Below are 288,358 nucleotides of genomic sequence, written 5' to 3' on the forward strand. Positions count from 1 at the left end.
CCATTCAGCATCACTTATGCCTCCGGTTTTAGCTTCCGAAAAGGGTTGGTGAATCTTTTTTTTTTATACAAGTAGTCTTCAATTTGCATTTTCCAAAAACAAAGTCTTTTCCATCAAACCGACCGATCTTCAATTTTTCGTCTTTCGCTATTGTTCCCAAATCGATCCTAGAGCTCTTGATACCAGTTATAAGAATTTTTAAGACCCAAAAAAACGCAAGTGATTAAGAACAATCACTCACCCACACCAATAAACGAAAGCAACAACCCGAAAATTAAAAGAAGAAAGATATAACGTGGTTATATGTAATCAATGTGATTACTTTAATCCACAGACCAACTAGAGAGTTTTTATTGATTATTTTCGTGCATACATTTATGAGTTACAATGGTTATATTTATAGTGCAAAAAGAAAGACGAATTGAATGCAAACGGGAGTCCTTGTCCAATAACAATTCCACCCGTCACAGACCCATCGCGGTCGCGATGGAGCCATCTCGGTTCTGATAGAGAGTTCCAAAACAACTTCATGCTATTGTCTGTAACATCCCGCCTTTTTCCTTTTACTTTTCCGTTATACTAATTTAAACTCCGTTATATGTTTATAACATCTCCCGTTAATACGCGTTTTAAAATATTCCGTTTAGGTATTTTCCGCACCCGACTACAAACTCGAGGGACTAAAACTGACACGGGGCAAACTAGTTGACTAGGTCAACTAGTCCACCCCAATCACCACCATTCAACCATCTCCCTCTCTCTCTCTTTCTCTCTAGCAAGAACACACACACATTTACCAAATTCATTCAATCATCATCTAAATTCGACCTAGGAGGCTTACAACAAAATAAATTACATATTCGTGATCCTCTCTTCATCCTCTTCATTTTGGTACCAACTTCATCTCGTTTGGGTAACATTTCTAAAACTCTAGATTTCTCTAAATTCGTGTTTTTGACTTGAAATGGTGTTAGTTAGTGTCTATGGCTCATTGTGATGTCGTGTATGTAATTTGTATGCTCGATCTCGTTGTTTTAGTATAACTAGCATGAACTTGAATTTTGGTGTGTTGTTCTTGAATTTTGGATGATCATATGTTGTTAGATGTTAAAAGTTCATGTTCTAATTGTGTTCCTAGTATCACTAGCTTCAATTTGATGTGTAGGTTGCTTGAGAAAACTCCATAAACTTGATTAGTGATTTTTGGTGAATTTGGGTTAGGGTTTGATAAGCTTGAAATGAATAGATGATACATTGAATGCCATGAATTATTGTTAGTAAGTAGTTAGTTGTATTGTATGCTCGATTACCTACAAAACGGCGTGTTGTATGTATGCATTAAATGCCCGAATCATAAATGTGCGCTTATCAAATTCGAGTATTAAATGTGTGCATTAATCGATCATTTATTTTGGAAAGCCGATTGTTACAAATAATGTTTTTGGTTGGTGAAATATATTTAGTTGTGTTCTTTGTCAAATTACCTTTCCAACGATATAAGGTCCGAGTTCTAAGAGTTAGCGGTTTGTAATTTATGCTTGAAAGAGTTTTGATTTGGGACTTGAACAATTGAGACAGACCAGGTACCAGCGCACGGCCAATGCCGCGGCGCGGCCAGCTTATGTCGCGGCGCGACATAAGCCGTGGTCAGGTTCTGACCTCCATGTCCAAAATACGAAAAATGTTTGGCATACTACGGACCTCCGATTCACATGAAACTTGTTCTAACATGCTCATATATGATTAAAAACCTCAGAAAAATAGTTCGGGACCCGACCCGAACATGTTGACTTTTTCGTTGACTTTGACCCGACCAAGTTGACTTTTAATCAAACTTAACCAAATAATTGTGCAATCGTTCTAACATGTTTTTATACTTGTACCTTGCATGAAACATGACAATTTGATTCACATGCTATTATGATCGAGTCTTAACGAGCCATAGGACTAATTGAACATCTTTGACCTATCGTGTTTACCGTTATTGATACATGATGTTCTGCGAGGTGTATATAAAATAGTTTATATTTTACTAGAAAAATACTATTAAATACGATACAATTTTACACAAGATATTTATTTATTTATAGAATGGATATACTTAAACCTTGCTACAACACTTATAGGCAGTGTACCTAATCGTACAGTAGTGTAGTTTTTAGTAAGTCCGGTTCGTTCCACAGGGAAATCTTTAAACAAAGCTCAACGCTATATTAGTTTACTTTTGTTAAAAATACAAATATATATATAAGTAATATTATTATTATAAAAGGGGGGTTTTTACCATTTAATGACCGGTTTGTCGATTTTAAGACTTTAGTCGCAGTTAAAACCTAATGTAAAATATAAACTAAATACAAGACTTAAATTAAAGCGTAAAGTAAATAACGATAATGAAATTGCGAATAATAAAAGTGCGATAAAATAAAATTGCGATAATTAAAAAGTACGATAATTAAAAGTGCGATTAAATAACAATAAATAAAAGTGCGATAATTAGAAGTGCAATTAAATATAAAATAAAGGAAATTAAATATGAAATAAAAGAATTATGCTTATTTAAACTTCCGTAATCATGATGTTTGACGTGTTGATTTTAGTTTTATGCCCATGGGTTAATTGTCCTTTGTCCTGGATTATTTAATATGTCCGTCTGGTTTTTGTCCATAACAGTCCATCAGTCATAAATATAAATTGCAAGTGTCCTTGTCAAATTATTATTATACCCGAAGATAAATATTCCAACTAATTGGGAATTCGAATTGTAACAAGGTTTTAATACTTTGTTTAATGAATACACCAGGTTATCGACTGCGTGTAAACCAAGGTTTTACTACTTTGTTAACAATTACACCAATTACCCTTGAATGTAATTTCACCCCTGTTTTAATTATTCTAGTGGCTATTAATCCATTCCCGTGTCCGGTTAAATGAACGATTATTCGTACATATAAATACCCCGCCCATCGTGTCCGATTGAGTGTATATGGTAAATTATAGGGACGCCCAATTGTAAATCTTTATATTAACATTAACAAACTATCATTTAGTTAAACAAATATAAAGCCCATTAATAGCCCATAGTCTAATTTCCACAAGTGTCGTTCTTTTGTCCAAACCCCAATTATGGTACAAAGCCCAATTACCCAATTTTAGTAATTAGCCCAACATCATGATTACTTCGTTTTAAATAAGCATAATAATAACTTAGCTACGAGACATTAATATAAAAAGGTTGAACATAACTTACAATGATTAAAAATAGCGAAGCGTTACACGGACAGAATTTCGACTTACACCCTTACAACATTCGCTAACATACCCTTATTATTAGAATTAAAATTAAAATTAAAATATAAATTATATATATATATATATCGTATAGATAGAGAAGATAGAAAATAGAATATGAAATTTTGATCAGAATTCGGTTTGCTTTATAGCCAGAGTTGAAATTTGGGGCTCCGCGACTCGCGGCAAAATCCCCTTCAAACTCCGCGAGTCGCGGAGGTTAATTTTACAGCTCAGTCCTTGGAGTTTTCTCTGCCGACGGTTTTTAATATATATATATAATATATATATAATTAATATAATTAATTATATATTATATTATATTTATATACATAGTTAACTTGTAATTTTTAGTCCGTTGCGTCGAGCGTTAAGAGTTGACTCTGGTCCCGGTTCCGGATTTTCGAACGTCCTCGCGTACAATTTAATATCTTGTACTTTGCGTTTTGAATCTTGTACTCTTGTGATTTCGAGACGTTTCTTATCAATAATTGGAACCTTTTTGATTGTCTTTTGTACTTTTGAGCTTTTTGGTCGTTTGCGTCTTCAATTCGTCGAATCTGTCTTTTGTCTTCACCTTTTATTATACAAACGAATATCACTTGTAAATAGAACAATTGCAACTAAAAGCTTGTCTTTCTTGAGGAATAATGCTATGAAATATATGTTCGTTTTTAGCATTATCAAATATTCCCACACTTGAGCGTTGCTTGTCCTCAAGCAATATCGTCTTGAAATACTAGAATCACTTCTTTATTCTTCACACTTTGTACATCAGTGATTTCTATACGGCGGTATAAACAATGGTAGTAACGATATGGTTTACAGTCCCACATGACTATAAAAATTTAGATCCATTAAGGAAATTGGATCTTTATGAAAACATTTGATCTTTTGAAAATTAAATCTAGTTTTTACCCTAGATAAGTTTTCCGGAATAACCCTTTACCGGTGTTTGCAAAATATTTTTGTGGGTTTGGTGGGTTTCAGATTTGAAAATTTTAGCTCAAAACTTGCAGTTTTGTGTCACCCACTTGCTAACCTTGTATTTGGAAAGCAACACGTCCAGTTTACTTGTCCCGTATATTACCTTTCGGTAAACTACCGTCCAGTTGAAAGGAAAGCGTTGAACAAGCAACTGTTTAAGGCAATGTCCCGTGACATGCTTTTGATTATGGTCTATAACGTGTCGGACGCAATTACTATCCTTGGTAGGAGCAATAGTAAAGCTCACCCTTATAATTTTTCGGTATGGCACAAGGTCCTGTCTTTGACCACTATGCAACCACCGTTCTTACGGTTGACACCCGATTTAGTTCAGGTGACCTAATGAATTCCAGGTGAATTCCTAGGATTTTACGTTCAATGGTAATGAACGCATTGAAAATAGGGTTTTCAGAAAACAAATCGGTTTGTAATTTTTTTGATCAAAATATTTTCTCGTTTAAGCTCGAGTTTAGATATCATCGAATTCCATGAGTTTATAATTCTCAATCTTTAAGGTCAATCTCTAGGATTGAGTAATATCAGTCTTAAAAGCTGATTTTTAATCTTTAAGGAGATTATCCTTTCTGGGGATCTGATTCATTAGTCTTATCCAGCTAATTTGCATGGTGCCCCCCCATTGTACGAGATAAATCCTTCTCATGGTTAGGATAAATCTGACCACTTGGCGACCCTGTTTAATGCTGAGGTCCGTGGATTTCCTGCTGATTTTAGTGATGACTTTTCTAGATTTTTCGTCAACCTACAGCTGGTCTGGACGACAACTTCATGACCTAAATCAAGAAGCGCGTGTCTTTTTCGGAAGACTTTACTTCCTGTTAATGATGGAATTGATTCATCGTGTAGATCCATCTCTTCTTTTCTTTCATCGGGTAAAACAGTTTAGTTTAGTCCAAAGCAAAAGTATTTTCAGTTATTTGTTACAGATATATGTGACATATGTTTAAGATAACTTGGTAAATTTTCCCACACTTGGCTTTTATTTTCCTTTTTATCGTCCTCTATTCCATTTTAAATGAATTTTAACATTTTAGTTTGTTTCTCAATTTATGTCCTTTCCGAGGTAACAATAATTTCGGTGTTAAAACCTAGTTTTATTGTTCATAAATATGTATAAACATGATTTTGAATTCATTTAATTGAAAATTTTGAAAAATTTTACTAGAATTGGGTAGTCAGTATATAAGACTAGGGCTGTTCTTTTTTATCAGAGAGCACTAGATTCTAATACAACTACTGCTTTACTAGTATTTTTAATGGTAACTAAGTGTTTTAATATAAAAATTTTAAAATCCGAAAGAATTTAACCCCTTCCCACACTTAAGATCTTGCAATGCCCTCATTTGCAAGAAATCAGTAATAATTTAAATTATTGAGGGTGATTTGTGTGAAAATGATTAAATTTTTACCAAAGTTTCCAAATATATTGGCGTTTGTTTGCTGAATGATAAATGGGGCACATCATTTGTTCATTCCGTCTTGTTGTTATTTCACATATATTTTGCATCTTGTCGTCAAAATTAGTTGCTTTTGCTGAACTTAATGCCAGTCTTTGAAAATGCTTTGTTTTACCCTGTTGTGTACATAAGATAAACTGCAAACATATATACATATTTTTGAAGTTTGGTATATTACCCTACATTCAAAAATTATTAAAATCTAAGAATAAAAGTTAGATAATTATAAAAATGATTACAATATTAACAAAAATATTAAATGTATCAATAATTACAAATTACAGAATAAAAAAAATAATAAGTAAACTAAGGATGATATTGGTACCAATAGGGGTTCCAGGCATAACCATAAGTGCTATAGAATGCTTCGGCAGGGTCATACGTAGGATATGGTGGCTGCATCTCTATAGACCAAGGAGGGAAGACGGGTTTCGGTGTAGGAATATAGTTTCTACCTATATGTTGGCAATGAGCTATGATCTGGTTCTGATGAACTTGCCAATCTTCAAATGCTCTCTGTCTAGCATTTTCGTATTCCTGAGAAGCTATAAACCTATGCATTTCTTGCATCTCATTCCCCCCTACTACATTACCTTGCTGCTGGTTTCTCTCCACCTGTGGATGTCTACCATGGTATCGTACTGCGGCGTTATTTCGCCTCTTCAAAACTTTCGCACCATGGTATACATTTAAACCTATAGTGTCGCGGGGTTCCGGTTCTTCTACTAATAATCCCCCCGACTTATATCCACACCGAGATATTCACCAATCAAAGTAATAAAAATTCCACCTCCTATTATGCTATGTGGTCGCATCCCCCGAACCATAGCTGATAAATAATAACCCACACAATATGGTATACTTACAGCGCTCTGTGGGTCTCGAATACACATATGGTAAAACAAATCTTGTTCATTTACTTTTTCTTTGTTCTTACCCCTTTGTGTAATCGAATTAGCTAAAAACCTATGTATCACTCTTAATTCGGCTCTATCTATATCCAAATAAGAGTAGTTTCCCCCTTTGAAACGGTGATGGCTTGTCATTTGACTCCACACACCGTGTGTATCAAAATTCTCATCTATCTTTCTACCGTTTAGTATCAATCCTCTACAATCGGCAGACGCTAACTCCTCAGGCGTATATATACGTAAAGCCTGAGCCATGTCCAGTAAAGACATGTGGCGCATCGAACCGCCTAACAAAAATCTAATAAAAGAACGATCGGTTAAACTAGCTACCCGATCATTCAACTCTATACTACATAACAATTCTTCACACCATACTTTATATACAGGTCTACGTATGGTGAATAAGCATATCCAGTCATTAAAAGAAGAATTACCATACCTCTGTACAAGTAATTCCCTAATTGGCCCGGCCAATTCTACAGCTTCTAAGGGTCCCCATTCTATGACCCTCGGTACCTCAACAACCTTAGAGTGAAGAGTATGCAAACCCCGTTGATATTTTGGATAATCTATCCAAAGTCTGTCAAATCTCAGGTTCGGGTGCAACTCTTCCAAATGCATATCGGAAAAGGTCATGACTGGATGAGGTACATCCTGCTTGTAGTAGTTATCCACCTCCTGTTGTTCCAAATTCTCAGCAGGAGCATTGCGGGCTTGGGATGAAGATTCACCCCTTTCATTCTGCAAAACACATCAAACACAAATTTTGTGCATCCAAATATGCATTAGTGTCAGCAAAATCATCAATCAAAATAATTACAATGACATTATCAATTTATATCAAACTTAAGCTCATTTTCACATTTTTATCAAATCTACACTTTTTCAAATAAGCATATACGAAAATGTTCGCCAAGTTCATAAGCATTCAACTCAAATAACATGTCAAAATAATCATTACTAGCAATTAAACAGGTCTCAAATGGCATTATCTTTCAAAAATCAAGTTCATGAATTTTAGACTTTGAAAAAGTCCACTTTAATTCTCAAAATCATGTTTAGGCTCAAAGTTTGGATCATTTAACTACCTAGACATGTTACACTACTCAATTTAGCAACAATTCATGACAAAAATCGGCCATAACCTGTTTATATCAAAAAGCCCCAAATTTGCTCAAGAACACAAACCCTAGATTATTCAAAATTTGAAGTTTAAGGCTTCTAATCATGTTAAACAGCATCAATCTAGGTTATACAAGCATAATACATAAACAATTTAAGTCTAATTACACTAAAAAGCATCAAAATCAAATTGGGGAAAAAATAGCTCAAGAACATCAAATTTCGGATTAAATGGTGTTTAGGTGTAGAAATTTACCGTTTTTCTTGAGTAATTCTTAGATAGCATCCTTCTCAACATGATTTTAGCAAAAAATTTGGTGATTAACGGTTAAAAATTGGGATTTTTGGGGTGTTTTTGGGTGGTTTTTCGGGGTTTTTCGCAGCAGTTTTCGGGTGTTTTTGTGTGGGGGAGCTGATCAGTTCGGGTGTTTATAATTTTTTTTTTTTTGGGTTTTGATCCCTCCGCGAGTCGCGGAGATTTAAGCACCAAACTCCGCGAGTCGCGGAGTTTGGTATTTTTTTTTTTTTTTTTTTTATATATCATTAACTTATTAAAACAATTAAGTAATTAATTTTAAAATTTTGTTTCCCTTGTTATTTAGGACGAAGTCGTTTCGGATCGATGTCCTAGTCCGTCCTTCGACAAAATTTTAAAATTTGTCTTTTTGTAGCGATTGTTTTAAAAGCTAAGATTTTTGGGTTTTTTAATGTTTTTGGCATACTTTAAATCAATAAGATTAAAAATAATGATAATAAAAGTTCTCGTCCCTCCCTCGGGTAAAGCAATTTCGGTTCAAAGACCTAGTCTTCAACTTACGACGAATTTTAAAAATCATATTCTTAACTTAATGAGATAAAATAAATTTTTTGTTTTTAAATTCACACAACTTAAATATAAAATTCAAAATTAATATTAAAAATTCACACCAAACTCAAAATTTAAAATGCATAAAATTAAAATTTTATATTTTAAAAATTCAAAATTCACACCAAACTTAAAATTTGAAATGCATAAAATTAAAAATTTATATTTTAAAAATTCACACCAAACTTAATTTAAAAATTCATAAATTCATATCAAACTTATATTAATTTTTCAAATATTTTAAATATATTGTTTTTACAAAGTTTACAATATTAATTTAAGATTTAAATATTAATTTTTAAAAACATGGTAAAAATAAAATTAAAAATCTTTTTGTCTTTTTATCCCACTTTAATCAATCAAATATTATCAAAAATATGCGCCCCTCTTTTCGGTAAAGTAATTTCGGTTCCAAGACCTAATTTAACTCATGACGAATTTTTGAAATATTTTGGGTTGATTGATTAAAGATATTTATACCTTAAGAATAAACGTTAAATTTCGCAGTGATGTAATAAATTTTTGAATGATATCAATAATTTCGGTTGCCAAACCTAATTTTATTTAATACCAATTTAATACTTTTTAGCGAACAAATTAGCGTTTATTATCAAAAGGTTAAAAATAAAAATAAAAATAAAAACTGTACAGACATACCTGTGAAATAGATTTCTTAGTTATATGATCTATTCCATTCATAAGATAGTTGGTTTAATTGGTTTTCCATGGCTGCATAGGCGTAACCCCGAGCATTCAGTGTCTTTTCTTCTAAACATATGAACGGTCCGTCTCTGCATAAAGTAACAAATTCGGTATTTGAATAGGTTTGATTATTTGAACATTTACCTCCATGTGACCATTTTCCGCATTTGTGACATCTTTCTAGGTGTCTTGCTCTTCTTTTCGCTGCGGATTTTGATTTTCCTTTACCAAATTGTAACTTATTATCTTCGCATCTGGATTCTTTTCTAACTCCGTCCATTCTTTCTCTGATTACTGATACTAATTCACTCGGTAGTATGTCATTATTTCTTTTAGTGATCAAAGCGTGTAGCATTAGACCATGGTTTAGTTCACAGGCAGTCTTCATTTTGTAAAAACCTAAAAAAATAAAAATTCAGAATGGGGGGAGAAGACTAGTTCTTTAGGGTCTGCTAGGGAAAGACCATACGTGTTCCATTTTCGAGAACTACATGAAAACAGACAATCTAACTCTAACAGAAATACATATTATCCTTTAAAGACTTGATTCTCCCCACACTTAGTTAGCTGTGGTGTCGAAATTGTGATTAACTTCGTTGTCGACTTCCATTGGACCATGTATGTAATGTTTAACTCTGTGACCATTAACTTTAAATTCAATCCCATTTGAATTTATTAATTCTATCGTTCCGTATGGGAAAACTCTTTTGACTATGAATGGTCCAGACCATCTTGATTTCAATTTTCCAGGAAATAGCTTGAATCGTGAATTGAAAAGAAGAACTCTGTCTCCTTCTTTAAATTCTTTTGAACTTCTGATTCTTTTATCATGCCATTTCTTCGTTCTTTCTTTATAGATTAACGAATTTTCGTATGCTTCATGTCTTAATTCTTCTAATTCGTTTAGTTGACTTAATCGTAGACGTCCGGCTTCATGTAAATCAAGATTACATGTCTTCAAAGCCCAAAATGCTTTGTGTTCAATTTCTACTGGAAGATGACATGCTTTTCCATAAACAAGTCTAAAAGGTGTGGTTCCAATTGGAGTTTTGTAGGCTGTTCTAAAAGCCCAGAGTGCATCCTCCAATTTAATGGACCATTCCTTCGGATTTGATCCTACAGTTTTCTCTAGAATACGTTTTAAAGCTCGGTTGGTATTTTCAACTTGTCCACTTGTTTGTGGATGATATGCGGTGGAGATTTTATGAGTTACTCCATATCTTTTAAGAACTTTCTCAAGTTGATTATTACAGAAATGAGTACCCCGATCACTTATTAAAGCTTTCGGTGTTCCAAACCTTGCAAAAAGACGTTTTAAAAAGTTGACTACAACTCGTGCATCGTTAGTTGGGAGAGCTTGTGCTTCCGCCCATTTAGATACATAATCAATGGCTACGAGTATATATAAATTATTATGAGATTTTGGAAATGGACCCATAAAGTCAATACCCCAAATGTCAAATACTTCACATACTTGGATGACATTTTGTGGCATTTCATCACGTTGACTTATTTTTCCGGCCCTTTGACATGCATCACAGGATTTGCAAAGAAGGTGTGCGTCTTTGTAAATTGTAGGCCAATAGAATCCAGTTTCATAAACTTTTCTTGCTGTTAATTGAGGCCCATAATGCCCTCCTGTTGGTCCTGTGTGACAATGGTTTAAAATTTTACTAGCTTCATCTCCAAATACACATCGGCGTATTATTCCATCGGGACAACTTTTAAACAGATGTGGATCTTCCCAGAAATAGTGTTTTATATCACTGAAGAATTTCTTTCGTCTTTGGTACGATAATCCTTTTTCAAGGAATCCACAAACTAAGTAGTTTGCATAGTCTGCAAACCATGGGATTTCTTTATAATCTATCTTCAATAGATATTCATCAGGAAAGTTGTCTTGTATGGCCGATTCATTCAGAACTTCTAATTCGGGATTTTCAAGACGAGAAAGATGATCAGCGGCGAGATTTTCTGCTCCTCTTTTATCTCGGATTTCAATATCAAATTCTTGTAAGAGTAAGATCCAACGGATTAATCTTGGTTTAGCATCTTGTTTTGAAAATAGGTATCTAAGAGCAGAATGGTCGGTATAGACCACCGTTTTTGCTAGAACGAGATATGATCGAAATTTGTCAAAAGCAAAGACAATAGCAAGGAGTTCTTTTTCAGTAGTTGTATAGTTTGTTTGTGCTCCTTGTAATGTCTTACTAGCATAATATATAGGTTGAAATCGTTTTTCAATCCTTTGTCCTAAAACGGCTCCCATTGCAAAATCACTTGCATCGCACATTAGTTCAAATGGTAGATTCCAATTTGGTGTTATCATGATTGGTGCATTAGTGAGTTTCTCTTTAAGAATATTAAAAGATTTGATACACTCATCTGAAAAGATGAATGGCGAATCCTTTTCTAGGAGTTTATTCATAGGAGTGGCAATTTTAGAAAAATCTTTTATAAAACGTCGGTAAAAACCGGCATGCCCTAGAAAACTCCTAACTCCTCTAACATTGGTGGGATGTGGAAGTTTAGCAATTACATCTACTTTAGCTCTATCCACTTCAATCCCTTCTTTTGAAATTTTATGTCCAAGAACGATGCCTTCTTTAACCATGAAATGGCATTTCTCCCAATTAAGTACTAGATTTGATTTTTCGCATCTAATTAGCATTCGTTCCAGATTAACTAGACATGATTTAAATGTATCACCGAAGACTGAAAAGTCATCCATGAATACTTCCATGCATTCTTCTATCATGTCATGAAAAATCGCCATCATACACCTTTGAAAGGTTGCAGGGGCGTTACAAAGTCCAAATGGCATGCGTTTGTAAGCAAAAGTACCATAAGGGCACGTGAATGTGGTTTTCTCTTGATCTTCGGGTGCTATTGGAATTTGAAAATATCCGGAAAATCCATCTAGAAAACAATAGTAACTATTTCCGGCTAATCTTTCCAACATTTGATCTATAAAAGGTAAGGGAAAGTGATCTTTTCTGGTGGCGTCATTTAATTTTCTATAATCAATACATACACGCCATCCTGTTACAGTCCTAGTAGGAATAAGCTCATTTTTCTCATTTGTAATGACAGTCGTGCCACCCTTCTTAGGTACGCATTGAACTGGGCTTACCCATGGACTATCAGAAATTGGATATATCAAACCTGCATCTAGCAGTTTAATAATCTCTTTCTTAACTACATCTTGCATATTAGGATTTAGTCTTCGTTGGCGTTGCACATACGTTTTATGACCTTCTTCCATAAGGATTTTATGTGTGCAATACGAAGGACTTATTCCTTTAATATCATGAATCTTCCATGCAATGGCTGGTTTATGAGCTTTCAACACAGAAATGAGTTGTGATTTCTCATTTTCAGTAAGAGAAGACGATATTATTACAGGTAATTCAGATTCACCATGTAAATAAGCGTATTCCAAATGGTTTGGAAGTGGCTTTAACTCTAATTTCGGAGGTTCTTCTATCGATGATTTATATCGATATCTGTCTTCTTCTTTTAGCATTTGAATTTCTTCTTTTGTTGGTTCATATCCATTAGCTATAAGTGTAGCTAACATTTCAGCTTCATCAATTGGTTCATTACCTTCTCCTAAAGAACATTCTCCTGTCCCTTGTAATTCTGGAAATTCTTCTAATAATTCTGCATGTGCATCTATAGTTTGAATATAATAACATGTATCATCTGCAGATTGTGGTTGTTGCATTGCTCTATCAACTGAAAAGGTAACACTCTCATCCTCTATACTTAGGGTCAGTTTCTTACCGAACACGTCTATCATTGCTTTAGCCGTGTTTAAGAATGGTCTTCCTAATATGAGGGGAACTTGAGAATCTTCTTCCATGTCCAGAACAACAAAATCTACTGGGAATACTAAAGTACCAACTTTAACTAGCATGTTTTCCATTATCCCTCTAGGATATTTTATTGATCTATCGGCTAGTTGTATGCTTATTCTGGTTGGTTTTAATTCTCCAAGGTCTAGTTTAGTATATAGTGAATACGGCATTAGATTTATACTAGCACCTAAATCTGCTAATGCTTCTATTGAACTAAGACTACCCAGAAAACATGGAATTGTGAAACTTCCTGGATCAGATAGTTTTTTTGGTATCTTATTCAACAGCACTGCTGAACAATTAGCATTCATAGTAACAGCCGAGAGTTCTTCCATTTTCTTTCTATTCGTGATTAGATCTTTCAAGAATTTAGCATATCTTGGCATTCCTGAAATCACATCAATGAAAGGAAGATTTACATTTATCTGTTTAAACATATCCAAGAATTTGGATTGCTCGGCTTCAAGTTTTTCTTTCTTCATTTTACTTGGGTAAGGAAGTGGTGGTTGGTATGGTTTAACATAAGGTTTATCCTTAACTGTGTTATCTTCATTAACCTTTTCAACTACCGGTTCTTTTTCCTTATCTTGATCAGGTTGTGGTTCTTGTGGAGTAGGAATAGTTTCATCAGAAGTTACAGGTATTTCAGGTGGTTTAAGTGTTGTACCACTTCTTGTGGTAATGGCTTTAGCTGTTTCATTCCGGGGGTTAGCGTTTGTATCACTAGGTAGACTTCCCGGTTTTCTTTCACCTATTAACCTTGCTAGGTTACTTACTTCTTGTTCCAGATTTTGAATAGAAGCTTGTTGATTTCTAAATGCTTGAGCATTTTGTTCATTGGTTTGTTTTTGAGATGTGAAAAACTGCGTTTGAGTTTCAACTAGCTTCGTCATCATATCTTCTAAATTCGGCTTTTTATCATCGGTTTGTTGTGGTGGTTTGTTTTGAAAATTAGGTCTTTGCTGATTGTAAGTATTATTGGATACTTGTTGATTGCTAGGACCTTGTTGGTTGTTGTATGGAATATTTCGGTTATAATTCTGGTTTTGATTGTAAATTGGTCTTGGCGGTTGATAATTATTCTGATAATTATTTCCAGGCCTTTGGTTTATGTATGAAATATTCTCTCTTTGTTCCATTGTTAATTCAATACTGAGACAATCTTTTGTCAAATGTGGTCCTCCACACTGCTCACAACTAATTCGTATTGAGTGAATATCTTTAGTCATCTTTTCCATTCGTCGTTCCACAGCATCTATCTTTGCGGAAATGGAATCTAAGTCATGGCAAGAATCGGCTCTAGCTGCTTTAGATGATCTAATGATATCTTTTTCTTGGTGCAACTCATGTGAGTGGGAAGCAGTGTTATCAATAATTTTGTAAGCATCAGTTTCGGTTTTCTTCATAATAGAACCACCAGCTGCTATATCTATGTCTTTTCTTGTAGTGATGTCGCATCCTTGGTAGAATATTTGTACTATTTGACAGGTGTCTAAACCATGTTGCGGACATCCTCTTAATAACTTTCCATATCTTGTCCACGCCTCATATAGAGTTTCATTTGGTTTTTGTGTGAACGTAACAATTTCTGCTTGAAGTCTTACGGCTTTAGATGCAGGAAAGAATTGTTTAAGAAATTTGTCAATTAAAACATCCCATGTATCAATCGCCCCTTCAGGTAACGATTCCAACCAATCTTTGGCTTCTCCCTTTAAAGTCCAGGGAAATAACATGAGATATATCTGTTCATCCTCCACTTCTCGGATTTTAAATAGTGTGCAGATCCTATTAAAGGTACGTAGATGTTCATTTGGATCTTCCTTCGGCGCACCACTAAATTAGCATTGATTAGTCACCATGTGTAGAATTTGTCCTTTGATTTCATAATCTGGCGCATTAATGTCTGGATGAGTAATTGCGTGACCTTGGCCAGTGCGTTTAGCTCTCATTCGGTCTTCCATACTTAAAGGTTCCAGATTCTCCATAATTGAATTTGTTGAATTGGTATCACTAGATGATTCTGATTTAATAGTTCGTTCCTCAACAATCTCTGTTTGAATGATTGGTGGCTCCGGAGGAAAGTTTAGTGGTTCAGGATCTATGAACCGTTCCTGAATATTCTCTGGATTCTCAATTGTGATGTTGGGTTCAAAAAATGGATTATCGGAAATTTAAACTGAAGTACTTGGTTGAATGGATGACGATTCTAAAGAAAAATCAACGACGGTTATATTTGTTAAACGATGTCTTGATCGAGTTACAGGTGGTGAACGTACAAAAGGTGGTGAACGTCTTGCTCGGTGCATTCACTGAATATCCTATTAGTTTTTTTAAAAAGGAAAGAAAAATTATAATAAGTTATCCAATCAATAGACTTTTCTGATTTTGCCCACGTTTCGAATAGCCAAAAGATGCAGCAGAGGGGCAGGATTCGTTTGGTCTCAATATAATTGAGGACTGTTTGGCTCCAATAACCCGGTCCACGTACAAATCCAACTATTACTACGAACCAGAAAATTTTGATGTCTATTAATTTAACCACTTAAAATAAATTTTCGTAATTTTAAGAAATTTAGATAAGAAGTAGAAAAAATTCTAAGTCCTAAAAACTAGAATGGCGAGAAATAAGAGAGAAAAAGAGTTCGTCGCAAAAGGTCGAAAAAGAAAAATGGTTGAAAAATAAAAGGTGACGGAAAAATAAAAGAAACTTATAAAAACTTAAAAATACTTAACTAATTTAACCTTATTACTACAACTAACTTAAAATTATAATCGCAAATTGATATTACTAATTGGAATGATAATTGGTACATAGTAAAAGGTCTAAAAATATTAAAGCTTACAGGAAAAACTAAATCCCAAATGGAAATAACTTAAAAAGAAACTAAAACTTAAAAAGGCGTCGCAAAATTTTAAAGCACCTAAATCTTAGTCTAAAGAAAAAGCACTTAAGGAATTCTACGGCAAAGCCTAAAAATCTAGGAGTAAAAATAACTATAGCAAAAACTAAGTTTAAAATTAAATATGAGCTAAAAATACAAAAGTTATGCTACAACGATTAAAAAGGGACAAAAAATAAAAATATACAAAAAGTTGTAAAAAGTACAATTTTTATAAAAATATTATTTTTATATTATTTTTTTAATAAAACTACTAATTTTACAAATTAATTAAACTAATTTAACTAAAATATATAAATAAAAAGTAAAAGTAAAAATTAAACTAATAATAATAATAATAATAATTAGGTTTAAATAATAATTATAATTAATAATAACCAGTAATTAATGCTCGATTAGGGCTTCCTGTCGCCTGTCAGATAGGCTCCGCGAGTCGCGGCAATTAAAGCTTTAAACCCCGCGAGTCGCGGGGTTCAGAAATTCAGTTGACAGGTTTGAATTTTTTACGCGTTTTTATATATATATATATTTTTTTTTTAGTTTCTGTTTTCTGTTTTTAAATAAATAAAAGATTTTAAAATAAAACTTATATTTTTATAAACTAAAATAAAAATAAAGAAACTTATAAAACTTAAATATTTAACAAAATCTTAAAAATACTTATATTTTTGTTTTTCTTTTTATATTTGCGAATTTTTAAAACGTATTTTTACAAAAACGACTTTTAATAAAAGTAACTAAAAATCTTTTTTTTTTTTTTTATATTAGCGTTGCGCTTCCGGCTTTTAAGATAGTCCCCGGCAGCGGCGCCAAAAATACTTGATGTTCTGCGAGGTGTATATAAAATAGCTTATATTTTACTAGGAAAATACTATTAAATACGATACAATTTTACACAAGATATTTATTTATTTATAGAATGGATATACTTAAACCTTGCTACAACACTTATAGGCAGTGTACCTAATCGTACAGTAGTGTAGTTTTTAGTAAGTCCGGTTCGTTCCACAGGGAAATCTTTAAACAAAGCTCAACGCTATATTAGTTTACTTTTGTTAAAAATACAAATATATATATAAGTAATATTATTATTATAAAAGGGGGGTTTTTACCGTTTAATGACCGGTTTGTCGATTTTAAGACTTTAGTCGCAGTTAAAACCTAATGTAAAATATAAAATAAATACAAGACTTAAATTAAAGCGTAAAGTAAATAACGATAATGAAATTGCGAATAATAAAAGTGCGATAAAATAAAATTGCGATAATTAAAAAGTACGATAATTAAAAGTGCGATTAAATAACAATAAATAAAAGTGCGATAATTAGAAGTGCAATTAAATATAAAATAAAGGAAATTAAATATGAAATAAAAGAATTATGCTTATTTAAACTTCCGTAATCATGATGTTTGACGTGTTGATTTTAGTTTTATGCCCATGGGTTAATTGTCCTTTGTCCTGGATTATTTAATATGTCCGTCTGGTTTTTGTCCATAACAGTCCATCAGTCATATATATAAATTGCAAGTGTCCTTGTCAAATTATTATTATACCCGAAGATAAATATTCCAACTAATTGGGGATTCGAATTGTAACAAGGTTTTAATACTTTGTTTAATGAATACACCAGGTTATGGACTGCGTGTAAACCAAGGTTTTACTACTTTGTTAACAATTACACCAATTACCCTTGAATGTAATTTCACCCCTGTTTTAATTATTCTAGTGGCTATTAATCCATTTCCGTGTCCGGTTAAATGAACGATTATTCGTACATATAAATACCCCGCCCATCGTGTCCGATTGAGTGTATATGGTAAATTATAGGGACGCCCAATTGTAAATCTTTATATTAACATTAACAAACTATCATTTAGTTAAACAAATATAAAGCCCATTAATAGCCCATAGTCTAATTTCCACAAGTGTCGTTCTTTTGTCCAAACCCCAATTATGGTACAAAGCCCAATTACCCAATTTTAGTAATTAGCCCAACATCATGATTACTTCGTTTTAAATAAGCATAATAATAACTTAGCTACGAGACATTAATATAAAAAGGTTGAACATAACTTACAATGATTAAAAATAGCGTAGCGTTACACGGACATAATTTCGACTTACACCCTTACAACATTCGCTAACATACCCTTATTATTAGAATTAAAATTAAAATTAAAATATAAATTATATATATATATATATATCGTATAGATAGAGAAGAGAGAAAATAGAATATGAAATTTTGATCAGAATTCGGTTTGCTTTATAGCCAGAGTTGAAATTTGGGGCTCCGCGACTCGCGGCAAAATCCCCTTCAAACTCCGCGAGTCGCGGAGGTTAATTTTACAGCTCAGTCCTTGGAGTTTTCTCTGCCGACGGTTTTTAATATATATATATATATAATATATATATAATTAATATAATTAATTATATATTATATTATATTTATATACATAGTTAACTTGTAATTTTTAGTCCGTTGCGTCGAGCGTTAAGAGTTGACTCTGGTCCCGGTTCCGGATTTTCGAACGTCCTCGCGTACAATTTAATATCTTGTACTTTGCGTTTTGAATCTTGTACTCTTGTGATTTCGAGACGTTTCTTATCAATAATTGGAACCTTTTTGATTGTCTTTTGTACTTTTGAGCTTTTTGGTCGTTTGCGTCTTCAATTCGTCGAATCTGTCTTTTGTCTTCACCTTTTATTATACAAACGAATATCACTTGTAAATAGAACAATTGCAACTAAAAGCTTGTCTTTCTTGAGGAATAATGCTATGAAATATATGTTCGTTTTTAGCATTATCAATACAACCTATTGTTTAGGTCAAGACTAGCATTGTTCTTTGCACACGTTTACTTGTTGAAGTACTTTACTACTCGTGCACTCAAGGTGAGATCATAGTCCCACTTTTACTCTTTTTGAACTTACATTTGGGATGAGAAAACATAAACATTTCTTTACTAAGTGAACACAAGTACAGGAAAACAAACATTCTACATACGAGTTTAGAACAAAATCCTCAATTCGATTATCATTAGTTACACTTGCCGGGTGTAAGCGAGAACTTATGTTGTATGGATCCATATGGGTTTGACAAACCCTCATTCAAACGGTTCGCTACCGTTTACGAATGAAATATATTTTCGAGAAACAGTGTATGTTCTAGCACTAAGTGATGGGGTTCTATGGAAGGAATGTTAAGCATTGATAATTGGGTGCTCGTGAAACAAACTTTTGGAATGTATTACTATTATTTCATTGATGCAAATCTTGTGGTTCACTTGTACTTACTTACTTAAACCTATGATTTCACCAACGTTTTCGTTGACAGATTTCTATGTTTTTCTCAGGTCCTTGAACGATACATGATACATGCTTCCGCTCATTATTTTGATACTTGCATTGGATATCGAGTATATATGCATACACAGAGCGTCTTTTGGCTACTTTTAAATTGTGTCGCATAAGTTTCATTTGTACTTATAACTTTGTAACGTAACTTGTGGTGGAACTATTCTCGTAAACTTTGATCAATCTTTACATTTGAAATGAATGCGACATATCTTTTGGTCAAACGTTGTTTTAAAGACTTATGACCACGTAACGGGACCTAAGTAGACGGCGCCGTCAATGACGATTTTGTCGGGTCGCTACAGATGGTATCAGAGCGTTGGTTGTAGGGATTTAGAGTTCATTGGTGTCGATCCCGAGTCATAGGGTACATTGGTGAGTCTAGACTACAACCGGCATATAGACTTGAAGTAGGAATTACTTGACTACTTGTGCATTTATACTCGAACGCTTCTACTCATATCTACTCTTAGTTCATCTTAATCTCACGTTGTTTAATTTGATTGACACGCCACCTTGACTATATGAAATGATGTCGAATGCACATATGAATCAGGGTAATATAATTTCCGGGATTATATTACGGTGACTCATATGAACGTTCCGACATTATGACATAAAGAATTTAAGGCGAGTCAAGGAAAAACTTCTCTTTATCTTTATTCTATATCACGGTTAGTATTATTGAGAATACTAATCAATGATATTCTTGGGTCTTGAAGGAACAATGGCTCCTCGTCGTGTACGCCGCAATGAAACTCCCGAACAAGCTCTCGAACGGATGATAGCTACCGCCGTAGATGCGGCCATGGCCGGTCACTCATCCAACAACAATAATAATAACAACCACAACAACAACAACAATGGAGCCGGTAACTCAAACAAAGGATGCTCCTATAAAGCGTTCATGGGGTGTAAACCTCACACTTTTGATGGAACCGGGGGACCGGTCGTGCTCACCCGATGGTTTGAGCAAACGGAAGCCGTCTTTAGCATAAGCGGTTGTCGGGACCAAGACAAGGTCAAATACTCCACTCACACCTTCGCCGGTGTCACTCTTACATGGTGGAATACTTATGTACAATCGGTGGGTACCGATGAAGCTCACGCCCTCTCTTGGGCCGACTTGAGGGAAAAGATGATTGTCGAATATTTCCCTCGTGAAGAAACCCGAAGGCTCGAACAAGAGCTAAGAACTTTAAAGGCGATCGGAAATGATCTCAAGGCTTATAATCAACGATTTTCTGAACTAGCCTTGATGTGCCCAAATCTTGTGAACCCCGAAGCTTTAAGGGTTGAACTTTACATGGATGGTCTTCCAAAGAGCATCAAACATGGAGTAATGTCATCCAAACCCCCTAATCATCAAGAAGCTTTGAACATGGCCCGCAAATTGATAGAGACAGTGGACGAAATCGTAGTACCGGCACCTAAAGCCGAGGACAAGTCGGGTAACAACAAAAGAAAATGGGAAGCTCCCCAATCAAGCAACAACAACTTTGCCAAGAAATCTTTCACCTCCGACGGCAAGAAGGGTTATGCCGGAATTCTACCTCTTTGCAACAAATGCAACAAACATCACTTTGGCGAATGTAGTAAGCTAATTTGCCATCGGTGCCAAGGAAGTGGTCATAAGGCCAACGATTGTAAAAGTGCCACTCCCGTCGCTCGAAAGTGGCCCAATGCACCAAAGACGGGCACTTGTTACGAATGTGGCCAAACGAGCCATTATAGAAATGCATGCCCGAAGAGGAAAGATAACCCCAATACGCGCGGCGAGCTTTCAACATCAACACCGAGGAAGCCCGGGATGACACTGAACTAGTCACGGGTACGTTTCTTCTCAACAATTCTTATGTCTCTTGCTTATTCGATTCGGGTGCCGATAAATGCTTTGTATCCAAGACTTTAACTCATTCTTTTAGCACTCCACCTCTTCCATTAGATACCACTTATACCATTGAAGTGGCTAACGGGAAACTATTAAGTGCCGACACATATTACCGGGGGTGTACGTTAAACATTTTGGGTAAGGAATTTGAAATTGACTTGATACCCATGGAACTAGGAAGCTTTGATGTAATAATCGGTATGAATTGGTTAGTCAAAACGAAATCTCACATCCTTTGTGATCTTAACGCAATCCGAATTCCTATCGAGAATGGTGAACCCTTGATTGTTTATGGCGATAAGAGTTGCACCAGACTCAACCTCGTTTCGTGCCTTAAAGTTTGAAAACTACTCCGTAAGGGTTGTTTTGCGATCCTTGCCCACGTTAAGAAAGTCGAGTCCGATGAGAAGCATATCGATGATGTGCCAATTGTTATTGACTTTTCCGATGTATTTCCCGACGAGTTGCCGGGTCTTCCACCTCATCGACCGATTGAATTCCAAATCGATCTTATTCCGGGAGCCGCACCCGTAGCACGTGCACCGTATAGACTTGCTCCATCCGAAATGCAAGAATTGCAAAGTCAAATCCAAGAACTACTTGACCGTGGTTTTATCCAACCTAGCCATTCACCTTGGGGCGCTCCGATTTTGTTTGTTAAAAAGAAAGACGGATCCCTACGAATGTGCATTGATTATCGTGAACTAAATAAATGGACGGTTAAGAACCGATATCCTCTTCCTCGCATCGATGACCTCTTTGATCAACTACAAGGGTCTTGTGTATATTCAAAAATCGATCTCCGCTCGGGTTATCATCAATTAAGGGTTAAGGGGGAAGATGTCTCCAAAACCACTTTCCGGACTCGTTATGGTAGTTATGAATTCTTTGTCATGCCATTTGGTCTCACTAACGCACCGGCGGTGTTCATGGATCTTATGAACCGCGTGTGCAAACCGTATCTCGATAAATTCGTTATTGTGTTCATCGATTATATATTAATCTATTCTAAAAATGAAGAAGAGCACGAACAACATCTTCGACTTATGCTTGAACTCTTGAGACAAGAACGACTTTATGCCAAATTCTCCAAGTGTGAATTTTGGTTGAAGGAAGTTCAATTTCTTGGTCATGTTGTAAGTGATCAAGGTATTAAAGTCGATCCCACGAAGATCGAAGCCATTAGTAAATGGGAGACTCCTACTACTCCTACTCACATTCGTCAATTCTTGGGTCTCGCCGGGTACTATCGTAGATTCATCGAAAACTTCTCTTTGGTTGCACGTCCTCTAACCGCATTAACTCACAAGGGAAAGAAATTCATTTGGGCGACCGAGCAAGAATCCGCGTTCCAAATCTTGAAGGCAAAGCTAACCACCGCTCCTATCTTGTCACTTCCCGAAGGCAATGATGATTTTGTTGTATATTGCGATGCCTCAAAACATGGTTTTGGGTGTGTATTGATGCAACGAAAGAAAGTCATTGCTTATGCCTCCCGACAACTCAAAATTCATGAACGAAACTACACGACGCATGATCTCGAACTCGGAGCCGTTGTCTTTGCACTTAAAATGTGGAGACACTATCTTTATGGAACCAAGAGTACTATCTTTACCGACCACAAAAGTCTCCAACACATTTTCGATCAAAAGCAACTAAACATGAGACAACGACGGTGGATTGAAACTTTGAACGATTACGATTGCGAGCTTCGTTACCATCCCGGGAAGGCAAACGTAGTAGCCGATGCCTTAAGTCGAAAAGAAAGAGCGGTGCCTCTTCGTGTCCGAGCTTTAAACATCACCATTCACAGCAACCTCAATAGTCAAATTCGTGTAGCCCAAGATGAGGCCCTCAAGGATGAAAACCTTTCACACGAGCTCTTGAACATTCTCGTCTCTCGATTCGAAATTAGGGAGACCGGACTCCGATATTACGCTGGAAGGATTTGGGTGCCTAGTTATGGGGACCTACGAAGCCTTATTTTAGATGAAGCCCATAAGTCACGATACTCGATTCACCCCGGTTCCAATAAGATGTACCACGACCTTAAACAACTATATTGGTGGCCGAACATCAAAAGGGACGTAGCTACTTATGTTTCCAAGTGTTTGACATGTTCCAAAGTCAAAGCCGAACACCAAAGACCATCCGGACTACTTCAACAACCCGAGATCCCGCAATGGAAGTGGGAAAGAATAACGATGGATTTTATCACCAAACTACCAAAAACGACGGGCGGTTATGATACCATTTAGGTTATTGTTGACCGTCTCACCAAATCAGCACACTTCCTTGCCATGAAAGAAACGGACAAAATGGAGAAACTTGCACAACTTTACATTAAGGAGATCGTAGCCCGACACGGTGTACCTTTATCGATTATCTCCGACCGAGATGGCCGTTTCGTTTCTAGATTTTGGCGTACATTGCAAGGAGCGTTGGGAACGCGTTTAGACATGAGCACCGCATATCATCCTCAAACCGATGAACAAAGCGAACGTACAATTCAAACCTTGGAAGACATGTTACGAGCTTGCGTGGTTGATTTCGGAAAAGCTTGGGACAAGCACTTACCTCTCGCCGAGTTCTCTTATAACAATAGTTATCACGCGAGTATTAAAGCCGCACCTTTTGAAGCGCTATATGGCCGCAAATGTCGTTCACCTCTTTGTTGGGCCGAGGTAGGCGACGTGCAAATCACCGGACCCGAACTCATTCACGAAACCACCGAAAAAATCGTTCAAATCCGAGATAGGCTTAGGACGGCCCGAAGTCGTCAAAAGAGCTATACCGACAAACGACGCAACGATCTTGAATTTCAAGTCGGTGACCGAGTAATGTTAAAAGTCGCACCTTGGAAGGGTGTAATCCATTTTGGGAAACGCGGGAAGCTAAATCCGCGGTATATTGGTCCTTTCGAAATCTTGGAGCGTATTGGAACCGTTGCTTATCGTTTAGATCTTCCACCTCAACTGAGTTCCGTTCATCCTACCTTCCTTGTATCTAACTTGAAAAAGTGTCTTGCCGAACCCGATATCGTCATCCCTCTCGAGGAACTTACTATTGATGACAAACTTCATTTTGTGGAGGAACCGGTTGAAATTGTAGACACCTCCGTCAAGACATTGAAACAAAGCCGAATCCCGATTGTTAAAGTCCATTGGAACGCCAAAAGGGGACCCGAGTTTACTTGGGAAAGACAAGATCAAATGCAAAGGAAGTATCCTCATCTATTCGTGAATTCAGAAACGCAAGATCTCGAGGAAGAAACAACGACTACTACGCCTACTTAAATTTCGGGACGAAATTTCTTTTAAGGAGTAGGTAATGTAACATCCCGCCTTTTTCCATTTACTTTTCCGTTATACTAATTTAAACTCCGTTATATGTTTATAACATCTCCCGTTAATACGCGTTTAAAAATATTCCGTTTAGGTATTTTCCGCACCCGACTACAAACTCGAGGGACTAAAACTAACACGGGGCAAACTAGTTGACTAGGTCAACTAGTCCACCCCAATCACCACCATTCAACCATCTCCCTCTCTCTCTCTTTCTCTCTAGCAAGAACACACACACATTTACCAAATTCATTCAATCATCATCTAAATTCGACCTAGGAGGCTTACAACAAAATAAATTACATATTCGTGATCCTCTCTTCATCCTCTTCATTTTGGTACCAACTTCATCTCGTTTGGGTAACATTTCTAAAACTCTAGATTTCTCTAAATTCGTGTTTTTGACTTGAAATGGTGTTAGTTAGTGTCTATGGCTCATTGTGATGTCGTGTATGTAATTTGTATGCTCGATCTCGTTGTTTTAGTATAACTAGCATGAACTTGAATTTTGGTGTGTTGTTCTTGAATTTTGGATGATCATATTGAAATGTCCCGTTCTTATTGATTAAAAACGTTCCATATTAATTGATTTCGTTGCGAGGTTTTGACCTCTATATGAGACATTTTTCAAAGACTGCATTCATTTTTAAAACAAACCATAACCTTTATTTCATAGATAAAGGTTTTAAAAAGCTTTACGTAGATTATCAAATAATGATAATCTAAAATATCCTGTTTACACACGACCATTACATAATGGTTTACAATACAAATATGTTACAACAAAATAAGTTTCTTGAATGCAGTTTTTACACAATATCATACAAGTATGGACTCCAAATCTCGTCCTTATTTAAGTATGCGACAGCGGAAGCTCTTAATAATCACCTGAGAATAAACATGCTTAAAACGTCAACAAAAATGTTGGTGAGTTATAGGTTTAACCTATATATATCAAATCATAATAATAGACCACAAGATTTCATATTTCAATACACATCCCATACATAGAGATAAAAATCATTCATATGGTGAACACCTGGTAACCGACATTAACAAGATGCATATATAAGAATATCCCCATCATTCCGGGACACCCTTCGGATATGATATAAATTTCGAAGTACTAAAGCATCCGGTACTTTGGATGGGGTTTGTTAGGCCCAATAGATCTATCTTTAGGATTCACGTCAATTAGGGTGTCTGTTCCCTAATTCTTAGATTACCAGACTTAATAAAAAGGGGCATATTCGATTTCGATAATTCAACCATAGAATGTAGTTTCACGTACTTGTGTCTATTTTGTAAATCATTTATAAAACCTGCATGTATTCTCATCCCAAAAATATTAGATTTTAAAAGTGGGACTATAACTCACTTTCACAGATTTTTTACTTCGTCGGGAAGTAAGACTTGGCCACTGGTTGATTCACGAACCTATAACAATATATACATATATATCAAAGTATGTTCAAAATATATTTACAACACTTTTAATATATTTTGATGTTTTAAGTTTATTAAGTCAGCTGTCCTCGTTAGTAACCTACAACTAGTTGTCCACAGTTAGATGTACAGAAATAAATCGATAAATATTATCTTGAATCAATCCACGACCCAGTGTATACGTATCTCAGTATTGATCACAACTCAAACTATATATATTTTGGAATCAACCTCAACCCTGTATAGCTAACTCCAACATTCACATATAGAGTGTCTATGGTTGTTCCGAAATATATATAGATGTGTCGACATGATAGGTCGAAACATTGTATACGTGTCTATGGTATCTCAAGATTACATAATATACAATACAAGTTGATTAAGTTATGGTTGGAATATATTTGTTACCAATTTTCACGTAGTTAAAATGAGAAATATTATCCAATCTTGTTTTACCCATAACTTCTTCATTTTAAATCCGTTTTGAGTGAATCAAATTGCTATGGTTTCATATTGAACTCTATTTTATGAATCTAAACAGAAAAAGTATAGGTTTATAGTCGGAAAAATAAGTTACAAGTCGTTTTTGTAAAGGTAGTCATTTCAGTCGAAAGAACGACGTCTAGATGACCATTTTAGAAAACATACTTCCACTTTGAGTTTAACCATAATTTTTGGATATAGTTTCATGTTCATAATAAAAATCATTTTCTCAGAATAACAACTTTTAAATCAAAGTTTATCATAGTTTTTAATTAACTAACCCAAAACAGCCCGCGGTGTTACTACGACGGCGTAAATCCGGTTTTACGGTGTTTTTCGTGTTTCCAGGTTTTAAATCATTAAGTTAGCATATCATATAGATATAGAACATGTGTTTAGTTGATTTTAAAAGTCAAGTTAGAAGGATTAACTTTTGTTTGCGAACAAGTTTAGAATTAACTAAACTATGTTCTAGTGATTACAAGTTTAAACCTTCGAATAAGATAGCTTTATATGTATGAATCGAATGATGTTATGAACATCATTACTACCTTAATTTCCTTGGATAAACCTACTGGAAAAGAGAAAAATGGATCTAGCTTCAATGGATCCTTGGATGGCTCGAAGTTCTTGAAGCAGAATCATGACACGAAAACAAGTTCAAGTAAGATCATCACTTGAAATAAGATTGTTATAGTTATAGAAATTGAACCAAAGTTTGAATATGATTATTACCTTGTATTAGAATGATAACCTACTGTAAGAAACAAAGATTTCTTGAGGTTGGATGATCACCTTACAAGATTGGAAGTGAGCTAGCAAACTTGAAAGTATTCTTGATTTTATGAAACTAGAACTTTTGGAATTTATGAAGAACACTTAGAACTTGAAGATAGAACTTGAGAGAGATCAATTAGATGAAGAAAATTGAAGAATGAAAGTGTTTGTAGGTGTTTTTGGTCGTTGGTGTATGGATTAGATATAAAGGATATGTAATTTTGTTTTCATGTAAATAAGTCATGAATGATTACTCATATTTTTGTAATTTTATGAGATATTTCATGCTAGTTGCCAAATGATGGTTCCCAAATGTGTTAGGTGACTCACATGGGCTGCTAAGAGCTGATCATTGGAGTGTATATACCAATAGTACATACATCTAAAAGCTGTGTATTGTACGAGTACGAATACGGGTGCATACGAGTAGAATTGTTGATGAAACTGAACGAGGATGTAATTGTAAGCATTTTTGTTAAGTAGAAGTATTTTGATAAGTGTATTGAAGTCTTTCAAAAGTTTATAAATACATATTAAAACACTACATGTATATACATTTTAACTGAGTCGTTAAGTCATCGTTAGTCGTTACATGTAAGTGTTGTTTTGAAACCTTTAGGTTAACGATCTTGTTAAATGTTGTTAACCCAATGTTTATAATATCAAATGAGATTTTAAATTATTATATTATCATGATATTATCATGTATGAATATCTCTTAATATGATATATATACATTAAATGTCTTTACAACGATAATCGTTACATATATGTCTCGTTTAAAAATCATTAAGTTAGTAGTCTTGTTTTTACATATGTAGTTCATTGTTAATATACTTTATGATATGTTTTCTTATCATAGTATCATGGTAACTATATATATATCCATATATATGTCATCATATAGTTTTTACAAGTTTTAACGTTCGTGAATCACCGATCAACTTGGGTGGTCAATTGTCTATATGAAACATATTTCAATTAATCAAGTCTTAACAAGTTTGATTGCTTAACATGTTGGAAACATTTAATCATGTAAATATCAATCTCAATTAATATATATAAACATGGAAAAGTTCGGGTCACTACAGTACCTACCCGTTAAATAAATTTCGTCCCGAAATTTTAAGCTGTTGAAGGTGTTGACGAATCTTCTGGAAATAGATGTGGGTATTTCTTCTTCATCTGATCTTCACACTCCCAGGTGAACTCGGGTCCTCTACGAGCATTCCATCGAACCTTAACAATTGGTATCTTGTTTTGCTTAAGTCTTTTAACCTCACGATCCATTATTTCGACGGGTTCTTCGATGAATTGAAGTTTTTCGTTGATTTGGATTTCATCTAACGGAATAGTGAGATCTTCTTTAGAAAAACATTTCTTCAAATTTGAGACGTGGAAAGTGTTATGTACAGCCGCGAGTTGTTGAGGTAACTCAAGTCGGTAAGCTACTGGTCCGACACGATCAATAATCTTGAATGGTCCAATATACCTTGGATTTAATTTCCCTCGTTTACCAAATCGAACAACGCCTTTCCAAGGTGCAACTTTAAGCATGACCATCTCTCCAATTTCAAATTCTATATCTTTTCTTTTAATGTCAGCGTAGCTCTTTTGTCGACTTTGGGCAGTTTTCAACCGTTGTTGAATTTGGATGATCTTCTCGGTAGTTTCTTGTATAATCTCCGGACCCGTAATCTGTCTATCCCCCACCTCACTCCAACAAATCGGAGACCTGCACTTTCTACCATAAAGTGCTTCAAACGGTGCCATCTCAATGCTTGAATGGTAGCTGTTGTTGTAGGAAAATTCTGCTAACGGTAGATGTCGATCCCAACTGTTTCCGAAATCAATAACACATGCTCGTAGCATGTCTTCAAGCGTTTGTATCGTCCTTTCGCTCTGCCCATCAGTTTGTGGATGATAGGCAGTACTCATGTCTAGACGAGTTCCTAATGCTTGCTGTAATGTCTGCCAGAATCTTGAAATAAATCTGCCATCCCTATCAGAGATAATAGAGATTGGTATTCCATGTCTGGAGACGACTTCCTTCAAATACAGTCGTGCTAACTTCTCCATCTTGTCATCTTCTCTTATTGGTAGGAAGTGTGCTGATTTGGTGAGACGATCAACTATTACCCAAATAGTATCAAAACCACTTGCAGTCCTTGGCAATTTAGTGATGAAATCCATGGTAATGTTTTCCCATTTCCATTCCGGGATTTCGGGTTGTTGAAGTAGACCTGATGGTTTCTGATGCTCAGCTTTGACCTTAGAACACGTCAAACATTCTCCTACGTATTTAGCAACATCGGCTTTCATACCCGGCCACCAAAAATGTTTCTTGAGATCCTTGTACATCTTCCCCGTTCCAGGATGTATTGAGTATCTGGTTTTATGAGCTTCTCTAAGTACCATTTCTCTCATATCTCCAAATTTTGGTACCCAAATCCTTTCAACCCTATACCGGGTTCCGTCTTCCCGAATATTAAGATGCTTCTCCGATCCTTTGGGTATTTCATCCTTTAAATTTCCCTCTTTTAAAACTCCTTGTTGCGCCTCCTTTATTTGAGTAGTAATGTTATTATGAATCATTATATTCATAGATTTTACTCGAATGGGTTCTCTGTCCTTCCTGCTCAAGGCATCGGCTACCACATTTGCCTTCCCCGGGTGGTAACGAATCTCAAAGTCGTAATCATTCAATAATTCAATCCACCTACGCTGCCTCATATTCAGTTGTTTCTGATTAAATATGTGTTGAAGACTTTTGTGGTCGGTATATATAATACTTTTGACCCCATATAAGTAGTGCCTCCAAGTCTTTAATGCAAAAACAACCGCGCCTAATTCCAAATCATGCGTCGTATAATTTTGTTCGTGAATCTTCAATTGTCTAGACGCATAAGCAATCACCTTCGTTCGTTGCATTAATACACAACCGAGACCTTGCTTTGATGCATCACAATAAATCACAAAATCATCATTCCCTTCAGGCAATGACAATATAGGTGCCGTAGTTAGCTTTTTCTTCAATAACTGAAACGCTTTCTCTTGTTCATCATTCCATTCAAATTTCTTCCCTTTATGCGTTAATGCAGTCAAGGGTTTTGCTATTCTGGAAAAGTCTTGGATGAACCTTCTGTAGTAACCAGCTAGTCCTAAAAACTGGCGTATGTGTTTCGGAGTTTTCGGGGTTTCCCACTTTTCAACAGTTTCTATCTTTGCCGGATCCACCTTAATACCTTCTTTGTTCACTATGTGACCGAGGAATTGAACTTCTTCCAACCAAAATGCACACTTTGAAAACTTAGCGTACAATTCTTCCTTCCTCAATACTTCTAACACCTTTCTCAAATGTTCACCGTGTTCTTGGTCATTCTTTGAGTAAATAAGTATGTCATCAATGAAAACAATGACAAACTTGTCAAGGTATGGTCCACACACTCGGTTCATAAGGTCCATGAACACAGCTGGTGCATTAGTTAAACCAAACGGCATGACCATAAACTCGTAATGACCGTAACGTGTTCTGAAAGCAGTCTTTGGAATATCATCTTCTTTCACCCGCATTTGATGATACCCGGAACGTAAGTCAATCTTTGAATAAACAGACGAGCCTTGTAGTTGATCAAATAAGTCGTCGATTCTCGGTAGTGGGTAGCGGTTCTTGATGGTAAGTTTGTTCAACTCTCGGTAGTCGATACACAACCTGAATGTACCATCTTTCTTCCTGACAAACAAAACAGGAGCTCCCCACGGTGATGTGCTTGGTCGAATGAAACCACGCTCTAAAAGTTCTTGTAATTGGCTTTGCAGTTCTTTCATCTCGCTGGGTGCGAGTCTGTAAGGAGCACGAGCTATTGGTGCAGCTCCTGGTACAAGATCTATTTGAAATTCAACGGATCGATGTGGGGGTAATCCCGGTAATTCTTTCGGAAATACATCAGGAAATTCTTTTGCGACGGGAACATCATTGATGCTCTTTTCTTCAGTTTGTACTTTCTCGACGTGTGCTAGAACATCATAGCAACCTTTTCTTATTAGTTTTTGTACCTTCAAATTACTAATAAGATGTAGCTTCGTGTTGCCCTTTTCTCCGTACACCATTAAGGGTTTTCCTTTTTCTCGTATAATGCGAATTGCATTTTTGTAACAAACGATCTCCGCTTTCACTTCTTTCAACCAGTCCATACCGATTATCACATCAAAACTCCCTAACTCTACTGGCATCAAATCAATCTTAAATGTTTCGCTAACCAGTTTAATTTCTCGATTTCGACATATATTATCTGCTGAAATTAATTTACCATTTGCTAATTCGAGTAAAAATTTACTATCCAAAGGCGTCAATGGACAACTTAATTTAGCACAAAAATCTCTACTCATATAGCTTCTATCCGCACCCGAATCAAATAAAACGTAAGCAGATTTATTGTCAATAAGAAACGTACCCGTAACAAGCTCCGGGTCTTCCTGTGCCTCTGCCGCATTAATATTGAAAACTCTTCCACGGCCTTGTCCATTCGTGTTCTCCTGGTTCGGGCAATTTCTAATAATGTGGCCTGGTTTTCCACATTTATAACAAACTACATTGGCATAACTTGCTCCGACACTACTTGCTCCGCCATTACTCGTTCCGACACCATTTGTTCCTTTCGTTCTATTAACCCCTGGTCCGTAGACCTCACACTTCGCCGCGCTATGACCATTTCTTTTACACTTGTTGCAAAATTTGGTGCAGAACCCCGAGTGATTCTTTTCACACCTTTGGCATAGCTGCTTCTGATTGTTGTTGTTGTTGCGGTTATTATTGTTGTTGGGATGATTGTTGTAGTTGCTGTTGTTGTTGTTGTTGTTGTTGTTGGGCCGTTTGTTGTAGTTGCGATTTATGTTGCGATTGTTGGGATAATTGTTGCGATTATTGTTGTAATTGCTGTTGTTGTTGTATTGGTGATTCTTATCACCATTTTCCTCCCACTTTCTTTTGACTTGCTTCACATTGGCCTCTTCAGCAGTCTGTTCTTTAATTCTTTCTTCAATTTGGTTCACGAGTTTGTGAGCCATTCTACATGCCTGTTGTATGGAGGCGGGCTCGTGTGAACTTATATCTTCTTGGATTCTTTCCGGTAATCCTTTCACAAACGCGTCGATCTTCTCTTCCTCATCTTCGAATGCTCCCGGACACAATAGGCACAATTCTGTGAATCGTCTTTCGTACGTGGTAATATCAAATCCTTGGGTTCGTAACCCTCTAAGTTCTGTCTTGAGCTTATTGACCTCGGTTCTGGGACGGTACTTCTCGTTCATCAAGTGCTTGAATGCTGACCACGGTAGTGCGTACGCATCGTCTTGTCCCACTTGCTCTAGATAGGTATTCCACCATGTTAACGCAGAACCTGTGAAGGTATGCGTAGCGTACTTCACTTTGTCCTCTTCAGTACACTTACTTATGGCAAACACCGATTCTACCTTCTCGGTCCACCGTTTTAATCCTATCGGTCCTTCGGTTCCATCAAATTCCAAAGGTTTGCAGGCAGTGAATTCTTTGTAGGTGCATCCTACACGATTTCCTGTACTGCTAGATCCAAGGTTATTGTTGGTATGTAGCGCAGCCTGTACTGCGGCTATGTTTGAAGCTAGAAAAGTACGGAATTCCTCTTCATTCATATTCACGGTGTGTCGAGTAGTCGGTGCCATTTCCTTCAAAATAGTCAAATGGAACAAGTTAATCATACAGAATATTAAGAGTAGTTAATAGTATTTCGTAGCATAATATGAACTCATTTATAAAAGCTTTTTCTTCATATTAGCGTTTTATAAGTTTAAATTCGGGTAGTACCTACCCGTTAAGTTCATACTTAGTAGCTAATATACAATTCAACTACTACAATTCTATATGAAAAACTGATTATAATAATATTTCGCGTTCAAACTTTTATACAATATTTTACAAACTTACAATACCGCTTATTTTACATAAAGCATGAAATATAGCACACAATAACTTTGATACAAGATAGTTGTGAAGATAATTCTAGCTAGTACACAAGTCGTTCAGCAAAGGCAATAAAGACACGTAATTCATACGTCCAGAAACAAGTCATGCATTCTGGTTTTACTAGGACTACTTCCCATCCTTGGTCTTGTGCAACATAACCGTTATGGCCGTTGATAAGACAGCGTGTTGTAACGTCGTCAAAGGGACGAGGGTTACGTAATGTCCAACAGTCCCGTAATAATCTAAAAACCTCATTTCTTACCCCAATTACCGACTCCGTCACTTGTGGAAACGTTTTGTTTAATAGTTGTAGCCCGATGTTCTTGTTCTCACTTTGGTGAGAAGCGAACATTACTAATCCGTAAGCATAACATGCTTCTTTATGTTGCATGTTAGCCGCTTTTTCTAAATCACGAAGTCCAATATTCGGATATATTGAGTCAAAATAATTTCTTAACCCATTGCGTAAAATAGCATTTGGGTTCCCCGCAATATATGCGTCAAAGTAAACACATCGTAACTTATGGGTTTCCCAATGTGATATCCCCCATCTTTCAAACGAAAGTCTCTTATAAACCAAGACATTCTTGGAACGTTCTTCGAATGTCTTACAAACTGATCTCGCCTTAAATAGTTGTGCCGAGGAATTCTGGCCGACTCTAGACAAGATTTCATCAATCATGTCTCCGGGTAGGTCTCTTAAAATATTGGGTTGTCTATCCATTTTGTGTTTTTAAACTGTAAAATAGACAAGAGTTAGATTCATAAAAAAAATACTTATTAATACAAGCAATTTTTACATATATCATAAAGCATAAGAACACTATATTACATATATTACACCACACGAATACAACTATCTTATTCCGACTCGCTCGTTTCTTCTTCTTCGGTTTTGGTTCGTTTTGCCAAGTTTCTAGGGATATATGATGTTCCCCTAATACGAGCCGTCGTTGTCCACATTGGTTTAGAAAAACCTGGTGGTTTAGAGCTTCCCGGGTCATTGTTACAACTTAAGGACTTCGGGGGTTGACGATACATATAAAGTTCATCGGGGTTGGAATTAGATTTCTCTATTTTTATGCCCTTTCCCTTATTATTTTCTTTTGCCTTTTTAAATTCAGTTGGGGTAATTTCTATAACATCATCGGAATTCTCGTCGGAATCTGATTCATCAGAGAATTGGTAATCCTCCCAATATTTTGCTTCCTTGGCGGAAACACCATTGACCATAATTAACCTTGGTCGGTTGGTTGAGGATTTTCTTTTACTTAACCGTTTTATTATTTCCCCCACCGGTTCTATTTCTTCATCCGGTTCCGATTCTTCTTCCGGTTCCGATTCTTCTTCCGGTTCTGACTCTTCTTCCGGTTCCTCTTCGGGAACTTGTGAATCAGTCCACGAATCATTCCAATTTACATTTGACTCTTCATTATTATTAGGTGAGTCAATGGGACTTGTTCTAGAGGTAGACATCTATCACATAATATCAAACACGTTAAGAGATTAATATATCACATAATATTCATATGTTAAAAATATATAGTTTCCAACAAAAATGTTAAGCAATCATTTTTAAAGAAAACACGGTCGAAGTCCAGACTCACTAATGCATCCTAACAAACTCGATAAGACACACTAATGCAAATTTTCTGGTTCTCTAAGACCAACGCTCGGATACCAACTGAAATGTCCCGTTCTTATTGATTAAAAACGTTCCATATTAATTGATTTCGTTGCGAGGTTTTGACCTCTATATGAGACATTTTTCAAAGACTGCATTCATTTTTAAAACAAACCATAACCTTTATTTCATAGATAAAGGTTTTAAAAAGCTTTACGTAGATTATCAAATAATGATAATCTAAAATATCCTGTTTACACACGACCATTACATAATGGTTTACAATACAAATATGTTACAATAAAATAAGTTTCTTGAATGCAGTTTTTACACAATATCATACAAGTATGGACTCCAAATCTCGTCCTTATTTAAGTATACGACAGCGGAAGCTCTTAATAATCACCTGAGAATAAACATGCTTAAAACGTCAACAAAAATGTTGGTGAGTTATAGGTTTAACCTATATATATCAAATCATAATAATAGACCACAAGATTTCATATTTCAATACACATCCCATACATAGAGATAAAAATCATTCATATGGTGAACACCTGGTAACCGACATTAACAAGATGCATATATAAGAATATCCCCATCATTCCGGGACACCCTTCGGATATGATATAAATTTCGAAGTACTAAAGCATCCGGTACTTTGGATGGGGTTTGTTAGGCCCAATAGATCTATCTTTAGGATTCGCGTCAATTAGGGTGTCTGTTCCCTAATTCTTAGATTACCAGACTTAATAAAAAGGGGCATATTCGATTTCGATAATTCAACCATAGAATGTAGTTTCACGTACTTGTGTCTATTTTGTAAATCATTTATAAAACCTGCATGTATTCTCATCCCAAAAATATTAGATTTTAAAAGTGGGACTATAACTCACTTTCACAGATTTTTTACTTCGTCGGGAAGTAAGACTTGGCCACTGGTTGATTCACGAACCTATAACAATATATACATATATATCAAAGTATGTTCAAAATATATTTACAACACTTTTAATATATTTTGATGTTTTAAGTTTATTAAGTCAGCTGTCCTCGTTAGTAACCTACAACTAGTTGTCCACAGTTAGATGTACAGAAATAAATCGATAAATATTATCTTGAATCAATCCACGACCCAGTGTATACGTATCTCAGTATTGATCACAACTCAAACTATATATATTTTGGAATCAACCTCAACCCTGTATAGCTAACTCCAACATTCACATATAGAGTGTCTATGGTTGTTCCGAAATATATATAGATGTGCCGACATGATAGGTCGAAACATTGTATACGTGTCTATGGTATCTCAAGATTACATAATATACAATACAAGTTGATTAAGTTATGGTTGGAATATATTTGTTACCAATTTTCACGTAGTTAAAATGAGAAATATTATCCAATCTTGTTTTACCCATAACTTCTTCATTTTAAATCCGTTTTGAGTGAATCAAATTGCTATGGTTTCATATTGAACTCTATTTTATGAATCTAAACAGAAAAAGTATAGGTTTATAGTCGGAAAAATAAGTTACAAGTCGTTTTTGTAAAGGTAGTCATTTCAGTCGAAAGAACGACGTCTAGATGACCATTTTAGAAAACATACTTCCACTTTGAGTTTAACCATAATTTTTGGATATAGTTTCATGTTCATAATAAAAATCATTTTCTCAGAATAACAACTTTTAAATCAAAGTTTATCATAGTTTTTAATTAACTAACCCAAAACAGCCCGCGGTGTTACTACGACGGCGTAAATCCGGTTTTACGGTGTTTTTCGTGTTTCCAGGTTTTAAATCATTAAGTTAGCATATCATATAGATATAGAACATGTGTTTAGTTGATTTTAAAAGTCAAGTTAGAAGGATTAACTTTTGTTTGCGAACAAGTTTAGAATTAACTAAACTATGTTCTAGTGATTACAAGTTTAAACCTTCGAATAAGATAGCTTTATATGTATGAATCGAATGATGTTATGAACATCATTACTACCTTAATTTCCTTGGATAAACCTACTGGAAAAGAGAAAAATGGATCTAGCTTCAATGGATCCTTGGATGGCTCGAAGTTCTTGAAGCAGAATCATGACACGAAAACAAGTTCAAGTAAGATCATCACTTGAAATAAGATTGTTATAGTTATAGAAATTGAACCAAAGTTTGAATATGATTATTACCTTGTATTAGAATGATAACCTACTGTAAGAAACAAAGATTTCTTGAGGTTGGATGATCACCTTACAAGATTGGAAGTGAGCTAGCAAACTTGAAAGTATTCTTGATTTTATGAAACTAGAACTTTTGGAATTTATGAAGAACACTTAGAACTTGAAGATAGAACTTGAGAGAGATCAATTAGATGAAGAAAATTGAAGAATGAAAGTGTTTGTAGGTGTTTTTGGTCGTTGGTGTATGGATTAGATATAAAGGATATGTAATTTTGTTTTCATGTAAATAAGTCATGAATGATTACTCATATTTTTGTAATTTTATGAGATATTTCATGCTAGTTGCCAAATGATGGTTCCCACATGTGTTAGGTGACTCACATGGGCTGCTAAGAGCTGATCATTGGAGTGTATATACCAATAGTACATACATCTAAAAGCTGTGTATTGTACGAGTACGAATACGGGTGCATACGAGTAGAATTGTTGATGAAACTGAACGAGGATGTAATTGTAAGCATTTTTGTTAAGTAGAAGTATTTTGATAAGTGTATTGAAGTCTTTCAAAAGTTTATAAATACATATTAAAACACTACATGTATATACATTTTAACTGAGTCGTTAAGTCATCGTTAGTCGTTACATGTAAGTGTTGTTTTGAAACCTTTAGGTTAACGATCTTGTTAAATGTTGTTAACCCAATGTTTATAATATCAAATGAGATTTTAAATTATTATATTATCATGATATTATCATGTATGAATATCTCTTAATATGATATATATACATTAAATGTCTTTACAACGATAATCGTTACATATATGTCTCGTTTAAAAATCATTAAGTTAGTAGTCTTGTTTTTACATATGTAGTTCATTGTTAATATACTTTATGATATGTTTTCTTATCATAGTATCATGTTAACTATATATATATCCATATATATGTCATCATATAGTTTTTACAAGTTTTAACGTTCGTGAATCACCGATCAACTTGGGTGGTCAATTGTCTATATGAAACATATTTCAATTAATCAAGTCTTAACAAGTTTGATTGCTTAACATGTTGGAAACATTTAATCATGTAAATATCAATCTCAATTAATATATATAAACATGGAAAAGTTCGGGTCACTACACATATGTTGTTAGATGTTAAAAGTTCATGTTCTAATTGTGTTCCTAGTATCACTAGCTTCAATTTGATGTGTAGGTTGCTTGAGAAAACTCCATAAACTTGATTAGTGATTTTTGGTGAATTTGGGTTAGGGTTTGATAAGCTTGAAATGAATAGATGATACATTGAATGCCATGAATTATTGTTAGTAAGTAGTTAGTTGTATTGTATGCTCGATTACCTACAAAACGGCGTGTTGTATGTATGCATTAAATGCCCGAATCATAAATGTGCGCTTATCAAATTCGAGTATTAAATGTGTGCATTAATCGATCATTTATTTTGGAAAGCCGATTGTTACAAATAATGTTTTTGGTTGGTGAAATATATTTAGTTGTGTTCTTTGTCAAATTACCTTTCCAACGATATAAGGTGCGAGTTCTAAGAGTTAGCGGTTTGTAATTTATGCTTGAAAGAGTTTTGATTTGGGACTTGAACAATTGAGACAGACCAGGTACCAGCGCACGGCCAATGCCGCGGCGCGGCCAGCTTATGTCGCGGCGCGACATAAGCCGTGGTCAGGTTCTGACCTCCATGTCCAAAATACGAAAAATGTTTGGCATACTACGGACCTCCGATTCACATGAAACTTGTTCTAACATGCTCATATATGATTAAAAACCTCAGAAAAATAGTTCGGGACCCGACCCGAACATGTTGACTTTTTCGTTGACTTTGACCCGACCAAGTTGACTTTTAATCAAACTTAACCAAATAATTGTGCAATCGTTCTAACATGTTTTTATACTTGTACCTTGCATGAAACATGACAATTTGATTCACATGCTATTATGATCGAGTCTTAACGAGCCATAGGACTAATTGAACATCTTTGACCTATCGTGTTTACCGTTATTGATACAACCTATTGTTTAGGTCAAGACTAGCATTGTTCTTTGCACACGTTTACTTGTTGAAGTACTTTACTACTCGTGCACTCAAGGTGAGATCATAGTCCCACTTTTACTCTTTTTGAACTTACATTTGGGATGAGAAAACATAAACATTTCTTTACTAAGTGAACACAAGTACAGGAAAACAAACATTCTACATACGAGTTTAGAACAAAATCCTCAATTCGATTATCATTAGTTACACTTGCCGGGTGTAAGCGAGAACTTATGTTGTATGGATCCATATGGGTTTGACAAACCCTCATTCAAACGGTTCGCTACCGTTTACGAAATGAAATATATTTTCGAGAAACAGTGTATGTTCTCAAGCACTAAGTGATGGGGTTCTATGGAAGGAATGTTAAGCATTGATAATTGGGTGCTCGTGAAACAAACTTTTGGAATGTATTACTATTATTTCATTGATGCAAATCTTGTGGTTCACTTGTACTTACTTACTTAAACCTATGATTTCACCAACGTTTTCGTTGACAGATTTCTATGTTTTTCTCAGGTCCTTGAACGATACATGATACATGTTTCCGCTCATTATTTTGATACTTGCATTGGATGTCGAGTATATATGCATACACAGAGCGTCTTTTGGCTACTTTTAAATTGTGTCGCATAAGTTTCATTTGTACTTATAACTTTGTAACGTAACTTGTGGTGGAACTATTCTCGTAAACTTTGAACAATCTTTACATTTGAAATGAATGCGACATATCTTTTGGTCAAACGTTGTTTTAAAGACTTATGACCACGTAACGGAACCTAAGTAGACGGCGCCGTCAATGACGATTTTGTCGGGTCGCTACATTGTCCATATTTCGCAGGCCATCCCAGTTGCGATCTCTTCTGTCTCAGTTGCGATAGGGGACATTCCGGTTGTGATAGGCAAAAACTCAACTTTGTTCAACTTGTTTCAATCCTCTTCACCCACTCCAACAACTTGTTAGGTAAAGTGCTTCATTTCGTTTTATTTGCACATGTTACCAAAAGGTTATTGATCTTGCAGTATCGATGTGCTTCTCTGACCTTAAGTTAATAGGTTAAAATTTCGATTTAGATATCATGTATATATATTCATGTAGAATGTATGCATTTTCCTTCTAGAAAAATTATTTGCACCATGTAGTTTGGACCAACTTAAAGTTCTTGACTTCTGATATGATGAAACTTTAATTATAGTATAGTATTATATATAAAATTATTAAATCAAATAGAGGAAGATGAGTGCAATAGAACTCGAGATGCTAATGTTGTAAAAACATTTTTATTTGCTGTCAAAATCGCCAGAAAGTTCTTATACAACATTAAAATTTTCCATAAAAAATCTATGTACATTCAAGAAAAAATCATACAATAGGACTTGCAAGATAACTATCAACTAGGACTTGCAAGATAACTATAAAAACTTGTACATCCTATCTATTATCTCAGGTAGAATAAGCCAACAACAACATCATCTACGAAAATTGAAGCTTTATGCGAACATCTCTGAGTTTGTGATGTCAAAAAGGAAGCTATTATCGAAAAATCCATGGTCAAACGACATATCACAATCTCCAGAACGTAAATTCGTTGATGAATTGGGCGCTGAGTTCATCATCCCACTAAAATCAGAATCGGAACTTTGCAAACTGTGATCAAGAGTAACAAAAGTTGTTGAATCACATCCTGCATAGAACAAATTCTCTAACTTTTCGGTTTCAATTGGTGTTGAGGCAAACGAAAACGATGGAAATAATCCTTCATCACTAGTATTAATTTCATTACTAAATTTGAAGCTTATCACACGATCCATACATCTTTTTTTTGTTGGTCTCGAGTCTTGAATATTTTCTTCGTTTTTCGGTTGTTTCTCCAATGCTTTTGATGGTTGAGTGGCATGGTTGCAAGTATGCCTTCCTTTATACGTTACTTTAAAAACCGATGAATCTTCATCGGATCTTTGTACTTGTTTTGTTGCCAAACATCCTTGAACGTTACGATGTGTACATCTATAATATGCCCTGTATTATAATGAATAACCCAAAATTTAGAATAGAATACATTATTACCAACCAAAATTTATCTCACAAATCTAACTTTTTGTGTACCAGACTCATTCCAGTCAGAATACCGTACATATTAAAGGACATCAACTTGCATTCCATAAAGGTATGTTTAGTGGCCACAAAACAGTACATTAAATGAAATATATCCCTACCCCTTATGAACAAGTGGTGATTGATGAGACTATACAAACTAAAGATAAGATCAAGCAAATTTGGCTAGTAGTAAATACAGTTTTTTACCAGCTGTTTGAGCTTTGGACATGAGCTTAAACTAATTATCAACTATAATAAGTATTCGATTCACATTTATACTGATTGGAAAGAATGTGAAAACAAGTTAACTAACTGTAAGCAGACAAATTATTGTACCATTAAAATTTTCCATACTGGTAATCACATTTATTTATATATATAATATATAATATTTCTTGTCGAAAGTAACTTAAAAACTAATAGAAACATATTTAGGCCCGTGAATATTCTAATCTAAAACTTAATAACTAAAAACTTTTAAGGGGTCACCACTTCAAATGGGAAAAGGACATGGATTAAAGTTTCTAACCTTGGATGATTAGCACCTAAGATCTCCTTTTGACCATATTTTCTCCAACTATATCCATCACTAACAGAAACATCCACCATAGTCTCAGAATACACTTTCACCTGTTCACTCCATTTTTCCATTATTTTCCTGCAATGATATAAAAACAAAAACCATATTAAAATCCAACTTCCAACAAATAAAATATCATAAACTAGTGCATTAAACTATCAAGAATTCAAGACTCACCTTTTGTTAAAGACATTTTTGATTTTGCAATTATGAAGATAATTTGAATCTGCAGGATCAGAAAGCTCAGTCCTTGGACTAATATCATCAAAACAAGTTGAGGATTTATCAATATCACATCTCCAATTAAGCATAGAAAGTGCTTTTTCATAAGAAGAAAGTATCTTTTCAATAAGAAGATCACATGTTTGAGCTGACATGGGATCATCAAGATGGTTTTTAAGCTCGTTGGTGAACTCTTCGCCTTGAGTTAGCTCAGTGATCAAAGGCCTTTTCTGACTAGTTTCCATTTGAGTATCACACACAAAAAAAGTTAAGATTTTTTTTAGCTTGTACAAGAACAAGTTATGATCTTTATGGATATTATTGATGCTTTAAAGGGGGTCCATGAAGCATATATAACACGGAGTATAATATAGGGAAGTTTAAAAAATTAGAAAATTGTTCAAAGCCAAGTTGGACAGTTAAAGATCAAAATATGATGAAGTGGCTAAAGTGGGTTGAGGGGATATATATACTGTTAGTAGGTTGGTTGGTACCAAAAGCAAGGGGAGCTTTCTTTGTAAAATAAATAAATGTGATGAAGGAAGGTGTGTGGAAATAAATGTGGAACAAGGGGGATATATATACATACACAACTATATAGACATATGAACAGTAGTATGGAATTTTCAAGAAAATCTTCTCTTTCTTAAGTTTCATTCTACTACTACTACTATATAAGTAGTGTTAGTTTAGATTTAAAAACTTACGGTATTATTCCTTTTATTTATTTATATTTATAAAACATAATTTACAAGACGGAATTTAACTTTCGACCAATTCAGAGGACTTTAGATACGACTAACTTTGTTTCACGCAAAAACACACACACTTTGTGTGCATTCTACTTATACTATTTCTGCCAATAGTATTATTATATATTTTTTTTTTTCAATACATGATACATCTATCTATTGGTAGTATTAACAAAACTAAAATGACAAAAAAGACAACTAACATAATTCCATAAATTGAAATTAACAAATATACGTTGGTTGACAAATTGAAACCAAACTTTGTGAAATTTGAAGCAATCCCAAAAAACCTACATTTTGAGGAAAAGTTGAAAGCCAATCTAGAAGATGACGTAAGAATAGACCCCACAAACTTCTAAAAAAACACATGAAACTTCGTAGCGTCTCGAATTATTTATTGATTTATAAATTTAAATATATATTGCGGGGATGTTAATGAGTAAACTAAAATGATGGAATTCAGCAAAAAAAAACAAAAGATGAAAAAGGAGAAGAAAAAGAATGTTCAAAGCTGGTTCCACGTTGTTGGTTGATATCATCTATCAACTTCACATTTTCACCTCCATTTAACTCAAAAATTTGACTTACTAAAAATAGATTTAATTAGGCCAATCATAACCGAAATTTATTACGGAGTATTAATTTAGCCATAGGCTCTAAAATCTTATTTTTACAAAGTAAATTCTAATATTTACATTTGGTTTGTTATAGTGTTTCCAAAACTAACTCCTATTAACTTATCTATGTTAGTTTGAATTAGAGGAGGAGAGTTTGATCATTCTATGTTGATCAATATCTAAGTGTTAAATCTAACTGTCGCATAATACAAAAACACACGTCTCATACTTAGAACTCGGACTTTTCATATTCACGTATAGTCTTCTATATCAAACAAACTCTAACATCTTCAATCCAGTATGGATTAACCCGTGGATGTTCCTACGTACACTATACGAACATAATATGCAACTTAGGATTCACCTACCTTTAATAAACTATACTGTAATGTTTCATCAATTATGTTTTTTATTGTTATTATTACAAACATTTCATCCGTTTCTAATGCTTTTTTATATCTTGATTACAGCTCAATATATGACGATTGAAGGCGAGTTGTAATTTAAGGATTAGAGTTTACGATATAAAACTTGAATGTGATTCAATTTGTAATGTTAGAAACGAATAATATAAGTGCTATATTAGAAAGCAAAACAAAACGACTATTCCACCTTCATCTGTAACACACTTGATACAAATTAATGGATATAAGTTAACAAGTTAGTTATGTGAATTGATGATACACATATTGGATCCGTATCAAATAACTCTTATTCTCATAAGAATTATATATTTTACAAGTAAAAACAAATTTTAGCATGCTAGAAGGGAGCAGGCTAGAAGCAAGTAGGCACGGAAATTCCGTCTAGGATTTTCCGTCTAAGAATTTCCGTCTAGGAATTTCCGTCCAGGAATTTCCGTCCAGGATTTTCCGTCTAGGACTCGAGGCTGTCTTGTACGTAAGCCCTTTACCATGAGCAGTTGCCACGTCAGCTAGTTGTACTACACTTGTAGTACACTTTGTACTACCACATATGCCTATAAGAAGACACTTACTACTCAAAGAAGGATCCCCCAATCCTTTTACCCACACTCACTACATAAAGCATGGAGAGAATCTTTCTCTCTCTTCATCATCTTCATCATGGAGAGATTTACTTTCTCTCTCTTGATCACTTACACGGAAAGAAGATCTACTCTCTCTTTCTTCATCATTCACATGAAGCTTGGAGAGATCTACCTTCTCTCTCTTCATCATTCTGACCAAGGAAGAGATCTAATACCTTTTACTACATTCTTAGATACTAATTACTCAATCAAATTGAGTAGATTAGTCCATCCATTGTTTAACGCCCTCGGAATCCAAATTTCGTACGGGGTTTCACAATTATTGGAGATTAAACAATGGATTGTAACATCCTGCATTTTTTCGTTAAATTATTTTAACGCCCGTCTTTTTTTTTAGATAATATCTTTCGTTATCTAAATTCGTATCTTTCGTTAACTAACGTTCTTAATATTTCCGTTATTCGATTATAACATCTCCCGTTTATTCTCGCGTATTTAAATTAATTCGTTTGGTTAATTCACGCACCCGCTTTTAAACTCAAGGGATTAAAGTTGCCAAGTGGGCAAACTAGTGACTAGGTCAACTAGTCAACCCACCCCTCCCCACCATTCATTTTCATTTTATTTCTTTTCTCTTTTTCTTTCACCTATTACTTCCAACTTTGAATCCTTTTCATCTTCTCCACAAATTCATCATCTAAATCAAGAATCGAAAGCTAGCATCAAAACGAATTGTACTTTTGGAATCCTCTCTTCGTCCTCTACGTTTTGGTACCAATTTCACTACTTGGGGTAAAGTTTTTAAAAACTCTATGGCTCGAGTCTAGCATGAATATGTGATTTAGTTAGTGTCTATGGCTCGAGTCTAGCATGAATATGTGATTTATTTGCTCGATCTTGTTATTTTGCATAAACTAGCATGAACTTGAAATGGGTGTGTTTAATCTTGAGGTTTGGACGATTAAATGTTGTTTAAATGTTAAAGTTCATCAATTAAATGTGTTACTAGCATCGTTAGCTTCATTTTGGTATGTAGGTTGATTTAGAAAAACTTCGTTAGCATGATTGTTGATTTTATGATTTTTGGTTAGGGTTTGATAGACTTAAAATGAACTTTTGATGCATTGAATGCTTATTGATTTTGTTGATAAGTGTTTAGTTGCAATGTATGTTTAATTACCTTCGAAACGGCATATCGTATGTGTAAATTGGATTCCCGAATCACCATTTGCATTTTTGAGCTTGAAACGTTAAATAATGATCATTCGGCGAGATTTCGGTTATTGTAAATGATGTTTTTGTTTAATGAAATATGTTTAGTTGTATTCCTCGTTAAATTACCTTTCCAACGATATAAGATACGTGTTTTGAATGTTTACGGTTCATTAGTTGTGTTTGAAAGAAGCTTGGTTCGTGCACTTGAAAATTCAGCAACAGCACCTGAAACCAGGGGCCTCGCTATAGCAAACCCTGGTGTGCACAAAATCTTGCTATAGCGAGAAAACCCCTGACCAAACTCAATTTTGATTTTTGCACTTTCGTTCCCGCTTACTCGCAACTCCGTTTAACATGAAATTTTGCCAACATGCTTATATATGACTACGTTTTTATGTGTAATGGTCGAAAACCCGACCCGACCTCGTTGACTTTGACTATGCCCAAGTTTGACTTTTAGTCAAACTTAACCAAACACTTATGCAATCGTTCTAACTTGCGTTTATACTTATATCTTGCATGAAACTTTACAACGTGACTCACATGCTATATAATCGAGTCGTAACGAGCCATAGGACTAATTGAACACATTTCGTCCGACCTTGTGTCGTTACTGGTAATTGATACAACTTATTTATTTAGGTCAAGACTAGCATTCGTTCTTGCACACGTTACTTTGTGAAGTACATTTACTTTTGTGCAATCAAGGTGAGATCATAGTCCCACCTTTTCAACAACCTTTACTCTTTAAACTATGGGATGAGAAACATATACATATTATACTTTTATGCTTTGAACACAAGTACGAAAACAAACATTTCAAGTGCGAGTTAGAACAAAAAGGCCTCAATTCAATTATCATTAGTTACACCTGCAGGGTGTAAACGTGAACTTATGTTATGTGATCACATGGGCTTGACAAGCCCTCATTCGGACGGTTCGCTACCGTTAGCGGATGAAATATATTTTCGAGTATATAGTGTAGGTTCTAACATCATGATAATGGGGTACGTGAACAGCTAAGTCTTGATAATTGGGTGTGTAACGACCCTACTTTTTCCGTTATCTTTTACCGTTAATTATTTAACGACCGTTAATTATTATTCGTGCCACGTCATTTCCATGACCTATATTATTATTTTAGTAATAATATATTAATTATTATGTGTTAAATGAATATTTGTATTCATATTTTAAATCGTACGTTTCTACGTGTCGCGAATTTCTATCTGGCAAATCTTTTCGGTTTTCAAACCAACGGTCTAGCTTTTGGGATTTTTAAGTCCTAATTATTTTAAATATGATATTTTAATGTCATATGAATATATATAGTGTTTATATATATTTTTCGTTGCGTATTTGTTATCTCTCCGAATAATTAATCGCGTAATCGTGTTTTCGCGTTTCGGGTTTTGTTCGGGCATTCGGACCACAAGGAATCAATCATTGGACAAACGTGGGACATGGGTCCCACCCCACACCCTCCAATCGGCCGAACCCCTTAGATGGGGGGGGAGTGCCTTTTCCGTTTTCATTTTTACACTACTTCATTTTTCATAAACCTAATTTCTAATTTTTGCTCTCATCCTTCTCCTCCCTCTCACCCTAGCCATCGCCTACCACCACCTTAAACCACCATCATATTCATCTAATATTACTTGGATCATCTAATCATTTGCATAATCGGATTCTACACGTTCTCCTCTACGCGTCTACATTCATCTTTTCTTGATTAGGGTATAAACCCTAACCCTAGCTTTTCAATTTTTCTTTAATTTTCTGTTTTTGTATGTTATTTTGATAGTATGATACTTATATGTTATTGTATTGTTGATTGTATGCGTAGAAATGCTCGTTAATTCATGTTTTCGGTTTGATTAATTTGGGACAGCAGCTTGTTTGATCTTTTATGTAAACTTAACTGTTATATAAGTGAAATTAAAGTGTTTAGATAAGTTCCACTCATCAAGACATTAATTTTAGACTCCGGATTCATGTTAATTCGATTCCCGGAGCTCTAGATATGCTTAAAATGGTGTTTTGTTGAGATTAAATTGTGAAAACGAATTGGTACAGGTATGGTACGACTTTGTGATCATATTTGGAGTCTTTAGGGTGTACTAGTGTGTTAGGATTGATGATGGGATGAACTTTCTTGTTCAGGTCATCGAAATCCGAGCCACGGAACACCCGGTATGACTAAAACTTGTTTTTGAGCGGATTAAAACTACAAGTTGTTTCATGGCTGTAAGTCACGACTTGTTTGCTGTTCTTGGGGTGTTCTTGAGAACACTAATGTGTCGGGTGGGTTAGTTAGGCGAAACTATATTTAAGACTCGCCGAAAACTGATTCCCGGGGCTCAAGTTATGACCCGATGAACTTTTAATTAAAACTTATGGTTATTAATTATGACTTAAGATATAAATAATGAATTTCATTATTAATAAATTACTTATGATATAAAAAGTAATTAATTTAATTTAAGACTTATGATATACATATTTATTATATCATTTATTAATTACTTATGATTTAATTAAACATTTAATTAAACTTATGATTAATAATACTTTTATTATTAATGAAAAATACTTATGGTAAGTATTAAACTTATATTATGAGATTATTATAATAAGACTTATAATAAGAATTAATTAATTAATTCATTATTATAAGGCTTAGTTATTATTTAATTATAATTTAATTATTAAATACTTATAATTTAATGATTATAATTAGAAACTTATGATATGATTAATAATTCATTATTAATTAATTGTCACGACCCGGAAAATTCCAACTTATTTTGAATCAAAATCTATATGTAATTTAATATTTTCAACACGATAAGCGAAGCCTGTTAGGTTGGATCTAAAAAATTTTGACCTATTTCATACATTCAGTTAACTTTTGACCATTCCCGACGATTCACGAACAACTATTCGTAAATAGATAACATATATATTTAAATAGGTATTTATAATTTGAAATATAATTTAGAATATTATATAATATGATTATTAGGATTTATATTGTAACATAAATAAAATGCGATGTAATGGAAACTGTATTTAAGAATATATAGATATATATAAATATAAATATGTATATAAATATTACTCGTAAGTATATAAAATTTGTATTAAATCTATTTGTTTAATAATATAATTGTTTTAGTAATTAAATTTGCTATTCTAAAACTGTTTATATATAGAAAGGGAATATAAATAATTTCGATGCTTAATTAGTAAACGTCAGTAAAATTCGGTTGACATTTCGTTAGCGTTCATATAGATTTAATATAAGTTTATGAAGGAGTAAAATAAAAGTTGAACTGTAAATCAATTACGAAGATTTTAGATTTGTTAAATGTATTTTTACTTTTTTAAGTTTAAATATTAGTACTCCATACATAAAAATCGGAACAGAAAATAAATAATTTTCAAACCTTTTTTAGCAGGTTTCAAACAGATAATGAGTGAAATAATTAAATATGTTTAATCTAAAAATTTGGGATTTTTAGGAACACTTTTATACGTTAGCTGTTTAGCAATGGACACGATATAGTCATTCGGGATATAAACTGTCGGCATGAGTTTCTCATTTAACCGAATAATATACTATTTATTACTGTGCGTCTGTGACTTTAAAGTCATTATTATTTTATTAATTATTATTATTATTATTAATTATATAATCCATGTATATATATGTATATAGGCAAAGAGAGTTAGAGAGATATATCCCACCACTTGATCAACACCTTCTTCTTCTCCAGCTCATCACCACCACCACCGGAGGTCACCATAACCACCGTCACCGCCCTGTACAAACCACCACTATCATCACCACACTACCATTATTTTCTATTTTTCTTTAAACCAACGACAACCATCAAACCCTTTATGTTTCTATTTTTAAACCGTCCCAAAAGCTCCACCTTTTTGCTGATTGTAAACCACCTTCGATCATCAATTTAACCCCCTCCATCTCCCTCACCTTTCTCAACCTCAACCGTCATCTCTCATCGCACATCACCGGGAACCACCACCGCCGTCCAACACCCACAACAATCTACACCATCAAATATCCTGTTACTGTTTATATTTCTGTTTTAAGAGCAAGCTGAAAACAAACATCATCATTCGATATCACAGCTCTCGTATTTTCTTTATTGCTTAAAGCTTCATGTTACTAATGCTTCGTTATTTCCCACTTCTGTCTTCTGTACCAATGCCACCCACGAACCATCTTTATTCACCAACGAACACCACCTATCATTGTGAAACCCACCACCCTTGAACCACCCTTTAACCGTCACCATCACGACAACCATTGAACCATCACTCCTCACTCTCTCTCCTCCTTGTTTTCTGTTTCGTGAATCATCCTCAACAACCACAACCATTACTTTCGGACCACCACAACGAACCACCACTGCAACCATCGAGATCACCGCTAATCTAATGAGTTTAAATTATTTTTTTTCCTTCGATAAATAAACAGCGAGAATGGTGAGTATCTTGTGTATTATAATGACAAAGAATTATGATGATGACAAGTATGGTGTAAGGTTAATGATTGATGATGGTCTCTTCGATTTAAAATCAAAAGAAGAAGAAGAAGGTAGCAATTAAAGGGATAAAAATTTTAGTTTAGTTATTATTACAGAAAAACAGAATCACTTTAATGGTTAAGGGTGGTGTTGATGAACGAGAGGTCGGGTGTTCAATCCTAGGCTTCAGCAAGATAGTTTTTTTTTATAAAACAACTTGCTGTTAGGCTTATTGTTGGACTACGAGTTCTTGATGGGCCAAGATTCAATCTATATTTTCAATGGGCCGTAAATTACTTGTTATTGGGTCGGTAATTTCAGTTGGTCCGGACTCATGATGATGAAAAATTGTGAAAGAATGTATGATAATGATATACGTAAATGGTGAATAAATTATGAAAATGAAAACAGTTAAGAGTTAAATGAATTTAGGGAGAAATTAAAATAGAAATTGAGAAGTAGAGCATTGGTTGGGTGTGTGTTGAATATGTGAGTGGTCGTGGGTTCAATCGTTGTTGGTGACATCTTATTTTTAAAGCTTGTTTTGAGGTAGTTATTTATTTATTTATTATTATTATCTTATTATTCTTATTATTATTATTATTATTATTATTATTATTATTATTATTATTATTATTATTATTATTATTATTATTATTATTATTATTATTATTATTATTTTTATTATTAATATTATTAATATTATTATTAATATTATTATTGAAATGATTTTATATAAAAACATTATTATTTTTAATATTATAATTATTAATTTACATTATTATTAAAAACTATCATTATTATTATCATTTCTATTTTAATTAACATTATTATTTTAATTATCATTTTTAATATTATTTTTATAACAAATAAATATTATACTTATATTACATATAATTATATACTAAACATATTAACATTATTTTTATAAACATTACAAATAATAAATTATTGATAAAATACTAATATACACATTAATATATCTACATGTATAAATGTTAATCATTTTAAATATATACAAATTAAATATATAATATAGAAAGCTATACTATATGAAATTGTTTGATTACGAGTATGTGTTTTAATATACATATGAAAAATATAGGTTCGTGAATCCGAGGCCAACCTTATATTTGTTCAATGTTGTCATATGTATTTTTACTACAAAATACATTAGGTGAGTTTCATTTGCTCCCTTTTTAATTGCTTTTGCAACATATATTTTTGGGCTGAAAATACATGCGCTGCTTTTATAAATGTTTACGAAATAGACACAAGTACTTAAAATATATTCTACGTTGAGTTGTATCACCCTGCATATCTTCCCTAATAGCTTGGTAACTACTATTTACATGTGGTATTGTAAACGCGAATCCTGTTGATAGATCTATCGGGCCTGACAACCCCAACCGGACTAGACGACCAGTATTCAACGGTTGTACAGTACTTCGTTTCGGTGACTACTTTTGGTACAGTGTAGTGAGATTTCATAATAAAGGGAATATGTGACGTTGATTAAATGTTAAGTATGGTTACCAAGTGCTCAACCACTTAGAATATTAATATTAAAACGTTTGTGTATATGAAATTTTGTGGTCTATTAAGATATTGAAATGATTGTTATGATAAACCTATGAACTCACCAACCTTTTGGTTGACACTTTTAAGCATGTTTATTCTCAGGTATGAAAGAAACCTTCTGCTGTGCATTTGCTCATATTACATGGAGTCGTTTATGGCATATTTAAGTCAGTACGTCGCAATGGAACTAAATATTGAAGATTTAGTCCAGGAGGATTATGACGGGTCATCACAGGTGGAATCAGAGCGGTGGTCTTAGCGAACCAGGTCATGCATTAGTGTGTCTAACTGATAGTTGTTTAGATGCATTAGTGGGTCTGGACTTTGACCGTCTCTGCATGTCAAAAGTTTTGCTTATCATTTCGTGTCGAAAAATTATTTACTTATCATCCTTAAAGTCTAGACACGTCCTACTGCATTTAATGCATCGATAGTGTATAGACAAAAATTCATATCTTAGCGTATCTGTTACTGTATACTTTTCCTAACAGCTTCCGTAAATTCCTCCGAAACTTATGGGATTTTAGTATTATATATGCATATGTAAATTAGGTATTGCAGGGTACTAATCTACATCCTATAATCTATTTCTTGTCGAAAATCCTTCATCTAATCGTACGAGATGAATCCCTCAACCAGTTCGAATTCCTCGGATTCCGACAGCTATTCCGATATGGAGTTTCACCTAAGATCTGAAAGCAGTGTCACCAGAATGAATTAACTAATTCATCTGATGGATTCGTAGTCTACTCAATCATTGGAGACAAGAATAAGGTGATCCTTTTCATCGATCGAATTCAGCTCTTGGCAATGAACCTGAAACACTTACCGGCGAACTTATTTGACACACCATTTTCACCCTCATTTCTTGAATATCTCATCATGATTATATAATATCTCAGATTCTAAAGCTTATTCATTCGCTCGTTCCAACCGACATTCATCCCGGAATAATAGAAGAAGTCAACAAACTTCGCGCTCGAGAAATAAATTTGGAGAATATGGTGCAAAACTTACCAGCTTCAGCAGCATCACCGGCACCAACAGTACCACCAGTATCAACAGCTGTACCATCAACAACACAAGCCTCAACATCTCATTCTGTACCTCGAGCATAATTTTCGTTCTGCGTATCGTTCTACACCGACTATCTTTGTTCTACATATCGTTCTATATCAATTACCTTTGTTCTACATGATGATTATCGTTCTACACCCTACATGAATTTTGGTTGATCTGAAACTCTACTGCTCTCGGTGGAGGTAATCTAGGCAATTCCTTCGGAAAGACATCGGAAAACTCGTTCACAATTCGAACATCGTTCACACTCTTCACCTTGGTTTCTAAGGTTTTCACATGTGCTAGAACAGCAAGACGTCCTTTCTTCATGATCTTCTGTGCTTTCATGCAACTAATAAGATTCAGTTTTGAGGTACATCTCTCTCCGTAAATGATTAGTGGTTCACCATCTCCTTGTGGTATACGAAGAACTTTATATCCACAGATAATGTCGGCCCTTATCTTGATCAATCAGTCCATACCGACAATAACATCAAAGCTTCCCAACTTAATGGGTATCAAGTCAATCTCGAAGTCCACACCAGCTATATTGATAATAGCTCCTCGGCTAATTTGGTCAACTTTCTTAAGTTTTCCATTGGCTACCTCTACAAGCATACTCTCCTTTAAAGGAACTAACGACCAATTTATCTTATCGTAAAAGTGTCTACATACATAACATCTATCGGCACCAGTATCAAATAGGACAGAAGCTAAAAGATTGTTGATAGTGAATATACCTGTCACCAAGTCGGGGTTCTCACGTGCATCCCTTGCATTAAGGTTGAAAGGTCTACCACATGGTGGTCCGCCATCCTTTCGCTTATTGGGGCACTCGTTCTTGAAATGGCCCAGCTGCCCACATTCATAACACTTTCTCGGTCCGGTGGGGTTCGGCTTCCCAGTCATGGTGGTAATCTTGCAGTCCCTGCCAATATGCCCGGTCTTTTTGCATTTTTCACAAACAACGTTACAATACCCGGTGTGGTACTTGTAGCACCTCTTGCATTGCGGTAGGGTACCCTTGTAGTTGGGGTTTGAGTTGGTGTTCAGAGTGGGATTCCTTCCATCGTTGTGCCTCTTGGCGGGGGTTTGATCATAGGTTCTCCCCTTGCTGTTATCCCACTTACGCTTATCACTACTACCCGCTTCAGACTTAGCCTTTTTCGGTTCATCGATGATAATTTGGTTCATTAAAGTATGCGCCATACGCATTGCCTCCGGGACATTAGGTAGCTTAGACGAGGTGACATTTCCCTTAATGGACTTAGGAAGTCCAGACAAATACCTTTCCATATGTTTAAACTCCGGGGTAACCATGGTAGGACACATCAGGGCTAATTCTAGATACCTACGGTTGTAACCATCGAGGTTGTTTCCCACAACCTTCAACTGCATAAACTCAATCTCCATTTTCTGGATCTCGGTCCTAGGGCAATATTCTTCAATCATAACCCCCTTGAAATCTTCCCACGGCGTAGCATACGCCTCGTCAATGCCCTTTGCTTGAGCCAACGTGTTTCACCATGTTAGTGCCCCGTCAGACAGCGTACATGAAGTAAACTTGGTTTTGTTCGCCTCTGAGCAGTTACTAACTCGAAACACAGATTCTAATTTCTCTAACCACCTAGTGAGACCAACTAGCCCCTACGTTCCACTAAAGTTATGGGGCTTGCAGCTTTGGAACTCTTTGTATGTGCACCCATTACGAATGGGCTGGATAACCGGTGGCGGTGGAGCTTGGGGGTTCATTTCCGCTAAAGCTGCGGTGACTCGTTCATTGATCATTTCCTCGATTTGGGCTGTGGTCGGTGTTGATCTTCCGTTGGCCATGATGTTCTAAACAAAAATTTTGACTCAAGTCAAAATCCAGTATTCAAATAGTAATAATACAGTATATGGTAACCAACATGGAATCAACACATCACATGTTTATTAAGTAATGCAACCAGGTACAAATACCACAGAATCATCATACAGTAACGTAAATAGAACACTGTGCAAGAATTAAATAACGTAAGGTTCCATTCATTAATAATAATAAGTTTCATACATTCGCTTAGGTTCGTACAATACATAAGTGAAACATAAAACTACAAATGAGATTACATAATGAAATCTACTACAAATGTCCTATAGTGATGGTGGGTGCAGGATGTCCAATACGTGGGACATCTGGTCCTCGAGCTCAGTTACCCGAGCACGGAGGATCTCCACCTCCCTCATCAGTTCCTCGATAGAGGGAGATGGTGGGGCAGGCAGTGCAGTCGGTACGGGTGGTGCTGGTGGAGCTGGTGGTGCAGACGGTCCGGCTCTAGAAGTAGAAGCTGCGAAGCGGTAAGGCTTACGGATGAAGTGATCAGCAGGATACGGCACAAGCCGCTTTCGGGCGGTAACCCTACGATGCCGACCATATGCGTCAGTGAATGCTCGACCTCCGTTAATCCCTAGAATGACGGTACCATCGAAACGGTACCGCTTCTTCGGCGGGGTGGAGGGTGGCTGTACAGGTGCATCATCAGGGTCCTCATCTGAATCCTCGTCACTAGAGTCATCAGAGGATGAGTCGTCGGATGAAGAATCGGCGGATGATGGGTCGTCTAGATCGGCTGGGGGTGGCTGCACGGGTGGCTCTCCTCGGGCGACCATCATCTGTCGGTATCTGGCGGATCCGATCGGCACGAGACGTCCATCAGGAGCGCGTCGGCACCAATGGTTATGCTCATTACGGACTGGACCTTCCCCAAGATCCGCGGGAATTACAGCACCACCGGGGTGGTGCTGTGGCTCTGAGGATCCGGGGCAAGTGGAGCTGGAATCTCCTGGAGGTCCTCAGCTCCGTCAGAGGTAACCACTGGGGCAGGTGCATGACTACTGGCTCCAGAGGATGAAGCGCCAGGGTCACTGGTGGGTGTCGACGACGGCATCTGGGAATCGGCAACAACGGTCGGTGAAGTGGCGGACGAGTGTGAGTCACTGTCCAAAATGATGACAGGTGGAATATCCAACATCTGAACAAGGAAAAATAACTTTTTCACGTCAGTAAGTCATAAAGTAAGCACGTATTAGGCAAAGTAACTACGACAGTCTAAATCATGTGTAACATTAAATATCATGGCAATAACGGCAAGTATCATGCAATCGAAAACAGATAATAGAATGCAGTAGTGAAGTTATGTAGTAGCATACGGCATATAGTAGTAAAAGTAAGCAGCAGCATGCAGCAAATTCCGCAGAAACAAGTAAACTAGCAAGTTGTAGATTAGTCCTATTAGTGAATCCTACTTGGATCGGTCCAGACTCACTAATGCATCCTAATTCCCTACAACCAATGCTCTGATACCAAATGTGATGCCCCGTACAAAATCATCGTGTACGAATCATCAACAAAAGGATCATTACAAGGTCAAATACTATATGCGGTTTCAAAAGAAGTTTGCATTCATGAATAAAGGTGATGTCTTAACCAACATCAAATATCTTACAACAAAAGTATGCTTTAATGAATAAAAGCCAGGATAATAGTATGTGACCCATAGGTCGTTACAAATCATAGTTTCAAAAGTAATAATGTTTATGAATGCAAGATAAACGTTCATGCAGTGACATCTCTAAAGCAGCGGGTGTCTACAGCAAGACTACAACAGCGGAAGCGGCTAACCTTAAGCACCTGAGAAAAACATGCTTAAAAACATCAGCAAAAAAGTTGGTGAGCTATAGTTTAAGTATAACAGTATGTAACGTAGGCCACGAGATTTCGGTGCTACAAAGAGCGTTCCAAAACAGTATGTAAAGTATATGTTTAACCGTGGGCACTTGGTAACTAACTTAACGTTTATAACCCCCTGAAAGTACACTTGAAAAGTGTGTATGTTTACGAAGTATTAAACACCCGTTAAATGCTAGCGCTACTAGCCCAAGTGGGGATGTTAAACCCTATGGATCCATATCTAAGATTCGCGTTCACCGGTTCAAAGACCAATGACTAAACGTTACCGAGCTAAGGGGAAAGTTTATGCCGTTGTATAACCCACACATATATAAAGTTTAAGTACTCGTTCCTAGTATGTAAAACATAAAATGTGCATGTATTCTCAGTTCCCAAAATAGTTAGAGTAAAAAGAGATGCTATAACTCACAGTGGTAAAGTAGTAGTAAAGTTGGCTCGGGAAAAGTAAGCAAGTATGTAGGTCCGGAAAGTCCTCAACCTAATTCAAAAGTTACTAAGTCAGTACATCGTTCCCGATAGGTTTAAATGTATGTAAATTAGGTCTTAAGTATCATCATCATTCATCATTAAACAAAAAGTGTAAAGTAAGTTTTATTCTAGAAAAGGGTTTAAAACAAAGGTTGACTTCGATCAGTCACCACGGCCTATATACCTACTGAAATAAGGTGAGACCAGTGGCCATGGCTCTGTATATAAGTCCTTTAGTTGCTGTAAAAATTCCAGAAGCAAACTCATCTTTGTTTGACCGTGGCGACGGTTTAAGTGCGAGTAGGTCAGAATTTTCAGCACAACGTTAAAAGGACATAGTGACGTTCGGAGGGCCATAGATCCTAAACCGTAACTCGGATTAAGACGAGTCTTAAATGAAAAATTATCTACTAGAACAGAGATAACTGAAAATTAGCTTTATAGTAGCCCAGGTGGTAGGGTCAGACCCATAAAACAGTAAGTTAAAGTGTTCCGGTGGGTTCTTGGTGCTTGATGCTCATCCCGGTTCTCATCCTTGATGCATATAGCTTCAAGTGTACAACTCGTTGATGTGTTTGCATAATCTTAACCAAGGTTTGACCATAATAATACTAGTGTAAGTCTAAGATAAGTTGCACAACTAAATTAAGTGTTGTATGTAGTTTAATGAACCAAAGTTACATCAAGATCTTAGTTCCGACACATACATGAACTCTAAAGGTAATATTAACCAAGTTTTGACTATCATGACACTAGTGTAAGTCTAAGATATGTAGAACAACTCACTTAAGAGTTGTATGATGTTTGATGAACCAAAGTTACATCAAGATCTTAGATCCGACACATACATGAACTCTAAAGGTAATATTAACCAAGTTTTGACTATCATGACACTAGTGTAAGTTTAAGATATGTAGAACAACTCACTTAAGAGTTGTATGATGTTTGATGAACCAAAGTTACATCAAGATCTTAGATCCATCACATACAAGAGTTATAAAAGTAATATTAAACTACAAACTTGAAAATAAACTTAAGCAAACAAGATCTTAAGTTGTAGAACATAGTTCTTAGTTAGATCTTGAAGATCCTAGACCCAAAAGTCTAGATCTAAAGTTCTTAAGTTAAATCCAACACAAGTATATGAAGTTATAACTAAAAAGTTATACTTCCATGTTCTTGAACTTACAAAGTTAACTTTTAGTTCCAAGAAATATGAGATCAAGATTAACTAGTAACACTTGACCGAATCACAACTTTAAAGTACATAAAATGAAGAAGTAAGTTAAATCTACAAGTAATAAGTTCATGGTTGTTCATACTTGGAAAGATTCAAGCCTAAGCTTTGATCCTTAAGAAAGTAAACTTTAAGTTTACAAACATGCATCACAAGTATGATTTTAACACATGAACTTTCTTTAACAAGTTTTATGGAAGAATCAAAACATAAACTTGATTCTCCTAGGTTCTTTATGTTCTTGAATAAGCAAGATGATATGAAGAATAAACTAGAGAGTTTGATTCTTTCAATTAGTAAGTAAATAACAACTAAGAACAAGTAATAAAACAATAACAAACAACTAGTATGTAAACAAGTAAGAAGGCAAGCAAATGATGATGATGATGTATGTAGGTTTCGGTTTTTATGAAGAAAAAGAAGAGAAAAGTAAGCTTGTTACTTACAAGTCTTGAGAGAAAAATGATAGAAAATGAGATGCAAGTAAGTGTGTGAGTGAGAAGTGAAATGATACTAGTGAACAAGTAACCAAAAAAAAGATTTGCACCCTCCCTTTATCCCACCCAAACCGACGGTTCACACAACCAAAAGGGGGAGGGAAGTGTCCACTAGTCTCTTGCATGTATTTGGCTCAAATTGGTAATAAAGTAAGCTTGCATGGGAACTAGGTGTAATGATACATGTAACAAGTCTTTCCTTTACCAACTAAAATAGTTTTAAACCTTAATGGACTAGTTGTACCAAAAAGGCTCCTAATTAATCCATTAAGATAAGCAGGGTGGGCTTCTAAGTCCATTAACATTAATAAAAGCCCAAGTTCTAGTAATTAACAAATTAATCCAATAAAGCCCAAGTAATTAACTAGTAACCTTAGTTAATTAAAAATGATTAATAAAAATTAATCATGAATGTAAATAATATCCGAAATATTATTCGTGAAAAGTTCGTGTGTCACTAAGATGTGTCGAGACATGTAAAGTCAAGTACGGTAACAAGTAAATGTATAGAAATACATTCATTAACACGTAAGCATTAATAATAAACATTATTAATTAAACGTTGGAAAATCCAGGGTCGTTACAGATAATAACCGCAACCAGAACCAAGGTCAGCAGAAGAAACAAGATACTTCTGGTACTAATAACCGTAATCAGCGTGTTTGTTCTCGATGTTATAAGGCTCATGATGGTTACTGTACGGTTACTTGTAAGAGGTGTTCCAAGCAGGGACACATTGCTAAAGATTGTACGGTGCTTATGCCGGGTAAAGCTACTCCTGCTACAAGTGGTGGTAATAATGCTGGTAATAATGGTGGTAATGGTAATGGGAAGCCGAGAAATGGTGGTAATCAGAGGGTTTGTTATGAATGCTGTAAGCCAGGGCATTTCCATGATGCCTGCCCTAACAAGAAGACTACTGAGAATGAACGTGGAAGAGCATTCAACATTAATGCCAGGGATGCTGAGGAAGATCCTAAACTTGTTACGGGTACGTTCTCGGTCAACGATTTACCAGTTTATATACTATTTGATTCAGGGGCTGATTTGAGTTTTGTGTCGAATAAATTAAGTCCAAAAATCAAAACTCCATTAACTCCTCTAGATAATACTTACGTTGTAGATATAGCTAATGGTAAAGTGCTTACTGCTAAGACTGTGTATCGTAAATGTAACATTAATTTGGCTGGTAGAGATTTTGAGATAGATTTGATACCGATTGACCTAGGAAGTTTCGACATTGTTATTGGTATGGATTGGATGACTGCGAATCATGCTGAAATTGTGTGTTATGAGAAAGCTATTCATGTTACTAATGTGGTTGGAGAGCCGCTGATGGTTTTTGGGGATAAGAAATGCAGACAGTTAAATCTTATTAGCTATTTGAAAGTTCATAAACATCTTCGCAAAGGCTGTCATGCTATTCTAGCCCATGTTGTTGATTCTAATAGAGAAGAGAAGAGCATTGGTGATGTTCATATTGTTAGAGATTTTCCCGAGGTATTTCCCGAAGATTTACCTGGCCTTTTGTGACGACCCAGAAATTTCCGACCAAATTTAAACTTTAATCTTTATATTATTCCGACACGATAAGCAAAGTTTGTTAAGTTAAATCTCAAGAATTTTAAACTGTGTTCATACATTCATTATAACCTCGACCGAATTCCGACGATTCACGAAACCGTTATATATAAATAGATATGTATATGTATATATATATATTATAACTTGAGAATATTAATAAAGTATTAAACGTATAATACTTTACACGAACGTATTTGTTTCAATATGATTTTCGATGAAATAAAAAAAAATATATTAAAGGATTGAATTATCAGAAACATTGAATTATGATTACAAGTCTCTGTTGAGAGGTCCACTATGATTTGAGAAAATCTATTTCTCTTAACGATATTCAGAATAATTTGTAAAGCTATTTATAAATAAAAATAAAAAGTGTCATTTATGAAAGTTAGACAAAAGTTAGTGGAGAATTGGTTTCCATAATATTCTATTAATCTATTTTCAAACGTACAAAGACGTTTTCAGTTTAAAAAGAACTTTATTATTAAAACGTATATAACTTTTATAAATATCTAGAATCACTTTTGACAACTCATTACTTAACCAGTATAATAAATATAACGATATTTATATTTTATTTCATTAAATATATATAATGATTTAAATTAATATTATATATATTTATACGCGTATTATACATACATAGTTTTTATACTTTTACTATACTTTAACTTTACCTTTACTTTACTTTTACTTTACTTTAACTTTAATAATTCACTTTAATAATTCACTTTAATAATTCAAAAATCTATTATAAATAGAATTCAATAGGTTTCATTATTTCATAGAAACTTGAAAATATATTTCTCTAAACTCTCTCAATTGATTTATATATATATTATTAGTATTATTAGTATACATAAAATATTACGACGGAGTGCTGTCCGAGTGATTTCAAAATAGTTTTTTTGAATGAGTCGAAGCTAAGGAAATTATGGGTTATAGCTATGGAGGTGATGGGTATGGTTAATGGGTATGCTCGTGAGGTCAATCTAGTGTTTATCATCTCCGTTGCGTCTACGTACTTTCCTGCAATATTGAATCTCAATATTGATACGTTCGTGAATCCAAGGCCAACCTTGCACTTGTTAAATGACGTTATATGTATTTTTACTACGAAATACAGTATGGTGAGTTTCATTTGCTTCCTTTTATATATATTTTTGGGACTGAGAATACATGCGCTGTTTTTATAAATGTTTTACGAAATAAGCACAAGTACTAAAACTAATTCTACGTGGGTTTAAACCAGAAATATACCCTTAGCTTGGTAACATTAAACTACTTGTCTATGTAAGGTAGGCGCGAATCCTAAAGATAGATCTATTGGGGCTGACAAACCCCATCCTAACTATGAGATGCTTTAGTACTTCGAGGTTATTTTAAACACACCTGTTCTGGTGTACTTCAGAGGGTAAAACATGAACGTTAAGGCATGTTACCGGGTGCCTACAACTTATAGAATACTTTTATACACTTGCGAGTGTACATATATTTATAAACGGAAATCTTGTGGTCTATTAATATATTGAAATGATTGTTATGATAAACCTATGAACTCACCAACCTTTTGGTTGACACTTTAAAGCATGTTTATTCTCAGGTATTAAAGAAATCTTTCGCTGTGCATTAGCTCATTTTAAGGATATTACTTGGAGTCATTCATGGCATATTTTGAAAGACGTTGCATTCGAGTCATTGAGTTCATTAAGATTATTATTAAGCCAATTATATTTGGATGTATTATGAAATGGTGTGCATGCCGTCAACTTTCGTTGTAAAGAAAGTTTGTCTTTTAAAAACGAATGCAATGTTTGTAAAATGTATCATATAGAGGTCAAATACCTCGCAATGTAATCAACTATTGTGAATCGTTTATAATGTATATGAACGGGTCCTTTCAGTTGGTATCAGAGCGGTGGTCTTAGCGAACCAGGTCTGCATTAGTGTATCTAACTGATAGTGTTAGGATGCATTAGTGAGTCTAGACTTCGACCGTGTCTGCATGTCAAAAGTTTTGCTCATCATTTTTGTCGAAAATTACCTGCTTATCATTCTTAGTCTAGACACATCTTATTGCATTGATTGCATGAATAGTATATAGACAAAATTCATATCTTAGCGTATCTGTTACTGTAAACTTTGCCTGACATATTCCGTAAATTCCTCCGTAATCTACGAAACCTTTTGCTCTATATAATTAGAATACCACCCGATAGCCGGAAAATCATTTCATATCGAAAAATTATTTATTCAATCGTACGAAATGGAATTCTTCATTAGTTCAAGTCCCTCGGATTCCGAAATGGAATCCCACTCAAGTTCTGAAAGCAGTGTGATCGGAATGGATCAACCAATTAGTCATCATCTATTCTGGATGAATTGGGGATGTGTTCGTAGCCTCCTTAATCATTGGAGACAAGAAGAAGGTGATCCCTTCCATCCACCACATTGCCCTCTTGGCGAAGATCCTGAAGCACTTACCAGCGAACCTATCCGAAACACCATTTTCTCTCTTATTTCTAGAGTATCTCGTCACGATTACATACTACACCAAATTCTAGATTTTATTTATCTGCTCGTTCGAACCGACAATCACCCCGGTGTAATAGAAGAAGTCAACGAGCTTCGCGCTCGGGTAGTGGCTTTGGAGAATATGGTGCAAAGGTTACAAACACCAGCAGCAGCACCAGCAGCATAAACAGTACCACCATCAGCAACACCAACAGTACCATCACCACCACCAACAACAACATCCACATCCCATACTGCAACATCACAATCTGTATCTCAAACATCAACGTCATACGCCCTGTAAATATCCAGGAATATCAACAACAACAAATGATGAAGTATTAATTCATAAACTTCATTGAAGAGATATCTCTGTGGCAGTTATGTAATCTCCAAAATCTTAGAGATTATTTAATTCTGACTGTAAATCGGATGAGTGAACGGAGATGGTAGAGTAGAAACTTTGATCGAAAATGGTGTACGATTTACAAGCTAGAATTGTTTTACCAACAGCATCAACAGGACCGTAGCATCATCAACACAGTCAGTGCCGTCAGTATCGTCAGAATCAACAGCACCTGTAACATCACAAACTCTGTCAGTTCAAGAATCATTGTGGATATCATTACGAATCAACAACAAATATATTGTATCAACGAGTTATGAAGTATTAACTCATTTCCAATCGAAAGATTTATATGTATATTTTATATGTATAAATTTTTAAACCATAATAAATCTTCCCGTACTAAGCTATTATGTGTGAATCTTAACTACTCAGTTAATTCATATTAAAAATATGCAATGATGTACGTCCTTCGTCCACAACTTAACCATCGTTAATTACAATCTCTGTCTCAATTCAATAAAATTCCAATTCATAATAAATCAAGTGTATTATTCGAATATATGTTTGATTTTACACTTTCATCATCGATGTACTCGAAACTTTTCAAATAACATCATTCTTACCTTGCGAAGTTCACAAGAATTTCACGAAAACCAACAAATAACAAAGTAATGATTCATAATTTCAATATTATTGAAGAAATACTTATGCATTTTATAAAGTTTTAGGGATTACTCAATTCTAGTTCCAACCATAGAAAAATGAGTTTAATTTAATATTAACTCATTAAATCTATATTACATCTAAAGAAAATATACACATATATTTTCATAAAGACTGTAATAAACTTCTTTTGTACAAAATATTAATTGTGAAATTTTTTTAACGGGTAGGTAATACCCGAGAGATATATAAATTCACAATTAATATATTACATTTTTCGAAACTGATTCAGCAATCATCAACTATACTCCCTACTTTCACAACAATATCCATTCTTTCATATAAATCAAAACAATCATACTCATTCAAATTCAATTACATATTCTGATTTTGAAATCGCATAATTCAATTCGAAATATAACCAGTATCATCACTCTTAGATTCCTATATCTTTCAAAGCTATACTTTGACTTCAAAACTGTGTTAGAACATCATATGTATTAACGATTACAATATGTGCTCAAACCCTTCGAAATTCCTGAAGACACTTCAACTAAGGAACAATCGAGATGATGATCCAACCACATGTTACCCACAGTTATACACCTGAAAAACTCTTAAAACCCAAGTCATAGTTCGACACGTATCCGAGTTAGACCCTTTGGCATTTACTAGCTAAAATAACTTTTCAATTCCGTTTCAAAATAGACAGTTTTGTCACAGCTCCAGCAAGTCAACTTCGACTTCTCAATCAAAACAGTCTTATTATAACCTTGATAGATACGTTGCCCTTTCGTCAACGTTACCGGGGAATCGTTTATATTCACCACATTAGCAATAAACTTACCAACAACTTCACTGATCTTTGACTTTCCAAAAAAAATCATTATAATTATCGAAACCCTATCATATACTCATTCGTACTTTATAACAAGAATTGCCATACCAATTATTGAGAATCAGCAATTAGTATTTTGAAACCTCGCAGCATGTCTACATCAACAATTACATATACACACAACGTCTACCTCCAAGACTTACATTCTTTGAATGAGAAATTTCTGAAAAACACCCTAAACTGCGAACCAGTTCTCGAAATTTTGAAAAATGCTGATGAAGCAGCAAAAACTGTAAACGACCTTAACAGTAAAAAGTTGGATGATAAAGGATAGTATATTGGCAAAGCTCAGAAAAAGAGAAGCTTTGGAACTGGAAAACGGATTGAGCAAAGTATGAAGGAGGCTGTGGACAAATCACAAAGGCTGAACCTGCCTTCAAAGAATCCAAATGATTCAGTACTTGCTGAAGTCATTAACGAATACCTTGCTCCTGACTCTAAACCCCTGCGGACAATATCTTTCATCATCCTCTGATATTAGACATTCTAAGATATCATCGTATCTTTCATTATAAATATCATCCATACTTCTGAAGATATTTTTATAATTATTCTTATCTAAAATCATTTACCTCTTCGCGCTATCTGTATTATATCATAAAAGAAACTATTTTAGTTTCTAAATTCTGAAACATTCGAGTTTAAAATAGGAATATTCTTGAAGAAGTGTTGGGAGCTGAAGCATGAGTTAGTATAATATAATAACACTTGATCAACGTGATTATATTACAGTAATTCATGCTGAGTTTCTAAATGGAATATGATGATTCACAGATCATAACGTCATCATGTGATATGTTACACGCCTCTTGTATTCTCTTTGATCTTTAAATATCAAGAAAATATTTCTTGATGATTCTGCCTTTTCTGAGGTATTCTGGTAATTTGACAAGTCAAGATCGTACCATTACAATTTCCTTCCTAGAACATTAACAATGTTCATTCTGAAATTTATATCTGCGAATTCTGGACCATTACAAGCGGTGCTTAATCGCAAGAAGAAGAAACGAAAGGACAAAGCTCCGAACTAGAAATGGGAGTATAAATCATAGCAAATAGAAGAGAGCATTAACTATAGATGACAATGATTATAGAAGAAGCAAGGACTTTGAAATATAAGGGAAGATATAAAATCCAACAACAACCCAGAAATCACAAACCGTATATATCAATGCATATAGCAATATAAAGACACGGGAGAACTAAAAACACTATAAAACCAAGAGTATAGTAGAAGTAAATAGATTCTTCCGGAGGCAGATGAAAAAGAAGAGCGACAGATATGAAAGTGAGGAGTATATCAAGAATCAGCACTGGATGAGGCATATTGACAAATACTTTAAAATATGAGTTGAGAAGGTGTGAGTTGTAAGAAAACAAAGGAGGTGGATTTATAGTGAAATATCCGACAGAGAAATCAAAATGGATTATCGCATTAATTCGAAGAGGAACATAATTTCCTTAATCACCGAATAATCAAATCCAATATAGATTATAAAGATTTTCTTTTCGGAGATCAATCGTGATGACATCAAAAGATACGACGAATCACTATTACCTTATTTCATTCATTTACGATAACTTCACTCACACGCTTCGAGTAATCGAATTATTTTATCCATGCTTCTTGAACATGATAAAACTCTATAATCGTTATAATAACATTCTCATTGTTAGTCATGACGACCTCTATCAAATTTCGGGGACGAAATTTCTTTAACGGGTAGGTACTGTGACGACCCGAAAATTTCCGACCAAATTTAAACTTTAATCTCTATATTATTCTGACACGATAAGCAAAGTTTGTTAAGTTAAATCTCAAGAATTTTAAACTGTGTTCATACATTCATTATAACCTCGACCAAATTCCGACGATTCACGAAACCGTTATATATAAATAGATATGTATATGTATATATATATTATAACTTGAGAATATTAATAACGTATTAAACGTATAATACTTTACATGAACGTATTTGTTTCAATATGATTTTCGATGAAATAAAAAAAATATATTAAATGATTGAATTATCAGAAACATTGAATTATGATTACAAGTCTCTGTTGAGAGGTCCACTATGATTTGAGAAAATCTATTCCTCTTAACGATATTCAGAATAATTTGTAAAGCTATTTATAAATAAAAACAAAAAGTGTCATTTACGAAAGTTAGGCAAAAGTTAGTGGAGAATTGGTTTCCATAATATTCTATTAATCTATTTTCAAACGTACAAAGACGTTTTTAGTTTAAAAAGAACTTTATTATTAAAACGTATATAACTTTTATAAATATCTAGAATCACTTTTGACAACTCATTACTTAACCAGTATAATAAATATAACGATATTTATATTATATTTCATTAAATATATATAACGATTTAAATTAATATTATATATATTTATACGCGTATTATACATACATAGTTTTTATACTTTTACTATATTTTAACTTTACCTTTACTTTACTTTTACTTTACTTTAACTTTAATAATTCACTTTAATAATTCAAAAATCTATTATAAATAGAATTCAATAGATTTCATTATTTCATAGAAACTTGAAAATATATTTCTCTAAACTCTCTCAATCGATTTATATATATATATATATATATATATATATATATATATATATATATATATATATATATATATATATATATATATATATATATATATATATATATATATATATATATATATATATATATTTGCTCTGTATTATTTCAAGATATTATTAGTATACATAAAATATTACGACGGAGTGCTGTCCGAGTGATTTCAAAATAGTTTTTTTGAATGAGTCGAAGCTAAGGAAATTATGGGTTATAGCTATGGAGGTGATGGGTATGGTTAATGGGTATGCTCGTGAGGTCAATCTAGTGTTTATCATCTCCGTTGCGTCTACGTACTTTCCTGCAATATTGAATCTCAATATTGATACGTTCGTGAATCCGAGGCCAACCTTGCACTTGTTAAATGATGTTATATGTATTTTTACTACGAAATACAGTATGGTGAGTTTCATTTGCTTCCTTTTATATATATTTTTGGGACTGAGAATACATGTGCTGTTTTTATAAATGTTTTATGAAATAAGCACAAGTACTAAAACTAATTCTACGTGGGTTTAAACCAGAAATATACCCTTAGATTGGTAACATTAAACTACTTGTCTATGTACGGTAGGCGCGAATCCTAAAGATAGATCTATTGTGCCTGACAAACCCCATCCTGACTATGAGATGCTTTAGTACTTCGAGGTTATTTTTAACACACCTGTTCTGGTGTATTTCAGAGGGTAAAACATGAACGTTAAGGCTTGTTATCGGGTGCCTACAACTTATAGAATACTTTTATACACTTGCGAGTGTACATATATTTATAAACGGAAATCTTGTGGTCTATTAATATATTGAAATGATTGTTATGATAAACCTATGAACTCACCAACCTTTTGGTTGACACTTTAAAGCATGTTTATTCTCAGGTATTAAAGAAATCTTCCGCTGTGCATTAGCTCATTTTAAGGATATTACTTGGAGTCATTCATGGCATATTTTGAAAGACGTTGCATTCGAGTCATTGAGTTCATCAAGATTATTATTAAGCCAATTATAGTTGGATGTATTATGAAATGGTGTGCATGCCGTCAACTTTCGTTGTAAAGAAAGTTTGTCTTTTAAAAACGAATGCAATGTTTGTAAAATGTATCATATAGAGGTTAAATACCTCGCGATGTAATCAACTATTGTGAATTGTTTATAATGTATATGAACGGGTCCTTTCACCTTTCGCCGCAACGCGTGGTAGAATTTCAAATCGATCTTATTCCCGGTGCTGCTCCTGTAGCACGTGCTCCTTACCGACTTGCACCTTTCGAACTTCAAGAATTATCGAGTCAAATCCGTGAGTTGTTAGACAAAGGTTTTATTCGTCCTTGTTCTTCCTCTTGGGGAGCTCCTGTCCTATTTGTTAAGAAGAAAGATGGTTCATTTCGTTTGTGTATTGATTATCGTGAATTAAACAAGCTTACAGTTAAAAACCGTTACCCTCTTCCTAGAATCGATGATCTGTTCGATCAGCTTCAAGGTTCGTCTGTTTATTCTAAAATCGATCTTCATTCCGGTTATCATCAACTGCGTGTTAAAGAATCTGATGTTCCAAAAACCGCTTTTCGAACCCGTTATGGTCACTACGAATTCCTTGTTATGCCGTTCGGATTGACAAATGCACCTGCTGTGTTCATGAACCTCATGAACCGTGTGTGCAGACCCTATCTGGATAAATTCGTTATTGTATTCATCGACGACATCCTTATTTATTCTAAAAGTGATGAAGAGCACGAAGAATATTTGAATGGTGCTTGATCTGTTGAGGAAAGAAGAGTTGTACGCTAAGTTCTCTAAGTGTGCTTTCTGGCTAAGAGAAGTTCAATTCCTTGGACATATCGTTAATAAATAGGGAATACAGGTTGATCTTGCTATGATTGAGGCAATTGAGAAGTGGGAAATTCCGAAGACTCCTACTCAGGTTCATCAGTTTCTAGGGTTGGCAGGTTACTATAGAAGGTTCATTCAAGATTTCTCTTGTATAGCGAAACCTCTGACTGCTTTAACGCATAAGGGGAAGAAGTATGAGTGGAAGGATGAACAAGAGACTCCTTTTCAAACTTTGAAGAAGAAGTTGACTACCGCTCCAATATTGTCACAGCCTGAGGGTAATGATGATTTTGTTATTTATTGTGATGCTTCGCGTCAGGGCTTTGGTTGTGTTTTGATGCAACGAAAGAAAGTTATTGTGTACGTGTCACGTCAGTTGAAGATCCATGAGCAGAATTAAACAACCCATGATTTAGAGTTGGGAGCTGTTGTGTTTGCGCTTAAGATTTAGAGACATTATTTGTATGGGGTCAAAATTACAGTGTACACGGATCACAAAAGTCTTCAACATATCCTTGATCAGAAACAGTTGAATATGAGGCAATGAAGATGGGTTGAGACGTTGAATGATTATGATTCTGAACTTTTATATCATCCGGGAAAAGCTAATGTTGTGGCCGACGCATTAAGCCGTAAAGAGAGGGCTGAACCTCGCAGGTTTAGAGCCTTGAATATGACAATTTGAACCAACCTCGCTAGGCAGATTCTTGAGGCACAACAAGAAGCCTTAAAGGAGGAGAATTTTGTGAACGAGAATGTCAGAGTTATGGCTAAGAAGTTTGAGGTACGAGCAGATGGTACTAGATATTTTGCGGGACGTATTTAGGTTCCAAAGTTTGGTGATTTACGACAACTTGTTTTAGATGAGGCTCATAAGTCTAGGTACTCTATTCATCATGGTTCAGGAAAGATGTATCATGATCTTAAGGAGCTGTATTGGTGGCCTAATTTGAAGGTTGATGTGGCTACTTATGTGGTTAAGTGTTTGACCAGTGCTAAGGTTAAAGCTGAACATCAAAAACCGTCAGGACTGTTGGTGCAACCTGAGATTCCCGAGTGGAAATGGGAAGGTATTACGATGGATTTTATTACGAAATTACAGAGAGTTGCGGGTGGCTATGATACCATTTGGGTGATTGTAGATTGACTCACTAAGTCAGCTCACTTTTTGCCGATTAAGGAAACAGATTCGATGGAGAAGCTTACTCGTTTGTATTTGAAGGAGATTGTCTCTAGACATGGTGTTCATGTATCAATCATTTCAGACCGAGACAGTCGATTTATATCGAGGTTTTGGCGATCCTTACAGGAAGCTTTAGGAACTAAGTTGGATATGAGCACCGCTTATCATCTGCAGACGGATGGTCAGAGTGAAAGGACCATTCAAACGTTAGAAGACATGTTGCGAGAGTGTGTTATTGATTTTGGTAATGGGTGGGATAGATATTTGCCGCTAGCTGAATTTTCTTATAACAACAGTTATCATGCAAGTATTAAAGTCGCACCGTTTGAAGCTCTGTATGGTAGAAAGTGTAGGTCTCCTGTTTGTTGGAATGAGGTTGGGGATGCTCAACTCACAGGTTCAGAAATTATTCATGAGACTACCGAGAAGATAGTACAGATTAAGGAAAGATTGAGAACTGCCAGAAGTTGGCAAAAGAGTTATGCTAATAAGAGAAGGAACGATATTGAATTTCAGGTCTGTGACCGTGTTATGTTGAAGGTATCACATTGGAAGGGCGTGGTACATTTTGGTAAAAGGGGAAAGTTGAGTCCTCGTTTTGTTGGACCATTTGAGATTATTGAGAGAGTTAGACATGTGGCTTATCGTTTCAAATTGCCCCAAGAACTCAGTGATGTTCATGACGTTTTTCATGTTTCGAATTTAAAGAAGTGTTTGGCCGAAGCCAATGAGACTATTCCTCTGGAGGAACTTCGTGTTGATAAGCAACTTCATTTTATTGAGGAACCTGTTGAAATTATGGATCGAGAGGTTAAGACTCTTAAGCAGAGTAGAATTCCTATTGTTCGAGTTAGATGGAATGCCAGACGCGGTCCCGAGATCACTTGGGAGCGTGAAGATCATATGAGGCAGAAATACCCGCATTTGTTTCGAGATGCTGAGTCAACCCCTGCACCTGCTTAAATCTAGGGACGAAATTTCCGTAACGGGAAGGTACTGTAATGACCCTACTTTTTCCATTATCTTTTACTGTTAATTATTTAACGATCGTTAACTGTTATTCGTGCCACATCATTTCCATGACCTATATTATTATTTTAGTAATAATATATTAATTATTATGTGTTAAATGAATATTTGTATTCATATTTTAAATCGTACGTTTCTACGTGTCGCGAATTTCTATCCGCCAAATCTTTTCGGTTTTCAAACCAACGGTCGAGCTTTTGGGATTTTTAAGTCCTAATTATTTTAAATATGATATTTTAATGTCATATGAATATATATAGTGTTTATATATATTTTTCGTTGCGTATTTGTTATCTCTCCGAATAATTAATCGAGTAATCGTGTTTTCGCGTTTCGGGTTTCGTTCGGGCATTCGGGCCACAAGGAATCAATCATTGGATAAAAGTGGGCCATGGGGCCCACCTCACGCCCTCCAATCAGCCGAACCCCTTAGATGGGGGGGGAGTGCCTTTTCCTTTTTCATTTTTACACTACTTCATTTTTCATAAACCTAATTTCTAATTTTTAATCTCATCCTTCTCCTCCCTCTCACCCTAGCCATCACCTACCACCACCTTAAACCACCATCATCTTCATCTAATATTGCTTGGATCATCCAATCATTTGCATAATCAGATTCTACACGTTCTCCTCTACGCGTCTACATTCATCTTTTCTTGATTAGGGTATAAACCCTAACCCTAGCTTTTCAATTTTTCTTTAATTTTCTGTTTTTGTATGTTATTTTGATAGTATGATGCTTACATGTTATTGTATTGTTGATTGTATGCGTAGAAATGCTCGTTAATTCATGTTTTCAGTTTGATTAATTTGGGACAGCAGCTTGTTTGATCTTTTCTGTAAACTTAACTGTTATAAAAGTGAAATTAAAGTGTTTATATGAGTTCCTCTCATCAAGATATTAATTTTAGACTCCGAATTCATGTTAATTCGATTCCCGGAGCTCTAGATATGCTTAAAATGGTATTTTGTTGAGATTAAATTGTGAAAACGAATTGGTACAGGTATGGTCCAACTTTGTGATCATCTTTGGAGTCTTTAGGGTGTACTAGTGTGTTATTATTGATGATGGGATGAACTTTCATGTTCGGGTCATCGAAATATGAGCCACGGATCACCCGGTATGACTAAAACATGTTTTTGAACGGATTAAAGCTACAAGTTGTTTCATCACTGTAAGTCATGACTTGCTGTTCTTGGGGTGTTCTTGAGCACACTAATGTGTCGGGTGGGTTGGTTAGGTGAAGATATATATAAGACTCGCCGAAAACTGATTCCCGGGGCTCAAGTTATGACCCGATGAACTTTTAATTAAAACTTATGGTTATTAATTATGACTTAAGATATAAATAATGAATTTCATTACTAATAAATTACTTATGATATAAAAAGTAATTAATTTAATTTAAGACTTATGATATACATATTTATTATATCATTTATTAATTACTTATGATTTAATTAAACATTTAATTAAACTTATGATTAATAATACTTTTATTATTAATGAAAAAGGCTTATGGTAAGTATTAAACTTATATTATGAGATTATTATAATAAGACTTATAATAAGAATTAATTAATTATTTAATTATTATAAGGCTTAGTTATTATTTAATTATAATTTAATTATTAAATACTTATGAATTAATGATTATAATTAGAAACTTATGATATGATTAATAATTCATTATTAATTAATAATACTTATGATATTGATGTATGCGAGGTGTAGTATGAAATATATTATATATTACTATGAAATACGATACAATTTTACACAAGTTATTTATTTATTTATTGAATGGGATATACCTAAACCTTGCTACAACACTTATAGGAAGTGTACCTAATCGTATAGTAGTGTAGTTTTTAGTAAGTCCGGTTCGTTCCATAGGGATACAGCTAAGTTTAACGCTATATTTATTTTAAACTATATTTGTATAAATATATAAATATATAAATATATAAATATATATATATATATATATATATATATATATATATATATATATATATATATATATATATATATATATATATATATATATATATATATATATATATATATATATATAGTAGTATTATTATTATTATAAAAGGGGGTTTTACCGTTTAATGACCGGTTTGTCAATTTTACGTCTTAAGTCACAATTAAAACCTAATGTAAAATATTAAATATAAATACAACTTAATTTAAAGCGTAAAGTAAATAACTATAATTAAAAATGCGATAATTAAATGTGCGATAATTTAAAGTACGATAAATAAAATGACGATAAATAAAAGTACGATGAGATATAAATTAAGAGAATTATGCTTATTTAAACTTCCGTAATCATGATGTTTGACGTGTTGATTTTAATTTATTACCATGGGTTAATTGTCTTTTGTCCTGGTTTATTTGATACGTCCATCTGGTTTTTGTCCGTAATAGTCTATCGGTCATAAATATAAAGTGCGAGTGTCCTCGTCAAATTATCCTTATACCCGAAGTCAAATATTCCAACTAATTGGGGACTTAAACTGTAACAAGGTCTTAATACTTTGTTAATGATTACACCAGGTTATCGACTGTGTGTAACCCAAGGTTTTAATACGTTGTTAACAATTACATCAAGTGTCCTTGTATCTAATCCACCCCTGTTTTAATGAGTACATTGACTATTACTCCATTCCCGTGTTCGGTCAAATGAACAATTATTAGTACTTATAAATATCCCGCCCATTGTATCCGATCGAGTGTATGTGGTTATTTATAGATATGTCAAATTGTAAATCTCTACATTAAATTAATGAACTATCATTCAGTTAAACAAATATAAAGTCCATTAATAGCCCATAGTCCAATTTCCACAAGTGTCGGTCTTTTGTCCAAACCCCAATTATGGTCCAAAGCCCAATAACCCCGTCTTAATATTTAGTCCAACATCACAATTATTTTGGCTTAAATAAACATAATAATAATTTAGCTACGAGACATTAATTTAAAAAGGTTGAACATAACTTACAATGAGTATTAATCGCGTAGTGTTACACGGACAGAATTTTGACTTACAACCTTAAAACATTCGCTACTATAACCTTATTATTATTAACTTAATATTAAAATTATAATTAAAATATGAATGTAAATATAAATTGAGAGAGTGAGAGAGATCAGTGAATAAGGTGTGTTTAATTCGTCACCCAAACTTGCAATTTATAGGACCTGGCCAGTACTTTACTGCCATGCAATCGCATGGGTTTAAGGCACCCAGGCCATGCGATCGCATGGCCTCCTGATCCAACTCACAATCACTTGTCTTCTTGTTTGCCGACGGTTTTTAATAATATAATATAATATATATAATTTTATATAATTATATATATATATTATATTATATTATATTCATGTGCATAGTTGACTTGTAATTTTAAGCCCGTTGCGTCGCGTGTTGATAGTTGGCTCAGGTCCCGGTTCCAGATTTTCGAACGTCCTTTCGTACGATTTAATATCTTGTACTTTGCTTTTTGCGGCTTGTACTCTTGTAATTCTTAGACGTTTCTCACCAATAATTTGAACCACTTGGATTGTACTTTGTACTTTTTAGCTTTTTGGTCGTTTGCGTCTTCAAATCGTCGAATCTGTCTTTTGTCTTCACCTTTTATTATTTAAACGAATATCACTTGGAAATAGAACAATTGCAACTAAAAGCTTGTCTTTCTTGAAGGATAATGCTATGAAATATGTGTTCATTTTTAGCATTATCAAATATTCCCACACTTGAGCGTTGCTTGTCCTCAAGCAATATAGAACTTGAATATAACTTTACTAGAATCACTTCTTTATTTTTCACACTTTGTACATCAGTGATTTTGATACGGCGGTATGAACAATGATAGTAACGATGTGGTTTACAGTCCCACATGATTATAAAAATTTAGATCCTTTAGGAAATTGGATCTTTATGAAAACATTTGATCTTTTGAAAATACATTCTAGCTTTTACCCTAGATAAGTTTTCCGGAATAACCCTTCACCGGTGTTTGCATAATGTTTTTGTGGGTTTTGTGAGTTTTGTGGGTTTCTTTTTTTTAAAAAATTTTAGATTAAAACTTATGGTTTTGTGTCACCCACTTGCTAACCTTGTATTGGGAAAGCAACACGTCCAGTATACTTGCTCCATATATTACCTTTCGGTAAACTATTGTCCGGTTGTAAAGGAAAGCGTTGAACAAGCAACTGTTAAGGCAATGTCTAATGACATGCTTTTGATTATGGTCCACAACATGTCGGATACAATTACTATCCTTTGTAGGAGCAATAGTAAAGATCACCCTATAATTTTTCAGTCTGGCACAAGGTCCTATCTTCGACCATGCTATGCAACCACCGTTCTTATGGTTGACACCCGATTTGGTTCAGGTGACCTAATGAATTTCAGGTGAATTCCTAGGATTTTACGTTCCAATGAACGCATTGAAAATGGGTTTTCAGAAAACAAATCGGTTTTAATTTAATCAAAAATTTTTCTCGTTCAAGATCGAGTTTAGATATCATCGAATTCCATGAGTTTGTAATTCTCAATCTTTAAGGTCAATCTCAAGGATTGAGTAATATCAGTCTTAAAAGCTGATTTTTGATCTTTAAGGAGATTATCCTTTCTGGAGATCTTATTCATTAGTCTTATAAGCTAATTTGCACGGTGCCCCCCATTGTACGAGACATATCCTCTCATGGTTAGGATAAGTATGACCACTTGGCGACCCTGTTTGATGCTGAGGTCCGTGGATTTCCAGCTGATTTTCGAGAAAACTTTTCAAGGTTTTTCGTAGACTCTACAACTAGTCTGGACGACAACTTCCTGACCTAAATCAAGAAGCGCGTGTCTTTTTCTCGGAAGACTTTACTTCCTTTTAAATTCTATTTATATTACAATAAACTGGGTAAAACTGATTAATATAGTCCAAAACAAAAGTATCTTCAATTATTTGTACAAAAATATGTGATATATGTTCTAAATAACTTGATAAATATTTCCCACACTTGACTTTTATTTTTCTTTCTTTACCTTTTTATTCTCTTCTATTCCATTTTAAATGAATTCAAGCGTTTTTGGTTGTTTCTCAATTTATGTCCTTTTCGAGGTACCAATAATTTCGGTGTTAATACGTAGTTTTATCGTTCATAAATATGTATAAACATGATTTTGAGTTCATTTAGTTGAAAATTTTTATAAATTTTACTAGAAGTGGGTAGTCAGTATATAAGACTAGGGCTGTTCTTTATTATCAGAGAGCACTAGATTCTAATACAACTACTGCTTTACTAGTAAAGTTTAACGGTGGCTATTAAACCAAGTGTATAATTCAAAATTTTAAAACCGAAAGAATTTAATCCCTTCCCACACTTAAGATCTTGCAATGCCCTCATTTGCAAGAAATCAGTAACAATTTAAATTTTTGAGGGTGATTAGCGTAGAAAAATGATTAAATTTTACCAAAGTTTCCAAATATATTGTTGTTTGTTTGAATGATAAATGGTGCACATTATTTGTTCATTCCTGCAGTTGTTATATCATATTTATTTTGCATCTTGTCGTCAAAATTAGTTGCTTTTGCTGAACTTAATGCCAGTGTACATGAGATAAAATACATACAATACAAATATAAACATGCATGGTATTTTGAAATGGGACTTAATATCCCAGTTTCAAATTACAAAAATGAAATATTAGTACAAAATAATAAAAATGTTAAACATTACATAAAAGTATCAAAATGTTAAATGTTTAACATAAATAGATAAAAATAATAAAAGATAAGAAATCATCAATGGAACACTATCAATTTGGATATGGATTCCAGTTCATATCATCGCTCGGGTTCCATGGTTAGTAATTCGTGTCCTGATAAGCTTGATTGGGGTCGTACAGGTTAAAGGGCGGTCGTATATCAGGCTGATATGGTCTATAGTAATGAGGTTGAGTCGGGATATAGTTATGTGGTACCTGATATGATAGCTGGCTCATGATCTGGTGCTGATGAACTTGCCAGCTATCGTGTTGGCGTCTCCTGGATTGCTCATACTCATCCGCAGCTCTCCACTGCTCATACAGATGATGCCTAGCCTGGTTATTCATTTCCACCTCATCTACATGCTGATAAACATCAGTATAACTATCCCTAATGACATCCCTAATGTCATCCGCTTCCTCCATCTCCTCATCCGAACCCCTCTCTACCTGTGGATGGGTGCCCTGATATGGTATTGGCATATTGTGCCTCCGTTTTAGTACCTTTGCACCTTGATAAACCTGCAAGCCTATTCTCTCAGCTTGTTCCTCAATCTCTACCATCGGACCCTTTTGCTCTTTATCTACACCTAACTACTCTCCAATGAGAGTAACAAAAATACCTCCCCCTATAATACTTCCTGCTTGCATACCCTCAACAACTTTAGACAAATAGTGGCCCACGCAATAAGGAATGTTAACAAAGCTCCTCGGGTCTCGAATTCACTTAAGGTAAAATAAATCGTTTAAGGTCATTTCCTCCTTGTTTCTACCCCGTTGTGTAATCGAGTTCGCTAAAAATCTATGTATTACCCGGAGTTCTGCCCTGTCAATATCTAAGTAGGAGTGTCTTCCACCCCGCGTAAATTCCCTAAATCTTGACATATGCCTCCATATGGCGTTAGCGTCAAAATTCCTATCTACTCTTTCACCTTCAGCAATTAAACTATTACAATCAGGTGTAATAATCTCAGCGGGGGTGTAGATCAGTAAAGCTCTAGCCATGTCCAACATGGACATTCTGTACATTGTACCTCCTAAAAGAAATCTAATAAAACTTTTATCTCCTAACATAGTAACCTGATTATTTAACTCTATAGTGCTAAGAAATTCAACACACCATTCTCTATATATAATTCTGAGCGTAGTAAATAAGCGGATCCAATCGTTAAATGTAGAGTTACCATACCTCTAAACTAGTAAATCCCTAACCGGTTCGGCTAGGTTAACCGCTTCCAAAGGCTCCCAATCGATTACCCGAGGCATTTTAATATTTTTGTGGAAAAGAATGTGCATGTACTTTTGAATTTTCGGGTATTCTGTCCAACAACGATCAAATCTTAGGTTGGAATGTAACTGTTGGTCATCGATAAGTGGTTGCATAATCCTTGAGTTAGGCTGAAATTGACGATAATGAGTGTAAAACAGTGGTTCCGGCTCATGATATAGCATGTGTTGATCATAATGTTGTTGTTGTTCAGGTTGTGGTTCTGGTTGTGGTTCTTGATCAGGTTCTTGTTCAGGTTGTCTAGACGATGATGCACCGTCCGTATCTGTATTTCTCTACAAAACACATTAAACACAAATTTTGTGCATCCAAATATGCATTAGTGTTAGCAAAATAACAAATTAAAACAATTACAATAACATGTTTAATCCATATTAAACTTATACTCATTTTCATATTTTTATCAATTCTATAATTTTTCAAATAAGCATATATGAAAAGGTATACAAAGTTCATAAGCATTTAACTCAAATAACATGTTAAAATAACCATTACTAGCAATTAAACAAGTTTCAAATGGCAATTACATCAATTTAATCAAGTTTATGAATTTTAGACTTAAAAAGTCCACTTTGATGTTCAAAAATCATGTTTAGGATCAAAGTTTAGATCATTTAGCAACCTAAACATGTTACACTACTTAATTTAGAGCTAATTCATAACAAAAATCGGCCATAACCTATTTATATCAAAAAGCCCCAAATTTCTTAAGAACACAAACCTAGGTTTCTAAAAACTTTGAAGTTTAAGGCATCAAATCATGACAAATAGCATCAATCTAGGTTATACAAGCATAATATACTAACAATTTAACTCTAATTAAGCTAGAAATTATCAAAATTAAATTAGGACAATTAATTATAATTATCACAAAAATTAGAAAATTTATGAGTTTAGGGGTGAAATTTCTACCTTTTTGCTTCCCCATCTGAAGAAAGGCATGATTGTAGCGGATTATAGCACGAAATTTGGATGATTTTGGTGAAAAATGGAGATTTTAGAGAGATTTTTGTGGGTGTATTCGTGTATGTGTGTGTGGAAAGTGGAGACAGAGAACCAGCTCGCTGAGCTTTTGATACTTGACCTGTTCTGGGCCACCATGCGATCACATGGTTTTCCAAGGCAAACCCCATGCGATCGCATGGGGTGTAATATATATATATATATATATATATATATATATATATATATAAAACCTTTCACTTAAAAAACAAATAATTACTTAATTTAAAATTTTGTTCTTTTTAGGTTGAGGGCGTTTCGGTACGTTTACCTAGTTCGTCCCTCGACAAAATTTTAAAATTTGTCATTTTAAAGCGTTTGTTTTAAAAATAAAGATTTTTAGGTTTTTTAAATGTTTTTGGAATACTTTAAATCAATAAGATTAAAAATAATGATAATAAAATTTCTCGTCCCGCCCTCGGGTAAAGCAATTTCGGTTCAACGACCTAGTCTTCAACTCACGATGAATTTTAAAAATCAATTTTTTTAACTTAATGAAATAAAGTGCATTTTTGTTTTTAAATTCACACCAAACTTAAATTTAAAATGCATAAAATTTTATATAAATATTATTAATATATATTACTTTTACAAAACTTATATTTTAAAATAATATAGTTATATATTAACTTAAAAAACAAGGTAAAAATAAAAATCGTTTTGGTCTTTTATCTCACTTTAATCAATAAAATATTAACAAAAATATACGTCCCTCATTTGGGTAAAGTAATTTCGGCTATATTACCTAGTTTTACTCCTGACGAATTTCTGAAATATTTTGGATTGATTGATTAAAGATTTTTATACCTTATGAATAAACGGTAAATTTCGCAGTGATGAATTAAATTTTTGTATGATATCAATAATTTTGGTTTATTATACCTAATTTTATTGAATATCAATTTAATACTTTATAGCAAACTATTCAACGTTTATTATGAAAAGGTTAAAATCAATAAATAAAAACAAAATAAAAACTGTACATACTTACCTATGAGAAAGAATTCTCAGAGACCTGCTTTAGTCGACTCATAGGAGAGTCGTTCGATTTGGTTTTCTATAGCTACGTAAGTGTAACCTTGAATTTTCAATAACTTTTCTTCTAAACATATGAACGGTCCTTCTCTGCATAAAGTAATGAATTCGGAATTGGAATGTGTTTGATTGTTTGAACATTTCCCTTCGTGTGACCATTTTCCGCATTTATGACATCTTTCAAGGTGTCGTGCTCTTCTTTTTGTTGCAGATTTTGATTTTCCTTTACCAAAATGTATCTTATTATGATCTTTCCTGAGTTCTTTCCTCACTTCATTCATTTTGCTTCTTATGAATGATACCAGTTCACTCGGGAAAGTGTTATTATTACGTTTAGTAATCATAGCATGTAGTAGTAGACCATGGTTTAGATCAAAGGAATTCTTCATCTCGTAAAACCTAAAAGAAATAAAAATTCATAATAGAGGGAGAAGACTAGTTCTTTAGGGTCTGCTAGGGAAAGACCATTCGGATTCCATTCTCGGAAACTACACGAAAACAGAACATCTAACTCTAAACAGCATTTATATTATCCTTTAAAACATTTGAATCTCCCCACACTTAGTTAGCTATGGTGTCAAAATTGTGATTAACTTCATCTTCAACTTCCATTGGATTATCTATGTAATGTTTAACTCTGTGACCATTAACTTTAAATTCAATCCCATTTGAATTTATCAACTCTATTGTTCCGTATGGAAAAACTCTTTTGACTACGAATGATCCAGACCATCTTGATTTCAATTTTCCAGGAAATAGCTTGAATCGTGAATTGAAAAGAAGGACTCTGTCTCCTTCCTTAAATTCTTTTGAACTTCTGATTCTTTTATCATGCCATTTCTTCGTTCTTTCCTTATAGATTAACGAATTTTCATATGCATCGTGTCTTCATTCTTCTAATTCGTTTAGTTGACTTAACCGTAGACGTCTGACTTCATGTAAATCATGATTACATGTCTTCAAAGCCCAAAATGCTTTGTGCTCAATTTCTACTGGAAGGTGACATGCTTTTCCGTAAACGAGTTTAAAAGGTGGAGTGCCAATTGGAGTTTTGTAGGCTGTTTTAAAAGCCCATAGTGCATCCTCCAATAACTTGTCCACTTGTTTGTGGATGATAAGCAGTTGAGATTTTATGAGTTACTCCATATCTTTTGAGAATTTTCTCAAGTTGATTATTACAGAAATGAGTACCCCGATCACTTATTAAAGCTTTCGGTGTTCCGAACCTTGCAAAAAGACATTTTAAGAAGTTGACTACAACTCGTGCATCGTTAGTTGGAAGAGCTTGTGCTTCCGCCCATTTAGATACATAATCAATGGCAACGAGAATGTAGAGATTATTATGAGATTTTGGAAATGGACCCATAAAGTCAATACCCCAAACGTCAAATACTTCACATACTTGAATGACATTTTGTGGCATTTCATCACGTTGACTAATTTTTCTGGCCCTTTGACAAGCATCACATGATTTGCAAAGAAGGTGTGTGTCTTTGAAAATTGTAGGCCAATAGAATCCAGCGTCATAAACTTTTCTTGCTGTGAGTTGAGGCCCATAATGCCCTCCTGTTGGTCCTGTGTGACAATAGTTTAAGATTTGACTAGCTTCATCCTCGAATACGCATCGGCGGATTACTCCATCAGGACAACTTTTGAATAAATGTGGATCTTCCCAAAAATAGTGTTTTATATCACTAAAGAATTTCTTTCATTTTTGGTACGGCAATCCTTTTTCAAGGAATCTACATACTAAGTAGTTTGCAAAGTCTGCAAACCATGGAATTTCATTATAATCGATCTTCAATAGATATTCATCAGGAAAGTTATCTTGTATGGCCGATTCATTTAGAACTTCTAATTCAGGATTTTCAAGGCGAGAAAGATGATCAGCGGCGAGATTTTCTGCTCCCTTTTTGTCTCGGATTTCAATATCGAATTCTTGTAAGAGTAAGATCCAACGGATTAATCGTGGTGTGGCATCTTGTTTTGAAAATAGGTATCTAAGAGCAGAATGATCAGTATAGACCACCGTTTTAGCTAGAACGTGATATGAACGAAATTTGTCAAAAGCAAAGACAATAGCAAGGAGACTTTTTCAGTAGTTGTGTAATTTGTTTTTGCTCCTTGTAACGTCTTACTAGCGTAATAAATAGGTTTAAATCATTTTTCAATCCTTTGTCCTAAAACGGCTCCCATTGCAAAATCACTTGCATCGCACATGAGTTCAAATGGTAGATTCCAATTTGGAGTTATCATGATCGGCGCATTAGTGAGTTTTTCTTTAAGAATATTAAAGGATTTGATGCATTCATCCGAAAAGATGAATGGGGCATCCTTTTCAAGGAGTTTATTCATAGGAGTGGCAATTTTAGGAAAATCTTTTATGAAACGTCGGTAAAAATCGGCATGCCCTAGAAAACTCCTAACTCCTTTAACATTGGTGGGATGTGGAAGCTTAGCAATTACATCTGCTTTAGCTCTATCCACTTCAATTCATTCCTTTGAAATTTTATGACCAAGAACGATGCCTTCTTTAACCATGAAATGGCATTTCTCCCAAATTAAGTACTAGATTTGATTGCTCGCATCTAATAAGCATTCGTTCAAGATTAACTAGACATGTTTCAAAAGTATCACCGAAGACTGAAAAGTCGTCCATGAAAACTTCCATGCATTCTTCTATCATGTCGTGAAAAATCACCATCATGCACATTTGAAAGGTTGCAGGGGCGTTGCATAGTCCAAATGGCATGCGTTTATAAGCAAAAGTACCATAAGGGCACGTGAAGGTGGTTTTCTCTTGGTCCTCGGGTGCGATTGGAATTTGAAAGTATCCGGAGAAACCGTCAAGGAAATAATAGTAACTATTCCCAGCTAACCTTTCCAACATTTGATCAATGAAAGGTAAGGGAAAGTGATCTTTTCTGGTAGCGTCATTTAATTTTTTATAATCAATACAAACACGCCATCCTGTTACAGTCCTAGTAGGAATAAGCTCATCTTTTTCATTTGTGATGATAGTCATGCCACCCTTCTTAGGCACGCATTGAACTGGGCTTACCCATGGACTATCAGAGATTGGATAAATTAAACCTGCATCGAGCAGTTTAATAATTTCTTTCTTAATAACATCTTGCATATTAGGATTTAGTCTTCGTTGGCGTTGCACATATGTTTTATGATTTTCTTCCATAAGGATTTTGTGTGTGCAATACGAAGGACTTATGCCTTTAATGTCATGAATCTTCCATGCAATAGCTGGTTTATGAGCTTTTAGCACATAAATGAGTTGAGATTTTTCATATTCTATAAGAGAAGACGATATTATTACAGGTAATTCAGATTCACAACGTAAATAAGCGTATTCCAAATGGGTTGGAAGTCGCTTTAACTCTAATATCGGTGGTTCTTCTATCGATGATTTGTATCGATATCTGTCTTCCTCTTTTAGCATTTGAAGTTCTTCTGTTGTTGGTTCGTATTCATTAGCCATAAGTGTGGCTAACATTTCAGCTTCATCAATTGGTTCAGTTCCTTCTCCTAAAGAATATTCTCATGTTCCTTGTAATTCTGGAAATTCTTCTAACAATTCTGCATGTGAATCTATAGTTTGAATATAATAACATGTATCATCTGCAGATTGCAGTTGTTGCATGGCTCTATCCACTGAAAAGGTAACACTCTCGTCCTCTATACTTAGTGTCAGTTTCTTACCAAACACGTCTATTATTGCTTTAGCAGTGTTTAAGAATGGTCTTCCTAAAATAAGAGGAACTCAAGAATCTTCTTCCATGTTCAGAATAACAAAGTCTACTGGAAATACTAAAGTACCAACTTTAACTAGCATGTTCTCCATTATCCCTCTAGGATATTTTACTGATCGATCGGCTAGTTGTATGCTTATTCGTGTTGGTTTCAATTCTCCAAGGTCTAGTTTTGCGTATAGTGAATACGGCATTAAATTTATATTAGCACCTAAGTCTGCCAATGCTTCTATTGAACTAAGACTATCCAGAAAACATGGAATTGTGAAACTTCCTGGATCAGAGAGTTTTCCTGGTAGCTTATTCAACAGCACTGCAGAACAATTAGCATTCATTGTAACAGCCGAGAGTTCTTCCATTTTCTTTCTATTTGTGATTAGATCTTTTAGGAATTTAGCATATCTTGGCATTCCTGAAATCACATCAATGAAAGGAAGATTGACATTTATTTGTTTAAACATATCCAAGAATTTGGATTGCTCGGCTTCAAGTCTTTCTTTTCTCATTTTACTCGGGTAAGGAAGCGGTGGTTGGTATGGTTTAACATAAGGTTTAGCCTTAACTGTATTATCTTCATTAACCTTTTTAACTACCGGTTCTGATTCTTTCTCTTGCTCGGGCTGTGGTGCGTGTGTAGTGGGAATAGAGTCATCAGAAATTATAGGTATTTCAGGTGGTTTGATTGTAATACCACTTCTTGTGGTAATGGCTTTAGCTATTTCATTCTGGGAGTTAGCATTTGTATCGCTAGGTAGACTCCCTGGTTTTCTTTCACCTATTAACCTTGCTAGGTTACTTACTTCTTGTTCCAGATTTTGGATTGAAGCTTGTTGATTTCTAAATGCTTGAGCATTTTGTTCATTAGTTTGTTTCCGAGATGTGAAAAATTGAGTTTGAGATTCAACTAGCTTTGACATCATATCTTCTAAATTTGGCTTTTTATCATCGGTTTGTGGTGGTTTATTTGAAAAAATAGGTCTTTACTGGTTGTAAGTATTATTAGATACTTGTCGATTGCTAGGACCTTGTTGGTTGTTGTATGGAACATTTCGGTTATAATTCTGATTTTGATTGTAGTTTGGTCTTGACGGTTGATAATTATTCTGATAATTATTACCAGGCCTTTGGTTCATATATGAAACATTCTCTCTTTATTCCATTGTTTGTTCAATACTGAGACAATCTTTTATCAAATGTGGTCCTCCACACTGCTCACAACTAATATGTATTGCGTGAATATCTTTAGTCATCTTCTCCATTCGTCTCTCGAAAGCATCTAACTTTGCGGAAATGGAATCAAAGTCATGGCTAGAATCGGCTCTAGCCGCTTTAGATGAACGAAGAATATCTTTTTCTTGGTGCCACTCATGTGAGTGGGATGCTGTGTTATCAATAATTTTATGAGCTTCAGTTGCGGTTTTCTTCATAATGGAACCACCAGGTGCTGTGTCGATGTCCTTTCGTGTAGCAACGTCACATCCTTGGTAGAATATTTGTACTATTTGATAAGTGTCTAAACCATGTTGAGGACATCCTCTCAACAACTTTCCAAATCTTGTCCACACCTCATATAATGTTTCATTTGGCTTTTGTGTGAATGTAACAATTTCTCCTTGAAGTCTCATGGCTTTAGATGCCGGAAAGAATCTTTTAAGAAATTTCTCAACTAAAACATCCCATGTGTTACAGGTGGTGAACGTATGCAAGGTGGTGAACGTTTTGCTCGGTGCATTCACTGAATATCATATTAGTTATAAAGATAAAAATTATATAAGTTATCAAATTAATAGACTTTTCTGATTTTTCCCACGTTTCGAATAGCCAATAGATGCAGCAGGTAGCCAGGACCCTTTAAATCGGAAGCCCACAACTCGCCACTAACAAATCCAACTATTACTACGAACCAGAAAATTTTGGATGTCTATCAATTTAACCGCTTAAAATAATTTTTCGTTGAAATTTAAAGAGAATATAGAAAATTCTGTGTCATAAAAACTAGAGCGTAGAAATGAGAAAGAAAAAGCGCGTCGAGAAATAAGAGTCGAAAAACAAACGTCGAAAAACAAAAAGTCGAAAAACAATAATAAGAAAGTAGAGCGTCGAAACTTAAAAGTCTAAAAACTAAATATTAAAACTTGCATCTAAAGGTATTAAAGCTTAAAGGAATTCTATATCCAAAACGGCAATAACTTAATTAGGTACTAAAATCTATTAAAACTAAAGCGATAAGTGATGTCGTAAAATTTTAAAGCGCCTAAATCTTAATCTAAAGAAAAAGCACTTAAGGGATTTTACGGCAAAGCCTAAAAATCTAGTAATATAAATTAACTACGGCAAAATCTATAACTTAAAACTAGTTACGAACGATAAAAATATAAATTACAAATTATATGTTTAAAATATACAATTTATAAAAAGAAACAAAAAAATGATAAATTACTTATTTTTATAAATTACTTATTTTTATATTATTATTTTATAAAAGTATTAATTTTATAATTAATAAAACTAATTAAAACTTAAAAATACAAAATTAAATAAAATTAAAACTAATTTTTATTTAATTAAAACCCTACTTTTAATTACTTATTAATAATAATTATTAAAATTCGTAACCCTAATTCTGTCGTACTAGGTACCAGGCCTATCTTTTCACCTCATGCGATCGCATGAGGTTTCTTTGGTTTGGCCATGCGATCGCATGGCTTCGGGTTCCAGGCCAAATCTTGGGCTGCTACAGTACCAGGCCCGTATTCTAATTTTAATTTTTTTTTCCTGATTTAACTTTATATAAAATATTATGTAATAAAAATTTATATTTTAAAAAAATTTACTTATTAGTTTTAATTTTTAACAAAAGAAATAAAAAAAAATATAAACTTTTTAATTAAGCACTTAAAAATATAGAAATATAATTTTCTTTTTTTATGTTTTTATATTTTTAAAACTTATGTAAATATATTTTTACAAAAATAGCTTAAAAACTAAATTTATTTATTATAGCGTTCTATTGCGTCCCCGGCAGCGGCACTAAAAATACTTGATGTGTGCGAGGTGTAGTACGAAATAGATTATATATTACTACGAAATACTATTAAATACGAAATACTATTAAATACGATACAATTTTACACAAGTTATTTATTTATTATTGAATGGGATATACCTAAACCTTGCTACAACACTTATAGTCAGTGTACCTAATCGTAGAGTAGTGTAGTTTTTAGTAAGTCCGGTTCGTTCCACAGGGATACAGCTAAGTTTAAAGCTATATTTATTTTAAACTATATTTGTGTGTATATATATATTACTTATATATATATATATATATATATATATATATATATATATATATATATATATATATATATATATATAAGTAATATAGTAGTATTATTATTATTATAAAAGGGGAGTTTTACCGTTTAATAACCGATTTGTCGATTTTACGTCTTAAGTCACAATTAAAACCTAATGTAAAATATTAAATATAAATACAACTTAATTTAAAGCATAAAGTAAATAACTATAATTAAAAGTGCGATAATTAAATGTGCGATAATTTAAAGTACGATAAATAAAATGACGATAAAGAAAAGTACGATGAGATATAAATTAAGAGAATTATGCTTATTTAAACTTCCGTAATCATGATGTTTGACGTGTTGATTTTAATTTATTACCATGGGTTAATTGTCTTTTGTCCTGGTTTATTTGATACGTCCATCTGGTTTTTGTCCATAATAGTCCATCGGTCATAAATATAAAGTGCGAGTGTCCTCGTCAAATTATCCTTATACCCGAAGTCAAATATTCCAACTAATTGGGGACTTAAACTGTAACAAGGTCTTAATACTTTGTTAATAATTACACCAGGTTATCGACTTTGTGTAACCCAAGGTTTTAATACGTTGTTAACAATTACACCAAGTGTCCTTGTATGTAATCCACCCCTGTTTTAATGAGTCCATTGACTATTAATCCATTCCCGTGTCCGGTCAAATGAACAATTATTAGTACTTATAAATATCCCGCTCATCGTATACGATCGAGTGTATGTAGTTATTTATAGATACGTCAAATTGTAAATCTCTACATTAAATTATCGAACTATCATTCAGTTAAACAAATATAAAGCAAATTAATAGCCATAGTCCAATTTCCACAAGTGTCGGTCTTTTGTCCAAACCCCAATTATGGTCCAAAGCCCAATAACCCCGTCTTAATATTTAGTCCAACATCACGATTACTTCGGCTTAAATAAACATAATAATAATTTAGCTACGAGACATTAATTTAAAAAGGTTGAACATAACTTACAATGAGTATTAATCGCGTAGTGTTACACGGACAGAATTTCGACTTAAAAACTTAAAACATTTGCTACTATAACCTTATTATTATTAACTTAATATTAAAATTATAATTAAAATATAAATATAAATATATATTGAGTGAGTGAGAGAGATCAGTGAATAAGGTGTGTTTAATTCGTCGCCCAAACTTGCAATTTATAGGACCTGGCCAGTACTTTACTGCCATGCGATCGCATGGGTTTAAGGCACCCAGGCCATGCGATCGCATGGCCTCCTGATCCAGCTCACAATCACTTGTCTTCTTGTTTGCCGATGGTTTTTAATAATATAATATAATATATACAATTTTATATAATTATATATATATTATATTATATTCATGTGGATAGTTGACTTATAATTTTAGGCCCGTTGCGTCGCGCATTGATAGTTGGCTCAGGTCTCGGTTCCGGATTTTCGAACGTCTTTTCGTACGATTTAATATCTTGTACTTTACGTTTTGTGACTTGTACTCTTGTAATTCTTAGACGTTTCTCACCAATAATTTGAACCACTTGGATTGTACTTTGTACTTTTTACCTTTTTGGTCGTTTGCGTCTTCAAATCGTCGTATCTATCTTTTGTCTTCACCTTTTATTATTTAAACGAATATCACTTGGAAATAGAACAATTGCAACTAAAAGCTTGTCTTTCTTGAAGGATAATGCTATGAAATATGTGTTCGTTTTTAGCATTATCAGATATGATTAAAATTTATTATTAATTAATAATACTTATATTATGATTAATATTTAATTAATTAATTAAATACTTATGTTATATTAATTATATCATTTAAACTTATGTTAACTTTAATAATTCAATTTAATTTAATTAAACTTATGTTATGACATAAATATACATATATGACTTTAACTAACGTTATAACCTATATTATTATTATAACTTATACTTTTAAAATTAATGTTGACTATGTTTGACCAAGGTTGACTTTTGAGTTGACTTTCGGTTGACTTTGACTTTCAGTTGACTTTTGTTGACTTTCTAATTAAGGAAACTTTCCTAACTTATAAACTTTCCAAAATAGAAACTTTCTAAATATGGAAACTTTCTAAATATAGAAACTTTCTAAATTTGGAAACTTTCCAAAAATAGAAACTTTCCTAAAATAGAAACTTTCCTAAAATAGAAACTTTCTAAAAATGGAAAGTGTGTGTCCGTACGTTGTTTCGATCAAACCGATGCATGTTTAGTGTTGTTCTATGTTTACTTGCAACATGTACAATAGCTATCATACTAAGACTTGACCTAAGTTAGTTATTTATATCGACCTGCTTTATTTATAGGTAGGCGTTGTGATCATTCCTGATCACTTTACTTCATCTGCCGTTCGCATATTTGTGTGGTTACTTCGTTTGCTATTAAGGTGACTTATAGTCCCGTTTTTACATACTTTTCAAAGTATATTTTTGGGATGTGATTACATGCATTTTATTTTACGTTTAGACACAAGTGGCAATTAAATTTAAATTATTCGTTATGAGTTGAACAAAAATATTCTCTAGTCTGGTAACTGTAATCACTGGTTTCTACTGGTGAACGCGAATCCTACGGATAGATCTATCGGGTTTGACAACCCCATTTCGAGCTAGTCGCGCTAGCAATTTATAGTCGGAATGTTTAGTACTTCGTATTTTGTTGTAGATACACATGTTCAGTGTATATTATTATTGTGTTTGGCAAGGGTAAATAAAGGGTTAAGTGGTTACCAGGTGGCTCATTGATAATGGAATAATGTTTTATGTTTTCTAACATTTTAAATCTTGTGGTCTAAAGCTGACTCGTTTATTTAAACCTATAATTCACTCAACATTTTTGTTGACAGTTTACTCGCATGTTTTTACAGGTACTTGAGTTTGTTTGATGCTTCCGCTGTGTTAGAAGAGTCTGCATGCATTTGGGCAGATTTTGTTAAACAATTATGAAACTTTGTACTTGCATTCTATTTTGGAATAATTTAAACTTGTGGGTTTTGTTGACAATGTTTTAATGTCAAATTTGGTATTAAATATGTTGGTTACTTAAACTACATATTTTTGGTATATTTCCTTTTTGGGAAACTTTTGAAATAAAAGAATGCAATGTCGTTTATTACATTCATTTAAGTTCGATCAAGCTGTGGGACCAAGTGACGGAGCCGTTAAGTGTTTTGACGGGGCCATCACAGGGTGCTCCACACACAAACAACAACTTTGGAATGAAAACGATTTAGATAATCAACGTTATGGAAATACAAAATCTTATGGTTCAAAAACAACATTTACAAATACACCTATGATTTCACCAACGTTTTTCGTTGACAGTTTTCTATATGTTTCTCAGGTTCATACGTGGCTACTTGATACATGCTTTCGCACACTTTGATTACTTGCTTGGGGTCAAGCATACATGCATACGCTAGTGATAACACCTTTGGATTCAAACTTAAATGATTACATGCATACGCTATTGATAGCATTCGAAATTTTTCAACTTATATTATGTCGCAAGTTATTTCATTTATACTTGATAACTTTTGTAAACTTAAACTCTTTGTCGAATTGTTTGGTAACTTAAAACTTTGCAAGTCATACACGTTTCAAATGAATGCGACATAATTTTGGTCAAACGCGTCTCATTTAGGGACTATGACTACGTAACGGGACCTAAGTTAATGACGTCGCCAATGACATTTTTGCCGGGTCGTTACATGGATCGATCATATTTTTCCCAAATTAGCACTCAAACTAAGACCCGAACGTTTTATGTTTGATCATGCATCACTATGACACTAAAAATTATACATGATATAATATAATGATAATAAATATTATACTAAATGAAATCATATATCGATTCTTATCTTTTAAACTATTTAAAAAAATAGTTTTTTTTGTGTGTGTTTTAGTTAATTTTATTATATTATGTACTTAACCTTTACAAAGTTCATTACTAGATGTTATAGTTACATATATTTTATTTCTTAATTTTATACTCTTTAATTTTAAGATATGTTTTATATTTTTATTGGACTGTTTACATTTTTTTAGAAAAATTAACCAGTCACGTCACATCATTTTTTAACCATTTGATTTATTAAAAAAATAATAAGCATCATTTTTTCTATTGATTGAAAAATATTTAAAAGTATTATACGTAGTGATAATATGAACTAGTCTTAAGCTCCCTCACGTTACGTCGGGTTTTTGAATAAAATATAGTGTACGTTTAGGTAGACGTTTTGTTGAGGTTTCAACAACTGAGTTTGTTAATGGTATAATTACATTACAATCTTTAATCTATGTTACAATTACATAATGTTACATAATGCATTTACCGAATTGATTGTCCTACGTATATTCAAATAACTTTCAAATGTAATTATAATTATTATTTGTTAAGGATAATAAAATATATTTTTCTGTAATAAAACATTCACATTCCTTCTTTTGTTATGAAATCCAAACCCTTCCAAGCATCCTACCACAGTTTGATCATTCATAATTCTCTCTTCTTTTTCAGTTTTCACCCTAAGACCATGGATAATGCGCTCATTCTTCTCACAACCACTTTGCCATGGCAAGACAGGCGCCCCTCCAAACGCCTATAATGGGGCGTTTGTGAAAACAGAGCTGGGACATTTGTAAATCACAAATGCAACATGTATGGGAGAAAGAAGGTGAGGTGGCACTCTGTAATTGGTTGAGATTATTTATCTCTCTAACTTTACCTTCCAAATATCAATCAAGTTTTACTATATCGAGTGATGGATCTAAGAGTTGTAGTCACAGGAGTACTGTGTCACTAGTTAAAAGCTCAAAAACAATTTACATTATCCAATGGTGGCAATCAAAAAATTTTACACCATCAAATGGTATCACTCAAAACGTACATATAGCTCTATTAATCGAGTCAACAGGAAGCGTCGATTTATCGACGACTTGACTATCGCTTAGAGCCTAATATTGAACTTCACGCAGGTTTAAAACCCATAAAATTTGATTCTACCATTTTCATGGTGCCTCACAATTTTTTTAACCTACTTATTGGCCGGAGGTTCATTCGGAAGCAATCTCTCTATCCATAGAACATTGAAAGGAGGACTTTCTCTACTCTTGAAGTGTTTCACTCTGAGTGGAGAAATGACTTCTCTTTATACCAGGATATGTGAAGGATTGTCTACATTTTACCTCTCTCATACCCCACTTATGTGGAATTAAGTTTTGTTGTTGTTATATCCAGTGGTATATCTGGTTAAAATCCAAAAATAAAATCTATTGCATCGCCTATTTCCTGGTAGCCCGTGCTACCAGTGATAAAGCACTAGATTCGCCCTTGACCACATCACCCACAAACTTTCTACAACCCTCTCAACAACCTTCCCCATTGCAACTCCCTTATCCCCATCATTGCCATATCACAGTTATAACTCAAAAATAACTATTTATCCACTCCACGTCAACGTCATCATCAGAGGCGGAGCCAGGTTTTACGAATAGGGAGGCAATTCATGAAATTAAATATCTATATAAAATTTTTACATACAGATCTTGATTATTTCAAATAAAAATTCATATGAGGGAGGCTAATATTCATAAATAGGGGATGTTGGCAATTAATTCATAATTTTTAATACACTATAATTTGTTTATTTGATGAGTTGGGGGGTGGCAAAGCATCCACATACATCCTCTTGTCTCCACCTCTGGTCACCATTATCCATAGTCTAAACCTAAAAATAACACCAATACTCTCTCCCAAAATCAACTGCCACCGCCAACACCTAGAACTTCTGTTGTCGTCATTGATGGTCGATCTCCGTCGCCCCTTCCTTTTGTTTTTCATGTATAGATTTGGTATTTCACCATTTTTTAAAGGTAGTGGTCCTCACACACTACTTTTTGATTCATACACACTCAATTGGCTATTATACCCTTACTTATGTTTAGAATAATAATAGAAGTGCAAATTCCTAAATAAATGTAAGGATTTAATTGTAAGTTTATGGTACAAAAGTGTGTATAGATCAAAAAGTGGTATGTGAGAATCACCTCCCTTTTTTAAAACCGAACTTGTTCGATTTATAGATATGTTTTTTTTCTTTAGATATTAATTTTTTCCTAATCATATTTGGACTTTTTGTTCATGTCTTATTTTATGTTTTGATTACATTCTTGTTTTACCTTGTTTAGTTTTTTTTCCTGAAGTGCGTGGCGATGGTTGTGCTGACGATGGTTTGTTGCCGGAAGTGGCCGCCAGAAGTAGTTGCTTATTTAAACAGCTTTAGTAAGGAAAGAAATTGGAAAAAAGTAAAAATTATATATGGTTTTATGTGTTTGTCTTATTTTTGTGTTATTAATTACATTTTCATGTTTTACCATGTTTTCTTTGCCTGATGTATGTATATTTGGGTTGCTGGTTATTGCATACGGTGGTTTAGCTATCGATAATGGATGCCACTGGTGGTTGATGAAGATTGAAAAATAGTGGGGGGAAAATATCACATTTTAATGAAAATTATGTAGCGCTCAACGGTGGTGTTTGATGGCTATGATTGAAAATAATGTTTATTTTTTGGTGTGTATTTAAATATGTTTTTTTTTTCATTTTATTGATGATGAGTTCATTAGTGATTGTTGTTGTTGACACTATGGTGATGACAGATTGACGGATTTTTTGTTTGTAGTAAGAAAGTAGTACCAACAGGTATATTAAAGGGCGTGTAGTAGTTGCATGTGTTAAGTGCATAAAGATGTTGCAATAAGAGTTGTACTATTCATAACTCCTTTATCTTTTAGATAAGGGGTAACATTACATATTTGTTTCATAATTTGATGCTCTTAATATATATATATATATATATATATATATATATATATATATATATATATATATATATATATATATATATATATAAAATTTTTGTTTTTACTCTTTTTTAGCCTTTGGGCTTTCATTTACCGTCCAACTCAATATCTTAAAATAAAAGTCATTTTTCTTCAAAGGTCGTTGACTCTAAATCCTTGATTGAATAATCGAGGGTGAATCAAGCAGACAGGATAGGCATGTGATAACAACACTTGCTTTTATACTGGAATTCCGCTTGGTGTCACTCACCTCTCTTTCCCTTGCTTTGCTCCCGTTTACCACAATAGCTGCTCCACTTTATATTACACACTCGCTCTGCCTGCTTTATCTGTCGTCAACATAACCTCATGAATGTTACTCTTCATAATTTTTGTTTATTAGTAAAGGGTATAATAAATGAATGACGATGAGTGGAGTGCCAGCCATTACTATTGAATTATATAAAGTAATCTAAACATTTGTTCTTTAATTTTATTTTTATATTTATTTCTGGGTTAACAATGTCCAAGGGCTGAAGTTGCCATTTCTAGAACTGAAGTTGTGTGGCTGAACTATAAAAAGAAAAAGCTGGTTGTATGAGGAGTGAAGACTTCAAGGGCTTTTCTGCAAATTAATTTATTTATATATAATTTATTTTCTCTTATAATTTATTCATTAAGTTTTCATTTTTTCTGTATTTTTGGGCGATATCTTTCTCTCTCAAATTAGGGTTTGCTGTTTTGATTCAATTTGTGAGTGATAACAAGATTAAACTTTATTGATCTTGTTAAGTGTGAATCATTGTGTAATTGAGTGAACTGGATCGTTTATTTTCTTTGTTTAATTTGATTTACCTATTGTGATTAGAGGTTTTATCCTTCTGTGATTGAAGGATTATATCTTGTGATTCTTCTATTGTTTGTTCATGGTATCAGAGCGGCAAGGTTGATTTCGTTCGATCTATTGATTAATTGATAACTAATTTTCAGATCTGAAAATTAGGGTTTCTGTTCTTCAATTGATTCTTTTAAGATTGATTGAAAGTGTGATTGTTATTACTGTGTTTGGGTTCGGCAACGACTTGTGGATTCTTTTGTTGGGTCAATTTTGCTAATCAGAAGTTGTTTGGTTGAAAACCCTAATTTTGGAAAATTAGGGTTTGTTCATCTTTGTTCTTCCACTGCAAACTTGTCTTCAAAGGGGAGTCTCGTGTTTATTCGTGCATTATTTTACCCTGACTAGATCTCTACGCCCAACTCTTGATCTAGATCCTTTGAGATCTATGAAAACCTGATCAAGCGTAGATTGATCTTGACCATTTATACTGTAAATTATCTCTACAGGTTGCCTGGTTAGTAACCAGTCGATTAGTGTTTATTTTCTTTCCTTACAGGTGTCTGAACCGTGAATTTGTTGCGGTTATTGTGTGCTACTTGTTTAAATTCACTTGATATATTGTTTAATCTGTATTTCTTAAATCTTTGCTTGATTATTTGTTAACTGTTTGTGTTATTTTGATCTTATTTATTATCTTCTTGTTACTGCAATCATGTCTGATGATAGTTCTGTTGGTTCTAGTAGTATTACTAAGATTAGTAAACTTGAATTTAATGATCCTTTGTATTTACATCCTAGTGATACATCTGGTGCTTCTTTAATCACACAAAAGTTAAAAGGAACTGAAAATTATAATGTTTGGTCTTGCGCTATGAAACTTGCTTTACAAACTAAAAATAAACTTGGATTTATTGATGGTACATGTGTCAGGTATGAATATGAGGATGATGAAGTGTTATTAGGTCAATGGGATAGATGTATCTCTGTTGTTCTTACATGGATTCTTATGTCTCTGTCTGAAGATGTTTACAATGGTCAAATTTTTTTCAAAAACAGCTGAATCTGTTTGAAATGAGTTAAAAGAATCCTATGACAAGATAGATGCATCTGTTACCTTTAATCTATATCAAAAAATTAATTCATGTAGTCAATCTGGTCAATCATTATGTGACTATTATCATAAGTTAAATGCTATGTGGAGACAATTTGATGATATGGTTAAAATTGATGATATTGTGTCTGCTAATAAATCTTTTCAAGAACATAGTTAATTTCTAAAGCTTATGCAGTTTTTAATGGGTCTTGATGATGTTTATGTGCCTATTAGAAGTCAAATTCTTGCTTCTGATCCTGTTCCATCTGTTAAAACTGCTTTTTCTATTATTTCTAGGGTTGAGTCTCATAGGTTGCATTCTGCATCTAGTTCTAATGTCAATAAGATACACTCATCTGCTTTTAATTCTAAAACTGCTAATTTTGTTAATGGTAGTAATTCTACTAATAACAAGAAAAAAAATATAAAAATCCACCTCTGAAATGCACACACTATAACATGCTTGGTCATACTATTGAAAGGTGTTATGAACTAATTGGATATCCACCTGGTTATATTAAAAAACCTTTCAATCAAGGTGCTCCTTGTAAAGACCCGTCCTAATCCATAAGAACGAATACAATAACATATGATTACATTGCGAGGTATTTGACCTCTATATGATACATTTTACAAATATTGCATTCATTTTAAAAGAAAAACTTTCATTACATCGAAAGTTGACAGGCATGCATACCATTTCATAATATCCAACTATAAATGATCTAATCTGTCATTTACTTAATCATAATCTTTACTGAACTCAACGACTTGAATGCAACGTCTTTTGAAATATGCCATCAATGATTCCAAGTAATATCTTTAAAATGAGCAAATACACAGCAGAAGATTTCTTTCAATCCTGAAAATAAACATGCTTTAAAGTGTCAACCAAAAGGTTGGTGAGTTCATTAGTTTGGATTCTTTGAAGGTAGGTTCAGCCTTCGTGATTTGTCCAAAGCCTCCTTCATACTTTTCTCAATCCATTTTCCAGTTTCAAAACTTCTCTGAGCTTTGCCAATACACTATTCTTTATCATCAAACTTTTTAATGTTAAAGTCGTTTATAGTTTTTACTGCTTCATCAGCATTTCGAGGACTAGTTCGCAGTTCAAGGTATTTTTTAGAAACTTCACATTCGACGTATGTAAGTCTTGGAGGTAGACGTTATATGTACACATATATAACTGTTGGAGTAGACATGCTGCAAGATTTCAAAATACTAATTGCTGATTCCCAGTAATTGGCATGACAATTCTTGTTACAAGATGCAGATGGGTAATTGATAGGGTTTTGGTAAATATAATGATTTTTCAGGATGTCAAAGATCAGTGAAGTTGTTGGTAAGTTTATTGCTAATGTGGTGGAATATGAAAGGTTCCCTAGTAATGATGGTGAAAGGGCAACGTATCTATCGAGGTTATAATAAGACTGTTTCGATTGAGAAGTCGAGGTTGACTTGCTGGAGCTGTGACAAAAATGTCTATTTTAAAACAGGATTGAAAAGTTATTTTAGCTACTAAATGCGAAAGGGTCTGACACAGATACGTGTTAAACTATGACTTTGGTTTCAAGAGTTTTTCAGGTACATAACTGTGGGTAACATTTGGTTGCATCATCATCTCGATTGTTCATTATTGGAAGTGTCTTCAGGAATTTCGGAGGGTTTGAACACAGGTTGTAATCGTTGATATACATATGATGTTCTAACACAGTTTTGAAGTCAAAGTATAGCTTTGAAAGATATAGGAATCTAAGAGTGATGATACTGGTTATATTTTGAATTAAATTCTGCGATTTCAAAATCAGAATAGGTAATTGGATTTAAATAAGTATGGTTGTTTTGATTTCTATGAAAGAATGTATATTGATATGAAAATAGTGAATATAGGGGATGATTACTAAATCAGATTCAAAGAATTGTAACATATTAATTGTGAATTTATATCTCTATCGGGTATTACCTACCCGTTAAATTTTTTTTTTTCACAATTAATATTTTGTACAAAAGGATTTTATTACAGTCTTTATGAAAATATACATTTGTATATTTTCTTCAGGTGTAACATAGATTTAATGAGCTTATATTATATTAAACTCATTTGATTTACGGTTGAAACTAGGATTTAATAATCCCTAAAACTTTAGGAATTACATAACTTTTACGGAGTATTTCTTCAATGTAATTGAAATTATGAATCAATACTTCTTTATTTATTGATACATGATGTTGGTGTTCGTGAAATTCTTGTGTACTTCCTAAGGTACGAATGATGTTTCTAGAAAGTTTCGAGTACATTGAAGATGAAAGTGTAAAATCAAACATATATTTGAATAATACACTTGATTTATTATGGAATAGAATTCATTGAATTGAAACAGAGATTGTAATTAACGATGGTTAAGTTGCGGATGAAAGATGTACATCATAGCATATTAGTAATATGAATTAACCGAGTAGTTAAGATCCATACATAATAGCTTAGTACGGAAAGATTTATTTTGATCTCAAAATTTATATATATATATATATATATATATATATATATATATATATATATATATATATATATATATATATATATATATATATAATATACTTATAATTTCTTCAGAGGGAATGAGTTAATACTTCATAACTCGTTGATATGACATACTTGTTGTTGATTTGTAATGGTGTTCACGGTGATTCTTGAATTGACGGAGTTTGTGATGTTATAGGTACTGTTGATTCTGATGCTGCTGACGGCACTGACAGTGCTGGTGATGCTAACTTTACTGTTGATGCTGTTGGTAAAACAAGTCTAGCTAGTAAATCACTCACCATTCTTGTCAGGGTTTCTATTCTTCATCCTATCATTTTGGTTCATTCATCTGATTTATGGTTAGGGCTAGAATAGATAATCTCTAAGACTTTAGAGATTACATAATCGTCGCAAAATGTTTCTCCAATGAAGTTATGAATCAACACTTCATCGTTTGTTGTTGTTGGTATTTCTTGGTATCTACAGAGCGTATGACATTGGTGCTTGTGGGACAGATTGTAATGTTGAGGTTTACGACACAGTTTTGGTTGGGGGTGTAATGGTACTGTTGTCGTTGATGATGGTGATACTGGTTATGCTGCTGGTGCAGCTGGTGGTGTTTGTAACCTTTGCACTATATTCTCTAAAGCCACTACCCAAGCGCTAAGCTCGTTGACTTCTTCTATTACATCGGGATGATTGTCGGTTCGGATGAGCGGATAAATAAAATCTAGAATTTGATGTAGTATATAATCGTGACGAGATACTCTGGAAATGAGAGAGAAAATAGTGTTTCGAACAGGTTCGCCGGTGAGTGCTTCTGGTTCTTCACCAAGAGAAAAATGTGGTGGATGGAAAGGATCACCTTCTTCTTGTCTCCAATGATTGAGGAGACTGCGAACCCATCCCTAATTCATCTCGAATAGATGATGGCTGATTAGTTGATCCATTCCGATCACACTGATTTCGGAGCTTGAATGGGATTCCATTTCGGAATCCGAGGGACTTGAACTAATGACGAATTCCATTTCATACGGTTGAATAAAGAATTTTTCGTTATGAAATGATTTTCCGGCTATCGGATGGTATTCTAATTACATAGAATATATATATATATATATATATATATATATATATATATATATATATATATATATATATATATATATATATATATATATATATATATATATATATAGCAAAAGATTTCGTAAATTACGGAGGAATTTACGGAATATGTCAGGCAAAGTTTACAGTAACAGATACGCTAAGATATGAATTAGCAGATACGCTAAGATATGAATTTTGTCTTTACACTATTAATGCAATCAATGCAATAACATGTGTCTAGACTAAGAATGATAAGCAGGCAATTTCCGACAAAAATGATAAGCAAAACATTTGACATGCAGACAAGGTCGAAGTCCAGACTCACTAATGTATCCTAACGACTATCAGTTAGACACACTAATGCAGACCTGGTTCGCTAAGACCACAGCTCTGATACCACATGTAAATACTATGGGGACGCATCCCACTCAGTGCCTTCCCAGCTAACCGCTTGGTGACCACTGAGCGTACCTCAGACACTGATTTTACGGCTCGCCTCTCAACGAAAGCCAACCATAATCGGACCGCGAGGAGTAAGAGATAATGCTTCATCATAGGTAACACTGTGAGAACCCCCTCTACGATTAAGCCGATTAAACAATTTAAACCAGCTCTGATACCACATGTAAAGACCCGTCCTAATCCAAAAGAACGAATACAATAACATATGATTACATTGCGAGGTATTTGACATCTATATGATAAATTTTACAAATATTGCATTCATTTTAAAAGAAAAACTTTCATTACATCGAAAGTTGACAGGCATGCATATCATTTCATAATCTCTAACTATAAATGATCTAATATGTCATTTACTTAATCATAATCTTTACTGAACTCAACGACTTGAATGCAACGTCTTTTGAAATATGCCATGAATGATTCCAAGTAATATCTTTAAAATGAGCAAATGCGCAGCGGAAGATTTCTTTCAATCTTGAGAATAAACATGCTTTAAAGTGTCAGCCATGAACTGTCCCGTTCATATTGATTATAAAAGTTCCATATTAATTGATTACTTCGCGAGGTTTTGACCTCTATATGAGACGTTTTTTAAAGACTGCATTCATTTTTAAAACAACCATAACCTTTATTTTATCGATAAAGGTTTAAAAAGCATTACATAGATTATCAAATAATGATAATCTAAAATATAACGTTTACACACAACCATTACATAATGGTTTACAATAAGAATATATTACATCAAAAATAAGTTTCTTGAATGCAGTTTTTACATAATATCATACAAGCATGGACTCCAAATCTTGTCTTTATTTTAGTATGCAACAGCGGAAGCTCTTAATAATCACCTGAGAATAAACATGTTTTAAACGTCAACAAAAATGTTGGTGAGTTATATGTTTAACCTATATATTTATCAATCGAAATAATAGACCACAAGATTTCATATTTCAATACATCCCATACATAGAGATAAAAATCATTCATACGGTGAACACCTAGTAACCGACATTAACAAGATGCATATAGAATATCCCCATCATTTCGGGGCACCCATCGGACATGATAATTTTGAAGTACTAAAGCATTCTAAATTCCAGAATGGGGCTTGTTGGGCCCGATAGATCTATCTTTAGGATTCGCGTCAATTTGGGGGTCTGTTCCCAAATTCTTAGGCTACCAAGCTAAAAAAGGGCATATTCGGCTTCGATCATTCACCCATATAAAGTAGTTTCATTTACTTGTGTCTATTTTGTAAAACATTTATAAATTTGCATGTATTCTCATCCCAAAATATTAGATTTTAAAAGTGGGAATATAACTCACTTTCACAAATTTTTACTTCGTCGGGAAGTAAGACTTGGCCACTGGTCGATTCACGAACCTATAACAAATATGTACATATATATCAAAGTATGTTCAAAATATATTTACAATATTTTTAATACGTTTTAATGTTTTAAGTTTATTAAGTCAGCTGTCCTCATTAGTAACCTACAACTAGTTGTTCATAGTTAGATGTACAGAAAATAAAATCATATATATTATCTTGACCCAATCCATGACCCAGTGTATACACATCTCAGGCTAGATCACAAATCAAAGTATATATATTTTTGGAATCAACCTCAACCCTGTATAGCTAACTCCAACATTACTGCATATAGAGTGTCTATGGTTGTTCCAAATAATATATATAGATGGGTCGATATGATATGTCAAAACATTTGCATACGTGTCTATGGTATGCCAAGATTACATAATATATTAGAATACATGTATAATACAATACAAGTTAGCTAGGATATGATTAATATAGATTTGTTATCAATTTTCACGTAGCTACAACAAGCAAAAATATCCAATCTTGTTTTACCCATAACTTCTTCGTTTTAAATCCGTTTTGGGTGAATCCAATTGCTATGGTTTCATATTGAACTTAAGTTTATGAATTTGTAAAGAAAAATTATAAGTTTATAGTTAGAAATACAGGTTACAAGTCATTTTTATAAAGGTAGTTATTTCAGTCGAAAGAACGACGTCTAGATGACCATTTTGGAAAACATACTTCCACTTTGAGTTTAACCATGATTTTTGGATATACTTTCATGTTCATAAGAAAAATCATTTTCCCAGAAGAACAACTTTAAAATCAAAGTTTATCATAGTTTTTAATTAACTAACCCAAAACAGCCCGCGGTGTTACTACGACGGCGTATATCCAGTTTTACGGTGTTTTTTGTGTTTTAAGGTTTTAAATCATTAAGTTAGCATGTCATATAGATATAGAACATATGTCTAGTTGATTTTAAAAGTCAAGTTAGAAGGATTAACTTTTGTTTGCGAACAAGTTTAGAATTAACTAAACTATGTTCTAGTGATTTCAAGTTTAAACCTTCGAATAAGGTAGTTTTATATATATGAATTGAATGATGTTATGAACATCATTTCTACCTCAGGTTTTGTGGATAAATCTACTGGAAATGAAAAAAATAGATCTAGATTCAAAGGATCCTTGGATGGCTTGATAGTTCTTGAAGCAGAATCATGACACGAAAACAAGTTCAAGTAAGATTTCCACTCGAAATAAGATTGTTTTAGTTATAGAAATTTAATCAAAGATTGAATATGAGTATTACCTTGTATTAGAAAGATATCTTATTGTAAATAAGAAAGATTTCTTGAGGTTGGATGATCACTTTACAAGATTGGAAGTAAGCTAGCAAACTTGGAAGTATTCTTGATTTTATGAAACTAGAACTTATAGAATTTATGAAGAACACTTAGAACTTGAAGATAGAACTTAAGAGAGATAAATTAGATGAAGAAAATTGAAGAATGAAAGTTTTTGTAGGTGTTTTTGTTCGTTGGTATATGGATTAGATATAAAGGATGTGTAGTTTTTTTACATGTAAATAAGTCATGAATGATTAATAATATTTTTGTAATTTTATGAGATATTTCATGCTAGTTGCCAAATGATGGTTCCCACATGTGTTAGGTGACTCATATAGGCTGCTAAGAGCTAATCATTGGAGTGTATATACCAATAGTACGTACATCTAAAAGCTGTGTATTGTACGAGTATGAATACGGGTGCATACGAGTAGAATTGTTGATGAAACTGAACGAGGATGTAACTGTAAGCATTTTTGTTAAGTGGAAGTATTTTGATAAGTGTTTTGAAGTCTTTCAAAAGTGTATGAATACATATTAAAACACTACATGTATATACATTTTAACTGAGTCGTTAAGTCATCGTTAGTCGTTACATGTAAGTGTTGTTTTTAAACCTTTAGGTTAACGATCTTGTTAAGTGTTGTTAACCCATTGTTTATTATATCAAATGAGATGTTAAATTATTACATTAACATGATATTATGATGTATTAATATATCTTAATATGATATATATACAATTAAATGTCGTTACAACGATAATCCTTACATATATGCCTCGTTTCGAAATCATTAAGTTAGTAGTCTTGTTTTTACATATGTAGTTCATTGTTAATATAATTAATGATATGTTTAATTATCATAATACCATGTTAACTATATATATATATGCATATATATGACATCATATAGTTTTTACAAGTTTTAACGTTCGTGAATCACCGGTCAACTTGGGTGGTCAATTGTCTATATAAAACCTATTTCAATTAATCAAGTCTTAACAATTTTGATTGCTTAACATGTTGGAAACACTTAATCATATAAATATCAATTTCATTTAATATATATAAACATTGAAAAGTTCGGGTCACTACAGTACCTACCCGTTAAATAAATTTCGTCCCGAAATTTTAAGCAGTTGGAGGTGTTGACGTATCTTTTGGAACTAAGTGCGGGTATTTCTTTTTCATCTGATCTTCTCATTTCCAGGTGAACTCAGGTCCTCTAGGAGCATTCCATCGAACCTTAACAATTTGTATCTTGTTTTGCTTAAGTCTTTTAACCTCACGATTCATTATTTCGACGGGTTCTTCGATGAATTGAAGTTTTTCGTTGATTTGGATTTCGTCTAACGAAATAGTGAGATCTTCTTTAGCAAAACATTTCTTAAAATTCGAGACGTGAAAAGTGTTATGTACAGCCGCGAGTTGTTGAGGTAACTCAAGTCGGTAAGCTACTGGTCCGACACGATCAATAACCTTGAATGGTCCAATATACCTTGGATTTAATTTCCCTAGGTTACCAAATCGAACAACGCCTTTCCAAGGTGCAAATTTAAGCATGACCATTTCTCCAATTTCAAATTCTATATCTTTTCTTTTAATGTCAGCGTAGCTCTTTTGTCGACTTTGGGCGGTTTTCAACCGTTGTTGAATTTGGATGATCTTCTCGGTAGTTTCTTGTATTATCTCCGGACCCGTAATCTGTCTATCCCCCACTTCACTCCAACAAATCGGAGACCTGCACTTTCTACCATAAGGTGCTTCAAACGGCGCCATCTCAATGCTTGAATGGTAGCTGTTGTTGTAAGAAAATTCTGCTAACGGTAGGTGTCGATCCCAGCTGTTTCCGAAATCAATAACACATGCTCGTAGCATGTCTTCAAGCGTTTGTATCGTCCTTTCACTCTGCCCATCAGTTTGTGGATGATTGGCAGTACTCATGTCTAGACGAGTTCCTAATGCTTGCTGTAATGTCTGTCAGAATCTTGAAATAAATCTGCCATCCCTGTCAGAGATAATAGAGATTGGTATTCCATGTCTGGAGACTACTTCCTTCAAATACAGTCGTGCTAACTTCTCCATCTTGTCATCTTCTTTTATTGGCAGGAAGTCTGCTGATTTGGTGAGACGATCAACTATTACCCAAATAGTATCAAAACCACTTGCAGTCATTGGCAATTTAGTGATGAAATCCATTGTAATGTTTTCCCATTTCCATTTCGGGATTTCGAGTTGTTGAAGTAGACCTGATGGTTTCTGATGCTCAGCTTTGACCTTAGAACACGTCAAACATTCCCTTACGTATTTAGCAACATCGACTTTCATACATGGCCACCAAAAATGTTTCTTGAGATCTTTGTACATCTTCCCCGTTCCAGGAAGTATTGAGTATCTGGTTTTATGAGCTTCTCAAAGTACCATTTCTCTTATATCTCCAAATTTTGGTACCCAAATCCTTTCAGCCCTATACCGAGTTTCATCTTCCCGAATATTAAGATGCTTCTCTGATCATTTGGGTATTTCATCCTTTAAATTTCCCTCTTTTAAAACTCCTTGTTGCGCCTCCTTTATTTGAGTAGTAAGGTTAGTGTGAATCATTATATTCATAGCTTTTACTCGAATAGGTTCTCTGTCTTTTCTGCTCAAGGCGTCGGCTACCACATTTGCCTTTCCTGGGTGGTAACGAATCTCAAATTTGTAATCATTCAGCAATTCAATCCACCTGCGCTGCCTCATGTTCAGTTGTTTCTGATTAAATATGTGTTGAAGAATTTTGTGGTCGGTATATATAATACTTTTGACCCCATATAAGTAGTGCCTCCAAGTCTTTAATGCAAAAACAACCGTGCCTAATTCCAAATCATGCGTCGTATAATTCTGCACGTGAATCTTTAATTGTCTAGACGCATAAGCAATTACCTTCGTTCGTTGCATTAATACACAACCGAGACCTTTCTTTGAGGCGTCACAATATATCACAAAATCATCATTCCCTTCAGGTAATAACAATATAGGTGTCATAGTTAACTCTTTCTTCAACAACTGAAACGCTTTTTCTTGTTCATCCTTCCATTCAAATTTCTTCCCTTTATGCGTTAATGCAGTCAAGGGTTTTGCTATTTTGGAAAAATCATGGATGAAGCTTCTGTAGTAACCAGCTAGTCCTAAAAATTGGCGTATGTGTTTCGGAGTTTTCGGAGTTTCCCACTTTTCAACGGTTTCAATCTTTGCTGGATCCACCTGAATACCTTCTTTATTCACTATATGACCGAGGAATTGAACTTTTTCTAACCAAAATGCACACTTTGAAAACTTAGCGTACAGTTTTTCTTTTCTTAGCAACTCTAGCACTTTTCTCAGATGTTCTCCGTGCTCTTGATCATTCTTCGAGTAAATAAGTATGTCATCGGTGAAGACAATGATAAACTTGTCAAGATATGGCCCACACACTCGGTTCATGAGGTCCATGAACACAGCTGGTGCGTTAGTCAATCCAAACGGCATAACCATAAACTTGTAATGACCGTAGCGCGTCCTAAAAGCAGTCTTCGGAATGTCATCCTCCTTCATCCGCATTTGGTGATACCCGGAACGTAAATCAATCTTTGAATAAACCGACGAGCCTTGTAGTTGATCAAATAAATCGTTGATTCTCGGTAATGGGTAACGGTTCTTGATGGTAAGTTTGTTCAACTCTCGGTAGTCGATACACAACCTGAATGTACCATCTTTGTTCTTGACAAACAGAACAGGAGCTCCCAATGGTGATGTACTTGGTCAAATGAAACCACGCTCTAAAAGTTCCTGTAATTGACTTTGTAATTCTTTCATTTCGTTGGGTGCGAGTCTGTATGGAGTACGAGCTATTGGTGCAGCTCCTGGTACAAGGTCTATTTGAAATTCAACGGATCGATGTGGGGGTAATCCCGGTAATTCTTTCGAAAATACATCGGGAAATTCTTTTGTGACGGGAACATCACTGATGTTCTTTTCTTCAGGTTTAACTTCCTTGATGTGTGCTAGAATGACGTAACAACCTTTTCTTATTAGTTTCTGCGCCTTCAAACTACTAATAAGATTTAATTTTGCGTTGTTCTTTTCTCCGTACACCATTAAAGGTTTTCCTTTTTCACGCACAATGTGAATCGCATTTTTGTAACAAACGACCTCTGCTCTCACCTTATTACATCAAAACACCCTAACTCGACTGGTATTAAATCAATTTTAAATGTTTCATCCCCCAGTTTAATTTCTCTATCCCGACATATATTATCTGCTGAAATTAATTTACCGTTTGCTAATTCGAGTAAAAATTTACTATCCAAATGCGTCAATTAGCAACTTAATTTAGCACAAAAATCTCTACTCATATAGCTTCTATCCGCACCCGAATCAAATAAAACATAAGCAGATTTATTATCAATAAGAAACGTACCCGTAACAAGCTCCGGGTCTTCCTGCGCTTCTGCCGTATTAATATTGAAAACTCTTCCGCGGCCCTGCCCGTTAGTATTCCCCTGATTCGGGCAATTACTTCTAATGTGGCCCGTTTTTCCACATCCATAACAAACAAAAGCGGCATTACTTGTTTCGCCACTATTTGTTCCTTTAGTTCTGTTAAACTTTGGTCCGTAGACCTCACACTTTTTTGCCCCATGGCCAGTTCGTTTACACTTGGTGCAAAATGTTGTGCAGAACCCATTTTGGTGGTACTCTTCACGCCTTTGGCATTTTTGGTTTTTGTTGCCGTTGTTGTTATTGAGGTTGTTGTTGAGATTGTTATTGTTGTTGGAATGGTTGTTGTAGTTGTTGTTGTTGTTAGGATGTTTGTTGTAGTTATTATTAGGATTACGGTTATTGTTGCGATTGTTGTTACGGTTGTTGGGATAGTTGTTGCGATTGTGGTTGTAATTGTTGTTGTTGTTGTTCTGGTGACTCTTGTCACCGTTTTCCTCCCACTTCCTCTTGAGTTGTTTCGTGTTGGCTTCTTCGGCCGCCTGCTCTTTAATTCTTCCCTCAATCTGATTTATGAATTTATGAGCCATTCGACTTGCCTTTTGTATGGAAGCGGGCTCATGCGAACTCACATCTTCTTGAATCCTTACTGGTAACCCTTTTACAAACGCGTCGATCTTCTCTTCTTCATCTTTGAATGCTCCCGGACACAAAATGCACAACTCTGTGAATCATCGTTCATATGTGGTAATGTCGAACCCTTGTGTTCGTAACTCCCTAAGTTCTACCTTGAGTTTATTGACTTCGTTTCTAGGACGGTACTGCTCGTTCATCAATTGCTTGAATGCCGACCACGGTAGTGCGTAAGCGGCATTTTGTCCTACCTGTTCAAGATAGGTGTTCCACCACGTTAACGCAGTACCTGTGAAGGTATGCGTAGCATACTTAACTTTGTCCTCTTTAGTACACTTACTTATGGCAAACACCGATTCGACTTTCTCGGTCCACCGTTTCAATCCAATTGGTCCTTCGGTTCCATCAAATTCCAAAGGTTTGCAGGCAGTGAATTCTTTGTAGGAGCATCCGACATGATTTCTTGTGGAATTAGTTCCATTGCTAGATCCAGAGTTATTGTTATTTTGCATCGCAGCCTGTACTGCGGCTATGTTTGCTGTAAGGAAAACACGGAAGTCTTCCTCGCTCATGTTCAAATTCTGACGAGTCGCCGGTGCCATTTCCTTCAAAATAGCCAATTGAATCGAGTTAACCATACAGAATATTAAGAGTAGTCAATAGTATTTCGTAGCATAATATGAACTCATTTATAAAAGCTTTTTCTTCATATTAGCGTTTTATAAGTTTAAATTCGGGTACTACCTACCCATTAAGTTCATACTTAGTAGCTAATATACAATTCAACTACTACAATTCCATATGAAAAACTGATTATAATAATATATCACATACAAATATTCTTCAAACTTACAACTTCGCTATACTACATATAACATGAAATATAGTACACTTTGATACAGGACAGTTTTGAAGAAAAATCTAGTTACTACGCAAGTTGTTCAGCAAAGGAAATAAAGACACGTAATTCATAAGTCCAGAAACAAGTCAAGCATTCTGGTTTTACTAAGATGGCTTCCCATCCTTGGTCTTGTGGAAAATAACCGTTATGACCATTGGCTAGGCAGCATGTTGTAATGTCGTCAAAAGGACGAGGGTTTCGTAATGTCCAACAGCCTCGTAATAATATAAAAACCTTGTTTCCCACCCCAACTACTGAATCCGTCACTTGTGGGAAGGTTTTATTTAAAAGTTGCAATCCGATGTTCTTTTTCTCACTTTGGTAAGAAGCAAACATCACTAACCCGTAAGCATAACATGCTTCTTTATGTTGCATGTTAGAAGCTCTTTATAAAGAACGGAGTCCTATGTTAGGATATGTTGAGTCAAAATAGGTTCGTAACCCGTAGCGTAAAATTGCATCTGGGTTTCCCGCTCTAAATGCCTTAAAGAAAACTTGGCGTAACTTAAAGTCTCCCCAATGTGATATACCCCATCTTTCAAAGGAAAGCCTTTTATATACTAAGGCATGCCTGAAATGTCTTTCAAACGTTTGACAAACTAATTTTGCTGTAACTAATTGTGCTGATGAATTCTGCCCGACTCTAGACAAGATTTTGAAGGTATTTCGTATGCCCGAGAAACATATTAAATGAATGTGGTTAATATACTATGATCCAAGTCGGGTCATACCCAATAACAAGCTTACCGACACCTTAAACGTATTTAATCTTGGCGATTGGCTCGTTAAATAAATACGTGACACTTGAACTTTAGAAAATCGGTTTTCTGAAATATTATCACTTGAGATAAATTATTTGGATAATTTATATTTAATTATTTATAGGTTTAAATAATTGAGTTGTGTTATATTTTATAAATTGATTTATAAAATGTATAAGTAACTAAACAAGAGCATGAATTATATAACAAGGTTTGTATAAATTACAAATTATATAAAAATAATCCCACCATGGGTGGTGGACGGTTTGGTGTTTCCAAGGAGACCATGACATGCTCTTTTTTTGATACTTTTGAGTACACAAACTCCTAGTGTGCATGTGAGATTCCTTAATGCATGCACTTTGACTCAAGTATGTAAATGAGAACCAAGACTCTCTCATATTTTTTTTTTTTTTTGAAGCTGCTGACCGAATTTTATGGTCAAGCAAAAGAGGGTTTTGAGTTGTTTTTCCTAGTTACTCAAGTGTTCTAAATCCTAACCAAAACAAAGGGTGTGTTGGTGATCAAGGCTTGTGGGTATTAAAAACTTGAGGCTTCAAGTTAGAGGCTCTAAATCCATCATCTTCATCATCACTTTGCTGTCCAAAATAGCCCTCAATCTATATTGAGGAGGTATTATCTCTTATTCCTTCTCTTTAGTTTGTAAGTATAGCTTCAAGACTTGATGTCTTCATGGAATTCAATCTAAAATGGTTTAACATATACATTTGTTCATAAATAACATAATGCTTCCGCTTGTATTAATATTCATAATATTGGTTTTGTGATTTATAAACACTATGAACTTGTTGTTATATTGAATTCCATCAATGGTATCAAGAGCCGAAGTCTTGAAATATGCTTCGAGATGGTTATAATACTCACCATAACTTTGCATTTTATGTACATGCATGAAAATAGAATGCAAAAATTCTTGGTTTTGGGTGGGTGGCTATTTTGGCCGAATTCTTGAGGGTACCAAAGTGGGTTTTGGTTTGCCATTTGGTTCATGTTTTGTTGATATGTTGTTGTTCACAATCATGCATTGACCTTGTGTTTGAATGAATGGTTGTTTGGTTGATATAATTAATCTTTCAATATGGTTGTAATTATTCATTCAATTGGTTTGTAATAATATTCATTTGGTTATGTAATTTATTTTATATTTGGCATGTAAAATAGATTAGGTTGTATTTTCATTTTCTAGACAAAATGTATTAGGATATATTTTGTAACAAGATGAAGATGCAAGAAGATCACAAGGAAGAACACAAGAAGCATGTGGATGCAAGGTTAAGTGGGAGGTTAAAACCTCCTATTTTGTGTTTTAACCCATTTACCGGTGGCAATTTGTTTTTGGCTAAACAAAATGTCTACCAAAAGGCTTGATTGTGAACATTTGTTTTGCATGCGTGGTTGTTTTATTTCTTGTATGATTGTAGATTGTGTATGTTATTACAACAAGTTATCACATAAGTTAACAACAAGCAAAACTACAATTTAATCGGTTAAAATTATTAACAACATGAAATTTACCAAACTACAATTTAATCAGTTAAATTGAAATGGCAAAAGACGCTAATAAATGGTTATTAAGAACATGAAACGGATTGCACATATAAAATGGTTTATATCAAAGTAATGAAATAGCTTTATTACATGACATGAAAATGGATTTTCATAAATACCATACACTAAATGCATGTTGGTGTATGGCATAAAAGTTTTCTTAAGCTAGAATTAATGAAAACTTAAAATCCCTTTTAAACAAGGCAAACAAGTTAAACGCCATCCTTTTGTGCAACACTTAAAATATTAGGGAACTCATATTGGGATAAAGGTCACCTAACCGTTATGAGCAAACTAATATGATTAAGGCGAATTTCGCACACTTGTGGGATAAAGGTCACATAACCACTTGTATATTAAATTTGCATGTTTACACAAGTAGGATGACTTGATTTGGGAATCATGAACTTAGGGTCACCGAAGCATGAGGAACAAATAGGCGTTGATGGGATAAATATGCCATGCAAAAGGATTGCATGATCCCATAACTTAGAAGTTGCAAAAGGATTGCAATGGTCATGCAATGACTACCTAGTTAAATCAAATAACGGGATAAAGGTCACCTAACCGAAATTTGGTTTACCGTTGGATTCTAAAATTTAATAAATATCAATTGAATTTAGAGGGTATTTATTGTTAAATTAAAATTTATACTTAACAACTTTGTTAAATTTTGTAGATGGCCGCCAATAACAACAACATTCCAAACGCACCAACCAACTGTAACAACCTATCGTTGAGGACAATCCTCGAAAAAGAAAAACTCAACCATATGAACTTCATGGATTGGTTCCGCAATCTAAGGATTGTCCTCAAATTAGAGGATAGGGCGTATGTGTTGGAAGACCCCATTCCCGATAAACCAGACGAGGATGATACGGAAGGTATGGCTTATTGGGAGAAATATTGCACCGATTCGTTGCAAGTTTCTTGCCTCATGCTTGGGACTATGATACCCGAACTCCAAAAGGACTTCGAGCATCATAGTGCATATGACATGATCACACAGTTGAAGGAGATGTTCCTTCAACAAGCTCGTGTCGAGCGCTTTGAAACGGTCCGAGCGCTTCATGCATGTCGGATGGACGACTCCCATTCCGTTTCATCTTATGTCCTTAAGATGAAAAGCCTAATTGATCGAGCGAACCATCTAAACTGCAACGTGTCTAATGAATTAGCCACAGACCTTATCCTTAACTCCTTGTCAAAGAGGTTTGACACATTTGTAATGAATTACAACGTGAATGGATGGGATAAGAGCATTGGCGAATTACATGCCATGCTAAAGACGGCCGAAGCAAGCATGGGTAAAAGGGCTTCACCCATGTTTATGATCAATGAAGGCGGGTCCAAAAACAATAACACTTCTAAGCTGAAGGCAGCTAAGAGGAAAGGACCCGCCTACCAAGGTAAGGGCAAGGGAAAGGGGAAGATGGTTACCCCAACCAACAATAACAAGAAGCAAAAGGTTGCCGGTAAAGCTAACCCCAAGGAAGATCCGTCTACCTTAAGGAGTTGAAAGAAAAGAGTGATGCAGGGCAAACCTCAGGTAATGTATATATGGTATACATTGAGCTTAGTATTACTTCTTCTAATACATGGGTATTAGACACAGGATGTGGAACTCATATTTGCAATTCTTTACAGGGGTTCAAAAGAAGTGATCAAGATGCGGGAACAACAAATCTCTGATAATGCTAAAAACGAACATATATTTCATAGCATTATTCCTCAAGAAAGACAAGCTTTTAGTTGCAATTGTTCTATTTACAAGTGATATTCGTTTAAATAATAAAAGGTGAAGACAAAAGACAGATTCGACGAATTGAAGACGCAAACGACCAAAAAGCTCAAAAGTACAAAAGACAATCAAAGAGGTTCCAATTATTGATAATAAACGTCTCGAAATTACAAGATTACAAGATTCAAAACGCAAAGTACAAAATATAAAATTGTACGCAAGGACGTTCGAAAATCCGGAACCGGGACCGGAGTCAACTCTCAACGCTCGACGCAACGGACTAAAAATTACAAGTCAACTATGCACATAAATATAATATAATATTTAAATAATTCTTATAATTATTTAATATATTATATTATTTATAAAACCGTTGGCAGAAGAAAACAACCAAATATGAGCCTCCCCAGCTGGCCATGCGATCGCATGGCCTGGAAGGCATAAATCCATGCGATCGCATGAGCCCCAGTTCCAGCCCACATGCCTATAAAAATCGAGCTTTGGTGCACCACAAATCCATCTATCTTTTTCTTCTCCTCATTCATACGTAAAATATATATATATATATATATATATATATATATATATATATATATATATATATATATATATATATATATATTTATAATTTATATTTTAATTTTAATTATAATTCTAATAATAAGGGTATGTTAGCGAATATTGTAAGGGTGTAAGTCGAAATTCTGTCCGTGTAACGCTACGCTATTTTTAATCATTGTAAGTTATGTTCAACCTTTTTACATTAATGTCTCGTAGCTAAGTTATTATTATGCTTATTTAATCCGAAGTAATCATGATGTTGGGCTAATTACTAAAATTGGGTAATTGGGCTTTGTACCATAATTGGGGTTTGAACAAAAGAACGACACTTGTGGAAATTAGACTATGAGCTATTAATGGGCTTTATATTTGTTTAACTAAATGATAGTTTGTTAATGTTAATATAAAGATTTACAATTGGGCGTCCCTATAAATTACCATATACACTCAATCGGACACGATGGACGGGGTATTTATATGTACGAATAATCGTTCATTTAACCGGACACGGGAATGGATTAATAGCCACTAGAATAATTAAAACAGGGGTGAAATTATGTACAAGGACACTTGGTATAATTGATAACAAAATATTAAAACCTTGGGTTACACTCAGTCGACATCCTGGTGTAATTATTAAACAAAGTATTAAAATCTTGTTACAGTTTAAGTCCCCAATTAGTTGGAATATTTAACTTCGGGTATAAGGATAATTTGACGAGGACACTCGCACTTTATATTTATGACTGATGGACTGTTATGGACAAAAACCAGACGGACATATTAAATAATCCAGGACAAAGGACAATTAACCCATGGGCATAAAACTAAAATCAACACGTCAAACATCATGATTACGGAAGTTTAAATAAGCATAATTCTTTTATTTCATATTTAATTTCCTTTATTTTATATTTAATTACACTTCTAATTATCGCATTTTTATTGTTATTGTATTTAATTGCACTTTTAATTATCGTACTTTTTAATTATCGCAAGTTTATTTTATCGCACTTTTATTATTCGCAATTTCATTATCGTTATTTACTTTATGCTTTAATTTAAGTCTTGTATTTATTTTTAATATTTTACATTTGGTTTAAACTGCGACTAAAGTTTTAAAATCGACAAACCGGTCATTAAACGGTAAAAACCCCCCTTTATAATAATAATATTACTTATATATATATTTGTATTTTTATAAAAGTAAACTAATATAGCGTTAAGCTTTGTTTAAAAAGATTCCCCGTGGAACGAACCGGACTTACTAAAAACTACACTACTGTACGATTAGGTACACTGCCTATAAGTGTTGTAGCAAGGTTTAAGTATATTCATTCTATAAATAAATAAATATCTTGTGTAAAATTGTATCGTATTTAATAGTATTTCCTGTAAAAATATAAGCTATTTTATATACTACTCTGCTAAAACATCAAGTATTTTTGGCGCCGCTGCCGGGGACATCATTCTAGCTTAAAAGCCGGAAGCGCAACGCTAATATAAAAAAAAAAGATTTTTATTTTTAGTACGCTTTTGTAAAAATACGTTTTAAATATTCAAAAATATTAAAAGAAAAACAAAAATATAAATATTTTTTAAGAGTTTGGTAAATATTTAAGTTTTATAAAGTTTCTTTATTTCTATTTTTTTTTAGTTTATAAAAGTTTAAGTTTTATTTAATTTATAAATATATTTTATATTTTACAGCAAAAAAAAAATTAAAAAAAATAATTTTTGGCCTGTACTGTAGCAGCCCACTCTGTGGCCCGAAACCCTAGCCCATGCGATCGCATGGCTGGGCAACTGAGGACTCATGCAATCGCATGAGCCCATCTGACACGCCCTACTGAACCTGCCGAAAGCATTAATTACGGAATATTATTAATTATTATTAATATTAAACCCTAATTAGGTTTAGTTATTATATTAATTAATTTTAGATATTAATTAATTTGTATTTTTAGTTTAATTAGTTTATTTAAATTGTAAAATTAATAGTTTTATAAAATAAATAATATAAAAATAATATTTTTATAAAAATTGTATTTTTTATAACTTTTTATATATTTTTATATTTTTTTCATTTTTAATCGTTTTAGCGTAATATTTGTATTTTTAGCTCATATTTAGTTTTAATTCATAAGTTTTTGCCATAATTATTTTTACTTCTAGATTTTTAGGCTTTGCCGTAGAATTCCTTAAGTTTTTTTTAGACTAAGATTTAAGTGCTTTGGAATTTTGCGACGCCTTTTTAAGTTTTAGTTTCTTTTTAAGTTACTTCCATTTGGAATTTAGTTTTTCCTGTAAGCTTTAATATTTTTAGACACCTTTTACTATGTATCAATTATCATTCCAATTAGTAATTTCAATTTGCGATTATAATTTTAAGTTAGTTGTAGTAATAAGGTTAGGTTAGTCAAAGTACTTTTAAGTTTTATAAGTTTCTTTAATTTTTCCGTCACCTTTTATTTTTCAACCATTTTTCTTTTTCAACCTTTTTCCGACGAACTCTTTTTCTTTCTTATTTCTCGCTATTCTAGTTTTAGGACATAGATTTTTATTCTACTTCTTATCTAAATTTCTTAAAATTACGAAAATTTATTTTAAGTGGTTAAATTAATAGACATCAAAATTTTCTGGTTCGTAGTAATAGTTAGATTTGTACGTGGACCGGGTTATTGGAGCCAAACAGTCCTCAATTATATTGAGACCAAACGAATCCTGCCCCTCTGCTGCATCTTTTGGCTATTCGAAACGTGGGCAAAATTAGAAAAGTCTATTGATTGGATAACTTATTATAATTTTTCTTTCCTTTTTAAAACTAATAGGATATTCAGTGAATGCACCGAGCAAGACATTCACCACCTTTTGTACGTTCACCACCTTTTGTACGTTCACCACCTGTAACTAGATCAAGACATTTAGCAAATATAACCGCCGTTGATTTCTCTTTAGAATCGTCATCCAGTCGACCAATCTCTTCATGGGAAATGGAGCAAGGGTGCAAGTGAAAGCTCAAGGAGACTTTGTTTTAAAGCTACCAAGTGGTTTGGAGCTTATTTTGAAAAATGTTTTGTATGCACCCGATTTATCTCGAAACATTATTTCTGTATCTCGTTTGAAACAATATGGTTTTAATCTTAATTTCATTAATGATGATATCCATGTTTCTTTAGATAATGTGTTCTATTTTAAGGCTTCGCCTTCGAATGGTATTTATGAATTGGTTCATGATGACACATCATACAATAGCTCAATGTTCCATGCAAACACGAAGAAACTCAAAAGGGATTTGAGTGATTCCTACTTATGGCATTGTCGCCTTGGTCACATAAACAAGAATAGAATGCATACACTTCAAAAGAATGGACTTTTGAAATAAAATGAAGTAGACTCATTTGATGTATGCGAATCTTGTTTACAAGGCAAAATGACTAAAGCACCTTTCAAAGGGACCTATGAAAGGGCTAAGGACTTATTGGGATTAATACATTCGGATGTATGTGGACCCTTTAAGCCCATAACTAGGAATGGTGAAAGATACTTCGTCACCTTCATTGATGACTTCAGTCATTTCGGATATGTCTATTTATTAAGGCACAAGGACGAAACTTTTGAAGCATTCAAAGAATATCAAAACGAAGTATAAAATCAACTCAATAAGATAATTAAGGTACTTCGTACTGATAGAGGAGGTGAATACCTAAGCGATGCTTTCCAAGATCATCTTAGAAGTTGTGGGATTATCTCGCAACTCACTCCTCCTGGAACACCCCAACTTAATGGAGTTTTCGAAAGGAGGAACCGAACCCTAATGGATATGGTTCGATCTATGATGGCTAGAAGCTCATTATCTCTATCTTTTTGGGGTTATTATCTATGCTCCGCAGCATGTATTCTAAATATGGCCCCAACTAAGAAAGTGGAATGAACTCCTCGTGAGATGTGGTTTGGAAAACCTCCATCTCTATCATACTTAAAGGTATGGGGATGTGAAGCTTATCCTAAGCGTTACATCCCTAATAAGTTGAATGCTCAATCCACGAAGTGTATCTTCATAGGATATCTCAAGGATGATATGGGATACTATTTCTATGATCCAACCGAGCAAAATGTATTTGTTGCTCGAAAGGCTGAATTCCTTGAAATTAAGTTCCTAATGGAAGGAAATAGTGAAAGGAAGATAGATCTTGAAGAGGTTCAAGATCAAGTAGATGATACACAATTGGTTGACACTAGCACACAACATGAAAATGTTGAGAGTGATCAAATGGATGATCAAAATACTCAAGACGTTCCCAGATCTAGTAGGATTAGCAATCCTCCTGAGAGATATGGGTTTCTCATGGATGGTTGCTATGTGGTTGATTTGGATGAACCAACAAACTACCAAGATGCTTTATCAATGATTGATAAGGATAAATGGCAGGAAGCCATGAACGCTGAGATGCAATCCATGTATGACAACCAAGTTTAGGAACTTGTTGAACAACCTACTGGCTCAAGGCTAGTTGATTGTAAATGTCTTTTCAAAATGAAAAGCGACATACATGGAAACTTGGATACATATAAAGCTAGACTTGTAGCAAAAGGTTTCACTCAAACTCAAGGGGTTGACTATGATGAAACTGTTTCGCCTGTGGCAATTCTAAAGTCTATTAGGATATTACTTGCCATTGCTGCTCATTATGATTATGAAATATGGCAAATGGATGTCAAGACCGCTTTCCTAAATGGACATCTTGAGGAAGATGTCTATATGGTTCAGCCTGAAGGTTTTGTTGATCCTAAATATCCTAAAAAGGTATGCAAGTTAAAGAAGTCAATCTACGGATTGAAACAAGCATCTAGAATGTGGAATCATCGTTTCAATGAGGAAGCCAAGAAATTTGGCTTCATTAAAAATGGTGATGAAGCTTTTGTATACAAGAAAGCTAGTGGGAGCACTATCATGTTCCTTGTACTATATGTGGATGACATATTGTTATTTGGAAATGATATTCCGGAAATGGAAGGTGTTAAAACTTGGCTAAGTAAATGCTTCTCCATTAAGGATCTTGGAGAAGCACAGTACGTTTTGGGGATTGGGATCTACAGGGATAGACCCAAGAAACTGATAGGTTTGAATCAAAGTGCATACATTGAAAAGATATTGAAATGGTTCAAGATGGAGAACTCTAAGAAAGGTTTGGTACCTATTCAAAAGGGAACACTTCTCAGTTCATCTCAGTGCCCCACCACCAAAGATGAACAGGAGAGAATGAAGAAAGTCCCGTACGCATCTGCTATTGGGTCAATCATGTATACAATGATATGCACTAGACCGGATGTGTCATGTGCTCTTAGCCTGACAAGTAGATACCAAAATAACCCAGGTAACAGTCATTAGATTGCTGTCAAAAGTATATTGAAATACCATAGGAGAACTAAGGATATGTTTCTAATATATGGGTCTGGTGAGGAGGAACTCGCTGTAACAGGTTACGTGGACACGAGTTTCCAAACTGATTGAGATGATTCTCGATCACAATCCAGTTATGTCTTCACGTTAAATGGAGGTGCAGTCTCTTGGAAGAGTTCAAAACAGGATGTTGTTGCATTATCCACTACAGAGTCTGAGTACATTGCCGCCTCATTGGCAGCTCAGGAAGCTGCATGGATGAAGAAATTCATCGACGACTTAGGAGTAGTCCCTTCCATTCAGGACCCTCTTGAGATCTTTTGTGATAACGAGGGTGCGATTGCTCAAATCAAAGAGCCTCGTGCTCATCAAAAGACCCATCACATTGAGTGGAGATTCAACTACATAAGGGATGAAGTTGAAAAAGGAAAGATATGTATTCGCAAGGTTCATACAGATCTTAACATAGCGGATCCACTCACGAAGCTCTTACATGGATCAAAACATGCAGGACATGTTTGTGCTTTAGGGCTTCGATATTCTAGTGATTGGTCATGATCTGTTTTAAGTATAGTAATAGAACAAAATTGTTCAAACTCATTAATATAATTATGATACTAATTTATATTGTGTCATGTTCCTATTTTGCATATTTTATCCATGAATAAGAAATTATTCTAAATTCCGTAGTCGATCACATTTGCGGGAACAAGTGTGAGGTTTAGACTATTATGAACTTGGATTGGTATACATTCACGGGCTGAATGTGGGGCAAGGTTGCGACCAAGGTTCATAGATATTTGTAGGATACAAATATTGGAAGACCCGCCCTCAAGATTTACTAAATGGAGGCTTTGTGGTTGATCACATGTAATCTTGAGTAAAGGCGAATATCATCGTATCCTCTGACCTGAGATACATATTAGGTTCGGATATTTATCGAGTATTGTGCCTTGATTCTTTCCTTCGCTATTCTGAAATATGGTAGTTCATAAGGAAGAGCTCAGGTATAATGCAAAGTATGTATCTAGGACGTATGTAGTCAAGATGGAATTTGTCCCTCTTATTCGTTGAGAGTCAGATGTCTAAGGCCTGATAAAGTTAAATCTAGAAGAGAGTGATCACTCTGTGTCTCTTGGATTTGACATGACATCTAGGACGAAAGGATATATGAAAGATTCACCTATTCATATTCGAGATGGGAACTCGAAGGGGATGATGTTATTGAATGGCACAATTTCATAGCATATTGGGGGTGATGGACGGTCGTTAGGTGGTATCCATCACTTGCATTAATTTCTTATGTTTCTCGTGTAAGTGGGAGATTGAAGGTATTTCGTATGCCCGAGAGACACATTAAATGAATGCGGCTAATATACTATGATCCAAGTCGGGTCATACCCAATAACAAGCTTACCGATACCTTAAACGTATTTAATCTTGGCGATTGGCTCGTTAAATAAATACGCGACACTTGAACTTTAGAAAATCGGTTTTATGAAATATTATCACTTGAGATAAATTATTTGGATAATTTATATTTAATTATTTATAGGTTTAAATAATTGAGTTGTGTTATATTTTATAAATTGGTTTATAAAATGTATAAGTAACTAAACAAGAGCATGAATTATATAACAAGGTTTGTATAAATTACAAATTATATAAAAATAATCCCACCATGGGTGGTGGACGGTTTGGTGTCTCCAAGGAGACCATGCCATGCTCTTTTTTTGATACTTTTGAGTACACAAACTCCTAGTGTGCATGTGAGATTCCTTAAGGCATGCACTTTGACTCAAGTGTGTAAATGAGAACCAAGACTCTCTCATTTTTTTTTTGAAGCTGCTGGTCGAATTTTATGGTCAAGCAAAAGAGGGTTTTGAGTTGTTTTTCCTAGTTACTCAAGTGTTCTAAATCCTAACCAAAATGTTTTGGTGTGTTGGTGATCAAGGCTTGTGGGTATTACAAACTTGAGGCTTCAAGTTAGAGGCTCTAAATCCATCATCTTCATCATCACTTTGCTGTCCAAAATAGCCCTCAATCTATATTGAGGAGGTATTATCTCTTATTCCTTCTCTTTAGTTTGTAAGTATAGCTTCAAGACTTGATGTCTTCATGGAATTCAATCTAAAATGGTTTAACATATACATTTGTTCATAAATAACATAATGCTTCCGCTTGTATTAATATTCATAATATTGGTTTTGTGATTTATAAACACTAAGAACTTGTTGTTACATTGAATTCCATCAGATTTCATCAATCATATCTCCTGGTAGGTCTTCTAAAATTTTTGGTTGTCTATCCTTAACGTCCATTTTGTGTTTTTATACTGTAAAATAGACAAGGATTAGATTCGTAAAAGATAATTAACAAACAATACAAGCAATTTTTACATAGAACATAAAAGTACAAGCACACTACAATACATATAATACACAACATGATTACAACCCTCTAATCTGAATCACTGGTTTCTTCTTCTTCGGACTTGGTTCGTTTTCCTAATTTTCTAGGAATATATGATGTTCCTCTAATACGAGCCGTCATTTTCCATAATGGTTTAGAAAAACCTGGTGGTTTAAAGGTTCCCGGGTTATTGTTATAATTTAGGAAATACGGACGTTGCCTATACATATAAAGTTCATCGAGGTTGGAATCAGGTTTTTCTATTTTTATACATTTTCCCTTATTATATTCTTTTGCCATATTAAATTGGGTTGAGGTAATTTCTATAACATCATCGGAATCCTCATCGGGATCCGATTCATCTGAAAATTGGTAATCTTCCTAATATTTTGCTTCCTCGGCGGAAACACCATTGACCATTTTTAACTTTGGTCCATTGGTTGATGATTTTCTTTTATTTAATCGATTTATTGTAGATATCAAAATTTCATCCTCCGGAACCTCTTCTTCTTCCGGTTCCTCCTCTTCCGGTTCCTCTTCTTCCGGTTCCTCTTCTTCCGGTTCCTCTTCGGGAATTTGTGAATCTTCCCAAATTATATTCGACTCTTCATTATTATTAGGTGAGTCGATGGGATTTGTACTAGTGATAGACATCTATCAGACAATGTCAAACACATTAAGAGGTTAATATATCACATAATATTTACATGTTAATAATATATAGTTTCCAACAAAAGTGTTAAGCAATCGTTTTTAAAGAAAACCCGGTCGAAGTCCAGACTCACTAATGTATCCTAACAAACTCGATAAGACACACTAATGCAAATTTCTGGTTCTCTAAGACCAACGCTCGGATACCAACTAAAATATCCCGTTCATATTGATTATAAACGTTCCATATTAATTGATTTCGTCGTGAGGTTTTGACCTCTATATGAGACGTTTTTCAAAGACTGCATTCATTTTTAAAACAACCATAACCTTTATTTTATCAACAAAGCTTTAAAAAGCATTACATAGATTATCAAATAATGATAATCTAAAATATACCGTTTACACACGACCATTACATAATGGTTTACAATAAGAATATATTACATCAAAAATAAGTTTCTTGAATGTAGTTTTTACATAATATCATACAAGCATGGACTCCAAATCTTGTCCTTATTTTAGTATGCAACAGCGGAAGCTCTTAATAATTACCTGAGAATAAACATGCTTTAAACGTCAACAAAAATGTTGGTGAGTTATAGGTTTAACCTATATATTTATCAATCGAAATAATAGACCACAAGATTTCATATTTCAATACATCCCATACATAGAGATAATAATCATTCATACGGTGAACACCTGGTAACCGACATTAACAAGATGCATATAGAATATCCCCATCATTCCGGGACACCCATCGGACATGATAATTTCGAAGTACTAAAGCATTCCAAATTCCAGAATGGGGCTTGTTGGGCCCGATAGACCTATCTTTAGGATTCACATCAATTTGGGGGTCTGTTCCCAAATTCTTAGGCTACCAAGCTAAAAAGGGGCATATTCGGCTTCGATCATTCACCCATATAAAGTATTTTCATTTACTTGTGTCTATTTCGTAAAACATTTATAAATTTGCATGTATTCTCTTCCCAAAATATTAGATTTTAAAAGTGGGACTATAACTCACTTTCACAGATTTTTACTTTTTCGGGAAGTAAGACTTGGTCACTGGTCGATTCACGAACCTATAACAAATATGTACATATATATCAAAGTATGTTCAAAATATATTTACAACATTTTTAATACGTTTTAATGTTTTAAGTTTATTAAGTCAGTTGTCCTCGTTAGTAACCTACAACTAGTTGTCCATAGTTAAATGTATAGAAAATAAATTGATATATATTATCTTGACCCAATCCACGACCCAGTGTATACACGTCTCAGGCTAGATCACAACTCAAAGTATATATATTTTTGGAATCAACCTCAACCCTGTATAGCTAACTCCAACATTACTGCATATAGTGTGTCTATGGTTGTTCCAAATAATATATATAGATGGGTCGATATGATATGTCAAAACATTTGCATACGTGTCTATGGTATCCCAAGATTACATAATATATTAGAATACATGTATAATACAATACAAGTTAGCTAGGATATGATTAATATAGATTTGTTACCAATTTTCACGTAGCTACTACAAGCAAAAATATCCAATCTTGTTTTACCCATAACTTCTTCGTTTTAAATCCGTTTTGAGTGAATCCAATTGCTATGGTTTTATATTGAACTTAAGTTTATGAATCTGTAAAGAAAAAGTATAAGTTTATAGTCGGAAATACAGGTTACAAGTCATTTTTTTAAAGGTAGTCATTTCAGTCGAAAGAACGACGTCCAGATGACCTTTTTGGAAAACATACTTCCACTTTGAGTATAACCATGATTTTTGGATATAGTTTCATGTTCATAAGAAAAATCATTTTCCCAGAAGAACAACTTTTAAATCAAAGTTTATCATAGTTTTTAATTAACTAACCCAAAACAGCTCGCGGTGTTACTACGACGGCGTATATCCAGTTTTACGGTGTTTTTCATGTTTTCAGGTTTTAAATCATTAAGTTAGCATATCATATAGATATAGAACATGTGTCTAGTTGATTTTAAAAGTCAAGTTAGAAGGATTAACTTTTGTTTGCGAACAAGTTTAGAATTAACTAAACTATGTTCTAGTGATTTCAAGTTTAAACCTTCGAATAAGGTAGTTTTATATATATGAATTGAATGATGTTATGAACATCATTTCTACCTTAGGTTTTGTGGATAAACCTACTGGAAATGAGAAAAATAGATCTAGCTTCAAAGGATCCTTGGATGGCTTGAAAGTTCTTGAAGCAAAATCATGACACGAAAACAAGTTCAAGTAAGATTTCCACTCGAAATAAGATTGTTATAGTTATAGAAATTGAATCAAAGTTTGAATATGAGTATTACCTTGTATTAGAAAGATATCTTACTGTAAATAAGAAAGATTTCTTGAGGTTGGATGATCACTTTACAAGATTGGAAGTAAGCTAGCAAACTTGGAAGTATTCTTGATTTTATGAAACTGGAACTTATAGAATTTATGAAGAACACTTAGAACTTGAAGATAGAACTTGAGAGAGATCAATTAGATGAAGAAAATTAAAGAATGAAAGTGTTTATAGGTGTTTTTGGTCGTTGGTATATGGATTAGATATAAAGGATGTGTAATTTTGTTTACATGTAAATAAGTCATGAATGATTACTAATATTTTTGTAATTTTATGAGATATTTCATGCTAGTTGCCAAATGATGGTTCCCACATGTGTTAGGTGACTCACATGGGCTGCTAAGAGCTTATTATTGGAGTGTATATACCAATAGTACATACATCTAAAAGCTGTGTATTGTACGAGTATGAATACGGGTGCATACGAGTAGAATTGTTGATGAAACTGAACGAGGATCTAATTGTAAGCATTTTTGTTAAGTAGAAGTATTTTGATAAGTGTCTTGAAGTCTTTCAAAAGTGTATGAATACATATTAAAACACTACATGTATATACATTTTAACTGAGTCGTTAAGTCATCGTTAGTCGTTACATGTAAGTGTTGTTTTGAAACCTTTAGGTTAACGATCTTGTTAAGTGTTGTTAACCCATTGTTTATTATATCAAATGAGATGTTAAATTATTACATTAACATGATATTATGATGTATTAATATATCTTAATATGATATATATATACAATTAAATGTCGTTACAACGATAATCGTTACATATATGCCTCGTTTCGAAATCATTAAGTTAGTAGTCTTGTTTTTACATATGTAGTTCATTGTTAATATACTTAATGATATGTTTACTTATCATAATACCATGTTAACTATATATATATCCATATATATTACATCATATAGTTTTTACGAGTTTTAACGTTCGTGAATCACCGGTCAACTTGGGTGGTCAATTGTCTATATAAAACCTATTTTAATTAATCAAGTCTTAACAAGTTTGATTGCTTAACATGTTGGAAACACTTAATCATATAAATATCAATTTCATTTAATATATATAAACATGGAAAAGTTCGGGTCACTACAAACCAAAATGGTGAGTTCATTAGTTTCTTCATTTTAATAGAACACAAGATTTTCATTTCCATTTCTCATAAATATACGTCCCATGCATAGAGACAAAAATCATTCATATGGATTGAACACCTGGTAACCGACATTAACAAGATGCATATAAGAATATCCCTTATCATTCCGGGACATCCATCGGACATGATAAAACAACATCGAAGTACTAAAGCATCCGCAACCATGGATGGGGTTTGTTAGGCCCAATAGATCTATCTTTAGGATTCACGTCAATTAGTAGATCAGTTTACTAATTCTTAGGATACCAAGCAAAAAGGGGCATATTCGGCTTCGATCATTTAACAATAGAATGTAGTTTCAATTACTTGTGTCTATTTCATAAAATATTTATAAAAGCGCATGTATTCTCAGTACCAAAAATATATATATTGCAAAAGCATTTAAAAAGGGAGTAATGAAACTCACAATACTGTATTTTGTAGTAAAAATACATATGACGTCATTGAACAAGTGCAAGGTTAGCCTCGGATTTACGAATCTATAGTAATTATATATATTTATATGTTGGTTAAAATTTGTCTAACAATTTAGGTTAAACCGTAGTGTATCACAATCCTAATGCTCGAGACTAATATGCAGAAGTTAACAAAAGTCAACTTAATCTTAAATGATTTCAGAAATCTATACATGATTATTATATAACTTAAATATAGTCGTTTAATATATTTAAATATTTTTTAACAGATTTTAATAGAGTAAATAATATAATACATTCATTAATAAATAAAATTTTATATTAAAATATATGTAATAAAAATATACTTTTATATATCTTAAATAATAAAATTTATAAAATTCAATTAATATCATAAAAATAATATGATAGGTATTATTAATGTAGTTATATTACACGTAGTAAAAAATCTTTGTATCACATATTTATTTGATAAAATAATATCGATAATAACAATAGTAAGTAAAAGTTATATTATTTTGTAATAATAATTATTATCATTCTACTAATAACAATATTTATATTTACAAAAAATGTTATTATGATAAAATGATAATTCTTATTAATAATAATAATGAAATTTAACAATGATATTCCTATTAAAATAATAATAATTTTTGTAAAAATGATAGGTTTAATAATATTTTTTATAATAATAATGATAAAATAATGAAAACGATATTTTTATCAATACCTTTCAAATCTTTAATTTCATTATGATACATATACTCATTATTTCCTAATTAATTTGTTAATAGCTTTTAGTCGTCTTTTATATCGCGTTCATATTAATGATAATAATAGTATTCATAAAAATTAGATATTACTAATATTAGTTTTAATTATAATAATACTAATAATAATAAATATTATGATAATATTAATGATAGTACTAATAACTATTTTAATGATGATGATAATAATAATAATACTAATTATAACCTTAACGATAATAACGATAGTAATAATAATAAAAATAACAATTTTTAATGATAATACCTTTTATTAATAACGATAATGATAATAATAATAATAACAATAATACTAATAATAATTATAACGACGATAATAATAATCATTTTTAATAATAATACAAAAATTCAATTAACTATAACTTCTAATCCATTCATCGAAAACATTCGATACCTAAATGAAAAGTTCTTAATTTTTTGCTAGCTTTCCAAATGCATATCATATACCTTATCTCAACCGCATATGTATCTAGTTCATAACCTATCATCAACTACTTAACGAAAATATTAAATGTACAAGCATGCATAATCCTAAATACTTGAGCACTAGTTAGGGATACACTAATAATATATAAAAGTTAAGTTATGAGTGCTCACGTATCAATATTAAGATTCAATATTGCAGGAAAGTACGTAGACGCAACGGAGATGATAAACACTAGATTAACTTCACGAGCATACCCATGAACCATACCCATAACCTCCATAGCTATAACCCATAATTTCCTTAGCCCTATCCTACTCAAAGAACTCATCTTGAAATATTTCGCTCAAAACCTTGTCATAGTATTTTATGTATAATACTAATAATAATAACACCCAAGACTCCTAATAATAATAATATGATTAATAAAAATAATAATAATAATAATAATAATAATAATAATAATAATAATAATAATAATAATAATAATAATAAGAATAAGAATAATATATATATATATATATATATATATATATATATATATATTGATAGAGTGCGAGAGATAGAGTGAAAGATATCAAAACTGAATCACAAATCGTACGTTTTATAGAACCTGACATCCATCCACACCCCATGCGATCGTATGGGGTTTGTGTGTCTTAACCATGCGATCACATGGTAACACCCACCAGCTCACATTCGAGCAATCACAGCTGCCGACACTCTTTCGTTATTATTTATATATTTATATTATTAATTTATATAATTATATATATAGTATATTATATTTACGAGTCTAGTTAATTTGTAAATTTAATTTTAATGACTCGTACGTTGATACTCGACTCATGTCCCGCTTTTGGTTTTTCGAACAACGTTTCGTACGCTGAGAAAAATAGCCTTTTACTTTTAGTGACTCGTACCCTTGTCAAAATATAAACTTAGAGTATTAGTAAACTATATCATTAAAGATGTATCTTAATCATTTGAGCATTTTGGTCATTTGCTTCTATAGATCAACTTCTCATTACTCATCTAAGTATATTTAATTCAAAACGTTTTTATATTTAAGTTAATATTATATTTAATCATTTCGCAAAATATATACATATATTTATATATATATACACATATATAACTCAATATATCTTTATTTAAAAATATGATTTGTTCATAAAAAGATTTATTTAATAATATATTAATTAATTTTTCAAAACTAAAGATATTTCAATCGTTTTCGTAATATAACATACATTGGTATAAATCATTTATGTACTAGCGTTCACTCTAACTTGTTAAATATTCTAGTTACTAATCGAATACAAATATCGTTTATTAAATAGTTCGAGAAATATACAAACACGTTCTTAATTACACGTTGTAAGTTATTTATTTATAACTTGACAAAAGGTTTCTAGAAAGATTCTAAATTTCAAGGTAACGTTAAAACCTTCATTCTTATCATAATGACTCAGTAACATTTGTAAAAAGTGACTCTAAATATTTATAAAATTATATTCGTTTAAAGGAGACGTGACACTTCTTTTATGTAAATTACTTTACCATCTATTCCGAATACCGTTAAAAGGAAAGGTTTCTTAAATCAAAGTGGACCTCTTAACAGAGATTCGTAATCGTACAATAAATCTGATAGATCAATCATTTGATATAATTTTCTAATTTCATTCATAACCATATTAAATATATTTTGAAACAACACGTTCATTTAAAGTATTATACATCTAATACGTTGTTAACATTTTTAAGTTATAATATATATACACATATACATATATAATTATATCCGTTTATATAATGGTTCGTGAATCGTTGGAATTTGGTCGAGGTTAAATGAATGTATGAACATAGTTTAAAATTCTTGAGATTTAACTTAACGAACTTTGCTTATCATGTCGGAATAATATAAAGATTGAAGTTTAAATTTGGTCGGAAATTTTCGGGTTGTCACACTCCTAGGTTTAACAGTAGTAATTGTGTTACTGAAAAACATGATTCTTGTACTACTAATGTTCAATTGACTAGTGATCAGATTATGAAGCTTCTTAATCTTGTCAATGAGAAACCTGTTTACAATCAAGTGGAGTCTAACATGTCAGGTAGTATACAAAACAATAATGTGTTTTTTAATTCACATTTTGATAAATTTTTCTCTTCAAACATCTTTTAATATAAAAATGATTCAAAAGGTTGGATTATTGATTCAGGTGCAAACCAACACATGGTTTCAAATTCTCAAAATTTAAACAAAGTTATTGATGTTTCTAATTTAAATTTAACTGTCAATCATCCCAATGGTACTATTGCTAAAATTTTACAAATGGAAAATTTAAAACTGTCTGATAATATTGAACTGTATGATGTTTTAGTCATTCCCTAATACTGGTTTAGTTTACTGTCTGTGAATAAAATGATTAAAGATAGCAATCTTGTTGTTAGTTTTGATGCAAATAAATGTTATATTCAGGATTTAATTCAAAAAAGACTGATGGGGACTGGTAGTGAATTTGATGGTCTTTACTTCTTTGATGATAATTTCAATGGTAAGATGTTTAAATGTAACATGATTTATTCAAATTTGTCTAAAAGTAAACTGTGGCATGAAAGACTTGGACATCCTGTATATCAAGCTTTGAATGAATTAAGTGATAAACTTGGTTTTAATAAAGTTAATTACAATGTTGAACCTTGTGAAACTTGTCATAAAGCTAAACAAACAAGAGATCTTTTTCCATTAAGTGACCATAAAACAAAAAGTTTAGGAGACTTAATACATTTGACACATGGGGTCCTTATAAAGTTAAAAGTAAAGAAGGATTTAGATATTTTATAACTATTGTTGATGATTTTTCTAGGATTGTCTGGACTTATTTGTTAAAAACCAAAGAAGAAGTGTTTAGCTGTTTTGAAATGTTTTACAATTTAATTTTAAATCAATTTGGTAAAACTGTTAAAGTTATAAGAAGTGATAACGGAATAGAATTTTTAAATAATAAAATGAGTAGTTTTGTTAAAGATAAAGGTATTATACATCAAACTACATGTACTTATACCCCACAACAGAATGGCATAGCTGAAAGAAAACATAGACATCTTCTTAATGTAGCTAGATCCCTTATGTTTCGGGGGGGGGGGGGGGGGGGATTACCTTTGTATTTATGGTCTGAATGCATTCTAACTGATACTTATTTGATTAACAGGCTTCCTTCTTCTGTTTTGTCTGGCAAGTGTCCCTATGAATTGATTTATGGAAAATGTCCTAATTTCTCCCACTTAAGGATTTTTGGTTGTCTTTGTTTTGCTACTATTTTGAACAATTATGACAAGTTTTCCAGTAGAGCTTTAAAATGTGTTTTCATTGGGTATTCTAATTTTCAAAAGGGTTACAAGTTATTCTGTTAGATGACAAAACTTTTATTTTTTCAAGGGATGTAAAATTTTATGAAAACATTTTTCCTTTCAAACTAGATTCTGTTTTTAAAACTGATTTTGCTAAAGAAAATGTTAATTATCAAAAAAATTTTGATTGTTTTGAAGATTCTTCTTTTGATCAAAACCAAAAAATAAATTTAAATGATATTGAGTCAACTGAGTCTGAAAGTCCCAATGATGAAGGGAGAGACAGTACTAAGGATGATGGCAATCATGCCTTACTTTATGGCTCAATTGAGTCACAAAGTAATGGTGGTCCTGCAACATCTAATGATGAAAGTATTGAGACACAAACTGTCCCTGAGGGCAATTTAACTGATAATGTTTTTAACTGTACATCTCAGTTAAGAAGGTCAAGTAGAGAAACTAAAATTCCTGTTAAATTAACAGATTATGTACTTAACAATAATGTTAAGTACAATATCAATAAATACTTGAACTATTCTAAACTAGGGTCTAAAAATTACTGTTTTGTTACAAGTTTAACCAAAGGACATGAACCAAAGTCATTCAAAGAGGCTTGTATTGATCAAAACTGGGTTAACGCCATGAATGATGAAATGGAGGCTTTAAATAGAAATAATACTTGGATTTTAACTGAGTTACCTAAAGATAGAAAGCCTATTGGTTTATAAATGGGTATATAGAATCAAATACAAGTTAACTGGTGAGATAGATAGGTATAAAGCTAGGTTAGTAGCTAAAGGTTTTAATCAAAGAGAAGGAATAGACTTTGATGAAACTTTTTCTTTGTTGTTAAAATGGTTACTGTTAGACTTATCTTATCCATTGCTTGTAAAAATAACTGGCCATTATATCAAATTGACATTAATAATTCTTTCCTTTATGGTGATTTGACTGAAGATGTTTATATGACTTTACCTGAAGGTTATTTTGATAAAAGTGATACTAGAGTGTGCAAACTTGTTAAATCTTTATATGGTCTAAAACAAGCTCGTAGAAAATGGAATGAAAAGTTTTGTGATGTTATGTTTGAATATGGTTTTAAACAAAGTGTCAATGATTATTCTTTATTTGTTAAGACTGATGGTATTAACTATGTGTATTTACTTGTTTATATTGATGATATTTTCATTACTGGTAGTTCTGAAATTGTTGTTAAGGAATGTAAAGTTTTCCTTAAATCTAAGTTTAAGATTAAAGATTTAGGTAAACTTAAATATTTTCTTGGTTTAGAACTTGTTAAAAATGAAGATTTCTTTGTTCTTTGTCAAAGAAAATACTGTTTAAAGGTTTTAGCTGAATTTGGTGTTCTTGCTAGTAAACCTGTTGTGACTCCTTTAGAGTCTGGTGTTATTTTTTCTAATAAAGATGATTTTTCATGTTCAGATTTCTTACTTGAAAATATAAGTGAATATTAGAAGTTAGTTGGTAAATTGATCTATATAACTTTAACTAGACCTGATATTGCTTATTCTGTACATTGTTTGAGTCAATATATGCATGCTCCTTTGAATTCTCACATGAAGGCTGCTTTAAGAGTTTTAAGATATTTGAAAGGATCTCCAGGTAAAGGAATTACTATTAAGAAGTTTAGTGATTTAACATTATCTGGTCTTGTTGACTCTGATTATGCAAAAAGCAATATGTTTAGAAAATCTTTTACAGGTTTTTGCATCTATTTTGCTGGTAATTTAGTATCTTGGAAAAGTAAAAAGCAGTCAACTATTTCCAGGTCTTCAGCAGAGGTTGAATACAGAGCACTTGCTTCTATATCATGTGAAATAGTTTGAATTTTAAAAGTTTTAAAAGATTTTGAAGTTAAAGTTGATTTACCTGTTAAAATTTTTTGTGATAGTAAGTCAGCTTTACAAATTACTAAAAATCCTGTTTTTCATTAAAGAACTAAACATTTTGAAGTTGATTTGCACTTTGTTTGAGAAAAAATTAGTTCAGGAATTTTGGAAACACATTTGATTTCTTCTTCAGAGAATGTTTCTGATATTTTTACAAAATGGTTAAATGGGACACAACATAATATGTTGTGTGATTAAGGGGGGATATTGAATTATATAAAGTAATCTAAACATTTGTTCTTTAATTTTATTTTTGTATTTATTTCTGGGTTAAGAATGTGCAGGGGCTGAAGTTGCCATTTCTGGAACTGAAGTTGTGTGGCTGAACTGTAAAAAGAAAAAGCTGGTTGTATGAGGAGTGAAGACTTCAAGGGCTTTTCTACAAATTAATTTATTTATATATAATTTATTTTGTCTTATAATTTATTCATTCAGTTTTCATTTTTTCTGTATTTTTGGGCAATATCTTTCTCTCTCAAATTAGGGTTTGCTGTTTTGATTCAATTTGTGAGTGATAACAAGATCAAACTGTATTGATCTTGTTAAGTGTGAATCATTGTGCAATTGAGTGAACTGGATATTTTGTTTTCTTTGTTTAATTTGATTTACCTCTTGTGATTAGAGGTTTTATCCTTCTGTGATTGAAGGATTATATCTTGTGATTCTTCTATTGTTTGTTCAACTACCTACACTCATATTTCTATTATAATTGTATTTTGTATTTTATATGTATTTATACTTAGGTTTAGAGGCAGTGCGTTGCACGAGTATGTAAACAACCGTGCAAAAACTTTAAAAGATTATATCATTCAAGTATATAAATAGCGAAAGTAAATAAAAAGTTAGAGTCCGTGCATTGTACGAGTGGGTAAAATAAGCGTGCAAAATTAATTTATTTTTCAAACAATTATTCTTTTGAGTTTAATAGCCCGTGGTGTTGACAAATTTGAAATGTTCTTTTAAGTTTAAGAGCCCGTATTTTAAAAGTTCTTTTGAGTTTAAGAGTCCGTCGTGTTGACAAATTTTAAAAGTGATTTAAGGTGGTGTTAGTATCTTAACGACTACAATTTTTTTATTTCTCACCATTAATATCTTTTTAATTATATACTACGTAATATTTAGAGAAAATATAAGTTTATTAAGAAAATTTATCATAGAACGTGTCACACGAAAACGTTAATAAAGTTTAAGTTATACTCCGTATTTGTTTTATGTTATATAATAACTATTGTATAAAACATATATATGTTCTCATCTCATTATATTAAATTAAATATTAGTATTAATTAAATATACAACATAAACAATTATAATATTTAGAATGTAGGTACTGATTATTTTATTGAACATATAATACTAATTATTTTATTGAATATATAAAATCTCGCACACGTATCTCAGCACCATTTGTTCTAGCATACTCCTTAATATATATATATATATATATATATATATATATATATATATATACACACACACACACACACAATAACAACAACGACGACGACAAGAATGCCCAATCCCACGAATGTAGGGTATGGGCAAGGTGGATTGTAGACAATCATTCCTCTAACCTTACATTAGAAGGAAGTCACTACTACACCCACGGGTATAGAACACGTGACTAGATAAGAGTCCCTCCCTCTACTCGAGATCCAAGAGATTGTTTCATAAAGGACCTCCGGCTAGGAACGCTCCTCAAAATGAAATAGTGCGGGCATACGTACCTGTAAGAGTTATGTGCGCCTGATAAAAATTTTCCGATGGTCCTTAAAATTTGTATCAAACATTGTAGATGACCTTAAACTATTTTTTCTCTTCATTGACCCCGATCTTTTAAGTTAGTCTCCGGATAACCTTGCATTTAACAATCGTTAAGTTTTGAACGTTAAGTATCCTCACTTGACCTCTATCTGAGGGGTATTTTCATCATAAAAAGTAAAAAAAAAAAGATGGGCCTTAACAACAGCAGCCCTAAACCTTAAAACAAATAAAATCAAAAACCTGAAAAAGTATGGAGAGAAACGAGGCATCTAGTTTATCTGAATTTGGTGATTTGGATATGAGAATTAAAATTAGAATGAGAATGGATATGGGTTTTTGCTAATAATAATAATAATAATAACAATAAAAATGAGAGCTTCAATAATAAAAATGATGAATCATGTAGTAATGTTAATGTTGGGAATGATGAAGAAAAGTATCTGGTAGCTGCAGCAAGATTTGAGGTGCTACTCACGTGAGGCAGACTCTAATTAGATAAATTTAAACTGACGAAAATGACTGATAACTTCAAAATTATACATATTTTTAGACATATTTTAAGGAGTTATTTTGGTGTTGTTGGTCCCTTAATTAACACAGGAGTATTGTATGGGGGGGGGGAATACAATTCTTTTTGATTATCTTAATAGTTTAAGCAAATTAGTATTCATGCAAGTAAATTAGATAAGAGTCAAAGGTAATTTTCAACGCTTATTCTTTATTGATATAAATCACAAAGAATCACAACTATCCTTGGTGGAATGATAGTTGGTTGATACATATTTACCTAAGTTTTAGCTATCGAGGTTATCTAAAGCTATTACACATTTGGACTCTTAATAAATAAAACTCACACCACTAGTTGTTACAATAGTTAATACTTCTATTTATAGTAGTCCTATTAACTGTGTAATTATTCTATTGTCCACTGGTACATAGGATTTCTGTACTTTTGAGGACAACTGCTTCAGAGAGCGTGCTCTCTTCTTTCCACTTTGGTAGCTATGTGCAGGAATACCCCAATTCAGTTTGGCACCACTATTTGATTAAACAAATAGAATGTTGTGTTCCCTAGGTGTTGACAAAGAATAACACATGTCTGCACATGCATTAAACTTCTGCATTCCCACGTGGTCTTGTAAGGTCACTTGTCAGCCGCCGACGTGTGTCCTTTTCTATTCAACTTTTTCTTCGACTTCTATTGAATAGTACAATTGATGTAGACTACTCAGGAAACCACTATGATTGTAATGGAGCATAGTTGTCTTGTGTAGTAAGCTGCTTTCCAGCCATGATGGTTCTTCTATGCTGAGTCATTTGATATTCTTGAATTGATGGGTACACATCCTGTGCTAATTGAAGAATACTGTCTACCTTGTGCTAGTAGACTAGGCAGCATACTAGACACTAGACACAGCAATATTTGATGTCTATATATAAACAAAGATGTGATGGCTGCATATAACATTCTAGTGTACATATCTGTTGTTTTGTCATAATTAAATCCTTAATTGCTTTGGGGACTCAACAATCTCCCCCTATTTGATGATGACAAAACTTATGACATAAAGAGTAAAACATTAAAGCCAGCACTAAATGACCTAATGAAAATAGGCAGTAAAATTTGTCCCTTTTGGTTTGTTTTGGGATCTTTTGCTGAGTTATCTATATCTTATAAATTGATATGATTTTTTAAGATAAGCTCATTTCACATTCATTACAACAGATATATACGAAATTTACAAGACAATATAATGAATCATGAAATAACAAAAGATATAGTTTTAACATAAGAAGACTATCTATCTTTATCTCTATCCTTAAGAACCAGTATCAATAACCTCTTGAAGAACAGGAGGAGGTTCAACAATCATCTCATCAACTACTTCAGAATCAGTAGTTGAGGCAGTAACACTGGGGATAACAGGAGGAGTAACAGAATCATCAACAGTAACACTCTCCTCATGAACAATGGAATCAGTGGAACCAGCAACCACTTCATCCCCAGTAATAGCAGCATCAATAGGCTTAATAATAGTTGTATCAGGACCAGTACTAGCAGCAATAGAAGGCTGGCCAGTACCAACTTCAGCACCAGTAGGAATAACATATGCTGCCCTGCTAAGATCTGAAACAAAGTAACAAGTTTTGTTAACAATAGTAGAATTAAATAAATTTAACTCAACAATTACATCTGATGTTGGTCTCTAGGGACAAACGTGTGTTTTAGTTAGCCCTTCGATTGGTACAGAGTGTGGTGTCTGTAAGTACAGCTGTGACTCTGCTGACTCATTGACAACACATGATGACTCAGATAGTGTAAGAGTTTTAGCTAGTTTGATTTATCAATGTGACTCCTATCATGATCCAAGTTATAAGTGAGCTGAGTAGTAGCATGAGCTGGTTCAAGATGATGAGGACCCAGCTCAAGTCTGCTTTGGGGGTCACGTATGTTTTCTGCTGGTCGTACTATCAGCAGAGGATATTTCTTGAAGTACAATTTTGAAAAATGTGGAAGTGCCTGGTTAGAAGAGTATGAGTTGCTACTCCTCTTAACACTAGTTTTAAAACCAGTCAGCTTAGCAACATTTAAGTCAGCAGATAAAATGTTTTGAATTATGTTAGTTATTTCTGCTGTTTGGTCTAGAGACGCACCAGGTTCCATAGCAATATCCTTTTCAGGAGCAGCAATTGAGACTGGTGCCACCTCCCCTGTGGCATGCTTGGAGCTAGGTTTAGCGCGTTTAGATTTTCCTGTTACTAAGAAATAGATGAGCAACAGATTCTAATACTAGAAGTGGGTAGTCGGTATATAAGAATAGGGCTGATCTTTATTATCAGAGAGCACTAGATTCTAATACAACTACTGCTTTACCAGTATCTGTGACAGTGGCTATTCTAGTTGTGGTAGCTGGCCGTTTCTTGTATGTTTCTGGCTTGCGCTAAGGTCCTTTCTCCTCAGCTGGTGCACTACCAGAGGCAGTCGATTGGGTAGCTCCACCTCGAGCAGCAAGACATTTAAGCATTGTTGGCATCAAGTCAGCATATGGAGCAGTAGGTTTTGCTTTTGTCATTCCCCCTTGCTTTAAAGGCAGGTCGATTGAAAAATCAGTAAGTTGCCTGTAGGCATCACCCAGCTCGTTTTCAAAAACAAGGCTTAAAAACCTTGGAAAGGGGATCAAGTGTGTTCATTTTGGTGCAAGCACCATTTCCCTTAACCTCAAGTAGATCTCAACAGCATAGTCAATGTTTCTGTTGAACAGTAACCCAAGACCTATCTTAAGCTCAAAATCTGAGCATTGATCAAAACTTCCTGATTTCTGGCGGATGCACTATGTTAGCAAACCAAAGAAGTAGTACCACAGCGGTGGCATGTGTTTCCTCAACGGGCTATGGGCGACAACACCAGTATATCTGATAATCTCTAACACTTCCCTTCTAAATTCATCACTTGAAGGTGAATCAACAAATGGTCCACCAGGAAATTGTAGGGCTCGTCTAATGGCATCGACAGTGATGGAGCAGTTTAGGGTTTCAGTGACCATGCCACGAACACATGGAGTACCCTGTAGAGTGTTGGCCATCGTAGCCTTGTACTAAAATCTGCCCAAGCAGGCTGGATAGAATCTGGAAGGAACTCCGGTGATAGATCTTGCGAGTGGAGATTGCCTTATGTAATCAATCAAAGTCTCATAGCCCATGTTGGCTTTAGACTTGGGAATGGAAAGAGCATGAGCATCATTGCCTGTAGGTAGGCGAATAAGTTCATGATCAGGCGCTGTATCAGCCTTTACAAGGCTAGGGTGCAGAGCAAACAACGGTGCTGGTTCATTTTGCTCCTCCGATTCCAGTGGTGGTGGTTGTTGTTGTTGTTCCGGTTGTTGTTGTTGTTGTTGTTGTTGTTGTTGTTGTTGTTGTTGTTGTTGTTGTTGTTGTTGTTGTTGTTGTTGTTGTTGTTGTTGTTGTTGTTGTTGTTGTTGTTGTTGTTGTTGTTGTTGTTGTTGTTGTTGTTGTTGTTGTTGTTGTTGTTGTTGTTGTTGTTGTTGTTGTTGTTGTTGTTGTTGTTGTTGTTGTTGTTGTTGTTGTTGCTGTTCCTCAGGTTGTTGCTCAATAAGTTGTGATTGTTGTTGTTGGTCTGCTATTGATGAATAATGAAGATGAATGTTTGAATGTGTTGAAAATTTAGGGATTTTTGAGAGAAGAATATGAGTTTCGAAATTTTAATAACCGAAGGTTATTATGAAAAATGAATAACCCTATTTAACCTTTCGGATTGGTGAAAAACTGCAGGAGAGAGAAAATAGCAACTGTCATCTACAGGCGCGTGGGCAAATGTGACAGACTTGCACGTTTTCAAAGGGACACAGACTGTTGACGTGACATTTAATCGGCTTGAACACTCATCACTTCCGTTACGCATTAAATGCAGTAGGTTTTAATTCAAAAATTGAAGTTAAAGACCACAAAATAAAGTTTGTAGTAAATACAAAAATTCTTTTATAGCATTTAATATGTCGTGTATTAAATTTAAATCATTAGAATTAAATGAGGTTCAGTTTTAAGGTATCATTATAATGTTGTGAGCTATTTATTACTTCATTTTATACATTGTGTAACCATGACATAAAAGACCTTGTTGTGCTGATTGTTTGGAATATAGTCAGTAAACAAAAGGTTTGTTTCTTACTGGTTTGCCATATATGCTGAAGAGCCAGCACATCATCAAAGTTGTCTTTTATTTTTAGAGTTCAAGCAAACCTAGCTCAGAGATTTGGTAGTTAAAACGTTTCTCATCTAAGGGCTTTGTGAAAAAATCTGCTAACTGCTGGTCACTTGAAATCCCGTTTGAACATGATCCCTTATGAAATGATGTCGAACGTCAATGTGCTTTGTCCTTGAATTCATCACAGGATTGTCGGTAATGGCAATTGCACTGGTGTTGTCACAGTAGATTGGAGTTTTTGTAACATGAACACCATAGTCTTTCAGCTGGCTTTGCATCCATAGTACTTGAGCAGTACAACTCCCAGCAGAAACATATTCTGCTTCAGCAGTGGATGTGGACACAGTATTTTGCTTTTTGCTTGTCCAGCTGACTAGCCTACCACTCAGTAACTGGCAACCACCAGTAGTACTTTTTCTATCTATCTTACATCCTGCAAAATCAGCATCCGAATACCCAATTAGTTCAAAATCCTATTCTTTGGGATACCAAAGACCACGTTTGGCAGTACCTTTCAGATAACTAAATATCCTCTTTACTACCAGCAAGTGTGACTCTTTAGGATCAGCTTGATATCTGGCACAGAGACATGTAGCAAACATAATATCTGGTCTGCTAGCTGTGAGATAAAGTAGGGACCCAATCATGAAATGTCCCGTTCTTATTGATTAAAAACGTTCCATATTAATTGATTTCGTTGCGAGGTTTTGACCTCTATATGAGACGTTTTTCAAAGACTGCATTCATTTTAAAACAAACCATAACCTTTATTTCATCAATAAAGGTTTAAAAAGCTTTACGTAGATTATCAAATAATGATAGTCTAAAATATCCTGTTTACACACGACCATTACATAATGGTTTACAATACAAATATGTTACAATAAAATAAGTTTCTTGAATGCAATTTTTACACAATATCATACAAGCATGGACTCCAAATCTCGTCCTTATTTAAGTATGCGACAGCGGAAGCTCTTAATAATCACCTGAGAATAAACATGCTTAAAACGTCAACAAAAATGTTGGTGAGTTATAGGTTTAACCTATATATATCAAATCATAATAATAGACCACAAGATTTCATATTTCAATACACATCCCATACATAGAGATAAAAATTATTCATATGGTGAACACCTGGTAACCGACATTAACAAGATGCATATATAAGAATATCCCCATCATTCCGGGACACCCTTCGGATATGATATAAATTTCAAAGTACTAAAGCATCCGGTACTTTGGATGGGGTTTGTTAGGCCCAATAGATCTATCTTTAGGATTCGCGTCAATTAGGGTGTCTGTTCCCTAATTCTTAAATTACCAGACTTAATAAAAAGGGGTATATTCGATTTCGATAATTCAACCATAGAATGTAGTTTCACGTACTTGTGTCTATTTTGTAAATCATTTATAAAACCTGCATGTATTCTCATCCCAAAAATATTAGATTTTAAAAGTGGGACTATAACTCACTTTCACAGATTTTTACTTCGTCGGGAAGTAAGACTTGGCCACTGGTTGATTCACGAACCTATAACAATATATACATATATATCAAAGTATGTTCAAAATATATTTACAACACTTTTAATATATTTTGATGTTTTAAGTTTATTAAGTCAGCTATCCTCGTTAGTAACCTACAACTAGTTGTCCACAGTTAGATGTACAGAAATAAATCGATAAATATTATCTTGAATCAATCCACGACCCAGTGTATACGACCCAGTGTATACGTATCTCAGTATTGATCACAACTCAAACTATATATATTTTGGAATCAACCTCAACCCTGTATAGCTAACTCCAACATTCACATATAGAGTGTATATGGTTGTTCCGAAATATATATAGATGTGTCGACATGATAGGTCGAAACATTGTATACGTGTCTATGGTATCTCAAGATTACATAATATACAATACAAGTTGATTAAGTTATGGTTGGAATAGATTTGTTACAAATTTTCACGTAGCTAAAATGAGAAAAATTATCCAATCTTGTTTTACCCATGACTTCTTCATTTTAAATCCGTTTTGAGTGAATCAAATTGCTATGGTTTCATATTGAACTCTATTTTATGAATCTAAACAGAAAAAGTATAGGTTTATAGTCGGAAAAATAAGTTACAAGTCATTTTTGTAAAGGTAGTCATTTCAGTCGAAAGAACGACGTCTAGATGACCATTTTAGAAAACATACTTCCACTTTGAGTTTAACCATAATTTTTGGATATAGTTTCATGTTCATAATAACAATTATTTTCTCAGAATAACAACTTTTAAATCAAATTTTATCATAGTTTTTAATTAACTAACCCAAAACAGCCCGCGGTGTTACTACGACGGCGTAAATCCAGTTTTACGGTGTTTTTCGTGTTTCCAGGTTTTAAATCATTAAGTTAGCATATCATATAGATATAGAACATGTGTTTAGTTGATTTTAAAAGTCAAGTTAGAAGGATTAACTTTTGTTTGCGAACAAGTTTAGAATTAACTAAACTATGTTCTAGTGATTACAAGTTTAAACCTTCGAATAAGATAGCTTTATATGTATGAATCGAATGATGTTATGAACATCATTACTACCTTAAGTTCCTTGGATAAACCTACTGGAAAGGAGAAAAATAGATCTAGCTTCAAAGGATCCTTGGATGGCTCGAAGTTCTTGAAGCAGAATCATGACACGAAAACAAGTTCAAGTAAGATCATCACTTGAAATAAGATTGTTATAGTTATAGAAATTGAACCAAAGTTTGAATATGATTATTACCTTGTATTAGAATGATAACCTACTGTAAGAAACAAAGATTTCTTGAGGTTGGATGATCACCTTACAGGATTGGAAGTGAGCTAGCAAACTTGAAAGTATTCTTGATTTTATGTAACTAGAACTTGTAGAATATATGAAGAACACTTAGAACTTGAAGATAGAACTTGAGAGAGATCAATTAGATGAATAAAATTGAAGAATGAAAGTGTTTGTAGGTGTTTTTGGTCGTTGGTGTATGGATTAGATATAAAGGATATGTAATTTTGTTTTCATGTAAATAAGTCATGAATGATTACTCATATTTTTGTAATTTTATGAGATATTTCATGCTAGTTGCCAAATGATGGTTCCCACATGTGTTAGGTGACTCACATGGGCTGCTAAGAGCTGATCATTGGAGTGTATATACCAATAGTACATACATCTAAAAGCTTTGTATTGTACGAGTACGAATACGGGTGCATACGAGTAGAATTGTTGATGAAACTGAACGAGGATGTAATTGTAAGCATTTTTGTTAAGTAGAAGTATTTTGATAAGTGTATTGAAGTCTTTCAAAAGTGTATAAATACATATTAAAACACTACATGTATATGCATTTTAACTGAGTCGTTAAGTCATCGTTAGTCGTTACATGTAAGTGTTGTTTTGAAACCTTTAGGTTAACGATCTTGTTAAATGTTGTTAACCCAATGTTTATAATATCAAATGAGATTTTAAATTATTATATTATCATGATATTATCATGTATGAATATCTCTTAATATGATATATATATATATATATACATTAAATGTCTTTACAACGATAATCGTTACATATATGTCTCGTTTAAAAATCATTAAGTTAGTAGTCTTGTTTTTACATATGTAGTTCATTGTTAATATACTTAATGATATGTTTACTTATCATAGTATCATGTTAATATATATATATATATATATATATATATATATATATATATATATATATCCATATATATGTCATCATATAGTTTTTACAAGTTTTAACGTTCGTGAATCACCGGTCAACTTGGGTAGTCAATTGTCTATATGAAACATATTTCAATTAATCAAGTCTTAACAAGTTTGATTGCTTAACATGTTGGAAACATTTAATCATGTAAATATCAATCTCAATTAATATATATAAACATGGAAAAGTTCGGGTCACTACAGTACCTACCCGTTAAATAAATTTCGTCCCAAAATTTTAAGCTGTTGAAGGTGTTGACGAATCTTCTGGAAATAGATGCGGGTATTTCTTCTTCATCTGATCTTCACGCTCCCAGGTGAACTCGGGTCCTCTACGAGCATTCCATCGAACCTTAACAATTGGTATCTTGTTTTGCTTAAGTCTTTTAACCTCACGATCCATTATTTCGACGGGTTCTTCGATGAATTGGAGTTTTTCGTTGATTTGGATTTCATCTAACGGAATAGTGAGATCTTCTTTAGCAAAACATTTCTTCAAATTCGAGACGTGGAAAGTGTTATGTACAGCCGCGAGTTGTTGAGTAACTCAAGTCGGTAAGCTACTGGTCCGACACGATCAATAACTTGAATGGTCCAATATACCTTGGATTTAATTTCCCTCATTTACCAAATCGAACAACGCCTTTCCAAGGTGCAACTTTAAGCATGACCATCTCTCCAATTTCAAATTCTATATCTTTTCTTTTAATGTCAGCGTAGCTCTTTTGTCGACTTTGGGCGGTTTTCAACCGTTGTTGAATTTGGATGATCTTCTCGGTAGTTTCTTGTATAATCTCCGGACCCGTAATCTGTCTATCCCCCACTTCACTCCAACAAATCGGAGACCTGCACTTTCTACCATAAAGTGCTTCAAACGGCGCCATATCAATGCTTGAATGGTAGCTGTTGTTGTAGGAAAATTCTGCTAACGGTAGATGTCGATCCCAACTGTTTCCGAAATCAATAACACATGCTCGTAGCATGTCTTCAAGCATTTGTATCGTCCTTTCGCTCTGCCCATCAGTTTGTGGATGATAGGCAGTACTCATGTCTAGACGAGTTTCTAATGCTTGCTGTAATGTCTGCCAGAATCTTGAAATAAATCTGCCATCCCTATCAGAGATAATAGAGATTAGTATTCCATGTCTGGAGATGACTTCCTTCAAATACAGTCGTGCTAACTTCTCCATCTTGTCATCTTCTCTTATTGGCAGGAAATGTGCTGATTTGGTGAGACGATCAACTATTGCCCAAATAGTATCAAAACCACTTGCAGTCCTTGGCAATTTAGTGATGAAATCCATGGTAATGTTTTCCCATTTCCATTCCGGGATTTCGGGTTATTGAAGTAGACCTGATGGTTTCTGATGCTCAGCTTTGACCTTAGAACACGTCAAACATTCTCCTACGTATTTAGCAACATCGGCTTTCATACCCGGCCACCAAAAATGTTTCTTGAGATCCTTGTACATCTTTCCCGTTCCAGGATGTATTGAGTATCTGGTTTTATGAGCTTCTCTAAGTACCATTTCTCTCATATCTCCAAATTTTGGTACCCAAATCCTTTCAGCCCTATACCGGGTTCCGTCTTCTCGAATATTAAGATGCTTCTCCGATCCTTTGGGTATTTCATCCTTTAAATTTCCCTCTTTTAAAACTCCTTGTTGCGCCTCCTTTATTTGAGTAGTAAGGTTATTATGAATCATTATATTCATAGATTTTACTCGAATGGGTTCTCTGTCCTTCCTGCTCAAGGCATCGGCTACCACATTTGCCTTCCCCGGGTGGTAACGAATCTCAAAGTCGTAATCATTCAACAATTCAATCCACCTACGCTGCCTCATATTCAGTTGTTTCTGATTAAATATGTGTTGAAGACTTTTGTGGTCGGTATATATAATACTTTTGCCCCATATAAGTAGTGCCTCCAAGTCTTTAATGCAAAAACAACCGCGCCTAATTCCAAATCATGCGTCGTATAATTTTGCTCGTGAATCTTCAATTGTCTAGACGCATAAGCAATCACCTTCGTTCGTTGCATTAATACACAACCGAGACCTTGCTTTGATGCGTCACAATAAATCACAAAATCATCATTCCCTTCAGGCAATGACAATATAGGTGCCGTAGTTAGCTTTTTCTTCAATAACTGAAACGCTTTCTCTTGTTCATCATTCCATTCAAATTTCTTCCCTTTATGCGTTAATGCAGTCAAGGGTTTTGCTATTCTGGAAAAGTCTTGGATGAACCTTCTGTAGTAACCAGCTAGTCCTAAAAACTGGCGTATGTGTTTCGGAGTTTTCGGGGTTTCCCACTTTTCAACAGTTTCTATCTTTTCCGGATCCACCTTAATACCTTCTTTGTTCACTATGTGACCGAGGAATTGAACTTCTTCCAACCAAAATGCACACTTTGAAAACTTAGCGTACAATTCTTCCTTCCTCAATACTTCTAACACCTTTCTCAAATGTTCACCGTGTTCTTGGTCATTCTTTGAGTAAATAAGTATGTCATCAATGAAAACAATGACAAACTTGTCAAGGTATGGTCCACACACTCGGTTCATAAGGTCCATGAACACAGCTGGTGCATTAGTTAAACCAAACGGCATGACCATAAACTCGTAATGACCGTAACGTGTTCTGAAAGCAGTCTTTGGAATATCATCTTCTTTCACCCGCATTTGATGATACCCGGAACGTAAGTCAATCTTTGAATAAACAGACGAGCCTTGTAGTTGATCAAATAAGTCGTCGATTCTCGGTAGTGGGTAGCGGTTCTTGATGGTAAGTTTGTTCAACTCTCGGTAGTCGATACATAACCTGAATGTACCATCTTTCTTCTTGACAAACAAAACAGGAGCTCCCCACGGTGATGTACTTGGTCGAATGAAACCACGCTCTAAATGTTCTTGTAATTGGCTTTGCAGTTCTTTCATCTCGCTGGGTGCGAGTCTGTAAGGAGCACGAGCTATTGGTGCAGCTCCTGGTACAAGATCTATTTGAAATTCAACGGATCGATGTGGGGGTAATCCCGGTAATTCTTTCGGAAATACATCGAGAAATTCTTTTGGAATGGGAACATCATTGATGCTCTTTTCTTCAGTTTGTACTTTCTCGACGTGTGCTAGAACAGCATAACAACCTTTTCTTATTAGTTTTTGTGCCTTCAAATTACTAATAAGATGTAGCTTCGTGTTGCCCTTTTCTTCGTACACCATTAAGGGTTTTCCTTTTTCTCGTATAATGCGAATTGCATTTTTGTAACAAACGATCTCTACTTTCACTTCTTTCAACCAGTCCATACCAATTATCACATCAAAACTCCCTAACTCTACTGGTATCAAATCAATCTTAAATGTTTCGCTAACCAGTTTAATTTCTCGATTCCGACATATATTATCTGCTGAAATTAATTTACCATTTGCTAATTCGAGTAAAAATTTACTATCCGAAGGCGTCAATGGACAACTTAATTTAGCACAAAAATCTCTACTCATATAGCTTCTATCCGCACCCAAATCAAATAAAACGTAAGCAGATTTATTGTCAATAAGAAACGTACCCGTAACAAGCTCCGGGTCTTCCTGTGCCTCTGCCGCATTAATATTGAAAACTCTTCCGCGACCTTGTCCATTCGTGTTCTCCTGGTTCGGGCAATTTCTAATAATGTGGCCCGGTTTTCCACATTTATAACAAACTACATTGGCATAACTTTCTCCGACACTACTTGCTCCGCCATTACTCGTTCCGACACCATTTGTTCCTTTCGTTCTATTAACCCCTGGTCCGTAGACCTCACACTTCGCCGCGATATGACCATTTCTTTTACACTTGTTGCAAAATTTGGTGCAGAACCCCGAGTGATACTTTTCACACCTTTGGCATAGCTGCTTCTGATTGTTGTTGTTGTTGCGGTTATTATTGTTGTTGGGATGATTGTTGTAGTTGATGTTGTTGTTGTTGTTGTTGTTGTTGTTGTTGTTGGGCCGTTTGTTATAGTTGCGATTGATGTTGCGATTGTTGGGATAATTGTTGCGATTATTGTTGTAATTGCTGTTGTTGTTGTATTGGTGATTCTTATCACCGTTTTCCTCCCACTTTCTTTTGACTTGCTTCACATTGGCCTCTTCAGCAGTCTGTTCTTTAATTCTTTCTTCAATCTGGTTCACTAGTTTGTGAGCCATTCTACATGCCTGTTGTATGGAGGCGGGCTCGTGTGAACTTATATCTTCTTGGATTCTTTCCGGTAATCCTTTCACAAACGCGTCGATCTTCTCTTCCTCATCTTCAAATGCTCCCGGACACAATAGGCACAATTCTGTGAATCGTCTTTCGTACGTGGTAATATCAAATCCTTGGGTTCGTAACCCTCTAAGTTCTGTCTTGAGCTTATTGACCTCGGTTCTGGGACGGTACTTCTCGTTCATCAAGTGCTTGAATGCTGACCACGGTAGTGCGTACGCATCGTCTTGTCCCACTTGCTCTAGATAGGTATTCCACCATGTTAACGCAGAACCTGTGAAGGTATGCGTAGCGTACTTTACTTTGTCCTCTTCAGTACACTTACTTATGGCAAACACCGATTCGACCTTCTCGGTCCACCGTTTCAATCCGATCGGTCCTTCGGTTCCATCAAATTCCAAAGGTTTGCAGGTAGTGAATTCTTTGTAGGTGCATCCTACACGATTTCCTGTACTGCTAGATCCAAGGTTATTGTTGGTATGTAGCGCAGCCTGTACTGCGGCTATGTTTGAAGCTAGAAAAGTACGGAATTCCTCTTCATTCATATTCACGGTGTGTCGAGTAGTCGGTGCCATTTCCTTCAAAATAGTCAAATGGAACAAGTTAATCATACAGAATATTAAGAGTAGTTAATAGTATTTCGTAGCATAATATGAACTCATTTATAAAAGCTTTTTCTTCATATTAGCATTTTATAACTTTAAATTCGGGTAGTACCTACCCGTTAAGTTCATACTTAGTAGCTAATATACAATTCAACTACTACAATTCTATATGAAAAACTGATTATAATAATATTTCGCGTTCAAACTTTTATACAATATTTTACAAACTTACAATACCGCTTATTTTACATAAAGCATGAAATATAGCACACAATAACTTTGATACAAGATAGTTGTGAAGATAATTCTAGCTAGTACACAAGTCGTTCAGCAAAGGCAATAAAGACACGTAATTCATACGTCCAGAAACAAGTCATGCATTCTGGTTTTACTAGGACTACTTCCCATCCTTGGTCTTGTGGAACATAACCGTTATGGCCGTTGATAAGACAGCGTGTTGTAACGTCGTCAAAGGGACGAGGGTTACGTAATGTCCAACAGTCCCGTAACAATCTAAAAACCTCATTTCTTACCCCAATTACCGACTCCGTCACTTGTGGGAACGTTTTGTTTAATAGTTGTAGGCCGATGTTCTTGTTCTCACTTTGTTGAGAAGCGAACATTACTAATCCGTAAGCATAACATGCTTCTTTATGTTGCATGTTAGCCGCTTTTTCTAAATCACGAAGTCCAATATTCGGATATATTGAGTCAAAATAATTTCTTAACCCATTGCGTAAAATAGCATTTGGGTTCCCCGCAATATATGCGTCAAAGTAAACACATCGTAACTTATGGATTTCCCAATGTGATATCCCCCATCTTTCGAACGAAAGCCTTTTATAAACCAAGGCATTCTTGGAACGTTCTTCGAATGTCTTACAAACTGATCTCGCCTTAAATAGTTGTGCCGAAGAATTCTGACCGACTCTAGACAAGATTTCATCAATCATGTCTCCGGGTAGGTCTCTTAAAATATTGGGTTGTCTATCCATTTTGTGTTTTTATACTGTAAAATAGACAAGAGTTAGATTCATAAAAAAAATACTTATTAATACAAGCAATTTTTACATATATCATAAAGCATAAGCACACTATATTACATATATTACACCACACGAATACAACTATCTTATTCCGACTCGCTTGTTTCTTCTTCTTCGGTTTTGGTTCGTTTTGCCAAGTTTTTAGGGATATATGATGTTCCCCTAATACGAGCCGTCGTTATCCACATTGGTTTAGAAAAACCTGGTGGTTTAGAGGTTCCCGGGTCATTATTACAACTTAAGGACTTCGGGGGTTGACGATACATATAAAGTTCATCGGGGTTGGAATTAGATTTCTCTATTTTTATGCCCTTTCCCTTATTATTTTCTTTTGCCTTTTTAAATTCAGTTGGGGTAATTTCTATAACATCATCGGAATTCTCGTCGGAATCCGATTCATCGGAGAATTGGTAATCCTCCCAATATTTTGCTTCCTTAGTGGAAACACCATTGACCATAATTAACCTTGGTCGGTTGGTTGAGGATTTTCTTTTACTTAACCGTTTTATTATTTCCCCCACCGGTTCTATTTCTTCATCCGGTTCCGATTCTTCTTCCGGTTCCGATTCTTCTTCTAGTTCCGACTCTTCTTCCGGTTCCTCTTCGGGAACTTGTGAATCAGTCCACGAATCATTCTAATTTACATTTGACTCTTCATTATTATTAGGTGAGTCAATGGGACTTGTTCTAGAGGTAGACATCTATCACATAATATCAAACGCGTTAAGAGATTAATATATCACATAATATTCACATGTTAAAAATATATAGTTTCCAACAAAATTTGTTAAGCAATCATTTTTCAAGTAAACACGGTCGAAGTCCAGACTCACTAATGCATCCTAACAAACTCGATAAGACACACTAATGTAAAATTCTGGTTCTCTAAGACCAACGCTCTGATACCAACTGAAATGTCCCGTTCTTATTGATTAAAAACGTTCCATATTAATTGATTTTGTTGCGAGGTTTTGACCTCTATATGAGACGTTTTTCAAAGACTGCATTCATTTTAAAACAAACCATAACCTTTATTTCATCAATAAAGGTTTAAAAATCTTTACGTAGATTATCAAATAATGATAGTCTAAAATATTCTGTTTACACACGACCATTACATAATGGTTTACAATACAAATATGTTACAACAAAATAAGTTTCTTGAATGCAGTTTTTACACAATATCATACAAGCATGGACTCCAAATCTCGTCCTTATTTAAGTATGCGACAGTGGAAGCTCTTAATAATCACCTGAGAATAAACATGCTTAAAACGTCAACAAAAATGTTGGTGAGTTATAGGTTTAACCTATATATATCAAATCATAATAATAGACCACAAGATTTCATATTTCAATACACATCCCATACATAGAGATAAAAATCATTCATATGGTGAACACCTGGTAACCGACATTAACAAGATGCATATATAAGAATATCCCCATCATTCCGGGACACCCTTCGGATATGATATAAATTTCGAAGTACTAAAGCATCCGGTACTTTGGATGGGGTTTGTTAGGCCCAATAGATCTATCTTTAGGATTCGCTTTAATTAGGGTGTCTGTTCCCTAATTCTTAAATTACCAGACTTAATAAAAAGGGGCATATTCGATTTCGATAATTCAACCATAGAATGTAGTTTCACGTACTTGTGTCTATTTTGTAAATCATTTATAAAACCTGCATGTATTCTCATCCCAAAAATATTAGATTTTAAAAGTGGGACTATAAATCACTTTCACAGATTTTTACTTCGTCAGGAAGTAAGACTTGGCCACTGGTTGATTCACGAACCTATAACAATATATACATATATATCAAAGTATGTTCAAAATATATTTACAACACTTTTAATATATTTTGATGTTTTAAGTTTATTAAGTCAGCTATCATCGTTAGTAACCTACAACTAGTTGTCCACAGTTAGATGTACAGAAATAAATCGATAAATATTATCTTGAATCAATCCATGACCCAGTGTATACGTATCTCAGTATTGATCACAACTCAAACTATATATATTTTGGAATCAACCTCAACCCTGTATAGCTAACTCCAACATTCACATATAGAGTGTATATGGTTGTTCCGAAATATATATAGATGTGTCGACATGATAGGTCGAAACATTGTATACGTGTCTATGGTATCTCAAGATTACATAATATACAATACAAGTTGATTAAGTTATGGTTGGAATAGATTTGTTACTAATTTTCACGTAGCTAAAATGAGAAAAATTATCCAATCTTGTTTTACCCATAACTTCTTCATTTTAAATCCGTTTTGAGTGAATCAAATTGCTATGATTTCATATTGAACTCTATTTTATGAATCTAAACATAAAAAGTATAGGTTTATAGTCGGAAAATAAGTTACAAGTCATTTTTGTAAAGGTAGTCATTTCAGTCGAAAGAACGACGTCTAGATGACCATTTTAGAAAACATACTTCCACTTTGAGTTTAACCATAATTTTTTGATATAGTTTCATGTTCATAATAACAATCATTTTCTCATAATAACAACTTTTAAATCAAAGTTTATCATAGTTTTTAATTAACTAACCCAAAACAGCGCGCGGTGTTACTACGACGGCGTAAATCCAGTTTTACGGTGTTTTTTGTGTTTTCAGGTTTTAAATCATTAAGTTAGCATATAATATAGATATAGAACATGTGTTTAGTTGATTTTAAAAGTCAAGTTAGAAGGATTAACTTTTGTTTGCGAACAAGTTTAGAATTAACTAAACTATGTTCTAGTGATTACAAGTTTAAACCTTCGAATAAGATAGCTTTATATGTATGAATTGAATGATGTTATGAACATCATTACTACCTTAAGTTCCTTGGATAAACCTACTGGAAAGGAGAAAAATGGATCTAGCTTCAAAGGATCCTTGGATGGCTCGAAGTTCTTGAAGCAGAATCATGACACGAAAACAAGTTCAAGTAAGATCATCACTTGAAATAAGATTGTTATAGTTATAGAAATTGAACCAAAGTTTGAATATGATTATTACCTTGTATTAGAATGATAACCTACTGTAAGAAACAAAGATTTCTTGAGGTTGGATGATCACCTTACAAGATTGGAAGTGAGCTAGCAAACTTGAAAGTATTCTTGATTTTATGTAACTAGAACTTGTAGAATATATGAAGAACACTTAGAACTTGAAGATAGAACTTGAGAGAGATCAATTAGATGAATAAAATTGAAGAATGAAAGTGTTTGTAGGTGTTTTTGGTCGTTGGTGTATGGATTAGATATAAAGGATATGTAATTTTGTTTTCATGTAAATAAGTCATGAATGATTACTCATATTTTTGTAATTTTATGAGATATTTCATGCTAGTTGCCAAATAATGGTTCCCACATGTGTTAGGTGACTCACATGGGCTGCTAAGAGCTGATCATTGGAGTGTATATACCAATAGTACATACATCTAAAAGCTGTGTATTGTACGAATACGGGTGCATACGAGTAGAATTGTTGATGAAACTGAACGAGGATGTAATTGTAAGCATTTTTGTTAAGTAGAAGTATTTTGATAAGTGTATTGAAGTCTTTCAAAAGTGTATAAATACATATTAAAACACTACATGTATATGAATTTTAACTGAGTCGTTAAGTCATCGTTAGTCGTTACATGTAAGTGTTGTTTTGAAACCTTTAGGTTAACGATCTTGTTAAATGTTGTTAACCCAATGTTTATAATATCAAATGAGATTTTAAATTATTATATTATCATGATATTATCATGTATGAATATCTCTTAATATGATATATATACATTAAATGTCTTTACAACGATAATCGTTACATATATGTCTCGTTTAAAAATCATTAAGTTAGTAGTCTTGTTTTTACATATGTAGTTCATTATTAATATACTTAATGATACGTTTACTTATCATAGTATCATGTTAACTATATATATATCCATATATATGTCATCATATAGTTTTTACAAGTTTTAACGTTCGTGAATCACCGGTCAACTTGGGTGGTCAATTGTCTATATGAAACATATTTCAATTAATCAAGTCTTAACAAGTTTGATTGCTTAACATGTTGGAAACATTTAATCATGTAAATATCAATCTCAATTAATATATATAAACATGGAAAAGTTCGGGTCACTACAAATCATACCTCTATATTCAGTGATATTGACTGGTTCACCATTGGAATTAGCATCTAATTTTATCGATGATGCCATTGGAGTCCCTATGTCTTTTAAAAAGGTCAGAGAAAATTTCTTTAACATATCTTTGATATATTTATCTTGACTTATAAAAATTCCATCACCAAACTGTTTAATTTGCAATCCTAAGAAGTATTGCAAATCTCTTTGTAAACTCATTTCATAGGTCTTTGACATAAGTTTTGAAAACTCTTGACAATGTTTTTCATTTTTAGATCCATAAATAATATCATCCACATATATCTGTACCAACAAGAGATCACCATCTATCTCCTTTGAGAATAGAGTGGTATTAATTGTTCCAACTTTAAAACCTAAACCAGTGAGATACATATGAAGTGTCTCATACCATGCTCTTGGTGCCTGTTTAAGGCCATATAGAGCTTTGTCTAACTTGTAGACATGGTCTGGATATTTACTGCTTACAAAACTAGGAGGCTGTTTGACATGGACTTCTTCTTGCAGCTTCACATTTAAATGCAGATTTAACATCAATCTGGAATACCCTAAAGTTCATCTTTACAGTATATGCCAAGAATAATCTGATAGCTTCCATCCTAGCCACTGGTGCATATGTCTCTTCATAATCCAATCCTTCTTCTTGTCTAAAACCATGAGCTACTAATCTAGCTTTGTTTCTGACCACAATCCCATCTTCATCCATCTTATTCTTAAAAACTCACTTGGTACCAATGATCTTCTTTGTTTCGTCATCAGGTTTAGGTACCAATGTTCAAACTTTATTCCTATCAAACTGGAAGATTTCTTCTTGCATAGCTCCTGCCCATCTAGGATCTTTCATTGCTTCTTCAGGACACGTGATAAGGCTAAAAAGGAACATATATTTCATAGCAAAATCCCCCAAGAAAGACAAGATTTTAGTTGCAATTGTTCCATTTTCGAGTAATATTCGTTTATTTTAAATAATTGCGAAGACAAAAGGCGAAAACGAAGAATTGAAGACGCAAAGGTCCAAAAAGCTCAAAAGTACAAGATACAATTAAAAAGGTTCAAATTATTGATGAAGAACGTCTAAAAATGACAAGAGTACAAGTTACAAAACGCAAAGTACACGATATAAAATTGTTCGAAAGGACGTTCGAAAATCCGGAACCGACACATGAACCAACTTTCAACGCTCAACGCAACGGATCTGAAAGTACAAGTCAACTATACACAAGAATATAATATAATATTTAAATAATTCATAATAAGAATAATATTAAATATTAAAAAGTTGTTAATTGAGCATAGTTCAGGGGTCATAAGTGAAAATTTCAATTTATCATTTGCCTATAAAAGGCCATCTAAATCGATGATTTAGATACACCTTTTTCCAATCTTCTTTCTTTCTTATGTAATTTATATGTATATTTATAATATTAAGTTTAATTTAAGATTAATAATAATTGGGTTATTGTAAGAAATGTTTTACGGGTTTTAAAGTAGGAACTCTGTCCGTGTAACGCTACGCGATTAATAATCACTGTAAGTTATGTTCTTTCTTTTTAAATTAATGTCTCGTAACTAAGTTATTATTATGCTTATTTAAGCCGAAGTAATCGTGATGTTTGACTAAATATTAAGACGGGGTTATTGGATTTTGTACCATAATTAAGGTTTGGGCAAAAGACCGACACTTGTGGAAATTTGACTATTGACTATTAATAGATGGGGGGTATTGTCTAATTGAGTGACAACTCATTGGAGTCTGTCGAACCTATCTTCAAATTAATTATCCTAATAATTAATAATGATTATGGTTGTCCTATTTAGTGACGTTCATATGGAATCTATTATAATCATTTAATTAATTATTCGGGTTGGGTAATTGATTATTCAAACTGATCAAGTGGGTAAATTAATATTCATATCTAATCAAAACAGGGGTAGATTACATACAGTGATAACTGGTGTAATTGTTGACAGAAGTGATAACTGCGTCACAGTTTAAATCCTTAATTAGTTGGAATATTTGACTTCGGGTATAAGGGTAATTTGACGAGGACACTCGCACTTTATATTTATGACCGATGGACTATTATGGATAAAAACCATATAGGTATCAAATAAACCATGACAAAGGACAATTAACCCGAGTAACAATTAATTAAAATCAAAACGTTAAACATCATGATTACGGAAGTTTAAATAAGCATAATTGTTTTATTGTATTTTTCATCGCACTTTTATTTTCTGTCATTTTATTTTCTGTCATTTTATTTATCGCAATTTATTTTACGCACTTTAATTTTTGTCATTTATTTTTACGCTTAAAATCGACAAACCGGTCATTAAACGGTAAAACCCCCATTTTATAATAATACTACTACTTATTTATATATATATTTTTACAAATAAACTTAATAATATAGCGTTAACTTCACCAGCTCCCTGTGGAACGAACCGGACTTACTAAAAACTACACTACTCTACGATTAAGTACACTGCCTATAAGTGTTGTAGCAAGGTTTAGGTATATCCCATCCGTAAATTAATAAAACTTGTGTCATATTTTGTAGTATTTCCTAGTAAAAATTAATACTATTTAGTACACCCCGCTGCACACATCAAGTTTTTGGCGCCGCTGCCGGGGAGCGCTAAAACGCTATATTTTTAATTATAATAATAATTTAATAAATATAATAATATAATAATATTGAAATAAAATATAATAATAATGAAATAGAATATAATAATATAATAATATTGAAATAGAATATAATAATATAATAATATTTTAGAATATATTTTGAATCGTAAAAGTTTTAAAAAATCGTATTTATTAAATACTTCAGGGGTATATTATGTAACTTGTAATTAATAATTTCTATCATGTCGTTTTCATGTGAATAGTAAATTAATTAATTTCTTTCATTTACTATTCATGAATAGTAAATGAATTAAAAAAAAAAAAGTTTTGAAAAAAAATTAATAATTATAAAAAAAGTATTAATTTGTAAAAAAAAATTCGTTTTTTTTTAAAAAAAAAAAAATTGTAAAAAAAACGTTTTTTTTTTAAGAAAAAAAAAATTCGTTTTTAAAATTTTAAAAAAAAATTTTAAAAAAAAAATTTTTTTTTTAAAAATATAATAAATTATAATTTTTTTTTAAGTTTTATTACCTTTAAATTTTTAGACTATAGTTACAATTTTTAGTATTAAGTTTAGTTTTGCCATAGTTATTTTTATTTCTAGAATTTTTAGGCTTTGCCGTAAAATCCCTTAAGTGCTTATTCCTTAGACTAAGATTTAGGTGCTTTAGAATTTTGCGACGCCGTTTTTCGCGCTACTTTCTTATTTTTATTTTTCGACGCCTATTTTTTGACCTTTTATTTTTCGACATTTTTCGACGCGCAATCTATTTCTTTCTTATTTATCGCCATTCTAGTTTTTAGAACTTAGAATTTTTTCTACTTCTTCTCTAAATTTCTTAAAATTACGAAAATTTATTTTAAGTGGTTAAATTGATAGACATCAAAATTTTCTGGTTCGTAGTAATAGTTGGATTTGTACGTGGACCGGGTTATCGGAGCCAAACAGTACTCAATTATATTGAGACCAAACGAATCCTGCCCCTCTGCTGCATCTTTTGGCTATTCGAAACGTGGGCAAAATCAGAAAAGTCTATTAATTGGATAACTTATTATAATTTTTCTTTCCTTTTTAAAAAACTAATAGGATATTCAGTGAATGCACCGAGCAAGACGTTCGCCGCCGGTCATACGTTCACCACCTGTAACTCGATCAAGACATCTAGCAAATATTGTCGCCGTTGATTTTTCTTTAGAATCGTCATCTAGTCGAACAAGAACTCCAACTCAAATTTCCGATAATCCATCTTTTGAACCCGACTTCACAATTAAGAACCCGGAGCATATTCAAGGACAATTCCAAGATCTTGAACCACTAATTATTCCTACTGAGCCACAAACCATTAAATCAGAATCCTCTAGTGATTCGTATTCAACAAATTCAATTATGGAAGTAACGGAACCTCTAAGTATGGAAGATCGAATGAGAGCCACACGCACGGGCCAAGGTCACGCCATTATTAAGCCAGAAGTTAATGCGCCAGATTATGAAATCAAAGGACAAATTCTACACATGGTAACTAACCAATGCCAATTCAGTGGTGCACCGAATGAAGATCCTAACGAACACCTTCGTACGTTTAAAAGAATTTGTACACTATTCAAAATCCGAGAAGTGGAAGATGAGCAGATCTATCTCATGTTGTTTCCCTGGACTTTAAAGGGAGAAGCCAAAGATTGGTTAGAATCGTTACCTGAAGGGGCGATTGATACATGGGATGTTTTAGTAGAAAAATTTCTTAAACAATTCTTTCCGGCATCCAAAGCCGTGAAACTTCAAGGAGAAATTGTTACATTCGCGCAAAAGCCAAATGAAACATTATATGAGGCGTGGACAAGATTCGGAAGGATGTTGAGAGGATGTCCTCAACACGGTCTAGATACTTTTCAAATAGTGCAAATCTTCTATAAAGGCGTAGACATCGCTACAAGAAAAGACATCGACATAACAGCTGGTGGTTCCATCATGAAGAAAACCGCAACTGAAGCTTACAAAATTATTGATAATACAGCCTCCCACTCTCATGAGTGGCACCAAGAAAAAGATATTTTTCGTTCATCTAAAGTGGCTAGAGCCGATTCTAGCCATGACTTTGATTCCGTTTCAGCAAAAATAGATGCTTTCGAAAGACGAATGGAAAAGATGAATAAAGATATTCACGCAATACGAATCAGTTGTGAGCTATGCGGTGGACCACACTTATTGAAAGATTGTCACATTGAACCAACATTGGAACAACGAGAGAATGTTTCCTATATGAACCAAAGGCCTGGAAATAATTATCAAAATAATTATCAACCGCCAAAGCTAAACTTCAATCGAAATCAAAACATTCTTTACAATCCAAAAGGACCCGAAAATAACTGGTATAACCAACAAGGTCCGAATAACCAACCAACTCAAAACAACACTTTCAATCAACAAAGACCTGGCTTATATAAACCACAACAACAAACCGAAGAGAAAAAGTCAAATATGGAAGACGTGGTATTCAAGCTAGTTGAATCTCAAACACAATTTATTGAAACTCAAACCCAAACGAACGAGAGATTTGATCAGTCATTAAGAACTCAACAAGCTTCCATTTTGAATCTAGAAAAACACGTAGGTACTCTTGCTAGCTTAATGAGTGAGAGGGAACAAGGAAAGCTACCGAGTAATACTGAAGCAAATCCTCGGAATGAGAATGTTAACATGGTTTCAACAAATTCTGAAAAACCAGCTCCAGAAGATGGGAAGGTTTTAGATGTGAGTAACAATGAAGAAGTTACATTACCACCACCACCCGAGTATGTAAAGCCAGTGGTGACACCATACAAACCACCCATCCCGTTTCCAAGAAAAGGAGTTGAGTATGAGCAAGTGATAGGTAATAAAGATTGTGATACTTCTGGAAAGAAGAAGAAGAAAAAGAATAAGAAAGTACAAGAAACAAAAGCCGTAGAAGTAAACCCGGTGAATACAGTTCCACCAAAACCTCCACCTAGGGTAGGTGATCCGGGTGAATTTATTGTTCCTTGTCTACTTAGTGATTGTGTCATGTATGATGCACTAGCAGATTTAGGTGCGAGTGTAAGTGTTATGCCTCTTTCCTTATATAAGAGATTAGGTGTAGGTAAGTTAAGTCCAACGGATATGAGTGTTCGACTCTTTGATCAAACCATTAAGCACCCAGTTGGAATTGCTGACAACCTACCCGTTCAAGTAGGCAATTTAACCTTTCTAGTCGAATTTATTGTCATTGACATAGAAGAGGACCCAAACATTCCTCTAATTTTAGGTCGGCCATTCTTAGCGTCCACCAAGGCGTTATTTGATGTAGGAAATGGAAGAATGACACTTAAAAGTGGTGACAAATCGATCACCTTTATGATTCGAAAGACTAAATCTCCACCAACCAAAACCGTTGAACCAGCAAAAACGATTGGTAAGAACCATGTGCTTTTACCAACTCCAACGGTAATACTTAGCAATAATGAAACGCCTAAGTGTGGGGAAAATGAAGTAACACCTAATGATGACATGATAACAAAGAACCCCGTTGTTGATACGAAATTAAATGATCCCGTTATTAATAGTTCAATGAAGAAACTTATTAAACGGATTCGCGATGCTAGAACCAAGGGGAACTTTAAGTTATGTAACCGGTTAGTATCCAATCTATCACCTAAAGAAAAGGAGAAACTAGTTGAAATTGTGGATATTACACAGGAATCCGACCAATGGCTTAAAGAAAAAGTCACGGATATGCAAGTTGATTATGGACCAAGAGAAATTAACGATGAAGTTAATCACAATTTTGACACCACGGCTACCTAAGTGTGGGGAGATTCAAATGTTCTAAAAAGAAAATGCTATCTAGAGTTAGTTGTTCTGTTCTCGTGTAGTTCCGAGAATGGAACCCGATTGGTCTTTTCCGCTAGCAGACACTAAAGAACTAGTTTTCTCCCCCCATTCTGAATTTTTTTTGTTTTTTTAGGTTTTATATGAAATTAATATGTTTTCTTTTTAAGTTTTGTGTGAATTTAAAAACAAAAATTTACTTTATTTCATTAAGTTGAAAAAAAATGATTTCTAAAATTCGTCGTGAGTTGAAGACTAGGCCGTTGAGCCGAAATTGCTTTACCCAAGGACGGGGCGATAAATTTTGTTATCATTATTTTTTTTATTTTATTGATCTAAAGTATGCAAAAAAAAAAAAATATATATATATATATATATATATTATATTTTATAAATTTTTAAACGTGGGATAATATATCAAACTTCAAAAATAAGTATATGTATGTTTGTATTTTATGTTATGTACAAAACAGGGTAAAACAATGTACTTTCAAAGACTGTCATTAAGTTCAGCAAAAACTACTAATTTTGACAACAAGACGCAAAATAACAAATGTGATATAACAAATGAAGGAATGAACGATGAGGCGCCATCAATCATTCAACGAGCTTGGTAATTACAAATTGGGTATTTTTAATCACTTTTCTACGCTAATCACCCTCATGAATTTATAATTATAGTTTGATTTCATGCAAATGAGGGCATTGCATGATCTCAAGTGTGGGGAAGGGTTATAAATTCTCTCGGGTTTACACTTGGTTTAATTGCCAAATTTTGTGAAAATTTGAAAAATTTTCAACTAAATGAATTTAAAATCATGTTTATACATATTTATGAACGATGAAAACTAGGTGTTAATACCGAAATTATCGTTACCTCGAAAAGGACATAAATTAAGAAACGAGCCAAAACGCTAGAATTCATTTAAAATGGAATAGAAGAAAATAAAAAGGCAAAGAAAGAAATTAAGTGTGGGGAGAATGTACCAAGTTATTCAATTGAAAACTATCTATCACATGTTCTGTAAAGATATTGCAGGTACTTTTGCTTTGGACGATACTAATCAGTTTTACCCAATTTACTGTAATATATTTAAAAGAAGAGATGGATCTACACGATGAATCAATTCCATCATTAAAAGGAAGTAAAGTCTTCCGAAAAAGACACGCGCTTCTTGATTTAGGTCATGAAGTTGTCGTCCAGACCAGCTGTAGGTTGACGAAAAATCTAGAAAAGTCATCTCTAAAATCAGCAGGAAATCCACGGACCTCAGCATCAAACAGGGTCGCCAAGTGGTCAGATTTATCCTAACCATGAGAAGGATTTATCTCGTACAATGGGGAGGCACCGTGCAAATTAGCTTGATAAGACTAATGAATCAGATCTCCAGAAAGGATAATCTCCTTAAAAGATTAAAAATCAGCTTTTAAGACTGATATTACTCAATCCTTGAGATTGACCTTAAAGATTGAGAATTCAAACTCATGGAATTCGATGATATCTAAACTCGAGCTTGAACGAGAAAATATTTTGATCAAAATTACAAACCGATTTGTTTTCTGAAAACCCATTTTCAATGCGTTCATTACCATTGAACGTAAAATCCTAGGAATTCAACTGGAATTCATTAGGTCACCTGAACCAAATCGGATGTCAACCGTAAGAACGGTGGTTGCATAGCATGGTCGGAGACAGGACCTTGTGCCAGACCGAAAAATCATAGGATGATCTTTACTATCGCTCCTACCAAGGATAGTTCTAGCATCCGACACGTTAAAAGACCATAATCATCTGCATGTCACGGGACATTGCCTTAACAGTTTCTTGTTCATCGCTTTCCTTTACAACCGGACGGTAGTTTACCGAAAGATAATATACGGAACAAGTAAACTGGATGTGTACTTTCCGATACCGGGATAGCAGTGGATTACACGAACCTAAAAGTTTTAGCCAAAATATTGATCCACAAATATATTTTGCAACACCGATGATGGATCAAATCAGAAAACTTGTCTAGGGTAAAATCTAGCTTGAATTTTCAAAAGATCAAATGTTTTCATAAAGATCCAATTTCCTTAAAGGATCTAAATTTTTATAGTCATGTGGGACTGTAAACCGCCTTTCAAATGTGCACTTTGCTTTGAAAACCGAAAGTAAATCGGCTATTTGATTGCAAGTGTCGTTGACCTAAACCCAAGGCAACTGTGGATGGCACAACCACCTTTAACCATGGTTCTATTGTTAATATCATTGTTTATACCGCTCTATCAAAATTACTGATGTACAAAGTGTGAAGAATAAAGAAGTGATTCGTGTGATGTATTATATTATTTCAAGACTGTATTGCTTGAGGACAAGCAACGCTCAAGTGTGGGGATATTGATAAGGCTAAAAAGGAACATATATTTCATAGCAAAATCCTCCAAGAAAGACAAGATTTTAGTTGCAATTGTTCCATTTTCGAGTAATATTCGTTTATTTTAAATAATTGCGAAGACAAAAGGCGAAAACGAAGAATTGAAGACGCAAAGGTCCAAAAAGCTCAAAAGTACAAGATACAATTAAAAAGGTTCAAATTATTGATGAAGAACGTCTAAAAATGACAAGAGTACAAGTTACAAAACGCAAAGTACACGATATAAAATTGTTCGAAAGGACGTTCGAAAATCCAGAACCGACACATGAACCAACTTTCAACGCTCAACGCAACGGATCTGAAAGTACAAGTCAACTATACACAAGAATATAATATAATATTTAAATAATTCATAATAAGAATAATATTAAATATTAAAAAGTTGTTAATTGAGCATAGTTCAGGGGTCATAAGTGAAAATTTCAATTTATCATTTGCCTATAAAAGGCCATCTAAATCGATGATTTAGATACACCTTTTTCCAATCTTCTTTCTTTCTTATGTAATTTATATTTATATTTATAATATTAAGTTTAATTTAAGATTAATAATAATTGGGTTATTGTAAGAAATGTTTTACGGGTTTTAAAGTAGGAACTCTGTCCGTGTAACGCTACGCGATTAATAATCACTGTAAGTTATGTTCTTTCTTTTTAAATTAATGTCTCGTAACTAAGTTATTATTATGCTTATTTAAGCCGAAGTAATCGTGATGTTTGACTAAATATTAAGACGGGGTTATTGGATTTTGTACCATAATTAAGGTTTGGGCAAAAGACCGACACTTGTGGAAATTTGACTATTGACTATTAATAGATGGGGGGTATTGTCTAATTGAGTGACAACTCATTGGAGTCTGTCGAACCTATCTTCAAATTAATTATCCTAATAATTAATAATGATTATGGTTGTCCTATTTAGTGACGTTCATATGGAATCTATTATAATCATTTAATTAATTATTCGGGTTGGGTAATTGATTATTCAAACTGATCAAGTGGGTAAATTAATATTCATATCTAATCAAAACAGGGGTAGATTACATACAGTGATAACTGGTGTAATTGTTGACAGAAGTGATAACTGCGTCACAGTTTAAATCCTTAATTAGTTGGAATATTTGACTTCGGGTATAAGGGTAATTTGACGAGGACACTCGCACTTTATATTTATGACCGATGGACTATTATGGATAAAAACCATATAGGTATCAAATAAACCATGACAAAGGACAATTAACCCGAGTAACAATTAATTAAAATCAAAACGTTAAACATCATGATTACGGAAGTTTAAATAAGCATAATTGTTTTATTGTATTTTTCATCGCACTTTTATTTTCTGTCATTTTATTTTCTGTCATTTTATTTATCGCAATTTATTTTACGCACTTTAATTTTTGTCATTTATTTTTACGCTTAAAATCGACAAACCGGTCATTAAACAGTAAAACCCCCATTTTATAATAATACTACTACTTATTTATATATATATTTTTACAAATAAACTTAATAATATAGCGTTAACTTCACCAGCTCCCTGTGGAACGAACCGGACTTACTAAAAACTACACTACTCTACGATTAGGTACACTGCCTATAAGTGTTGTAGCAAGGTTTAGGTATATCCCATTCGTAAATTAATAAAACTTGTGTCATATTTTGTAGTATTTCCTAGTAAAAATTAATACTATTTAGTACACCCCGCTGCACACATCAACACGTAGGTTCAATGGTAGACATAAAATTCACATGCATACAAAAATTGCTGGTTGCATGTCTCCTTGTCTTAACACAACTAGCCAGATTACCAATAATCTGCTCAATTGGATGCTCCTTTGTCCATCTAGTGTTATGAACATGTGAGCTTGTTGTGGAACACACAACATATTGATCATCAGCTGGTTCGACAGCATAAACAGTAGTAGAAGACAGCTATTTATTGTTAGTGAAACCAGTACCAGCTTGTGATCCTTCAGAACTAGTAGACCTTTGCTCAATTTGTAGTACTTCAGTTGAGCCAGTAGTTCCACATAGTTTAGACACAGATAAAACAGAATACTCCATCTCATCATTAGAGAACCCATCAGCATGGATTGGAGAGGGAATTTCTACTGGTTCTTCTTCACCATCAAGAGCTTGCTGAGCAGGCTCTTCAAACAGTAACTCTTCATCTTCTTGACAAGAAGATGAAGTGGGGGCAGTTTTATCAAATGTAACATTAATGGATTCTTCAAAACAACCCCTTCTTTTGTTGAAAACCCTATATGCCTTTGACATGTTGGAATATCCAAGAAATATATCTTCATCAACTTTAGCATCAAACTTACCAAGCTAGTCCCTATTGTTTAGAATGAAACAGAGAGTGCCAAATACATGAAGAAATGAAATTGAGGGTCTTCTTCCTTTGAGAACATCAAAAGTAGTCTTCTGATGTCTTTTCATAATTAAAGATCTATTCTGGGTAAAACATGCAGTATTCACAGCTTGTATCCAATATGAATTTTTCAGCCAAGACTCAGCCAACATAGATCTTGCTGCTTCAATGAGAGTTTTGTTTCTTCTTTCTGCAACACCATTTTGTTGAGGTGTTCTCACAGCAAAAAAGTTTTGTGAAATACCTTTGTCAGCACAAAATACTTCCAATGTTGCATTTCTGAATTATGTACCATGATCACTTCTTAGCTGCTTCACCAATTATCCATTCAATAGTTCTATCCTTTTGATAAAATTGATAATTTCATCACCAGCTTCACTCTTTTGCTTCAAAAATAATACCCAAGTGTATCTGGAGTATTCATCAACAATAACCAGTGTATAATTCTTCCCACTACAGCTGGCTACATTAACAGGACCAAAAAGATCGATATGAAGTAGGTGAAATGATTTCTCAACAGATGAAATCTGCTTTGACTTGAATGAAGCATGGTGATGCTTCCCTTTTTCACAACCAGGACACAATCTGTCCTTCACATAAGACATTGTGGGTAGCCTAGACACCAAACTTTTACTAGATAGTTTGTGAATATCTTCGAAGTTGAGATGTGAGAGTCTCTTGTGCCATAACCACTTGAGGTTGTCTGCTGCCTTTGAATAGAAACAAGTATCAGTTGTTGTGACTGCTGTGTTCATGTCAATTTGATGCATGTTCTCATGTCTTTTTGCTGTCAGCAGTGGCTTCCCCGTCTTATCAAAAATAGTGCCAATTTTCCTTCAGAATTGAACTATCTTACTTTTGCTTTTCAGTTGGCTTATGCTGAGTAAATTATGTTTAAGCCCAACGACATATGCCACATTTGAGAATGTAACATTCCCATTTGTTAAAGTACCAAAACCCTTTGTGTAACCCAACGAATTATCTCCATATGAAACGAATGGACCATCTTTTTCTTGATAGTCAATTAGCAGGGACTTATCTTTTTCTTGATAGTCAATTAGCAGGGACTTACATCCGATCATATGTCTCGAACATCCACTGTCGAGATACCAGATTTGCTTGTTTTAAATGCCCTGCACAGTAGCTAAGAGATTAGTTCTTTTTGGGAACCCATCCGAGGATGGGTTCGGGAAGGGTCATCTTTGATGATCTCTTCCTGTCTGCTGGTTTGCTTGAAGAGGCAGCATCAGATGGGGTTTAGGTTTGAGTACACTGGTTGTCCAAGTGAAACTTGCTGCCACATTTGTAGCATTTTCTCACTTTTGGTCTTGGTGACTGGTCATACACAGACTTAATGAGGGCAGTGAGATTAGGTCTACTTTCATCTATAGCAGCTATGAACTGGTCAAGCTTAACAGTCATTATCTCAGTGATAGATGACCCAACACATGATTCCACAATTTGGTCCACTTTTGCCTTTCCCTTAAGCGCAGTTTTCTTCTTGGAATTAGTACCATAGTCATGGTATACTGCTTTACCTTTATCATTTGACGAGCCAGTATGGGAAGTTACTGGCTTGTCAGCTGATACTAGTTAACCAGTATGAATTTTGATTGATGCCTTGGACTTGCCAGTATTGCGTTTTGCTAGCTTATCTGCAACTACTGGTTGACTAGTATGATTTTCATCAGCTGGCTCAACAATGGTGGAATTTGAACATGAAGGGGAATCGATTGATTTTAATTTTCTTTGATTGTTTTCAGTGATTTCCCTTTTAATACGTTATTCTTTCGGAGTCATGTAGTAGATGCTAGAGGGGTCAGTGGTCTCATCAATTGAGGTACTGGCTTCTCTAGCTCTTTCCTCATCCTTCATTATCTCTTTCATGGTAGGTGGTGGGTTAGTAGCAGGTCTTACAAATTTATTTGTGAAGACCTTATTACCATTAACTATCTTGGCAAAAGTATTTAGCAAGACAGCATCAGGATCAGTTTCAAGTACATGGTCCATAAAAGTGACTTCAGCATGAGCAGCAGCAGCATAGTCACCAGTAAAGAATGCCTCAACCTGGGAACGTATCTGCTCATTAATGCACTTGGTTGTGCATTGAATAGATAAACACCAAGAGGCTACCACCCTTTTAAGGTTAGTAAGCTGGTTTTGGACTACTGTTGCATCTGAGTGAAGAGATTTTAAAGCATAATTTTGTTTTTCAAGTTTAGAAATTTCATCTTTCAATATCTTAATTTCATCAGATCTGCATTTAAGTTTTTCATTTAAAGATTTAATTTCAGTTTTGAAAACTTCTTCACGTTTGCTGCCTCTACTTAAGTCAATTCTCAGGTAGTCAAACATTTCAGCTTTTTCATCATCAGTATAAGTTCAAAAATTATCAACCTTATACAGCATTTCAGATTTCCAGTGAGGTGAATCTCTTTTCTGATCAGCCTCCCTCATATCAGCTACAAATGTACTACCACTTTCTTCCTCTACCAACTCCTATACTTCTCTGGCAATTAAATACAGCTTTTTACCAAAAGCATAACCAGCACAATCCTCATTAGTTTCACTATCAGAAGATGAAGATGAGCTGGTTTCATCCCAATCATGATGTTAAGCAACTAGCACCTTTTCTGGTTTCTTCTCCTTCTTATCAGCCTTTGAACTTTCTTTCATTTGGGCCTTCATAGCCTTATACTTGTTCTTCTACTTTTCAGCTTTTGTAAATGTGTTAGCATGTGAGGAAGGCTTTCTGGACATGCACTCAGCTGCAAAGTGTCCTACCTTCCCACAATTATAACACTCAAGCTTTGGGCCCTTGACTGACTTACTACCATTTCTAGCACTTGACTTCTTACTCACTTTGTATGGCTTGCTGGTTCTACTACGATTGAACCCTTTGAATTGTCTAGCCAGCAATGCCATACCTTCAGTAAACCCTTCAACATCATCATCATCACTGTTTCCTCAGACCCAGTACCACTATCCTCCTCTTCAGGTGACCTTTCTTCTGCCATTAGCTTTTGAACTAGTAAAGCCTTTTGAGCTTTCTTTTTAGTAGCAGCAACAAGAGCAGTATCATCTGACTTTGTAGATTTTAAAGTGGCGAGGAGCAGACTTAAAGTTTTCTTTTAAATTAAGCTCAAGTTTGGCCTCTGCCTTCTCATGGTTCCAAAGTGTACCATACAAAGAAGACATGTTAAAATTCTTTAAAGTCTAAGTGGTTTCTATTGGGTCAGTAATTGGTTTCCATTTTGCAGGCAGTGTAACACCCTGTTTTTTTTAAAGTCACAGCGGAAGTCCTGTTTATAAAATATGACATGTAATACAAATGACACCTGTATTACATTACATTAATATCATATCAAATATTAAAAGTCCATTACATATATAAAAACCATGTGTTACGTTAACCAAAGACACTAATAACAAAAGACACGACATCAGAGTTTCGACTGGTCAAACATATCATCCCGTATACCATCTTCACCCTGGTATCTAACATGCAATCGTACTGAACCTGCAAGAGTGGAAATGTGGGGGATTAGCACAACTGCTAAGTGAATGGAACTATCTAACATCTAAGCATACAGTATTAAACATGCCAGGTCATCTATTGCTACATCCGTCAGCAAACAACTAATAGCAACACAAGGATAGGCGGCTTGTACGGGCACGCGACTCGTAGCTGATCATGTAATAACCCGTCCTAATCCATCCGGACGAAGTCATCAACATTTGGTCCCATTGCGAGGTACTGTTCTTTCATACCTGAGAATAAACATGCTTTAAAGTGTCAACCAAAAGGTCGGTGTGAAAGGACCCGTTCATATACATTATAAACGATTCACAATAGTTGATTACATCGCGAGGTATTTGACCTCTATATGATACGTTTTACAAACATTGCATTCGTTTTTAAAAGACAAACTTTCTTTACATCAAAAATTGACGGCATGCATACCATTTCATATTACATCCAACTATAATTGACTTAATATTAATCTTGATGAACTCAACGACTCGAATGCAACGTCTTTCAAAGTATGTCTTGAATGACTCCAAGTAATATCCTTAAAATGAGCTAATGAACAGCGGAAGATTTCTTTAATACCTGAGAATAAACATGCTTTAAAGTGTCAACCAAAAGGTTGGTGAGTTCATTAGTTTATCATAATCCATCATTTCCGTAATAGTAATAGACCACAAGATTTCAGTTTCTATAAATATCCGTACACTCGCAAGTGTATAAAAGTATTCTATAAGTTGTAGGCACCCGGTAACAAGCCTTAACGTTCATGTTTTACCCTCTGAAGTACACCAGATCAGGTGTGTTTAAAATAACCTCGAAGTACTAAAGCATCCCATAGTCAGGATGGGGTTTGTCAGACCCAATAGATCTATCTTTAGGATTCGCGCCTACCGTACATAGACAAGTAGTTTAATGTTACCAAGCTAAGGGTATATTTCTGGTTTAAACCCACATAGAATTAGTTTTAGTACTTGTGCCTATTTCGTAAAAAATTTATAAATCAGCGCATGTATTCTCAGCCCAAAAATATATATAAAAAGGGAGCAAATGAAACTCACAATACTGTATTTCGTAGCAATTATGTATATGATGGCACTGAACAAGTGCAGGGTTTGTCTCGGATTCACGAACCTATATTAAGTATATATATTTATATGTTGGTCAATATCTGTGTAATGATTTAGGTCAAGTCGTAGTGTATCACAATCCTAATGCTCGAGACCGACATGCAAAAGTCAACAAAAGTAAACTTGACCCAAAATGACTTCCAAAATCTATACATGTTTATTATATAACTTATATATAGTAGTTTTATATATTTAAATATATTTATCAGATCTTATTATACTAAATAATACAAGTCATTTATTAATAAATAAAATTTTATATTAAAATTCATATATGATAAAAATATACTTTTATATATCTCAAGTAATAAAATTTATAAAATTCACTTAATATCATAAAAATATATTGGTATGTATTGTTAATGTAATTACATTACGTGTGATAAAAATATCTTTGTACGCATATTTATTTGATAAAATAATATTGATAATAATGATAATGATAAAAATAATAAAATGATAGTTTCAATAAAAATATTAATTTTTAGTAATAAAGATAATTTTAGCAATAACATCAACTGATAATAGTTATAATAATCGTTTTAATAATAATATTAAAATTAATGATAATTTAGTTGACCATATCTTTTAATCCGTTCATCGAAACCACACGATTTCTAAATGAAAAGTTATTAATTTTTTTCTTCAGCTTTTCAACAACATGCATATCGTATAACTTATCTCAGTAGCATATGTATCAAATTCGTGATTTATCATAAACTATTTAACGACGAAACTAAGCATACAAACATGCATAATCATATATACTCGATCACTAGTTAGGGATACACTATTAATATATAAAAGATAAGATATGAATACTCGCGTATCAATATTGTGATTCAATATTGCAGGAAAGTACGTAGACGCAACGAAAATGATAAATGTTAGGTTGACCTCACGAGCAATACCCTCGATCAATACACATAACCTTCATAGCTATAACCCATAATTTCCTTAGCTCTATCCCATTTGAAAACTTATTTTGAAATCGTCTGAATATAACTCCGTCGTAGTATTTTATGTATACTAATAATATCTTGAAATAATACTAAGTAAATATATATATATATATATATAATTCGATTGAGAGAGTTTAGAGAAATATATTTTCAAGTTTCTATGAAATAATGAAATCTATTGAATTCTATTTATAATAGATTTTTGAATTATTAAAGTGAATTATTAAAGTATGAATTATTAAAGTGAATTATTAAAGTATGAATTATTAAAGTGAATTATTAAAGTGAATTATTAAAGTATGAATTATTAAAGTGAATTATTAAAGTATGAATTATTAAAGTGAATTATTAAAGTATGAATTATTAAAGTTAAAGTAAAGTAAAAGTAATGTAAAGGTAAAGTTAAAGTATAGTAAAAGTATAAAACTATGTACGTATAATACGCGTATAAAAAAATATATATATAATATTAATTTAAATCATTTTATATATTTAATAAAATAAAATATAAATATCGTTATCTTTATCATACTGGTTAAGTATTGAGTTGTCAAAAAGAATAGATTTCTTAAATCACAGTGGACCTCATAACATAGGCCCGTAATCATATCATAATGTATCTGATAATTCAATTATTTGATATTATCTCTTAATTCTGTCGATAAGTATATCGAAACAAATATGTTCATGTAAAGTATCATATATCTAATACTTTGTTAATGTTTTCAGTTAATATTATATATTATATATACATATCTATATACACATAATTGTTCGTGAATCGTCGAACACGGTCAAAGGGTAATTGATTACATTAATGTAGTTCCAAACTTTTTGAGATTCAACATTACAAATTCTGCTTATCGTGTCGAAAACATATAAAGGTTAAGTTTAAATTTGGTCAGAAATTTCCGGGTCGTCACAGTACCTACCCGTTAAAGAAATTTCGTCTCGAAATTTGATCGAGGTCGTCATGGCTAACTATAAAAATGTTTTCATGATGAATATGAGTTGATAAATAGAGTTTTATCATCATTGAGTAATATAGATAAAACAATTTGATTACGCGAAGAGTATAAGTGAAGCTATCGCAAGAGAGTGAAATGAGTAAACGTATATTCGTTTTAACCGATGACGTAGTTATGATTGATTTTCGGAATTCATGGGATTTAAAGAAAATATTTGCAATAAGATTTGGTTCTTCGGCGATTAAGGAAATCAGGATCTTCTTTGATTAAATGCAATAATCTGTCTCGATTTCTCTGTATGATATTTTACTATAATTCCACCCCCTTCGTTTCTTTATTTTCACAGCTCACACCTTCTAGTCTTTCTCTCCAATTCATACTTTAAAGCATTCGTTAATATTCTTCATCCAGTATTGATTCTTGATATACTCTTAACTTTCATATCTGTCATTTTTCTTTTTCATCTACCACCGGAGGAAGTTATTTTCTTCTACCATTACCTTGGGGTTATTGTGTTTTTTATTCTCCCGTGTCTTTATATTGCTATACGCATTGATATACACGGTTTGTAATTTCGGGATTGTTATCGGGCTTTATATTCTCCATTATATTTCGGAGCTTCATGCTTTCGTTTTCTCTTCCCGACCTTAAGTCAAGCGGATAATGGTCCAGAATTCATAGATATGAATTTTTGGATGAACATAGTTAATGTTCCAAGAAGAAAATCTTAATGGCACGATCTTGATTTGGCAAATTACCAGAATATCCGAAAATATAGAGCTATCAAGATGATATGTTCTTAATATGTTTGGAAATTGGGTAGAATGTAAGAGTCGTGTAAACAGTACATGATGACGGTATGTTCTGTGAATCATCACGTTCCATTAGAAACTCAGCATGACTTACTGTAATATAATCACGTTGATCAAGTGTCATTATATTATACTAACTCATGCTTCAATTCCCAACACTACTTCAAAAACATTCCTATTTTAAATTCAAATTTTTTTTTTTTAGAATTTAGAAACTAACAAAGTTTCTTTTTATGTTGTAACGCAGATATTGCGAAGAGATAAAAGATTTCGGATAAGAATAGTTGTGAAAATATCTTCAGGAATATCGAAGATATTATAATAAAAGATACGATAATATGGATGATGAAGAAGATTTGTCTGTGAAGGTTTAGAATAAGAAGTAAGTTGTTTGCTAACGATTTCAGTAGACACTGAATCATTTGGATCCTTTGAAGGCAGGTTTAGTCTTTGTGATTTGTCCACAGCCTCCTTCATGGTCTGCTCAATCCGTTTTCCAGTTTCAAACCTTCTCTTTTTCTCAGCTTTACCACCATACTATTCTTTATCATCAAACTTTTGACTGTTAAACTCGTTTACAGTTTTTGCTGCTTCATCAGCATTTTTCCAATTTCGAAGAACTAGTTCATAGTTTGGGATGTTTTTCAGAAAATTCACATTCGAAGTATGTAAGTCTAGGAGATAGACGTTATATGTATAATTTTTGACGTAAAATTGTCGCGAAATTCAAAATACTGATTGCTAATTCCCAGTAGTTGGTGTGACAATTATTGTTACAGGATGTAGGTGAGTACATGATGGGGTTTTAATGAATAAGTATAGTGGCTTTTCGAAGAGGCTTAAGTCGAAGGTTAATGAAGTTGTTGATAAGTTTACTGCTAATGTGGCGAGATATGAAAGGTTCCCCGGTAACAATGATGAAGGGGTAATTGTTATAATAAGGTTTATTCGTATAAACAAATGAAGGTGATTTGCTTGAGCTATGACAAAACTGTCTATTTTAGAAAGAGATTGAAAATTTATATTTGGTAATAAATATCAAAGGATCTGACACGGATACGTGTTAAACTATAACTTTGGTTTCGAGAGCTTTTCAGATGCATGACAGTGGGTAATATGTGGTTGGATCATCATCTCGCATGTCTTTAGGAATTTTGAAGTGTTTGAACACATATTGTAATTGTTAATATACATATGATGTTCTAAGATTTTGAATGATACAAATATTTTTTTGTGAGTTCCATGAATAGAAATGAGGTTCTAGGACAGCTTTGAAGTCAAAGTATAGTTTTGAAAGATGTAGGAATCTAAGAGTGATGATTTCGGTTATATCTTGAATCGAATTCTGAGCTTTCAAAATCAGAATATGTAATTAGATTTTGAATGAGTATGGTTGTTTTGATTTCTATAAAAGAATGTATATTGTTGTGAAAGTAGGGAGTATAATGGATGATTTGCTGAATCAGATTCGAAGAATGTAACATATTAATTGTGAATTTATATATCTCTCGGGTATTACCTACCCGTTAAAAAAAATTTCACAATTAATATTTTGTACAAAAGAATTTTATTACAATCTTTATGGAAATATATATGTGTATATTTCTTCAGATGTAATATTGATTTAATGAGTTAATGTTAAATTAAACTTATTTGATTTATGGTTAAGGCTAGGATAGATAATTTCTAAACTTTAGAAATTACATAATCGTCGTAGAATGTTTCCCCAATGAAGTTATGAATCAATACTTCATCGTTGTGGTATTCCTTGGTATCTACATGGCGTATGACGTCGATGCTCGTGGGACAGATTGTGAAGTTGAGGTTTGCGATGCGGTTGTTGTTGGTGGTGGTAATGGTACTGTTGATGTTGTTGATGGTGGTACTGGTTATGCTGCTGGTGCTGCTGCTGGTGTTTGTAACCTTTGCACCATATTCTCCAAAGCCACTACCCGAGCGCGAAGCTCGTTGACTTCTTCTATTACACCGGGGTGATTGTCGGTTCGGACGAGCGGATAAATAAGATCTAGAATTTGGTGTAGTATACAATTATGACGAGATACTCTGAAAATGAGAGAGAAAATGGTGTTTCGGACAGGTTCGCCGGTAAGTGCTTCAGGTTCATTGCCAAGAGGGCAATGTGGTGGATGAAAGGGATCGCCTTCTTCTTGTCTTCAATGGTTAAGTAGATTACGAACCCATCCCCAATTCATCCAGAATAGATGATGGCTAATTGGTTGATCCATTCCGGTCACACTGCTTTCTGAGCTCATGTGGAAATCCATATCGGCATAGCTGTCGGAATCCGAGGAACTCGAACTGGTTGAGAGATCCATCTTGTATGATCAGGGAAAGAATTTTTTGGTATGAAATAGATTGTAGAATTTAGATTTGGTATTCTTCAATACATAATTTACATATGTATATATAATACCAAAATCCCATAAATTACGGAGGAATCTTTGAAAGATGTCAGTCAAAGTTCACAGTAACAGATATGCTAAGATAAGAATTCGTCTATACACTATTATGCAATAAATGTAGGAAAACGCGTCTAGACTTAAGAATGATAAGCAGGTAATTTCCTAAGGATGGTAAGTAGATGATTTCCGACTAAAAATGATAAGCAAAACTTTTGACATGCAGACACGGTCGAAGTCCAGACTCACTAATGCATCTTAACAACTATTAGTTAGACACACTAATGCAAGACCTGGTTCGCTAAGACCACCGCTCTGATACCAACTGAAAGGAACCGTTCATATACATTATAAACGATTCACAATAGTTGATTACATCGCGAGGTATTTGACCTCTATATGATACGTTTTACAAACATTGCATTCGTTTTTAAAAGACAAACTTTCTTTACATCAAAAATTGACGGCATGCATACCATTTCTTATTACATCCAACTATAATTGACTTAATATTAATCTTGATGAACTCAACGACTCGAATGCAACGTCTTTCAAAGTATGTCTTGAATGACTCCAAGTAATATCCTTAAAATGAGCTAATGCACAGCGGAAGATTTCTTTAATACCTGAGAATAAACATACTTTAAAGTGTCAACCAAAAGGTTGGTGAGTTCATTAGTTTATCATAATCCATCATTTCCGTAATAGTAATAGACCACAAGATTTCAGTTTCTATAAATATCCGTACACTCGCAAGTGTATAAAAGTATTCTATAAGTTGTAGGCACCCGGTAACAAGCCTTAACGTTCATGTTTTACCCTCTGAAGTACACCAGATCAGGTGTGTTTAAAATAACCTCGAAGTACTAAAGCATCCCATAGTCAGGATGGGGTTTGTCAGACCCAATAGATCTATCTTTAGGATTCACGCCTACCGTACATAGACAAGTAGTTTAATGTTACCAAGCTAAGGGTATATTTCTGGTTTAAACCCACATAGAATTAGTTTTAGTACTTGTGCCTATTTCGTAAAACATTTATAAATCAGCGCATGTATTCTCAGCCCAAAAATATATATAAAAAGGGAGCAAATGAAACTCACAATACTGTATTTCGTAGCAATTATGTATATGATGGCAATGAAAGCTCAAATTCGTGATTTATCATAAACTATTTAACGACGAAACTAAGCATACAAACATGCATAATCATATATACTCGACCACTAGTTAGGGATACACTATTAATATATAAAAGATAAGATATGAATGCTCACGTATCAATATTGTGATTCAATATTGCAGGAAAGTACGTAGACGCAACGAAAATGATAAACGTTAGGTTGACCTCACGAGCAATACCCTCGATCAATACCCATAACCTTCATAGCTATAACCCATAATTTCCTTAGCTCTATCCCATTTGAAAACTTATTTTGAAATCGTCTGAATATAACTCCGTCGTAGTATTTTATGTATACTAATAATATCTTGAAATAATACTAAGTAAATATATATATATGTAATTCGATTGAGAGAGTTTAGAGAAATATATTTTCAAGTTTCTATGAAATAATGAAACCTATTGAATTCTATTTATAATAGATTTTTGAATTATTAAAGTGAATTATTAAAGTATGAATTATTAAAGTGAATTATTAAAGTATGAATTATTAAAGTGAATTATTAAAGTATGAATTATTAAAGTGAATTATTAAAGTATGAATTATTAAAGTTAAAGTAAAGTAAAAGTAAAGTAAAGGTAAAGTTAAAGTATAGTAAAAATATAAAACTATGTACGTATAATACGCGTATAAAAAAATATATATATAATATTAATTTAAATCATTTTATATATTTAATAAAATAAAATATAAATATCGTTATCTTTATCATACTGGTTAAGTATTGAGTTGTCAAAAAGAATAGATTTCTTAAATCACAGTGGACCTCATAACATAGGCCCGTAATCATATCATAATGTATCTGATAATTCAATTATTTGATATTATCTCTTAATTCTGTCGATAAATATATCGAAACAAATATGTTCATGTAAAGTATCATATATCTAATACTTTGTTAATGTTTTCAGTTAATATTATATATTATATATACATATCTATATACACATAATTTGATGCATGTTCTCATGTCTTTTTGCTGTCAGCAGTGGCTTCCCCGTCTTATCAAAAATAGTGTCAATTTTCCTTCAGAATTGGACTATCTTACTTTTGCTTGTCAGTTGGCTTATGCTGAGTAAATTATGTTTAAGCCCAACGACATATGCCACATTTGAGAATGTAACATTCCCATTTGTTAAAGTACCAAAACCCTTTGTGTAACCCAACGAATTATCTCCATATGAAACGAATGGACCATCTTTTTCTTGATAGTCAATTAGCAGGGACTTATCTTTTTCTTGATAGTCAATTAGCAGGGACTTACATCCGATCATATGTCTCGAACATCCACTGTCGAGATACCAGATTTGCTTGTTTTAAATGCCCTGCACAGTAGCTAAGAGATTAGTTCTTTTTGGGAACCCATCCGAGGATGGGTTCGGGAAGGGTCATCTTTGATGATCTCTTCCTGTCTGCTGGTTTGCTTGAAGAGGCAGCATCAGATGGGGTTTAGGTTTGAGTACACTGGTTGTCTAAGTGAAACTTGCTGCCACATTTGTAGCATTTTCTCACTTTTGGTCTTGGTGACTGGTCATACACAGACTTAATGAGGGCAGTGAGATTAGGTCTACTTTCATCTATAGCAGCTATGAACTGGTCAAGCTTAACAGTCATTATCTCAGTGATAGATGACCCAACACATGATTCCACAATTTGGTCCACTTTTGCCTTTCCCTTAAGCGCAGTTTTCTTCTTGGAATTAGTACCATAGTCATGGTATACTGCTTTGCCTTTATCATTTGACGAGCCTGTATGGGAAGTTACTGGCTTGTCAGCTGATACTAGTTAACCAGTATGAATTTTGATTGATGCCTTGGACTTGCCAGTATTGCGTTTTGCTAGCTTATCTGCAACTACTGGTTGACCAGTATGATTTTCATCAGCTGGCTCAACAATGGTGGAATTTGAACATGAAGGGGAATCGATTGATTTTAATTTTCTTTGATTGTTTTCAGTGATTTCCCTTTTAATACGTTATTCTTTCGGAGTCATGTAGTAGATGCTAGAGGGGTCAGTGGTCTCATCAATTGAGGTACTGGCTTCTCTAGCTCTTTCCTCATCCTTCATTATCTCTTTCATGGTAGGTGGTGGGTTAGTATCAGGTCTTACAAATTTATTTGTGAAGACCTTATTACCATTAACTATCTTGGCAAAAGTATTTAGCAAGACAGCATCAGGATCAGTTTCAAGTACATGGTCCATGAAAGTGACTTCAGCATGAGCAGCAGCAGCATAGTCACCAGTAAAGAATGCCTCAACCTGGGCACGTATCTGCTCATTAATGCACTTGGTTGTGCGTTGAGTAGATAAACACCAAGAGGCTACCACCCTTTTAAGGTTAGTAAGCTGGTTTTGGACTACTGTTGCATCTGAGTGAAGAGATTTTAAAGCATAATTTTGTTTTTTAAGTTTAGAAATTTCATCTTTCAATATCTTAATTTCATCAGATCTGCATTTAAGTTTTTCATTTAAAGATTTAATTTCAGTTTTGAAAACTTCTTCACGTTTGCTGCCTCTACTTAAGTCAATTCTCAGGTAGTCAAACATTTCAGCTTTTTCATCATCAGTATAAGTTCAAAAATTATCAACCTTATACAGCATTTCAGATTTCCAGTGAGGTGAATCTCTTTTCTGATCAGCCTCCCTCATATCAGCTACAAATGTACTACCACTTTCTTCCTCTACCAACTCCTATACTTCTCTGGCAATTAAATACAGCTTTTTACCAGAAGCATAACCAGCACAATCCTCATTAGTTTCACTATCAGAAGATGAAGATGAGCTGGTTTCATCCCAATCATGATGTTAAGCAACTAGCACCTTTTCTGGTTTCTTCTCCTTCTTATCAGCCTTTGAACTTTCTTTCATTTGGGCCTTCATAGCCTTGTACTTGTTCTTCTACTTTTCAGCTTTTGTAAATGTGTTAGCATGTGAGGAAGGCTTTCTGGACATGCACTCAGCTGCAAAGTGTCCTACCTTCCCACAATTATAACACTCAAGCTTTGGGCCCTTGACTGACTTACTACCATTTCTAGCACTTGACTTCTTACTCACTTTGTATGGCTTGCTGGTTCTACTACGATTGAACCCTTTGAATTGTCTAGCCAGCAATGCCATACCTTCAGTAAACCCTTCAACATCATCATCATCACTGTTTCCTCAGACCCAGTACCACTATCCTCCTCTTCAGGTGACCTTTCTTCTGCCATTAGCTTTTGAACTAGTAAAGCCTTTTGAGCTTTCTTTTTAGTAGCAGCAACAAGAGCAGTATCATCTGACTTTGTAGATTTTAAAGTGGCGAGGAGCAGACTTAAAGTTTTCTTTTAAATTAAGCTCAAGTTTGGCCTCTGCCTTCTCATGGTTCCAAAGTGTACCATACAAAGAAGACATGTTAAAATTCTTTAAAGTCTGAGTGGTTTCTATTGGGTCAGTAATTGGTTTCCATTTTGCAGGCAGTGTAACACCCTGTTTTTTTTAAAGTCACAGCGGAAGTCCTGTTTATAAAATATGACATGTAATACAAATGACACCTGTATTACATTACATTAATATCATATCAAATATTAAAAGTCCATTACATATATAAAAACCATGTGTTACGTTAACCAAAGACACTAATAACAAAAGACACGACATCAGAGTTTCGACTGGTCAAACATATCATCCCGTATACCATCTTCACCCTGGTATCTAACATGCAATCGTACTGAACCTGCAAGAGTGGAAATGTGGGGGATTAGCACAACTGCTAAGTGAATGGAACTATCTAACATCTAAGCATACAGTATTAAACATGCCAGGTCATCTATTGCTACATCCGTCAGCAAACAACTAATAGCAACACAAGGATAGGCGGCTTGTACGGGCACGCGACTCGTAGCTGATCATGTAATAACCCGTCCTAATCCATCCGGACGAAGTCATCAACATTTGGTCCCATTGCGAGGTACTGTTCTTTCATACCTGAGAATAAACATGCTTTAAAGTGTCAACCAAAAGGTCGGTGTGAAAGGACCCGTTCATATACATTATAAACGATTCACAATAGTTGATTACATCGCGAGGTATTTGACCTCTATATGATACGTTTTACAAACATTGCATTCGTTTTTAAAAGACAAACTTTCTTTACATCAAAAATTGACGGCATGCATACCATTTCATATTACATCCAACTATAATTGACTTAATATTAATCTTGATGAACTCAACGACTCGAATGCAACGTCTTTCAAAGTATGTCTTGAATGACTCCAAGTAATATCCTTAAAATGAGCTAATGAACAGCGGAAGATTTCTTTAATACCTGAGAATAAACATGCTTTAAAGTGTCAACCAAAAGGTTGGTGAGTTCATTAGTTTATCATAATCCATCATTTCTGTAATAGTAATAGACCACAAGATTTTAGTTTCTATAAATATCCGTACACTCACAAGTGTATAAAAGTATTCTATAAGTTGTAGGCACCCGGTAACAAGCCTTAACGTTCATGTTTTACCCTCTGAAGTACACCAGATCAGGTGTGTTTAAAATAACCTCGAAGTACTAAAGCATCCCATAGTCAGGATGGGATTTGTCAGACCCAATAGATCTATCTTTAGGATTCGCGCCTACCGTACATAGACAAGTAGTTTAATGTTACCAAGCTAAGGGTATATTTCTGGTTTAAACCCACATAGAATTAGTTTTAGTACTTGTGCCTATTTCGTAAAAAATTTATAAATCAACGCATGTATTCTCAGCCCAAAAATATATATAAAAAGGGAGCAAATGAAACTCACAATACTGTATTTCGTAGCAAATATGTATATGATGGCACTGAACAAGTGCAGGGTTTGTCTCGGATTCACGAACCTATATTAAGTATATATATTTATATGTTGGTCAATATCTGTGTAATGATTTAGGTCAAGTCATAGTGTATCACAATCCTAATGCTCGAGACCGACATGCAAAAGTCAACAAAAGTAAACTTGACCCAAAATGACTTCCAAAATCTATACATGTTTATTATATAACTTATATATAGTAGTTTTATATATTTAAATATATTTATCAGATCTTATTATACTAAATAATACAAGTCATTTATTAATAAATAAAATTTTATATTAAAATTCATATATGATAAAAATATACTTTTATATATCTCAAGTAATAAAATTTATAAAATTCACTTAATATCATAAAAATATAGTGGTATGTATTGTTAATGTAATTACATTACGTGTGATAAAAATATCTTTGTACGCATATTTATTTGATAAAATAATATTGATAATAATGATAATGATAAAAATAATAAAATGATAGTTTCAATAAAAATATTAATTTTTAGTAATAAAGATAATTTTAGCAATAACATCAACTGATAATAGTTATAATAATCGTTTTAATAATAATATTAAAATTAATGATAATTCAGTTGACCATATCTTTTAATCCGTTCATCGAAACCACACGATTTCTAAATGAAAAGTTATTAATTTTTTTCTTCAGCTTTTCAACAACATGCATATCGTATAACTTATCTCAGTAGCATATGTATCAAATTCGTGATTTATCATAAACTATTTAACGACGAAACTAAGCATACAAACATGCATAATCATATATACTCGATCACTAGTTAGGGATACACTATTAATATATAAAAGATAAGATATGAATACTCACTTATCAATATTGTGATTCAATATTGCAGGAAAGTACGTAGACGCAACGAAAATGATAAACGTTAGGTTGACCTCACGAGCAATACCCTCGATCAATACACATAACCTTCATAGCTATAACCCATAATTTCCTTAGCTCTATCCCATTTGAAAACTTATTTTGAAATCGTCTGAATATAACTCCGTCGTAGTATTTTATGTATACTAATAATATCTTGAAATAATACTAAGTAAATATATATATATATAATTCAATTGAGAGAGTTTAGAGAAATATATTTTCAAGTTTCTATGAAATAATGAAATCTATTGAATTCTATTTATAATAGATTTTTGAATTATTAAAGTGAATTATTAAAGTATGAATTATTAAAGTGAATTATTAAAGTATGAATTATTAAAGTGAATTATTAAAGTATAAATTATTAAAATTAATTATTAAAGTATGAATTATTAAAGTGAATTATTAAAGTATGAATTATTAAAGTGAATTATTAAAGTATGAATTATTAAAGTTAAAGTAAAGTAAAAGTAAAGTAAAGGTAAAGTTAAAGTATAGTAAAAGTATAAAACTATGTACGTATAATACGCGTATAAAAAAATATATATAATATTAATTTAAATCGTTTTATATATTTAATAAAATAAAATATAAATATCGTTATCTTTATCATACTGGTTAAGTATTGAGTTGTCAAAAAGAATAGATTTCTTAAATCACAGTGGACCTCATAACATAGGCCCGTAATCATATCATAATGTATCTGATAATTCAATTATTTGATATTATCTCTTAATTCTGTCGATAAATATATCGAAACAAATATGTTCATGTAAAGTATCATATATCTAATACTTTGTTAATGTTTTCAGTTAATATTATATATTATATATACATATCTATATACACATAATTGTTCGTGAATCGTCGAACACGGTCAAAGGGTAATTGATTACATGAATGTAGTTCCAAACTTTTTGAGATTCAACATTACAAATTCTGCTTATCGTGTCGGAAACATATAAAGGTTAAGTTTAAATTTGGTCGGAAATTTCCGGGTCGTCACAGTACCTACCCGTTAAAGAAATTTCGTCTCGAAATTTGATCGAGGTCGTCATGGCTAACTATAAAAATGTTTTCATGATGAATATGAGTTGATAAATAGAGTTTTATCATCATTGAGTAATATAGATAAAACAATTTGATTACGCGAAGAGTATAATTGAAGCTATCGCAAGAGAGTGAAATGAGTAAACGTATATTCGTTTTAACCGATGACGTAGTTATGATTGATTTTCGGAATTCATGGGATTTAAAGAAAATCTTTGCAATAAGATTTGGTTCTTCGACGATTAAGGAAATCAGGATCTTCTTTGATTAAATGCAATAATCTGTCTCGATTTCTCTGTCTGATATTTTACTATAATTCCACCCCATTCGTTTCTTTATTTCCACAACTCACACCTTCTAGTCTTTCTCCCCAATTCATACTTTAAAGCATTCGTTAATATTCTTCATCCAGTATTGATTCTTGATATACTCTTAACTTTCATATCTGTCATTCTTCTTTTTCATCTACCACCGGAGGAAGTTATTTTCTTCTACCATTACCTTGGGGTTATTGTGTTTTTTATTCTCCCGTGTCTTTATATTGCTATACGCATTGATATACACGGTTTGTAATTTCGGGATTGTTATCGGGCTTTATATTCTCCATTATATTTCGGAGCTTCATGCTTTCGTTTTCTCTTCCCGACCTTAAGTCAAGCGGATAATGGTCCAGAATTCATAGATATGAATTTTTGGATGAACATAGTTAATGTTCCAAGAAGAAAATCTTAATGGCACGATCTTGATTTGGCAAATTACCAGAATATCCGAAAATATAGAGCTATCAAGATGATATGTTCTTAATATGTTTGGAAATTGGGTAGAATGTAAGAGTCGTGTAAACAGTACATGATGACGGTATGTTCTGTGAATCATCACGTTCCATTAGAAACTCAGCATGACTTACTGTAATATAATCACGTTGATCAAGTGTCATTATATTATACTAACTCATGCTTCAATTCCCAACACTACTTCAAAAACATTCCTATTTTAAATTCAAATTTTTTTTTTTTAGAATTTAGAAACTAACAAAGTTTCTTTTTATGTTGTAACGCAGATATTGCGAAGAGATAAAAGATTTCGGATAAGAATAGTTGTGAAAATATCTTCAGGAATATCGAAGATATTATAATAAAAGATACGATAATATGGATGATGAAGAAGATTTGTCTGTGAAGGTTTAGAATAAGAAGTAAGTTGTTTGCTAACGATTTCAGTAGACACTGAATCATTTGGATCCTTTGAAGGCAGGTTTAGTCTTTGTGATTTGTCCACAGCCTCCTTCATGGTCTGCTCAATCCGTTTTCCAGTTTCAAACCTTCTCTTTTTCTCAGCTTTACCACCATACTATTCTTTATCATCAAACTTTTGACTGTTAAAGTCGTTTACAGTTTTTGCTGCTTCATCAGCATTTTTCCAATTTCGGAGAACTAGTTCATAGTTTGGGATGTTTTTCAGAAAATTCGCATTCGAAGTATGTAAGTCTAGGAGATAGACGTTATATGTATAATTTTTGACGTAAAATTGTCGCGAAATTCAAAATACTGATTGCTAATTCCCAGTAGTTGGTGTGACAATTATTGTTACAGGATGTAGGTGAGTACATGATGGGGTTTTAATGAATAAGTATAGTGGCTTTTCGAAGAGGCTTAAGTCGAAGGTTAATGAAGTTGTTGATAAGTTTACTGCTAATGTGGCGAGATATGAAAGGTTCCCCGGTAACAATGATGAAGGGGTAATTGTTATAATAAGGTTTATTCGTATAAACAAATGAATGTGATTTGCTGGAGCTGTGACAAAACTGTCTATTTTGGAAAGAGATTGAAAATTTATATTTGGTAATAAATATCAAAGGATCTGACACGGATACGTGTTAAACTATAACTTTGATTTCGAGAGCTTTTCAGATGCATGACAGTGGGTAATATGTGGTTGGATCATCATCTCGCATGTCTTTAGGAATTTTGAAGTGTTTGAACACATATTGTAATTGTTAATATACACATGATGTTCTAAGATTTTGAATGATACAAATATTTTTTTGTGAGTTCCATGAATAGAAATGAGGTTCTAGGACAGTTTTGAAGTCAAAGTATAGTTTTGAAAGATGTAGGAATCTAAGAGTGATGATTTCGGTTATATCTTGAATCGAATTCTGAGCTTTCAAAATCAGAATATGTAATTAGATTTTGAATGAGTATGGTTGTTTTGATTTCTATAAAAGAATGTATATTGTTGTGAAAGTAGGGAGTATAATGGATGATTTGCTGAATCAGATTCGAAGAATGTAACATATTAATTGTGAATTTATATATCTCTCGGGTATTACCTACCCGTTAAAAAAATTTCACAATTAATATTTTGTACAAAAGAATTTTATTACAGTCTTTATGGAAATATATATGTGTATATTTCTTCAGATGTAATATTGATTTAATGAGTTAATGTTAAATTAAACTTATTTGATTTATGGTTAAGGCTAGGATAGATAATTTCTAAACTTTAGAAATTACATAATCGTCGTAGAATGTTTCCCCAATGAAGTTATGAATCAATACTTCATCGTTGTGGTATTCCTTGGTATCTACATGGCGTATGACGTCGATGCTCGTGGGACAGATTGTGAAGTTGAGGTTTGCGATGCGGTTGTTGTTGGTGGTGGTAATGGTACTGTTGATGTTGTTGATGGTGGTACTGGTTATGCTGCTGGTGCTGCTGCTGGTGTTTGTAACCTTTGCACCATATTCTCCAAAGCCACTACCCGAGCACGAAGCTCGTTGACTTCTTCTATTACACCGGGGTGATTGTCGGTTCGGACGAGCGGATAAATAAGATCTAGAATTTGGTGTAGTATACAATTATGACGAGATACTCTGAAAATGAGAGAGAAAATGGTGTTTCGGACAGGTTCGCCGGTAAGTGCTTCAGGTTCATTGCCAAGAGGGCAATGTGGTGGATGAAAGGGATCGCCTTATTCTTGTCTTCAATGGTTAAGTAGATTACGAACCCATCCCCAATTCATCCAGAATAGATGATGGCTAATTGGTTGATCCATTCCGGTCACACTGCTTTCGGAGCTCATGTGGAAATCCATATCGGCATAGCTGTCGGAATCCGAGGAACTCGAACTAGTTGAGGGATCCATCTTGTATGATCAGGGAAAGAATTTTTTGGTATGAAATAGATTGTAGAATTTAGATTTGGTATTCTTCAATACATAATTTACATATGTATATATAATACCAAAATCCCATAAATTACGGAGGAATCTTTGAAAGATGTCAGTCAAAGTTCACAGTAACAGATATGCTAAGATAAGAATTCGTCTATACACTATTATGCAATAAATGTAGGAAAACGCGTCTAGACTTAAGAATGATAAGCAGGTAATTTCCTAAGGATGGTAAGTAGATGATTTCCGACTAAAAATGATAAGCAAAACTTTTGACATGCAGACACGGTCGAAGTCCAGACTCACTAATGCATCTTAACAACTATTAGTTAGACACACTAATGCAAGACCTGGTTCGCTAAGACCACCGCTCTGATACCAACTGAAAGGACCCGTTCATATACATTATAAACGATTCACAATAGTTGATTACATCGCGAGGTATTTGACCTCTATATGATACGTTTTACAAACATTGCATTCGTTTTTAAAAGACAAACTTTCTTTACATCAAAAATTGACGGCATGCATACCATTTCTTATTACATCCAACTATAATTGACTTAATATTAATCTTGATGAACTCAACGACTCGAATGCAACGTCTTTCAAAGTATGTCTTGAATGACTCCAAGTAATATCCTTAAAATGAGCTAATGCACAGCGGAAGATTTCTTTAATACCTGAGAATAAACATACTTTAAAGTGTCAACCAAAAGGTTGGTGAGTTCATTAGTTTATCATAATCCATCATTTCCGTAATAGTAATAGACCACAAGATTTCAGTTTCTATAAATATCCGTACACTCGCAAGTGTATAAAAGTATTTTATAAGTTGTAGGCACCCGGTAACAAGCCTTAACGTTCATGTTTTACCCTCTGAAGTACACCAGATCAGGTGTGTTTAAAATAACCTCGAAGTACTAAAGCATCCCATAGTCAGGATGGGGTTTGTCAGACCCAATAGATCTATCTTTAGGATTCACGCCTACCGTACATAGACAAGTAGTTTAATGTTACCAAGCTAAGGGTATATTTCTGGTTTAAACCCACATAGAATTAGTTTTATTACTTGTGCCTATTTCGTAAAACATTTATAAATCAGCGCATGTATTCTCAGCCCAAAAATATATATAAAAAGGGAGCAAATGAAACTCACAATACTGTATTTCGTAGCAATTATGTATATGATGGCAATGAAAGCTCAAATTCGTGATTTATCATAAACTATTTAACGACGAAACTAAGCATACAAACATGCATAATCATATATACTCGACCACTAGTTAGGGATACACTATTAATATATAAAAGATAAGATATGAATGCTCACGTATCAATATTGTGATTCAATATTGCAGGAAAGTACGTAGACGCAACGAAAATGATAAACGTTAGGTTGACCTCACGAGCAATACCCTCGATCAATACCCATAACCTTCATAGCTATAACCCATAATTTCCTTAGCTCTATCCCATTTGAAAACTTATTTTGAAATCGTCAGAATATAACTCCGTCGTAGTATTTTATGTATACTAATAATATCTTGAAATAATACTAAGTAAATATATATATATATATGTAATTCGATTGAGAGAGTTTAGAGAAATATATTTTCAAGTTTCTATGAAATAATGAAACCTATTGAATTTTATTTATAATAGATTTTTGAATTATTAAAGTGAATTATTAAAGTATGAATTATTAAAGTGAATTATTAAAGTATGAATTATTAAAGTGAATTATTAAAGTATGAATTATTAAAGTGAATTATTAAAGTATGAATTATTAAAGTGAATTATTAAAGTATGAATTATTAAAGTTAAAGTAAAGTAAAAGTAAAGTAAAGGTAAAGTTAAAGTATAGTAAAAATATAAAACTATGTACGTATAATACGCGTATAAAAAAATATATATATAATATTAATTTAAATCGTTTTATATATTTAATAAAATAAAATATAAATATCGTTATCTTTATCATACTGGTTAAGTATTGAGTTGTCAAAAAGAATAGATTTCTTAAATCACAGTGGACCTCATAACATAGGCCCGTAATCATATCATAATGTATCTGATAATTCAATTATTTGATATTATCTCTTAATTCTGTCGATAAATATATCGAAACAAATATGTTCATGTAAAGTATCATATATCTAATACTTTGTTAATGTTTTCAGTTAATATTATATATTATATATACATATCTATATACACATAATTGTTCGTGAATCGTCGAACACGGTCAAAGGGTAATTGATTACATGAATGTAGTTCCAAACTTTTTGAGATTCAACATTACAAATTCTGCTTATCGTGTCGGAAACATATAAAAGTTAAGTTTAAATTTGGTCGGAAATTTCCGGGTCGTCACACAGTGAGTTCATAGGTTTATCGTAATCAATCATTTCCATAATTTTAATAGACCACAAGATTTTTATTTTCATTTTTCATAAACATCATCTCATATCAGGCATTTCGCACAAACTGCATAGAGATAAAAATCATTCATATGGTGAACACCTGGTAATCGATATTAACAAAACGTGTCTAGAATATCCCCATCATTCCGGGACTCTCATCGGACATTATAAAATCGAAGTACTAAAGCATCCGTAACCCGGATGGGGTTTGTTAGGCCCAATAGATCTATCTTTAGGATTCGCGTTAATTAGGGTTTATGTTCCCTAATTCTTAGATTACCAGACTAAAAAGGGTGATATTCAATTCGATAATCCAACCATAGAATGTAGTTTCAATTACTTGTGTCTATTTCTTAAAACATTTATAAAAGCAGCGCATATATTCTCAGTCCCAAAAATATATATTGCAAAAGCATTTAAAAATGAAGCAAATAAAACTCACAATACGATATTTTGTAGTAAAAATATGCATACGACGATACTGAACAATGTAGGGTTGGCCTCATATTCACGAACCTATATCAAGTTTATATATCAACACATATAATGGAAATCACATAATTTCATTTATTAATATATATTATTTATATATTTGTGGTTATATAGAATTTATACTAAATTCCATTTAAAAATGTAGACTTATATTATATTATATACATTTATTTGTTAAAAATGATAGTTTTGATAATAATGATCTACTAATAATAATAATAACTTTATTAATAATGATAATACTAATAATAAAAATGATAATGATAATTTTTACTAATAATAATAAGTTATTTTATTTTTATAATAAAAACAATAATATTGATAATAATACCTACTAGTAATAATGAGTAATAATAATACTAATTATGATAATAATGATAAAAATAATAATTTTATAAAAAAATGTTAATCTTAATAAAATGATAATTTTAATTAATAATAATGATAATACTACTTATGTTCCTAATATGAATACAACCTTAAAGTAACAAGGTTCCAAAAAGAAATGCCTCAGCCCGAGCTCGAACCCACGACCTCTCGTTCAAGACAAACACCCTTAAACAAATCCTCCGTTTCATTTTATCTGATTTAATTCTCGGTTAAATTCTATTTAACCTATTTAACTGACTTCATCTTCTTCTTCTTCTTAATTAACTTATCGATTGAAATCACCAAAATCTTTTTATTTATCATCATCAATAAATCGTTAACACTTATCATCATCATCATCATCTTTGTCAATTTTCATCGCCATTTCAACACCATCACGCTTATCATAATCATAATCTAATCCTCATTATTACCTAATTATCTTCGTAATATATTCATCATCATCATCCAAATCAACTATATCTAAACCGTCATCATCTTGTATTATTATCATAAATGAATTTCGAATGGAAACAGAAATTTTCAAGCAGTAGAGACGATAATAGAAGAAGCTATTCAGGTCACCGAACAAGAAGAAGACTAAATACGAGCTGTAGTTGCTATTCTTGTTGGGCCAAAAAAATACTTGGGCTTGAATAGTTCTGTTGGGCCTTGGTAATTACACAACACAATCTAACATCTAAAGCAAACGGGCTGTTGGTTTAGTAAATGGATTTTCGAACGGTAGGCACAAAACAAAAATAAAACGCAAGTACTCATCATTATCTCATCATCGTTACCTCATTATCCATAATTGTATTTCCAGCTGTAACATCTTAATCATCATTCTTTAATATACTTTTAACATCATAATCATTTAAGGCATTACCGACACTTTTTTTAATTTTATTACCTTCATAACAACAAGTGGTAGTGTTAGGCCCACCATAGTAGAAAGCATAAACTTGGATATCATTAACGCATTGTATCATTTTCGGATCACCGTTTATTTTAAACTCATATAAGTTTGAATTTAATTAACCATTGAATGATAAACGAGTGCTACTATCATTTACTAAATGAATTTGAAACCATATTGATAGGTCAGATCATGTTGAGATTGAGAGACAAGATAAGATAGAGTGAGATTCGGTATATAGGAAGAAGACTCAGTATGAGAGAGAATCGGTAAAATTACATTCCACAGCTTCTAGAACTCGGTTACAATGCAATGGCTATCTAATTAGGACTACTTAGGTTCCTTATATAGCCCTCTTCTAAGGAACCTTCATTTAAGCTTAATTCACATTAACACTATACAACTTCGGGGTCCTAACAATCTCCCCCTTAGTGTTAAATGTGAACTTTACAATATAATCCTATTGTGAAATCTTGAGAGGTCCAAACATTAGTTTCCATCGTGAGTCATCTGGTTTTGAAACTTCTACTTGATTTTCTGAAATTTGCTTAGAAGTTTTCCAGACTCCCCACGCTTTCCCATGTGATGGATATTCATCCATTTCCTTGAAATACATTCTCTTTCTCTAGCCACGAAGAATCTCAAACTGTCTTGTACGGATTCGGAGCTTTAAACGATCTCTGATATGCTTTATAAACTCTCCAAGACCCATTTTTGTATCAAAGTCACCAACCTTGCTTTAACTAATTTTAAGATACTTCAGTGCAGCCTTAAGTGTTCCATCTAAATATTTGTTCAGCTCTTCAGTACGAATGAACACCTTTTCCTTTTGAGAATTTACAAATACAAACCCTTCGGGTTCGAATTGTATTTGAAACATCCTCATATCCTTCAGTCCCTCCGTAAATTGATTCGGACACGTTATTCGAATCTTTTTCCTATTTGCTTCGAGACCTATTTGAAAATCTTCACGTCTCATCAGTTCAATTGTCTCCATCATATATCTTTTCACAGCTTCCAAAGCTTGAGCTTTAGCAAAAGGACGAATGGTGATGATACTGTGGTAGTTGTAGATGTGAATGATGTCAAGCATATCAAGATTATGAAAATCTGCTTCTGTGAACTTGTACTCTTTCTCATCTTCTCTAATAACGTGGAACTGACTGATGACATCTTTCTTTTCACTTATCTCTACTCCGACTCGAGCAATATTCAACACTTCTGAAATACGATATTTTCTTTGAAGCCATAAATCCTCTTCATTTTTGTTGATATGTTTCCTCCACATAAACTCATACCAATTCCTTTCACTTGCTCGAAGCAATCGTGAACCTATATAAGTAAACCTTTTACTCCTTGGTGTATCTTTGATGCGGAAGATCTTGTAAGCATTTTCTTCGATGAATGTGTTTCGTAACGTTATAAAATCATAAAATCATGTTCAACTCCCAATAACAATCTTTGTTCCTGATTCTTAAAGAATATTCCATGGTTGTATTTGAATCTGAAATTTACTGTTTCACTTGATGTAGATGTACCAGAAGTTGAGCTTTCATTAGCATTTGTTGGACGTGAACTTGATGAGGGTGTAGAATACGATGAATGATCAGTAGGATTTGTTGCATCATCATTTGGAACATCATCATCTTCAATATGATCAAAGATATCATCTTCATTTGGATCAACATAAAGATTGTCTTCATCGTCATCATAAGAATCCATTTCATCATCACTTTCTATTACTGGATCAGGATTCCCTTCATCTACAATCTCTATATCTTCCGAAATTGAAGATACTGAAGATAACTTGCTTAAGATGACAAACCCATCATCATCCGTCTCTTCAAGATAAAAATCACTTAAGTTCAAATCCTCATCTACTGGTCCACTATCAGCCTCTTTATGAACAATTGGAATTATAACTTGCTCAGGCTCCTTATCATCAATTTCATCATGTACAGAAACCATTTCTGATTCCGTCTAAACTTGTTGAGCTTGTGAAGCTGATGAAGACCTCACATCACCACCCTTGGTTGAAATGTTCACTGATAGATATTCTCCATCTACTCCTATCTCCCCCTCATGGCTATTCTAAGGATCAGAATCGTCATGTTCATCATCACGGTGAGGACTTAAAGGAGAAGAGCAGGAAGTAAGTGGATATCGAACACGAGCACGAAACAATGCTTGAAGCGAAGTGCGTCGAAGAACATCAAGATTGACTCTAGAAAACATACGACTGAAATATCCGTGCACCAAAGCATCATAGAAATGTGGTAAACGAGAGGGTGATGATGGAAAAGTAACAATGGGAACAGCAGCAGCAGCAGTACCTGTTGAAGGCGATGTCGATGGAAGTGTTTGAGTTGCCGTGAGGGCAGGTAAGGATGATTGTGCGGTATTATTCTTATATGTAGGGCTGTACATACTACTAGTCAGATTCGTGATATCCCCTTCTGATGGAGGTTGGGTAACAACCGGAGTTGTCACCGGCGAAGTTTCTTTCGAAGCATCCGCCTCCATGACTTTAGTCTCATGGGACTCTGATAAAGTAGCAGAACTACCCGTCGGTTTAGCTCTCGCAGAGATATTGCTATCTCCGACTCCTGAAATCATTGATATACCATGAGGTGGCAAATCTCTTTCAGTTAAAGACTCTTCCTCCAGTCCCTGAGATTCAGAATCCAGAAGAGAAGTGGTTTGATCCAATGGATCACTTTCATGAACCAAGGGATCAGTCTGCTGGAAGTCTGATAAATATCTCGAAGGATTGTCATGTTGACTCATTTCCATGGGACGCGGCAGATCTCCCTCATCAAGATAAGCCGGACCTCGAGACCCTGTTGTACGTTGAGGCACAGGAGGATTTCCAGCCGATACGCAGGGTGCCTTTTCAAGATTTTTCGGCTCCCCTTCGGCCGTTCTGGACTTCAATGATTGAGTTTCCTCAATCGATTGAGTCAACGCAGACTTTACTGCAGAGGAAGACTTTACTTCTTTAGATGCCGAAGCACCTTGCTTTGTAGGATTTATTCTTAAGTCCTGTTTAGATTGGATAGGCTTAGTGGCCTTTTTACCATCCGTGCGTTTAGATCTCTTGCCTACCGAAACTTGCGCTTCATTTAGCGTAGGGCTTACTGTTATTATTGGATGTGATACGAAGATGGGTGAGGTTGACCTAATTGGCTCTAGGTCTTGGTCCGTATCACCAACGGTTGTAGTAACTGTTTGGCGGACGATAGGTATCGAAGTCCTAGATCTAGTTACTCGTTGGGTTAGCGGAGTCTGAATCATCTCATCAGGTATATATCGAGTTCTCTTAGGAGAATGTTCGGGAGACGATTCAGATGCTGTTGCTGAAGTGTCGGTGTCACTACTCACTTCGGGTGTTGTGGAAAGGGTTGGTTCAATCCTAGTTGGACTAGGTTCTCTGATCCTCACGGGTTGAGCTTGGTGTGCTGCCCTAGATCGTTTAAGGTTCACCCTAAGTGGAGGATTAGCTGGCTCGGGTGGTTGAACTACAGGTTCCTCTACAACCTCTGGGGCTGGAACCGCGGCGGGTTTAACTTGTTCTTGTTGTACCGGGTTCGGAAGAGGTATTCCTTCAGCCTCAAAATAAGAACGCATACGAGCGTCTTGGGGTTCAGCTAGCCTCACTAGCCAATTTGAAATCAGCGCAGTGAATTGATTATCAGATACCATCGGGGTATTCATCTTCAGCTCTCCAAATCATTTCATCTGTAATCCATGTGTACCTGGTACAAATATATTTGCATTTCTGCAAGCATTTATAGCATCATGGATAAAGATACAGAAAAACCTTTCGCAAGGGATGTATGAACTCATTGGTTTATCAACTTGAACTTGAACTAAGTCCCATATTAGTTCTGCATAGTCAGGAGTTTCTACTCTTATGAAAGAGTAGAACAACTTCAGCATAGGCACAGTCAGGCTGTCGGATCCACTCCTTGTCATCAGCAAGCATCGGTTAATGATTGAGAAGATCACGTACCACCTTGAATGCAGATATTTCTTATGAAACTTAGCCAGAGGAACATTGCGGGCTCTAACATAACCAAGATCAAAGACAGATGACATCATCTGTTGAGTAGCAGGAAAAGCAGGAGCATTCTACACAACAGGAAGTCTGAATATCCTCCTAAAATCAGCCTTAGTGATACTCCTCATCCCTTGAACTCCTCTCAGTTGAAATTCAAAACGAGCTTATGTTCCCTCTGGATTTTCAGCAGAAGGTTGTGTAGCTTCCACAAACCTAATTGTTCTGTTAAGTAGCTCCAGATCTGTTACAGGTACACTGACTGTAGAGTTTAGAGCAGGCCACAGAGTGTGTCTCTCTAGAATTGCAGTCCAGTAGTTGCAGGGAATGTTGGTTTCAGAGTTGATGAAGTGATTGTTCGTCATTTAGCTGTATAAATAAGAAATAGAAGACCACAAGATATTTAACATTAAGCATATATCTCTATTCTTATTTGCCTTTGAAATCCTTTGTATATGTTTTATCTTTTATATTTTATGATTTTTATGGTTTTTTAAAGATATAAAAATCCTTTATTCTCAAATATGAACAAGTAATTGACAATCATGACATTCATATGATATTCATCACAATACAAATTCATCATGCAAAATCAATTATATAACACAAAGAATCAGAACAACACTTAGTCAATTTTTTAAACACAATTCAAGCAGATTCGGTGGGCATGAAAACTTGAGATTCTGTAACCAAATAAGCTTGAGTTTTCAGATCAGAACGATATAGAATAAACATGTTAAGTGTTTGAAGATAAAAATCAGAAAGTTTCAAGGTACCAAAAGTCAAATTCGGTATCAAGAAAAGAACAGATTCGGTATCTCAAAAATTAACATAAAGTCACTCAAACATGCATATTCTATCATGTAAAATCACAACCATAATCAATTAACCACTCAATTAGAAGCAGATCAACATGTTAATCGTATGAACAGACTCGATACAGTAGACAGGACATATTTGGTAGATACAAAATCCATCAAACAATCAATTAAACATGTAATCAAACTCGGTTAAATGATAGATCAATTAATATAACTCAGAGTAGACAAGAATTCATGTTAATTAACCAAATCAATTGAGTTTAATCAAAGATTAGTAGAATACGACTCAGACTCGGTATAATCAACAGAATTTCAAAATTGAGAGTCACAATCCAGTTATTTTGATCTTTTCTGGTTGAAAAACATTTAATTATCTCAGATCTACACGAATGTAACTAAATCAATGATAAAAATGAAATTATACCAAAGATTTGAAGAAATAGAAGAACGGATTCGGTAGATTAGGCAGATTTGGTATGATCAGTAAGACTCGGTAGGTAATTAAGCATAGTAAGAGTTAGTTTGACTTTGACCCTCCTTTTATAGATACCGAAGATAAAATACCGAATGGGCTTTACCGAATGGGCCTATTTTACCGAATACAGTCCATTTTTCAAAACTTTATCAATTTAACTTCAAAATCTTGACAAATTGACTTTTCCTCTTAAAATTCATTTCAATCTTTTCATGAAAAACAATTCTGAGACAATTTTTGAAAAACTTTGAACTTACCGAATCTGTACTGTTGGATGTCAGATTCGGTATAATGCTAAAAATAGCATTTATTCAGTAAAAATCAAATATTTTTGAATTTTATCTTTTCCAATTTTTATGAATTTTTCAAAATAAGATTTGTATTTAAAAGAACTTTGAATTTGTGAACAAAGTACAAATCTTCAGTGATACCAATTGTTAAAACGGGTTTCATACTGAGATGTATACAAGCCTTAGTGAATTATTTCAGATATAAAACAAAGAATTTATGAATTCACTTTTGAAAAACAATATTTTTTGAGTAATTTTCTCATTTTCTCCCTTTTTCTCCCCCTCAAAATGTGATATACAAAAATGTAAATTAGCATTTTGATAAAATTCCCAAGAAAATAAATTAACTCCTCCTTGAAATATGATATCAATGAGTTACCTCCCCCTTACATAACCATTGAACAATTATATCCAGGAAATTAATATAAATCTAAAGGCTCCCCCTTAAAAGATGATATCCAAAGCATATGAAAGTAGTTGCTCCCCCTAGAAAGTATCTACTCCCCCTAAACACAAGATCCCAAGAATAAGTCCCAACAGATCTAAGGAATATCAAGCACTATACTCTACCATGCCAATCTCTTTGATCAAGAACTTTAGCCTAAGTTCATCTAAAGGCTTAGTGAACATGTCAGCTAATTGCACTTTGGTAGGCACAAAGTATAACTCTACATCCCCTTTCTCTACATGGTCCTTAATGAAATGATAGCGAATATCTATGTGTTTAGTCTTATAATGCTGGACCGGGTTGCTTGTTATTGCAATAGCACTTTGTGAATCACAGTAAATTGGGGTCTTAGAAAACTTAAAGCCATAGTCTGAAAGTTGAATTTGCATCCACAAAACTTGTGAACAACAATGAGCTACAGCAATGTACTCAGACTCAGCTATTGATAAAGACACACAGTTCTGCTTTTTGGATGACCAACCAACTAGCTTATTCCCCAACATCTGAATTGATCCAGATGTGCTTTTTCTATTAACATGGCAACCGCCATGATCCGCATCAGTGTAAGCAGTGGGATTGAAATCGTATCCATGAGGATACCAGATCTCAAGGTTAGGTGTACCTTTAAGGTACTGAAAAATCTAACAACCGCTTTGGAATGAGATTTCTTAGGGTTTGACTAAAAGCGGGCACAAACAGTTACAGCAAGTGTAATGTCAGGTCGACTTGCAGTCAGATACATTAAAGAACCAACCATGCTTCGATAAAGTGTAACATCAAAGGGTTCCCCATTAGTATCAGCATCCAGTAAAGTCCTCATTGGGGTTGTCATTGGTTTTAAAGCAGTCATTTTAAAACGGTTTAGCATATCATTGATATACTTTGTTTGACTGAGAAAAATCCCGTTTGGTAATTGTTTTACTAGTAACCCCAAAAAGAAATTTAACCGGTCAAGCATGCTCATTTCGAATTTGTTGGCCATAAGGTCACCAAATTCTTTGCATAAGACCGGGGACGTGGAACCAAAAATAATGTCATCAACGTAAATTTGAACCAAGAGAATGTGACCGTGATTTTTACGGATGAATAGCGTTGTATCAATCGTTCCACGAGAGAAGCTATTGTCCAGCAAATACTTTGTTAAGGTCTCGTACCATGCACGCGGTGCTTGCTTCAGACCATATAAAGCTTTCTCCAAGTAGTATACGTGATTTGGATGAATGGGATCGACAAAGCCTTCTGGTTGATCAACATAGACTTCCTCTTGAAGATAACCGTTCAGAAAATCAGTTTTGACATCCATTTGAAACACCATGAACTTCATATGAGAAGCAAATGCAAGGAAAAGACGAATAGCCTCAATCCTAGCAACCGGAGCAAACGTTTCATCATAATCAATACCCTCTTGTTGTCGATATCCCTTGGCCACAAGACGTGCCTTATTCCGAACTACAATTCCATCAGAATCCTTCTTGTTCTTAAAAATCCACTTAACCCCTATTGGTCGTTGACCAGTTGGTCTTGGAACCAATCGCCATACTTTCAACCGTTCAAATTAATTGATCTCTTCTTGCATTGCAACCACCCAGTTCGGATCTAGTAAAGCTTGAGCAACCGTTGTTGGTTCAATCTTACTAAGAAAGGCAGTGTATAGACACATATTTCAAGTAGCCCTTCGAGTTGAGACTGGAGCAGATGCATCACCAATAATAAGATCTATTGGATGACTTTTAGTCCATCGGTTGTGTGGAAGAGGTTGTACATCAGTGGTATCCATTGAAACATCAACCGTTGTTGACGTTGAGCCTTGATCCGCTTGATCTGATGTAACATTATCTAATGGATTCAATAGAGTATCTGGAGAAACAGCTGGAGTTGTATCAACTGATGAATCTTGAATAGGTTCAAGATTATCAGTAATAGGAGATGGTAGGGAGGATGAAGAAGCAACAGGTGAATCAGTTGGTGTTGTATCTTTATCAAAAAGACTCTATTGAGTCTCCACAGTAGTTGACTGTGATGGTGTAACCGGTACGGCTTGAACATTTGAAATCCGTTGAGGAGCATAAAGACTATCAAACAAGATATCCAGTTCCTCTGATGTAACCGTAGGAACACCCTTCGTCGAGAAAATTAAGTTTTGCGCGGAAGAAGAAGTAGCCAGGTTAGGATCGGGTTTTGAACTAAGTTGTTCAAAAGCCATTTCCGAAAATTCATCGAACTTGACATTGATGCTCTCTTTAATCGTTTTTTTCCGTTTGTGATAAACCCAATAAGCAACTTTGTTCGAAGAATAACCGAGAAATATGGCTTGTTCGCCATTTGGATCAAACTTTCCGAGGCTGTCAAAATCGTTAAGCACATAGCATATACAACCAAAGACACGGAAATACAACGATTTTGGGTATAGCATGCAGTTGAAATGGCCTCCCCCCACATTTTTGGAGGTAGTTTGGAGTAAGCAAGCATCGTTCGAGCTGCTTCGCACAACGTACGACTACGTCGTTTGACTACTCCATTCTGTTGGGGGGTCCGAGCAGCAGAGAATTGATGTTCAATGCCTTGGTCTTTCAAATAACTATCAAGCAGGTCATTCTTAAATTCCGTCCCATTATCAGTTCGAATGCTCTTAACATGTTTGTTAAAAGAGCGTTGAGTCTTTTTAATGAACTCAATGATAATGGCAGGGGTCTCTGACTTAGTTCACAAAAGAAAAATCCATGTAAAACGGGTATAGTCATCGACAATGACAAGCACATGTTTCTTGCCACCGAGGCTAGAAATACGCATGGGTCCACATAAGTCCATATGCAATAATTGCAAAGAGGATGAAGTACTGGGGTTTTGCTTAAGCGGATGATTAGTCCGTTTCAGCTTACCCATCGCACATGATGGACACACATGATGCTTATCATAGTGAAAGGTTGAAATACCATCAACTAAGTCTTTAGAGACTAGTCGATTGATACCCTTGTGATTTAGGTGTGACATCCGATGATGCCATAACCATGAATTTTCTTTGTTAGAACAAGTGGCCAAACACATGGTTATATGTGAAGGTGCATCATTGAGGTCAATAGTGTATAGTGAAGCACAACGTTTACCAACAAGAAGATCATTTCCTTTGGTGGATTGCACCGAACATTGTTGACGTTCAAACGGAACTTTAAGATCTCCATTGCAGAATTGACTCACAATAAATAAACTGCACCCCAAACCTTCAACATATGAAACCCGTTTGATTGTTATGCCATTTTGCACAAAATCTCCGTAACCCGTTATCGCTGCAATTTCATCATTTCCGAAAGTAACCGTTCCTAGGAATTTGTCAATGAAGTTGACAAGCAAGGATTTATCGCCCGTCATGTGTTGAGAACAATCGAAATCGATATACTAAACACAAACGTCGAGACCCTGTAAATGTGAATTTCCTAGAGTTTAGGTACCCAAAGTTTCTTGGGTCCTCTACGGTTTGTACCAGCAATAAACTTTGGATCAAAAACAAGATAATCACGTAAAGCATCATGCAGTTTAGACAATAAAGCATCATTTAAAACCACATTACATGAAGCATCATACACAATATCAAGTTTTACATCGTTATCAGAAGTCTTAACACACAACTTATTCCAAGTAGATGTTTTGTTCACAGACGAAAATTGAAAAACATGAGATGATTTCCTAGGCCGACTAGTAGATTGCGTTAGTTTGGTTGCTACTTTCTTAGTCGTGGACTTAAGAACCCATACAGATTAGTAATTCAAGTTTGGATTATGACCTGTGACACGAAAAACACCTTTGTTAGTTAGACGTCCAAACTTTTCAGTTGACATATGAGATGATTGATTTTGCAAAATTTCCAATTTGATTTTATGTTCTTTTACATCATACTCACTTAAATCAGGTTTAGGACTTGTGTGTTGTGTGAACTTAACTGATGTCGTTAAAAGACTCGCTTTTGAAGTTTTTGTCATTGGAATCATAGGAATCTTTTCAGTTGACACAGAACCATCGGGAGAATGAACCTTTTTGACAACAAATTGAGTTGTAGAAACAACTTTTGAACCACGATTGCCAAATTGAGAACGTAGAGGATTTTTAAGAATAGTAATGGGTTTTACATCCTTAGATGTTGTTGTTCCCTTCCCCTTCTTAGTAATCCCACCAATACATTCAAGCACATTGGTTTCAACATTAGACGATTGCTTAAGTGTGTTAGCCTGTTTCAGTTGAATTATCTTTTGTTTTAAGCTTTTAATCTCAAGACATAATTCTTCAGCAGAAACTATCACTTCACCCTCCTTAAAAACATAGGAACATTCTTTCTTAGGCAGTGAAGGCAATTTATCACACAGAGCAAGCATTTGTTCTAATGATTGGCACTTAAGTTGCAAGTCAATATTCTCCTTTTCTAGTTGAGCTACTATACGATTCAAATTACGTACAGTAGGTAAATGCAAATAATAATCGTGCAAAGGATCAAGTTGACTTTCAAAATCTATCAAAGGTTCAATGATCGGTTCATTATGAGGTTCTAATTTTTCATCTAAAGAATTTTGACCTAGAGATTCTGTCTCAAAGAAAACAGTTAGTTCATGTGCTAGGTCTTCACGGAAAACATTATCAGAACATGCAGGTAAAGCAGGTAGAATTGGTTTCACATCAAAAGTTGGTTCATCAAACACCTCATCTATGTTAACAATGCTAGAACTAGGTTTGTTAAACACGTCATTCTCAAGCATTAAAATGTATTTCTCTAGCATGAGTGTAGGAATGTAAACCAATCTATGTGTCGGCACATAATTAGCACATTGCACATTCTTTTCAGTTCAACAAGTTCCTTCAAGAAATCAGGATTTGATTTACCCATTTTTGCATTAATTTTCTCATACATTAAGCTAATTTGATGGTATTTTTTAGATTTGCGATTAACAATAATATCATCAAAATAAGCATCAGAAGAATGCACAAAATGCGGTGGTAAACCAGCTTGAAAGTAATCAGAATGATATAATCCTGGAATCTTTTTGGAAGCTCCATCTAAGATCTTAGGATCTTCAAAACCCAACCCCCACTTTTCACCATGAATCATTTTTGGTCTATTCATGAAAATCGTATGTTTTGAAAGTTCCATATCCATGATAGCTTTGGATTGCTCTGTTCGATAGAGTTTTTCCTCATATCGAGCAAGTTGAGCTTTCATTAGAACACTCTTTTGACAACGAAGAGATTTCAGTGTCTTTTTCAATTATTGCATTTTCCAAATGAATAATTTTCTTGTTTAGCTTTGAAAGTGTGGATTCATGTTGGTTTTTTAAATCAGAAAGATCTTTTTCTAAGAATTGAACTATTTCTGCAAGTCGTTTAGATTTTAAACGATAATCAGTTCGTTCGACTTTAATCGGATGAATTGTCTTTTTAAGTTCTTCCAACTCAGATTCCGAGGAGATGAGTTGGACGGTCAACTTTTGCAATTCCGATTGTAATTTAGATGAAGATGGTTTGGTCTCAGAAAGTTTGATTTTATCTTTTAAAACCTTGTTTTCAGATTTTAAGCCTTTGACTTCTTTTGACATTGAGACCAGATTCTTCATCAAGTCATTTTGCATTTTTATAAAATCAGGTGAGATTTCAGTTGATTGTACCTCATCATCGTCAGATGTTGAGTCAGAATTCTCCAATGCTTCCTTAGCATTGATGAGCTTAGTCACCTTACAAACATTTGCATGTTCCACCTCTGAGTCTGAATCATCAGTCCAGTTAAACCAAGTATCATCAACCGGTTTCAGCTCTCCCCCAGTTTCCACAATCTTAGCCATCAACATTTTCTTCTTGTAGTAAGCTGCGTCCTTCTTCTTAGGCATCTTGCACTCACGAGAGTAATGACCAGCTTTGCCACAATTGAAACAGATTGAATCTTCCTTCTTGGAATCATCAGCACGTTGTTGTTTGGATTGATCAGCTTTCTTGTAGTACGAGGAAGATGATGAGTGTTTGCGTTGATTGCTTGATTTACCTTTAAACTTTTGTTTGTTCAAGGCGTTTGTGAACATGGCTGCCATCTTGACTAATTCAAGGTGTGAATCATCAATATCAGAAAGATTCAACTCTTCAGAATCAGTTGATTCTTCAACAAGCACTTTCTTGGACAAGCTTTTGGAAGTCATAAAAGATTTGCTCTTCTTTTTGGCAATTAGGGCAAGAGGATCGCCCGGAGAAGACTCTTTCCTTCCTTCTTGAAGTTTAGACACCTCAGGTTGGTAATGCATAAGAACTCCAACAAGCTCATGAATAGTCAACTTGTCAATCTCTTTGGTAGATCGAACAATGGTTCCATAAGGAAGCCAATCAGTATTGAGCTTTTTGAGGAATTTCATGTTGACTTCAGCATGTACTTTTACAATCTTACACCTTTTCAACTCATTGAGAACACCATTGAAACGACGGTAGGTATCCTTGAGTAGTTCTTCTAGTTTCTTCTTGAAATCTTCATACAATCCCAGAGCCTTATTCAATTTAGTAACGTCTGACATGTCATAACCTTCTTGTTGTCGTTTGATCTCATCCCATATATCTTTTGCAGTAGTGTTGCTATCAACATTTTCAAATAGCTCATATGGAATAGCTTGCATGACAATATTCTTAGCCTCTATGTCACCCTGAGCTCTTTCACGTTTATCACCAGAAAGTTCATAGACTGGAATTGGCATACCAGTATCCGGATGAAAATCAACAACTGGACCATCTCTCAGAGAAGCCCAAATATGTTTAGCTTTCTCACCCTTATAGTCTATGTACTGAGTAATACGATGAAGCCATTGAGTGTACTTGTCATCAAACAACACTGGAGGTCGGGAATCTGATCCAATGATAAGAGTATCTTGTGTAGACATCTTAATTTGAGGTAGATTCGGTATAGATTCGGTATTAAACACAATCTATGATCAGGGTTCAGTATAAAATCTAACAAGAATGTCAGATTCGGTAAAAGATTCGGTACAGTAGCAGATTCGGTAAGTGGTTCGATACTGTAGCAGATTCGGTAACAATTCGGTGAACCAGATTCTGTATCAGAAACTGATAAGAATCACAAGTAACACACTCAAATTCGGTATGGATTTGGTAACCACACAACTTGAAGCCTCAGAATACTTAAAACCAAAGAATTAAGTGAAACCGAAATTCTGATTCGGTAAATGACTCGGTAGTCAAATTCTGTAAAATATTATGTGTAAACTCAATCCAATTCCCTTGAATTAGATTCGGTAACCTTGCTGCACAAGAAAACAAGTTAGTAACAAACAGAATATCAATGATACCGAAGATTCAGGATACCGAATGTCAACTGTAGCTGTTGAGAATACCGAGTCTAAGTCTAAAACTTAGAAATATAACAGAATCCTTTCTCAAACCACACCAATTAGCTGCGTATGATCAAACCGAATGTGATAGAATTACAAACACACCACAATCTGCAACACTTAAGATGAATTTCAAGTAATGAAGCAGATTCGGTATGACAGTTACGATACCGAGTGTTGATCAAATCTTCAAAACTTGAAGAATTGAAGAAATTGAACAGACAGAAATGTGATTTAACACCTCACGAACACAACTGAATCTTTAAATCTTCACAAAACACCAGAATCAAGCTTGAATTAAGCAATACCGAGAGTTTTAGCCACAAACTCTAAAAATCAACTTGATTCTCCATAATTGAAGTTAAAAAGCTGTAATGATGATCGAAACTCTTTCTAATAGACCTAATACACCTTCGCTGAACTTATCACAAGAATCTGAATGTCAGATTATCAAATTCGATTATACCGAATCTAATTCATTTTACCGAGAGTATTCAGATTCTGTAATCTACAATCTCTGGATCGATATAGTGATGTAGAATCACTTCCTGGAAGCTCTGATACTAAATGATAGGTCAGATCATGTTGAGATTGAAAGAAAAGATAAGATAGAGTGAGATTCGGTATATAGGAAGAAGACTCGGTATGAGAGAGAATCGGTAAAATTACATTCCACAGCTTCTAGAACTCGGTTACAATGCAATGGCTATCTAATTAGGACTACTTAGGTTCCTTATATAGCACTCTTCTAAAAAACCTTCATTTAAGCTTAATTCACATTAACACTATACAACTTCGGGGCCCTAACACATATACATATACTCAATATACTTTGCCTGAATATATAACAAGTTTTATTATATCGTAAGTCGTTTACATATTTAATTTTATTAATTAAATCTTATTTCAAAATATTATATATATATATATATATATATATATATATATATATATATATATATATATATATATATATATATATATATATATATATATATATATATATATTTATATTTATTTTTATATGCTTGTTTATATCTAAATACAAATAATCGTTCGTGAATCGTCGGAAATAGTCGAAGGGTAAATGAATTCATGAAACAGTTCAAAATTTTTTAGACTTAACCTAACAGACTTTTCTTATCGTGTCAAAAATATAATATCGTATCGAGAGTTTGGTTTAAAATTAGTCGAAATTTTCCGGGTCGTCACAGATCAGGCTACAGTCTACCGATAGTCCCTCCTACCGGATCACCTGCATAACCATCCAGACGCAATGCGTGCATCCTTCTATGCTATACAGAACATCCATAGGACTTGGACCTAACCTAGCCTGGCCTCAGTTGACCTCGTGCGGACCCCACCCAGCCTAGCCTCAGTGTAATCCCTAGCTAGCCTGGCCTCACTGGTGCTCACAAAATAGTTCACAGAGATCAGATATAACATCATGGCAAACTATCTAGTGCATATAGGCATACACCGCTAACTATGCATGGCACTCGGCTATCAACAGTATAAACTAACAGTAGCATCGGTTGCTACTCTATACTATAACTAGAGATAGTCCCACTCACCGATCGCCAGCTAAACTCGGTAGTCTAATATCACCGAGTCTTCTCATCGTCTGTATCACCTGAGAATAATACTCACAAGTTAGTAAATCATATCCCAATTACTAACAATATAACATCATATACAATATATATATATATATATATATATATATATATATATATATATATATATATATATTTATATATATATATATACACTTCTCATGTACATATATATACACATTTATATTTATATATACATAAGTATACAAATATATGTACACACTAAAAACCTGTCCAAACGAGCGGGTCAACGGCAAAACAGGCGGTCAAACAACCACACGAACCGTAAAACAAGTGTACGGACCATAGGGCTGCGACCACGCCAAGATGCTACGCACCACAGTGGGAGGACAGCAGCAAATAGACTGCAACAGTAGCAGAAAAACAGCAGTAGCAGCAGTGCAGCTGCACCCTTGTGTTCACTCACTAATTTCACAATTCGAGCAATTTTTATACCAAATGATGCTACAAGAAGGTTTCATAATACATAACAAACAAGTTTCAACCACTAAACATCAGTCACAAACACCTTAATTGCAAGAATCAACACTTGCATCATAAAGACCCAACTTAACATAAAACCCTAAAATCATCATTACTCAAGTTCAACATGAATCAATCACATAGATAGTTCATATACAATAATACTAATCTATAATAATCATCAATTGCAACAAACAATAATTATATGACAAGATTCAAGCATATTACCAATTTTATTAAAATTATACAAAAACTCATATAAAACTATAACACAAGTTTAATATAAACTTACAAAATCAATATAGCAATCAACAAAAATTGAAAGGATAAAAACCTTAATAATTGGTACTAGTCGTGGATTACCAGGTGACCATCACAATTGATGACTTGATTTTTAATTAAGAATCAAATGAAAGAATTTATTAAAGAGGGTATAGGGGATTCGATAGTCCCTGGGTTTTGTTTGTGAATCTTCAAGAATTATTAACTACAACTCATAATTGTAACCAAATTCATCACAACAACAACTTTAAGACATAAACGATAATTACTCCTATTTTGTACAAAACCCTAGAAAATTAGTTAACAATCAAACAGATCAAGTAATATATACCTTGATTTACTTATTCGTTTATTCGGACAACAGCTCGCCATTTTGTTTGCTATTTAAATTCGTGAATCAAAAGTTGAGTATAAAGGATTTAGGGGTGTTTGCTGCACGCATGTATGTGTGTATATTGTTATAAAATGAAAAGAAGCAAAGAATGGATAAAAACTGTCAAGAATATACGACACAAGTCCACAGCCCACTTTATATTACAATTATTATATTTTAACATGTATTTTATCCGTGACCTGAAACACAACGCAACTCGTTAAGCGGTCCTAACGAAGTCTAAATCACAAAAACATATATTTTCTGTGACCATCGTCACTAGCGTATTCATACACTCTCATAATAATTTATGAACATGTAATTTATTATTTTACTCCTTATAATTATTTTATATTAATTATCTATAGTTTAAATCACATTTAAATTATAATAAAATAACACAGGTTGCCTATTTCAGCTAGGTCATTTAATCGGGTGTTACAAATCTTCCCCCTTAAGGAGATTCCGTCCTCGGAATCTGGTCAGTCACGGTCACAGAAGTCATAAGTTCTCATCATAACTCCATTTCTAGTTCAAGTTCATATATTAATACTCATTTATTCAAATTTACTTAATCAACCGAATCAATACCAATCTTTCAGTTACTACTACCATCAAATGGCCAAATTTCGGTATAAACTGATCCACTAGTTCCAATTACGCAGCACAACTTACTACTCACTTATCTAAAGCATCACATCCACTTGCAGAGGTAAACAAGTATGACAATCTGTCTCTATTAAAAACTCAACAAGTCATATTCCATCCGCGTTCCAAGCTAAAAAGATAACAATTCATCGACCAGTGTTAGTTACAAACAATTTTTCATGAACACAAAACAACTCGTACCAATAACCTAACATGTCATCAATCTAACGGATTTTTTTTAGAATAGGTCACATTAACGTCATGAATTACCGCTAACGATCCACTACTTTATATCCATCAATCTCGTTTCAGGGGTTAACCCTGAGTCATTTCCGTCGAATTTCCAAATCAATACAGTCCAAATAACCTGTCAATAGCTATTACTTACATTTAAATACACAAGATTAGCTAATTTCATTCATACTGTATTGCTAAGTCTACTCGACACCCTAAAATTTGCCCAAATTCCGTAATTCGATACCTGTTATAAACCAAATATCTAAGAATTTTGTCATAATTTGCTTAACCCTGTCGATATTCACCCAATAATTCATTGACTAAATCGCATCCCTCGTCAACTCATCCATAATAGAGATAATTACGAACTCAATTTCAAGTCAAATTAGGTCATTAAATCATGAATCTCGAGTAAAGAATAACTATCATCACGTTCCAGAAGTAATTATCTAAGTGTTAATTTCCTCAAATAACATCAATACACGCACCCGACATAGCTAAAGTTACTTCAAAGGTCATCACCTGATTAAAATTCTGTCATAATTCAAACCTATATAATCAATAACTTACATAAAGTCTAGGTACATTACGTCTACTGATCCAAGTCAGCAAGGTCAACTTCCTGTCAAAACGCTCCAAAAATCAAAACAAACTATCAATCACGTCTATCAATCACTGCATCTCCTCCGACTCTCGAAACTACTGTATGATTTACCATGATGTATTCTGTTGGCCAGGCGTAATACATCATCCCAAATCATATCTTCATTTCGGGTATTTCGGAGCAAGACCCCAACCGAATCCGTTGATCGATCGCAGTCTATATACTCTGATCACTGACAGTTATAATCCACTAATAACAAATATATTCTAAACTCGGGGTTTCTAAATTTGTTATCCGATTACAACTATCCTGGCACATTTTCACTGTTCAAATTTACCCAACTAATCCTTCTTTCGCAACACACTAGTATTTTCCAACACTTCTCTCCAAGTCCTCTACTGTCACAATACTCCTTGAACATGGTATTAGCAATTTACATCGATTCATCCTTAAGTGATACTAATCACTTCACTCACTATCGGACACTCACCCTAGTCTTAGGGTCAGCTCACACCCAAAACTCAATCCTCAGTCCAGTCAAAGTCCGTCTCTCCCTACCCAAGAGACCAATACAAGGAAACAGCCTGCACTTACGTTCTAAGGACCACACATAAGGTTACATCAGGTCAAGGAAGGAAGACAGTTCCTTAGGACAACCCTACGGGTCCTACACGACAAGTCCATTCATACAAGGATACTACTGTTCCAGTCACATCTACTGGTTCTGTCATTGTCTATTAACCATACAGACTATGTCTCAAAAGGCCACTAACTAAGGCTCAAGTCTCTGGTCAAGACATAAGGGAACTACGACCCTAAAACAGTCCCTGTAGGTACTACGTGTGTCCCGCAAGTTACCAACCAATGATAAAGAAAAAGACTTCCTACAAGTCTTAGTTCCCACTAACAGATCTTGCATAGCAGCATAAACTAAATCTGGACTAATAGGCCAATCGCATTCAGGATAGCTATCCAATACCTAAAGCATGGCATTATTACAACAATACTAACATGTCACGTCAACGGGTTGCACTCATTACAAATAACGTGTCTCAACTAACATGACAACCTATTACAATAATTAAGCCACTATGCACTACTAAGCAGGAAACTAGTCTAAGGCCAACTAAACAGTTTCCACTGAATTAAACAAGTAGCATGCATTTCCACATTGACGACTTACTATACGCAACTACTAATTACCAACTGTAATAATAAAATCACAAAAATGTAATAAACAATAACCGTTAGTCGAGTCGTCATATGTATCACCAGCCTCTACCAACATCTGGTATGCTCCAACTGTATCTACTGTGGGATTTCTTCTCTCTTGTCTGTCAACAAAAGCAGAAGGTTACCCGGTTGATGAAATTTGTGCCTTAGACCCCGCCCCAGAATTCCACCTCTGATCTGCTGAACATCGAAATGCTCCGTGTCCCGTATACTGACCCATCTATCTCAAAACAGCCTCTGAAGGGTAATAACTGAACTTTCTAATCTATCTTACCACAACCCTCCTATTTCACAGTAAAAAATCGTATAATAAAATAAGACGACCCGTACCCATCACACCTTACTCCTTACATAGAACCCGTACTTTCCCGTCTTGGTCCTTCTACTGGGTTAAATCCATAAGAGATCCTTAATTACTGAATGATTTTAACCCGCAATACCTAAGGGGTCAACTACCCATCAATTGTCCAACTGAACCCCTTTTTCCGTATTATTATTACTATATCATTATTTATTTATTATTATTTTTTTAATTATTTTGCCCTCTGCAGTTTCACCTAAGCAAAACTGAACACCCGCCCAACATTATCTAACCGTATGATCTAAAGGTACAATACATGTGTCCACCTGCACTTACTATTCTAACTCATATTTAACTCATATTACCTGACCGAAATCCCTTGGTAACTGACCTTACAACCCAGACATCAGTCCTTACAACCCTGACATCTGTTTCTCAGATTCCTTACCTGATACACATTTGTACCTTGAAGCTCTGACTATTCCAGGGGCGTTGGGGGTCACAGCGTCCGTCACTATCAGTCATACTTGTACTACACAACATCTCACACCAAAGCTTAGTATAACATTGGTTAGCAAATAACAACTAACGTCGTTATACCTATCTCATTCACTTAACCCATCCCCCAAGATATGTTTGACTCAACACACGATTTGAGAACATGTTACTTCCATGACACGCTGCCAAATCCACGCTCTGATACCACAATTGTAACACCTTTTTTTTTAAAGTCACAGTGGAAGTCCTGTTTATAAAATATGACACGTAATACAAATGACACCTGTATTACATTACATTAATATCATATCAAATATTAAAAGTCCATTACATATATAAAAACCATGTGTTACATTAACTAAAGACACTAATAACAAAAGACACGACATCAGAGTTTCGACTGGTCAAACATATCATCCCGCATACCATCTACACCCTGGTATCTAACATGAAATCGTACTAAACCTGCAAGGGTGGAAATGTGGGGGATTAGCACAACTACTAAGTGAATGAAACTATCTAACAGCTAAGCATATAGTATCAAACATGCCAGGTCATCTATTGCTACATCCGTCAGCAAACAACTAATAACAACACAAGGATCGGCGGCTTGTACGGGCACGCAACTCGTAGCTGATCGGGCTACAGTCTACCGATAGTCCCTCCTACCGGATCACCTGCATAACCGTCCAGACGCAATGCGTGCGTCCTTATATGCTATACTGAACATCCGTAGGACTTGGACCCAACCTAGCCTGGCCTCAGTTGACCTTGTGCGGACCCCACCTAGCCTAGCCTCAGTGGAATCCCCAGCTAGCCTGGCCTCACTGGTGCTCACAAAATAGTGCACATAGATCACATATAACATCATGGCAAACTATCTAGTGCATATAGGCATACACCGCTAACTATGCATGGCACTCGGCTATCAACAGTATAAACTAACAGTAGCATCGCTTGCTACTCTATACTATAACCGGAGATGGTCCAACTCACCGATCGCCAGTTAAACTTGGTAGTCTAATATCACCGAGTCTTCTCATCGTCTGTATCACCTAAGAATAATACTCACAAGTTAGTAAATCATAACCCAATTACTAACAATATAACATCATATACAAAATATATATATATATATATATATATATATATATATATATATATATATATATATATATATATATATATATATATACACTTCTCATGTACATATATATACACATTTATATTTATATATAAATAAGTATACACTCTTATATATAAATATATGTACACACTAAAAACATGTCCAAAAGATCGGGTCAAGGGCAAAACGGGCGGTCAAACAACCACACGAACCGTAAAACAAGTGTACGGGACCATAGGGCTGCGACCACGCCAAGCTGCTACGCACCACGGTGGGCGGACAGCAGCAAATAGACTGCAACAGCAGCAGAAAAACAGCAGTAGCAGCAGCGCAGCTGCACCCTTGTGTTCACTCACCAATTTCGCAATTCGAGCAATTTTTATACCAAATGATGCTACAAGAAGGTTTCATAATACATAACAAACAAGTTTCAACCACCAAACATCAGTCACAAACACCTTAATTGCAAGAATCAACACTTGCATCATAAAGACCCAACTTAACATAAAACCCTAAAATCATCATTACTCAAGTTCAACATAAATCAATCACATAGATAGTTCATATACAACAATACTAATCTATAATAATCATCAATTGCAACAAACAATAATTATATGACAAGATTCAAGCATATTACCAATTTTATTAAAATTATACAAAAAGTCATATAAAACTATAACTTAAGTTTAATATAAACTTACAAAATCAATATAGCAATCAACAAAAATTGAAAGGATAAAAATCTTAATACTTGGTACTAGTCGTGGATTATCAGATGACCATCACAATTGATGACTTGATCTTTAATTAAGAATCAAATGAAAGAATTTATTAAAGAGGGTATAGGAGATTCGATAGTCCCTGGGTTTTGTTTGTGAATCTTCAAGAATTATTAACTACAACTCATAATTGTAACCAATTTCATCACAACAACAACTTTAAGACATAAATGATAATTACTCCTATTTTGTACAAAACCCTAGAAAATTAGTTAACAATCAAAGAGATCAAGTAATATATGTCTTGATTCACTTATTCATTTATCCGAACAACAGCTCGCCATTTTGTTTGCTATTTAAATTCATGAATCAAAAGTTGAGTATAAAGGATTTCGGGGTGTTTGCTGCACGCTTGTATGTGTGTATATAGTTATAAAATGAAAAGAAACAAAGAATGGATAAAAACCATCAACAATATACGACACAAGTCCACCGCCCACTTTATATTACAATTATTATATTTTAACATGTATTTTATCCGTGACCTGAAACACAACGCACCCCGTTAAGCTTTCCTAACAAAGTCTAAATCAAAAAAAAACATCTATTTTCTGTGACCATCGTCACTAGCGTATTCATACGCTCTCATAATAACTTATGAACACGTAATTTATTATTTTACTCCTTATAATTATTTCATATTAATTATCTATAGTTTAAATCACATTTAAATTATAATAAAATAACATAGGTTGCCTATTTCAGCTAGGTCATTTAACCGGGTGTTACATGCAGTGAGTTAATGAATTTGTTGACTTGTTCAAAATCAGTATATGTGACTTTCAAGGTGAGCAAGTCAGCAACTAAAGAGTTAAACCTAATGAAGGTTTGCTTAAGGGTGTCACTTTGGTAGGCAAAGAACATTTCATATTCTCTTTTCAAAGCTATAATCTTGTTTTACCTAACCTCATCCATACCCTCATATGTAACATCAAGATAGTCTAACATAGCTTTAGCGTTATATTTTCCCTTAATCAGTTTAAACAAATGGTTAGGTAATGTGATAGCTATCAAAGTTCCGATCTTAGGGTCAAGTTCAACATGACGTTTGTCCTCATCCACCCATTTAGATGGGGGAAGAACAACCTCTCTGCCAGGAACACCAGGAGTGTCTGCTGTAGCGGGAATACTATCAAGTATTTCAGTGGGAATAAAAGGAACATCAGTAGCAATGTCAGGCATGAGTGGGTCAATAGACTCAAGATGAATCAGAAACCTAGCGTTCCAGGTTTCATACTCATCTTCATCAAACTTAGGTGGTCTATTGGATGACCCATTTTCAAGGTAAGCTGAGTTCGTATATGCAATCATGGATATTAAGTTATCAAGACTGACGCTCTGATACCAGTTGTTGGTCCCTTGATTAATAACAAGAGCATTATAGATGGGGGGGGGGGGGGAGAATACCATTCTTTTTTATTATCTTAATATTTTAAGTAAATTAGTATTCATGCAAGTAAATTAGATAAGAGTCAAAGGTAATTTTCAACGGTTATTCTTTATTGATATAAATCACAAAGAATCACAACTATCCTTGGCGGAATGATAGTTGGTTGATACATATTTACCTAAGTTATAGCTATCGAGGTTATCTAAAGCTATTACACGTTTGGACTCTTAATAAATAAAACCCACACCACTAGTTGTTACAATAGTGAATACTTCTATTTATAGTAGTACTATTAACTGTGTAATTATTCTATTATCCACTGGTACATAGGATGTCTGTACTTGTGGGGAAAACTGCATCAGATAGCGTGCTCTCTTCTTTCCTGTTTGGTAGCTATTTGCAGAAACACCCCAATTCGATTTGGCACCACTATTTGATTAAACAAATAGAATGTTGTATTCCCTAGCCGTTGACAAAGAATAACACATGTCTGCACATGCGTTAAACTTCTGCATTCCCACGTGGTCTTGTAAGGTCACTTGTCAGCCGCCGACGCGTGTCTTTTTCTGTTCAACTTTGTCTTCGAGTTATGTTGAATAGTACAATTGATGTAGACTACTCAGGAAACCACTATGCTTGTAATGGAGCATAGCTGTCTCGTGTAGTAAGCTGCTTTCCAGCCATGCTGGTTCTTCTATGCTGAGTCACTTGATATTCTTGAAATGCTGGGTACACATCGTGTGCTAATTGAAGAATACTGTCTACCTTGTGCTGGTAGAATAGGCAGCATACTAGACACTCGACACATAAATATTTGCTGTCTATACATAAACAAACCTGTGTTGGCTGCACATAACATTCTAGTGTACATATCTGATGTTTTGTCATAGTTAAATCCTTAATTGCTTTGGGAACTCAACAGGCATTTTAAAGACATTTTAAGTACTTAGGACCCCGAAAAGCAGAACTGTGTGTCTTTATCAACAGCTGAGTCTGAGTACATTGCTGCTGCTCACTGTTGTTCACAAGTTTTGTGGATGCAAACTCAACTCTTGGACTATGGCTTTAAGATTTCTAAGACCCCGATCTATTGTGATTCACAAAGTGCTATTGCAATAACAAGCAACCCGGTTCAGCATTCTAAAACTAAGCACATAGATATTCGTTATCATTTCATTAAGGACCATGTAGAGAAAGGGGATATAGAGTTATACTTTGTGCCTACTAAAGTGCAATTAGCTGACATGTTCACTAAACCTTTAGATGAACTTAGGCTAAATTTCTTGATCAAAGAGATTGGCATGCTAGAGTATAGTGCTTGATATTCCTTAGATCTGTTGGAACTTATTTTTGGGATCTTGTGTTTAGGGGGAGTAGATACTTTCTAGGGAGAGCAACTAAGTTTCAGTGCTTTAGATAAATTTTTTTAAGGGACTGCCTTTAGATTAATGATAACTTCCTAGATATATTTGTTCAATGGTTACGCAAGGGGGAGGTAACTCATTGATATCCTATTTTAAGGGGGAGTTAATTCATTTTCTTGGGAATATAATCAAAATGCTAATTTACTTTCTTGTATATCACATTTTGAGGGGGAGAAAAAGGGAGAAAATGAGAAAATAATTCAAAAATATTGTTTTTCAAAAGTGAATTCAAAATTTCTTTGTTTTTATCTGAAATAATTCACTATGGCTTGTATACATCTCAGTATGCAACCCGTGTCAACAATTTGTATCACTGAAGATTTGTACTTTGTATAAAATTCAAAGTTCTTTTAAGTACAAATCTTATTTTGAAAAATTCATAAAAATTGGAAAAGATAAAATCCAAAAATACTTAAATTTTACAGAATAAATGCTATTTTTAGCATTTTACCGAGTCTGACAACCAACAGTACAGATTCGGTAAGTTCAAAGTTTTCAGAAATTGTCTCAGAATTGTTTTTCATGAAAAGATTGAAATGGATTTCAAGAGAAAAAATCAATTTGTCAAAATTTGGAGTTAAATTGTTAAAGTTTTGAAAAATTGGACTGTATTCGGTATTTTAGGCCCATTCTGTAAAGCCCATTCGGTATTTTACTTTTGGTATCTATAAAAGGAGAGTCAAAGTCAAACATTACTCTCTTACTGTTATTAATTATCTACCGAGTCTGTTGATTATACCGAATCTGCCTAATTCTACCGAGTCCGTCATTTTGTTTCTTCAAATTCTTGGTAATTGTTCATTTTAATCAATGTTTAAGATATATAATTGTAGATCTGAGATAATTAAGTTTTTATCAACCAGAAAAGATCAAAATAACTGGATTATCACCTTTAATTTTTGAAATCTTGTTGATTATACCGAGTCTGAGTCGATTTCAATTAATCTTTGATTAAACTCAATTGATTTGAAAAATCAACATGAAATCTTGTCTAATCTGAGTTAAATTAACTGATCTATCATTTGATCGAGGCTGATTACATGTTTAATTGCTTATTTGATGAATTCTGTATCTACCGAATGTGTTCTTATCCTGATACCGAGTTTATTCATACAATTAACATGTTAATATACTTATAATTGAATGGTTAATTGATCATGGTTGTGATATTACTTGATATATGATAGAATATGCATGTTTGAGTGACTTTCTGTTAATTGTTGAAGATACCGAATCTGATTTTCTTTCTTGATACCGAGTCTGAAATTTGGTACCTTGAAATTTTCTGATTTTTATCTTCAAACACTTAACATGTTTATTCTATATCTTTCTCATATGAAAACTCAAGCTTATTTGGTTACAGAATCTAAAGTTTTCATAACTACCGAATCTGCTTGAAATGTGTTTAAAAATTGACTAAGTGTTGTTCTGAGTCCTTGTGTTATATAATTGACTTTGCATGATGATTTTGTACTAAGATGAATATCATATGAATGTCATGGTTGTCAATTATTTGTTCATATTTGAGAATAAAAGACTTTTATATTTTTGAAAAACCTTAAAAATCTTAAAATTTAAAAATATAAAAAGGATTTCAAAGGCAAATAAGAATAGAGATATATGCTTTCTGTTAAATATCTTGTGGTCTTCTATTTCTTATTTATACAGCTAAATGGCGAACAATCACTTCATCAACTCTGAAACCAGTATACCCTGCAACTACTGGACAGCAATTCTAGAGAGGCACACACTGTGGCCTGCTCTCAATACTACTGCCAGTGTAGCTGTAACAGATCTGGAGTTACTTAACAGAACAATTAGGTTTGTGGAAGCTACACAACCTACTACTGAAAATCCAGAGGGAACACAAGCTCGTTTTGAATTTCAACTAAGAGGAGTTCAAGGGAGGAGGAGTTTCACTAAAGCTGATTTCAGGAGGGTCTTCAGACTTCCTCTTGTACAGAATGCTCCTGCTTTTCCTGCTACTCAGCAAATGATGACTTCTGTCTTTGATCTTGGTTATGTTGGAGCTACCAACATTCCACCAGCTAAGTTTCAGAAGAAATATCTGCACTCAAGGTGGTATGTGATCTTCTCAATCATCAACAGATGCTTGCTTATGACAAGGAGTGGATCTGATAGCTTGACTGTTCCAATGCTGAAAGTATTCTACTCTTTCATAAGAGTAGAGGCTCCTGACTATGCTGAGCTTTTATGGGATCTGGTTCAAGCTCAAGTTGATTAGCCAAGTGGTTCATACATCCCTTGCGAAAGGTTTTTCTGTATATTTATCCATGATGCTATAAATGCTTGCAGAAATGCAAATATATTTGTACCAGGTACACATGGATTACAGATGAAAAGGTTTGGAGAGCTGAAGATGAACACCCCTATGGTGTCTGATAATCAATTCACTGCGCCAATTCCAAATTGGCTAGTGAGGCTAGCTGAACCCCAAGACGCTCGTATGCGTTCTTATTTTCAGGCTGTAGGAATACCTCTTCCGAACCCGGTACAACAAGAACAAGTTGAACCTGCCGTGGTTCCAGCCCCAGAGGTTGTAGAGGAACTTGTAGTTCAACCACCCGGGCCAGCTAATCCTCCACTTAGGGTGAACCTCAACCGATCTAGGGTAGCACACCAAGCTCAACCCGTGAGGATCCGGGAACCTAGTCTAACTAGGATTGAACCAACCCTTTCCACAACACCCGAAGTAAGCAGTGACACTTCAGCAACAGCATCTGAATCATCTCCTGAACATTCTCCTAAGAGAACTCGATACATGCCTGATGAGATGATTCAGACTCCGCCAACCCAACGAGTAACTAGATCTAGGACTTCGACACGCATCGTCTGCCAAACAGTTACTCCAACCATTGGTGATACGGACCAAGACCAAAGCCAATTAAGTCACCCTCACCTATCTCCGTATCACATCCAAGAATAACAGTAAGCCCTGCGCTAAATGAAGTGCAAGCTTCGGTAGGTAAGAGATCTAAACGCACGGATGGTAAAATGACCACTAAGCCCATCCAATCTAAACAGGACTTAATAATAAATCCTACAAAGCAAGGTGTTTCGGCATCTAAGGAAGTAAAGTCTTCCTCTGCAGTAAAGTCTGCGTTGACTCAATCGATTGAGGAAACTCAATCATTGAAGTCCAGAACGGCCGAAGGGGAGCCGAAAAATCTTGAAAAGGCACCCTGCGTATCGGCTGGAAATCCTCCTGTACCTCAACGTACAACAGGGTCTCGTGGTCCGGCTTATCTTGATGAGGAAGATCTGCCGCGTCCCATGGAAATGAGTCAACATGACAATCCTTCGGGATATTTATCAGACTTCCAGCAGACTGTTCCCTTGGTTCATGAAAGTGATCCATTGGTTCAAACCGCTTCTCTTCCGAATTCTGAATCTCAGGGTCTGGAGGAAGAACTTTAACTGAAAGAGATGTGCCACCTCATGGTATATCAATGATTTCAGGAGTCGGGGATAGCAATATCTCTACGAGAACTAAACCGACGGGTAGTCCTGCTACTTTGTCAGAGTCCCATGAGACCAAAGTCATGGAGGCGGATGCTTCGAAAGAAACTTTGCCGGTGACAACTCCGGTTGTTACCCAACCTCCATCAGAAGGGGATATCACGAATCTAACTAGTAGTATGTATGGCCCTACATATAAGAATAATACCGCACAATCATCTTTACCTGCCCTCACGGTAACTCAAACACTTCCACCAACATCGCCTTCAACAGTTGCTGCTAATGCTGCTTTTGTTCATGGTTACACTGTTGTTTCACCAACTAGGTCATCTTCTCGACGTTCAAATAGATATGGATTACAGTATCTCTCTGACAATGAGGTGGAGGAGCTCTATCTTGCTGAGTTTGCTAAACAAACTGATCTTGATGAAGTTCGCGAAACTATGATGATTTATCTTGAGCAAGCAAGGATAGTGTATCCTTTATCTCCATGCAAGTCACCTGGACCAATTCACATGCCTGATCATGATGATTTCGATCCCGACAATCTTCATGAGGGGGAGAATAGACAAGGTGGTTATCGGCCCAGTGTTTTTCAAAGATCAACTTATGAAGCTGGTACATCTAGTCAACAGAAGAATAAAGATGTTGTTGATATATCTGATTCCAGTGATGAAATTGAAGAAATTCAGTGTAAAAGTTTTCTAGATGAAGCAGAAAGTCAGAGAGAGGGTGATTCAGGAATGTTAATGACTATAGATTTAGCTGATCAATCAGAGAAAAAGTTAACTCAAGAGGACAATCAAAACTTTGACAACATTGAAGATATTTTGAAGGGGTCATCAAGTGTCGCCAATGAATTCAATGATCATCAATTTGTTAATTTGACATCTCCAACTGACAAATTTGGAATACACTTCGAAAAGGAGATTTTCTCTAATGGCAAAGAAGATACCACGACTCCTCCTGATTTGAATGTTCCTTTTCAAATTGCAGAGATTGTTCTTGAACGTGATGCTAATTACCAACTGAGTGAGGATGAAGAGAAAGATATTCTTCGTTCACCATTCATTGAACAACAAGCATATAGAATTTATGGTGATTCTGATCTCGTCCTTTCTGCATCAATGAGTGTTCTGGGTGCATGGAAATTTCATAAGAAACTAGAATATCTCAAAGCTTATCTGAGTGTTCGTGACAAATTCAAATTGAAGAATGAAGAAAAACTTCAAATTCAGCGGAGTTCAGAGATTAAAAGCATAAATAAGATTTTGATGATTAATAAGGATGGAGTGAAGATGCCATTGTTTCAAGTTACAAGAATGGATGATGAGGATTACCAATTCTCAAAAGCAAATTTTGATAAACTGAAGATGGATGACATTATTTTCATTTACAACTATCTGATTAACTTGAATGAATCTGTAACAATTTATCATGCTACTGCAATGAAGGCAGTCTACAGGTTTATTCTTGATTCGATGAGATGGATGTCAGTTCATGATTTTCAGTTGGGATTGGAATCTGGACACAAAAAGCTCGGAATCAAACCACAAATCAAGTGATTGAAGATCTAAGATACATGTCCTTAATTGAAGTGAGCGACTGTCCATATGGATTTGTATTTGTCAATTCTCACTATACAAAGATCTTCATCAGAGTCTCAGATTTCAGAAGATACTCAGACGGAACGTTGATGTATGCTTTCAAGTACATGAGATGGAGATTGATCAATAACTGCTATTCAACTGAAGATATTGAGATTGTCAAATACATTCTCACAAGATTAAAAAGTCGTCTCAAAACAAGAGTGAACATACGAAGATATGAGAATCTCAAGGGATTCAAATCCAAAGTTCACTTCAGAGGAATAAAGTTCCTTTAGATGTTTTAAATAGGATTATGTTGTAAAGTTCACATTTAACACTAAGGAGGAGATTGTTAGGACCCCGAAGTTGTATAGTGTTAATGTGAAATAAGCTTAATTGAAGGTTCCTTAGAAGAGGGCTATATAAGGAACCTAAGTAGTCCTAATTAGATAGCCATTGCATTGTAACTGAGTTCTAGAAGCTGTGGAATCTAATTGTACCGATTCTCTCTAATACCGAGTCTCATGCTTACATACCGAATCTCTCTTTATCTTATCATTTCTCTCAATCTCAACATGATCTGACCTATCATTTGGTATCAGAGCTTCCAGGAAGTGATTCTACATCACTATATCGATCCAGAGATTGTAGATTACAGAATCTGAATACTCTCGGTATTTTGAATCACATTCGGTATTATCGAATTTGATAATCTGATGTTCAGATTCTTGTGATAAGTTCAGCGAAGGTGCATTAGGTATTTTAGAAAGAGTTTCGATCATCATTACAGCTTTTTAACTTCAATTATGGAGAATCAAGTTGATTTTTAGAGTTTGTGGCTAAAACTCTCGGTATTGCTTAATTCAAGCTTGATTCTGGATTTTTGTGAAGATTTAAGGATTCAGTTGTGTTCGTGAGGTGTTAAATCACATTTCTGACGGTTCAATTTCTTCATTTCATCAAGTTTTGAAGATTTGATCAACACTCGGTATCGTAACTGTCATACCGAGTCTGCTTCATTACTTAAATTCATCTTAAGTGTTGCAGATTGTGGTGTGATTGTGATTCTATCACATTCGGTTTGATTATACGCAGCTACTTGGTGTGGTTTAAGAAAGGATTCTGTCATATTTCTAAGTTTTAAACTTAGATTCGGTATTGTCAACTGCTACAGTTGACATTCGGTATCCTATACTTTCGGTATCTTTGATATTTTGTGTGATACTAACGTATTTCCTTGTGCAGCAAGGTTACAGAATCTAATTCAAAAGGATTGAATTGAGTTTGAACTTCAAATTCATACAAAATCTGACTACCGAATCAAATACAGAATTTGAGTTTCTGTATCACTTAATCCATTGTTTTAAGTGGTTACATGCTACAATTCTTGTGATTACCGAATCTATACTGAATCTGAGTGTGTCTCTTGTATTTCTGATCAGTTTCTTTTACAGAATCTGATATACAAAATCTTTACCGAATCTGCTACAGTACCGAATCTGCTACAGTACTGAATCTAACACAGAATCTGACATTCTGATCAGATTGTTGTGATTTTTCATCTTAGATTTGTGTAATACAGAATTTTTACCGAATCTACCTCATTTTCAAGATGTCTACTCAAGATACTTTGATCATTGGATCAGATTCCCGTCCTCCAGTGTTGTTTGATGGAAAGTACACTCAGTGGCTTCACCGTATCACTCAGTACATAGACTATAAGGGTGAGAAACCAAAGTACATTTGGGCTTCTCTGAGAGATGGTCCAGTTGTTGATTATCATCCAGATACTGGTATGCCAATTCCAGTCTATGAACTTTCTGGTGATAAGCGTGAGAGAGCTCAGGGTGACATAGAGGCAAAGAATATTGTTATGCAAGCTATCCCGTATGAATTGTTTGAAAATGTTGATAGCAACACAATAGCAAAAGATATATGGGATGAGATCAAACGACAGCAAGAAGGTTATGACATGTCAGACGTTACTAAATTAAATAAGGCTCTGGGATTCTATGAAGATTTCAAGCAGGAAATTGATGAACCACTCAAGGATACCTATCTTTGTTTCAATGGTGTTCTCAATGAGTTGAAAAGGTGCAAGATCAAAAAAGTAAATGCTGAAGTCAACATGAAGTTTCTCAAAAAGCTCAATGCTGATTGGCTTCCTTATGGAACCATTGTTCGATCTACTAAAGAGTTTGACAAGTTGACTATTCATGAGCTTGTTGGAGTTCTTATGCATTACCAACCTGAAGTGTCTAAACTTCAAGAAGGAAGGAAAGAGTCTTCTCCGGGCGATCCACTTGCCCTAATTGCCAAAAAGAAGAGCAAATCGTTGACGTCTTCCAAAATCTTGTCCAAGAAAGTGCTTGTAGAAGAATCAACTGATTCAGAAGATTTGAATCTTTCTGATGTTGATGATTCTCACCTTGAATTAGTCAATATGGCAGCCATGTTCACAAAAGCCTTGAACAAACACAAGTTTAAAGGCAAATCAAGCAATCAATGCAAAAACTCGTCATCTTCCTCGTACTGCAAGAAAGCTGATCAATCTAAACAACAATGTGCTGATGATTCCAAGAAGGAAGATTCAATTTGTTTCAATTGTGGCAAAGCTGGTCCTTACTCTCGTGAGTGCAAGATGCCTAAGAAGAATGACGCAGCTTACTACAAGAAGAAAATGTCGATGGCTAAGATTGTGGAAACTGGGGGAGAGCTAAAACTGGTTGATGATACTTGGTTTAACTGGACTGACGATTCAGATTCAGAGGTGAAACATGCAAATGTTTGCAAGGTGACAAAGCTCATCAAAGCTAAGGAAGCAATGGAGAATTATGACTCAACATTCGATGATGATGAGGTACAATCAACTGAAATCTCACCTGATTTTATAAAAATGCAAAATGACTTGATGAAGAATCTAGTCTCAATGTCAAAAGAAGTCAAAGGCTTAAAATCTGAAAACAAGGTTTTAAAAGATAAAATCAAAATGAATGAGACCAGACCTTCCTCATCCAAATTGCTAACGAATGTGCAACAATTGACTCTCCAACTCAACTCTACAAAAACTGAGTTGGATGATCTAAAAAAGATAATTCATCCAATTAAAGTTGAAAGAACTGATTATCGTTTAAAATCGGAACGACTTGCAGAAAAAGTTCAATTTTTAGAAAAAGATCTTTCTGATTTGAAAAACTAACATGAACCCACACTTTCAAAACTAAACAAGAAAATCGTTCAATTGGAAAACACCATAATTGAAAAGAACACTGAAATTTCTTTATTGTCAAAAGAATCTTTTCAAATAAAAGCTCAACTTGCTCGATATGAGGAAAAACTCTATCGAACAGAGCAATCCAAAGCTATCATGGATATGGAACTTTCAAAACAAACGATTTTCATGAATAGACCAAAAACGATTCATGGTGAAAAGTGGGGGTTGGGTTATGAAGATCCAAAAATTTTGAAAGATGCTTCCAAAAAGATTCCAGGATTATATCATTCTGATTATTTTCAAGCCGGTTTACCATCGCATTTTGTACATGCTTCTGATGCTGATTTTGATGATATTATTGTAAATCGTAAATCTAGGAAATACCATCAAATTAGCTTAATGTATGAAAAAATCAATGCTAAGATAGGTAAATCGAATCCTGATTTCTTGAAAAATCTTGTTGAAACTGAAAAGAACATGCAACGTGAAGATTATGTGCCTAAGCGTAGACTGGTTTATATCCCAACACTCATGCTAGAGAAATACATTTTAATACTTGAGAATGAAGTGTTTAACAAACCTAGTTCTAGCATTACTGCAATAGATGAGGTGTTTGATGAACTAATTTTTGATGTGAAACCAATTCTACCGACTTTACCTGCATGTCCAGATGATGTTTTCCGTGAAGACCTAGCACATGAACTAACTGTCTTCTTTGAGACAGATTCTCTAGGTCAAAATTCTTTAAATGAAAAAGTAGAACCTCATGATGAACCGAACATTGAACCTTTGATAGATTTTGAAAGTCAACTTGATCCTTTGCATGATTATTACTTGCATTTTCCTGCTGTACGTAATTTGAATCATATAGTAGCTCAACTTGAACAGGAGAATATTGACTTGCAACTTACGTGCCAATCATTAGAACAAATGCTTGCTTTGTGTGATAAATTGCCTTCACTGCCTAAGAAAGAATGTACTTATGCTTTTAAGGAGGGTGAAGTGATAGTTTCTGCTGAAGAATTATGTCTTGAGATTAAAAGCTTAAAACAAAAGATAATTCAAATGAAACAGGCTAACACACTTAAGCAAACGTCTAATGTTGCAACCAATGTGCTTGAATGTACTGGTGGGATTACTAAGAAGGGGAAGGGAACAACAACATCTAAGGATGTAAAACCCATTACTATTCTTAAAAATCCTCTACGTTCTCAATTTGACAATCATGGTTCGAAAGTTGTTTCTACAACTCAGTTTATTGTTAAAAAGGTTCATTCTCCAAATGGTTCTGTGTTAACTGAAAAAGATTCCTATGATTCCTATGACAAAAACTTCAAAAGCGAGTCTTTTAAAGAAATTGGTTAAGTCCACAACACATACAAGTTCTAAACCTGATTTAAGTGAGTATGATGCAAAAGAACGTACAATCAAATTGGAAATTCTGCAAAATCAGTCATCTCATGTGTCAACTAAAAAGTTTGGACGTCTAACTAACAAAGGTGTTTTTCGTGTCACAGGTCATAATCCAAACTTGAATTACAAATCTGTATGGGTTCCTAAGTCCACGACTAAGAAAGTAGCAACCAAACCAAAGCAATCTGCTAGTCGGCCTAGGAAATCATCTCATGTTTTTCAATTTTCGTCTGTGAACAAAACATCTACTTGGAATAAATTGTGTGTTAAGACTTCTGATAATGATGTAAATATTGATATTGCTTATGATGCTTCATGTAATGTGGTTTTAAATGATGCTTTATTATCTAAACTGCATGATGCTTTACGTGATTATTTCATCATTGATCCAAAGTTTGTTGTTAATCAAAAGTTTATTGCTGGTACTAACCAAAAAGGACCCAAGAAACTTTGGGTACCTAAACTCTAGGGAATTTACATTTACAGGGTTTCGACGTCTGTGTTTGGTATATCGATTCCGGTTGTTCTCGACACATGACGGGCGATAAATCCTTGCTTGTCAACTTCATTGACAAATTCCTAGGAACGGTTACATTCGGAAACGATGAGATTGCAGCAATAACGGGTTACGAAGATTTTGTGCAAAATGGCATAACAATCAAACGGGTTTCATATGTTGAGGGTTTGGGGCGCAGTTTATTTAGTGTGAGCCAATTCCGCGATGAAGATCTCAAAGTTTTGTTTGAATGTCGACAATGCTCGGTGCAATCCACCGAAGGGAATGATCTTCTTGTTGGTAAACGTTGTGCTTCACTATATACTATTGACCTCAATGATGCACCATCACATGCAACCATGTGTTTGGCCACTCGTTCTACCAAAGAAATTTCATGATTATGGCATCATCGGATGTCACACCTGAATTACAAGGGTATCAATCGATTAGTCTCTAAAGATTTAGTTGATGGTATTCCAACCTTTCAATATGATAAGCATCATGTGTGTCCATCATGTGCGATGGGTAAGCTGAAACAGAATAATCATCCGCTTAAGCAAAACCCCAGTACTTCATCGTCTTTGCAATTATTGCATATGGACTTATATGGACCCATGCGTATTTCTAGCCCCGGTGGCAAGAAACATGTGCTTGTCATTGTTGATGACTATACCCGATTTACATGGATTTTTCTTTTGCGAACTAAGTCAGAAACCCCCGCCATTATCATTGAATTCATTAAAAAGATTCAACGCTCTTTTAACAAACATGTTAAGAGCATCAGAACTGATAATGGGACGGAATTTAAGAATGACCCGCTTGATAGTTATTTGAAAGACCAAGGTATTGAACATCAGTTCTCTGCTGCTCGGACCCCCCCCCCCCAACAAAATGGAGTAGTCGAACGACCTAATCGTACGTTGTGCGAAGCAGCATGAACGATGCTTGCATACTCCAAATTACCTCCAAAAATGTGGGGGGAGGCCATTTCAACTGCATGCTATACCCAAAATCGTTGTATTGTAAACAAAAGTTTTGATAAAACTCCATATGATTTATTATATGGTAGACGCCCGAATGTCAAATATTTCCGTGTTTTTGGTTGTATATGCTATGTGCTTAACGATTTTGACAGCCCCAGAAAGTTTGATCCTCATGGCGATCAGGCCATATTTCTTGGTTATTCCTCGAACAAAGTTGCTTATCGTGTTTATCATAAGCGGACAAAGATGATTAAAGAGAGCATTAACGTCAAGTTCGATGAATTTTTGGGAATGGCTTTTGAACAACTCAGTTCAAAACCCGATCCTAACCTGGCTACTACTTCTTCCGCGCAAAACTCAATTTTCTCGAAGAAGGGTGTTCCTACGGTTACATCAGAGGAACTGGATATCTTGTTTGATAGTCTTTATACTCCTCAACGGGATTCAAATGTTCAAACCGTACTGGTTACACCATCACAGTTAACTACTGTGGAGACTCTTCAAAGTCTTTTTGATGAAGATTCAACACCAATTGATTCACCTGTTGCTTCTTCATCCTCCCTCCAACCTCCTGTTATTGATAATCTTAAACAAGATCAAGATTCATCATTTGATACAACTCCAGCTGTTTCTCCAGATACTCTATTGAATCCATTAGATACTGTTACATCAGATCAAGCAGATCAAGGCTCAACGTCAACAACGGTTGATGTTCCGATGGATACAATTGATGTACAATCTCTTCCACACACCCGATGGACTAAAAGTCATCCAATAGATCTTATTATTGGTGACGCATCTGCTCCAGTTTCAACTCGAAGGGCTACTCAGAATATGTGTCTATTCACAGCCTTTCTTAGTAAGATTGAACCTACAACGGTTGCTCAAGCTTTACTAGATCCATACTGGGTAGTTGCAATGCAAGACGAGATCAATCAATTTGAACGATTGAAAGTATGGCGATTAGTTCCAAGACCAACGGGTCAACGACCAATAGGGGTTAAGTGGATTTTCAAGAACAAGAAGGATTCTGATAGAATTGTGGTTCGAAATAAGGCACGTCTTGTGGCCAAAGGATATCGACAACAAGAGGGCATTGATTATGACTAAACGTTTGCTCCGGTTGCTAGGATTGAGGCAATTCGTCTTTTCCTTGCATTTGCTTCTCATATGAAGTTCACGGTGTTTCAAATGGATGTCAAAACTGCTTTTCTGAATGGTTATCTTCAAGAGGAAGTCTATATTGATCAACCAGAAGGCTTTGTCGATCCCATTCATCCAAACCACGTTTACTACTTGGAGAAAGCTTTATATGGTCTGAAGCAAGCACCGCGTGCATGGTACGAGACCTTAACAAAGTATTTGCTGGATAATGGCTTCTCTCGTGGAACGATTGATACAACGCTATTCATCCGTAAAAACCACGGTCACATTCTCTTGGTTCAAATTTACGTTGATGATATTATTTTTGGTTCCACGTCCCCGGCCTTATGTAAAGAATTTGGTGACCTTATGGCCAGCAAATTCGAAATGAGCATGCTTGACCAGTTAACTTTCTTCTTGGGGTTACAAGTAAAACAATTACCAAATGGGATTTTTATCAGTCAAACAAAGTATATCAATGATATGCTAAAAAGTTTTAAAATGACTGCTTTAAAACCAATGACAACCCCAATGAGGACTTTACTGGATGCTGATACTAATGGGGAACCCTTTGATATTACGCTTTATCGAAGCATGGTTGGTTCTTTAATGTATCTGACTGCGAGTCGACCAGACATTACACTTGCCGTAACTGTCTGTGCCCGCTTTCAGTCCAACCCTAAGAAATCTCACTCCAAAGCGGTTGTTAGGATTTTTCAATACCTTAAAGGTACACCTAACCTTGGGATCTGGTATCCTCATGGATCCGATTTCAATCTCACCGCTTATACTGATGCGGATCATGGTGGTTGCCATGTTGATAGAAAGAGCACATCTGGATCAATTCAGATGTTGGGGAATATACTAGTTGGTTGGTCATCCAAAAATCAAAACTGTGTGTCTTTATCAACAGCTGAGTCTGAGTACATTGCTGTTGCTCACTGTTGTTCACAAGTTTTGTGGATGCAAACTCAACTCTTGGACTATGGCTTTAAGATTTCTAAGACCCCGATCTATTGTGATTCACAAAGTGCTATTGCAATAAAAAGCAACCCGGTTCAGCATTCTAAAACTAAACACATAGATATTCGTTATCATTTCATTAAGGACCATGTAGAGAAAGGGGATATAGAGTTATACTTTGTGCCTACTAAAGTGCAATTAGCTGACATGTTCACTAAACCTTTAGATGAACTTAGGCTAAATTTCTTGATCAAAGAGATTGGCATGGTAGAGTATAGTGCTTGATATTCCTTAGATCTGTTGGAACTTATTTTTAGGATCTTGTGTTTAGGGGGAGTAGATACTTTCTAGGGGGAGCAACTAAGTTTCAGTGCTTTAGATAATTTTTCTTTAAGGGACTGCCTTTAGATTAATGATAACTTCCTAGATATATTTGTTCAATGGTTACGCAAGGGGGAGGTAACTCATTGATATCCTATTTCAAGGGGGAGTTAATTCATTTTCTTGGGAATATAATCAAAATGCTGATTTACTTTCTTGTATATCACATTTTGAGGGGGAGAAAAAGGGAGAAAATGAGAAAATAATTCAAAAATATTGTTCTTCAAAAGTGAATTCAAAATTTCTTTGTTTTTATCTGAAATAATTCACTATGGCTTGTATAAATCTCAGTATGCAACCCGTGTCAACAATTGGTATCACTGAAGATTTGCACTTTGTATAAAATTTAAAGTTCTTTTAAGTACAAATCTTATTTTGAAAAATTAATAAAAATTAGAAAAGATAAAATCCAAAAATACTTAAATTTTACTGATAAATGCTATTTTTAGCATTTTACCGAGTCTGACAACCAACAGTACAGATTCGGTAAGTTCAAAGTTTTCAGAAATTGTCTCAGAATTGTTTTTCATGAAAAGATTGAAATGGATTTCAAGAGGAAAAATCAATTTGTCAAAATTTGGAGTTAAATTGTTAAAGTTTTGAAAAATTGGACTGTATTCGGTATTTTAGGCCCATTCTGTAAAGCCCATTCGGTATTTTACTTTCGATATCTATAAAAGGAGAGTCAAAGTCAAACATTACTCTCTTACTGTTATTAATTACCTACCGAGTCTGTTGATTATACCGAATCTGCCTAATTCTACCGAGTCCGTCATTCTGTTTCTTCAAATTCTTGGTAATTGTTCATTTTAATCAATGTTTAAGATATATAATTGTAGATCTGAGATAATTAAGTTTTTATCAACCAGAAAAGATCAAAATAACTGGATTATGACCTTTAATTTTTGAAATCTTGTTGATTATACCGAGTCTGAGTCAATTTCAATTAATCTTTGATTAAACTCAATTGATTTGGAAAATCAACATGAAATCTTGTCTAATCTGAGTTAAATTGACTAATCTATCATTTGACTGAGTCTGATTACATGTTTAATTGCTTATTTGATGAATTCTGTATCTATCGAATGTGTTCTTATCCTGATACCGAGTTTGTTCATACAATTAACATGTTAATATACTTGTAATTGAATGGTTAATTGATCATGGTTGTGATATTACTTGATATATGATACAATATGCATGTTTGAATGACTTTATGTTAATTGTTGAAGATACCGAATCTGATTTTCTTTCTTGATACCGAGTCTGAAATTTGGTACCTTGAAATTTTCTGATTTTTATCTTCAAACACTTAACATGTTTATTCTATATCTTTCTCATATGAAAACTCAAGCTTATTTGGTTACAGAATCTAAAGTTTTCATAACTACCGAATCTGCTTGAAATGTGTTTAAAAATTGACTAAGTGTTGTTCTGAGTCCTTGTGTTATATAATTGACTTTGCATGATGATTTTGTACTAAGATGAATATCATATGAATGTCATGGTTGTCAATTATTTGTTCATATTTGAGAATAAAAGACTTTTATATTTTTGAAAAACCATAAAAATCTTAAAATTTAAAAATATAAAAAGGATTTCAAAGGCAAATAAGAATAGAGATATATGCTTTCTGTTAAATATCTTGTGGTCTTCTATTTCTTATTTATACAGCTAAATGGCGAACAATCACTTCATCAACTCTGAAACCAGTATACCCTGCAACTACTGGACAGCAATTCTAGAGAGGCACACACTGTGGCCTGCTCTCAATACTACTGCCAGTGTAGCTGTAATAGATCTAGAGTTACTTAACAGAACAATTAGGTTTGTGGAAGCTACACAACCTACTACTGAAAATCCAGAGGGAACACAAGCTCGTTTTGAATTTCAACTAAGAGGAGTTCAAGGGAGGAGGAGTTTTACTAAAGCTGATTTCAGGAGGGTCTCCAGACTTCCTCTTATACAGAATGCTCCTGCTTTTCATGCTACTCAGCAAATGATGACTTCTATCTTGGATCTTGGTTATGTTGGAGCTACCAACGTTCCACCAGCTAAGTTTCAGAAGAAATATCTGCACTCAAGGTGGTATGCGATCTTCTCAATCATCAACAGATGCTTGCTGATGACAAGGAGTGGAACTTATAGCTTGACTGTGCCAATGATGAAAGTATTCTACTCTTTCATAAGAGTAGAGGCTCCTGACTATGCTGAGCTTTTAAGGGATCTGGTTCAAGCTCAAGTTGATTAGCCAAGGGGTTCATACATCCCTTGCGAAAGGTTTTTCTGTATATTTATCCATGATGCTATAAATGCTTGCAGAAATGCAAATATATTTGTACCAGGTACACATGGATTACAGATGAAAAGGTTTGGAGAGATAAAGATGAACACCCCTATGGTGTCTGATAATCAATTCACTGCGCCAATTCCAAATTGGCTAGTGAGGCTAGCTGAACCACAAGATGCTCGTATGCATTCTTATTTTCAGGCTGTAGGAATACCTCTTCCGAACCCGGTACAACAAGAACAAGTTGAACCTGCCGTGGTTCCAGCCCCAGAGGTTGTAGAGGAACCTGTAGTTCAACCACCCGGGCCAGCTAATCCTCCACTTAGGGTGAACCACAAACGATCTAGGGTAGCACACCAAGCTCAACTCGTGAGGATCAGGGAACCTAGTCCAACTAGGATTGAACCAACCCTTTCCACAACACCCGAAGTAAGCAGTGACACTTCAGCAACCGCATCTGAATCATTTCCTGAACATTCTCCTAAGAGAACTCGATACATGCCTGATGAGATGATTCAGACTCCACCAACCCAACGAGTAACTAGATCTAGGACTTCGACACCCATCGTCCGCCAAACAGTTACTCCAACCATTGGTGATACGGACCAAGACCAAAGCCAATTAGGTCACCCTCACCTATCTCCGTATCACATCCAAGAATAACAGTAATCCCTACGCTAAATGAAGCGCAAGCTTCAGTTGGTTAGAGATCTAAACGCACGGATGGTAAAAAGACCACTAAGCCCATCCAATCTAAACAGGACTTAATAATAAATCCTACAAAGCAAGGTGCTTCGGCATCTAAGGAAGTAAAGTCTTCCTCTGCAGTAAAGTCTGCGTTGACTCAATCGATTGAGGAAACTCAATCATTGAAGTCCAGAACGGCCGAAGGGGAGCCAAATAATCTTGAAAAGGCACCCTGCGTATCGGCTGGAAATCCTCCTGTACCTCAACGTACAACAGGGTCACGAGGTCCGGCTTATCTTGATGAGGAAGATCTGCCGCGTCCCATGGAAACGAGTCAACATGACAATCCTTCGGGATATTTATCAGACTTCCAGTAGACTGTTCCCTTGGTTCATGAAAGTGATCCATTGGTTCAAACCACTTGTCTTCCGGATTCTGAATCTCAGGGTCTGGAGGAAGAGTCTTTAACTGAAAGAGATGAGCCACCTCATAGTATATCAATGATTTCAGGAGTCGGGGATAGCAATATCTCTGCGAGAACTAAACTGACGGGTAGTCCTGCTACTTTGTTAGAGTCCCATGAGACCAAAGTCATGGAGGCGGATGCTTCGAAAGAAACTTCACCGGTGACAACTCCAGTTGTTACCCAACCTCCATCAGAAGGGAATATCACGAATCTGACTAGTAGTATGTATGGCCCTACATATAAGAATAATACCGCACAATCATCTTTACCTACCCTTACGGCAACTCAAACACTTCCACCAACATCACCTTCAACAGTTGCTGCTGATGTTGCTTTTGTTCATGGTTACACTGTTGTTTCACCAACTAGGTCACCTTCTCGAAGTTTAAATAGATATGGATTACAGTATCTCTCTGACAATGAGGTGGAGGAGCACTATCTTGCTGAGTTTGCTAAACGAACTAATCTTGATGAAGTTCGCGAAACTGTGATGATTTATCTTGAGCAAGCAAGGATAGTGTATCCTTTATCTCCATGCAAGTCACCTGGACCAATTCACATGCCTGATCATGATGATTTCGATCCCGACAATCTTCATGAGGGGGAGAATAGACAAGGTGGTTATCGGCCCAGTGTTTTTCAAAGATCAACTTATGAAGCTGGTACATCTAGTCAACAGAAGGATAAAGATCTTGTTGATATATCTGATTCCAGTGATGAAATTGAAGAAATTCAGTGTGAAAGTTTTCTAGATGAATCGAAAAGTCAGAGAGAGGGTGATTCAGGAATGTTAATGACTATAGATTTAGCTGATCAATCAGAGAAAAAGTTAACTCAAGAGGATAATCAAAACTTTGACAACATTGAAGATATTTTGAAGGGGTCATCAAGTGTCGCCAATGAATTCAATGATCATCAATTTGTTAATTTGACATCTCCAACTGACGAATTTGGAATACACTTCGAAAAAGAGATTTTCTATAATGGCAAAGAAGATACCACGACTCCTCCTGATTTGAATGTTCCTTTTCAAATTGCAGAGATTGTTCTTGAACGTGATGCTAATTACCAACTGAGTGAGGATGAAGAGAAAGATATTCTTCGTTCACCATTCATTGAACAACAAGCATCCTTTCTGCATCAATGAGTGTTCTGGGTGCATGGAAATTTCATAAGAAACTAGAATATCTCAAAGCTTATGTGAGTGTTCGTGACAAATTCAAATTGAAGAATGAAGAGAAACTTCAAATTCAGCGGAGTTCAGAGATTAAAAGCATAAATAAGATTTTGATGATTAATAAGGATGGAGTGAAGATGCCATTGTTTCAAGTTACAAGAATGGATGATGAGGATTACCAATTCTCAAAAGCGGATTTTGATAAACTGAAGATGGATGACATTATTTTCATTTACAACTATCTGATTAACTTGAATGAATCTGCAACAATTTATCATGCTACTGCAATGAAGGCAGTCGACAGGTTTATTCTTGATTCGATGAGATGGATGTCAGTTCATGATTTTTAGTTGGGATTGGAATCTGGACACAAAAAGCTCGGAATCAAACCACCAAATCAAGTGATTGAAGAGCTAAGATACATGTCCTTACTTGAAGTGAGCGACTGTCCATATGGATTTGTATTTTTCAATTCTCACTATACAAAGATCTTCATCAGAGTCTCAGATTTCAGAAGATACTCAGACGGAACGTTGATGTATGCTTTCAAGTACATGAGATGGAGATTGATCAATAACTGCTATTCAACTGAAGATATTGAGATTGTCAAATACATTCTCACAAGATTAAAAAGTCGTCTCAAAACAAGAGTGAACATACGAAGATATGAGAATCTCAAGGGATTCAAATCCAAAGTTCACTTCAGAGGAACAAAGTTCCTTTAGATGTTTTAAATAGGATTATGTTGTAAAGTTCACATTTAACAATAAGGGGGAGATTGTTAGGACCCCGAAGTTGTATAGTGTTAATGTGAAATAAGCTTAATTGAAGGTTCCTTAGAAGAGGGCTATATAAGGAACCTAAGTAGTCCTAATTAGATAGCCATTGCATTGTAACTGAGTTCTAGAAGTTATGGAATGTAATTGTATCGATTCTCTCTAATACCGAGTCTCATGCTTACATACCGAATCTCTCTTTATCTTATCATTTCTCTCAATCTCAACATGATCTGACCTATCACTTTAACATACCAAAATGGATCAAATCAAGAAAAGGGTATTTTTAATGTTTTGTTTGAGAAATGTGTTAAAACATGACTAAAAACAGGAAAAAGAGCTAAGTATTGAAGAAATGCTGAAAATCTGCGTGTTGTCACCATTTTAGCCATATCTTGAGCATCCGGACTCCGTTTTCGCCGAGCCACGTGTCAAAACGACCGCAAGACAAAAATGTACAACATAATGGAGGAAGTCGCTGGCTTGGTATAAGGGAAGCCTCCGACTTGGCCAAAGAAGCCGACGGCTTCAGGTCAAAAAGTAAACATTTTGCCGGGCATGTTTTTCTTGGCCTCCAAGCTCAAATCTGAAGTGAAGCCGACGGCTTGACATCCGAAGCCGCCGGCTTGGGCCTAAAATGCATTTTCTTGAGCGTAATGATCAAGTTTTGAGTGGAGAAAAAGTAACCGTCATGGGAAGCCCCCAGGCTTTGTACAAAGCCACCGGATTGGCAAGGAGTTCGAGGTCTATAAGTATTGACCGAATTTTACAGTTTTCAATGTACCATTTCATTATATCTCTCTCTAGTTACGAAATTCTGTAGTTTAGGCTTTAGTTTAGGATTTCTTTTCAATGTAATATTGTAATTTTGCATTGGAATTCAAGTTTCTTTCATTTAATCAAGGTATCTTTACTTTATTATTCTTGTATCTCTTTAATTATGTCTTTATTTACTGTTAACTACCTTTGTTCATCTACCATTATGAACTAAATGTTCATAGTGGTTACGTGGATGAAAACTACTTTGTCTGGGAGTCAGATGAAGCCGCCGGCTTCACCAGTCCAAGTCGTCGGCTTGACTGGAACAAAGCCGTCGGCTTCATGCTCCAACCCGTACAGTTTCTGGTTTTTTCCAGATCTGTATAAACTGAGTTGCTGTGATGATATTTAAACTGTTTTGAATCTGTTTTGAATTAATATGCTTGTTTGCCATGCTTAATGATTAAATGTTAGATTCTAGGATTGATTAACACTTAATCCAATGATCTATTATTCGATTCATGCTACTTGTTTAGATCTAGTAAATCAAACTTGTTAAATTGGATTGCATGCAACTAAGTTAAACAACATGGTTAGTGGTAAATCTGTCAAATATGAATTACGCTTATATAATAGAGTTTGATATTGTTAGGCTTAGTCGAAGATCCTTTGTTTGGATGTTTTTGATTAATGATTGCATGAAAACCAAGTAATAATTAACTTTCAACTAGTAACTTGAGTTGATCTACTTGATGTTTAATAGCTTATATAATTTGTCAGTCTATTTGCATGTTGATCCGCATCATAAGGTTGATATGTATCATGTAATTGAATTAAATACTAAGAATTGAGATGTTAGCCATGCACATCACATGTCTAGCATATGCTTTAAGTCTTGCCTATTGAATGATATACAACATTTATCTTAACCTATTTAGGGATAATAATTGGTCTATGATTATTATTTTGATTTGTGTTAATATAAGTTATGAAACTTGCCTAATATGATTCTCTTAGAAGTTATTTGTTCATGTAGTTGCTTTTATTATTTACTTGTTTCTTTATTTTATTAAGCATTTATTATTTTGTTCATTAAAACGTATCTTTAATCACCTCTTTCCTAAGAGATAAAAACCAACAATCGTAAAAACACATAAAAATCTATCTTTAGTTCTTTAATAAGAACTAAGCTATATAATAAAACAACTCTTATCTGCTACCACGCTCTCTTGGAATGATAACCTAAAATACTACATCTGACCAGGTCTTGTTGCTCGTTAGGGTGTTAAAAGTAAAATAAAGGTTTTATAAATTTAAAAGTTGAAAGGCAAATTAAGCACTACTGCACACACTTTGACACATCAACTTTTTGGCGCCGCTGCCGAGGAGTGCGGTAAAGACAAAGATTGGATATATTTTGGTTATTGATATTTCTTGAAAACAAGTGATGACGGTCCTCCTTTAGGGGATGGTTGTTGGAGTTCCGATTTAAACGCTCCTGCTTGAACCTAGACGTTGAAGGTCACTTAAGTATTGAAAGATTCAATAATCCATTTATGTTTGATTATATATATATATATATATATATATATATATATATATATATATATATATATATATATATATATATATATATATAGTATTAAAAGTTATATTTATAGTTTCTATTATAATTATTTAATAATTAATTAAATTTTTGCATATTAATATAATATTAAATCTTAGTTTATTTATTCCTTCCATATTAAATTATAATCTTAATTCCCTATACCCTTAATCCATTTCCTAGAATATTTGAAAATGAAAAAATCTATTCCAATACCACAACCTACCATTTCACCACCTATGTTATTCGAGGTGGAAAAGTTGCTAGAAAACACTAGGTTAGTGGAAACTGCTCCAATTTTAAGGTTATATGACATCGATTCTTCTCTTGAGGAAGACTTTCGGGCATTAATGGATGTAGACACGGGGGATTTTAACCATATAAGTCTTAAGGATGAAGATCTAGATGTCGAGTTTATAAAGGTCAACATCAATGATGAATCCGATAATGAACTGTTTGAAATATTTAGTAAGAAAGAACTTATTTCCTTTTTATTAGTGATTATTTGAATAAATGGGGTGATTGGGCGAGTGTTCTTCAAATCCAACTTCTGCAACTATACTGTAACTACAATCTACTTTCAAGTAACATCATTCTTCTTCCTATTTACTATTATTTATCTTTCCTATATTTTTATAAGCCTGATTCTATACTAGTGAGGACAGAGCATGAAATAAGTTGTGTGTGTGGGGTGGGGGGGTGTTAAATTCTTCACTAAATTAAAAACCAAGATAAATTTTTTGAAAATTGTTAAGGAAATACTAATAAAATGAGGTTTTTATGATTTAAAAATCACACTTGATTTTGTTTGTCCTACATTATAAAAAATTGTTGCTTTTTGCTTAATAATTCATACCCTTAAAAGTAACTAGTTTTTAACTCCCTATATGGTGTAAATTTTAGATTTTGAGATGGAATAAATTATAAAAAAATATAAAATACCTAAAATTAAGGTAATGAAAATAATAATGAAATATCTAGGATTTTTTTTTAGCCTTTTGTTTTAAAACCAATTTAAGCCAGTATCCGGGTCGTTAGCACTTGAATACATATCCAAATATATAGAGTGCTAACAAAATTCCAATTATTTACCATTAGAAACCTAAACCTTTAGATAAAAAAAAAACCCATATGAAACCAAATTTCCATTCCTAACCCTATATTTTTGGAAGTATAAATTCTTAGTCATACTTATGTCTTTTGATTAATATAATCTTAAAGCTAATAGAAGTTCTCTCAACTTCGAGATCAGACTACTTGATTAAGATAGGAAGTAAACGACAAAAATTGTGAAATGATTGCAAACTTATAACCACTACCATATGGCATAATAAGCATGGACCACTGAGGCAACAAAAGAGTCTCAATGAGGGCCAACTTAGAAAATTATCAAATGTAAAGCTAATGCTAAACATGAAAGCAAAAGAACTGAAAAAATAAAAGAGCCCAATGAAGGCCAATAAGAGTAATGACATCGAGAGAAAAGAGTTCCAATGAGAACCACACACTTTTAAAAGCTCTAGTTGGAAAATAAAAGAGTCCAATGATGACCAACTGTTGTATAAATCTGAATTAATACACATTAGGACCATCTGTACTCCTTGGTCTGCTACAGACTAGTTCTTATGATTATAACTCAACTTTAATTTTTAGACATCTTTTTGACTTTGCATTTTGCTTCCGCCTTTACACCTATTTTATATCTCGTGTCATGACCACCCCGATAAACCAAATTTTGATATAAAATACCCATTTAATATTTCTTTTGATACATTACCTAGGTGAAATTCATAAATAAGTGTTAATCTTTGATAAAATTCGAAGATAATTTTCACTTGAAAAAACAAGATTAACCAAAGTATTGTTAAAACATCACATTAAATACTATGTTTGATAAAAATGCCTAAGGGAGTATACTTTTAAATGTTTAAATCTTTATTTGCTTGAGGACAAGCAAAGCTTAAGTGTGGGGGATTTAATAACTCCACAATTATACATATTTTTTGACACATTTTAAGGAGTTATTTTGGCATTTTAAAGACATTTTAAGTACTTTAACATACAAAAAATGGATAAAATCAAGCAAAAGGTATTTTTAATGTTTTGTTTAAGAAATGTGTTAAAACAGGACTAAAAATAGGAAAAAGGAGCTAAGTATTGAAGAAATGCTGAAAATTTGTGTGCTGTCACCGTTTTGGCCATATCTTGAGCATCCGGACTCCGTTTTCGATGAGCCACCTGTCAAAACGACCGAGAGACAAAAATCTACAACATAATGGAGGAAGCCGCTGGATTGGTTAAAGGGAAGCTTCCGGCTTGGTCAAGGTAGCCTCCGGCTTCAGGTTAAAAAGTCAACATTTTTTCGGGCACGTTTTTCTTGGCCTCCAAGCTCAAATCTGAAGTGAAGATGCCGGATTGACATCCGAAGTGGCCGGGTTGGGCCTAAAATGCGTTATCTTGAGCGTAACGATCAAGTTTTGAGTGAAGAAAAAGTCACCGTCATGGGAAGCCCCCTGACTTCGTACGAAGTCGCCGGCTTGGCACGGATTTCGAGGTCTATAAATACTTGCCGAATTTTACAGTTTTCAATGTACCTTTTCATTATATCTCTTGCTAGTTACGAAATTCTGTAGTTTAGGCTTTAGTTTATGGTTTCTTTTCAATCTAATGTTGTAATTTTGCATTGGAATTCAAGTTTCTTTCATTTAATCAAGGTATCTTTACTTTATTATTCTCGTATCTCTTTAATTATGTCATTATTTGCTGTAAACTACCTTTGTTCGTCTACTATTATGAACTAAACTTTCATAGTGGTTACGAGGACGAAAACTACTTTGTTTGGGAATCTGATGAAGCCGCCGGCTTCACCAGTTCAAGCCACCGGCTTGACTGGAACAAAGCCGCCGGCTTCGTGCTCCAACCCGTACAGTTTCTGGTTTTTTCCAGATCTGTATAAACTGAGTTTTTGTGATGATATTTAAACTGTTTTGAATTTGTTATGTTTTAATATGCTTGTTTGCCATGCTTAATGATTAAATGTTAAATTCTATGATTGATTAACACTTAATCCAACGATCTATTATTCGATTCATGCTACTTGTTTAGATCTAGTAAATCAAACTTTTTAGACTGGATTGCATGCAACTAAGTTAAACAACATGGTTAGTGATAAATATGTTGAATATGAATTACGCTTATATAATAGAGTTTGATATTGTTAGGCTTATTCGGAGATCCTCTGTTTGGATTTGTTTGATTAATGATTGCATGAAAATCAAGTAATAATTAACTTTCAGCTAGTAACTTGAGTTGATCTACTTGATGTTTACTAGCTTATATAATTTATCAGTCTATTTGCACGTTGATCCGCATCATAAGGTTGATATGTATCATGTAATTGAATTAAATACTAAGAATTGAGATGTTAGCCATGCACATCACATGTCTAACATATGCTTTAAGTCCTGTCTATTGAATGATATGCAACATTTATCTTAACCTGTTTAGGGATAATAATTGGTCTATGATTATTATTTTGATTTGTGTTAATATAAGTTATGAAACTTGCCTAATATAATTCTCTTTGAAGTTATTCGTTCATGTAGCTACTTTTATTATTTACTTGTTTCTTTATCTTATTAAGCATTTATTATTTTGTTCATTAAAACGTATCTTTAATTATCTCTTTCCTAAGAGAGAAAAACCAACAATTGTAAAAACACATAAAAATCTATCTTTAGTTCTTTAATAAGAGCTAAACTATATAATAAAACAACTCTATCTGCTTCCACGCTCTTTTGGGATGATAACCTAAAATACTACATCTGACCGGGTCTTGTTGCTCGTTAGGGTGTTAAAAGTAAAATAAAGGTTTTATAAATTTAAAAGTTGAAAGGTAAATTAAGCACTACTGCACACACTTTTGACACATTAATAACCCTAAGGTGCTACTCACGTGAGGCCAGTTAACAGAATATAATTAACATTAGTTAACTCCAAGGTCATCCATGAACTTTTTTAAAAGATCGGGGTCAACGAAGTCAAAAAAATAGTTTAAGGTTACCTACAATGTTTAGCACGAATTTCAAGGACCATCTACGAAATTTTGTCAATTATGGATTAATGGTGACATGTGTCAAAAACCTTATAGTACAATGTTTTTTTAGTAAATAGCGATACTAAAAAAATAGAAAAATATAAGAATTATTTAAGAGCCCGTGGCGTTGACAAATTTCAAAAATTTCATTTGAGTTTAAGAGCCCTTATGTTGACGAGTTTTAAAAATTCTTTTGAGTTTAAAAAAACCGTGGTGTTGATAAATTTTAAAAGTGGTTTTAGGTGGTGTTAATAACTTAATGTCTACGGTTTAACGACCCGTCCTAATCCATCTGGACGAATACATTATATTTGGTTACATCGCGAGGTACTTGACCTCTATATGATACATTTTACAAACATTGCATTCGTTTTTAAAAGACAAACTTTCATTACATCGAAAGTTGATGGCATGCATACCATTTCATAATATATCCAACTATAATTGACTTAATAATAATCTTGATGAACTCAACGACTCGAATGCAACGTCTTTTGAAATATGTCATGAATGACTCCAAGTAATATCTCTAAAATGAGCAAATGCACAGCGAAAGATTTCTTTCATACCTGAGAATAAACATGCTTTAAAGTGTCAACCAAAAGATTAGTGAGTTCATAGGTTTATCATAACAATCATTTAATAATTTTAATAGACCACAAGATTTCATTTTCATAGTTAACTGCAGGAACACTCATCTGCAAAAATTATTCATATGTTGAACACCTGGTAACCGGCATTAACAAATGCATCTAGAATATCCCCAATATACAGGTACACTCATCTGTATATAAAATCGAAGTACTAAAGCATCCATAACCTGGATGGGGTTTGTTAGGCCCAATAGATCTATCTTTAGGATTCGTGTCAATTTGAGGGTCTGTTCCCAAATTCTTAGGCTACCAAGCTAAAAAGGGGCATATCCGGTATAATAATTCAACCATAGAATGTAGTTTCAAGTACTTGTGTCTATTTCGTAAAACAGTTATAAAAGCAGCGCATGTATTCTCAGTCCCAAAATATATATTGCAAAAGCATTTAAAAAGGGAGCAAATGAAACTCACAATACGATATTTTGTAGTAAAAATATGCATACGACGGAACTGAACAATGCAAGGTTGTCCTCGGATTCACGAACCTATATCATTTTTATATATATTAACACATATAATGGAAATCAAACATATTTAAATATTATTAGTGAATTAATTGTTATTTTAATTATATGTTTCATCAATAACCTAATTAATTACATTTATTAATATTTATTATAATAATATTAATATAGTTATGTTATATGTAGTAAATATGGTTTTATATAACTAATAGTTATTAGATAAAATAATATTAGTAATAATATATAAAAAGTTGCTTCATCCTATAATAATAATAATAATAATAATAATAATAATAATAATAATAATAATAATAATAATAATAGTTATAATAATAAAAATGATAATTTTTATAAAAATGATACTTTTAATAATAATGAATACTAATAATAATAACTATAAAAATAATAATTTTACTAATAATAATACTAATAATAATAATAATAATAATAATAATAATAATAATAATAATAATAATAATAATAATAATAATAATAATAATAATAATAATAATAATAATAAATAAGAATAATAATAATAATACTTATTTTAACAATAATAATAATAATAATAATCTTGAAAATGATAATAAAATAATAAATATATTAATAATAATAATAATAATGATGATAATAATAATAATAATAATAATAATAATAATAATAATAATAATAATAATAATAATAATAATAATAATAATAATAATAATAATAATAATAATAATAATAATAATAATAATAATAATAATGATAATGATGATAGTTATAATGATAATAATAATAATCTTAATGATAATTTTTAGTAATAATATTAATGAAAGCTAAATTAATAATAACAATAATACTTACGACATTAATCTTATATTTACAAACTTCATCATATTTGTATTATACTGTCATACTCATAACTATATTCTTTTGTTTAATTTTCATATTATTTTTATAAACTTATTAATCATAACATTAACTTAACAATTTTTAGAACCTACTCATATTCATAACATTATAATTTTAGTAACCATAATATAGCGGTATTAAATTCAAGAAATTTAGATTGTATATTATACCTTCGAGTTGAACGAAAAGATGATTGAGTGAAGTGCGTGCTTGGAAGGAATAATAATCAAATGGTTTTGTCTTTAGGGTGTTAACCGAACATCAACAATAAGCAAGAAAGGTGTTTGGTTTCTATTTTGATTCGGTTATCATATCATCGATCATTATCCTAATATTATCTTGATATCATTTCGTTAATTAACATCACCATGTAACTGTAATACACAGAGCATCATCTTATCTCCAAATCATCATCAAAACAAGATCATCATCATCATTACATACATCCATGTATCATCTTTCATCAGTATTATTGGTCTTTTATTTCATCACCAATATCATACTCGTGCCTCCTTAAACACATTCTTAACCGTAACTCATCAACATTAAAATGCAGAGATCCAAATAAGAAAATCATTTGGCCCAATCTAATAATAAAATACACGGCCCAATAGTTAAATGAGAAGCCAATCGGTTCATAAGTCCATTACTTCACTTAAATCCCGATTGATTTTGAGGCCCACTTAACAAATTCATGGGTGTCGTGGGTTTACAAAGGGAACCGGTAGCAGCCAAAAAATAAAAAATAAAATAAAGGGTATCGTAGATTAGAATGGTCGGCCACCAACAAGAAACAATTGGAACCGTTCATTGATTACTCATCAACATTGTGTCCTTCATCAATCACCATCATTATTCATGTTCATCATCCACCTCTTAAACATAACCATAATCAAATTATCATCATCATCACTCTCTTCGTAATCAAACATATCTTCATAACGACTCATCATCTGTTGCAGGTTTTTTCGAATAGAAAATAAGGACATCAGTAGTAGTAGTAGGGGACAAGTATATAGTAGCAACAGGTTGTAGTGATAGTGTCTCATCGATCGACAGTTCACGGTGGCTCGATGGTATTCAAGCTGTAAAACAGAAGGTGAATGGTTATGGTGCTTTTAAGTGGTGAGGGTGGTGTGAGACGATGGGTGTACGAAGAAGAAGCAGCAACAATGGGGTTCAATGGGAACAGTTTGTGGTGGTGGGTTTCTTCTTGTAACAGTAGCAAGCAACAAACACTAGTGGTGGTTGTTTAGTGAAGATGATCAAAACAAGTAGTTCGATGGGGTGTTGATGGTGTTGTTCGAACAAGGAAAAGAAACATTAACGAAGGATCGGCGAATTGCAGGAGGTTTTCAAATGGAAATAGGAGAGAGAGAAGAGAGATAGATAGATGGTTGTAGGGTGGTGTTTCTAAACTGAAAGTGATGGTGGTTGTGGGGTTCGTTGAACATTTGGTGTTGCAGGTACATCAGTTTTATTACGTGGTGGTTGTGTGAAACACTAATAGCTGTAGCAGTAGGCTGTAGGATGTCATAGTGGTGGTTGACGGGTTTAAAACAGAAAAGATATACTCCGTATAGCAGCAGATTGTTGATGGGGTTTGGATTCATCGAGCCTTAATATAGATGTGTTAATAATAGATAGTTGATCAAGATCATAACCGGAATAGTAATAGATGTGGTAGTGATTTGGTGGTGGATATTCTAGCTTAGAAACAGGAAATAGGAACGGGGTGTTTGTGTGGTGGTTATGGTAACTAAATGGGTTTTAGGGTGATTGTACATGATGAAAAATAACGATGACGAGTTGGATTTTTGATCGATTAAGTAATGAGGATGGTGATTTTATGAGTTTCAAGGTGGTGAAGGTGTATATTCGGGGGTGGATGAAGGTGTGGTGGCTATGGTTAGGCGACGGTGGCCGGTGTTCTTGAAGGAGGAAAAGGAAGAAGAAGATGATGGTTAAGGTTGATCATGGAAGTGTGTATATCTATATATTATGTAATGTATATATATAAAGAAAGAGTTGAAAAGAATTAAAAGAAAAATCATACTTGCATTATTAAAGTAAGCATAAAACAATCCGTGGATATAATTTGGATGTTTGTTACCGACACTATTTCTCGGAAATGTTAAATCGTAGTCCATAACAGTTATACCTAAAAGTTTTTCGAAAAATCCTCAATTTTTAAATTAAGTCCATTTATTTATTCTGGTTATTAACTGTTTGAAACCTGATCAAAAAGGTTCGTCCATTATTTATTTTCAGTTCCAATTAATATATACGGAGTGTTAATATTCAAACTAAAAAGGTAAAAAAATACTTCTGTCAAACATATAATCTTCGTAATCTATTTACAGTTCAACTTTTATTTTAAATCTTCATAAACACGTTTTAGATCTATATGAACACTAACGAAATGTCAACCAACTATTACAATTGTTTACTATTTAAGCTCGAAATTATTTATTTTTATTATATTCTCTTTCTATATATAATAGTTTTAAATAGCAAGTTTAACTACTAAAATATATATATTATATATTTTTTTAAACAATTAGATTTAATATCATTTTTTTATATTTACAAGTAATATTTATATACATCTCTCTCTCTCTCTCTCTCTCTATATATATATATATATATATATATATATATATATATATATATATATATATATATATATATATATATATATATATATATATATATATATATATATATATATATATATATATAATAGTTTTCATTACATCGCATATTATTTTACATATTTATTTTCAACAATTTAATCATATATTATTTCAATTAATATTTCAAATTATTATATATATATGTATATATATTTAAATATAAATGTATCTATTTACAAATAGTTGTTCGTGAATCGTCGGGAACAATTGAAGGTCAATTGAATACATGAAATAGTTCAAAATATTTGAGACTCAACCTAACAGACTTTGCTTATCATGTCAGAATTATGAAATCTTATCGTGAGTTTGGTTCAAAATTAGTCAAAATTTTCCGGGTCGTCACAGTACCTACCCGTTAAAGAAATTTCGTCCCAAAATTTGATTGAGGTTGTCATGGCTAACAATAAAAATGTTTTCATGACGAAAATGAGTTGATAAATAGACTTTTATCATTATTGAGTAAGATAGATAAAACGATTTGCTTTTGTGAAGCGTACGAGTGAAGCTGTCACAAAAGAGTGAAATGAGATAAATAGAAGTTCGTCTTAACTTTTGACGTAGTCTCGATTGATTTTTGGAATTCAAGGGATCTTAAAGAAAATCTTCGAAATCTATATAAGATTTGATTCTTCGGTAAATAAGGAAATTAGGATCCTCTTTTATTAAATGCGATCATCTGTTTCAATTGCTCTGTCTTATTTTTACACTATATATTACCTCTTCCGTTCCCTTATTTTCACCACTCCTATACTTTCTTTTCCAATTCTCATTTCCTAAAGATCCGTTAATATGCTCAGTCATGTTCTGATCCTTGTTATTTTATTGACCATATATACAGCCATTCTTCTTTTTCATTTACCACCGGAGGAATCTATTCACTTCTACTATTACCTTAGGGTTATAGTATTTTTCATTCTCCCGTGTCTTTATATTGCTATACGCACTGATATATACGGTTTGTAATTCATGTGTTGTTGTTGGGCTTTATATTTTTCCTTACAATTTGAAGCTTCATGCTTTTGTTTTCTTTTCTTGACTTTAAGTAAAGCAAGTAATGATCCAGAATTCATAGGTACGAAGTTTCGAATGATCATAATGTTCTTAGCAGGAAGAAACGTAATAGTATGATTTGATTTGTTAAATTACTGGAATCACTGAGGATAGAACTATCAAGAAAATATGTTCTTGAGATGTTTAGAGGTTAAATAGAATGAAAGAGTTATGTAACATGGTACATAATGAGGCTGTGATCTTCTGTGAACCATCATCACGTTCCATTAGAAATTCAGCATGACTTACTGTAATATAATCACGTTGGTCGGGCGTCATTATATTATACTAACTCATGCTTCAATTTCCAACACTACTCCAGAAACATTCATAATTTATACTTAAATTTTTACAGAATATTGGAAACTAAAACAGTTTCCAATAGGATGTAGTACAGATAGCACGAAGAGATATATAATTTCAGACGAGGATATTTATGATAATATTTTGGAATTTCTAAGATCGAAGGTTACTGAAGAAAATTCTTCCATAAGGATTTAGAATAATTAAGGAGCAAGATATTCGCTAGAGATTTCGTCAGGTACTGAATCGTCTGGATTTGTTAAGTACAGGTTTAATCATGGTGATTTGTCCACAGTCTCCTTCATAGTTTTGCATAATCCGCTTTCCAGTATCAATTTTCTATTGAGTGTTTCCAACACTCTATTCTTTATCATCAAACTTTTGGCTGTTAAGGTCGTTTACAGTTTTTGCTACTTCATCCAGCTTTTTCAAAATTTAGAGTATTGATTTGTAGGTTGGGTACTTTTCAGAATTTTAGAATGTAAGATCATAATTCGAAGAGATAAATATTATATGTATACATATAACTGTTGATGTAGGAACGCTACGAGATTCAAAATGCTGATTGCTGATTCCCGATAATTGGTATGTTAATTCTCGTTATAAGATGTGGTTGAGTATATGATAAGGTTTTTATGAACAAATATAATGGCTCTTCGGAGAGACTTAAGCCAGTGAGTAATGAAGTTGCTGGTAAGTTTACTGCTAATATGGTGGGATATAAACAGTTTCTCTGTAACGATAACGAAAGGCAACTTATATATCAAGGTTATAATAAGGCTAATCCGACTGAAAAGTTGAAGTTGACTTGCTGGAGCTGTGATAAAATTGACTACTTTTGAAAGGGATTGCAAAGTTATTTTCGGTAATAACAACGCCAAAAGAGCTAGCATAGATACATGTTAAACGTTTACTCAGGTTTCGAGTGTTTTCAGGTGCATAACTATATGTATCAATCTTTTCTTCCGTAGATGAAGTGCGGTTGGTTCATCCTCTCGATTGAGGTGTTTTCAAGAATCATGAAAGGTTTGAACGCAGATTGTAATCGTCAAGATACAAATGAGGTTTAAGATTAAATCAAGTGGTAAACTTAAAGAATTGTTTAGTTTCATATGTTATAATCAGTATTTTAATTCATTTTAATTGTCCAATGTTAGTAGTCCACAGTTAGTAGTCCACAATTAGTATTTCAACAATTAATATATAATATATTCGAATTAATTAATACATGTCGTGACCCATTGTATACATGTCTCAGACTCGATCAAAACTCAAAGTATATATATTATTATAGAATCAACCTCAACCATGTATAGCTAACTCGATCATTACCGCATATAGATTGTCTATGGTTATTCCAAATAATATATATAGATGACGTCGATATGATATGTCAAAACATTATATACGTGTCCCGAATTATCAGACGATATTTAAAGTGCGTAAAATAAATAACACAAATTAAATGACAATAAATAAAATTACGAGAATTAAATTGCGATAAAATAAATTGCAATAATTAAAATGTAATAAGGAATTAGCAGTTAGCTATGAACAGTTAGCTAGGATTTTGTTAGCGTGGATTCTTAACAAAATTTCTCATAGTTAATTTGTTTGTATCTAACAAATTTTATTTTGTCAAATGTTTTCTTCATTATGCCACTTGTTGAATTCTGATAAGTCAAAAACCCAAATATGAAATTGAATGAAAATAGTTATTCTGTGGTAAACGGATTCGTATATCTATGGATGTAAGTAGGATAGTAAATGACTGTTGAATCAGATTCGAAGAATGTACAGTATAACTTATTAATGTGAAATCTAAATATTCTTAGGGTATTACCTACCCGTTAAAATATTTTCACCATTAACAGTTTGTACGAAAGAATTTTTAATTACAATCTTTATGAAAATATACTTACATATATATTTTCTTTAGATGTAATCATGGATTTATGAGTCAATATAATATTAAACTCATTTGATTTACCGTTAGAACTAGAATACATAATCTCTAAAACATTAGAGATTACATAACCATCATGTCGAACGAAGATAAATGATGTAGAACGTCATGTAGAACGATGATTATACTCGAGGTACAGAAAGATATGTTGAGGCATGTGATGTTGAAACTTGGGTTGTAGGTGGTACTGTTGGTGCCGGTGATGTTGCTGAAGCTGATAAGTTTTGCATCATGTTTTCTAAACTGATTACTCTAGTGCGAAGCTCGTTGACTTCTTCCATTATTCCGGGATGATTGTCGGTCAAAACGAACGGATGAATAAGATCTAGAATTTGAGATAATATGTAGTCGTGACGAGACACTCTGGAAATAAGGGAGAAAATGGTGTCTCGAACAGGTTTTTCGGTAAGTGCTTCAGGTTCTTCGCCAAGAGGGCAATGTGGTGGATGGAAGGGATCACCTTCTTCTTGCCTCCAATGATTAAGTCGGCTACGAATCCATCCCCAATTCATCCAGAATAGATGATGGCTGATTGGTTGGTCTATTTCGGTCACACTGCTTTCAGAGCTTGAGCGGAACTCCCTATCGGAATCCGAGAAACTTGAACTAGTGGCGAGTTCCATTTCGTACGATTTGAATAAAGGATTTTCGATATGAAATGATTCCTGGCTATCGGATGGTATTCTACTTACATAGAATATATATATATATATATATATATATATATATATATATATATATATATATATATATATATATATATATATATATATATATTGTGACGACCCGGAAATCTCCGACCAAATTTAAACTTAAATCTTATATGATTTCGACAAGATAAGCAAAGTCTATAATGTTGGGTTACAAAATTTCGAAACTATTTCATGATAACATTTGACCTTTGACTATTCCCGATGATTCACGAACATTTGCGTGTAAATAAATATGTAAATAAATATATATAGATATATATATATAAATATAAACATAAGTGTATATATAATAATTTGAATTAATACACTATAATCATTTGAATTAAAAATGTAAAATAATAAACAGAATAATTAAGTATTATTAAAAAGAATAAATATAGATGATTCTTATTAATAATTATAATTATAAAATATAAATGTATAAATATTAAGTATAAATGCTATATAATTATCAAATATTACATAATTAATAAATTGTACTATTAATAAAGATACAAAGTAATTGCAAGATATATATTGTTGTTATACTAATATTATTATAATTAATTTCATTATTATTATTATTAAAATAGGTATTAATATTAATACTAATATCAGTGTTATTAATGTTACTCTATATGAAATTTGATATATTATGATTACTAATATTATTTTTATCATTATTGATATCATAATTAGTAGTAAAATTATAATTTTAGTTATTATCATGATTATTAATATTAAGAATACTAAAAACTATCTTTTTATTTGTATCATTATCATTTTAGCTAGTAATAAGATTATAATTTTCTTTATGAATAATATTGGTTTTATTATTTATTATTAATACTATTATCATTAAGAATCATTATCATTACTAACATTAGTATATCTGTATTATTATTCTTATTTAATATTTTGATATTATTATTATTATTATTAGTATAACTGTTAATATATCGGTATTATTATTAATAATTTTATTATTGTATTAATATTTTTTTATAACATTATTAATATTAAAAATTGTAATGACCCGGACTTTTTCGATCGATCTATACTTATAAGATTAATATTTACATAAATTAAACCTTACCAACATGATAAGCAATCCAAATTGTTGAGACTTATGATTTTAAAAAGAGTTTTACACAACGTTTGACCGTCTAGTTGACCGATGATATCACGAACTATATAACATATGATAATTATACGTTTGTGTATATATATGTATAAATACATATTTAACATGATCTAAGAATGTTGTAATACCTCATTTTGTATTAATAACAATAAGTTATAAGTATATTTTGAAACTACTAACTTAAGTTTTCAAAACAATAACCATACGTAACGTTCTTTGATATAAATACTTATAACCTATAATGTTTATACATATATCGTATATGTAATGTATTTAATCACTTTTTAAGGACTTAAATACATAAAACAATATAAGTATATTCACAAAAGATAATTATATTTGAATCCTCGTTCCGTTTTCACAAGATTTCTATACGTATATTTAGAGTATATGTACTCGTATCATACCTAGCTTCTATACGTATTTACTATTGGTATATACACATCAAATCACCACCAACCAGCCCTTGTTCATGCCTTATGTATAAGGTAACTCTCTTGTTCATGCCTTAAGTATAAGGTAATTACTTTTGTATGATAGTATGACTAATTACACAAAATTACAACATAAATTTTGTCCATGATCTTCATCATTCACGCCACCATCACCACCATATATACTCCATCCATTTTCAATTTTGCTACATCATTTTGCTAGTTAGGAATACACTTTCAAGAGCCTTAAAACCCTTAACCATCTCAGCCCACAACCATGAAGATCTAGCTTCAAAAACATCACTTAATCACCATAAGAAAACCCTTACAAAAACACTTCAAGAATCCTTCCAAGAACACAAGTTTACTTCCAATCTTTCATCCAACTCCACCACTCTTTTGGTTCTAGGTTTTTACTCCTCTTTTACAGCAATCTTGTCCAAGTAACTTTAGGTAGTAACTTTGTTCATAACCTTATTCGATTCATATATATATAGTTATCTTATTTTATGGTATACAATTTTAACAACAAGAACATAGTTTGAATGATTTCAAACTTGTTTGCAAACTAAATAGATCCTTCTAACTTAACTTTTAAAATACTTCAAGACCTGTAATATATCATAAGGATATGCTAACTTAACAAGGTATAACTTGGTTTTTCAAAGAACACCTTAAAAACTGAATTTACGACGTCGGAGTGCAACCGGGGGCTGTTTTGGGTTGGATAATTAAAAACTATTTTGAACCTTGAATTGGAGGTTTATTTTCTGGAAAAATTATATTTACTATGAATATGATAATACATAAAAATTTCATGATTTAACTCAAAGTATAAGTATTTTTAGAAAAATAATCATTTAATGTTGTTTGCATAAGGGAAAATGATTAACTTCATAAGTTTCACCAAAATTTGACCTATGACCTGTGATTTCGAATACAAACTAAGGTATTTGCAGTTCATATTCTTAAAGAAGGACTCGATCCAAGGAAGTGGCAAGTTGAACCAACGAAAACGGAGTTGTAACGAAGAAACTATGACCAAAACAAAATCGGATATCCAAAACTAGTTTAGCCACGAAAATAATTGGAGAAAAATTAAATAAATCACATCTTTTTAAAATAACATGATATTTTATATATATGTACTCATAATTTAATTTTATATATTTCAGGATCACCCGTAAACAATACGAGAAGATTAATCATAAGATCCCATGATTGTACGCAATACGTCTTCTAGACAATATAGGTACCATGGGTCAAGATTAATCCCGACCAATACGAATACGATGGGGGTTTTATTTATTTCGATGGGGGTTTTATTTATTTATTAAACACCTAAATATGAACCATTAAAATTGAATTGCTAACTACGGACTAAGAAGACATTAAAAGTATTATAAGTATATATACGTGACGATTGTTTAAAATGAACATATATTGATATATTATATATGGATAGGTTCGTGATATCAACCGGAGACCAAGTCAAAATATATATATCTTCAAGGCAAAAGTGAGTATATAGTCCCACTTTTAAACTCTAAGTATTTCGGGATGAGAATACATGTATTTTATGTTTTACGTTATGGACACAAGTAACTGAAAAATATATTCTACGTTGAGTTGTACCACTAGCATACTTCCCTGTAGCTTGGTAACTACTATTTATAGCGGTATTGTAAACGCGAATCCTGTTGATAGATCTATCGGGCCTGACAACCCCAACCGGACTGGACGACCAGTATTCAACGGTTGCACAGTACTTCGTTTCGTGACTACACTTGGTACGGTGTAGTAAGATTTCATAATAAAAGGAATATGCGACGTGATTAAATGTTAAGTATGGTTACCAAGTGCTCAACCACTTAGAATATTTTTATTAAAATGTTTACATATGAAATCTTGTGGTCTATATTTATATCGCTGCCGGCATTAAACCTATATCTCACCAACTTTATGTTGACGTTTTAAACATGTCTATTCTCAGGTGATAACTAAAAGCTTCCGCTGCAACATGTTGAATTTAAGCAAGATCTTGTGTATGCATATTTATGTCAAAAACAAAACTGCATATCCGAGGAGTTGTAATGTAAAATATGCTAGAAATCGTATTGTTATCTTCACATGTAAAGTTTGTAAGTCTAAGATTATCGCTAAACGATAATCATCTTTATATTGTCTAAAGCTTGTATTATCATAAGAGTTATGGTTTGTAATGTAAAATAAATGCAGTTGTTCTTTTAAAAATGTCGCATATAGAGGTCAATACCTCGCAATGAAATCATACGTTATCTAACTCGTTCTTATGGTTAAGGACGGGTTATGACATGTGGTATCAGAGCGGTGGTCTTAGCGAACCAGGTTTGCATTAGTGTGTCTAACTGATAAGTCGTTAGGATACATTAGTAAGTCTGGAGTTTGACCGGGTCTGATTTAAAAACCATTGCTTATCATTGTTGGTTAAAATTTATATGTAAATATTATGTAGTACTAATGGGTTAGTTGTTGTGTGATAGATGTCGGGCTCAAAACTTATTATCACATTCAGCGACTCCGAACCAGAATCTTCAGATGGTGTTCCAGTCATTAACCTATCCGATGACGAAAATAATATCTTTGGGGAAGACTCACAAATTCCGGATGAACCAACTATAGAGAACCCGGAAAGTGAACCCGAGGAGGAAAGTGAACCCGAGGAGGAAAGTGAACCCGAGGAGGAAGATATACAGGAAATTACGAAAGACAAGTTTGAACGAGGAAAGAAATGAAAGGCTAATGAATTAGAAAATCCAAATCCCGAGTTTAGCGAGGATGATGTAGCACCAACTCCACTAGACACTACCACCCCTATTCCCGCTATCCCTATTCGTTCTATCCCGACATCTAGTTCTTCGGCCCCTCAGCCAAAATATAGGGAGACACCGCCAAAATATAGGCAGACAGCCAGGATAAGCGTTAAGCGATTCTTTGAACCTAAACGTCCTAGAAAATAGACCAAACGATGCGCTGCCGTATTAAACCATGAGATCATATAATGTTTTGTATAATATTATTAGTGTGGTTTGCTTAATGTTCGATGTAAGATAAGCATATGTAAAATAGTGAAGTATGAAATGCAATAATTTTCCATGGTTAAGTATTATTTAGATGGTAGTAATTGGTTCTGTACTAAGCTATTAAGTATGGACATTAACGGGTAGGTACTACCCTAGATATAATTATAAAACGCTAATAAGAAGAAAAGGCTTTTATAATAATACCTGGTTCATATTATTAATAAGCTATAATGTACTGTAAATATACACTACATCTATAATATTCCATGTGAATAATTATTTTCTTTTCATTCTTATAGAAGAATATGGCGCGATTGAATCGAATGACGGAACAAGAAGTCGAGGAATTCATCAACCAGCGAGTGAACGACAGAATGTTATGGGTCGAGGCTGCAAGAGCTGCTGCAGTTAACCCAAATCCTCGTGTAGGATGCACCTACAAAACTTTTCAAGCTTGCAAGCCCTCATCATTCAGTGGAACAGAAGGACCGATCGGTTTAACCCGGTGGATAGAAAAGATGGAGACTGTGTTTAAAATCAGTGGTTGTATTGAAAAGGACATGACCAAGTATGCATCGTGCACTTTACAAGATAGTGCACTCACGTGGTGGAAAAATTATGTGAAGGCTGTAGGAGGAGATGTAGCTTATGATACTCCATGGGAAGAATTCAAAATAATGTTAATCAACGAGTATTGTCCAAGGAACGAGGTTAGGAAGCTGGAAGATGAATTACGAAGCCTGAAGGTTGTTGGTACTGAAATCACCAACTATAATCAGCGATTCATGGAATTAGTTTCGCTATGTCCTGAATTGGTTCCAACCGAAGAACGGAAGATTGAAATGTACAAAGATGGTTTGCCCAAAAAGGTCAAGGCAAATGTTACAGCATCGAAACCTAAGACAATTCATGAAGCTGTAACCATGGCAAACGAGCTAATGGATCAGGTCATCATGGATAAGAAAGTATCCAATACTGATGTGAAGGTATCAGGTAACAAAAGAAAGTGGAATGGAAATTATGATCGAGGTAACCAACAACAATCTTTTAAGAAACAAGAAATCACGCAAGGTGCGGGTAGTGGTTTAAGCTTTGGTTACAAAGGACAAAATCCTTTATGTAACCGATGCCACAAACATCACTCTGGCTACTGTAATGTGGTATGCAACAAATGTAATCGAAAGGGTCATCTTGCTGAAGATTGTAGGGCTCTCGTTACAAATACAAATGGTACCAAGACTCCTGCCACCAATGCAAATAGAACTGCTTTGGATACCATTACTTGTTATGGGTGTGGAAAACAAGGTCACTATAAGAGCCAGTGCCCGAATCCAGAGAAGAATATCGGACCTGCACGTGGGAGAGCATTTATTATTAATGCTAGAGAGGCATGTGAAGACCCGGAGCTTGTTACGGGTACGTTTACCATTAATAACTTATCAGCATCTATTATATTTGATACTGGTGCCGATAGAAGTTACGTGTGTAGAAATTTTTACACTAAATTGAATTGTTCATCATTACCTCTAGATGCTAAGTACATGATTGAGTTAGCTAATGGTAAACTAATTAAAGCCGATAAAATTTGTCGTGATTGTAAAATAAATTTAGCCGGTGAAACGTTTAAAATTGACTTGATACCCGTAGAATTAGGAAGTTTTGATGTAATAGTCGGCATGGACTGGATGTCCAAAGTAGGAGCTGAAGTTGTGTGTGCCAAGAAGGCAATTCGCATTCCTTGTAAGGATAAAATGCCGGTGATGATTTATGGAGAGAAGGGTAACTCAAAGCTAAAACTCATTAGCTGTTTGAAAGCCAAGAAGTGTTTAGAAAAGGGATGTTATGCTATTCTAGCACATGTTAATAAAGTTGAAAAGAAAGAAAAAGAGAAGTGCATCAACGACGTGCCTGTGGCAAGAGATTTTCCTGAAGTTTTTCCGGAAGAGTTGCCGGGATTACCTCCATTTAGATCTGTAGAATTTCAAATAGATTTAGTACCAGGAGCTGCACCAGTTGCCCGTGCTCCATATAGACTTGCACCTTCCGAGTTAAAAGAACTTCAGAGTCAGTTAAAAGAATTACTGGATCGTGGATTCATACGACCAAGTACTTCACCGTGGGGAGCTCCGATTCTGTTTGTTAAAAAGAAAGATGGATCTTTTAGGATGTGTATAGATTATCGTAAATTAAATAAGTTAACTATCAAGAATCGGTATCCACTACCGAGAATTGACGACTTATTTGATCAACTGCAAGGATCATGTGTGTACTCGAAAATTGACCTAAGGTCGGGCTATCATCAATTACGTGTCAAAGAAGAGGACATTCCGAAAACTGCTTTTCGGACACGTTATGGTCATTACGAATTTTTGGTCATGCCGTTTGGGTTGACAAATGCGCCAGCTGTATTCATGGACCTCATGAATCGAGTTTGTAGTCCGTATTTAGATAAGTTTGTTATCGTTTTCATTGATGATATTCTTATCTATTCCAAGAGTGAGCAAGAGCATGAGCAGCATTTAAGGTTGATATTAGAGTTGTTGAGAAAAGAACAGCTATATGCTAAATTTTCTAAATGTGCTTTCTGGTTGAAAGAAGTGCAATTTCTTGGCCACGTTGTTAGTAGCAAAGGAATTCAGGTTGATTCAGCAAAAATTGAAGCCATTGAAAAATGGGAGACTCCTAAGACACCAATGCAGATACGCCAATTTTTGGGTTTAGCCGGTTATTATAGAAGGTTTATTCAAGATTTTTCCCGAATAGCTAAGCTGTTGACAGCGTTAACGCAAAAAGGGAAGAAATATGAATGGACCTCTGAGCAGGAGAGTGCATTTCAATTACTGAAAAAGAAGTTGACTACGGCGCCTATTTTATCGTTACCAGAAGGGAACGATGATTTTGAAATATATTGTGACGCTTCGCGACAAGGTTTTGGTTGCGTTCTTATGCAACGGAAGAAAGTTATTGCATACGCATCCCGACAATTGAAGATTCACGAGCGGAATTATACGACGCATGATCTAGAACTGGGAGCAGTCGTGTTTGCATTAAAGATATGGAGACACTACTTGTATGGAGTTAAATGCACTGTGTTTACTGATCATAAAAGCCTTCAACATATTTTTGATCAGAAACAGCTGAACATGAGGCAACGTAGGTGGGTCGAGTTAATAAACGACTATGATTGTGAAATTCGTTATCATCCCGGGAAAGCGAATGTGGTGGCTGACGCACTAAGCAGAAAGGAACGAGAACCAATTCGAGTACGAGCAATGAACATAAAAATTCGCATGAATCTCAACTCACAAATCAAAGAGGCTCAACGAGAAGCACTTACTAAAGAAAATATAGGAAATGAAATAATGAAGAAGTATGAGAAGCAACTCGTTATACGGGAAGATGGAACTCGATATTTTGCAAATCGTATTTGGGTACCGAAGTTGGGTGGATTAAGGAAGTTGATATTGAACGAGGCACATAAGACAAGATACTCGATACATCCTGGAGTTGGAAAGATGTATCAAGATCTTAAGACGCATTATTGGTGGCCTAATTTAAAGACAGACGTTGCAACATATGTTGGGGAATGTTTAACTTGTTCCAAAGTCAAAGCAGAACACCAGAAGCCGTCAGGGTTACTTCAACAACCAGAAATCCCAGAATGGAAATGGGACGGTATTACCATGGATTTCATCACGAAGTTACCAAAGACTGCCTGGGGATACGACACCATTTGGGTGATTGTTGATCGTCTCACCAAGTCTGCACATTTCTTGCCTATAAAGGAAACGGATAGAATGGAGAAACTATTACGATTGTATATAAAGGAAATTGTTTCAAGGCATGGAATACCTATTTCCATTATATCCGATCGTGATAGTAGATTTACATCAAAGTTCTGGCAATCACTACAAGAGGCCCTAGGAACTCGTTTGGATATGAGCACCGCATATCATCCGCAAACTGACGGGCAGAGTGAAAGAACAATTCAGACTCTTGAAGACATGCTCAGGGCATGTGTGATCGATTTTGGAAACGGATGGGATAAGTATTTACCGTTAGCAGAATTCTCGTATAATAATAGTTATCATGCGAGCATTAAAGCTGCACCATTCGAAGCACTGTATGGAAGGAAGTGTAGATCTCCTATCTGTTGGAATGAAGTAGGAGATCGACAATTAACTGGTCCCGAGATCATACATGAAACTACTGAAAAGATAGTACAAATCAAGGAGAGAATGAGAACGGCCCGTAGTCGCCAAAAGAGCTACGCCGATGTCCGAAGGAAACCATTAGAGTTTCAGATCGGTGACATGGTTATGCTAAAGGTGTCACCTTGGAAAGGTGTAATACGTTTTGGAAAAAGGGGTAAACTAAACCCAAGGTATGTAGGCCCGTTCAAGATTATTGAACGCATCGGACAGGTAGCTTATCGAATCGAGTTACCGCAACAACTCGCCGGAGTACATAATACATTTCACGTCTCGAACCTTAAAAAGTGTCTAGCAAAGGAAGACCTCACCATTCCTCTTGAAGAAATTCAAGTTGACGAGAAACTACAATTCATAGAAGAACCAGTCGAGATCATGGACCGTGAAGTTAAACGGCTCAAGCAGAGCAACATACCGATCGTTAAAGTTCGTTGGAATGCACGAAGAGGTCCCGAGTTTACTTGGGAGCGAGAGGATCAAATGAAACAAAAGTACCCGCATTTGTTTCCCGATGACGCAAAATAGGTACGATTTTAAAATTTCGGGACGAAATTTATTTAACGGGTAGGTACTGTAATGACCCGGACTTTTTCGATCGATCTATACTTATAAGATTAATATTTACATAAATTAAACCTTACCAACATGATAAGCAATCCAAATTGTTGAGACTTATGTTTTTAAAAAGAGTTTTACACAACGTTTGACCGTCTAGTTGACCGATGATATCACGAACTATATAACATATGATAATTATACGTTTTTGTATATATATGTATAAATACATATTTAACATGATCTAAGAATGTTGTAATACCTCATTTTATATTAATAACAATAAGTTATAAGTATATTTTGAAACTACTAACTTAAGTTTTCAAAACAATAACCATACGTAACGTTCTTTGATATAAATACTTATAACCTATAATGTTTATACATATATCGTATATGTAATGTATTTAATCACTTTTTAAGGACTTAAATACATAAAACAATATAAGTATATTCACAAAAGATAATTATATTTGAATCCTCGTTCCGTTTTCACAAGATTTCTATACGTATATTTAGAGTATATGTACTCGTATCATACCTAGCTTCTATACGTATTTACTATTGGTATATACACATCAAATCACCACCAACCAGCCCTTGTTCATGCCTTATGTATAAGGTAACTCTCTTGTTCATGCCTTAAGTATAAGGTAATTACTTTTGTATGATAGTATGACTAATTACACAAAATTACAACATAAATTTTGTCCATGATCTTCATCATTCACGCCACCATCACCACCATATATACTCCATCCATTTTCAATTTTGCTACATCATTTTGCTAGTTAGGAATACACTTTCAAGAGCCTTAAAACCCTTAACCATCTCAGCCCACAACCATGAAGATCTAGCTTCAAAAACATCACTTAATCACCATAAGAAAACCCTTACAAAAACACTTCAAGAATCCTTCCAAGAACACAAGTTTACTTCCAATCTTTCATCCAACTCCACCACTCTTTTGGTTCTAGGTTTTTACTCCTATTTTACAGCAATCTTGTCCAAGTAACTTGAGGTAGTAACTTTGTTCATAACCTTATTCGATTCATATATATATATAGTTATCTTATTTTATGGTATACAATTTTAACAACAAGAACATAGTTTGAATGATTTCAAACTTGTTTGCAAACTAAATAGATCCTTCTAACTTAACTTTTAAAATACTTCAAGACCTGTAATATATCATAAGGATATGCTAACTTAACAAGGTATAACTTGGTTTTTCAAAGAACACCTTAAAAACTGAATTTACGACGTCGGAGTGCAACCGGGGGCTGTTTTGGGTTGGATAATTAAAAACTATTTTGAACCTTGAATTGGAGGTTTATTTTCTGGAAAAATGATATTTACTATGAATATGATAACACATAAAAATTTCATGATTTAACTCAAAGTATAAGTATTTTTAGAAAAATAATCATTTAATGTTGTTTGCATAAGGGAAAATGATTAACTTCATAAGTTTCACCAAAATTTGACCTATGACCTGTGATTTCGAATACAAACTAAGGTATTTGCAGTTCATATTCTTAAAGAAGGACTCGATCCAAGGAAGTGGCAAGTTGAACCAACGAAAACGGAGTTGTAACGAAGAAACTATGACCAAAACAAAATCGGATATCCAAAACTAGTTTAGCCACGAAAATAATTGGAGAAAAATTAAATAAATCACATCTTTTTAAAATAACATGATATTTTATATATATCTACTCATAATTTAATTTTATATATTTCAGGATCACCCGTAAACAATACGAGAAGATTAATCATAAGATCCCATGATTGTACGCAATACGTCTTCTAGACAATATAGGTACCATGGGTCAAGATTAATCCCGACCAATACGAATACGATGGGGGTTTTATTTATTTCGATGGGGGTTTTATTTATTTATTAAACACCTAAATATGAACCATTAAAATTGAATTGCTAACTACGGACTAAGAAGACATTAAAAGTATTATAAGTATATATACGTGACGATTGTTTAAAATGAACATATATTGATATATTATATATGGATAGGTTCGTGATATCAACCGGAGACCAAGTCAAAATATATATATCTTCAAGGCAAAAGTGAGTATATAGTCCCACTTTTAAACTCTAAGTATTTCGGGATGAGAATACATGTATTTTATGTTTTACGTTATGGACACAAGTAACTGAAAAATATATTCTACGTTGAGTTGTACCACTAGCATACTTCCCTGTAGCTTGGTAACTACTATTTACAGCGGTATTGTAAACGCGAATCCTGTTGATAGATCTATCGGGCCTGACAACCCCAACCGGACTGGACGACCAGTATTCAACGGTTGCACAGTACTTCGTTTCGTGACTACACTTGGTACGGTGTAGTAAGATTTCATAATAAAGGGAATATGCGACGTGATTAAATGTTAAGTATGGTTACCAAGTGCTCAACCACTTAGAATATTTTTATTAAAATGTTTACATATGAAATCTTGTGGTCTATATTTATATCGCTGCCGGCATTAAACCTATATCTCACCAACTTTATGTTGACGTTTTAAACATGTCTATTCTCAGGTGATAACTAAAAGCTTCCGCTGCAACATGTTGAATTTAAGCAAGATCTTGTGTATGCATATTTGTGTCAAAAACAAAACTGCATATCCGAGGAGTTGTAATGTAAAATATGCTAGAAATCGTATTGTTATCATCACATGTAAAGTTTGTAAGTCTAAGATTATCGCTAAACGATAATCATCTTTATATTGTTTAAAGCTTGTATTATCATAAGAGTTATGGTTTGTAATGTAAAATAAATGCAGTTGTTCTTTTAAAAATGTCGCATATAGAGGTCAATACCTCGCAATGAAATCATACGTTATCTAACTCGTTCTTATGGTTAAGGACGGGTTATGACAAAAATTTTGAATTACATATATATATAATTAAATATATAAACTAATATATATAAATGCATATACATATATAAAATACAATTATATATATATATATATATATATATATATATATATATATATATATATATATATATATATATATATATATATATATATATATATATATATATATATATATATATATATATATATATATATATATATATATATATATATATATATATATATATATATATATAAATACATATATACGGATAAATATATAACTAACATATATGTATACAATTATAGATAAATAGGTATTATATTCATAGGATCCTAAGTTCAATTTTTCTTCACACTCAAACTATAATAGATTTTGTTTTTATCACTAAAACTCGTTACTTAACTGTATCAGATGTACGAATTGTTGAAATTAGATATCTAGTTAATTATTTTTCATATCTGATTAGGTATTCTGTCTCCATTTTCGTTATCAGATCAAACCACATGGCATTACAGACAAATTGATCAAATAATCTTTAATAAGCTTCAATTATAGGATATCAAAGATTATTTAAAACACCACTCTTCTGCAAATCGAAATTAAAAAGCCAAAAACCCAGAAAAATAGAACGTATCCCCTGTACGTGTAGCTTTTTGCTAAAAATTCGAATTCGAAAATATTTTCAAAAACTAAAAATGCAGTCTCGTTAGGAATTTTTAGCTTAAACTATCTGCAAATATTCGTACTCCAATTCTTCTAATCGACTGCAAATTTCGAAGTCAAAGTTATTTTCAAAAAGTCAAAGTTTTGTGTTCATCATGAAATTCATCCTTATTTGGATGATTCTGTTCCAATTGAGTACTTAGAAAGATTATAGAGGTGATTTAGAAACTTTTTCATGTTATAATCAAAGTCTAAAATGTCCTAAAAATTCGAAATAGATTTTGAGTTCATGAAGTGTTCTAGCGACTGTTACAGTGTTTTTTTAATTACGTTTATTATTTTTTCGTTTTAATCAAATCACAAAACCACACAGACCGCTTCAGTTTCAAAATCGTAACATAGATTTGAGTCACACCTAACTGATATGATTGGGTTAAAGAGATCGATTGTAATTTGAAGAAGATAATGGAACAAAATCAATACGCGTTATATAGTTTAGGTTGTTGGATTAAAACAGAAAAAGAGCTTGGATCAGCTGGTTTGGGTATGTGATGGATGAACGGGAGGTCTCGGGTTCGAGTCCGGGCTGGGGCGTTTATATTTTTTTAAAGCTTGAGACACTAAGGTAGCCTTTTTTATTAAATTCATTATTTTTATTATTATTATTAATGTTAATATTATTATTGTTATTATGATTATTATTATTAATATTAGTATTACTTATTGTTGTTATTATACAATTAAAATGATTACTATTATTAACAATTAGTTATTATTAAGTAATAGCATTAGAGCATAATAAGTATTATTATTATTATTATTATTATTATTATTATTATTATTATTATTATTATTATTATTATTATTATTATTATTATTATTATTATTATTATTATTATTATTATTATGAAGTTGGTTATTATTATTATCATTAGTATTATTGTTATTGATACATGAAAAAGATTATTATTATTAGTATTATTATTACTATTACTATTATTATTACTATTATAGTTAATTATTAGTAGGTAAAATTATTATTGTAGTATTTATTATTAGTATTATTGTGAAAATAATACAAATTATTATTATTTTCATAAATATTAGTATTATTATCACTTTATAAATGTTAGAACCATTTTTATTAATATAAGTATATTATTATTATTAATATCATTATTTTTATCACTAATGAAATCATAACCATTAGCATCTTAATTAGTAATATTAAGTAGTATAACTATTATCATTTTTATTATTATTAATATTACTCTAGTATTACTATAACTAATATTTTGTAAACAAAAGATTAAGTAAATAAAAATATGTATAATAACCATAACTTAAATATATAAACACTTTACTTAAATATACAAAATGAATATATAATAAAGTATATAAGTTATTAATATAAAAATTATCACTAATAATGATATAATTATTGGTTCAATTACAATTATATGTATTGAGGAAAATACAAATGATATAGGTTCGTGAATCCGAGGCTAACCTTGCACTTGTTCAATGATGTTATATGTATTCTTACTACGAAATACAGTATGGTGAGTTTCATTTACCTTTTTACCCTTTATATTTTTGGGCTGAGAATACATGCGCAATTTTTATAAATGTTTTACGAAATAGACACAAGTAATCGAAACTACATTATATGGTTGAATGATCGAAGCCGAATATGCCCCTTTTTGCTTGGTAACCTAAGAATTAGTAAACCGATCTACTAATTGACACGAATCCTAAAGATAGATCTATTGGGCCTAACGAACTCCATCCAAAGTACCGGATGCTTTAGTACTTCGAGGTTGTTTTTATCATGTCCGAAGGATTTCCCGGAATGATAGGGGATATTCTTATATGCATCTTGTTAATGTCGGTTACCAGGTGTTCAATGCATATGAATGATTTTTGTCTCTATGCATGGGACGTATATTTATGAGAAATGGAAAATGAAATTCTTGTGGTCTATTAAAATGTTGGAAATGATTATTTATGATAAACTAATGAACTCACCAACCTTTTGGTTGACACTTTAAAGCATGTTTATTCTCAGGTATGAAAGAAATCTCCCGCTGTGCATTTGCTCATATTAGAGATATTACTTGGAGTCATTCATGACATATTTCAAAATACGTTGCATTCGAGTCGTCGAGTTCATCAAGATTATTATTAAGTCAATTATAGTTGGATGTATTATGAAATGGTATGCATATCGTCAACTTTCGATGTAAGAAAAGTTTGTCTTTTCAAAACGAATGCAATGTTTGTAAAATGTATCATATAGAGGTCAAGTACCTCGCGATGTAACCAAATGTAATGTATTCATCCAAATGGATTAGGATGGGTCGTTATAGGTGGTATCAGAGTAGTGGTCTTAGCGAACCAGGTCTTGCATTAGTGTTTCTAACTGATAGTTGTTTAGATGCATTAGTGAGTCTGGACTTCGACCGTGTCTGCATGTCAAAAGTTTTGCTTATCATTCCGTGTCGAAAATTACCTGCTTATCATTCTTAGAGAATCACTTGCTTATCATCCTTATTCTAGACACATCTTATTGCATTGATTGCATGATTAGTGTATAGACAAAATTCATATCTTAGCGTATCTGTTACTGTAAACTTTGCCTGACATTTTTCGTAGATTCTTTCGTAACTTATGGGATTTTTGTATTATATATGCATATGTAAATTATGTATTGCAGTGTACTAATCTACATCCTATAATCTATTTCTTATCGAAAATCCTTCATCTGATCGTACGAGATGAATCCCTTAACCAGTTCGAGTCCTCAGATTCCGATAGATATTCCGATAGTTATTCCGACAGCTATTCTGACATAGATGTTCACCTAAGCTCCGGAAATAGCATCACCGGAATGAATCAACTAATCAACCATCATCAATTCTGGATGAATTGGGGCTGAGTTCGTAGTCGACTCAATCAATGGAGATGAGAAGAAGGCGATACTTTCCACCAACCAAATTTCCCTCTTGACGAAGAACCTGAAGCACTTACCGGCGAACCTGTTCGAGACACCATTTCTCTCTTATATCCAGAGTATCTCGTCATGATTATATACTATCTCAAATTCTAGATCTTATTCATCCACTCGTTCCGACCGATAATCATCCCTGAATAATAGAAGAAGTCAACGAAAATTCGCACTCGGGTAGTGACTTTGGAGAATATGATGCAAAATTTGCCAGTTTCAGCAACATCACCAGCACCAACATCAATACCAGTACCACCAACAACCCAAGTTTCAACATCACATGCCTCAACATCTCATTATGTACCTCGAGCATAATCATCCTTCTACATCATTTATATTTGTTCTACATGACGATTATATAATTTCTAATGTTTTAGAGATTATGTATTCTAGTTATAATGATAAATCAGATGATATTAATATCATATTGACTCATTAAATCCAAGATTACATCTGAAGAAAATATATATGTAAATATATTTTCATAAAGATTGTAATTAAAAATTCTTTCGTACAAACTGTTAATGGTGAAAATATTTTACCGGGTAGGTAATACCCGAGGAATATTTAGATTTCACATTAATAAGTTACACTGTACATTCTTTCCATCTGATTCAACAGTCATTTACTATCCTATGTACATCCACAGATATACGAATCCGTTCACCGCAGAATAACCATTTTCATTCAATTTCATATTTGGATTTTTACCTATCAGAATCCAACAAGTGGCATAATGAAGAAAACATTGGACAAAATAAAATTTGTTAGAAACAAACAAATTAACTATGAGAAATTTTGTTAAGAATCCACGCTAACAAAATCCTAGCTAACTATTCCTAGCTAACTGTTAATTCCTTATTACATTTTATTTATCGCAATTTATTTATCGCAATTTTAATTATCGCAATTTTATTTATCGTCATTTAATTTTTGTTATTTATTTTACACACTTTAAATATCGGGACACGTATACAAGGTTTTGACATATCATATCGATACATCTATATATATTATTTGGAATAACCATAGACACTCTATATGCAGTAATGCGAGAGTTAGCTATACAGGGTTGAGGTTGATTCTATAATAATATATATACTTTGAGTTGTGATCGAGTCTGAGACATGTACACGGGTCACGATACGTATTAATTAATTCGAATATTATATATTAAACTATATATAAAATTATTGAATTGCTAACTGTGGACTATCAACTGAGGACTACCAACAATGGACAATTAAAATGAATTAAAATATTGATTATAACATATGAAACTAAACAATTCTTCAAGTTTGCCACTTGATTTCATCTTAAACCTCATTTGTATCTTGACGATTACAATATGCGTTCAAACCTTTCATGATTCTTGAAATCCCCTCAATCGAGAGAATGAATCAACTGCACTTCATCTACGGAAGAAAAGATTGATGCATATAGTTATACACCTGAAAACACTCAAAACCTGAGTAAATGTTTAACACTTACCTATGCTAGCTCCTTTGGCGTTGTTATTACCGAAAATAACTTAGCAATCTCTTTCCATTGTAGACAATTTTGTCACAGCTTCAGCAAATGAATTTCGACTTTTCATTCGAATAAACTCTATTATAACTTTGATATATAAGTTGCATTTCGTCATCGATTACCGGGTAACCGTTTATATTCCACCGCACTTGCAGTAAACTTACCAGCAACTTCATTGATCTTTGACTTTCCGAAAAATCATTAACTTTGTTGAAACCTATTCATATGCTCATCCGCATCTTGTAACGAGAATTACCATACCAATTACCAGAAATCAGCAATCAGTATATTAAATCTCACAGCGTTTCTACATCAACAGTTATATGTATATATAACATTTATCTCCTAGAATTATGATTTCCAATTCTGAAATTCTGAAAACCATCCAGTCTATAAATCAGTTTTCTGAGTTTTGAAAAAGCTGATGAAGCAGTGAAAACTGAAGACTGCCTTAACAGTCAAAAGTTTAATGATAAAGAAGGGAGTGTTGGAAACACTCAATGGAAAATTTGTACTGGAAAAAGGGATTGAGCAAACCATGAAGCAGACTCTGAACAAATCACAAGGACTAAACTTGTACATAAAGAATCCAAATGATTCAGTATCTACTGAAGTCATTAACGAATACCTTACTCCTGACCATAAACTCTTGCGGAAAAATTTTCTTCATCAACCTTCGATCTTAGAAATTCCAAAAATATCGTCATAAATATCTCCGATATTTCTGAAGATATTTTCATAACTATCCTTATCTGAATTCAGTTATCTTTTCACGTTATCTGTATTACACCATAAAGGAAGCTGTTTAGTTTCTATATTCTGTAAACCTTCAAGTTTAAAATATGAATGTTATTGAAGTAGTGTTGGGAACTGATGCATGAGTTAGTATAATATAATGACACTTGATCAACGTGATTATATTACAGTAAGTCATGCTGAGTTTCTAATGGAACATGATGATTCACAGATCATAACGTCATCATGTGCCATGTTACACGACTCTTACATTCTACTTAATATCCAAACATATCGAGAACATATCTTCCTGATAGTTCTATCTTTTCTTTTGAATTCTGGTAATTTAATCAATCAAGATCGTGCTATTACTATTTCTTTCTTAGAACATTAACTCTGTTCATTTCGAAATTCATATCTACGAATTCTGGATCATTATTCGCTTGACTTGAAGTTGGGAAGAGAAAACCAAAGTATGAAACTCTGAATTATAAAGGAGAAAATAAAGTCCGATAACAACACATAAATTACAAACCGTGTATATCAATATTTATCGCAACATAAAGACACGGGAGAATTAAAAACACTATAACCTCAAGGGCGAAGTAGAAGAAAATAGATTCTTCAGGAGGAAGTTGGAAAAGGAGAATGATTGTTGCGATAGTAAGGATAAGGACAAGGATTAGAACTGGATTAAGCATTTTCACAATCTTTTGGATGTATGAACTAAGAAGGAAAGTATAGGATGAAAGGACCCGTTCATATACATTATAAACGATTCACAATAGTTGATTACATTGTGAGGTATTTGACCTCTATATGATACATTTTACAAACATTGCATTCGTTTTTAAAAGATAAACTTTCTTTACATCGAAAATTGACAGGCATGCATACCATTTCATAATATCCACTATCCAACTATAAATTGATTTAATAATAATCTTTGATGAACTCAATGACTCGAATGCAACGTTCTTCGAAATATGCTATGAAAGACTCCAAGTAATATCTTTAAAATGAGCAAATGCACAGCGGAAGATTTCTTTAACACCTGAGAATAAACATGCTTTAAAGTGTCAACCAAAAGGTTGGTGAGTTCATTAGTTTATCATAATCATTTATTTCCATCATTTTAATAGACCACAAGAATTTCATTTCCAGTTCTCATAAATATACGTCCCATGCATAGAGACAAAAATAATCATTCATATGGTGAACACCTGGTAACCGACATTAACTAGATACATATAAGAATATCCCCTATCATTCCGGGATCCTCCTTCGGACATGATATAAATTTCGAAGTACTAAAGCATCCGGTACTTTGGATGGGGTTTGTTAGGCCCAATAGATCTATCTTTAGGATTCGCGTCAATTAGGGTGTCTGTTCCCTAATTCTTAGATTACCAGACTTTAATAAAAAGGGGCATATTCGATTTCGATAATTCAATCATAGAATGTAGTTTCAATTACTTGTGTCTATTTTGTCAAACATTTATAAAAGCGCATGTATTCTCAGTCCCAAAAATATAAAGGGTAAAAAGACAAATGAAACTCACCATACTGTATTTCGTAGTAAAAATACATATAACGTCATTGAACAAGTGCAAGGTTGGCCTCGGATTCACGAACCTAAATTAATTATATATATTTATGTGTTGGTCAATATTTGTCTAACAAATTAGGTCAAGTCATAGTGTACCACAATCCTAATGCTCGAGACTAATATGCAAAAGTCAACAAAAGTAAATTTGACTCAAAATAATTTCCAAAAATCTATACATGATTAATATATAGTTTAAATATCGTCATTTTATATTTTTAAATATTTTTAAAAGATTTATTAGAGTAAATAATATAATTTATTTATTAATAAATAAAATTTTATATTAAATTTATATAATAAAATATACTTTTATATATATTAAGTAATAAAATTTATAGGCCAGGTTCATTTAATATCATAAAGATAATATGATAGGTATTATTAAAGTAAGTTATTACACGTAGTAAAATATGTTTGTATCACATATTTATTTGATAAAATAATATCTATAATGATAGTAAGTAAAAGTTGTATTATTTTGTAATAATAATTATTATTATAAAAATATCAATATTTATAATTACTAAGATGACATTATGATAAAACGATAATTCTAATTATGATAACTTTAATATTTACGATAATTTTTAATATTATCTTTAAAATAATAATTATATTTAAAATAATAATAATAATAATAATATTTTATAGTAACAATGACATTTCTATTAAAATGATAATTTTTGTTAAAATGATAGTTTTAATACTAACGATACTTTTAATAATAATAGTAATGATAAAAATAATAAGAACGATAATTTTATCTAAATCAATATCTTATAATATTTTAATTTCATCATGATACTCTTACTCATTATTTCCTAATCGTTTCGTTTAATAGCTTTTAATCGTCTTTTATATCGTGTTCATAATAATGATAATAATAGTGATCAAAATAATTAGGTGTTACAAATATTTGTTTTAATTACACTAATATTAATAATGATAGTTACTATAACATTATTAACGATAATACTAATAATTATCTTAATGATAATATAGTAATAATAATAATAACAATAACAATAACCATTTTTAAATAATGATATATATATTAATAATGATAATAATAATAATAATACTAATAATAATAATAATAATAATAATAATTGGATAATAATAATAATACTAATTATAACTTTAACGATAATAACGATAGTAATAATAAAAAAATAACAATTTTTAATGATAAATCCCTTTTATTGATAAAGATAATAATAATGATAATAATAAGATAAAACTAGAACGACGATAATAATAATCATTTTTAATAAAAATATCGAAAATTCAATTGATTATAACTTCTAATCCGTTCATCGAAACCATTCGATATCTAAAGGAAAAGTTCTTAATTTTTCGCTAGCTTTCCAAGGACATGCATATCTTATACCTTATCTCAACCGCAAGTGTAACTAATTCAAGATTCAACCTAACCTGTCTAAGGGCAATATCAAAAGTACAAGCATGCATAATCCTAAATACTCGAGCACTAGTCAGGGATACACTATTAGTATGTAAAAGTTAAATTATGAGTACTCACGTATCAATATTGAGATTCAATATTGCAGGAAAGGTACGTAGACGCAACGGAAATGATAAACACTATATTGACCTCACGAGCATACCCATGAACCATACTCAATCACCTCCATAGCTATGACCCATAATTTCCTTAATCCTATCCTACTCGAAAAACAATTTCGAAATCACTCGAACAACACTCCGTCGTAATATTTTATGTATACTAATAATATCTTGAAATAATACGGAGTAAATATATATTTATAAATCGATTGAGAGAGTTTAGAGAAAAATATTTTCAAGTTTCTATGAAATAATGAAACCTAATGAATTCTATTTATAATAGATTTTTGAATTATTAAAGTGAATTATTAAAGTATGAATTATTAAAGTAAATTATTAAAGTATGAATTATTAAAGTGAATTATTAAAGTATGAATTATTAAAGTGAATTATTAAAGTATGAATTATTAAAGTGAATTATTAAAGTATGAATTATTAAAGTGAATTATTAAAGTTAAAGTAAAGTAAAAATAAAGTAAAGGTAAAGTTTAAGTATAGTAAAAGTATAAAACTATGTACGTATAATACGCGTATAAATATATATAATATTAATTTAAATCGTTTAATTAAATAAAATATAAATATCGTTATCTTTATCATACTAGTTAAGTAATGAGTTGTCAAAAGTGGTTCTAGATATTTATAAAAGTTATATACGTTTTAATAATAAAGTTCTTTTTAAACTGAAAACGTTTTTGTACGTTTGAAACTAAATAGATTAATCGAGTCTTTATGAGATTCAATCTTCCACTATCCTTTGTCTAGTTCTCAATGATTGACAATTTGTTCTTATTTATAAATCACTTTACCATTTTCCGAATATTGTTAAAATGGAAAGATTTCTCAAATCAACGTGGGCCTTTCAACAGAGACTTGTAATCATAATTCAATATATCTGATAATTCAATCATTTGATCTTATCTTCTAATTCCATTGATAAACATTTTGAAACAGATACAATCATATAAAGTATTTAATCTAATATTTTGTTTACGTTTCAAGTTATAATATATATACACATATACATATATAATCATATTCGTTTAATGGTTCGTGAATCGTTGGAACTTGGTCGAGGTTGAATGAATGTATGAACATAGTTTAAAATTCTTGAAATTTAACTTAACAAATATTGCTTATCGTGTCGGAAACATATAAAGATTAAAGTTTAAATTTAGTTGGAAATTTCCGGGTTGTCACAGTACCTACCCGTTAAAGAAATTTCGTCCCGAAATTTGAGTGGAAAGGTCATGAATGATAATAAGTATGTTTTCATGATGCATACGGGCTGAAAATTAGAGGTTTATCATCAGCGAATAATTTGGATAAACAATCCATTTATATAAAGAGTACGAATGAAGCTAACATAGAAGAGTGAAATGAGTAAGTGTAGATTCATCTTATCATTTGACGTAGATATGATTGATTCCCAGATTTTAAGGGATTTGAAGAAAATCTTCTTAATAAGATTTGACTCTCCGGTACTCAAGGGAATTAGGATCCTCTTTAAATGTGATCGTCCATTTTAATTGTTCTTTCGGAGATTTTCTTATAAATTCACCTCCTTCGTTTCCTTACAACTCACACCTTCTGTTGATGCATTTTATGTAAGTCCCTAGACATCTACCCACGTCCATTGCAGGTACAACAGTTTACAGGCCACCATGATTGCTCGTTATTATCCTATCCGTGTTTGTATGTGGTTACAGGAACTGCAGGAACGAGATTTAGATGTTTGACTATGTTAGACTTAGTCAGACGTACGAGTGAAGCCTCACTAGTACAGCTGACAAGCTCATACGCACGGTTGATGTTGAGCTTGAAATGTCCCGTTCTTATTGATTAAAAACGTTCCATATTAATTGATTTCGTTGCGAGGTTTTGACCTCTATATGAGACGTTTTTCAAAGACTGCATTCATTTTAAAACAAACCATAACCTTTATTTCATCAATAAAGATTTAAAAGCTTTACGTAGATTATCAAATAATGATAATCTAAAATATCCTGTTTACACACGACCATTACATAATGGTTTACAATACAAATATGTTACAACAAAATAAGTTTCTTGAATGCAGTTTTTACACAATATCATACAAGCATGGACTCCAAATCTCGTCCTTATTTAAGTATGCGACAACGGAAGCTCTTAATAATCACCTGAGAATAAACATGCTTAAAACGTCAACAAAAATGTTGGTGAGTTATAGGTTTAACCTATATATATCAAATCGTAACAATAGACCACAAGATTTCCTATTTCAATACACATCCCATACATAGAGATAAAAATCATTCATATGGTGAACACCTGGTAACCGACATTAACAAGATGCATATATAAGAATATCCCCATCATTCCGGGACACCCTTCGGATATGATATAAATTTCGAAGTACTAAAGCATCCGGTACTTTGGATGTGGTTTGTTAGGCCCAATAGATCTATCTTTAGGATTCGCGTCAATTAGGGTGTCTGTTCCCTAATTCTTAGATTACCAGACTTAATAAAAAGGGGCATATTCGATTTCGATAATTCAACCATAGAATGTAGTTTCACGTACTTGTGTCCATTTTGTAAATCATTTATAAAACCTGCATGTATTCTCATCCCAAAAATATTAGATTTTAAAAGTGGGACTATAACTCACTTTCACAGATTTTTACTTCGTCGGGAAGTAAGACTTGGCCACTGGTTGATTCACGAACCTATAACAATATATACATATATATCAAAGTATGTTCAAAATATATTTACAACACTTTTAATATATTTTGATGTTTTAAGTTTATTAAGTCAGCTGTCCTCGTTAGTAACCTACAACTAGTTGTCCACAGTTAGATGTACAGAAATAAATCGATAAATATTATCTTGAATCAATCCACGACCCAGTGTATACGTATCTCAGTATTGATCACAACTCAAACTATATATATTTTGGAATCAACCTCAACCCTGTATAGCTAACTCCAACATTCACATATAGAGTGTCTATGGTTGTTCCGAAATATATATAGATGTGTCGACATGATAGGTCGAAACATTGTATACGTGTCTATGGTATCTCAAGATTACATAATATACAATACAAGTTGATTAAGTTATGGTTGGAATAGATTTGTTACCAATTTTCACGTAGCTAAAATGAGAAAAATTATCCAATCTTGTTTTACCCATAACTTCTTCATTTTAAATCCGTTTTGAGTGAATCAAATTGCTATGGTTTCATATTGAACTATATTTTATGAATCAAAACAGAAAAAGTATTGGTTTATAGTAGGAAAAATAAGTTACAAGTCGTTTTTGTAAAGGTAGTCATTTCAGTTGAAAGAACGACGTCTAGATGACCATTTTAGAAAACATACTTCCACTTTGAGTTTAACCATAATTTTTGGATATAGTTTCATGTTCATAATAAAAATCATTTTCCTAGAATAACAACTTTTAAATCAAAGTTTATCATAGTTTTTAATTAACTAACCCAAAACAGCCCGCGGTGTTACTACGACGGCGTAAATCCGGTTTTACGGTGTTTTTCGTGTTTCCAGGTTTTAAATCATTAAGTTAGCATATCATATAGATATAGAACATGTGTTTAGTTGATTTTAAAATTCAAGTTAGAATGATTAACTTTTGTTTGCGAACAAGTTTAGAATTAACTAAACTATGTTCTAGTGATTACAAGTTTAAACCTTCGAATAAGATAGCTTTATATGTATGAATCGAATGATGTTATGAACATCATTACTACCTTAAGTTCCTTGGATAAACCTACTGAAAAAGAGAAAAATGGATCTAGCTTCAACGGATCCTTGGATGGCTCGAAGTTCTTGAAGCAGAATCATGACACGAAAACAAGTTCAAGTAAGATCATCACTTGAAATAAGATTGTTATAGTTATAGAAATTGAACCAAAGTTTGAATATGATTATTACCTTGTATTAGAATGATAACCTACTGTAAGAAACAAAGATTTCTTGAGGTTGGATGATCACCTTACAAGATTGGAAGTGAGCTAGCAAACTTGAAAGTATTCTTGATTTTATGTAACTAGAACTTGTAGAATTTATGAAGAACACTTAGAACTTGAAGATAGAACTTGAGAGAGATTAATTAGATGAAGAAAATTGAAGAATGAAAGTGTTTGTAGGTGTTTTTGGTCGTTGGTGTATGGATTAGATATAAAGGATATGTGATTTTGTTTTCATGTAAATAAGTCATGAATGATTACTCATATTTTTGTAATTTTATGAGATATTTCATGCTAGTTGCCAAATGATGGTTCCCACATGTGTTAGGTGACTCACATGGGCTGCTAAGAGCTAATCATTGGAGTGTATATACTAATAGTACATACATCTAAAAGCTGTGTATTGTATGAGTACGAATACGGGTGCATACGAGTAGAATTGTTGATGAAACTGAACGAGGATGTAATTGTAAGCATTTTTGTTAAGTAGAAGTATTTTGATAAGTGTATTGAAGTCTTTCAAAAGTGTATAAATACATATTAAAACACTACATGTATATACTGTCGCGACCCGAACTTTTCCATGTTTATATATATTAATTGAGATTGATATTTACATGATTAAATATTTCCAACATGTTAAGCAATCAAACTTGTTAAGACTTGATTAATTGAAATATGTTTCATATAGACAATTGACCACCCAAGTTGACCGGCGATTCACGAACGTTAAAACTTGTAAAAACGACATGACGATATATATATGGATATACATATGGTTAACATGAGATTATGATAAGTAAGTATCTCCATAAGTATATTAACAATGAGTTATATACATATAAACAAGACTACTAACTTAAGGATTTCGAAACGAGACATATATGTAACGATTATCGTTGTAACGACATTTAAATGTATATATATATCATATTAAGATATATTAATATATCATAATATCATGATAATATAATAATTTAACATCTCATTAGATATAATAAACAATGGGTTAACAACATTAATTGAGATCGTTAACTTAAAGGTTTCAAAACAACACTTACATGTAACGACTAACGATGACTTAACGACTCAGTTAAAATGTATATACATGTATTGTATTTAGATGTATTAAAATACTTTTGGAAGACTTCAAGACATATATCAAAACACTCATACTTAATGAAAATGGTTACAGTTACTTTCCCATTCTTTTCTTTCATCAAGAATTCTAGTCGTATTTTTACCCGTATTATACACAGCTTCAAAACGTACTTACTATGGGTATATACCAATAGGAACTAGCATGGGATTCCACTCTTGATTATGTCATGTATGACTAATCAATTTTAACTTCTACCATGAGCTAGTCAACTAACTAGAACTCCTTTTAACCCCACTCAACACTCACCAATTACCATTCATCATTCACTCCATTTCACTTCCAATTCTCTTTCTAATTCTCTCTCAACACACCCACACTATTATGAACGTATTTTTCTAGTAGTTAATCATCATCTTCATCAAAAATCACTTCAAGAATCAAGCTATAATCATCATAGGAAGAACACTTCAAGAACACTCCAAAAATCCCTTCAAGTTTACTAATTTACTTCCAAGCTTTCTAATCCATTCCAAGTAATCATCTAAGATCAAGAAACCTTTGTTATATACAGTAGGTTATCTTTCTTATTCAAGGTAATATTCATATTCAAACTTTGATTCAATTTCTATAACTATAAACTATCTTAATTCGAGTAAAAATCTTACTTGAACTTGTTTTTGTGTCATGATCCTAGTTCAAGAACTTTCAAGCCGTCCAAGATCCTTTGAAGCTAGATCATTTCTTGTCACTTCCAGTAGGTTTACCTACTAAACTTGAGGTATTAATGATGTTCATAACATCATTCGATTCATATATATAAAACTATCTTATTCGAAGGTTTAAACTCGTAATCACTAGAACATAGTTTAGTTAATTCTAAACTTGTTCGAAAACAAAAGTTAATCCTTCTAACTTGACTTTTAAAATTAACTAAACACATGTTCTATATCTATATGATATGCTAACTTAATGATTTAAAACCTGGAAACACGAAAAACACCGTAAAACAGGATTTACGCCGTCATAGTAACACCGCGGGCTGTTTTGGGTTAGTTAATTAAAAACTATGATAAACTTTGATTTAAAAGTTGTTATTCTGAGAAAATGATTTTTATTATGAACATGAAACTATATCCAAAAATTATGGTTAAACTCAAAGTGGAAGTATGTTTTCTAAAATGGTCATCTAGACGTCGTTCTTTCGACTGAAATGACTACCTTTACAAAAACGACTTGTAACTTATTTTTCCGACTATAAACCTATACTTTTTCTGTTTAGATTCATAAAATAGAGTTCAATATGAAACCATAGCAATTTGATTCACTCAAAACGGATTTAAAATGAAGAAGTTATGTGTAAAACAAGATTGGATAATTTTTCTCATTTTAGCTACGTGAAAATTGGTAACAAATCTATTCCAACCATAACTTAATCAAATTGTATTGTATATTATGTAATCTTGAGATACCATAGACACGTATACAATGTTTCGACCTATCATGTCGACACATCTATATATATTTCGGAACAACCATAGACACTCTATATGTGAATGTTGGAGTTAGCTATACAGGGTTGAGGTTGATTCCAAAATATATATAGTTTGAGTTGTGATCAATACTGAGATACGTATATACTGTGTCGTGGATTGATTCAAGATAATATTTATCAATTTATTTCTGTACATCTAACTGTGGACAACTAGTTGTAGGTTACTAACGAGGACAGCTGACTTAATAAACTTAAAACATCAAAATATATTAAAAGTGTTGTAAATATATTTTGAACATACTTTAATATATATGTATATATTGTTATAGGTTCGTGAATCAATAGTGGCCAAGTCTTACTTCTCGACGAAGTAAAAATCTGTGAAAGTGAGTTATAGTCCCACTTTTAAAATCTAATATTTTTGGGATGAGAATACATGCAGGTTTTATAAATGATTTACAAAATAGACACAAATACGTGAAACTACATTCTATGGTTGAATTATCGAAATCGAATATGCCCCTTTTTATTAAAGTCTGGTAATCTAAGAATTAGGGAACAGACACCCTAATTGACGCGAATCCTAAAGATAGATCTATTGGGCTTAACAAACCCCATCCAAAGTACCGGATGCTTTAGTACTTCGAAATTTATATCATATCCGAAGGGTGTCCCGGAATGATGGGGATATTCTTATATATGCATCTTGTTAATGTCGGTTACCAGGTGTTCACCATATGAATGATTTTTATCTCTATGTATGGGATGTGTATTGAAATATGAAATCTTGTGGTCTATTATTATGATTTGATATATATAGGTTAAACCTATAACTCACCAACATTTTTGTTGACGTTTTAAGCATGTTTATTCTCAGGTGATTATTAAGAGCTTCCGCTGTCGCATACTTAAATAAGGACAAGATTTGGAGTCCATGCTTGTATGATATTGTGTAAAAACTGCATTCAAGAAACTTATTTTGTTGTAACATATTTGTATTGTAAACCATTATGTAATGGTCGTATGTAAACAGGATATTTTAGATTATCATTATTTGATAATCTACGTAAAGCTTTTTAAACCTTTATTGATGAAATAAAGGTTATGGTTTGTTTTAAAATGAATGCAGTCTTTGAAAAACGTCTCATATAGAGGTCAAAACCTCGCAACGAAATCAATTAATATGGAACGTTTTTAATCAATAAGAACGGGACATTTCAGTTGGTATCAGAGCGTTGGTCTTAGAGAACCAGAATTTTGCATTACTGTGTCTTATCGAGTTTGTTAGGATGCATTAGTGAGTCTGGACTTCGACCGTGTTTACTTGAAAAATGATTGCTTAACAAATTTTGTTGGAAACTATATATTTTTAACATGTGAATATTATGTGATATATTAATCTCTTAACGCGTTTGATATTATGTGATAGATGTCTACCTCTAGAACAAGTCCCATTGACTCACCTAATAATAATGAAGAGTCAAATGTAAATTGGAATGATTCGTGGACTGATTCACAAGTTCCCGAAGAGGAACCGGAAGAAGAGTCGGAACCAGAAGAAGAATCGGAACCGGAAGAAGAATCGGAACCGGATGAAGAAATAGAACCGGTGGGGGAAATAATAAAACGGTTAAGTAAAAGAAAATCCTCAACCAACCGACCAAGGTTAATTATGGTCAATGGTGTTTCCGCTAAGGAAGCAAAATATTGGGAGGATTACCAATTCTCCGTTGAATCGGATTCTGACGAGAATTCCGATGATGTTATAGAAATTACCCCAACTGAATTTAAAAAGGCAAAAGAAAATAATAAGGGAAAGGGTATAAAAATAGAGAAATCTAATTCCAACCCCGATGAACTTTATATGTATCGTCAACCCCCGAAGTCCTTAAGTGGTAACAATGACCCGGGAACCTCTAAACCACCAGGTTTTTCTAAACCAATGTGGAAAATTACGGCTCGTATTAGGGGAACATCATATATCCCTAGAAACTTGGCAAAACGAACCAAAACCGAAGAAGAAGAAACAAGCGAGTCGGAATAAGATAGTTGTATTCGTGTGGTGTAATATATGTAATATAGTGTGCTTATGATTTATGATATATGTAAAAATTGCTTGTATTAATAAGTATTTTTTTATGAATCTAACTCTTGTCTATTTTACAGTATAAAAACAGAAAATGGATAGACAACCCAATATTTTAAGAGACCTACCCGGAGACATGATTGATGAAATCTTGTCTAGAGTCGGTCAGAATTCTTCGGCACAACTATTTAAGGCGATATCAGTTTGTAAGACATTCGAAGAACGTTCCAAGAATGCCTTGGTTTATAAAAGGCTTTCGTTCGAAAGATGGGGGATATCACATTGGGAAATCCATAAGTTACGATGTGTTTACTTTGACGCATATATTGCGGGGAACCCAAATGCTATTTTACGCAATGGGTTAAGAAATTATTTTGACTCAATATATCCGAATATTGGACTTCGTGATTTAGAAAAAGCGGCTAACATGCAACATAAAGAAACATGTTATGCTTACGGATTAGTAATGTTCGCTTCTCACCAAAGTGAGAACAAGAACATCGGGCTACAACTATTAAACAAAACGTTCCCACAAGTGACGGAGTCGGTAATTGGGGTAAGAAATGAGGTATTTAGATTGTTACGGGACTGTTGGACATTACGTAACCCTCGTCCCTTTGACGACGTTACAACACGCTGTCTTATCAACGGCCATAACGGTTATGTTCCACAAGACCAAGGATGGGAAGTAATCCTAGTAAAACCAGAATGCATGACTTGTTTCTGGACGTATGAATTACGTGTCTTTATTGCCTTTGCTGAACGACTTGTGTACTAGCTAGAATTATCTTCACAACCATCTTGTATCAAATTTATTGTGTGCTATATTTCATGCTATATGTAAAATAAGCGGTATTGTAAGTTTGTAAAATATTGTGTAAAAGTTTGAACGCGAAATATTATTATAATCAGTTTTTCATATAGAATTGTAGTAGTTGAATTGTATATTAGCTACTAAGTATGAACTTAACGGGTAGGTACTACCCGAATTTAAACTTATAAAACGCTAATATGAAGAAAAAGCTTTTATAAATGAGTTCATATTATGCTACAATATACTATTAACTACTCTTGATATTCTGTATGATTAACTTGTTCCATTTGACTATTTTGAAGGAAATGGCACCGACTACTCGACACACCGTGAATATGAATGAAGAGGAATTCCGTACTTTTCTAGCTTCAAACATAGCCGCAGTACAGGCTGCGCTACATACCAACAATAACCTTGGATCTAGCAGTACTGGAAATCGTGTAGGATGCACCTACAAAGAATTCACTGCCTGCAAACCTTTGGAATTTGATGGAACCGAAGGACCGATCGGATTGAAACGGTGGACCGAGAAGGTCGAATCGGTGTTTGCCATAAGTAAGTGTACTGAAGAGGACAAAGTGAAGTACGCTACGCATACCTTCACAGGTTCTGCGTTAGCATGGTGGAATACCTATCTAGAGCAAGTGGGACAAGACGATGCGTACGCACTACCGTGGTCAGCATTCAAGCACTTGATGAACGAGAAGTACCGTCCCAGAACCGAGGTCAATAAGCTCAAGACAGAACTTAGAGGGTTACGAACCCAAGGATTTGATATTACCACGTACGAAAGACGATTCACAGAATTGTGCCTATTGTGTCCGGGAGCATTCGAAGATGAGGAAGAAAAGATCGACGCGTTTGTGAAAGGATTACCGGAAAGAATCCAAGAAGATATAAGTTCACACGAGCCCGCCTCCATACAACAGGCATGTAGAATGGCTCACAAACTAGTGAACCAGATTGAAGAAAGAATTAAAGAACAGACTGCTGAAGAGACCAATGTGAAGCAAGTCAAAAGAAAGTGGGAGGAAAACGGTGATAAGAATCACCAATACAACAACAACAGCAATTACAACAATAATCGCAACAATTATCCCAGCAATCGCAACATCAATCGCAACTACAACAAACGGCCCAACAACAACAACAACAACAACAACAACAACAGCAGCAACTACAACAATCATCCCAACAACAATAATAACCGCAACAACAACAACAATCAGAAGCAGCTATGCCAAAGGTGTGAAAAGTATCACTCGGGGTTCTGCACCAAATTTTGCAACAAGTGTAAAAGAAATGGTCATAGCGCGGCGAAGTGTGAGGTCTACGGACCAGGGGTTAATAGAACGAAAGGAACAAATGGTGTCGGAACGAGTAATGGCGGAGCAAGTAGTGTCGGAGCAAGTTATGCCAATGTAGTTTGTTATAAATGTGGAAAACCGGGCCACATTATTAGAAATTGCCCGAACCAGGAGAACACGAATGGACAAGGCCGCGGAAGAGTTTTCAATATTAATGCGGCAGAGGCACAGGAAGACCCGGAGCTTGTTACGGGTACGTTTCTTATTGACAATAAATCTGCTTACGTTTTATTTGATTCGGGTGCGGATAGAAGCTATATGAGTAGAGATTTTTGTGCTAAATTAAGTTTTCCATTGACGCCTTTGGATAGTAAATTTTACTCGAATTAGCAAATGGTAAATTAATTTCAGCAGATAATATATGTCGGAATCGAGAAATTAAACTGGTTAGCGAAACATTTAAGATTGATTTGATACCAGTAGAGTTAGGGAGTTTTGATGTGATAATCGGTATGGACTGGTTGAAAGAAGTGAAAGCAGAGATCGTTTGTTACAAAAATGCAATTCGCATTATACGAGAAAAAGGAAAACCCTTAATGGTGTACGGAGAAAAGGGCAACACGAAGCTACATCTTATTAGTAATTTGAAGGCACAAAAACTAATAAGAAAAGGTTGCTATGCTGTTCTAGCACACGTCGAGAAAGTACAAACTGAAGAAAAGAGCATCAATGATGTTCCCATTGCAAAAGAATTTCCCGATGTATTTCCGAAAGAATTACCGGGATTACCCCCACATCGATCCGTTGAATTTCAAATAGATCTTGTACCAGGAGCTGCACCAATAGCTCGTGCTCCTTACAGACTCGCACCCAGCGAGATGAAAGAACTGCAAAGCCAATTACAAGAACTTTTAGAGCGTGGTTTCATTCGACCAAGCACATCACGTTGGGGAGCTCCTGTTTTGTTTGTCAAGAAGAAAGATGGTACATTCAGGTTGTGTATCGACTACCGAGAGTTGAACAAACTTACCATCAAGAACCGCTACCCACTACCGAGAATCGACGACTTATTTGATCAACTACAAGGCTCGTCTGTTTATTCAAAGATTGACTTACGTTCCGGGTATCATCAAATGCGGGTGAAAGAAGATGATATTCCAAAGACTGCTTTCAGAACACGTTACGGTCATTACGAGTTTATAGTCATGCCGTTTGGTTTAACTAATGCACCAGCTGTGTTCATGGACCTTATGAACCGAGTGTGTGGACCATACCTTGACAAGTTTGTCATTGTTTTCATTGATGACATACTTATTTACTCCAAGAATGACCAAGAACACGGTGAACATTTGAGAAAGGTGTTAGAAGTATTGAGGAAGGAAGAATTGTACGCTAAGTTTTCAAAGTGTGCATTTTGGTTGGAAGAAGTTCAATTCCTCGGTCACATAGTGAACAAAGAAGGTATTAAGGTGGATCCGGCAAAGATAGAAACTGTTGAAAAGTGGGAAACCCCGAAAACTCCGAAACACATACGCCAGTTTTTAGGACTAGCTGGTTACTACAGAAGGTTCATCCAAGACTTTTCCAGAATAGCAAAACCCTTGACTGCATTAACGCATAAAGGGAAGAAATTTGAATGGAATGATGAACAAGAGAAAGCGTTTCAGTTATTGAAGAAAAAGCTAACTACGGCACCTATATTGTCATTGCCTGAAGGGAATGATGATTTTGTGATTTATTGTGATGCATCAAAGCAAGGTCTCGGTTGTGTATTAATGCAACGAACGAAGGTGATTGCTTATGCGTCTAGACAATTGAAGATTCACGAACAAAATTATACGACGCATGATTTGGAATTAGGCGCGGTTGTTTTTGCATTAAAGACTTGGAGGCACTACTTATATGGGGTCAAAAGTATTATATATACCGACCACAAAAGTCTTTAACACATATTTAATCAGAAACAACTGAATATGAGGCAGCGTAGGTGGATTGAATTATTGAATGATTACGACTTTGAGATTCATTACCACCCGGGGAAGGCAAATGTGGTAGCCGATGCCTTGAGCAGGAAGGACAGAGAACCCATTCGAGTAAAATCTATGAATATAATGATTCATAATAACATTACTACTCAAATAAAGGAGGCACAACAAGGAGTTTTAAAAGAGGGAAATTTAAAGGATGAAATACCCAAAGGATCGGAGAAGCATCTTAATATTCGGGAAGACGGAACCCGGTATAGGGCTGAAAGGATTTGGGTACCAAAATTTGGAGATATGAGAGAAATGGTACTTAGAGAAGCTCATAAAACCAGATACTCAATACATCCTGGAACGGGAAAGATGTACAAGGATCTCAAGAAACATTTTTGGTGGCCGGGTATGAAAGCCGATGTTGCTAAATACGTAGGAGAATGTTTGACGTGTTCTAAGGTCAAAGCTGAGCATCAGAAACCATCAGGTCTACTTCAACAACCCGAAATACCAGAATGGAAATGGGAAAACATTACCATGGATTTCATCACTAAATTGCCAAGGGCTGTAAGTGGTTTTGATACTATTTGGGTAATAGTTGATCATCTCACCAAATCAGCACACTTCCTACCAATAAGAGAAGATGACAAGATGGAGAAGTTAGCACGACTGTATTTGAAGGAAGTCGTCTCCAGACATGGATTACCAATCTCTATTATCTCTGATAGGGATGGCAGATTTATTTCAAGATTCTGGCAGACATTACAGGAAGCATTAGGAACTCGTCTAGACATGAGTACTGCCTATCATCCACAAACTGATGGGCAGAGCGAAAGGACGATACAAACGCTTGAAGACATGCTACGAGCATGTGTTATTGATTTCGGAAACAGTTGGGATCGACATCTACCGTTAGCAGAATTTTCCTACAACAACAGCTACCATTCAAGCATTGAGATGGCGCCGTTTGAAGCACTTTATGGTAGAAAGTGCAGGTCTCCGATTTGTTGGAGTGAAGTGGGGGATAGACAGATTACGGGTCCGGAGATTATACAAGAAACTACCGAGAAGATCATCCAAATTCAACAACGGTTGAAAACCGCCCAAAGTCGACAAAAAAGCTACGCTGACATTAAAAGAAAAGATATAGAATTTGAAATTGGAGAGATGGTCATGCTTAAAGTTGCAGCTTGGAAAGGTGTTGTTCGATTTGGTAAACGAGGGAAATTAAATCCAAGGTATATTGGACCATTCAAGATTATTGATCGTGTCGGACCAGTAGCTTACCGACTTGAGTTACCTCAACAACTCGCGGCTGTACATAACACTTTCCACGTCTCGAATTTGAAGAAATGTTTTGCTAAAGAAGATCTCACTATTCCGTTAGATGAAATCCAAATCAACGAAAAACTCCAATTCATCGAAGAACCCGTCGAAATAATGGATCGTGAGGTTAAAAGACTTAAGCAAAACAAGATACCAATTGTTAAGGTTCGATGGAATGCTCGTAGAGGACCTGAGTTCACCTGGGAGCGTGAAGATCAGATGAAGAAGAAATACCCGCATCTATTTCCAGAAGATTCGTCAACACCTTCAACAGCTTAAAATTTCGGGACGAAATTTATTTAACGGGTAGGTACTGTAGTGACCCGAACTTTTCCATGTTTATATATATTAATTGAGATTGATATTTACATGATTAAATGTTTCCAACATGTTAAGCAAACAAACTTGTTAAGACTTGATTAATTGAAATATGTTTCATATAGACAATTGACCACCCAAGTTGACCGGCGATTCACGAACGTTAAAACTTGTAAAAACGACATGACGATATATATATGGATATACATATGGTTAACATGAGATTATGATAAGTAAGTATCTCCATAAGTATATTAACAATGAGTTATATACATATAAACAAGACTACTAACTTAAGGATTTCGAAACGAGACATATATGTAACGATTATCGTTGTAACGACATTTAAATGTATATATATCATATTAAGATATATTAATATATCATAATATCATGATAATATAATAATTTAACATCTCATTAGATATAATAAACAATGGGTTAACAACATTAATTGAGATCGTTAACTTAAAGGTTTCAAAACAACACTTACATGTAACGACTAACGATGACTTAACGACTCAGTTAAAATGTATATACATGTAGTGTATTTAGATGTATTAAAATACTTTTGGAAGACTTCAAGACATATATCAAAACACTCATACTTAATGAAAATGGTTACAGTTACTTTCCCATTCTTTTCTTTCATCAAGAATTCTAGTCGTATTTTTACCCGTATTATACACAGCTTCAAAACGTACTTACTATGGGTATATACCAATAGGAACTAGCATGGGATTCCACTCTTGATTATGTCATGTATGACTAATCAATTTTAACTTCTACCATGAGCTAGTCAACTAACTAGAACTCCTTTTAACCCCACTCAACACTCACCAATTACCACTCATCATTCACTCCATTTCACTTCCAATTCTCTTTCTAATTCTCTCTCAACACACCCAAACTATTATGAACGTATTTTTCCAGTAGTTAATCATCATCTTCATCAAAAATCACTTCAAGAATCAAGCTATAATCATCATAGGAAGAACACTTCAAGAACACTCCAAAAATCCCTTCAAGTTTACTAATTTACTTCCAAGCTTTCTAATCCATTCCAAGTAATCATCTAAGATCAAGAAACCTTTGTTATATATAGTAGGTTATCTTTCTTATTCAAGGTAATATTCATATTCAAACTTTGATTCAATTTCTATAACTATAAACTATCTTAATTCGAGTAAAAATCTTACTTGAACTTGTTTTTGTGTCATGATCCTACTTCAAGAACTTTCAAGCCATCCAAGATCCTTTGAAGCTAGATCATTTCTTGTCACTTCTAGTAGGTTTACCTACTAAACTTGAGGTAGTAATGATGTTCATAACATCATTCGATTCATATATATAAAACTATCTTATTCGAAGGTTTAAACTCGTAATCACTAGAACATAGTTTAGTTAATTCTAAACTTGTTCGCAAACAAAAGTTAATCCTTCTAACTTGACTTTTAAAATTAACTAAACACATGTTCTATATCTATATGATATGCTAACTTAATGATTTAAAACCTGGAAACACGAAAAACACCATAAAACAGGATTTACGCCGTCATAGTAACACCGCGGGCTGTTTTGGGTTAGTTAATTAAAAACTATGATAAACTTTGATTTAAAAGTTGTTATTCTGAGAAAATGATTTTTATTATGAACATGAAACTATATCCAAAAATTATGGTTAAACTCAAAGTGGAAGTATGTTTTCTAAAATGGTCATCTAGACGTCGTTCTTTCGACTGAAATGACTACCTTTACAAAAATGACTTGTAACTTATTTTTCTGACTATAAACCTATACTTTTTCTGTTTAGATTCATAAAATAGAGTTCAATATGAAACCATATCAATTTGATTCACTCAAAACGGATTTAAAATGAAGAAGTTATGGGTAAAACAAGATTGGATAATTTTTCTCATTTTAGCTACGTGAAAATTGGTAACAAATCTATTCCAACCATAACTTAATCAACTTGTATTGTATATTATGTAATCTTGAGATACCATAGACACGTATACAATGTTTCGACCTATCATGTCGACACATCTATATATATTTCGGAACAACCATAGACACTCTATATGTGAATGTTGGAGTTAGCTATACAGGGTTGAGGTTGATTCCAAAATATATATAGTTTGAGTTGTGATCAATACTGAGATACGTATACACTGGGTCGTGGATTGATTCAAGATAATATTTATCAATTTATTTCTGTACATCTAACTGTGGACAACTAGTTGTAGGTTACTAACGAGGACAGCTGACTTAATAAACTTAAAACATCAAAATATATTAAAAGTGTTGTAAATATATTTTGAACATACTTTAATATATATGTATATATTGTTATAGGTTCGTGAATCAACAGTGGCCAAGTCTTACTTCTCGACGAAGTAAAAATCTGTGAAAGTGAGTTATAGTCCCACTTTTAAAATCTAATATTTTTGGGATGAGAATACATCCAGGTTTTATAAATGATTTACAAAATAGACACAAGTACGTGAAACTACATTCTATGGTTGAATTATCGAAATCGAATATGCCCCTTTTTATTAAAGTCTGGTAATCTAAGAATTAGGGAACAGATACCCTAATTGACGCGAATCCTAAAGATAGATCTATTGGGTTTAACAAACCCCATCCAAAGTACCGGATGCTTTAGTACTTCGAAATTTATATCATATCCGAAGGGTGTCCCAGAATGATGGGGATATTCTTATATATGCATCTTGTTAATGTCGGTTACCAGGTGTTCACCATATGAATGATTTTTATCTCTATGTATGGGATGTGTATTGAAATATGAAATCTTGTGGTCTATTATTATGATTTGATATATATAGGTTAAACCTATAACTCACCAACATTTTTGTTGACGTTTTAAGCATGTTTATTCTCAGGTGATTATTAAGAGCTTCCGCTGTCGCATACTTAAATAAGGACAAGATTTGGAGTCCATGCTTGTATGATATTGTGTAAAAACTGCATTCAAGAAACTTATTTTGTTGTAACATATTTGTATTGTAAACCATTATGTAATGGTCGTATGTAAACAGGATATTTTAAATTATCATTATTTGATAATCTACGTAAAGCTTTTTAAACCTTTATTGATGAAATAAAGGTTATGGTTTGTTTTAAAATGAATGCAGTCTTTGAAAAACGTCTCATATAGAGGTCAAAACCTCGCAACGAAATCAATTAATATGGAACGTTTTTAATCAATAAGAACGGGACATTTCATATACATTTTAACTGAGTCGTTAAGTCATCGTTAGTCGTTACATGTAAGTGTTGTTTTGAAACTTTTAGGTTAACGATCTTGTTAAATGTTGTTAACCCAATGTTTATAATATCAAATGAGATTTTAAATTATTATATTATCATGATATTATCATGTATGAATATCTCTTAATATGATATATATACATTAAATGTCTTTACAACGATAATCGTTTCATATATGTCTCGTTTAAAAATTATTAAGTTAGTAGTCTTGTTTTTACATATGTAGTTCATTGTTAATATACTTAATGATATGTTTACTTATCATAGTATCATGTTAACTATATATATATCCATATATATGTCATCATATAGTTTTTACAAGTTTTAACGTTCGTGAATCACCGGTCAACTTGGGTGGTCAATTGTCTATATGAAACATATTTCAATTAATCAAGTCTTAACAAGTTTGATTGCTTAACATGTTGGAAACATTTAATCATGTAAATATCAATCTCAATTAATATATATAAACATGGAAAAGTTCAGGTCACTACAGTACCTACCCGTTAAATAAATTTCGTCCCGAAATTTTAAGCTGTTGAAGGTGTTGACGAATCTTCTGGAAATAGATGCGGGTATTTCTTCTTCATCTGATCTTCACGCTCCCAGGTGAACTCGGGTCCTCTACGAGCATTCCATCGAACCTTAACAATTGGTATCTTGTTTTGCTTAAGTCTTTTAACCTCACGATCCATTATTTCGACGGGTTCTTCGATGAATTGAAGTTTTTCGTTGATTTGGATTTCATATAACGGAATAGTGAGATCTTCTTTAGCAAAACATTTCTTCAAATTCGAGACGTGGAAAGTGTTATGTACAGCCGTGAGTTGTTGAGGTAACTCAAGTCGGTAAGCTACTAGTCCGACACGATCAATAATCTTGAATGGTCCAATATACCTTGGATTTAATTTCCCTCGTTTACCAAATCGAACAACGCCTTT

The 288,358-nt window shown here is 33.7% G+C and overlaps 1 protein-coding gene across 1 annotated transcript; it reads right to left on the bottom strand.

Annotated features, from left to right (window-relative positions):
* Positions 1–40,568: 40,568 nt before the first annotated feature.
* Positions 40,569–42,720, bottom strand: LOC139872203 (probable WRKY transcription factor 46). The gene is made up of 3 exons (XM_071860043.1): positions 42,133–42,720; positions 41,905–42,033; positions 40,569–41,297 (listed from the first exon to the last, which is right to left on the bottom strand). Exons 1-3 carry the CDS (start codon positions 42,420–42,422, stop codon positions 40,769–40,771), a joined length of 948 nt encoding a protein of 315 aa, XP_071716144.1. The 5' UTR covers positions 42,423–42,720; the 3' UTR covers positions 40,569–40,768.
* Between the last annotated feature and the right edge of the window lie 245,638 nt (positions 42,721–288,358).

The sequence above is a fragment of the Rutidosis leptorrhynchoides genome, chromosome 10, assembly GCF_046630445.1.
Source record: "Rutidosis leptorrhynchoides isolate AG116_Rl617_1_P2 chromosome 10, CSIRO_AGI_Rlap_v1, whole genome shotgun sequence".
NCBI classification, from domain to species: domain Eukaryota; kingdom Viridiplantae; phylum Streptophyta; class Magnoliopsida; order Asterales; family Asteraceae; genus Rutidosis; species Rutidosis leptorrhynchoides.

Excerpts from the sequence above, each read along its gene's own strand:
- LOC139872203 (XM_071860043.1), bottom strand. The coding sequence starts at position 42,422 with ATGGAAACTAGTCAGAAAAGGCCTTTGATCACTGAGCTAACTCAAGGC. Across the intron at positions 42,034-42,132 it reads AAAAATGTCTTTAACAAAAG|GAAAATAATGGAAAAATGGA; the intron begins GTGAGTCTTGAA and ends ATATCATTGCAG. Across the intron at positions 41,298-41,904 it reads TTAGGTGCTAATCATCCAAG|GGCATATTATAGATGTACAC; the intron begins GTTAGAAACTTT and ends ATTATAATACAG.